We start from the raw sequence: 288,358 nt of genomic DNA, 5'->3' as shown, positions 1-288,358 counted from the left end.
GCTCTCCGGAGAAAGCAGAGGGGAACGAACCTGGGAGGCTGACGAGCGGGACCCAGTGCCCTGCTGGAAAGCAAGGAGGAAGAAGGGACGCGCCCTGGGCTCGCGAGAGAGAGGGAACGGGACGACTAGGTGGGAGGAGGCCCATCTAGTGCGATAGATAGAGAAAAAGGGAATCCGTGAGCTAATTCCTATTAAAAGAAAACTAGAGAAAGAAAAATAGACACACGGCTATCTGTTGTGCATAAAATCAAACTAAAAATGTCCCTGGTCATGAAAATAAGTAACCTATTTAAATAAAATACAAATGGAAATTATGGAGCAACTTAAATAAATACAAAACAGCAATTTAGTTTCTGTTTTGTGGTTTATTTGCACCTTTAGAACACTTACCAAAACACCAAATCTAGCACTCCAATATCCCCACAATATATCCCAAACATAGGACATTTTTAAATCAGGTTAGGAGTAAGAGGAATCTTGGATTATAAATAAAGAGAGAAAGGGGTTTAGAAAATGATAAGCCACCACCTATGCTATGTCTACTAGCCACATCACCACATGCACACCATCACAAGGCATCACATCACCACAAGAACACAAGGCAACATCTCAAGACATGGGCATGACATGATATGCTATGCATGCATGCAAGAAAGAGAATACAAGGGCCATCACATGAAATTATGAGCATGGACTCTCTCATAGCATTGACAAGGTGGTCCCACATAGGAAGCTTCCAAAAAGGGAAGGCTTTACACTTGGGGCATTACACAAAGCAAAACATCAAAAGCCTGCTGGAACTCTGCAACCTATCTCTATTCCTGAGTGGAAATGGGACCATGTTGAAATGGACTTTGTCACTGGTTTTCCCAAATCTCAGAAAGGTAATGATGCTATTCTTGTCGTCATTGATCGACTGTCCAAAGTTGCACATTTCCTGGCCGTCAAAGAAACAATTAATGCTAGTCAGCTGGCAGATCTTTATATGTCAAGGGTTGTTTCACTTCATGGTATTCCGTTGGTAATCCGCTCGGACCGTGGCAGCTTGTTCACTTCAAAGTTCTGGGGAAGTTTTCAGAAGGCTATGGGGACTCATCTGTCCTTGAGCTCTGCATTTCATCCTCAATCCGAGGGACAAGTTGAATGAGTCAACCAAATTCTCGAGGACATGCTTCGAGCTTGTGTCATTTCTTTCGCTAAGAAATGGGAGGAATCTCTCCTGTATGCCGAGTTCTCTTACAACAATAGCTATCAAGCTAGTCTGAAGATGGCCCCTTTCGAAGTATTGTATGGACGAAGGTGTTGAACTCCTCTGAATTGATCAGAAACTGGGGAACGATCACTCTTCGGTCCGGATATTATTCAACATGCCCAAGATCAAGTCCGCATTATTCATGAGAATCTGAAGGCTGCTCAGTCTCGTCAGAAGAGTCAGTATGACCGTCATCATCAAGATATGGTCTATCAACCTGGCGAAAAGGCTTATCTTCGCGTCACACCAATGAGAGGTGCACATCGTTTTGGGATCAAGGGCAAGTTAGCTCCTCGCTATATTGGTCCTTTCACTATTCTCGAAAGGTGTGGAAGAGTGGCTTATCACTTGGAACTACCGGCGAACCTTTCTCAGGTTCACGATGTCTTCCATGTTTCTCAGCTTCGTCGCTGCTTCAAGGATCCTATTCGAGCAGTGGATCATGGTATGCTTGAGCTGCAACAATACCTCTCTTATAAAGAGCATCCGGTCCGCATTCTCGACCAAGCTGAGCGTAAAACTCGTCGCAAAGTCACTAAGTTCCTTAAAGTGCAGTGGTCAAATCATTCTGAAGATGAAGCCACTTGGGAACGCGAGGATCACCTTCTTGTTGAATACCCCGAGCTCTTTCCTTCTACCTCTTAAATTCTCGGGACGAGAATTCTTGTTAGTAGGGGAGAATTGTGACATCCTCGACTTTTGCTGCAGTGATGATTGTAATTAAGCGACAGTGATCATGCACTGATGATGTCATGCACCGTTAATTAAATCAATGATCTCGTGTTGGTTGAAACCGAATCAAAGTTCGAAACTTCAAATTTAAAGTCGGACGAGAAAGGTTTTATGTTGTTAAAATAAAAATGTCGGGGAGTTAATACAATTTTCTAATAAGTTATAAATGCGAATCGGGCACTTTAAAATTATTGGAAATCTTTATATATTTAAAACATGAGCTTTAAATAAAACAAATAAGGGAAATATAGTAAATGAAAATAAATAAATAAATAAATAAATAAAAGTATTAAAAGTATATATAATAAATTGTAAAAGAAAATAAATAAAATTAGATAATAAAAGAATAATAAAAATAAATAATAATAAGAAAATAAAAAAGAAAAAGAAAAAGAACCCCACTGGGCCAAAAGTGGCCGAGTCAAACCCCCCATTCGGCCCACCACCCCCTCGGGTATAAAGCCCCCCCGAGAGGGCTAACCCTAACCGACCCCCTTCCCCAATTCCTTGGCCGCCGCCGCCAGAGACCCCCACTCCTGCGCCAGGTCCCTCCTCTCGTCCTGCCACCAACCCCCCGCGAGGCCACCTACCCCCCTCGGCCTCCCTCCACTCGGTACCCCCACCTACCGGGCTCCTTCCCCACCGAGCCCCACCTAGACGAGAGCCTCCCTCCCTCTCCTCTCGGTACCGCACCTACCCCCACGACACCCCACGACCGAGCCCTCCTCTCCTCTCGGTCACCCCGCCCCATCCAACGGCAACTTCTACCCAGATCCCCCCGTCGGCCCCCAGTTCCACCCCGAGCCACCCTCCAGCGAACGAACCCCCCCCCCCCGTCGGCCATCCCCCCCACTCCCGCGGGCCCCTGCACCCCATAGGCCCCAACCCCACTCAGACAGTCATCCTACCTCGGCCGGCAGCCCCCACCAGATCTGGCCTAGGCCTCCCCGCGGTACCTCCCGTCGGCCACCCCATGCCGGCGACCCTCCTCCTCAACCCCTGCACTGGCCGGAGCCCCTCTTGGAGGCTCCATCCCCGGGGGCCCCTCCTCATCGGGACCCCTCTCGGCGACCCTCCGGCCGGCTCCCCTCGCCGGCACCGTCCTCACCGGAGCCGCGCCACCACCGTCACCGCCTCGTCCTCCTCCTCGCCGTCTCCTCCTCCTCCCGAGAACTCCGGCTTCACCGGGCCCTCTCGTCAACGTCGGTGAGCCCCTCTTCAGGGTCCTCCCACCGTATCCTTCCTCGCGCCGTCCCGGTTCCATTTCGGCAAACGGCGCTCCGTTCCGACGCCGTTAGGATCGATTAGGCGATGTTGAAGATGTTCCTCTCTCTCTATGAGGTTGAGAGTTTGAGAGTTTGTGTTGTTAACACAAAGAGTTAGGAGCTGAGAAAGAGAAATAAAAATAAAACGTTGTATTTGTGTATCTATGTATGTATTAGATGTCGTACGTATTTTGTATGTATGAGATGCACGTATGTATGTATTTATGTATGTAGGTATGTGGAGAATACGTGTATGTAGAAAAATGTGTATGAGGCCTAAGCCACTTACCGGTGGGGCCAACCCACCCCGTTGTCTATGACAAGGAGGCCCCACCCCCTCTTTTAAAGAAAACTAAAAATTAAAATATAAAAATAAAAATATGTTTTTATTAAATAAATAAATAGATATATTAATTAATTAGTTAATTAATTAATTGGGTAATTAGAATAACTAGAGTATGGCACGTGGGTCCCCCACTAAATTAATTTGATTAATTACTATTTACTCTTAATTAAAAACTTGTGCCTATGACGCACGGGACCCACTGGTCAGTTGACCAGTCAACTGTTGATATCAGCATGACATCATGCTGATGTCATAATAGCTTTTAATTAAATTATTTAAATCTGTTTTTAATTCCTAATTATTGAATAAAACTTTAAAAATTAATATTAATTAATCCGTAAGTCACATCAAAATATTTCCAACATGAAAGTTGATGAGCAGAACGAGACGAACCCGGATACATGGTCCATTCGTCTATCACGCGTCCCTAGCATAGCAAACATGGAAGATTTCCATCGTTTCCAGTCTGTCCGGTAGTAGCCACAGACCCGGAAAATATCGTCAGATATTCTTCCGACCCGTCTATGACGGATGTTACTCCGTTAGCTCATGTCTAGCTTGCATCTTGCCATGTCATGCATTGTGTTGCACCGTTGCTATTATTTATTGTTTCTTCCCCCTCTTCTTACCGGTAGACCCCGAGACTGACGCTGCTGTCGGGTACATCTACGACCCTGCCGATCAGTCCTTTGCCGCAGAGCAACAAGGCAAGCAACCCCCCCCCCCTTGATCATTCATATATCGCCTATGTCTTTCTTGCTACTGCTTGCATTAGTATTTTACTACTGTTGTAGATAGCTCATGTATCTAATGCGTAGCCTATTTTTGATGAACTACTACTTTCAGTCTTGTACCTTTAATCTTCTTAGTATAGGTGGACCAGTCATCCCCTCTGACCCCGTAGTCCAGTTGCCCCGCTTGTTTTCAAATCTCGATCCCTGATCGCGAGCCAGACCTGACACATCACATACACCCCCTTAGTTGTACGAGCTACAGAGATACTATCAGGTACCAAGGGTGACACCTCGCTAAGTACTCCCGATGATATCTCTGTAGTATAGCTAGTCGGTCGTGGTTATCGAGGGTGATTCCTCTTTCACCATTCCTCGCGATGCCTCTGTCGTGCAACCCCTCAAGTGTGGGACCCCCGAGAGTGATTCCTCTAAGCCCAGCTTGACGGATACATCGTTCGGAATCCAACGAGGGTGATACCTCGGATTCCCCCCGATGTTACAACCACACAGTTACTCGACCATGTTACTAGGATCATTTGTGATTAGTTGTTAAGACGGGTGGATTCCCGCGAGACTGTGTCGGTGGCCTAATTAAAATGTTAATGGATTTGGGTATTTGATCTGGGTTGGTTGGAGACCTTTTCGCACTAACCGGCTACACGGGAAGAATTATGGGTACTCGGCGTCGCGGTATCAGCCGAAGCTTTTCAGATGTCAGCAACATAGTGGCATGCGCCCGAGTGGTCCCGAGATGCATCATGCTTGTGATTAAGGGATGCTAGGACTGACGTTGGCCGCCCTCGCATCATGCAGGAGCGCGGAGGGGAACTGGGCCCAGGAACCCTTTGCGCTTGGGATTTAGACCGGCGGGCTGGCCTCACTGATTAGTCTTAGGTGGGGCTGCCACGTGTCGATATTCCGAGGCCGAGCATGACCCAGAAAAGTGTGTCCGGCCAGAGTGTTATCAAGCGTGACGGGACATGTGGTGCACCCGTGTAGGGATGAAAATTAACTATTCGAATAGCCGTGTCCAGGGTTACAGGACGACTTGAAGTTGTGTCGTGATCTTATACAACTACAATTATTACTTAACTAGAATTAGTTGCCTCGGGATTGCTTCCTCGCAGGGAGTCGAGGGAGGATCTCTGGGCGTGACCTCACTTTAATTCTGCTGCAACAATATGACTATTAATTGTGTTACCCCTGTTCTACTCTCGTCTATTGCTGAAAGACCCTGAAGATGCTAGTCTTCGATAGGACTAGGCCTTCTCTCTCTATTCTCGCATTGCTGCAGTCAGTCCACATATAACCACCCCCCTTCTTTGATACTGATGCATACTTAGAATAGTTCTGATGTAAGATTGCGAGTACTTTGGATGAGTACTCACCACTGGTTTGCTCCCCCTTTGTATCCTTGATCCGTTTGCTGCGACCAGATGATGGAGCCCAGGAGATGGAGGTCCCCGCTCACGACGACTGCTACCCCGACGGTGCCTACTACTACATGGAGGCCGCTGATGACCAGGAGTAGTTTAGGAGGTTCCCAGGCAAGAGGCCTCGCCTCGTTCGATAGTTGTATCTTTTGTGCTAGCCTTCTCTAAGGCACCCCATGTTTCATGTCTATACTCAGATATTGTTGCTTCCGCTGACTCGTGTGTTTATCGAGCTTTCGTATTCTAGCCCTCGAGGCCCATGGCTTGTAATATGAAGCTGATATTGTTTTATTTGTGTCTAGAGTTGTGTTGTGATATCTTCCCGTGAGTCATTGGGTTTGATCGTACGCATTTGCGTGTATGATTAGCGTACGGCTAAACCGAGGGCGTCACAGACGTTCACATAACACCACTAGAGGAAAAACAACATACAACACATCAAATTACCGAACGAATACCAAATTCACATGACTACTATTAGCATGACTTATCCCATGTCCTCAGGAACAAAAGTAACTACTCACAAAGCATAATCATATTCATGACCAGAGAGGTAATGAGTAGCATCAAGGATCTGAACATAAACTCTTCCACCAAATAATCCAACTAGCATCAACTACAAAGTGTAATTAACAGTACTAGCAACCTTACAAGTACCAATCGGAGTCGTGAGACGGAGATTGGTTACAAGTTATGAACTAGGGTTTGGAGATGAGATGGTATTGATGAAGATGTTGATGGTGACGAGTCCCCTCCGATAAGAGGAGTGTTGGTGATGATGATGGCGACGATTCCCCCCTCCGAGAGGGAAGTTTGCCCGGCAGGTTCGTCCTACCGGAGCTCTAGATTGGTTCTGCTCAAGTTCCGCCTCGTGGCTGCTGCGAATCCACGAAAAAGCTCCTCTTTGATTTTTTTTCCTGGACGAAACCCTTAATATAGCATAAGAGGGGGGCAAGTGGGCCAGCAGGTTGCCCACAAGCCCTCATGGCACGGCCTGGGGGTGGCCACGCCATGCAGGCTTGTGGCCAACCCCTGGCGCCCCTCTAGCACTTCTTCGGCCCAGTATTTTTGATAAATCCAGAAAAAATCCTCGTTTATTTTCACGGCGTTTGGAGTTGCGCAGAATAGGTATCTCAACTTTGCTCCACTTTCAGGCCAGAATTCCAGTTGTCGACATTCTCCCTCTTCATGTAAACCTTGCAAAATAAAAGAGAAAAGGCATAAGAATAGTACCGTGAAGTGAAATAACAGCCAAATAAGCGATAAATAACAACATGAAAACATGATGCAAAATGGACGTATCACAAATCGGTAAGAGACATCATAGAACGTACCATATCCAATAAAATACGATAACGACGTTCAGACACACCATTACGCTGTGGTGTTCCATGCGGAGTCAATTGTGAAACAATTCCACATTGTCTTAAGTGAGTGCCAAACTCGTAACTCGGGTATTCTCCTACTCGATCAGATCGTAGGAATTTAATCTTCTAGTTACGGTGATTCTCAACTTCATTGTGAAATTTGTTGAACTTTTCAAACGTTTCAAACTTGTGTTTCATTAAGTAAATATATCCATATCTACTTAATACATCTGTAAAGGTGAGAAAATAATGATAATCACCACGCGCCTCTATGCTCAATGTTCCGCACACATCAGTATGCATGATTGATGACCCACAAGTATAGGGGATCAATCATAGTCCTTTCGATAAGTAAGAGTGTCGAACCCAACGAGGAGCGGAAGGCTCTGATAAACGGTTTTCAGCAAGGTAATAACTGCAAGCACTGAAAGTAGCGGTAACAAGTGATGATGTAGCGAGGTGAAACGTAGCAAGTGAAAAGTAACAAGTAACAAGTAGTAGCAATGGTGCAACAAGTGGACCAATCCCTTTTGTAGCAAGGGACAAGCCTGAACAAAGTCTTATAGGAGGAAAAATGCTGCCGAGGACACACGGGAATTTCTGTCATGCTAGTTTCATCATGTTCATCTGATTCGCGTTCGTTACTTTGATAGTTTGATATGTGGGTGGACCGGTGCTTGGGTACTGCCCTTACTTGGACAAGCATCCCACTTATGATTAACCCCTCCCGCAAGCATCCGCAACTACGAACGAAGAATTAAGACAATGTCTAACCATAGCATTAAACTAGTGGATCCAAATCAGCCCCTTACGAAGCAACGCATAGACTGGGGTTTAAGCTTCTGTCACTCCATCAACCCATCATCTATTTACTACTCCCCAATGCCTTCCTCTAGGCCCAAGTATGGTGAAGTGTTATGTAGTCGACGTTCACATAACACCACTAGAGGAAAAGACAACATACAGCATATCAAAATATCGAATGAATACCAAATTCACATGACTATTATTAACATGACTTATCCCATGTCCTCAGGAACAAAAGTAACTACTCACAAAGCATAATCATAATCATGATCAGAGGTGTAATGAATAGCATCAAGGATCTGAACATAAACTCTTCCACCAAGTAATCCAACTAGTATCAACTACAAAGAGTAATCAACACTACTAGCAACTTCACAAGTACCAATCGGAGTCGCGAGACGGAGATTGGTTACAAGAGATGAACTAGGGATTGGAGAGGAGATGGTTCTGATGAATATGTTGAAGAAGATGCTCCCCTCCGATGAGAGGAGTGTTGGTGATGATGATGGCGACGATTTCCCCCTCCGGGAGGGAAGTTTCCCCAGCAGGATCGTCCTGCCGGAGCTCTAGATTGGATCTGCTCAAGTTCTAGATTGGATCTGCTCAAGCTCTAGAGCGAAACCACGAAAAAGCTCCCTCTTGATTTTTTTTCTGGAACGAAACCCTTCATATAGCAAAAGAAGGGGGCCAGTGGGCCGTCAGGGAGCCCACAAGCCCTGTAGCCGCCACCAGGGGGTGGCGGCTACCAGGCTTGTGGGGCCCTGGTAGCTCCCCTCTGGTACTTCTTTCGCCCAGTATTTTTTATATAATCCCAAAAAAATCCACGTAAATTTTCAGGGCATTTGGAGTTGTGTAGAATAAAGGACTCAGATTTTCTCCTTTTCCAGTCCAGAATTCCAGTTGCCTGAATTCTCCCTCTTCAAATAAACCTTGCAAAATAAGAGAGAAAAGGCATAAATATGGTACCACAAAGTAATATAACGGCCCATAAAGCGATAAATATCAACAATGAAAGCATGATGCAAAATGGACATATCAATGATCTCCAATAAATCACTTGCACGCTTCATTGCTCCAGAGAACGGAGTTTTAGTCATCTTGCCCATGAGGCATGGTTCACATGTGTCAAGTGATTCGAAATCAAGTGACTCCAAAAGTCCATCAGCATGGAGTTTCTTCATGCATTCTATACCAATATGACCTAAGTGGCAGTGCCACAAGAAAGTCGTACTATCATTATCAATTCTACATCTTTTGGCATCAATGTTATGAACATGTGTGTCATCACTATCGAGATTCAATAAGAACAAACCCCTCACATTGGGTGCATGACCATAAAAGATATTACTCATATAAATATAACAACCATTATTCTCTGATTTAAATGAGTAACCGTCTCGCAATAAACAAGATCCAGATATAATGTTCATGCTTAACACAGGCACTAAATAATAATTATTTGGGTTCATCACTAATCCCTATGGTAATTGAAGTGAAAGCGTGCCGACGGTGACCGCATCAACCTTCGAACCATTTCCCACGCGCATCGTCACTTCATCCTTCGCCAACATCCTTCTATTATGTAGTTCCTGCTTTGAGTTGCAAATGTGAGCAACCGAACGGGTATCAAATACCCAGGCACTACAATGAGAGTTGGTGAGGTACACATAAATAACATGTATATCATATATACCTTGTTTGGCGTTGGCCGCCTTCTTGTCTGCCAAGTACTTGGGGCAGTTTTGCTTCAAGTGGCGAGTCCCCTTGCAATGATAGCACTCAGTTTCTGGTTTGGGCCCAGCCTTGGGTTTCTTCATGGGAGGGGCAACTATTTTTTCACTCTTATTGGAGTTACCCTTCTTGCCCTTGCCAATTTTTTGAAACTGGTTCTTTTATTTACCATCAACACTTGATGTTCTTTCTGGATTTCTGACTGAGCGACTTTCAGCATCGCAAACAGCTTGGTGACTGATTTATTCATCCCTTGCATGTTGTAGTTCAACACAAAGCCTTTATAGCTAGGTGGCAGTGATTGAAGAACTCTGTCAGTGATTGCCTCTGGCGGGAAAACAATTCCCAATTCAGCCAGACGGTTAGAGTACCCAGACATTCTGAGTATGTGTTCACCGACAGACCTGTTCTCCTCCATATTGCAAACATAAAACTTATCGGAGGTTTCATACCTCTCGATCCGGGCATTCTTTTCAAAGATAGACTTTAACTCCTGGAACATCTCATATGCTCCATGACGTTCAAAACGTCTTTGAAGTCCCAGTTCTAAGCCATACAAAATTGCACATTGAACTACTGAGTAGTCATCTAGACGCGATTGCCAAATGTTCACATCATCTTGGGTCGTCATTTGGGGTGGCATGTTACTTAGCGGTGCATCAATGACATAAGCCTTTTGGGGAATCGTGAGAACAATTCTCAGATTTTAGGCCCAGTCTACAAAGTTACTTCCATCATCTTTCAACTTGGCTTTCTCTAGGAGCGCATTAAAATTCATGGGTGCTACTGCGCGAGCCATTGATCTACAACATAAATTTGCAAAGATTACTTAGACTATTGTTCAAGATAATGAGTTTAGTTAATCATATTACTAATAAACTCCCACTCAAATTGACATCCCTCTAGTCATTCGAGAGACACATGATCCAAATTCACCAACCCAAGTCCGATCATCACGTGAGATGAGTTGGCTTCAATGGTGAACATCTCTATGTTCGTCATAACTACTATATAACTCATGTTCGACCTTTCAGTCTCTTGTGTTCCGAGGCCATGTGTGTACATGCTAGGCTCGTCAAGTTTAATGTGAGTGTTTCGCGTGTGCAAAACTGTCTTACACCCATTGTATGTGAACATAGAGTATTTCAAACCCGATCATCACGTGGTGTCTCGAAAGAACAAACTTCCACAACGGTACACACTCGGGGAGAACTCAATTTTATCTTGAAATTTCAGTGAGCGGTCACCTTATAATGCTACCGTCGTCTGATGTCTACTACACAACCTTCTTCTTGTATACTCGTGTTGGGCCTCCAAGCGCAGAGTTTTGTAGGACAATAGAAAGTTTCCCTCAAGTGGATGACCTAAGGTTTAACAATCCGTGGGAAGCGTAGGATCAAGATGGTCTCTCTCAAGCAACCCTGCAATCAAAAAACAAAGAGTCTCTTGTGTCCCCAACACACCCAATACAATGGTAAATTGTATAGGTGCACTGGTTCGGCGAAGAGATGGTGATACAAGCGTAATATGGATGGTAGATATAGGTTTTTGTAATCTGAAAAATATAAAAACAGCAAGGTAACAAATAGTAAACAACGAGCAAAACGTTGTATAATTGCTTGGAAACAAGGCCTAGGGTCCATACTTTCACTAGTGGAAGTTCTCCTAACAATACTAACATAGTTGAATCATATATAAATCCCTCACGTGCGACAAAGAGTTCACTCCAAAATCACAAATAGCAGAGAACAAACAAATAAATTATTGTAGGGTACGAAACCACCTCAAAGTTATCTTCTCCGATCAATCTTATGAGCTATCCCTATAAGTGTCACGAACAGCCCTAGAGTTCGTACTAATATAACACCTTAAGCACATCAACCAAAACCCTAATGTCACCTAGATACTCCAATGTCACCACAAGTACCCATAGGCTTGATTCTACGATATGCATCACACAATTTCAGATTCATCATGTTCAATCCAACACAAAGAACTTCAAAGAGTGTCCCAAAGTTTCTACCGGAGAGTCAAGACGAAGACGTGTGCCAACTCGTATGCATAGATTCCCAAGGTCATGGAACCCGCAAGTTGATCACCAAAACATACATCAAGTGGATCAATAGAACATACCATTGTCCCCACGGATATCCCATCGTAAGACATACATCAAGTGTTTTCAAATCCTTAAAGACTCAATCCGATAAGAAAACTTGAAAGGGAAAACTCAATTCATCACAAGAAGATAGAGAGGGTTAAACTCCATATGATTCATCTATATTAATAAAGTTCACAATACATAAAGATCATGCCATCTCAAGAACACGACACAAAGAGATCAAACACATAGCTACTAGTACATACCCTCAACCACGAGGGTGAACTACTCCCTCCTCATCATGGAGACCGTCGGAATGATGAAGATGGCCTCCGGAGATGGTTTTCCCCTCCGGCAGGGTGCCGGAACGGGCTCCCGATTGGTCTTTCGTGGCTTCGGAGGCTTGCGGCGTCGGAACATCTAATCTAGGTTTCTTTCTGGGGTTCTCGTATGTATAGGAATTTTTGGCGTCGGTCTCACGTCAAGGGGGTGCTCGAGGATTCCACAAGCCACACGGCCGCGACGAGGGGGGTGGTCGTGCCTCGAAGGCTTGTGACCTCGTGGTCCACTTCCTGGCCCAGCTCTTCGATCCAGTATTTTTTATATTTTCCAAAATATTCTTCGTAAATTTTCAGCCCATTCCGAGAACTTTTATTTCTGCACAAAAATGACACCATGGTAGTTCTGCTGAAAATAACGTCAGTCCTGTTTAGTTCTAATAAAATCATACCAAAATTATATAAAATTAGTGTAAACATGGCATGAATACTTCATAAATTATAGATACATTGGAGACGTATCAGCATCCCCAAGCTTAATTCCTGCTCGTCCTCGAGTAGGTAAATCATAAAAGAAATAATTTATGAAGTGTGAATGCTAGCAAGTGCACAAGTTTGATCAATGATACTTCCAATCACTTTTTCTAGCATAAATATAAACCTTAAACGTTAGCTCATCTCACAAAACTTCTCATGATCAAGTAACAAGCTATTCACATGTTAACGTATAGATCAAAAAGTTTCTTGAAAACTAACAAACCATAATCCTAGTCATCGAACAATTCGAATTCATCTTATTTTCAGGAAGGGTCTATGTAAGAGCTTTGATTTAGCAAATTCCACATACTCAACTATCGTATAGTCTTCCATGATTATTGACACTCAAAGCATATTTCAAGAACAAATAGCATCCATCGAACACACAGAAAGATAGGGGCTTAATGTTTCGCCTCCCAACTTATTTATCATATAGATAATTGTCAACAAAAAAATTCATGATCAAATATATTTGAATGGCCATATATGCTTGGATCTTTCCCCACCACATGATGCTTGCCAAGAGAAAAAGGCGAAATATAGGAAGTGGTGAATATCACCATGACTCTTGTATAAAGGTAAGTACTAGAAAGTAAAATATAGGCCCTCCGGAGAGGGAAGCATTGATTTGCAGAGGTGCAAGAGCTCAAACTTTTAAAACAGAGACGAATAATAATTTTTAGTGATGTGCTTTCATTGTCATCATAACAACCGATAGATCTTGGTATCTTCCATGCTAGATACATTATATGCGGTTCCCAAACAGAATGGTAAAGTTTTTATTCCCCCTCCACCAATCAATCACACTCCACGGCGAGCCGAATCCACAGGTACTGTCCATACAAACAACAATTTTGGGGGAGTTTTGTTTCATTATATTTTGATTTGATTTTTTGAACATGGGACTGGGCATCCCGAATACCAGCCACTTTCTCGTGAATGATAGTGAATCAACACATATCGTGAGAATAACTCACCTAGCATGGAAGATACTGATAGCCCCTAGTCACTATATTGAGCGATTCGGGCATACAAGACAGAATATTATTTGAAGGTTTAGAGTTTGGCACATGCAAATTTACTTGGAACGGCAGGTAAATATCGCATATAGGTAGGTATGGTAGACTCATATGGAACAACCTTGGGTTTAAGGGTGTTTGGATTAGTATTTCTACTTGGTGCGGAAGTTTTGGCTAGTATGAGGTGGAAGCAAGCACCACATGTTGGAGGATCCATAATAATATAACTTGTATACAAATATACCCAAAATAACTCATTAAGTTGTCTTCCTTGTCCAACTTCAACTAATTTGCTCAAGTTTGAAAATAATTAATGGGGCTCACAATCATAGAAGATGTCGAAGATACTATATTTATATGTGGAATCTCTCTTCCTTCAATATTCTTTCATGAATTGTTCAAGTGACCAATGTGGTGTTTGCTAACTTTCAATAAATTTTACCACCTATACTTTTTATATGTGAAGTCATTACTCCCCATGGGATAAGCATTTAAAACATATATAATTTCAGATTTATGATATTCAATTCATTCAACTATTTACTCATAGGATATAAGTGAAGCATGAGAGTAAATGACAAAACTACTCCAAAACATATAAGTGAAGATCAATGAGTAGTCAAATAATTAAGTAGCTATGTGAAGACTTTTCCCCTCTCTCTCAATAAAGATTTCAGATCTGAGTATTTTATTTAAATAGCAAGAAAAAGAAAAATAGCACTCCAAGAATAGGACGCATCATGTGAACGAACAAAAATTTAGGCTCAACATAGGCTAACCGATAGTTGACGAAGAGAGGTAGGATGCGTAGCATCCGAAGCTTAGATGCTTGTGAGTTCATGAAATATTTACTTGCGGTGCCTTGGGAATCCCCAAGCTTGAGCTTTTGTATCTCGTTCAATCCTCTCATATCATGGTTTCACCTATTCTCAAAAACTTTATACACAGAGAACTCGAAAAGAACTCGTGAGATAGGTTAGTACACTCAATAATAAATCAACTCTTCATGTACTGGGAAGGCAAGTTGTATAATGGTTTTCAAACATCATCTACTGTTTACTATCGTTCCCACAATTTATATCTACCAATATAGCCTATGGAACCTATAGGATAAGTAGATAATAAAACTATGACACTAATCTGTCCAAATAGAACAGTCTGTAGAAATTTATGAAAAAAGTGTACTTATGTAACCCAAAAAATATTCAAATTTAGGACATGTTGTAGAATTTATATGAAAACACTGTGTAAAAACTTCAGAAACTTTTCACGTTCCAGTACAATATGAAAATCCAAACACTACAACACCAGTTTATGTTTTTACACATCACCAATCAAAGCATGCAATGCAAGCATCCTAATGCAATTCTTGGAACTTTTTATTGAGAAACAATATTATAAATAACACCTAAAATATAACAACAAGACAAAATGATGCTCCAAGAAAAACTCATATTATGTGATGAATAAAAATATAGCTCCAAGTAAGATATACCGATAATGTTGACGACGAAAGAGGGGATGCCTTCCGGGGCATCCCCAAGCTTAGGCGCTTAAGTCCTCCTTGGATATTACCTTTGGGGTGCCTTGGGAATCCTCAAGCTTATGTTCTTTTCACTCCTTATTCTCCTCATATCGGTGTCTCACCCAAAACTTGAAAGCTTCAACCACACAAAACTTAAGGGAACTTCGTGAGATGGGTTAGTATAATAAATAATGATCATTCACTTAGGTACTATCAAGACAAGATTCATAATTGTTCCCTCATGATACCTATTGTATTCTAATATTCTCATAATTTATATCACTTAATATAAGCTATGGGAACACTAAAACAAGCAAACTATGCATGCAAAACAGAATCTATCAAAAAAAGAGAATTGTCTGTGAAGATCTATAGTGTAACAATACTTCCCTGTCTCTAAATATTCTCAAAAATTAGGACAATCCATGCAATTTGTATATAAATAATGTTTGAAATATTCAGATCAAAATCACGTTCCACTGAATTTATAAAATTTCTGGATTGAGAGCAAATGTTTATATTTTTGCACAGAATCAAGTCAACTATCATCCACACTATCCCAATGGCTTTACTTGGCACTTTATTGAAATAAAAGGCATAAAATATTATTACTACAGTAGCTTAATCATGTGAACACCAAAAAATAGAAAGTAAAAGTGTTGGGTTGTCTCCCAACAAACGCTTTTCTTTAAAGCCTTTTAAGTAGGCATGATGATTTCAATGAGCTCACACAGGAAGAATAATTATAACATGCAAAAGAGCATCATGAATCTCATGACAAGCACATTTAAGTCTAAATCACTTCCTATGCATAGGGATTTTGTGAACAAACAATTTATGGGAGCAGGAATCAACTAGCATAGGAAGGCAAAACAAGCATAACTTCAAAACTTTGAACACATAGAGAGGAAACTTGATATTATTGAAATTCCTACAACATATGTTCCTCCCTCATAAGAATGCTCAGTAGCATCATGAAGGAATTTCACAACATAACTATCAGATAAAGCATTACCTTCATGATCCACAAGCACAGAAACATTGTCACTCTCCACACATGCAAAATTCTTCTCATTCAAAGTAGTGTGAGCAAACTCAACAAAATAACTATCATGAGACACTTGATTGACATAACCACATTCAATATTAAAATCATGATGACAAGTTTCATGGTTACTATCACTCTTTATAGCATACATATCATCACAATAATCATCATAGATAGGAGGCATGCCATCATCATAATAGTTTTGCTCATCAAAAGTTGGGGTAGTAAAAATATCATATTCATCAAACATAGCATCCCCAAGCTTGTGGCTTTGCGTATCATTAGCATCATGAATATTCAGATAATTCATACTAACAATATTTCTATCATGCTCACCATTCAAGTAATTCTCATCAAGTATTTTCATAATTTCTTCCTCTACCAATTGAGCACAATTTTTCAAATCCTTATTTTTACGAAAGACATTATAAAGACGGTACAACTGATGGAACATAAACTCCACTTTTTGTAGTTTTCTTTTATAAAACCAAACTAGTGAAAAACAAGAAACTACAAGATTCAATTGCAAGATCTAAAGATATACCTTCAAGCACTCACCTCCCCAACAACGGCTCCAGAAAAGAGCTTGATGTCTACTACACAACCTTCTTCTTGTAGACTCGTGTTGGGCCTCCAAACGCAAAGTTCTGTAGGACAATAGCAAGTTTCCCTCAAGTGGATGACCTAAAGTTTATCAATCTGTGGGAGGCGTAGGATGAAGATGGTCTACCTCAAGCAACCCTGCAATCAAATAACAAAGAGTCTCGTGTGTCCCCAACACACCCAATACAATGGAAAATTGTATAGGTGCACTAGTTCGGCGAAGAGATGGTGATACAAGTGTAATATGGATGGTATATATAAGTTTTTGTAATCTGAAAATATAAAAACAGCAAGGTAAAAAATAATAAACAACGAGCTTAAATGCTTGGAAACAAGTCCTAGGGTCCATACTTTCACTAGTGCAAGTTCTCCCAACAATACTAACATAGTTGAATCATATATAAATCCCTCACATGCCACAAAGAGTTCACTCCAAAGTCACAAATAGCAGAGAACAAACGAAGAAATTATTGTAGGGTATGAAACCACCTCAAAGTTATCTTTTCTGATCAATCTTATGAGCTATCCCTATAAGTGTCGCGAACAGCCATTGAGTTCGTACTAAAATAACACCTTAAGATACACATAAAACAAAACCCTAATGTCACCTAGATACTCCAATGTCACCATAAGTACCCATGGGCATGATTATACGATATGCATCACATAATTTCAGATTTATCATGTTCAATCCAACACAAAGAACTTCAAAGAGTGCCCCAAAGTTTCTACCGGAGAGTCACAACGAAAACGTGTGCCAACCCCTATGCATAGATTCCCAAGGTCACGGAACCCGCAAGTTGATCACCAAAACATACATCAAGTGGATTAATAGAACATACCATTGTCACCATGGATATCCCATCACAACAGATACATCAAGTGTTCTCAAATCCTTCAAGACTCAATCCGATAAGTAAACTTCAAAGGGAAAACTCAATTCATCACAAGAAGATAGAGAGGGGAAAACTCCATATGATTCATCTATATTAATAAAGCTCATGATACATCAAGATCGTGCCATCTCAAGAACACGAGACAGGGAGATCAAACACATATCTACTGGTACATACCCTCAGCCCCGAGGGTGAACTACTCCCTCGTCGTCATGGAGACCGTCGGAATGATGAAGATGGGCTCCGGTGATGGTTTCCCTCTCCATCTGGGTGCCGGAACGGGCTCCTGATTGGTTTTTCGTGGTTGTGGAGGCTTGCGGTGACGAAACTCGTGATCTAGGTTTCTTTCTGGTTTTTTTTATATTTATAGGAATTTTTGACATCGGTCTCACGTCAAGGGGGTGCTCGAGGAGTCCACAAGCCATAGGGTCGCGGTCAGGGGGGGTGGCCGCGCCTAGCAGGCTTGTGACCTCCTGGTCCACTTCCTCGCCCAGCTCTTCACTCCAGTATTTTTTATATTTTCCAAAAGTATTCTCCGTAAATTTTCAGCCCATTCCGAGAACTTCTATTTCTGCACAAAAACAACACCATGGTAGTTCTGCTGAAAACAGCGTCAGTCCGGGTTAGTTCTAAAATCATACCAAAATCATATAAATTTATTATAAACATGACATGAGCATTTCATAAATTATAGATACGTTGGAGACGTATCATTGTACTAAGCAAAATAAGGTGCATAAAAAGGATTAACATCACATGCAAATCATAAGTGACATGATATGGCCATGATATTGTGCTTTTGATCTCCATCTCCAAAGCATCGGCATGATCTCCATCATCTTCGGCACAAGACCATGATATCCATCATCATGATCTCCATCATTGTGCTGCCATCGAGGTTGTCGCGCCAACTATGCTTGTACTGCTAAAGCTACTGAACTGGCGATAAAGCAAAGCATCACCGAGCGCCAAAATAAATTAAGGACAACCCTATGGCTCCTGCCGGTTGCCGTAGCATCGACATGCAAGTCGATATTTAACTATTACAACATGATCATCTCATACATCAAATATATAACATCATGTACTTGTCCATATCATATCACATCATACCCTGCAAAAACAAGTTAGACGTCCTCTAATTTGTTGTTGCATGTTTTACGTGGCTTCTATTGGTATCTAGCAAGAACGATTCATACCTACGCAAAACCACAAAGATGATATACAAGTTGTTATTTAATATTCTCCAAGGACCGCCTCTGTCAAATCTGATTCAACTAGAGTAGGAGAAACAGACACCCGCCAACCATCTTTATGCAACTAGTTGCATGTGAGTCGATGGAACCGGTCTCTCGTACGCGAACGAGTAAGGTTGGTCCGGGCCGCTTCATCCAACAATACCCTTGAACTAAGAAAAGACTAAGGAGGGAAGCAATCTGAATATCAATGCCCACAAACTCCTTTGTGTTCTACTCGAGATGGCGTCTACGCATAGCCTGGCTCATGATGCCACTGTTAGGGAACGTTGCATGGGAAACAAAAAATTTCATACGCACACATAAGATCTATCTATGGTGATGACCATCTACGAGAGGAGAGATCAGGTCCACATACCCTTGTAGATCGCTAAGCGGGAAGCATTAAGAAACGCGGTTGATGTAGTCGAATATCTTCGCGATCCAAATCGCAAGCCGTCCCGCGATCCAATCACGATCTAGCACCGAACAGACGGCACCTTCGCGTTCAACACACGTGCAACTTGATGACGATCTTCGCCTTCTTGATCTAGCAAGAGGGGAGAATAAGTAGATGAATTCTCTGACAGCACGACGGTGTGGCGATGATGTTGGAGGATTTGATCCGACAGGGCTTCGTCGTGCGCTACCGAATTAGCCTACGGGGTCTCACAAAGTAGTGGAGGGAGAGGGGCTGCACCATGGCTTGTGGTGCGACTAGCCGCTCTCCTCTCCACAATATATAGGTGGGAGGGAGTGGTACGGAGCGCACAAGGGGGAGGAGTCCTCCTCCAATTTGGTTTGGCGGAGGACGAGTCCTCCTCCTAGTGGGTTTCCTCCCCACCTCTCCTGTTCGGCCGAACAAGCCCATGAGGCTGGATGCCAAGCCCACCAGGGGCTGGTGCGCCACCTCTAGGCCTATGTGGTTCTCCTCTGGGTTGGTGGCCCCTCCCAGTGAACCCCCGGAAGTCCGGAACCCATTCGTCACTCCCGATACTTTACCAGTAATGCCCGAAATCTTTCCAGAACTCGAATACATCTTTCCTATATATCAATCTTCGTCTCTAGACCATTCCGGAACTCCTCGTGACGTCCTAGAACCAATCCAGGACTCCGGACAACATTCGGTTACCAACATACATAATTCAACTCCACAGAAACATCACCGAACCTTAAGTGTGCAGACCTATGTAGATATTATGTACACATGATCGAGACACTCTCTGATCAATAACCAATAGCGGGACCTGGATGTCCATATTGGCTCCTACATATTCTACGTAGATCTTTATCGGTTGAACCTCTATGTCAAGGATTCGGTTAACCCCGTATATTATTCCCTTTGTCCTTCGGTATGTTACTCGCCCGAGATTCGGTCGTTGGTATCTCTATACCTTGTTCAATCTTGTTACTCGCAAGTCTCTTTACTCATTCTGTAATACAAAATCCTGTAACTAACTCTTTGCTTATATTGCTTGCAAGGCTTGTTGTGATGTTGTATTACCGAGTGGGCCCTGAGATACCTCTCCGTCATACGGAGTGACAAATCCCAGTCTTGATCAATGACAACTCAACATACACCTTCGGAGATACCTGTAGAGTACCTTTATAGTCACCCAGTTACGTTGCGACGTTTTATACACACAAGGTATTCTTCCGGTGTCACTGAGTTACATGATCTCATGGTCATAGGAACATATACTTGACATGCAGAAAACAGTAGCAATAAACTGACATGATCACATGCTACGTTCATACTTTGGGTCTTGTCCATCACATCATTCTCCTAATGATGTGATCCCATTATCAAGTGACAACTCTTCTCTATGGCCAAGAAACCTTGACCATCTTTGATCAACGAGCTAGTCCAATAGAGGCTTACTAGGGACAGTGTGTTGTCTATGTGTCCACACATGTATTTGAGTTTCTAATCAATACAATTCTAGCATGGATAATAAACGATTATCTTGAACAAGGAAATATAATAATAACTATTTTATGATTGCCTCTAGAACATATTTCCAACACGTCGAAGCTGCAGCAGTCCGGTGCCCCGCGCCCCTCTCCTTCTTCTTCCTCTCTCCCTCTGCCCTAATCCCTTGCGGCCTCTCTCTCCCCTCGCAGGAGCCGCCGGTCGATCTCATTCGTCGAGCACCGCCGCCACCTGGAACAGACGGATCTGGGAGGCCTCGTGCCAGATTTGTCATCTCCCTTCGTCCAGCCCCCCTCGCCGTCAGCCATGGCGAGCGCCACTGCTGCTGGCCCTGCCTCCTGCTGTGTAATGAGCAAGGAGGAGGACAACAACCGTGCCCCACTCCCCGGCTGTCTCGCACGCTTGGGCCGCACCCGCCCCCTGCGCCATCGTGGGCCACGCCCATCGCAAAGCCCAGCCACTAGCCTAGTCACGGCCTACCCCACCTCGGCCTTGATCCAAGCCATTCGTCGTGGGCTGCTGCATCGAGCGCCCAGCTTGCCCTGCGCCTGCCTGCTCCATCGATGGCTTGTTGGTTCTAGGTGAGCCACCCACTAAGCCCACCCGGTGCGCAAAATAGGTATGTTGCGCCTATGAGATTCTGCTCGTAGTTGTTTGTTGTGTTGTCTCAGATTTTAGCTATTTTCAATGATTTGTGTGTTTTATAGAAAAGTCCATCTAGTTCATACATTAATAAATAGTTAACCGTGGATCTGATTGAAAAACTTTACATATGTAAAATGTTGAAAATTTCGTGGAGATTAATAATATCCAATTTTCAACCGTGTTAAAAATGTTTAACTTGCTATTTTCATTTATTTTGCATAAATGTCGTATTAAATCGATTTAATTAATAACTAATTAACCGTAGCTCCGATTAAAATGTTGCACATATGTAACTTTACTAGAAAAATGTGTAGAATAACATGGTGGCATTTATTTTGCTGTTTAACAGCTCTAAAATTGTGTTATAGATAGAACATTACCAAAATCTTAATTTACATATGGGGACTTTCCAGAATTGTTATTCGTTGTTCCGGCCTCATTTAAACCTGCCTAGAATTTCATGCAGTTTCATAATATCTTGTTGGATCCATGTTTAACATGCTTGTGGCTTCCATTTGCATATATTTTGCATTCATCGCATATCATCTTGTGTTGCTCATATCTTTTAGGTCGCACCTCCGTTTTAGATGATCTATATATGTAAATCAACTCGAATGACGTGTATAATCACATAGACCACTTTATTTTTCTGTTTAATAACTATAAAATATGTTTAGTTCAGATATGGGTCGTTTCAGAAATACAATAAGTTGTTTCCGGCCTCATTTAAAATGCCTACATAGTGTAGTTTATTTATGCTTCACCTCTTGCATGTTTAACAACATTTAATCTTACCATGTAAATAAACGAGAGTGAATTACATGATTTGAACGTGGAGTTTCGTCAATATGCATATCACTTAATGTGTAGAGTTGAGTGTTGTGCTTTGTCATGTCTTGCATAATTAAATGGACATGCATCATATTTGATTGTGCATCATGTCATGCATATATTCTGGTGTTTATCGTGTGTTGATTGTGGTTTCCTGATTGCTTCTTCTCGATAGAGTTCTGCAAGCGTGTTGGAGTGTGAGGATTTGTTCGACCACATGGGTTCGTTGACTTCACGGATTCGTTCTTCTTCCAAGCGGTATCTCACGCAAGATGAACTTTTCCCTATATACCACTGCTATCATTGCCATGCAAGTTATCTCGTTTCTTACGCCATGTCTCGCTGCCTATGACCTGTTATCTCAAGCCTCCTAACATTGCCATGAAAGCCTCTAACCCCCTCCACATCCCAACAAACATTTGTTCGGCTATGTTACCGCCTGCTCAGCCTTCTTATAGCATTGCTAGTTGTAGGTGCAGTTGTTTCCATGTGACAACATGGGTTCCTTGATATATCACAATAGTATTGCTATTTAATTCAATGCACCTATACAGTTGATAAAAGGTGGAAGGCTTGGCCTTCTAGCTCGGTGTTTTGATCCATCTTTGATGCCCTAATTACTTGTGTAGCACTGTTATGTTCCATATTGAGCGCTCCTAACATGCTTGGGGTTGTTATGGGGACCCCCTTGATTTTTGTTTTGGGATAGAACTCTTCTCGCAAAGCCCAACTTTGGTACTACATTTTCCTAATAACTAAAGAACCACATAGGGAGTAATTAACCCGTGGATAATTAATCAACCCCCGGGCCAATGCTCCTCATGAGTGTTGGTACAAACTAGAGCACCGTGCAGGGCTAACCCGGGGAAACTCAGGATATCTCTTATCCGACGTGTCATGAGAACGATATACATAACTATTATCGGGGTCGTCGCCACGTTGGGCAGTTGATGACCCACAAGTATAGGGGATCAATCGTAGTCCTTTCGATAAGTAAGAGTGTCGAACCCAACGAGGAGCAGAAGGCTCTGATAAACGGTTTTCAGCAAGGTAATAATTGCAAGCACTGAAAGTAGCGGTAACAAGTGATGGTGTAGTGAGGTGAAACGTAGCAGGTGAAAAGGAACAAGTAACAAGTAATAGCAACAGTGCAGCAAAGTGGCCCAATCACTTTTGTAGCAACGGACAAGCCTGGACAAAGTCTTATAGGAGGAAAAACGCTCCCGAGGACACACGGGAATTTCTGTCATGCTAGTTTCATCATGTTCATATGATTCGCGTTCGTTACTTTGATAGTTTGATATGTGGGTGGACCGGCGCTTGGGTACTGCCCTTACTTGGACAAGCATCCCACTTATGATTAACCCCTCTCGCAAGCATCCGTAACTATGAAAGAAGAATTAAGACAAAGTCTAACCATATCATTACCTAGTGGATCCAAATCAGCCCCTTACGAAGTAACGCATAAACTAGGGTTTAAGATTTTGTCACTCTAGCAACCCATCATCTACTTACTACTTCCCAATGCCTTCCTCTAGGCCCAAATAATGGTGAAGTGTTATGTAGTCGACGTTCACATAACACCACTAGAGGAAAAACAACATACAACCTACCAAATTACCGAACGAATACCAAATTCACATGACTACTATTAGCATGACTTATCCCATGTGCTCGGGAACAAAAGTAACTACTCACAAAGCATAATCATATTCATGACCAGAGAGGTAATGAGAAGCATCAAGGATCTGAACATAAACTCTTCCACCAAATAATCCAACTAGCATCAACTACAAAGAGAAATCAACACTACTCGCAACCTTACAAGTACCAATCGGAGTCGCGAGACGGAGATTGGTTACAAGTGATGAACTAGGGTTTGGAGATGAGATGGTGCTGATGAAGATGTTGATGGTGACGAGTCCCCTCCGATGTGAGGAGTGTTGGTGATGACGATGGCGACGATTTCCCCCTCCGGGAGGGAAGTTTCCCCGGCAGGATCGTCCTGCCGGAGCTCTATATTGGTTCTGCTCAAGTTCCGCCTCGTGGCGGCGGCGAATCCATGAAAAATCTCCTCCTTGATTTTTTTTTCCTGGACAAAACCCTTCATATAGCAAAAGAGGGGGCAAGTGGGCCAGCAGGCTGCCCACAAGCCCTCATGGCGCGGCCTGGGGGTGGTCGCGCCATGCAGGCTTGTGGGCACCCCATGGCGCCCCTCTGGCACTTCTTCGGCCCAGTATTTTTGATAAATCTAGAAAAATCCTCGTTGATTTTTTACGGCATTTGGAGTTGCGCAGAATAGGTATCTCAACTTTGCTCCACTTTCAGGCCAGAATTCTAGTTGCCGGCATTCTCCCTCTTCATGTAAACCTTACAAAATAAGAGAGAAAAGGCATAATAATAGTACCGTGAAGTGAAATAACACCCAAGAAGCGATAAATATCAACATGAAAACATGATGCAAAATGGACGTATCAGCGGTCTTGCTAGATTTGTTTTACCCTTCTCAAATGTCTCGTGCGAGTAATTCCGAGGATACTTTGGGCTATCTTGAGGTTGAGGTTTTCCACCAGGAATCCAAGGAGATCACGGGTTTTCCATGGTCGAGGTTTCCGACGCAGCTTGTGGTAGTTTGTGATGGACCGTGACTAACTCTTCTCGTGAGTTTCTGATCTGAGAGAGGACACAGTGGGGTTATGTTTAACGTAAGTAGGTGTTCAGGATCACTTTGTGATCATTACTAGTTCGCGTTCGTTATGCGTAGATCACCCCCTCTCTTATTCTTGTACTCGTAAGTTACCCACTCAAATAAATGCTTAGAGCTTGCTGTAGCCTCACCACTTAACCATACCTCACCCATTAAGCTTTGCTAGTCTTGATACCTTTGGAAATGAGATTGATGATTTCGTGTGGCTCACAGATTACTACAACAACAGTTGGAGGTACAGGTAAACCGGTACTTTGATGTGAGCGCGATGATTGTTCTATTTGGAGTTTCTTGTTCTTCTTCTTCATTGATCATAGGATGGGTTCCAAGCCGATGGCCTGGGATAGCAAGGCTAGATGTCGTTTTATCATTGATTTCGTCCGTAGTCAGACCCTGCTCTTCTACATGGTGATTGATTGTATTGATGTATTGTGATGTTTATGTTGTAGCTTGTGGCGAGTGTAAGCCAATTCCATATACTCATCTCTTCTGTACATGCACTTGTAACGATATCCATTCTTGCGAAATGATGAGATGCGCTTCTATCCTTGTCGAGGCCCTCGTGCCAAAATAATGATAGGATCGCATCTTGGGCGTTACAAGTTGGTATCAGAGCAGTACCGACCTAGGAGCCCCCTTGTTTGATCGAAGTTGGCCGAGTCGATTCTAGCGAAAAAACTACTTTCAGTCTAGTTATATATCGGAGAGTAGGATTCTTTTTACTCCTCTTCTATGCTTTGGCGAGGAATCTTGACGTAAGAATTTTAATTCTACTTCTCTTCTCACTCAAAATTTTTAGGATCATGCGGGTATTTTGGAAACAATATGATGTTGTTGTGACCAGGATTTTGTTCCTGGTGCCTCCTATCAATTTGGGGTAGAAGTGTCCTGGGGAGTTGAGCTCCAGGGGATTCTTGTCACACTCGTTATCGTTCAGTTTCCTTACTATCTCAGGATGGAGGATGTTTGAAATTGCTTCAGTACTCTTTGTGGCGACAGGAGTTTGCCGTTGCCCAGTACTGGGGCGAGTGTCCAAATGTACTGCCATAATTGGTATCATTGTGAGTACAAGGGTTTGAGGTAGATGAGTTTATGAGATCTCTGGTTATGTGTTGACGGATGTGATACACTGGACAGGTAGTATTATTGCTAGGAGTTGAGTGATGGATTTTACTCCTTGTATCCGTGGACCCGATTGCATAACTGGAAATTTTTCGAAGTTCTTAGGTTGGAATTCAAGTAGTTACCTAGGACTATCTTCCAACAGATGCATGATGCAAGATTGGGGTTCAACATTGAGTGGTTTTGTTTGTTCTCAGTCTTTCTTACAACTGTTCTTGTTGTGTCTTAAAGAGTCTTTGTAGCTTGCTATGACTCGGTGACGCTTCGTATGTCATGTGCACTTCCTTGTACATGATGGCTACTGTAAGATCGAGCCCTTCCGAGCCTTACCACGAAAATATCGAACGAAATATCTGTCATGAATTTGTTTCCGGCTTGTTTCATAAGCTCATATTTTGTTTTGTTGAAATATGATAATTTAAGTTGCTTCGATGTCAAGTGGTGGTTTTATATATGTCCTAAGATGTGTTCTCATATTCCTATGGGTATTCTAGTACTTTTGGTCAACTGGAGTTGTCATTAAATTTTTTTCATCCGGAGTGCTTCTCTTCAAGTTAATTCAATCTTCCCCAATCTTTTTTCCCGCCCTCCCGCCCTTTTCTTCAATGATTACATTATCATCCAAGTTCCTTTCTTTTTATTGATGCTTCCGCTATCTTTTCTTCCGTTTTGTATCCGGTGATTCATTATGAAGATGCTTAGTGCTTGGTTCATCATTTCTTTGTCTCCGTGTTCTTCTCCGGTGGATTCAATTCAACCTCTCGGTGTTCATCATATCCTTTTCATTTGTTAAATGCTTCCCGTGTTGGAAATTCTTAGCCAAGACTCTCTTGTGTTTTCACCTTTCTCTATTCTATCCGGAGTGTTGTAGATATCTTTGAAAATTCGTGTTTTCATTCAAATCCTTTCAATTATTTCGAGGGTCTCACCTCATCAAGTTTTCATTTACCCGGTGCAATCTCTCTCTTCCTAATCAATCGATTCTTCATTGTTCTCTTTGAGTGGGTCCATAACCCACAGGCTTTTCCTAGTACTCATGTGTTGTGACCAAGATATTCCAATCCTATCATTTGAAACTTGATCTCTAGCCTCCTCAAACTGCTTTCCACCAAATCAACCTCTCCTACACATGCATATTCAGTGAGAGAGTGATTTGTGTTGAGGATATTATCTTTAGTAGCACAAGAGCAAGGAGTTCATTGATCTACCACATCTATTCCCTTCGGAGGGTGGTGCCTCCTAGATTGGTTAGGTGTCGCTTGGAAGCCTGCTACTTCGTGTTATGGAGTTGAACCAAGATGTTTGTAAGGGCAAGGAGATCTCCTACTTTGTGAAGATCTACAATGAGTACGGTTAGTCCTTCGTGGACGGAAGCCATGGTGGAATAGAGAAGACCGCTTCTTTGTGGACCCTCGATTTAATCGTACGCTAATCATACACGCAAATGCGTACGATCAAACTCAAGGACTAACGAGAAGATATCACAACACAACTCAAGACACAAATAAAATAATACAAGCTTCATATTACAAGCCAGGGGCCTCAAGGGCTAGAATACAGAAACTCGATAACACACGAGTCATCGGAAGCAACAAATATCTGAGTACAAACATAAAACATGGGGGTGCCTTAGAGAAGGCTAGCACAAAAGAAACACGATCGAATGAGGCGATGCCTCCTGCCTGGGAACCTCCTAAACTACTCCTGGTCTTCAGTGGCCTCCACAACGATGACACCATTGGGATGGCAGGCGTCGGCAGGTAACTCCATCTCCTGGGCTTCATCATCTGGTCGCAGCAACGGATCAAGGGGGCAAAGGGGGAGCAAAGCAACGGTGAGTACTCATCCAAAGTACTCGCAAGACTTACATCAGAACTATGCTAAGTATGTGATACGTCTCAAACGTATCTATAATTTTTTATGGTTTCATGCTGTTATCTTGTCAACTTTGGATGTTTTATGTACCTTTTATATCTTTTTTGAGACTAACTTATTAATTCAGTGCCAAGTACCAGTTCCTGTTTTTTCTGTGTTTTTGACTCTTTTCAGATCTGATTTTGGAATGGAGTCCAAACAGAATAAAATCCCCGAAATAAATTTTTCCAGAACGGAAGAAGATCAGAGGACTTGAGGTCCAAGGCAGGAGAGCCACAGGGGGGGCACAAGCCCTGTAGCCGCCACCACGGGGGCGGCGGCTACCAGGATTGTGGCCTCCCTGGCGCCCCCCTGACCTAGCTCCTTCGCCTATATATTCCCTAAAATCCAGAAAAAAAAGAGGGCATCCACGAAAACACTTTTCCGCCGCCACAAGCTTCCGTTTCCGTGAGATCTCATCTGGAGACCCTTCCCGGTGCCCTGCCGAAGGGGACTTTGGAGTTGGAGGGCTTCTACATCAACATCATCGCCTCTCCAATGACTTGTGAGTAGTTCACTTCAGACCTACGGGTCCGTAGTTAGTAGCTAGATGGCTTCTTCTCTCTCTTGGATCTTCAATACAAAGTTCTCCATGATCTTCATGGAGATCTATCCAATGTAATCCTCTTTGGCGGTGTGTTTGTCGAGATCCGATGAATTGTGGATTTGTGATCAGATTATCTATGATATATATTTGAGTCTTTGTTGATTTCTTTATGCATGATTTGATATCCTTGTAAGTCTCTCCGAGTCTTGGGTTTTGTTTGGCCAACTAGATCTATGCTTCTTGCAATGGGAGAAGTGCTTGGTTTTGGGTTCATACCGTGTGGTGACCTTTCCCAGTGACAGAAGGGGCAGCAAGGCACGCATCATGTTGTTGCCATCAAGGGTAACAAGATGGGCTTTTATCGTAGATATGAGATTGTCCATCTACATCATGTCATCTTGCTTAAGACGTTACTCTGTTCTTTTGGACTTAATACACTAGATGCATGCTGGATAGCGGTCGACGTGTGGAGTAATAGTAGCAGATGCAGAAAGTATCGGTCTACTTGTTTTGGAGGTGATGCCTATAGATATAATCATTGCCATAGATGACGTCACGACTTTGCGCGGTTCTATCAATTGCTCGACAGTAATTCGTTCACCCACCGTCTACTTGCTTTCATGAGAGAAGTCACTAGTGAACACTATGGCCCCCGGGTCTATTCACAACTATCGTTTCCACTTTCGCTTTTACTTTGCTTTGTTTCTTTTTGCTTTCAGTTCTCACTTTGCAAACAATCTATAAGGGATTGACAACCCCTTCATAGCGTTGGGTGCAAGCTCTTTGTGTTTGTGCAGGTACTTGTGACAATCTTTCACTGGATCGATACCTTGGTTCTCGAAACTGAGGGAAATACTTACCGCCGCTGTGCTACATCACCCTTTCCGCTTCGAGGGAATGCCAACGCAAGGCTCCAAGGCCACGGGGGAATCCTTTGCATATTTGCCAAGGAAGTCCCTAAAGGCGTAGCCGTAGCAGAAGGATTCCGGGTGTCGTTGTTGAGGAGTATCAAGACAAGAATAGTCTCCCGTCAACACGCTTGTTTTTGGCGCCGTTGGAAGGTCTTTTGTTGCAGTAGCAGTATGCATCAGTATCAAAGAAGGGGGGTGGTTATATGTGGATTGACTGCAGCAATGCGAGAATAGAGAGAGAAGGCCTAGTCCTATCGAAGACTAGCATCTTCAGGGTCTTGCAGCAATAGACGAGAGTAGAATAGGTGAAACACAAAAACAATAGTCATATTGTTGCAGCAGTATTAAAGTGAGTTCACGCCCAGAGATTCTCCCTCGACTCCCTGCGAGGAAGCAATCCCGAAGCAACTAATTCCAGTTAAGTAACAATTGTAGTTGTATAAGATCATGGCACAACTCCAAGTCGTCCTGTAACCGTGGACACGGCTATTCGAATAATTAATTTTCATCCCTGCAGGGGTGCACCACATGTCCCGTCACGCTCGATAACACTCTAGCCGGACACACTTTTCTGGGTCCTGCCCGACCTCGGAATATCGACACGTCGCAGCCCCACCTAAGCTCAGCAGAGAGGCCAGCCCGTCGGTCTAAATCCTAAGCACAAAGGGTTCATGGGCCCGGTTCCCCTTCGCGCTCCTGCATGATGCGTTGGCGGCCGACGTCAGTCCTAGCATCCCTTAATCACAAGCGCGATGCATCTCGGGACCACTCGGGCGCGCGCCGCTACGTTGCTGACATCTGAAAAGATTCGGCTGATACCGCGACGCCGAGTACCCATAATTCTTCCCGCGTAGCCGGTTAGAGCGAAAAGGTCTCCAACCAACCCAGATCAAATACCCAAATCCACTAACATTTTAATTAGGCCATCAACACCATCTCGCGGGAATCCACCCATATGTCAACTATTCACCATTGATCCCAGTAACATGGTCGAGTAACTGTGTGGTTGTAAGATCGGGGGGAATCCGAGGTATTACCCTCGTTGGATTCCGAACGATGTATCCGTCAAGGTGGGCTTAGAGGAATCACCCTCGGGGGTCCCACACATGAGGGGTTGCACGACAGGGGCATCGTCGGGAATGGTGAAAGAGGAATCACCCTCGATAACCACGACCGACTAGCTATACTACAGAGATATCATCAGGAGTACTTAGCGAGGTGTCACCCTTGGTACCCGATAGTATCTCTGTAGCTCGTACAACTAAGGGAGTGTATGTGCTATGTCGGGTCTGGCTCGTCGATCAGGGATCGAGATTTGAAAACAAGCGAGGCAACTGGACTACGGGGTCAGAGGGGATGACTGCGCCACCTATACTAAGAAGATTTAAAGGTGCAGTACTGAAAGTAGCAGTTCATCAAAAACAGGCTATGCATGAGATATAGGAGCTAACTACAACAATAGAAAAATACTGATGCAAGCATGAGGGAGAAAGACATAGGTGATATAGGAATGATCAAGGGGGTTTGCTTGCCTTATTGCTCTGCAGACATATATGGATCCTCGACGGTGAAGGAGTAGATCACCGGATCAACATCGGTCTTGGGGTCTATCGTAGCATCGAGGTCTATCGGAAAATAAGTAATAGAGGGGGAAACAAGTAAATGATGGAGCAATCAAATGCAACACAAATGCAATGGCACGACAAGATGCGTGGGTGGCATGATCTAATGCATCCCTAATTATTTTAAAAGAAGAGACAAAATATCCGGCAATATTTTCCCGGCTCCAGGTAATTTTCGGACAAACGATCCTGATGCAAAATGTTCATGTGCATTATGTTAGAGAGGTGTGGCACGTATATGGATGGCATATTCAGATTCGTTATATTTTTCTGATCATCTTTTATATATAAATTATTTTCGTTCGAGTTTGTATGAATTAGATATGATTTTCTAAAGTTTATTTGATTTTCTATAATCGTTTAAAATGAGTTTGACCAAGTCAACTTACTAGTCAAATGGGATGAGTGTGGCACACATGTCATAGGCATAAACTAAACTATGCTACTTAATTAAATTAACTTAGCTGAGGCTCCACTTGACATAGGCTATTAGTTAAACTAACTATTAATTACTACTAACCCACTTACTAACCCACTAAGAGGGTGCTTGGATCCAAGAGACTAAAACTAGGCTGACTAAAACTAGTCTCTTTAAGAGGCTAAAGTTCCAAGCACCCCTGACTAAAGAGAGACTAAAACTAGTCTTGAGGCTAAAAAAATTTAGTCAGGGGTACCCCTACTAAAATGTGCATTAGTCCTCTCTCTCCTCATTTAACTCCTCATGCAAGTTCTGGATTGGAGGGTTTGGAGGATAATAAATGCTCATTAACTTAATTTTAGTCTCTTTAGTATTTGGATCCAAACATGGGTGAGGCTAGCAAGTTTTAGTCTCGTTACTTTTAGTCATGTCATGGAACTAAAACGTATCCAAACACCGTCTAAGCTACACACATGGCTCACACACTCACGCTCTCACTCACAAGCACACACACACGCACGCTCCACACCGAGAGGCACGCACGCCCGTGGCCTTTGCCATGGCCATCGCTAGCAGCAGCTACTTGCAACGGCGACAGCTGATAGCAGCAAGCAAAATAGTAATGCATTGGCCTGGGCAGCGGTAGCTAACAGCAATGTATAGCGGCAACATGCGGGCATAAAAGCAGCAGCGGCGAGCGAGGCCGGAGTGGCCAAGGGCGTGCAGCATAGCAGGAGGTAGCGGTGGGGCTGCAACAGCGGCAAGAAGTAGCTGCAGTGGACAATAGCTCAGAAACAGCAACGGAGCAAGGCGGACGCGCACGCACGCGCGGCGACACAGCGGGGTGGCCTAGGCACAGCAGCAACACAGCAGCAGGGACAAACGCGGGCGCGCACCGGGCGACAGCAAGCAGAGCAAGCAACAGCGAACGAGAGGCGCGTGCCAAGCAGCGACAGCAGCCAGCACGGGGACAGCGAGCGAGCGCCTGGGCGCGGCCAGGGAGCAGTGTGCGGGCGGCTACATGGGTAGGCAACGGCAAGGCCACACGGAGACACACACACAAGCACGTACATACGCGTACGCTCGGACGGGCTCGGAGAAGGCAGCTACGATGACGAATCGAGTCGGGGAATAAGGGGAATCGGGCGAGGAACTCACCACGGAGCTCGTGGACGTGGTTAGGGAGGGGGGATGCGACGGGCTCGGCGGTGAGATGTGGCGTCCGTGGGTGAAGATGGCGGCGATGGAGAGCATACGGGCCGTCCCGGCTTGAGCTGGTCCCCGGAACGGACGGATCCGGCCGCGGCGGACCTCCTGGACATCCTCTCACGCGACGAGGATCACAGTGGCCGCGGCAACAAGGTCGTTCATGGCCAGCGAGTGAGGGAGAGGAGATATAGCACCTAGGGTTTGTTCAGGCTGTCGGGGGTGTCCTCCTTATGCCCCTGGAGGGCCGGGGATGGTCGACGTGTGGCCGGGGCGTGGCCAGAGCCGCGGGATGGCTGCCACGCCATGGCTCTACCTCCTCCTGTGTGGTGAGGAAGGAGAAGGCCTTAGTGGGCTCGGCCACATTGTACTCTGGCACTTAGGCCCATTGCCACAGTAATCTAGGTTCCTTTTTATTTTTAGTTTTTATTTTATTTTATGTCTTTGTTTTCTATTTATTTCCTTCACGAAATGACTTTTATAATATCTATAACTTGACCCATCAATCATATTGCAATATTAGGTATTACCACCAAATAGTTTGGGGGCAATTGAAATAGGTTTGGATATTTTCATAAATCAAAAGGCCTCTTATTTATTCTTTTGCGTGTGTTTTGATTGTTTTAGAGCTTTTAAATACTTACAAAAATGTTGCTTTATATTTTACAAATACTTAAAGAATATTTGTAACGTAACCATGAGTTTAGTTTTCAGGTTTGTGAATTTCTGATTTCACCTTTAATTTGGCTTTGATTTTTATCAGTGGCATTTTGGCTTAATCAATCTTAATGACATGGCACCATTAGCATGTGAGTATTGTAACTTAACTACCGTGGCGTCACAGAACACTAGTAACAAAGGCAAGAAGGTTTGTTCATCTGGTAACAAGTATGCTAAATCTAAGACCAATAATGTTGTTTCTAGTAGCTCTATTGATTCCACTAATGATTCTTTTAGCCAAGTTACACTTGAGCAAGAAAATGATCTATTGAAAGGGATTATAGAGAAAGGTGTCTTCAAGAGCCTTGCCGGAAGTAAACAATTCGAGGAAATTGTGCACAAGCAAGGAGGACATCGGAAGAAACAAGGTGTTGGCTACTTCAACGTCAACGGAGATGATTGGGAAGAAGGTCCATATTCCACTCCTAAGTTTGTTCCCCAAGAGGAGAAGTGTGATCCCACTCCTCCCAAAGGAACAAGCTCACAAGATGGCCTTCTACCACAAGACCACAAAGGAAAGGAAAGCTTCAAGATGACATTGACCTATTTGAAGAAGAACCCCAAGCCAAGGTCAAGTGGGTTCCCAAGAACACTACTAGCTCTAGCTCAACAAGTGCTACCACAACTCCAAGGATTCCCATCAATTTCATGTGGATCCCCAAGAGGAATAACTAAGGAAGTTCTTGAGGGATGACTCCACCAATGAAATGCACTCTTATTCATTTTGGAAAAAACTATTTGCAATCAACCTCAACCATATGCATTAGTTCAAGGAGTCACACATTCCCTCAAAGGTAAGCAAGGAACAAGGTAATTAATGCATCATTGGACATCATCCCATTTGTGTTTCACTCCATATCCATAGATATTCTTGCATATATTCCTCATGCTTTGGGACTAACCCATGTAGGTGAGAAGAGTATGAAAACAACAAGGATTACTCCCAACTCAAGATTATCTTCATCAACATTGAGCATCGACCACTACTTCACCTATTTGAAGTCTTCTACGACAAAACCCAAGGTTAGTTGATCCCTCTTAGGGGGAATGTCATATCAAGGGGGAGCTTTACTCTAAGACTTGAGTATAAGCATCTCCTAAGGATATGAACACATTAATGCTTATGTAAAAGTGGTAACCCCACTTGTGCTTAACGATGAGTATGACCTATGATAAAGTATTCTTACTTGGCTCCTATGTCAACTCAATATACTCATATATAAATGACTTTGTCATCGCCCAAGTGCTTTATAGATTCTAGGATGTTTGTGTATGTTCACCATGTTTTTCTCTATCATTCTTATTGTGTGAGCATGTTGGTGTGCATGTATTTGATCATTCGAGGACATCCAATTGTTGTTATTTGGCTCAAAATTTATCTTTTGCCAATTGGATGGACAAGAATGCATAGGACCCTTCTCTAGCTATATATGTTATCTCATCTCAAGTTCTATTCATGCTTCATCACAAAACTTGAACAAGCACTTGTCGATCCCTCTGTGTGAAGGTGCACTCGGAGTTCCGTAGCGTCAATGGATGACCTCCAAAACCTCTCTGTGAATGAACTCGGTGAACCCAAGTTCACAAAATCGGTTCCACCGAATTCCAGACTTGATCTAGGTTTTCCATCTTGGTACCACCGGAATCACAAACTCGGTTCCATCGACTTTCCCTATCAACTGACAGTAGAGGAACTCGATGACACCGATTTCGTAATCTCGGTGACACAGAGAGCGAATGGGTATATATTCCAGCGGACCAAACCTTTGATTTCACTTCAACAAAGCTGTTTTGTACCAAAACCCTACGCTGCCTCTGGAACCCTGATCGTCGCCCTTGAATCCCCAAGTGTCTCCGCCGCTGGGAATCGCCACTGCCGATGGATTCCTCACTGATGTCGCCGTTGTAGCCGGACCACCATCGAGTTAGGGTATGGTTCGGATCCCTCTGCGTTCCTCCATCTAATTCTTACGCAATGGGACGATTTATCCACAAGCCACCGTGTGCATCCTCTCCATCCACCAGATGAATCCATAGATTAGAGAACTAGGAAATTTTTAGGGTTAACCGTCCGCAGACCCCGTCTTGGTACCTCTGAGTTGCAAAACTATGTGCTACCGATTTTGGACCTAGGCTTACTGAGAATGAACACGGTGAGACCGAGTTGTCATTTTCGGTTCCACCGAAATGATGACCAAGTTTCTATTATGGAGTTCATATGTCTCGGTGACTCCGAAAGTTCCAACTCGGTTCCACCGATATGTGTTCTGCTGAAAGTTAAACTAAGGATTTCTCTGTTCAAATTTTCCAAAACATATGAATTTTGTGATGCTCATCCTTTCTATCTTTCCTATATCCACTTTACAGGTTTTGATGTTTGTTGCTGAGTTTCTGCTTGCCTGTCAGATATGTTAGGTTCAGAAGATAGTCAAAATGACTTCAGAGAGCAGAGCATAGAGATGGACTCATGCACTAGTCCAGACAAGTCTGCCTCTGACCCAAGTTCTCCCAGCTCCCATGGTTTTCCCAAGGCAACCACCAGGCAAAGGAAGAAGTTGGATTCTGATGAAGAGGACTCGGACTTTATGCTGTAGGAAACTTCAGCTCCTTCAAACGCTCCAAGGAAGGCTGTCAGGAAGGTAACTACTACCCCTGCTGATGTGAGAGCACCTGAATATGCCAGGAAGAGCACAACACTTACAAGTGATGCACCAGCCAAGAAGGATGGTGTGAAGAGGCCTAGGAAGAGAACTGTTCATCTTGTTGGAAGAAAGACTTCAATGTATGAAGACCCAGAAGCTGCTGAGGAAGAAGCTCCTGAGGATATCCCAGTTCCTCCCAAGAAGAAGAAGTTGATGGCTGATGCTATGAAATCTGCTCCTAAGCCTCCTGTCAAAGCAAAGAAGGATGTAGCTCCTAGAAGGACTACCAAGGACATACCTACAACTGCCAAGAGCAAAGGCCCTGCATCTAGTGCCAATGCTGCAGAGGAGGTAGAAGATGAGAATGCACCAATTCTCAGGAAGCTCAGACCAACCATGCATATTAACAATGCTGCTCGTCCAATAGCAGAAGATATGAAGAAGAGGAAGGATGTGAGACTAAGAAAGTGGAGAGCTAATGATCCATATGCTGTTAGGAGAAGATCTGATGTTGATCCAAGGTTTCACACCAAGGAACAACAAGATTTTTATGAGATTGTCCTGTTTGACAAGAGTCATGTTGTCAGTGATATGAGGTATGTCGACTAGGCATATATCAAGGAAAATGAGAATTTCTTTCCCCATGTCCAATAAAACTTCAAGCTAGTGGACATTGAAGAGTTTGTTGGCAAAGATATGACCCCATGGAATGACGAGCTGATCATGCAATTCTATGCAATTGTTCATTTCTGTGGAGATGGTTCTTTTGTCTGGATGACTGAAGATCACAAGTATGAAGCCACAATTGATGAATTGGCTACTATCATTGGTGCCCCCAAGTAGGAAGATCGAGATGTAGATGTGTACTGAGAAGCAAAGCAGAGTCACAACTCAATGGCCAATATGTACAAGACAATTCCACACAAGTACTTGGCTAGTCACAAGATGGGTTATGTGTACTTTCTGCAAGTAGACATTCCTACTACAAACACTATTCTAAGACACACCCTGATGCCTAAATCAGGAGATGAAAAGATGATCAGAGGACATTCCATCAACCTGCTGCACCTGATAGACACACATACCAGATTCAGAGTGATGGATTTGATAGTAGAGACTATCCGGAGGACTATTGCGGATCAGAAGAGATCATGTGGATATGATCCTTACATTCAAATGCTTATCAATGCCAAGCTAGGCAAGCATGCATATCTACTTGATCGTCCCCATCTACCTCTTCAACCAGATTTTGAAGACAATGAAGTGGTAATGGACGATAATGATCCCAACTCAATTGCAACAAGAATGGCAGCAGAGGCAGTAGAAGCTGAGGCTGCTAGAAATAGGCCACCACCAGTTCCACAACTCAGAACTCAAGCTGAGCAAATGGCATTTCTAGTTAGCTATGTCCAAGACATGGAGAAGAACATCCAGGAGATACTGCAAAGTCAGAAAAGCCTTGAGAGAGTCGTGGAAACTAAGTTTCATGACATGGATGTGAAGGTTTCTAAGTTGACAACTATAGTCAAACAACTTCAACATGAAGTTGACTCAGTGGAGATCCTGCACTCAGATGAGGAAGATGATGATGATGATGAGGAAGAGTCTCCTCCTCCCACTACTACTCAGTTCAGCACCAGGCCTAGGTCAGCTGTTGTACCTACTCAGGAGACAAGACAGACATCTTCAACACAAGCTTCAACACCTTCAGCACCATATCTAGCTCAAGCACCTTCAATATCAACTCCTCCAGCTCCAAGACATTCAGCAGAAGCCTTCGCGGATGCTCTTTTTTTGACTCCGTCATCAGCTTCCCAGAGAGACGAATAGTTCTATACTTTTGAACTTTTTGGTAACTTGTTGCCAAAGGGGGAAAATGTATTGATCATAGACTTCGAGAGAGAGAGAGAGAGATTTTAACATTATTTTCTCTCCTTTGGTTTTCAAAACTTTGGTCTTTTGGATGACTTTGTCCTATCTGTGTGATTGATCACACGCTTTGCTTGTTTGATGCTACACTATTATCTCTTAGCTATCTTTGTGATGATCATTCACTTATCTTGTTGGTGGCATGTGCATTGCAATTCATTCCTATTTTGTATGTGCACCACCAAGATGTATGTAACATGGAAGAGTGACCCATGATCCTAATCGATTGTGCATTTACATTCAAACACAAAATTTAAATAATGAACAAATTTAGGGGGAGCTCTTGCTTTTCACATACTTCTCAAAGCATCGATGCTAACCATTGATTATATCTACTGTCGAAGCTTTGATCTATATGTTGTCATCAATTACGAAAAATGGGGAGATTGAAAGCACAATTGCTCCCTAGGGTGGTTTTGATAATTGATCACAACATATGCATCATTGGACTAATAAGTGTTCCAAGCATATTTTAGAAAAAAGTTCAAAAGATGTTATGGCTTAAGGTTTATGTGGAGATGCCCCTGGATGCAAGAAAGGAACAAAGTTAGCTCAAGCTTTGATCTAGAAGACTCTTCATTTTATATTTGTGAAAAATCACTTCTGAGTCCATAGGAAAGCCAATACTATTAAAAGGGGGTGAGGCAGTAAAATGAACTGATTGCTCAAATGCTCAAAGTTAGCCACCAAAATACTCTGTCATTTTTTCACATATCCACTCTGTCAAGATCCACATACACAAATTTGGTGTCACCAACATTTCCATATCGGACACACCAAGTTTGACCTGAGACAGAAACCCTAGCCATTCCCACCAAATCGGTGCAACCGAAACCAAGTCGGTGCTACCGAGTTCAGTGTGACCAACATTCTATTGTCAAGATACACAAAATCGGAATTTCCGAGTTTGAGTATCGGTGCCACCGAGTTTGTCCATGTGACCGTTAGTCACCTTTTTGGGGCCACCGAGTTTTGTATATCGGCCTCACCGAGATTCAAAAGTTCACACTTTTAGTGCTAATCGGTACCACCGAGTTTTCAATTTCGGTGTCATCGAGTATGCCCTTTTACACTTTTAGTGCTAATCGGTACCACCGAGTTTTCAATTTCGGTGTCATCGAGTATGCCCTTTTGTGTGTAAAGGTTGGATTTTGGCTGTTGCCTATATATACCCTTTCACCCACCTCTCATTCGTGGGAGAAGCACACATGACACACACTTCATTGCGAGATCCATTTTCTAAAACAGAACCACATACTCATGTGTTGTGACCAAGATATTCCAATCCTGTCATTTGAAACTTGATCTCTAACCTCCCCAAACTGCTTTCCACCAAAGCAACCTCTCCTACACATGCATATTCTGTGAGAGAGTGATTTGTGTTGAGGAGACTATCTTTAGAAGCACAAGAGCAAGGAGTTCATTGATCTACCACATCTATTCCCTTTTGGAGGGTGGTGCCTCCTAGATTAGTTAGGTGTCGCTTGGGAGCCTCCTACTTCATTTTGTGGAGTTGAACCAAGATGTTTGTAAGGGCAAGGAGATCGCCTACTTCGTGAATATCTACCGTGAGTAAGTCTAGTCCTCTGTGGACGAAAGTCGTGGTGGAATAGACAAGACCGCTTCTTTGTGGACACTTCATGGGTGGAGCCCTTCGTGGACTCTCACAGCCGTTATCCTCCGTGGGTTGAAGTCTCCACTAACATGGATGTACAATAGCGCCACCTATCGGAACCATGCAAAAATCGCCGTGTCAACCTCATGCGTTTGATCTCCCTACCTTACTCCTCTACTTTACACTTGCATGTTTTACTTTCTGCTGCTATACTATTAGAATTGCATGTGTAGGGTGTACTTGACTTGTTATAACTGTCGTAGCTGCCTCTCAAGTAAAATTGGGAAAAGGCAAAAAAACTTATCTTATCAAGTAGTCTAATCACCCCCATCTAGACATACTTTCGATCCTACAACATTTCAGAGTTGCTTCCATTTCTCGATTCTTCGAAGGCCGACATTTCAGAAGATTTCTTCGTTATTAGTTGACAGCTTTCATTGTCAAATTCTTCTCAATTGTTGTCTCTTCGTTCGCATCTCAGTTATTCCGGTGCTTCGTTCAAGTTCCCTGTTAGGCGGAGCATGATCTCTTCGTTCTCATGTATTCGATTCATGCAAAATATGCCCATTCGCATGAAATTCTTACTGGTGGTTTGTTCAAGCATTCTCTTATTGAATCATGCTCTCTTTGTCCTCATATAGCCCAGTTCATTTGTATTATCCTCTTTCATTCCAAATTCTTCACGGTTTTTCTTCCAAGACTTCTTCAAGTTTATGCTCATATCTCTCCTCAATAATTTCAAGAAGAAATAAGTGGTATGCTAAATCGTTTGCTTGTCATCAATTTAACTTGATGAGGGATAAGGATAACATAATTCTTATTCTTGTTTCATCAGGGTGATTTCAATTTTCTTCTGGAGTGGCTCATGATATCAAATTGCCTATTCTAAGTTGTTCATCTCTTCTTTTCTAGAGTATCAAGTCTTCTCAAGTGTCTCTCTGCGAAGCTTCATCTAAGTCTTTGCAAGGCTATAATCTTACTCTTTTCAACCTTCGGTTCTTTTCTATCATCCTTTCATTCCGGAGTTCTTCCAAGGGTTCTTCATGATGGTTCTTCAAGGTTTCAATCTCTCTTGAAGTATTCTTCAACATTGTTATTGGAGAACCTCATGTGTTCTTTCTCTTGCATTTTGAAGTGCAATTCTTCCTCCATTATCCTTTGAGGTTGTGTTATAGCATTTTGATCCATGAGGAGTCTCGAAGAGAATTTGTTTCAAGAATGAGATATTTAAACCCACCAATATCTTAGATCATGAGATATTTTCAACCCATAGTTTTTTCATTGAAGCTATTTTGGACTCGATTTCACCTAAAGCTTTTCCTAAGGATTGTTGGCAATATGGTGATTATTGTTGATCCAAGTTCTCGATGTATCCTCTTGGTGAAAGAAGTTTGCCTCTCTTGTTCAACCAAGCATCTCTGTTTCCGTTAGTGGTTGGTTGTCACGTCATAATTTTGAGATGTTTTCCATAAGACCACAACAATCTTATCGTTGTTGATTTTACAAAAACTTCGTTCAATTATTCTTTTAAGGATGCTTTAAAATCCAATTATGGTAGAAATTGTCATTTTGTTCTCCGTTCTTTTCTCCCCAATGATCTAGCTTCTATTCTTTTATTCCGTAGGCATTGTAATTTTGCTCTCTTTGAATAAATTATCTAGTTTTATCAAGATCATATTCTTCCCTTGCTTGTCCATTTAGCAGGAGTGTTGTGAAATCTTTTCAATTTCTTTCCATCTTATGAAAATTTGTCTCTTTTTCCTATCGAAGTGCTGCCCAAGTTTCTTTTGAAGTCTTGATGTTCCTCATGCCATTCTTCATCTCTTTACAACCTTCAAGTTTTGTTGGTTTCACTCATTTGTTAAAGAAGTGACTAAGTTTTCCCTATTGCTCTTTCTCTTCCTCTTCCCCTTTCATTCTTTGATCTCGGGTCGAGATCTCTTATTAGTGGAGCACAGTTGTATCAGCTTGGAACTGGTTCCTCTTTTCATTTCATTGCTGTCGTGTGATTTATTTGGTTGACGCATTCATCATCGCATCATTCACATCATCCGCATTGCATCAACACTTAGTTGCTGTCAATTTTCAAAACTTGCATCCGTTGCTAGTTGTTGGTTCTCTCCGTCTTGTCGTGGACCGTTTCGAGACCAACCACCCACGCACACGCCCGCGACATCATTACAATTATTGTTTTTAATAATGTGTATGAAACACTCTTGAATTGGGGCGAAAGTTGGCGTACGGTCTAAATATAGTATAGATAGACCGCCTGCCAAATTTTATTGCAATCGGGGTCCGTTCGATACCCGAACCATTAAATATATATCGGCATTAGCTGGTGATGGGGTTATAGTCCCAGGGTAGGGTCATAGGTCTTCCCTATAGGTCCTACCCAAGGACTAATCTTCAAGGAAGACAAAGCCCTTAGATAGTTCCGACTGAACTAAGGGAGCCCCCATCATCCAGTCGGCGATGATCCACTCGGAGCATATCTAACGTACTGACTGGAATTCACTTTGTACATCGTAACCTCCCTGGAGGGCAACGGTCATACGTTTTCATACACCATTATTAGCATTTAAAGCTTACGTTACTGGTAACGTAAGCTTTTACTCGCCACTATTCCACCCCTGTCCACCGGGCCATTATGAAGGGCAGCGCACTCTATATAAGCCGCCCTTCACCACTGGTACGGGGGTTGGCACTTGCTGTAATCCTATAATTCACTCGACACAAAGCTCCCAGGAGCACTGAGACGTAGGGCTTTTACCTCCACCATAGAGGGGCCTGAACTCATACATCCTCGCCGTAGCTAAGGCTCTGCCTATATACTTTCATACCCCATACTTCTACTGTAAGACTTATACCCACGATAGTTGGCGCCCACCGTGGGGCAGGCGTCTAAGCGACTTCCGGCGGGTTTGTGATTTCATCTTTTCGTCATGTCATTCGGCGGAGATCTGTGCATGGGTCATGAGATCCTCTTCGGTGCACTCTCCTTCATCGCCAACGATTCGGCATGGCTTCGGGATGCGCCCCTCGACGTCGAGGCGCTTCTGAGTCGCGGGGCTACGCACTTCCGTGCCAATTCCCGTGGCGTTCTTCTTCTCTAGCCCTCGACCCCGGTGTCGATCTTCGCCCCCGTCATGCGCCGCAACAAGCGATCCCGTCGCCTGCGACTCCTGCGTTGGGTGCGACACGCCCAAGCGCGACAAAACGCGTCCTCTCAAGTGGCGGTGCTCGAATCGGTTGTGGTCCCGCCGTCATCCCAGTACTTGGAGTCAGTTCCGACTGAACTACCTTCCGAGTATCCGGATCACGGGCCTGCAGCCGAAGTACTCATGGACGATTCCCACGAAAGTCCCCTCGGTACTGGTCAGAACAAGCGTGAGTTCGGAAAATCATTTGGCGCTCGTCGTCAACACCATCGTTCTTCCAGTCGACGCACTCGCCAGAGCAACGTCGAGGTGTTCCGCGCACCCATCCTCAACTTGGTTGCAGCCGTCAGGATAGCTGATTCTCTCCAGCCGACTGATTCGGAGGCTAGTAGAGGAATCGAGCAGATCCGTGCCTTGTTGCATACGGCGCAGCAGCAGAACTCGGCGGTCTCCCAGTCGCACAACAAGATCCACAACAGTTCAGTTCAAGCGAACACGCATCGGTCGGTTTTCAGCCCCGACTCTCACCAGCGATGCAAAGGAGGTGGCCGTTCCAGGGACCCGAGTCGGAATCCGCTTCCCATTCGGTCTCATCCCGAAGATCGTCGTCGTTCGCGTACTCCTCCGCGGAGTGGGCCTTACGGGCTCCGACATTACGATGATCGTCGTTCGGGCAGTGGCGCGCACGATCCAAGGCCTGATGCAAGAGGGTACATCACCCAAAAGAAAGTCGACAGAAGTCGAGCCCACCGTGATGGTCACGATAGAGACCGTCCGAGTGGAAGCAGGACCGTTGTTTTTGGCCCCAAGTGCTTCAGTCGGGCCATACGCTCAGCTGACATCCCTCCCAACTTCCGATTGGCGATGGGAATCAGCAAATTTACAGGAGAGTCCAAACCAGAAACTTGGTTGGATGACTACAGAGTGGCGGTCCAGATCGGTGGCAGAGATGACCATGTCGCCATGAAACATCTCCCACTGATGCTCGACGGTTCGGCGCGAGCTTGGCTAAACCAGTTAGCTCCGTCAAGCATCTACAGTTGGGCAGATTTAGCTCGAGTCTTCATCAGGACCTTTGAGGGAACGTGCAAACGCCCTGCTAGTCTCGTAGAGCTTCAGCACTGCGTCCAGAAGCAAAACGAGCCTTTGCGCGATTTCATTCAGCGCTGGACGACCCTCTACCACACGGTGGAGAACATCACAGAGCACCAAGCAGTCTGTGCCTTCAAGGCAGGCGTTCGGTACAGAGATCTGTACCTGAAGTTTGGTCGGACAGGCGACATCTCCATGAGCAAGATGATGGAGATAGCCGCACGCTATGCAAATGGCGAAGAGGAGGACCGCATACGTAGCGGCAAGCATAAGTCAGTCGCCGATGGAGATGGGAACAGCAATCGGAAGCATAAACAGAAAGCTCAATCCACTCCGCAGGCAGAGGCAGCAGTCGTTTCAGAAGCTAAGTTCAAAGGCAAGTGGAAAGCACAGTACACCCCCAAGAAGAGACAGTCAGGGAATTCCATCCTAGATCAACCGTGTCCAATCCACACGAAGACGGATGAAGAAGGCAATGTCATATTGCCGAAGCATACCACTCGGCAGTGTCGCCTCCTGATCCAAGGATTCGGTGAAGGACAACCGAGTGAGAAGGACACCAAGCAGGATGATGAGGACAAGGAGGATCCGTTCCCCCAAGTCCATGCAACGTTGATGATTTTTGCTGATGTGGAAAGCAAAAGTTGACTGAAGCTGGTCAACAGGGAGGTAAACATGGCAACCCCATCCACTCCCACGCTCCTCAAGTGGTCACAGACTACGATCACCTTTGATCAGTCAGACCACCCAACACACGTACCCACCCCAGGGAGGCAAGCTCTGGTTGTTGGAATTATGCCCTAGAGGCAATAATAAATATAGTTATTATTATAATTCCTGTATCAAGATAATCATTTATTATCCATGCTATAATTGTATTGAATGAAGACTCATTTACATGTGTGGATACATAGACAAAACACTGTCCCTGGCAAGCCTCTAGTTGGCTAGCCAGTTGATCAAAGATAGTCAGTGTCTTCTGATTATGAACAAGGTGTTGTTGCTTGATAACTGGATCACGTCATTAGGAGAATCACGTGATGGACTAGACCCAAACTAATAGAGTAGCATATTGATCGTGTCATTTTGTTGCTACTGTTTTCTGCGTGTCAAGTATTTGTTCCTATGACCATGAGATCATATAACTCACTGACACCGGAGGAATACTTTGTGTGTATCAAACGTCGCAACGTAACTGGGTGACTATAAAGATGCTCTACAGGTATCTCCGAAGGTGTTAATTGAGTTTGTATGGATCAAGACTGGGATTTGTCACTCCGTGTGACGGAGAGGTATCTCGGGGCCCACTCGGTAATACAACATCACACACAAGCCTTGCAAGCAATGTGACTTAGTGTAAGTTGCGGGATCTTGTATTACGGAACGAGTAAAGAGACTTGCCGGTAAACGAGATTGAAATAGGTATGCGGATACTGACGATCGAATCTCGGGCAAGTAACATACCGAAGGACAAAGGGAATGACATACGGGATTATATGAATCCTTGGCACTGAGGTTCAAACGATAAGATCTTCGTAGAATATGTAGGATCCAATATGGGCATCCAGGTCCCGCTATTGGATATTGACCGAGGAGTCTCTCGGGTCATGTCTACATAGTTCTCGAACCCGCAGGGTCTGCACACTTAAGATCACCACCTATATATACGGAGGTTTTAGGGCTGATTTGAGACGACTTTTCCACGGCAGCCCGACCACATACCTCTACAGTTTTTCCTCTAGATCGCGTTTCCGCGGAGCTCGGGCGGAGCCCTGCTGAGACAAGGTCATCACCAACCTCCGAAGCACCGTCACGCTGCCGGAGAACTCTTCTACCTCTCCGTCTCTCTTGCTGGATCAAGAAGGCCGAGATCATCGTCGAGCTGTACGTGTGCTGAACGCGGAGGTGCCGTCCGTTCGGTACTAGATCGTGGGACTGGTCGCGGGATTGTTCGCGGGGCGGATCGAGGGACGTGAGGACGTTCCACTACATCAACCGCGTTCACTAACGCTTCTGCTGTACGGTCTACAAGGGTACGTAGATCACTCATCGCCTCTCGTAGATGGACATCACCATGATAGGTCTTCGTGCGCGTAGGAAAATTTTTGTTTCCCATGCGACGTTCCCCATCAGTGGCATCATGAGCTAGGTTCATGCGTAGATGTCTTCTCGAGTAGAACAAAAAAGTTTTTGTGGGCGGTGATGTGCGTTTTGCTGCCCTCCTTAGTCTTTTCTTGATTCTGCGGTATTGTTGGATTGAAGCGGCTTGGACCGACATTACTCATACGCTTACGAGAGACTGGTTTCATCGCTACGAGTAACCCCGTTGCTCAAAGATGACTGGCAAGTGTCAGTTTCTCCAACTTTAGTTGAATCGGATTTGACCGAGGAGGTCCTTGGATGATGTTAAATAGCAACTCATATATCTCCGTTGTGGTGTTTGCGTAAGTAAGATGCGATCCTACTAGATACCCATGGTCACCACGTAAAACATGCAACAACAAAATTAGAGAACGTCTAACTTGTTTTTGCAGGGTATGCGATGTGATGTGATATGGCCAACAATGTGATGTGATATATTGGATGTATGAGATGATCATGTTGTAATAGATAATATCGACTTGCACGTCGATGGTACGACAACCGACAGGAGCCATAGGGTTGTCTTTATACTAACGTTTGTGCTTGCAGATGCGTTTACTATTTTGCTAGGATGTAGCTTTAGTAGTAATAGCATGAGTAGCACGACAACCCCGATGGAGACACGTTGATGGAGATCATGGTGTGGCGCCGGTGACAAGAAGATCGTGCCGGTGCTTTGGTGATGGAGATCAAGGAGCACGTGATGATGGCCATATCATGTCACTTATGAATTGCATGTGATGTTAATCCTTTTATGCACCTTATTTTGCTTAGAACGACGGTAGCATTATGAGGTGATCTCTCACTAAAATTTCAAGACGAAATTGTGTTCTCCCCGACTGTGCACCGTTGCTACAGTTCGTCGTTTCGTGACACCACGTGATGATCGGGTGTGATAGACTCAACGTTCACATACAACGGGTGCAAAACAGTTGCGCACGCGGAACACTCGGGTTAAGCTTGACGAGCCTAGCATGTGCAGACATGGCCTCAGAACACATGAGACCGAAAGGTCGATCATGAATCATATAGATGATATGATTAGCATAGGGATGCTTACCACTGAAACTATACTCAACTCACGTGATGATCGGACTTGAGCTAGTGTAAGTGGATCATGAACCACTCAAATGACTAGAGAGATGTACTTTTTGAGTGGGAGTTTAGCGAATAATTTGATTAAGTTAAACACTAATTATCTTGAACATAGTCTAAGTCCACTTTGAATATATTTGTGTTGTAGATCATGGCTCACGCGATAGTCACCCTGAATTTTAATACGTTCCTAGAGAAAGCTAAGTTGAAAGATGATGGAAGCAACTTTGTAGACTGGACTCGTAATCTTAAGCTAATCTTACAAGCTGGGAAGAAGGATTATGTCCTTAATGCTGCGCTAGGAGATGAACCACCCGCTACGGCTGATCAGGATGTTAAGAACGCTTGGTTAGCACGTAAGGAGGACTACTCAGTAGTTCAATGTGCAATCTTGTATGGCTTAGAACCGGGACTTCAACGTTGCTTTGAGCGTCATGGAGCATTTGAGATGTTCCAGGAGTTGAAGTTTATCTTTCAAAAGAACGCCCGGATCGAGAGGTATGAGACCTCCGATATATTCTATGCTTGCAAGATGGAGGAGAACTCATCTGTCAATGAACATGTGCTCAAAATGTCTGGGTACTCAAACCGTCTAGCTGAGCTGGGGATTGAACTCCCGCAAGAAGCTATCACTGACAGAATCCTTCAATCACTGCCGCCAAGCTATAAAGGCTTTGTGTTGAACTACAACATGCAAGGGATGAACAAGTCTCCCGGCGAGTTGTTTGTGATGCTGAAAGTCGCAGAGTCTGAACTCCGTAAAGAGCATCAAGTGTTGATGGTGAATAATACCACTAGTTTCAAGAGAAACGACAAAGGCAAGAAGGGTAATTCGAAGAAGAGCGGCAAGCCTGTTGCCAATCCGACGAAGAAACCCAAAGCTGGACCTAAGCCTGAAATAGAGTGTTACTATTGCAAGGGTATGGGTCACTGGAAGCGCAATTGCCCCAAGTATCTGGCTGATGAGAAGGCGGCCAAAGAAAAATCAGGTATATTTGATATACATGTTATTGATGTGTACTTAACCGGCTCTCGTAGTAGTGCCTGGGTATTCGATACCAGTTCTGTTGCTCATATTTGCAACTCGAAACAGGAACTGCGGAATAGACGAAGGCTGGCGAAAGATGAAGTGACGATGCGCGTAGGAAATGGTTCCAAGGTTGATGCAATCGCCGTCGGCACAGTTTCACTTCAGTTACCATCAGGATTAGTTATGAACTTGAATCATTGTTATTTAGTGCCTGCGTTGAGCATGAACATTATATCTGGATCTTGTTTATTGCGAGACGGTTACTCTTTTAAGTCAGAGAATAATGGTTGTTCTATTTCTATGAGTAACATCTTTTATGGTCATGCACCCAATGTGAGAGGATTGTTCATATTGAATCTTGATAGCAATACACACATACATAACATTGAGACCAAAAGAGTTAGAGTTAACAATGATAGCGCCATATTTTTGTGGCACTGCCGCTTAGGTCATATTGGTGTAAAGCGCATGAAGAAACTCCATGCCGATGGACTTTTGGAGTCACTTGACTTTGATTCACTTGACACGTGCGAACCATGCCTCATGGGCAAGATGACTAAAACTCCGTTCTCCGGAACAATGGAGCGTGCAAGTGACTTGTTGGAAATCATACATACCGATGTGTGTGGTCCGATGAGCGTAGAGGCACGCGGCGGATATCGTTATTTTCTCACCTTCACTGACGATTTGAGTAGATATGGTTATGTCTACTTAATGAAGCACAAGTCTGAAAAATTTGAAAAGTTCAAGCAATTTCAGAGTGAAGTTGAAAATCATCGTAACAAGAAGATCAAGTTCCTACAGTCTGATCGTGGGGGTGAATATCTGAGTTTCGAGTTTGGTGCTCACTTAAGACAATGTGGAATTGTTTCGCAGTTGACACCGCCTGGAACACGACAGCGTAATGGTGTGTCCGAACGTCGTAATCGTACTTTATTAGAGATGGTGCGATCTAGGATGTCTCTTACCGATTTGTCGTTATCGTTTTGGGTTTATGCATTAGAAACAGCTGCATTCACTTTAAATAGGGCACCATCAAAATCCGTTGAGACGACACCATACGAACTGTGGTATGGCAAAAGGCCAAAGTTGTCGTTTCGTAAAGTTTGGGGATGTGATGCTTATGTCAAAAAGCTTCAGCCTGAAAAGCTGGAACCCAAAGCGGAGAAGTGCGTCTTCATAGGTTACCCAAAAGAGACAGTTGGGTACACCTTCTATCTCAAATCCGAGGGCAAAGTGTTTGTTGCTAAAAACGGAGCTTTTCTCGAGAAGGAGTTTCTCTCGAGAGAATTGAGTGGGAGGAAGATAGAACTTGACGAGGTTGTCGAACCTCTCATCCCTCTGGATGGTGGCGCAGGGCAAGGGGAAACCTCTGTCGTTGCGACGCCGGTTGAGGAGGAAGTTAATGATGATGATCTTGAAACTCCCGTTCAAGTTTCTGTCGAACCACGCAGGTCGACGAGACCACGTGCTGCTCTAGAGTGGTACGGTAATCCCGTCTTATCAATCATGTTGTTGGACAACAATGAACCTGCAAATTATGAAGAAGCAATGGTGGGCCCAGATTCCAACAAATGGCTAGAAGCCATGAAGTCCGAGATAGGATCCATGTATGAGAACAAAGTGTGGACTTTGGAGGTACTGCCTGAGGGCCGCAAGGCTATTCAGAACAAATGGATCTTTAAGAGGAAGACGGACGTTGACAGCAATGTGACCGTTTATAAAGCTCGACTTGTGGCAAAGGGTTTTTCACAAGTTCAAGGAGTTGACTACGATGAGACATTCTCACCCGTAGCGATGCTTAAGTCCATCAGAATCATGTTAGCAATAGTTGCATTTTTCGATTATGAAATCTGGCAGATGGATGTCAAAACGGCGTTCCTTAACGGTTTCCTTAAGGAAGAATTGTATATGATACAACCCGAAGGTTTTGTCGATCCTAAGAATGCTAAAAAGGTGTGCAAGCTCCAGCGATCCATTTATGGACTGGTGCAAGCATCTCGGAGTTGGAACAAATGCTTTGATGAGGTGATCAAAGCATTTGGGTTTATACAAGTGGTTGGAGAATCTTGTATTTACAAGAAAGTGAGTGGGAGCTCTGTGGCGTTTCTAATATTATATGTGGATGACATATTACTGATTGGAAACAACGTAGAGCTTTTGGAGAGCATAAAAGGTTACTTGAATAAAAGTTTCTCTATGAAGGACCTAGGAGAAGCTGCTTACATTCTAGGCATTAAGATCTATAGGGATAGATCAAAGCGCCTGATAGGACTTTCACAAAGCACATACCTTGATAAAGTTTTGAAGAGGTTCAAAATGGAACAGTCCAAGAAAGGGTTCTTGCCAGTTTTACAAGGTACGAGATTGAGTATGACTCAGTGCCCAGCAACTGATGAAGATAGAGAGCATATGCGCTCCGTACCCTATGCTTCGGCCATAGGTTCTATCATGTATGCAATGTTGTGCACTAGACCGGACGTTAGCCTGGCCATAAGTATGGCAGGTAGGTTCCAGAGTAATCCAGGAGTGGAACACTGGACGGCGGTCAAGAATATCCTAAAGTACCTGAAAAGGACTAAGGAGATGTTTCTCGTATATGGAGGTGGCGAAGAGCTCGTCGTAAAAGGTTACGTCGATGCAAGCTTTGACACAGATCCGGACGACTCTAAGTCGCAAACCGGATACGTATTAATTCTTAATGGGGGTGCGGTAAGCTGGTGTAGTTCCAAGCAAAGCGTCGTAGCGGATTCTACATGTGAAGCGGAGTACATGGTTGCCTCGGAGGCGGCTAAGGAGGGTGTCTGGATGAAGCAATTCATGACGGATCTTGGAGTGGTGCCAAGCGCACTGAATCCAATAACCTTGTTCTGTGACAACACGGGTGCCATTGCCTTAGCAAAGGAACCACGGTTTCACAAGAAATCCAGACACATCAAACGACGCTTCAACCTCATCCGCGACTACATCAAAGGGGAGGACGTGAATATATGCAAAGTGCACACGGATCTGAATGTAGCAGACCCGCTGACTAAACCTCTTCCACGGGCTAAGCATGATCAACACCAGAACTGTATGGGTGTTAGATTTATTACAATGTAATTCGCATGATGATGTGAGGACTAGATTATTGACTCTAGTGCAAGTGGGAGACTGTTGGAATTATGCCCTAGAGGCAATAATAAATATAGTTATTATTATAATTCCTGTATCAAGATAATCGTTTATTATCCATGCTATAATTGTATTGAATGAAGACTCATCTTCATGTGTGGATACATAGACAAAACACTGTCCCTAGCAAGCCTCTAGTTGGCTAGCCAGTTGATCAAAGATAGTCAGTGTCTTCTGATTATGAACAAGGTGTTGTTGCTTGATAACTGGATGACGTCATTAGGAGAATCATGTGATGGACCAGACCCAAACTAATAGACATAGCATATTGATCGTGTCATTTTTTTGCTACTGTTTTCTGCGTGTCAAGTATTTGTTCCTATGACCATGAGATCATATAACTCACTGACACCGGAGGAATACTTTGTGTGTATCAAACGTCGCAACGTAATTGGGTGACTATAAAGATGCTCTACAGGTATCTCCGAAGGTGTTAGTTGAGTTTGTATGGATCAAGACTGGGATTTGTCACTCCGTGTGACGGAGAGGTATCTCGGGGCCCACTCGGTAATACAACATCACACACAAGCCTTGCAAGCAATGTGACTTAGTGTAAGTTGCGGGATTTTGTATTACGGAACGAGTAAAGAGACTTGCCGGTAAACGAGATTGAAATAGGTATGCGGATACTGACGATCGAATCTCGGGCAAGTAACATACCGAAGGACAAAGGGAATGACATACGGGATTATATGAATCCTTGGCACTGAGGTTCAAACGATAAGATCTTCGTAGAATATGTAGGATCCAATATGGGCATCCAGGTCCCGCTATTGGATATTGACCGAGGAGTCTCTCGGGTCATGTCTACATAGTTCTCGAACCCGCAGGGTCTGCACACTTAAGATCACCACCTATATATACGGAGGTTTTAGGGCTGATTTGAGACGACTTTTCCACGGCAGCCCGACCACAAACCTCTACGGTTTTTCCTCTAGATCGCGTTTCCGCGGAGCTCGGGCGGAGCCCTGCTGAGACAAGGTCATCACCAACCTCCAGAGCACCATCACGCTGCCGGAGAACTCTTCTACCTCTCCGTCTCTCTTGCTGGATCAAGAAGGCCGAGATCATCGTCGAGTTGTACGTGTGCTGAACGCGGAGGTGCCGTCCGTTCGGTACTAGATCGTGGGACTGATCGCGGGATTGTTGGCGGGGCAGATCGAGGGACGTGAGGACGTTCCACTACATCAACCGCGTTCACTAACGCTTCTGTTGTATGGTCTACAAGGGTACGTAGATCACTCATCCCCTCTCGTAGATGGACATCACCATGATAGGTCTTCGTGCGCGTAGGAAAATTTTTGTTTCCCATGCGACGTTCCCCATCACTGGTCGTCGACCCGGTGGTGGAAGGATTTAGGCTGCGCAAAGTCCTCATGGACGGCGGTAGCGGCTTGAATATCATGTACGCTGATACTCTCAAAGGAATGGGCATTCTGATGTCCAGACTTAGCGAGAGCAGTATGCAGTTCCATGGAGTCGTTCCAGGAAGAAAGGCCAAATCTCTCGGCCAGATTGCGTTGGATGTCGTTTTCGGCTCAGACAAGAACTTCCGCAAAGAGAAGTTTATATTCGAGGTGGTAGACTTCCAGAGTGCATACCATGCGATTCTGGGCCGTCCGGCATATGCTCGTTTCATGGCCCGTCCATGTTACGTCTATTTGAAGCTGAAGATGCCCGGTCCCAAAGGTGTGATTACTGTCACAGGAAATCGGCAGCGGGCCGAGGAGTGTGTGCAGCAGGGGTCGAGAATTGTCGATCATCAGATGGCTATACTCGAGCTGGATGAGTACAAGAAGACCGCCGACCCCGTTGACCTGATGCGTTCAAAGAAGCCAGCTTCCGAGTCCGCATTCCAGTCGGCGGGAGACACGAAGAAAGTTAGCATCCACCCGACGGACGACACCGCCGCCCCGACAAACATCTCCACCACCCTTGATCCAAAATAGGAAGCCGAGCTCATCCAATTCCTCCGTGAGAACTGGGACATTTTTGCATGGAAGCCTGCTTACATGCCAGGTGTACCCAGGGAGTTGGCTGAGCACCGACTGCATGTGGATCCTGCCACTCGGCCCGTCCGAGAACGCCTGCGTCGGTCCGCCGCGCACAAGAGGAAAGCAATCAGAGAGGAGGTGGCTAAACTTTTGGCAACCAACTTCATTCGCGAGGTACACCACTCCGAGTGGCTCGCTAATGTTGTCATGGTGCCCAAGAAGGACAAGTCTCTCCGTATGTGCATCGATTTCAAGCATCTTAATAAGGTCTGTCCGAAAGACCACTTCCGGCTCCCCTGCATTGATCAAATCGTTGATTCAACTGCGGGTTGCGAGCGCTTATCCTTCCTTGATGCCTATTCGGGCTATCATGAGATCCGTCTGTATGGTCCAGATGAATTAAAAACAGCCTTCATCACCCCATTCGGGTGTTTCTGTTACATCACTATGCCATTCGGTTTGAAGAATGCAGGAGCAACTTTTATGCGAATGATCCAAAAATGCCTCCTAGACCAGATCGGTCGAAATGTGGAGGCATATATGGACAATATCGTAGTCAAGTCACGCAAAGGTTCCGACCTGCTGACTGACTTGGTAGAAACATTCGCCAACCTACATAGGTACAATATCAAGCTCAACCCAGCCAAGTGTTCATTCGGCGTTCCCAGCGGGAAGTTACTCGGTTTCTTCGTTTCCGAACGAGGGATCGATGTCAACCCCGAAAAGATCGGGACCATTGTTCGAATGGAGCGGCCGGTAAGAGTACATGATGTTCAAAAGCTCACAGGTTGCCTAGCGGCTTTGAGCAGGTTTATCGCTCGACTCGGCGAGAATTCGTTACCTCTGTACCGACTCATGAAGAAGTCAGATACCTTCGAGTGGACAGACGAAGCTCAAATCGCATTCGGCGACCTCAAAGCCCTGCTTTCCACCCAGCCGGTTCTTACTACCCCGCTCAGTAAAGAATCCCTTCTTCTGTACATCGCGGCTACAAATCAAGTCGTCAGCACCGTTCTGACAGTCGAACGCGAAGAAGAAGGCAAAGCGTACAAGGTTCAGCGGCCAGTATATTATGTTTCCGAAGTCTTCACTCCTTCCAAGCAGAGGTATCCCCATTATCAGAAGCTTATTTATTGGATCTACATGACTGCAAAGAAGGTGGCTCATTATTTCCAAGACCACTCAGTATGTGTCATATCTAATGCTCCGTTGTCGGAAATTCTCCACAATCGGGACGCATCAGGCCGAGTGGCAAAGTGGGCAATGGAGATGCTATACTGCGACATCAAGTTCGAAGCTAAGAAAGCTATAAAGTCTCAAGCTCTTGCTGACTTCATAGCAGAATGGGTAGAACAACAGCAACCGACTCACATCTACTCGGCTCATTGGACCATGTTCTTCGATGGGTCCAAGATGTTGAATGGCTCCGGCATCGGCGTAGTGCTCATATCCCCAAAAGGTGATAAACTCAAGTATGTGTTGCAGATCCATTTTGATTCTTGCAACAACGAAGCAGAGTACGAACCTCTCCTTTACGGGTTGCGCATGTGCATCACACTCGGCGTCCGTCGCCTCATGGTCTATGGCGACTCAGATCTAGTGGTTAATCAAGTAATGAAGGAATGGGATGTAAGGAACCCCACCATGACTGCATACTGCAACGCAATAAGGAAGCTCGAGAAGAAGTTCAAAGGTCTGGAACTTCACCATGTTCCCCGACTGAAAAACCAAGCAGCAGATGAATTGGCAAAACTTGGATCCACACGAAGACCGGTCCCGAGTGATGTCTGCCTCGAGCACATACACCTCCCCTCGGTGAAAGAAGATCCTTTTACAGAGGAACCAGTACAACCGAAGAGCTCAACAGATCAGACTGAAGTCGAGGTCCCCGCTGTGGTTGATTTGATCATGGAGATTCTGGCTGTCATTCACGAATGGACCGTGTCGTTCATCGCGTACATCAGGAGGCAAGAGTTACAAGAAGACGAAGTCCAAGCTAGGCAGATCGTTCGCAGGTCGAAGTCCTTCACCGTCATTGATGACCAGTTATACAGGGAAAGTGTTTCAGGCGTCCTTCAGCGGTGTATCTCTCCTGAGGAGGGGCAGTTAATTTTGGAAGAAATTCACTCGAGAACCTGCGGCATCATGCCTCCTCAAGGTCAATCGTCGCCAAAGCATTCAGAGCTGGTTTCTTCTGGTTGCAGGCGAATGAAATGGCAAAAGATATAGTCGACCGTTGCGAAGGTTGTTAGTTCTATTCAAACAAGTCCCACAAGCCAACGTCTGCGCTGAACACAATTCTTCTTGCTTGGACATTCGTCGTGTGGGGATTAGATACAGTCGGACCATTTAGAATAGGCCCAGGAGGATTCACCCATCTACTGGTAGCAGTCGACAAATTTACCAAGTGGATTGAAGCCAAGCCTATCAAGAAGCTTGATGCCCTTACGGCCATCAAATTTATCAGAGACATCATCGCCAGATACGGGGTTCCACACAACATAATCACCGACAATGGCACAAACTTTGACTCGGACAGGTTCAAAGGTTTTTGCGCAGGCCAAGGTATCCGAGTGGATTTTGCATCCGTCGCGCACCCCCAAACAAATGGACAAGCGGAGCGGGCGAATGGACTCATTCTTCAAGGGTTGAAACCTCGACTCCTGCGGGAAGTTGGACATGCAGCAGGCGCGTGGGTCACCGAGGTGCCTTCGTTGATGTGGGGCCTCCGAACAACTTCGAACAGATCGATAGGGCGATCCCCGTTTTTCCTCGTTTATGGAGCACAGGCAGTCCTTCCGAGTGACTTGCTTCACAACTCTCCACGAGTCGAACTCTTCTCCGAAGCCGAAGCAGAGCAAGCCAGGCAAGACGGAGTGGACCTTTTAGAAGAGGAGCACGAGATGGCACTGATCCATTCAACAATTTATCAACAAGATCTGCGACGATTTCATGCGCGGCACGTCAGGAGCCGCACGTTCCAAGCAGGTGACCTGGTGCTCCGAGTGAATCAACAGAGACCACACAAGTTGGCTCCCGCCTGGGAAGGACTGTTCATCATTTCTAAGGTGCTGAACAATGAAGCATATCAACTCTACAACCTCGACAGGGAAACGGACGAGCCGCGAGCATGGAATGGAGATCTAATGAAGCGTTTCTACACATAACCGCCGACAGAGACAATGTAAAGAACAAGTATCATCGAAGTAATACAAAGCAGATTGATTTCTTGCCGATTCAAAATTCTTCCGCGTTTGCAGACTCCGGTCTAAAAAACCAACTCCGGGTGTGCACTAAAAGTCACACTCGGGGACTTAGCTGTGATCCAGAGTCGCCTAAGTAAACAACTCGCTCCGAGTGTGCACAAAAAGTCACACTCGGAGACTTAGCTGCGACCCAGAGTCGCCTAAGTAACAACTCGCTCTGAGTGTGCACGAAAAGTCACACTCAGAGACTTAGCTGCGACCCAGAGTCGCCTAAGTACAAACTCGCTCCGAGTGTGCACGAAAAGTCACACTCGGAGACTTAGCTGCGACCCAGAGTCGCCTAAGTAACAACTCGCTCCGAGTGTGCACGAAAAGTCGCACTCGGAGACTTAGCTGCGACCCAGAGTCGCCTAAGTAACAACTCGCTCCGAGTGTGCACGAAAAGTCACACTCGGAGACTTAGCTGCGACCCAGAGTCGCCTAAGTACAAACTCGCTCCGAGTGTGCACTAAAAGTCACACTCGGGGACTTAGCTGCGACCCAGAGTCGCCTAAGTAAACAACTCGCTCCGAGTGTGCACGAAAAGTCACACTCGGAGACTTAGCTGCGACCCAGACTCGCCTAAGTAACAACTCGCTCTAAGTGTGCACGAAAAGTCACACTCGGAGACTTAGCTGCGACCCAGAGTCGCCTAAGTACAAACTTGCTCCGAGTGTGCACTAGAAGTCACACTCGGAGACTTAGCTGCGACCCAGAGTCGCCTAAGTAAACATCTCACTCCGAGTGTGCACAAAAAGTCACACTCGGGGACTTAGCTGCGACTCAGGGTCGCCTAAGTAAAAAAGCTTCCTCCGAGTGTATACTCGATATACACTCGGAGGCTTAGCAGACCCTCATAAAAACTCATGTGGATGTGAAGACAACTGACAACTACATGAGTAACAACTCGCTCCGAGTGTGCACGAAAAGTCACACTCGGGGACTTAGCTGTGACTCAGAGTTGCCTAAGTAAACAACTCGCTCCGAGTGCGCACTAACAGTCACACTCGGGGACTTAGCTGCGACCCAGAGTCGCCTAAGTGAACAACTCGCTCCGAGTGCGCACTAACAGTCACACTCGGGGACTTAGCTGCGACCCAGAGTCGTCTAAGTAAACAACTCGCTCCGGGTGTGCACCAAAAGTCACATTCGGGGACTTAGCCGCGACCCAGAGTCGCCTAAGTAAAAACTCGCTCTGAGTGTGCACCAAAAGTCACACTCGGAGACTTAGCTGCGACTCAGAGTCGCCTAAGTAAACAAATTGCTCTGAGTGTGCATTTCAAGTCACACTCGGAGACTTAGATGCGAACCAGAGTCGCCTAAGTAAAAAGCTTCCTCCGAGTGGGCACTCGAGATACACTCGGAGGCTTAGCAGACCCTCATTGAGGCTCATGTGGATGTGAAGACAACTGACAATTACATGCTCCGCATGTTTGCCATTGGCTTCACCAAGAGACGCCCAAACAAAAACCACGAGCCAAAATCGTGTCAAAAAAAACTCAGCGAAAGAAGAGCAAAAGATCCGGTTCGAATGCAAATCGGCTCTGCGATCAGTCGGCTCGGTGTGAATCAAGTTTATCCACACCGAGCCACGAATGTACCGGCCAACAGCAGTGGCCAAAGTTTAATACAGACTCCACTTGGCATACCGAGGTAAATGTGCATTCAGCATAAAGTTTATCAAGCGTCACCGGGACTGGCAGGCTCCACAAAGGTGTCGAGGTCGATTCCATCTGCAATCCGAGTGGCTGTGTCGAGGAAGGTCTCCATGAAATCTTCAAATCGAAGCTTCTTCGTGTTGGCGACCTGCAACATCTTCAGCTTGTCTTCACGGGCTTCCTTGCAGTGCACTCGGACCAGAGACAGCGCCACGTCCGCACCACACCGAGCGGCAGACTTCTTCCATGCTTGCACTCTGCTTGGAACGTCCTCCAGTCGAGTCATCAACCCCTCTATCTCGTTCCGGGAGTCATCTTCATGCCACAGCTCTTTGTCGATTCGGCCGACAACTCTTCTCAGGCGACCAATGAAAGGGCCCACCCTGTTAAGGCGAGAATGCACTCGGAACATGTCCCGGTTAGCTTCATCGCCGAGTGGAACATTCGGAACAAGCGACCGTTCAATTTCGGCTGTTTCGGCCTCAACGTCCCGACAGAAATCCGCAAAGAAAAGACAAGCAGAAAATAAGCGCGGAGTGAACTCCAAAGTCAAAAAGCACTCGGCAAGAACTTACCACCAAGCAGTGCGACCATCTTCTTCGCTCAGTCGCCGATGTAGTTCTCCTGCGCTCTGCACCAAGTGTTCATTACCTTCAGCTCGGCCATCCAGTCAGATCTCTCCTTCTTCATTTTTTTCTACCTCGGCTACTAGTGCCTTGTTAGTCTCCCGAGATTCCTCCAAAGATTTCTCTCGGTCAGCGAGAGCCTTCTTCACGCCAGCCAGGTCATTCACAGCCACCTCCAAGTCCGTAGCAAGTTGAGTCTTCTCAGCCTTCAGAGCATTATATGCCGAGCCCATTTCACAAGTCTTGTGTCAAAGAGACACAAAGGGAGGATCAGGTTTAGACAATCGGGACGCATCAGCCACATTCAACAAGGGAAAAGTCTCGACAGATATGACAAATCAATCAAAACTCAAAATTCTTCAGACCCCTGCTGATGCAAGCAATCGACAGCGGTCTCGAGGACTACACCCAGTGGGTTCACTGAGAGTGACCCCACTGGTATGAAGCTCGAACAGGTCGGTCCCATTGAGCTCCATAGCAAACCAACAACACTATGAGTAACACTACTCTCGGAGACTACACCAAGTGGGTGCACTCTGCGTACCCCCACTGGTACCATTCGGGCAGATCAACTGTGATGGAAAATACATATAAAGACAACTGTCGGTGCAAGCACTCGACAGAAGTCTCGGGGACTACACCCACTGGGTTCACTCAGAGTGAACCCACTGAAAAATCAACCTACTATATCCAAGTATCTCGCTGAAACCCCCAGTGGGTACCAAGAGGAATGTAAACACTTACTGGTGCACTTACTCGGATATCACCCCGAAGCTCCAAGCTCTTCTGGTATAGAGAAGCGATGGAGTCATATGCTCCCTTGGCGTCGCCCACCATCAGCTCCACTTGCACCATGGCGTCCTTGGCGGCTCCTACCTGATCCTCCGGGAGGCGTCGGGCATCATATTGAACAGCCGACGGACCCGGCGTTGCAGAAGGCTCCATGTGAGTCCAATCGGATACTGAAGGAAGATGGAAGAACAAGACACTTACGCTGAGGCGACCGGAACAGCGATCCTCATCTGGGGCAAGGCTTTCCGAGGTTTAGACCCGCTAGGTTTTTCCACCTTGGACGGCTGGTTCACGGGTTCGGCAGAAGCACCCTTGGTTCTCTTCACACTCCGAGCACTCGGGGCCATGGGAGGAGCTGGTGGAGCACTCGGGGCTGCGGGAGGAGCCGGCGGAGCAGCGGGGTCATGACGGCGCTTGGTTCGGTGCTCTGGTGGTGAGGGTGACGAGCTCTGCTCTCCACTCTCCTCCTCCTCCTCTTCCGTCTCCTCCTCCGTCTCTCCACTGTCAGAGACGTACTCGGCGCTATCCGCGCTGCCCTCCATGTTGCCTTCCTCTTCCTCGACTAGATTCCCATTCGAGACTGCAGAATGCTAGTTCGTCCACTCCTGCACAAAACACAGTCGACAACGTCAGTCAGCAAGACAAGAAAAGCAATAAAGCTGAGAAGGTTAAAAGCACTCGACAACATGTACTCACCTCATTCGGAGGAGGATTTTCGGCGCGGAAGGGCTTCACCCGCCGAGCTCCCACGGGGTTATCACATGTGCCTGTGATGCTGCGGACCCACGCACTCACAGTCTCCCCGCTCATGTCCTCTGGATGAGACCGAGTGGTATCCGAAGGCCCCGTGTAATGCCACATAGCATGGTCTCGGGCCTGCAGCGGCTGGATGCGCCGACCTAGAAAAGTCTCCAGCAGGTCCATGCCGGTGACTCCCCTCCAGACGACGGCTATCAGCGCATCGACCAAAGGATGGATCTGGGTTCTTTCTCCCTTAGAGAGCGCTAGCTTCCTGGGAGGGCCGGGACGGTCTAAACTGAAAGGTGGCAACCCACTCGAAGCATTCGGGCAAGCAATGTCCTGGCAATAGAACCAAGACGATTGCCAGTTCCTAACTGACTCGGATAGCTGGAGGGAGGGATAGCTACTCTTTGTTTTCTTCTGAAAGCCTAAACCCCCGCAGAGCTGGAGGATGTGTGTCTTATCATCCGACTGGCTAAGCTTCTTAACAGTTTGGGATCTAGCGGAGAAGACATATTTAAAGAGCCCCTAGTGGGGAGGACATCCTATGAAGCACTCGCAGAGGGTGAAGAACGCGGAAAGATGAGCTATTGCATTCGGAGAAAAGTGATGGAGCTGCGCCCGGAAGTAATTCATGATACCTTGGAAGAAAGGATGGGGAGGCAAGGAGAAACCTCTGGCCACGTGGCTGAGCAGCAGAACACGCCCCCCCTCCTTCGGCGCAGGCTCCGTCTCGCCTTCCGGCAGCCTCCAGGACTTGTTGGCGACCATGCCGTGCTCCACCAGCTCCAGCACGTCGTTCTCCGTCACCGAGGAGGGGAGGAAGTCCCCCTGGATCCAGCCCGCCGGCAACGCCCGCTGCTGCCGCTGAGTGGAGGCCGCCCCCTTCTTCTTCTTCTTCTTCTTCTTATACTCCTCGAGCTTGCTGGTCTGCACCTTCGTCATGGCGAGGACGACGGATCCGCAGAGGAGGAGAGGTAGGAGGTGGCTTGGGATGTGCACAGAGTTGCGGGAGGAGCGAGATTAATGGGAGGAGGATGAGCAGCGCAACAGGAAGGTCCGCCGGGGGAGCTTTAATAGGCCCCCGACTAAGTCACTTACAGGTGGACCCAGGATCTTATCCCCCCAACCGGCCGCTGCAAGATTAGTGGAGAAGATAACGGCATGGTAATCGAGGAGGCAAAACCTACTCGATGGCGATGTCGTCATCCCCGCTGAGCGTGCGGCAACTGAAATTTGAGGATCCCGGAAAATCCGGCGCTGTCAGTTTGACCAGTCACGCCGAAAGATTCTGCGGAAGCACTCGGTCCCTCACGGTTCGTTTCACTGGCATATTCACTCGGATCACTAACTGAAAAGATAAAATGGATCGAGGCAAACAACGCTAAAGTCACCTCAATACCAGTCGGCTCCAAACTCCGGACATCACTTCATCGTTCCAACCCCGATCCATTCGGGGACTAATGATGGGGTTATAGTCCCAGGGTAGGGTCATAGGTCTGCCCTATAGGTCCTACCCAAGGACTAATATTCAAGGAAGACAAAGCCCTTAGATAGTTCCGACTGAACTAAGGGCGCCCCCATCATCCAGTCGGCAACGATCCACTCGGAGCATATCTAACGTACCGACTGGAATTCACTCTGTACATCGTAACCTCCCACGAGGGCAACAGTCATACGTTTTCATACACCATTATTAGCATTTAAAAGCTTACGTTACTGGTAATGTAAGCTTTTACTCGCCACTATTCCACCCCAGTCCACCGGGCCATTATGAAGGGCAGCGCACTCTATATAAGCCGCCCTTCACCACTGGTACGGGGGTTGGCACTTGTTGTAATCCTATAATTCACTCGACACAAAGCTCCCAAGAGCACTGAGACGTAGGGCTTTTACCTCCACCGTAGAGGGGCCTGAACTCATACATCCTCGCCGTAGCTAAGGCTCTGCCCATATACTTTCATACCCCATACTTCTACTGTCAGACTTATACCCACGACAGCTGGTTTATTCGTGAGACGTTTCGGTGTTTTAAAATCTTGTGTCGGGCTACAAACCTCCCTCTCACCCCCACCTAGCACATCTACATAGCCCACCTAGGCCATCCCTAGCCCCCTCCGCTTCCGAACCGCACGATCGAGATCCGACGGTCCGAAAACGGTTGAAAACCCCCTAACATAGCCCATCCTACCTATATAAGGAAGCCTCTAGTCCATTTATGGAAAACCCTAGCCTACAGCCTCATCCCACCTCGTAGCCGCTGCCCACCTCGTTTTCACCACCGGCGACCCAGCCATCGCCACATGGCACGCAGCTACGGGCCAACCACCACCTGAGTCGGCGCCCCAGCCAACCGGGAGCTGCCACGTCGCTCCCTACCCGGCTCCCCACCACTCCCGCCCGTCGAGGCCCATCTTGGGCCCTCCCGGGCCCAAACCAGCATCGCCGCCGCCCGCAGTCTTCCCCAGCCGCCCGAGCTAGGGGCTCTCGAGCTCCCTTGTCGCCTCGCCGTGCCTCCATCTCCGGCCACCGCCCGCGAGCAACTCTCCCTCGCCGCAGCTGCAGTAGGCTGGTGCCCCACCCCCTCTCTCTCCTTCTTCCTCCTCTCTTCCTGTGCTCTAACCCCCTGCGGCCTCTCTCTCCCCTGTAGGAGCCGTCGTTCGATTTCCTCAATCAAGCGCCGAGGCCATCGGGAATGGACGTATCCGGGAGGCCCCGTGTCTGATCTGTCATCTCCCATCGTCCACCCCCGTCGCCGTCAACCATGGCAAGTGTCGCCGCTGCTGGCCCTGCCTCTTGCTCTGGAACGAGCGAGGAGGACGATGACAACCGCGTGTGGCTCTTGGGCCGCCTTGTGCGCTTGTGCCGCGCCCCGCCCCTGGGCCCGCACCTCCGGGGTCAGGGAGTTGCATGATCTCATGGTCTTAGAAAGAGATACTTGACATGAACAAAGTTGTAGCAATAAACTAAGTGATACAATCATTTGCTAAGCTTACGGTTGGGTCTTGTCGATCACATCATTGCACTAATGGTGTAACGGTGTTATCAAATGATAACTCATGTCTATGATTAGAAAACCTTAATCATCTTTGATCAACGAGCAAGTCTAGTAGAGGCTCACTAGAGAAACAGTGTTATATATATATATATATATATATATATATATATATATATATATATATATATATATATATATATATATATATAAGCGAAGATATAAAGTTACGTTGGAGCAACTTCAGTCAGCGATGCACGTTATGTGTTGGGATCTGGTCTCTTCTCTTTCCTCTTTTTCATTTCCTATATATTCGGTGGTTAATTGTTGTTTACAAGAAAGTTCAAGAAATAGAAAGCCTCTTTGGTAATTGACATCATCCAAAATTTAAGAAATAGATACCTTATCTACAAGAAAGTTCAGATCTCGATGCAAACAAAGCGTCCAGATAACAACCAACCTAACCAGTGTTGATAGCAAATCCATGCTCTCTCTCTCTCTCATGAACATGGAAATATGATTATAACCAATTTATTATTGCCTCTAAGGCATATTTCCAACATTTTCTCCCCCACCTTTGTTCATCCCCACTTGAGAGAGGAGCTCCCAAGGAAACGCCGCCCACCCTTGTCGAACCAAAGAGGGGTGATGATGCGCACCACGAACTCCATTCCCGCCGCAAACAAAGGCGCTGAAGCCCCGCACACCGTCGCCTTGGTCCTGCAACCCCGCACAAGGGTGACGCTCGACGCAACACACAGGCAAGAGATGACCGCCCGTTTGGTGTTGCCGGCGATGCCGTAAGACGCCCGTCGATGATCGCCAATGTTGCAAAGCGGCAACATCTCCATAGTCGCACGGATACGAGACAACTCGTTCACGACTGTCATACTACGATGCAACTTCGTCGGCGCTACTGGTGCCATAAGTCATTGGCCACGAAGTTGTAATGGAGCGCTCGTCGGCGGCTTCCTCGTGCTCAGCGGCACTCGTGCGATGATTTTCCTAGTGTAGCATGGCATCGCTCCCTGACGGCTCGATGCAGCATTGCCGGTGGCTCGAGGCAGCATCTCCGCCAGCTCTCGGAGGAAGCTCGGTGATGCATTGGAGCGCTCGCCAACACCTTCGAGTGCTGCATCACTGCGCTCTCCGCGGCTCCACGTGCCGCATTTCAGCGCTCATTGGTGGCTAGGCACGGTGCTTTGGTTTTGCAATGGAGCTCTCGTCGTGGCGGTTCTTTGGTGTTGTGATGGATGCTTGACCGGCGGTGTTGTGAGATCGAAACAAAGGGGACTGGTTAGACATGATGTAAAAAAGAATGATCACCGTGCTTTGACGTACCTAAGGGTTAGAAAGAATGAATTGATTGACGGTGTTGTGAGATCGAAACAAAAAGAGCTGATTAGACACGATGTAAAAGAGAATGATCAATTGTACTTTAACGTATCTAAGGGTTAGCGACTGATCCCTAGAATTAATCCGATGATTTCGTAGCGGCGGCAGTCTACGCATCTGGTGGATCCAGACCCGTTAGGTAGGCAGAGCTTCACCTGTCCCTGATCGCATCGACCCTAATAATGCCTTATTACTACTACTAGTGATCGCTTAGGGAACTCTTTTACAGCCTCACTGATGTAAGTCCCCCATCTCAACTAGGCCTACAGGTCATAACAAGGGCCAATGCTATGATCATATCACGGCAAAATTGACAAAAATGACCCCTGGGGCGAAAGAACTCACGGATTGACCCCTCGGGGGAAATAATTCACCGGCCTGACCCTTTTGTGTGGCGCCCGACACCTAGGCGCCACACTGTACTGTGTGACGCCTAGATGTTAGGCGCCACACCCCCGACCACGTGGCAGGGAGGGGCCCACCCCCAGGCAGTGTGACGCCTAAGCCTCAGGCGTCACACATTGTAATGTGTGGCGCCTGACGCTTAGGCGCCACACATTGACTTATACAGCCACCGGGCCAGCCCCCTCCCCACCCCCTCCCTCATTCCCCTCCCCCAGCCCCTCTCCCAGCCACTGCCCCTCCCTCAAATCCTTCTCTACATCACCAAATCTGAAGGTTTGGAGTGGGCATTTGTTGTCCAATCACTCCCCTAAGGTAATCCCCACCTCTCCCCTCATTCTCATCCAAAGGAAAATCTTTTGTGTTCTTTTTTTTGCAAATTTGAGGAAACCCTAGTTTTTCATGAAATGTGGGATGTATATGATATTGTTTTATTTGTTTGTATGTTAGGATAAGGGGTATGATGGGGTTAGGATTAGGGTTGTTTGGATGTGTGCATTATGGTTGTTTTAGGGTTAGGCTATGGTTAGGCTAGGGTTAGGGATGTTTGGTTGTGTTAGGGTTATGATGGGGTTAGGGTTATTTGGAAGTTAGGCTATGGTTATTGTAATTGTATGATTGCTCATAAAAAGGTTCTATGTTTTTAGGAATGGGAAGAACATGTGTTTATGTTCATTACGTGGACAAGGATGCCTTTTTAAAAGGCAATATTAATCCGGACCCGGATGAGCTTGACATGGTGTTCGATTTGTGTCCTAGCTATGGTGAATTGTTGGAACAAGTCCGAAAGGATTTGAATTGGATGGACCCTAGTGATGTAGTTGAGTTTGTTGGTAGGCATAATGTGGGATTCGGAATGCACATTCGTTGGAAGACCATGCGTGTCAACTCCGAGCAACGTTGGCTTGCATACAAGGATACGGTGGCCGAATCACTAGACAAGGCTCTAGAGTTATTTGCCATGAAAACAAATGTTCCTAACTTGTTGGATTTGAACCGGGTTTCCTCTTCGATTGTTGAAGCTATTCCTGCAACCATCAACGAAGAGGCCAACATTGAACCTCTTTCTTGTGTGTATGAGGCTAACGAAGAGGTCAACATTGAACATGAACCATTGGTAGAGGCTAATTATGAGCACTATGATGATGGTAATGTTCTTCATGACAACAATCTTGGTGATTTGGACAAATATAATTTGCAAGAGACAATGGACCATTCCATTCCGTACTCACGTGGGTATGCCTCTGAGTCTGACGATGAGGGTCCCGATGAAGAAGTTGATGAGGAAGGGTTCACGGCAAAGGAGGCTGAAGCTTTCACGAAGGTATTAAAGCGTGATCACCGGACACCATTGTTCGAGGATCTTAGCCTTGCGGATGAAGCCGTGGTTGACGGAGGCGAAGGCATATTGTTTGGAGTTAGGCCACCTTCTCATCGGGACACACATGGAAAGAATATTATTTTGCCGGGGTCAAAGTTCGAAACATTCTTTGAACTGAAGATGTGGTTGGATGAATATTCTGTTACGCATTACAGGCCACACAAAGTTGTTCATTCAAACATGAAGATGCGTTACACGGTTGCATGTGAGGATAGAGGTTGTCCTTTGGATTGTCCGTGCAAGACCATGGAAAGGAGGGCCAGGATGGAACATTGTCAGTTGTATGCCTCACATGTGTCAAGGCAAGAGGGTTGATGGTGCCCTATCGTCGCAAAGCCATAGACAACTAACCTCCGAGTTCATCGCTTATAGGCTTTCCAACTCCATCTCCTCTCTTCCTACAATGAGCATAAAAAGCGTACAAGACCTTGTGAAAGCCCTCTTTCACTACGAGGGTGAAAGCCCTCTTTCACTACGAAAAAGATAACAGAGAGTACTTAATACTAACAATTTATTACCTGCCGATACAAGTAAGCCAGTGCGGCCGAGCCCCAGCTGAACTTGTTGTCCAAAACAGTCAACGCCTTCAGCCACATCCATGGAGCATTCTTGCCTGTGCCGTCCGCAAAGATAGTCCTAGAGATGACGTACCACATGTAGACGCGAGCATACCTCTGGATCACCTCGTCATCTGCGTCCTAAGGACAATGAGAAAAGTTGGCGGCAATCCAAGTGAAAGTGGCGCCGACAGGGACTCTATCTTTCTTCCCTCCATCTTCCACCTCCGGCTCCTGCGGCGACATACCAATAAGAGCCTCCATTTGATGCCGCCATCCCTCAGAATCAGTGCTCATACATAGTGGCTTCCCCTCGATGGGAAGAGCGGTGATCATGGAAACATCTTGAAGAGTAACCGTCATCTCTCCGGTCCGGAGGTGAAAACTATGTGTCTCCGGCCTCCAACGATCAATGAGTGTTGTGACTGCCGCAGCGTTCAGATTGGGAGTTGACCGACTCACAAGCTGCACGAATGGAAGGAGTCCCGTCATCTCGATGTACGGGGTGTACCGCTCATCGTAATGCATTACAGAGGATGCCCCATGAGACCGGATCTTCAAGGGCGTAAGCTCCTGCAAACATATAGGAGAAGAAGATATCAAGTGCTTATTACATTTTCAAAAAATTACTAATCTACTAATCATTTTCTACTTACCATCTTCTTCTCCGACATGAAATAGGCCCGGTGTTCAACGTCATAAACATCATTCAGAAGCCACACCATCCTACAAATCACAAAAAATTACTCATTTACTCATATTCAAATAAGACTCATATACTCATATGAACTACTACTAATACTAACTACTACCACTAACTACAAACCAAAACCTAATGCAATTCCTATACCTACTACTACTACTAACTACTAACTAGTCATATACTCAACCAAATCCTAACTCATATACTAACTAGTCAAATCCTAACTCATATCCTAATACAATTCCTATACCTACCACTACTACTAACTACTACTACTACTAACTACTACTACTCACTATTCATATACTCAACCAAAACCAAAACCTAATGCAATTCCTATACCTACTACTATTACTAACTACTAACTACTCATATACTCAACCAAATCCTAACTAGTCAAATCCTAAGAACCTACTCAAATCAATCTACTAAAATCAATCTACTCAACCAAAACATAATAAAATTGGATAGAAGGATGGGAAAGGAAAGGGATGGGGGAGGACATTACCTTGGGGGATCAATCCAAGGAAGAAATCCTCAGATCTGAAGGAGATGGAGGAGGGGATTAGGGAGGGGATGAGAGCCAGCGCCGCAATGGAAGTTTCTGTTTGAATGAGGGAGGGGGTGGGGAGGGGGTGGGGAGGGGGCTGGCCCGGTGGCTGTATAAGTCAATGTGTGGCGCCTAAGCGTCAGGCGCCACACATTACAATGTGTGACGCCTGAGGCTTAGGCGTCACACTGCCTGGGGGTGGGCCCCTCCCTGCCACGTGGTCGGGGGTGTGGCGCCTAACCCCTAGGCGTCACACAGTACAGTGTGGCGCCTAGGTGTCGGGCGCCACACAAAAGGGTCAGGCCGGTGAATTATTTCCCCCGAGGGGTCAATCCGTGAGTTCTTTCGCCCCAGGGGTCATTTTTGTCAATTTTGCCTCATATCACATGGCAGCGAGAAAAGAAAAGAGGGGAAAAAACGAACACTCGCCGACGGCAAGGCGATCTATCTCCTGACGCCACCACCTCCAGCCTCGAGAGTCCAGATCCAAATCCGAACCCTAGTCCCCACGGGCTCTCATGGATAATTTCTTCAACTCCGTGTTCTCCGCTGCCGCCGCCGGCGAGCACGAGGAGGAGGAGGGCGAGGAGGAGGAGCGGGAGGGCGAAGCAGCGGAGAGGGACGGGGGAGGCGATTCTGGTGGCGGGTGGAGCTTCGGTGGTCTGATGAAGACACTCGCCGAGGAGATTGAGGGGCAGCGGGAAGAGCAGGAGGAGGGCGGGCAAGGCGGCAAGGCGGCTGCGGAGGAGGTGCAGGGGGAGGAAGCGGGTGGCTCCGGCGGCGGATGGAGTTTCGCTGGGCTGATCAAGACGCTCGCGGAGGACTTGCCTCAGCGGGACGAGCAGGAAGCCGCGGAGGATGAGGACGACGAGCGAGAAGCCGAGGCTCCGGAGGAGGAGGAGGTGGGGGAGGATGGTGTTTCCGGCGGCGGGTGGAGCTTCGGGGGATTGGTGAAGACGTTCACGTCGCGGTCGGAGTCGGTGCTCGAGGGCTACCGCCGCGACCTCCAGGACCTCGGGTCCGGCCTGCGGGTCGAGACCACGGCCCTTCGTGCAGCCGCTGCGCGGGCTGCGGCGGCGCTCCCTGGCGCGCTCGAGGCCGGTGCGTCCGTTGCTTCCGACAGGCTCGAGTCTGTCGGACAGGCTGTCGATGACCTTGGGGCCGCCGCTGCAGGACTTCTCTCCCATGCCAACGAGGCGCTCCGATCCGTGGACGCTGATGGCGAAGATGGGACCGGCGACGGCTCATCCCAACTCTCTGAGTCCGCCTCCGGAGCCTCCTGGCGTTCATCCCTTCCATCCAAGAAGTACACCCGTTTTGAGGCACAGGTTCTGGCGCTGCGTGCCGACCCTACCACGTTCACCGAGGAGCCTGAGGATGTCGAGGGGTTCAGCAGGTGGCAGGAGACATTCAGCGTCGAAGAGAGAAAAGATGAGATTGAGGGCGTCCTCCGGGAGAGTCCTGGGTTGGAGAGCTTCGTGGAGAGGCTTGTGCCGTCGGTGGTAGCCTATGACATGTTCTGGTGTAGGTATTTCTTTGCGGTGGACAAGCTCAGGCAAGCAGAGGATGTCCGCACCAAACTCGTAAGCAGGGCCATGTCGAAGGAAGACGAGGAAGAACTCAGCTGGGAGGTTGATGATGACGAAGATGATAATCAAGGTGATCACAAACAAGGCACTGTCACAATACCAGAGAAGAAAGAGGAGCAAATTGATGACTCTGTTAGCCATGAAGCAGAGGTTGAGGGAAAACAAGAAGTTGTGAATGAAAAATGCGCAGCAGAAGATCAGGCAATGATTTTTGCGGCGACAAAGGATGATAATGGTGAATCCAGCGGTGAGGCGTCGCCACCAAAGTCAAGCAATGGCATTGGGCAGGAAGAGAACACTGAAGCTGGCGACTTATGTAAGGAGAGTGATTTATCACTGATGTCTCGACCATCAGTGCAGGAAGAAGATCTTAGCTGGGAGGAGATTGAGGATGTTGACGATCAAGGTGAGAAGAAAGGGGGGAGTCCATGGTCAAGCCCTAGTAGCAAAGTGGAGGATATCCGAAAACGGTTTAACTCTGTGGAAGATGATGAAGACCTAAGTTGGGATGTCGACGAGTAAAGAGAGAGAAAAAATTGCGCACTCCTAAACTTTGTGCTCTAAAAAGCCTCAAGTTAAAGATGTTTCCATAGATTTAACCTGTTTTTTCTCAAATGGGATCCTGGTAGTGTTCATAAAAATTCTCTTGGAGTTCTGTCATACACTGTGAATACTGTGATGGTACACTGGCAATTCAAACTCAATGGGGCTGTATTTTGATTACTCCCACTGTAAGAACTTAACAGAATGGTAGTGATCTTCTGTTATGGTTAATAACTTCTTTGCGGTTAGTGTCGACTTACTTCTAGTTGAATCTTTACCAGCCTTTTGTTTGAATGTGATACTCCATTCGTTCCTAACTATAAGACCTTTTAGAGATTTCATTATGGACTACATACGGAGCAAAATAAGCGAATCTACACTCTAAAATATGTCTATATACATTCGTATTTAGTTCATAGTAAAATCTCTATAAGGTCTTATATTTCGGAACGGAGGGAGTACATTAGATCATTTGCATTATGCACTCATTGTGAGCGGCTTACCACATGCTTTTGATATAGGTGGTTGCTATATTCAGCTGTTGCTTACTGAAGGTAACTTGACTGGACTTCATAAGTTATTCTGCACTCCTGTGTCACATTTGCAGTGCTTGAAGGCCATTTGGAAATTTGGTTTCATAAAGACAACATTTTCACTGACGTTGTTATATCTTTGGGTCATTATATTTGTTTCCATCTTTTCAATTTGTCTTTGGCATAGCTGTGATACGATCGTCTTTCTTCTTCCTGATGATGCAACAATGTGAAATTTTATCCAGTTTCAGTATAGCTAGTAATATTAGTTCGCTGCTAGATTGTATCTCTACTACTACCTCCGTCATGGTTTAGAAGGCACGGTAAGATTTACGTGCATTTCCAGAATAGACAAGGTTTAAGGCGCATTGCATTTACTCCTAGCAGCTAATTAGTACTCCGTTTTACTTTTTCTATATGGATGCGTAGTGTGAATGCTATTTTTCAACTCATTTTACAGTTAATCAATAACCACCTAGGTTCTAGAGAATTTTCATGCACGCATTCTAAACCGTGATGGAGGGAGTAGAAAAATTGCACGTGCATTGCACCGGGAGATAAGCTTAACATGTGTTATCTCTACTATTAAAGGGGGATCTGCCGTCGTCGTGATGGTTCGACCTCAGCTGTCCGGAAAACCCGTCGCGGCGGTTTGGCAGAAAAGTCCCTCCGTTTTTGAGGATTCAACCCGCAATCCTCGTGTTAAGTAAACCCGAACCGGTACGTGTGAGAAAAAAGAAAAGAAAAAAGACTTAGCCACCCACACGATCTCATCTCCACCTCTGCCCGCTGCCCACTCCTGGCACGTCGCGTTTCGGCCTCACCGCGCGCCGCCTCTCGTCGCACGCCCCCGGCCGTGGCGCACCGCCACCTCCAACCCTCCTCCCACCTTCGATCCTCTACCGTTCAGCGTGGTCGCGGCCGACGATATGCGCCTTCTCTGGGAAAAGGTTGTGGGGAAGCGGAGGCCCCGGAGGCAAGGTGGCCTCACATCTTACCCCGAGCTCCGGCAGCGCTCCTCCTGGATCGGACACAACCCCCGAAGAACCTGAGTCCCTCCCCCATGCCAATTGCAAAATCTCGTATGTGGGGAGGAGACAACCCATAACCGGGAGCACCATCAGATCTGGAGTACACCCGGTCGACCAGTACGCCGATGGAGCGCGGGGAAGCAACACGGCCGCGACAGTGGTGGTGGCGACATGGTTGCCATTAGGCCTCCAACGCTGGACTGTGGTATGTTGCACATCCCTTCTGCCCACCCCTTGCTGTTGCAGGCTCAACCGTCTGCTCGTGACCTCGTGTGGCTTGTGCCTTTGTGTTCATGGCCATGCTTTGCCCAAATTGCGTTCGGCAGCTAGGCAGGTTGGATAGATAGTTGGCTGCTATCATGTGAAACTACCTAATTATTACTGTTTCTGAACCTCTGATCAGTATAGGTTGGAGGAATATGTCTGCAATCACATTATCAACGACTGAATTTGTTGTTTCTACTGTCGCAGCTTCTTCCAAGTAAGTTGTTGGTAGCAATTATGATGTTGCTAGCCCTGTTCTGCTCAGAATTCACTGCTCAGAATCACATCATAGGATGACACCTACAAAAAATGATATATCTCACATGTTTGATCTCATTTTACTCCATGACCACTATATGACAGAACAAAAATCTATGATCACCTTGCTGACACCTTACCATGTGCGACATTATCAAGTCTGGTTCAGAGAAGGCTGTCGGTTTTCTATTTTGCTCTTTTTTTACCCAAAATAGTAATTGGATTAATTTAACTTACTGTATCGGTGTATGCTGGAGCTGACATTCCATGCCTTTCAATTTAAATGTACACAAGTACACAAGCTGTAGACGAAAAGGAAAATAAGTAGCTCTCTGTAGTCCACTTGCCACTTTTCTCAGTCCACGAGACAGAGCTTCAGGCTCTCATAACTCGTAACAGGTTGATGTACTCGTGGATCCCTTCAGATACGACACGGTGGTCTACGTGTCCATATGGCAGGGTTATATTCAACAATTGTAGAAAGTTGTAGAAAATATAACACATAATTTTTTTCCTGCATATATAGATTTACTTGATATTTTTAGTAATCAAATAACTTGGTATTCAGTGATTTCTAGCAATGTCCATATCAGGAGAAGTAACAAGTAACAAAGCAATGGACTGAGACATTGTCAGTGTGTTGTTGTTTCCATGTTGCGTTATCAGGAGGGAGAACTGGCGTTCAATTAGTCAAGGACAATATGTCGAGCCATGGAGCCATCAAGCTACAAGAGTCGCCTGCCCAGGACGACAATGTCGGCAAGATGCTGTACATAATCCTAACCTTCCGATCTCTTATTTGATCCTTCTTATTGTGCTTTTGTAGCTGTTGATGGTTGGCGTACCATCATGTGTATAGAGGACAGAGGACAATGGGAGAGAGTATGAAAATATTGTGAGACCAAGAGTTATGATTCATGAGGGAATAAATAATTTGCTTCATCTTTGAGTTGACGAGATGGCGGCTTTCCTAGGGTAGCATTGTGTCCGATGGGGGCAGGGTTGCATCATGGGAAATTGTGAATGCCATTTGGGTTGGAAGAATACAATCAATGATGGATTGATACATAACTTTGTGGAGTTAAACATGAAAAATATTGATATTTTTTCTAATACAGTTCATGCATGATGTGTATCTTTTACCTTTGACAAAACTTTTGCATAAAAAGGCAGTGGTGTTGATGATGGGCAGGAATGGTCATTGCGCTGTAGTGAAACATGAGTGTTGAGGTTGGTCCCTATAGATGATACAGGATGCCGTCAACAATCATTACAAGTTTGCCGAATTAGAAATGCAAAGTGAAGTGGCAATACAGATAAATCGGTAGGCACAATCTTTTACATTTATTTTTTATTCCAATCCAAACTAGAATGTATTTATATGTTCCCACAGAAAGTATGAGCTTCTGAATGTCCTGGAATTTAATAGCTCATGAAAATGGATGTGCCTTTTAGTGAAGGAACCAGAGGGGAGGATACGTAAGTACTCAACGTACTTTATTTTTTTCTCTCTTTTCACAAATAAATGTCAAACTTGTGCACTGTCCATGCATGCTTATTCTGCTTCTCCATGTGCACCAGTTGTTAAATAATTTGAGGAAGAGACTAAAAGTCTTTTTTCTCTATGTGTACCGGCTGGAAGATAATTTGAGGATGAGATTAAACAACACATAAATGAGTATTATGATTCTGGTGTAAAAATGTTGGTTCTTGTATACCTTGTCTTCCATGAGAAAGAGTATCCTATCAATGCATACTTCAACACCGCGAAACCATCTGGATGCGCAGAGGCAGCCTAATCTATGGCATTCTCCTATTTTATACAATCATCTTCGCTTCATGCATGATCAATCTACATTGTTTTTCCCATATGAAATCCCTTTGAATCAAAGAAGCTCTATAAATCCATGTTTTCCAAAACTTGACTTCTCCTTAACTTGTCATCTAAAATTAGAGTATGTGGCGCATAATCCCTTGGACATTATGAGATTGATAGTACAATATATTTGGCTTTATAATTTGACTCATGTTGAGTTTTCAAATGGGTGTATTCTTGCCTGCGCAGAGCTTGTCAGGAGATTGTGCTTTCTGGCATCATGCTATGGACTTTCTAGAAAAAGATATAGAGGCATATTTGGTGCTTATATGACGCCCCAGATGATGATGATATGTACTACTTTGTTTTATTCTTTGTATTTGTGTGTATGTTACCGAACGGATCTAGAGCCAAGCAATTGCGTCATGTGATAACTGTGTGTGTTCACTACATTTTTTTGGTATATTGATAAACATGGAAATACACTCTCATAGTGGGTTAGTTTGTATATTCGAGTGTCTACACATGAATCTTGACTATATATAGCAATATAGGCCCAATAACCCTTTAATTTTGCCATAAGTCACATCGATAGACTTTTCCTTCCAAATGTTTTAAGTATTCAAATTTTTGAGAGAACAAGTTTTGTTTTTGTAATGAAGCATAAACCATCAAAAATCATGTATTGTTAGAATGATCTGAGAACAAAATTGAGTGCGCAAGGATGAGAAACGTCCTTTTGATCATGTCATAAAACGGAAGTTCAATGCAATGCGTACTTTGTGAGAGATTTGCAATATGTGATTACTGCAAGTTTAAACCCTGGGTTTCAAAGGCATTTCAAATTATCACTAAAATGGCAGAGTAAATTGAATTGAAAACCGATAGAAAGAATGCTTATAGAGGATATAAAAGGAGTCAACCGATAGAAAGAAAGCTTATGGGCAGGTATATGTTATAAACTTAATTTGTCTTACTTATAATGGAAAACTCTGCTTCAACCTTTATTTGTTTGCATACTGAAAGTGGAAAGACACACACAATGCTTGGTGAAATCAGTGAGTTAGGAGTGAAGCCTGGTTTAGAATGTAGCATGGCACGATGTATTTTTCAGTTCTTGATTGCGAGAATCAGAGCAGTATTTTTTTAAAATCTGTTGATAACAAAAGACTTGTTGATGAGCATAGGGTAATGTGTCTTATAATGCTATGGTTTCTAAATCTGCTATGTGCGAATCCTAAAATTGCAGGAAGAAGAGAGCGGGAGGGATGAGAATCTTAAGTACAACTGCAAGTGTTCTTTTCTGGAGATCTACAATGAACAACTTACAGATCTTCTTGACCCGTCATCCGCAAATCTTCAAGTATGCTTTCTTGCTGTTACTTTAAGTGAATATGACTTACTAGGGTGATGCCATCATTCATTACTTGTACTACACATGAAACCTAATGTGCATCTCCGTGAAGATACGGGGGTTGGTGTCTATGTTGAAAATTTGACTAAACGCGAAGTTACATGTGTCAGTGACATCATAACACTTTTGATGCAGGTAAATACATTTGTTCTAGGATTTTTTCTTGCAATTATCCTATGGTGATTTTCAGTGTATTTAACTAAATGCATATGCCTGAAACCTACTGCAGGGTTCTGTGAATAGGAAAGTGTCTATGACACACTGGAACCTTTTTACCTTTTTAGTTTCTAGCACTACCTAGCGCATCTTCTAAAGCGCCGCTTTCGTCGTTATTTAGTATTACTGTGGAACTGCACTTGGTTTCTTCCAACCATAAGCATGCCTTAACAGCCGCACTTGAGTACTCTATGATTGTGCCGATGAGCTCATCAGATTCTAACCGATGAATTTGTGTCAAAGGAATCCTAGAAAGAAAGAGAACCATGTCTAATGTCACCATCTGGCTTGAGAAGCCATTTCCTTTGATGTTCTAATTGTTTCTTTGCTAGTAGTGGCAGATATGCTCGCGAACCTAATATCATGAGGTACATCAAGATAGCGGCTATGCTGCCCAACAGAACCATCAAGGATGTTGCATTGCGATGCTGATGGGCTACAGTAAGTTTCTTCGAAATATCTTAAGTATCTCTTCTCTTCTACAGTATGTATTAAGAGAGGGGTTTAAGCCTTTTTCATAGTTTATTTTCGTTTTCCCGAATCCTTACCAAGACAATGTCCTGATATTCTGTACCTGTAAATACGACCCCTAACAATAGGTAACTTGAACGATATGTCACAGTTACCAACGCGTGGATGAAGTTTATATGGGTGTATTTTATATAGTGGAACAGTCCCTCCCTCTACTTTTGGATCCATAATGCACATAGCCAATTAATTAAGGCGTAATAAAGTAATAAGGGCTTGTCCTGGACAAATTTTACGTCTCTGTTTTCCATGAGAAGCCTCTGTTTTCTGTGAAAAGCGTAGTGTTCATTGTGATTCCCCTAGAAATAGTATCGTGATGATTGCCATTTTGGTATGTTCCTTTTCAACTGCATGCCTTGGTTTATTTATGATGTACTCCCTCTATTCCTAAATACAAGTCTTTTAAGGTATTTCACCAGGAGTCTACAGATGGAGCAAAAGGAGTGAATCTAGACTCTAAAGTATGTCTATATACATCTGTATGTAGTCCATTAGTGAAACCTCCAGAAAGACTCATATTTAGGAACGGAGGGACCGAGGGAGTATATCAGTATAACAACACATGCACATAAACCACTATGTTCTGCTGACATGCGCCTGGGTTGTTGAGTACAGTCTTGGGAGTAAGAAAGCAGAGATACTTCTTCAATCACAAAATTTATGTTGTTCTGAGAACTACCATGACAACAAGCACTGAATCTTTCTTGGCTATCTATAAAATCTATTGCAGCGGTACATGGCTTCTGAAGTGCCGAGTAACGGTGATCATGCTGATCGTACTACATGCTTTTGGAAAGCTAGAGCATGAGAAGGCAGAACCATCAACCCAAAGTGGCGTGCAAGCATAGTAGCCAGGTAACTGGACTAGCGTCATGTCAGGTTAATCCAAGCTGTCCCTAGGAATGTACTAGAAATTATAAATTGTGGTCCAAGTGAGGTATCATTTTTTCTAAATCTAGGCAACCAAATTTGTTCAATATCAACTGCTTGATTTCTTTATATCCTGTTCTTTGGTCCATTGATTAGTATATGATTCGTTAGGCAGATAATAATCCGCGCATTGCTGCGTTACTTTCTCCTTTCTTGAAGAACATACATTGGATGAAAAGGAAATATGGCTTGAAATGTTGAAAAAAAATCATTTACATTTGACATGTTGATGTTACAGATTTAAATATGGAACAACATTTGCCAAATGTAAAAATATTTGTCACTAATGTACATGAATTCCTCTTCTCTGTAACAAATGTCCAAATTCATGTAGCCAAGTTTTAAACACTGGAAAAAGGGACATGATGAGATGGCTATATGAAAACTCAAACCTAATCATTGTGTCATGAAACAAGACATTAGTAGCCAACTGATATATACATTATTCATTAGTATCCCTCCATTCATGTACAATATACATCTATGTTTCATATTGTGACATAGGAATTCATATATCACAATTTACTAACAATCTAGTAGAACTACCGATAGAACATGTACTTAGGATCAAAAATAATACAAACCTTGATTCATCTACGGACATAATTATAGAAGGTATAACAAAAAAATAGCAAATCAAGTAGAGTGTGATAACCTGATGGTATGTAGCAAGATAATAGGTGAGGGTTAGGAATGGATGAATCAAATGCAGTGAGGGTTTGAGAGAGGTACCAACAGAGGACAGGAACTCCAAATTTCTCTTAGCCCTAAAACTTGTATGAAAAAAATATGTAGCACGGCGAGCTCAATTTCAGAAATTTAATGAGGGATTAAGATAAGGAGTATTGTGGTAACCCTGAAATGGATATCTGACCAGTACATTTTTGCAATCATCACCATGGCCCAAAACACATCTATTATCCTTTGCGTAATCATAGGTCTCAGCAGTTTCTTCTCAACGGTAATGTAGTTTTAATCTAAAATAAATGAACCAAGACATGTCATCTTTAGGTATATACTGAAACTTGGATCCTGGCATCAAATTAAGTATTGAAGTGACTACTACTAAGCGTGTGACAACATTAGGATGGAACATGGAAGTACTGGGACTCCTTTTTCCGAACTTTGGTTGCGAATTCATATGTACTGTACTAATGTAGTCCATCCACTTTGTTCAGTCATTGTTCTTCATTCTTTTTTTTTTCATTTTCAAGTCTATGTTGCTGTTCTTGTAGTATCTTAATCTGTCTTTTCCATTATGTTGTTTCCATAACACATATTTGTTGATGGAGTTTGACACAAGATGCTAGAGGTCGAGGATGTGCGGTTTTGTGTTTAATTCTACATGCAAAATGAAGGGACACACTCTGCGTATGTCTTTTAAAAAGACAGGTCATTTTGCGCACCATATTTGTTGATGGAGTTTGACACATGATGCTAGAGGTCGACGACGTGCGGTTTTGTGTTTAATTCTACATGCAAAATGAAGGGACACACTCTGCGTTTGTGTTTTTAAAAAACAGGTCATTTAGCACACCCTTTTCCACATACAACTTATGTTTCACTTATTCTTTGTATTTTTCCAGGGTGGGCTGGAGAAGGTTTTCCTTGGGTCTGATTTTAGATAGGTTAGATGGGCTTATCAGTTTTCATTTGTGTGGCAGGAGGAACCATACTTCATGAGTGTTTGATGCTCTAGATGGGATGCGTGGGAGGTTACTTCAAAATTTATGTCCATGCGTTTTTAGCCAAGCCAATGTGTAGTTCATGATATGTGATGTGCAAGAATATCATGTGTGTTGGGTTTTTCATGTGTACTTTTCACTTATGGCTTGAATAACATTATGAATGACTATGTGTTGTACATATGAGTCAAGCTTTTCGTAAGATGCCTTTTCCTCCCTTGAAGAGAAAACTTGCACGATTTTTCTAAATAGCACAAAAAAACTACTAATAAAATACTTCAAGAATGTTCAACAGAGGAGTGTTAACAGGAAACTAGAATTATGAGATTCTCAATTACCACAATTATTTTCTAATTATATTTTTTATCCCATGACAACGCACGGGCACTCAACTAGTGTGACTTAAAAGGGGGAAGTGTCGTTTTGGCTCTTGGAGCACATGCTCCCCACGTAATCAGTAACCTAAAAAAAATACTCCCTCCATTATTATATACAAGGACAATATTAAAATTATAATTTGTAGAAATACAAGACTACTAACATTAATCGATGCAATATTAATGATGCTTGCCTTGTAGTACTAACAAATAAGGACATTAATTATTCCTTGCATGCATGTGTGAGTAAAATCATTGACTTGATGTGCATGAGAGAGACAAATACACATTAATTTACACGGCAAACAAGGAGACAAGTTCATTTGCAATATTGACTTAAAATGCATTAATTTTTGCTTGGTACCTGTATGGGTTTGTGCCTTTGTATATGAAAAATGGAGGGAGTAGTAATGGTTTCAAAAAAAATTATGATTCTTTTGTAGATGTTTGTATTAGTGTTGCAAGTATGCTTGTCGGTTTTCACGTGAGAAGGAGCAACAATGTTTCATCGGCCAAAAAAACAACATTTGGTGTTCAATTTGTTTTTTTACACGGACCAACATGCTTAACCTTTTTGTCTCAAAATTTATAGATAGCATTTAAATGTGATATTGAAAACATAAAAGAGTGTCAGATTTTTTTTGACATTAAAAAAAATCGAGTGCACGACCCCGTGGACCTGGAAGCCAAATTGGATATTTGCCCACAAGAGGGGTGTGTCATTTTGGCTCTGAGAAACGCATGCTCCTGCACGAACAATAACCTTGAAAAAAATAGCGAGTGTTACCTCTCGTTTAGGGTTTAGCGGCACCGCGGGTGATTCTCACGATCGTCATCGGGGACTGCCGTAGCTGGTCATTACCGAGCCGTCCACTCACAAGAGGTGACGCGGGGTTGCTCTTCGCCCTCGCTGGGGCCGTTCTGCCATGGAAGCCCCGGACGGATCTTCCTCACACAAGGGCAAGGAGAAAAAAATCGATCTGGAGGAGATGTTGAAGAGTATGGAACTCATGAAGGAGGGACTGGATGAGGTAGTCATGGAGAAAAAGGACACAAAAATCTTCGCAACCGAGGCTAGATGGATGGCCATTGCGAGAGTTAACACAGATCGACACTTCAGCCCTACAATGTTCTTGGAAAACATGAAGTCCATCTGGAGCTTGGCTCGCACGCCAAAGTTTAGGGAGGCTGGAGAGAACCTGTTCATCTTTCAATTTTTCTGCCTAGGTGATTGGAAGAAGGTTGTGCATGGAGGTCCATGGCTCTTCACAGGTCTCGGGGTCATAATGGAGGACTACGATGGCAAAATTGATCCTGGAACAATCGTTCTTGATGGTCTGTGTGTGTGGGCTCAGATTCATAAGATACCGGACATGTATCGTCGGGAGACAGTTGTTGATCAGCTAGCTCGAAGGATTGGCAAAGTGACAAGAGGTTCAGATGCATCCTACCCTCTTCTATGAGGGAGATTATGTGCGGGTGTGCGCTAAAGTTCTTACGGCCAAGCCCCTTACCGTTTTATACCGCTAAAAGTGGTAGGGGAGGGCACCCGGATGCGTGTTGTCAAGTATGAGAAGATAACTTTCTTCTGCAAGGTTTGTGGGCTGATGGGACACGGTTTTGAGGAATGCGACAATGGGGTCTAGAAGGAGGAGGATAAAAAGTGGGGAGGTTGGATGATTGCTCAGAGGCGAGAGATGCAATTTTCTTCAAAATCTAGAGGCGGATTCCCATCCCGTGGTGGCAAGGGGGGAGGTCGAGGCGGAAACTCAGGCCGAGCATCAGCTAGAGGCCGAGGATATGTCGATGAGCCTAAGGCATCTGCAACCGAGGACATGGATTTCGGACCTGACCTTGGTGACGAGGACGCGAGAGGCAAGGAAGGCGTGGCGAGAGGGGATGCAACTCGAGGGGATGCTACGAAAGGTTCGGGTCCTGCCTCTGCTGTTGATCAAACAACTGAAACCATCCATGACTTGGATGCTAAAAGTAGCAGCAAAAGAGGACTGCAGGATAGAGACCAAACGGGTTCTTCCAGCACCGCCACTCCTATAACTAGTGGGAGGAGTTGGGTGCTGCAGACAGAGAATCGACAGGAGTCCCACCTCTTCCACCGATCGATGTTTCACCTCGCAAGGACAAGAAAAGGCCGAAGAAAGGTGTGAACGTTGGAGACACATCTGCTTGACAAAATATTGCGCTATCGGCGGGCTCGTGCGAGGAGTACCACCGGGAACAATGAATTACCTGTGTTGGAACTGCCGAGACGCGGGCAAGGCCTCGACAGTTCGCGAACTTCGCGATCTAGCAAAGATTTATGCCCCTACTATGCTTTGTATCTTAGAAACACAGATTGACAAGGCTAGAGTAGAAAGTTTAGCGAGTTCTATTGGTTTTGATAAAGCTTCTGCTATTTACAGTGTGGGAAGAAGCGGTGGCATTGGTTTGTTTTGGAAAAAATCAATAAATATAAATATTCCGGGGTATTCAGTTTACGACATTGACGTGGAAGTTCTTGATCCGGGATGGGATCCGTGGAGAATGACTGTGGTCCATGGGATGCCCAAACTCATCTTCGACACCAAACTTGGGATACGTTAAAGAACATAAGTGCCTCAAGTAACCTTCCTTGGCTTTGTATTGGTGATTTTAATGACGATCTCCGTCTAGAAGAACATGAGGGTCTTGGACAACGAAGCAACACTCAAATTCGAGCCTTTCGAGAGGTCGTCGATGTGTGTATGCTAATGGACTTGGGTTTCACAAGAAGGTTCTCGACTTTCGAGAAGAAAGTGGTGGGTGGATCTTATACCAGAGTTCGGCTAGATCACGTGCTTGCATCGGCAGAATGGATGACCCTCTTCCCTAATGCGGGTGTGAATCATTTGGAGGTGGCTACATCTGACCACTCTCCAGTTCTCCTTGAGCTGAATGGAGCTGTAAACTTGATGAGACCTACAACCAAGATCTTTCGATATGAGGTGGCTTTGGAGTGACATGAAGACCTGAAGAATGTGATTCAGGAGGCCTGGGCAACCGAACAACCCAACCTACGTTTGGAGGAAACCAAATAGTAGCTTCATGTTCTAGCCCAAAACCTCCAATTTTGGGTCAAAACCACTTTCGGGTCGGTTAGAGGCGAAATAAAAAAGCTAAAATCTCAGTTGACGAGGATGAGGGCTGATCCATCGTGCTCGGGACGTAGTCATACCGAGCAGAAGATACATGAGAAATTGGTTGAGATGTATCATCGTGAAGAAATTCTATGGCGCCAACGATCCAGGATTGACCGGCTATCGACAGGGGATAAAAACACTAAATTCTTCCATATGAGGGCAAGCATGAGGAGGAATAAAAACATGATAAAATCACTCTCCAATGCTTTGGGCATTTCGGTGGAGGACCCGACCGCTTTGAAGGTTTTGGTCTCAGATTTTTACAAAAAATTGTGCACCTCTGAGGGGGTAACAAACATGGAGGTTGTGCTCCAACATGTGCCCAGGAAAGTCACAATAGGTATGAACGAATCTCTATGTGCTCCTTACTCATGTGAAGAGGTTAAAGTGGCATTGTTTCAAATGTTTCCTACAAAATCTCCTGGTCTGGATGGCTTTCCCGCACACTTTTATCAGCGGCACTCGAATGTTTGTGGGGAAGAAGTTACAAATTCAGTGTTGCGGATCATCAAGGGGGAAGACAACACGGAGTGCATCAATGACACCTTTTTGGTGCTAATTTCAAAGGCAACGAACCCAACCTTGCTCTCTCAGTTCAGGCCAATCAGTCTTTGCGATGTTTTGTACAAAATTTCTTCAAAGGTGGTGGCGAATAGGCTGAAGCTTATATTGCGTGAGATTATTTTGGAGGAACAATCTGCTTTTGTTCTGGGAAGGATGATCACAGACAATATCATCAGTGCCTATGAATGTCTACATTTTATGAAGAAGAGGAGAGCAAAGTCGAATAGTCATTGTGCGTTAAAGTTCGACATGATGAAATATTATGAGAAGGTTGAATGGTCATATCTTGAGGCAATTATGCTCAAGCTGGGTTTTGCTAAACCTTGGGTTGATTTGTGATGGGCATGATAAAGTCTGTATCGTTCTCAGTTTTATTTAATGGAGAGAATCTGGACTAGTTCAAACCAACCAGGGGTATTAGACAGGGAGATCCAATCTCCCCTTATCTCTTTTTGATTGCAGCACAGGGCTTCTCGTGCCACTTGAAATATGAACCTCAACCATCATAGTTTGTGGGAGTGGAGGTGGAGCCGACAGCTCCGGTTGTTAACCACCTACTCTTTGTGGATGATAGCCTGCTGCTTTTCAAAGTGAGTGTTGAAGGGGCGACGGTGCTATCAAACCTGTTGACTACCTATTGCAATGCTTCTGGCCAGAAAGTTAAGAATGCAAAGTCCTCAATCTTCTTCAGTAAAGGGTGCCCTCAAACTGTTAGAGATTCCATTAAAATGTCGCTTGATGTGCACAAGGAAGAACTATGTGAGAGGTACTTAGGTTTGCCGACCGATGTAGGAGAGGCAAGCAAGGGGACTTTTAAGTACATGCCGGAGAGAGTATGGGAGAAGATTAAAGGATGGATGGAGAATATGCTTTCGTATGGTGGGAAGGAAGTTTTGATAAAGGTTGTTGCTCAAGCAATACCCTTTTTTTCGATTGCATGCCTCAGGTTACCTCGTGGTATTTGTGAGAACATAATTTCGATGATTCATCAGTTTTGGTGGGGAGTAAGAGGGGCAAAAGGAAGCCATGTTGGGTCTCATGGGACGTTTGCACTACCCCAAAATCTCTTGGTGGTCTTGGTTTCAAGGACATTGAGTTGTTCAACTTATCACTCTATTGGAATTATGCCCTAGAGGCAATAATAAATATAGTTATTATTATAATTCCTGTATCAAGATAATAGTTTATTATCCATGCTATAATTGTATTGAATGAAGACTCATTTACATGTGTGGATACATAAACAAAACACCATCCCTAGCATGCCTCTAGTTGGCTAGCCAGTTGATCGATGATAGTCAGTGTCTTCTGATTATGAACAAGGTGTTGTTGCTTGATAACTGGATCACGTCATTGGGAGAATCACGTGATGGACTAGACCCAAACTAATAGACGTAGCATGTTGATCGTGTCATTTTGTTGCTACTGTTTTCTGCGTGTCAAGTATTTATTCCTATGACCATGAGATCATATAACTCACTGACACCGGAGGAATGCTTTGTGTGTATCAAACGTCGCAACGTAACTGGGTGACTATAAAGATGCTCTACAGGTATCTCCGAAGGTGTTAGTTCAGTTAGTATGGATCAAGACTGGGATTTGTCACTCCGTGTGACGGAGAGGTATCTCGGGGCCCACTCGGTAATACAACATCACACACAAGCCTTGCAAGCAATGTAACTTAGTGTAAGTTGCGGGATCTTGTATTACGGAACGAATAAGGAGACTTGCCGGTAAACGAGATTGAAATAGCTATGCGGATACTGACGATCGAATCTCGGGCAAGTAACATACCGAAGGACAAAGGGAATGACATACGGGATTATACGAATCCTTGGCACTGAGGTTCAAACGATAAGATCTTCGTAGAATATGTAGGATCCAATATGGGCATCCAGGTCCCGCTATTGGATATTGACTGAGGAGTCTCTCGGGTCATGTCTACATAGTTCTCGAACCCGCAGGGTCTGCACGCTTAAGGTTCGACGTTGTTTTATGCGTATTTGAGTTATATGGTTGGTTACCGAATGTTGTTCGGAGTCCCGGATGAGATCACGGACGTCACGAGGGTTTCCGGAATGGTCCGGAAACGAAGATTGATATATAGGATGACCTCATTTGATTATCGGAAGGTTTTCGGAGTTACCGGGAATGTACCGGGAATGACGAATGGGTTCCGGGAGTTCACTGGGGGGGCAACCCACCCCGGGGAAGCCCATAGGCCTTGGGGGAGACACACCAGCCCTTAGTGGGCTGGTGGGACAGCCCACAAGTGCCCTATGCACCAAGGAGAAGAAAATCAAGAGAGGAAAAAAAGGAGGAGGTGGGAAGGAAGGGGGACTCCCTCCCACCAAACCTAGTCCAACTCGGTTTGGGGGGGGGGGGAGAGTCCTCCCCCTTGGACTCGGCCGACCCCCTTGGGGCCCCAAGGCAAGGTCCCCTCTCTCCCACCTATATATACGGAGGTTTTAGGGCTGATTTGAGACGACTTTTCCACGGCAGCCCGACCACATACCTCCACGGTTTTTCCTCTAGATCGCGTTTCTGCGGAGCTCGGGCGGAGCCCTGCTGAGACAAGGTCATCACCAACCTCCGGAGCGCCGTCACGCTGCCGGAGAACTCTTCTACCCCTCCGTCTCTCTTGCTGGATCAAGAAGGCCGAGATCATCGTCGAGCTGTACGTGTGCTGAACGCGGAGGTGCCGTCCGTTCGGTACTAGATCGTGGGACTGATCGCGGGATTGTTCGCGGGGCGGATCGAGGGACGTGAGGACGTTCCACTACATCAACCGCGTTCTCTAACGCTTCTGCTGTATGGTCTACAAGGGTACATAGATCACTCATCCCCTCTCGTAGATGGACATCACCATGATAGGTCTTCGTGCGCGTAGGAAATTTTTTGTTTCCCATGCGACGTTCCCCAACAGTGGCATCATGAGCTAGGTTCATGCGTAGATGTCTTCTTGAGTAGAACACAAAAGTTTTTGTGGGCGGTGATGTGCGTTTTGCTGCCCTCCTTAGTCTTTTCTTGATTCCGCGGTATTGTTGGATTGAAGCGGCTTGGACCGACATTACTCGTACGCTTACGAGAGACTGGTTCCATCGTTACGAGTAACCCCCTTTGCTCAAAGATGACTGGCAAGTGTCGGTTTCTCCAACTTTAGTTGAATCGGATTTGACCGAGGAGGTCCTTGGATGAGGTTAAATAGCAACTCATATATCTCCGTTGTGGTGTTTGCGTAAGTAAGATGCGATCCTACTAAGATACCCTTGGTCACCACGTAAAACATGCAACAACAAAATCAGAGGACGTCTAACTTGTTTTTGCAGGGTATGATTGTGATATGATATGGCCAACGATGTGATGTGATATATTGGATGTATGAGATGATCATGTTGTAATAGAAATATCGACTTGCACGTCGATGGTACGGCAACCGGCAGGAGCCATAGGGTTGCCTTTATACTAACTTTGTGCTTGCAGATGCGTTTACTATTTTGCTAGGATGTAGCTTTAGTAGTAATAGCATGAGTAGCACGACAACCCCGATGGCAACACGTTGATGGATGATCATGGTGTGGCGCCGGTGACAAGAAGATCGTGCCGGTGCTTTGGTGATGGAGATCAAGAAGCACGTGATGATGGCCATATCATGTCACTTATGAATTGCATGTGATGTTAATCCTTTTATGCACCTTATTTTGCTTAGAACGACGGTAGCATTATGAGGTGATCTCTCACTAAAATTTCAAGACGAAATTGTGTTCTCCCCGACTATGCACCGTTGCTACAGTTCGTCGTTTCGAGACATCACGTGATGATCGGGTGTGATAGACTCAACGTTCACATACAACGGGTGCAAAACAGTTGCACACGCGGAACACTCGGGTTAAGCTTGACGAGCCTAGCATGTGCAGACATGGCCTCGGAACACATGAGACCGAAAGGTCGATCATGAATCATATAGATGATATGATTAGCATAGGGATGCTTACCACTGAAACTATACTCAACTCACGTGATGATCGGACTTGGGATAGTGTAAGTGGATCATGCACCACTCAAATGACTAGAGAGATGTACTTATTGAGTGGGAGTTTAGCATATAATTTGATTAAGTTAAACTCTAATTGTCTTGAACATAGTCTAAGTCCACTTTGAATATATTTGTGTTGTAGATCATGGCTCACGCGACAGTCATCCTGAATTTTAATACGTTCCTAGAGAAAGCTAAGTTGAAAGATGATGGAAGCAACTTTGTAGGCTGGGCTCGTAATCTTAACCTAATCTTACAAGCTGGGAAGAAGGATTATGTCCTTAATGCTGCGCTAGGAGATGAACCACCCGCTACGGCTGATCAGGATGTTAAGAACGCTTGGTTAGCACGTAAGGAGGACTACTCAATAGTTCAATGTGCAGTCTTGTATGGCTTAGAACCGGGACTTCAACGTCGCTTTGAGCGTCATGGAGCATTTGAGATGTTCCAGGAGTTGGAGTTTATCTTTCAGAAGAACGCCCGGATCGAGAGGTATGAGACCTCCGATAAATTCTATGCTTGCAAGATGGAGGAAAACTCGTCTGTCAGTGAACATGTGCTCAAAATGTCTGGGTACTCAAACCGTCTAGCTGAACTGGGGATTGAACTCCCGCAAGAAGCTATCACTGACAGAATCCTTCAATCACTGCTGCCAAGCTACAAAGGCTTTGTGTTGAACTACAACATGCAAGGGATGAACAAGTCTCCCGGCGAGTTGTTTGCGATGTTGAAGGTCGCAGAGTCTGAACTCCGTAAAGAGCATCAAGTGTTGATGGTAAATAAGACCACTAGTTTCAAGAGAAACGGCAAAGGAAAGAAGGGCAATTCGAAGAAGAGCGGCAAGCCTGTTGCCAATCCGCCGAAGAAACCCAAAGCTAGACCTAAGCCTGAAACGGAGTGTTTCTATTGCAAGGGTATGGGTCACTGGAAGCGCAATTGCCCCAAGTATCTGGCAGATAAGAAGGCGGGCAAAGAAAAATCAGGTATATTTGATATACATGTTATTGATGTGTACTTAACCGGCTCTCGTAGTAGTGCCTGGGTATTCGATACCGGTTCTGTTGCTCATATTTGCAACTCGAAGCAGGAACTGCGGAATAGACGAAGGCTGGCGAAAGACGAAGTGACGATGCGCGTAGGAAATGGTTCCAAGGTTGATGCAATCGCCGTCGGCACAGTGTCACTTCAGCTACCATCGGGATTAGTGATGAACTTAAATCATTGTTATTTAGTGCCTGCGTTGAGCATGAACATTATATCTGGATCTTGTTTATTGCGAGATGGTTACTCTTTTAAGTCTGAGAATAATGGTTGTTCTATTTCTATGAGTAACATCTTTTATGGTCATGCACCGAATGTGAGAGGATTGTTCATATTGAATCTTGATAGCGATACGCATATACATAACATTGAGACAAAAAGAGTTAGAGTAAACAATGATAGCGCCATATTTTTGTGGCACTGCCGCTTGGGTCATATTGGTGTAAAGCGCATGAAGAAACTCCATGCTGATGGACTTTTGGAGTCACTTGACTTTGATTCACTTGACACGTGCGAACCATGCCTCATGGGCAAGATGACTAAGACTCCGTTCTCCAGAACAATGGAGCGTGCAAGTGACTTATTGGAAATCATACATACCGATGTGTGTGGTCCAATGAGCGTGGAGGCACGCGGCGGATATCGTTATTTTCTCACCTTCACTAACGATTTAAGTAGATATGGTTATGTCTACATGATGAAGCACAAGTCTGAAACGTTTGAAAAGTTCAAGCAATTTCAGAGTGAAGTGGAAAATCATCGTAACAAGAAGATCAAGTTCCTACGGTCTGATCGTGGGGGTGAATATCTGAGTTTCGAGTTTGGTGATCACTTAAGAAAATGTGGAATTGTTTCACAGTTGACACCGCCTGGAACACGACAGCGTAATGGTGTGTCCGAACGTCGTAATCGTACTTTGTTAGAGATGGTGCGATCTATGATGTCTCTTACTGATTTGCCGTTATCATTTTGGGGTTATGCATTAGAAACAACTGCATTCACTTTAAATAGGGCACCATCAAAATCCGTTGAGACGACACCATACGAACTGTGGTATGGCAAAAGGCCAAAGTTGTCGTTTCTTAAAGTTTGGGGATGTGATGCTTATGTCAAAAAGCTTCAGCCTGAAAAGCTGGAACCCAAAGCGGAAAAGTGCGTCTTCATAGGTTACCCTGAAGAGACAGTTGGGTACACCTTCTATCTCAAATCCGAGGGCAAAGTGTTTGTTGCTAAAAACGGAGCTTTTCTCGAGAAGGAGTTTCTCTCGAGAGAATTGAGTGGGAGGAAGATAAAACTTGACGAGGTTGTCAAACCTCTCATCCCTCTGGATGGTGGCGCAGGGCAAGGGGAAACCTTTGTCGTTGCGATGCCGGTTGAGGAGGAAGTTAATGATGATGATCATGAAACTCCAGTTCAAGTTTCTGTTGAACCACGCAGGTCGACGAGATCACGTGCTGCTCCAGAGTGGTACGGTAATCCCGTCTTATCAATCATGTTGTTAGACAACAATGAACCTGCAAGTTATGAAGAAGCAATGGTGGGCCCAGATTCCAACAAATTGCTAGAAGCCATGAAATCCGAGATAGGATCCATGTATGAGAACAAAGTGTGGACTTTGGAGATACTACCTGAGGGCCGCAAGGCTATTCAGAACAAATGGATCTTTAAGAAGAAGACGGACACTGACGGTAATGTGACCGTTTATAAAGCTCGACTTGTGGCAAAGGGTTTTTCACAAGTTCCAGGAGTTGACTACGATGAGACTTTCTCACCCGTAGCGATGCTTAAGTCCGTCAGAATCATGTTAGCAATAGCTGCATTTTTCGATTATGAAATCTGGCAGATGGATGTCAAAACGGCGTTCCTTAACGGTTTCCTTAAGGAAGAGTTGTATATGATGCAACCCGAAGGTTTTGTCGATCCTAAGAATGCTAACAAGGTGTGCAAGCTCCAGCGATCCATTTATGGACTGGTGCAAGCATCTCGGAGTTGGAACAAACGCTTTGATGAGGTGATCAAAGCATTTGGGTTTATACAAGTGGTTGGAGAATCTTGTATTTACAAGAAAGTGAGTGGGAGCTCTGTGGCGTTTCTAATATTATATGTGGATGACATATTACTGATCGGAAACAATGTAGAGCTTTTGGAGAGCATAAAAGGTTACTTGAATAAAAGTTTCTCTATGAAGGACCTAGGAGAAGCTGCTTACATTCTAGGCATTAAGATCTATAGGGATAGATCAAAACGCTGTTGGGGAACGTCGCATGGGAAACAAAAATTTTCCTACGCGCACGAAGACCTATGATGGTGATGTCCATCTACGAGAGGGGATGAGTGATCTACGTACCCTTGTAGATCGTACAGCAGAAGCGTTAGAGAACGCGGTTGATGTAGTGGAACATCCTCACGTCCCTCGATCCGCCCCGCGAACAATCCCGCGATCAGTCCCACGATCTAGTACCGAACGGACGGCACCTCCGCGTTCAGCACACGTACAACTCGACGATGATCTCGGCCTTCTTGATCCAGCAAGAGAGACGGAGAGGTAGAAGAGTTCTCCGGCAGCGTGACGGCGCTCCGGAGGTTGGTGATGATCTTGTCTCAGCAGGGCTCCGCCCGAGCTCCGCAGAAACACGATCTAGAGGAAAAACTATGGAGGTATGTGGTCGGGCAGCCGTGAGAAAGTCGTCTCAAATCTGCCCTAAAAGCCCCATATATATAGGAGGAGGGAGGGGGACCTTGCCTTGGGGTCCAAGGGACTCCCAAGGGGTCGGCCGAGCCAAGGGGGGGAGGACTCCCCCCCCAAACCGAGTTGGACTTGGTTTGGTGGGAGGAGTCCCCCTCCCTTCCCACTTCTTCCCTCTTTTTTTTTCTTTTCCTTTGATTTTCTTATCTTGGCGCATAGGCCTCCTTGGGGCTGTCCCACCAGCCCACTAAGGGCTGGTGTGTCCCCCAAAAGCCTATGGGCTTCCCCGGAGTGGGTTGCCCCCCTCCGGTGAACTCCCGGAACCCATTCGTCATTCCCGGTACATTCCCGGTAACTCCGAAAACCTTCCGGTAATCAAATGAGGTCATCCTATATATCAATCTTCGTTTCCGGACCATTCCGGAAACCCTCGTGACGTCCGTGATCTCATCCGGGACTCCGAACAACATTCGGTAACCAACCATATAACTCAAATACGCATAAAACAACGTCAAACCTTAAGTGTGCAGACCCTGCGGGTTCGAGAACTATGTAGACATGACCCGAGAGACTCCTCGGTCAATATCCAACAGCGGGACCTGGATGCCCATATTGGATCCTACATATTCTACGAAGATCCTTATCGTTTGAACCTCAGTGCCAAGGATTCGTATAATCCCGTATGTCATTCCCTTTGTCCTTCGGTATGTTACTTGCCCGAGATTCGATCGTCGGTATCCGCATACCTATTTCAATCTCGTTTACCGGCAAGTCTCTTTACTCGTTCCGTAATACAAGACCCTGTAACTTACACTAAGTCACATTGCTTGCAAGGCTTGTGTGTGATGTTGTATTACCGAGTGGGCCCCGAGATACCTCTCCGTCACACGGAGTGACAAATCCCAGTCTTGATCCATACTAACTCAACTAACACCTTCGGAGATACCTGTAGAGCATCTTTATAGTCACCCAGTTACGTTGCGACGTTTGATACACACAAAGCATTCCTCCGGTGTCAGTGAGTTATATGATCTCATGGTCATAGGAATAAATACTTGACACGCAGAAAACAGTAGCAACAAAATGACACGATCAACATGCTATGTCTATTAGTTTGGGTCTAGTCCATCACATGATTCTCCTAATGACGTGATCCAGTTATCAAGCAACAACACTTTGTTCATAATCAGAAGACACTGACTATCATCGATCAACTGGCTAGCCAACTAGAGGCATGCTAGGGACGGTGTTTTGTCTATGTATCCACACATGTAAATGAGTCTTCATTCAATACAATTATAGCATGGATAATAAACTATTATCTTGATACAGGAATTATAATAATAACTATACATTTATTATTTCCTCTAGGGCATAATTCCAACAGTCTCCCACTTGCACTAGAGTCAATAATCTAGCCCTCACATCACCATGTGAATTACATTGTAATAAATCTAACACCCATACAGTTCTGGTGTCGATCATGTTTTGGCCGTGGAAGAGGTTTAGTCAGCGGGTCTGCTACATTCAGATCCGTGTGCACTTTGCATATATTTACGTCCTCCTCCTCGACGTAGTCGCGGATGAGGTTGAAGCGTCGTTTGATGTGTCTGGTCTTCTTGTGAAACCTTGGTTCCTTTGCTAAGGCAATGGCACCAGTGTTGTCACAGAACAAGGTTATTGGATCCAGTGCACTTGGCACTACTCCAAGATCCGTCATGAACTGCTTCATCCAGACACCCTCCTTAGCCGCCTCCGAGGCAGCCATGTACTCCGCTTCACATGTAGAATCTGCTACGACGCTTTGCTTGGAACTGCACCAGCTTACTGCACCCCCATTAAGAATAAATACGTATCCGGTTTGCGACTTAGAGTCGTCCGGATCTGTGTCAAAGCTTGCATCGACGTAACCTTTTACGGCGAGCTCTTCGTCACCTCCATACACGAGAAACATCTCCTTAGTCCTTTTCAGGTACTTCAGGATATTCTTGACCGCCGTCCAGTGATCCACTCCTGGATTACTCTGGAACCTACCTGCCATACTTATGGCCAGGCTAACATCCGGTCTAGTGCACAGCATCGCATACATGATAGAGCCTATGGCTGAAGCATAGGGGACGGAGCGCATATGCTCTCTATCTTCATCAGTTGCTGGGCACCGAGTCTTACTCAATCTCGTACCTTGTAACACTGGCAAAAACCCTTTCTTGGACTGTTCCATTTTGAACCTCTTCAAAACTTTATCAAGGTATGTGCTTTGTGAAAGTCCTATCAGGCGTTTTGATCTATCCCTATAGATCTTAATGCCTAGAATGTAAGCAGCTTCTCCTAGGTCCTTCATAGAGAAACTTTTATTCAAGTAACCTTTTATGCTCTCCAAAAGCTCTGCGTTGTTTCCAATCAGTAATATGTCATCCACATATAATATTAGAAACGCCACAGAGCTCCCACTCACTTTCTTGTAAATACAAGATTCTCCAACCACTTGTATAAACCCAAATGCTTTGATCACCTCATCAAAGCGCTTGTTCCAACTCTGAGATGCTTGCACCAGTCCATAAATGGATCGCTGGAGCTTGCACACCTTGTCAGCATCTTTAGGATCGACAAAACCTTCGGGTTGCATCATATACAACTCTTCCTTAAGGAAACCGTTAAGGAACGCCGTTTTGACATCCATCTGCCAGATTTCATAATCGAAAAATGCAGCTATTGCTAACATGATTCTGATGGACTTAAGCATCGCTACGGGTGAGAAGGTCTCATCGTAGTCAACTCCTGGAACTTGTGAAAAACCCTTTGCCACAAGTCGAGCTTTATAAACGGTCAAATTACCGTCAGCGTCTGTCTTCTTCTTGAAGATCCATTTGTTCTGAATAGCCTTGCGGCCTTCAGGTAGTATCTCCAAAGTCCACACTTTGTTCTCATACATGGATCCTATCTCGGATTTCATGGCTTCTAGCCATTTGTTGGAATCTGGGCCCACCATTGCTTCTTCATAATTTGCAGGTTCATTGTTGTCTAACAACATGATTGACAAGACGGGATTACCGTACCACTCTGGAGCAGCGCGTGATCTCGTCGACCTGCGTGGTTCAACAGAAACTTGAACTGGAGTTTCATGATCATCATCATTAACTTCCTCCTCAACCTGCGTCGCAACGACAGAGGTTTCCCCTTGCCCTGCGCCACCATCCAGAGGGATGAGAGGTTCGACAACCTCGTCAAGTTCTATCTTCCTCCCACTCAATTCTCTCGAGAGAAACTCCTTCTCGAGAAAAGTTCCGTTTTTAGCAACAAACACTTTGCCCTCGAATTTGAGATAGAAGGTGTACCCAACTGTCTCCTTTGGGTAACCTATGAAGACACACTTTTCCGCTTTGGGTTCCAGCTTTTCAAGCTGAAGCTTTTTGACATAAGCATCACATCCCCAAACTTTAAGAAACGACAACTTTGGTCTTTTGCCATACCACAGTTCGTATGGTGTCGTCTCAACGGATTTTGATGGTGCCCTATTTAAAGTGAATGCAGCTGTTTCTAATGCATAACCCAAAATGATAACGGCAAATCAGTAAGAGACATCATAGATCATACCATCTCTAACAAAGTACGATTACGACATTCGGACACACCATTACGCTGTGGTGTTCCAGGCGGTGTTAACTGCGAAACAATTCCACATTGTCTTAAGTGAGCACCAAACTCGAAACTCAGATATTCACCCCCACGATCAGACCGTAGGAACTTGATCTTCTTGTTACGATGATTTTCTACTTCACTCTGAAATTGCTTGAACTTTTCAAATGTTTCAGACTTGTGCTTCATCAAGTAGACATAACCATATCTACTTAAATCGTCAGTGAAGGTGAGAAAATAACGATATCCGCCGCGTGCCTCCACGCTCATCGGACCACACACATCGGTATGTATGATTTCCAACAAGTCACTTGCACGCTCCATTGTTCTGGAGAACGGAGTTTTAGTCATCTTGCCCATGAGGCATGGTTCGCACGTGTCAAGTGAATCAAAGTCAAGTGACTCCAAAAGTCCATCAGCATGGAGTTTCTTCATGCGCTTTACACCAATATGACCCAAGCGGCAGTGCCACAAAAACATGGCGCTATCATTGTTTACTCTAACTCTTTTGGTCTCAATGTTATGTATATGCGTAGCGCTATCGAGATTCAATATGAACAATCCTCTCACATTCGGTGCATGACCATAAAAGATATTACTCATAGAAATAGAACAACCATTATTCTCAGACTTAAAAGAGTAACCGTCTCGCAATAAACAAGATCCAGATATAATGTTCATGCTCAACGCAGGCACTAAATAACAATGATTTAAGTTCATCACTAATCCCGATGGTAGTTGAAGTGACACGGTGCCGACGGCGATTGCATCAACCTTGGAACCGTTTCCTACGCGCATCGTCACTTCGTCTTTCGCCAGCCTTCGTCTATTCCGCAGTTCCTGCTTCGAGTTGCAAATGTGAGCAACAGAACTGGTATCGAATACCCAGGCACTACTACGAGAGCCGGTTAAATACACATCAATAACATGTATATCAAATATACCTGATTTTTCTATGCCCGCCTTCTTATCTGCCAGATACTTGGGGCAATTGCGCTTCCAGTGACCCATACCTTTGCAATAGAAGCACTCTGTTTCAGGCTTAGGTCCAGCCTTGGGTTTCTTCGACGGATTGGCAACAGGCTTGCCGCTCTTCTTAGAATTGCCCTTCTTGCCTTTGCCGTTTCTCTTGAAACTAGTGGTCTTGCTCACCATCAACACTTGATGCTATTTACGGAGTTCAGACTCTGCGACTTTCAGCATCGCAAACAACTCGCCGGGAGACTTGTTCATCCCTTGCATGTTGTAGTTCAACACAAAGCCTTTATAGCTTGGCGGCAGTGATTGGAGGATTCTGTCAGTGATAGCTTCTTGCGGGAGTTCAATCCCCAGTTCAGCTAGACGGTTTGAGTACCCACACACTTTGAGCACATGTTCACTGACAGACGAGTTTTCCTCCATCTTGCAAGCATAGAATTTATCGGAGGTCTCATACCTTTCGATCCGGGCGTTCTTCTGAAAGATAAACTTCAACTCCTGGAACATCTCAAATGCTCCATGACGCTCAAAGCGACGTTGAAGTCCCGGCTCTAAGCCATACAAGACTGCACATTGAACTATTGAGTAGTCCTCCTTATGTGCTAACCAAGCGTTCTTAACATCCTGATCAGCCGTAGCGGGTGGTTCATCTCCTAGCGCAGCATTAAGGACATAATCCTTCTTTCCAGCTTGTAAGATTAGCTTAAGATTACGAGCCCAGTCTACAAAGTTGCTTCCATCATCTTTCAACTTAGCTTTCTCTAGGAACGTATTAAAATTCAGGATGACACTTGCGTGAGCCATGATCTACAACACAAATATATTCAAAGTGGACTTAGACTATGTTCAAGATAATTAGAGTTCAACTTAATCAAATTATATGCTAAACTCCCACTCAAAAAGTACATCTCTCTAGTCATTTGAGTGGTTCATGATCCACTTACACTATCCCAAGTCCGATCATCACGTGAGTCGAGAATAGTTTCAGTGGTAAGCGTCCCTATGCTAATCATATCAACTATATGATTCATGATCGACCTTTCGGTCTCATGTGTTCCGAGGCCATGTCTGCACAACTGTTTTGCACCCGTCAAGCTTAACCCGAGTGTTCCGCGTGCGCAACTGTTTTGCACCCGTTGTATGTGAACGTTGAGTCTATCACACCCGATCATCACGTGGTGTCTCGAAACGACGAACTGTAGCAACGGTGCACAGTCGGGGAGAACACAATTTCGTCTTGAAATTTTAGTGAGAGATCACCTCATAATGATACCGTCGTTCTAAGAAAAATAAGGTGCATAAAAGGATTAACATCACATGCAATTCATAAGTGACATGATATGGCCATCATCACGTGCTTCTTGATCTCCATCACCAAAGCACCGGCACGATCTTCTTGTCACCGGCGCCACACCATGATCATCCATCAACGTGTTGCCATCGGGGTTGTCGTGCTACTTATGCTATTACTACTAAAGCTAGATCCTAGCAAAATAGTAAACGCATCTGCAAGCACAAATATGTTAGTATAAAGACAACCCTATGGCTCCTGCCGGTTGCCGTACCATCGACGTGCAAGTCGATATTTCTATTACAACATGATCATCTCATACATCCAATATATCACATCACATCATTGGCCATATCACATCACAATCATACCCTGCAAAAACAAGTTAGACGTCCTCTAATTTTGTTGTTGCAAGTTTTACGTGGTGACCAAGGGTATCTAGTAGGATCGCATCTTACTTACGCAAACACCACAACGGAGATATATGAGTTGCTATTTAACCTCATCCAAGGACCTCCTCGGTCAAATCCGATTCAACTAAAGTTGGAGAAGCCGTCACTTGCCAGTCATCTTTGAGCAAAGGGGGTTACTCGTAACGATGAAACCAGTCTCTCGTAAGCGTACGAGTAATGTCGGTCCAAGCCGCTTCAATCCAACAATACCGCGGAATCAAGAAAAGACTAAGGAGGGCAGCAAAACGCACATCACCGCCCACAAAACCTTTTGTGTTCTACTCGAGAAGACATCTACGCATGAACCTAGCTCATGATGCCACTGTTGGGGAACGTCGCATGGGAAACAAAAATTTTCCTACGCGCACGAAGACCTATGATGGTGATGTCCATCTACGAGAGGGGATGAGTGATCTACGTACCCTTGTAGATCGTACAGCAGAAGCGTTAGAGAACGCGGTTGATGTAGTGGAACATCCTCACGTCCCTCGATCCGCCCCGCGAACAATCCCGCGATCAGTCCCACGATCTAGTACCGAACGGACGGCACCTCCGCGTTCAGCACACGTACAACTCGATGATGATCTCGGCCTTCTTGATCCAGCAAGAGAGACGGAGAGGTAGAAGAGTTCTCCGGCAGCGTGACGGCGCTCCGGAGGTTGGTGATGATCTTGTCTCAGCAGGGCTCCGCCCGAGCTCCGCAGAAACACGATCTAGAGGAAAAACTATGGAGGTATGTGGTCGGGCAGCCGTGAGAAAGTCGTCTCAAATCTGCCCTAAAAGCCCCATATATATAGGAGGAGGGAGGGGGACCTTGCCTTGGGGTCCAAGGGACTCCCAAGGGGTCGGCCGAGCCAAGGGGGGGAGGACTCCCCCCCCAAACCGAGTTGGACTTGGTTTGGTGGGAGGAGTCCCCCTCCCTTCCCACTTCTTCCCTCTTTTTTTTTTTTCTTTTCCTTTGATTTTCTTATCTTGGCGCATAGGCCTCCTTGGGGCTGTCCCACCAGCCCACTAAGGGCTGGTGTGTCCCCCAAAAGCCTATGGGCTTCCCCGGAGTGGGTTGCCCCCCTCCGGTGAACTCCCGGAACCCATTCGTCATTCCCGGTACATTCCCGGTAACTCCGAAAACCTTCCGGTAATCAAATGAGGTCATCCTATATATCAATCTTCGTTTCCGGACCATTCCGGAAACCCTCGTGACGTCCGTGATCTCATCCGGGACTCCGAACAACATTCGGTAACCAACCATATAACTCAAATACGCATAAAACAACGTCAAACCTTAAGTGTGCAGACCCTGCGGGTTCGAGAACTATGTAGACATGACCCGAGAGACTCCTCGGTCAATATCCAACAGCGGGACCTGGATGCCCATATTGGATCCTACATATTCTACGAAGATCCTTATCGTTTGAACCTCAGTGCCAAGGATTCGTATAATCCCGTATGTCATTCCCTTTGTCCTTCGGTATGTTACTTGCCCGAGATTCGATCGTCGATATCCGCATACCTATTTCAATCTCGTTTACCGGCAAGTCTCTTTACTCGTTCCGTAATACAAGACCCTGTAACTTACACTAAGTCACATTGCTTGCAAGGCTTGTGTGTGATGTTGTATTACCGAGTGGGCCCCGAGATACCTCTCCGTCACACGGAGTGACAAATCCCAGTCTTGATCCATACTAACTCAACTAACACCTTCGGAGATACCTGTAGAGCATCTTTATAGTCACCCAGTTACGTTGCGACGTTTGATACACACAAAGCATTCCTCCGGTGTCAGTGAGTTATATGATCTCATGGTCATAGGAATAAATACTTGACACGCAGAAAACAGTAGCAACAAAATGACACGATCAACATGCTACGTCTATTAGTTTGGGTCTAGTCCATCACGTGATTCTCCTAATGACGTGATCCAGTTATCAAGCAACAACACTTTGTTCATAATCAGAAGACACTGACTATCATCGATCAACTGGCTAGCCAACTAGAGGCATGCTAGGGACGGTGTTTTGTCTATGTATCCACACATGTAAATGAGTCTTCATTCAATACAATTATAGCATGGATAATAAACTATTATCTTGATACAGGAATTATAATAATAACTATACATTTATTATTGCCTCTAGGGCATAATTCCAACAAACACGTGATAGGACTTTCACAAAGCACATACCTTGATAAAGTTTTGAAAAGGTTCAAAATGGAACAGTCCAAGAAAGGGTTCTTGCCAGTTTTACAAGGTACGAGATTGAGTAAGACTCAGTGCCCAGCAACTAATGAAGATAGAGAGCATATGCGCTCCGTCCCCTATGCTTCAGCCATAGGTTCTATCATGTATGCGATGCTATGCACTAGACCAGATCTTAGCCTGGCCATAAGTATGGCAGGCAGGTTCCAGAGTAATCCAGGAGTGGATCACTGGACAGCGGTCAAGAATATCCTGAAATACCTGAAAAGGACTAAGGAGATGTTTCTCGTGTATGGAGGTGACGAAGAGCTCGCCGTAAAAATTTACGTCGATGCAAGCTTTGACACAGATCCGGACGACTCTAAGTCGCAAACCGGATACGTATTTATTCTTATTGGGGGTGCAGTAAGCTGGTGCAGTTCCAAGCAAAGCGTCGTAGCAGATTCTACATGTGAAGCGGAGTACATGGCTGCCTTGGAGGTGGCTAAGGAGGGTGTCTGGATGAAGCAGTTCATGACGGATCTTGGAGTGGTGCCAAGTGCACTGGATCCAATAACCTTGTTCTGTGACAACACGGGTGCCATTGCCTTAGCAAAGGAACCACGGTTTCACAAGAAGACCAGACACATCAAACGACGCTTCAACCTCATCCGCGACTACGTCGAGGAAGAGGACGTAAATATATGCAAAGTGCACACGGATCTGAATGTAGCAGACCCGCTGACTAAGCCTCTTCCACGGCCGAAACATGATCGACACCAGAACTGTATGGGTGTTAGATTTATTACAATGTAATTCGCATGGTGATGTGAGGGCTAGATTATTGACTCTAGTGCAAGTGGGAGACTGTTGGAATTATGCCCTAGAGGCAATAATAAATATAGTTATTATTATAATTCCTGTATCAAGATAATAGTTTATTAACCATGCTATAATTGTATTGAATGAAGACTCATTTACATGTGTGGATACATAGACAAAACACCATCCCTAGCATGCCTCTAGTTGGCTAGCCAGTTGATCGATGATAGTCAGTGTCTTCTGATTATGAACAAGGTGTTGTTGCTTGATAACTGGATCACGTCATTGGGAGAATCACGTGATGGACTAGACCCAAACTAATAGACGTAGCATGTTGATCGTGTCATTTTGTTGCTACTGTTTTCTGCGTGTCAAGTATTTATTCCTATGACCATGAGATCATATAACTCACTGACACCGGAGGAATGCTTTGTGTGTATCAAACGTCGCAACGTAACTGGGTGACTATAAAGATGCTCTACAGGTATCTCCGAAGGTGTTAGTTGAGTTAGTATGGATCAAGACTGGGATTTGTCACTCCGTGTGACGGAGAGGTATCTCGGGGCCCACTCGGTAATACAACATCACACACAAGCCTTGCAAGCAATGTAACTTAGTGTAAGTTGTGGGATCTTGTATTACGGAACGAATAAAGAGACTTGCCGGTAAACGAGATTGAAATAGGTATGCGGACACTGACGATCGAATCTCGGGCAAGTAACATACCGAAGGACAAAGGGAATGACATACGGGATTATACGAATCCTTGGCACTGAGGTTCAAACGATAAGATCTTCGTAGAATATGTAGGATCCAATATGGGCATCCAGGTCCCGCTATTGGATATTGACCGAGGAGTCTCTCGGGTCATGTCTACATAGTTCTCGAACCCGCAGGGTCTGCACACTTAAGGTTCGACGTTGTTTTATGCGTATTTGAGTTATATGGTTGGTTACCGAATGTTGTTCGGAGTCCCGGATGAGATCACGGACATCACGAGGGTTTCCAGAATGGTCCGGAAACGAAGATTGATATATAGGATGACCTCATTTGATTACTGGAAGGTTTTCGGAGTTACTGGGAATGTACCGGGAATGACGAATGGGTTCCGGGAGTTCACCGGGGGGGGGGGGGAACCCACCCCGGGGAAGCCCATAGGCCTTGGGGGAGACACACCAGCCCTTAGTGGGCTGGTGGGACAGCCCACAAGTACCCTATGCGCCAAGGAGAAGAAAATCAAGAGAGAAAGAAAAAAAAAGGAGGAGGTGGGAAGGAAGGGGGACTCCCTCCCACGAAACCTAGTCCAACTCGGTTTGGGGGGGGGAGAGTCCTCCCCCTTGGACTCGGCCGACCCCCTTGGGGCTCCTTGAGCCCCAAGGCAAGGTCCCCTCCCTCCCACCTATATATACGGAGGTTTTAGGGCTGATTTGAGACGACTTTTCCACGGCAGCCCGACCACATACCTCCACGGTTTTTCCTCTAGATCGCGTTTCTACGGAGCTCGGGCGGAGCCCTGCTGAGACAAGGTCATCACCAACCTCCGTAGCGCCGTCACGCTGCCGGAGAACTCTTCTACCTCTCCGTCTCTCTTGCTGGATCAAGAAGGCCGAGATCATCGTCGAGCTGTACGTGTGCTGAACGCGGAGGTGCCGTCCGTTCGGTACTAGATCGTGGGACTGATCGCGGGATTGTTCGCGGGGCGGATCGAGGGACGTGAGGACGTTCCACTACATCAACCGCGTTCTCTAACGCTTCTGCTGTACGGTCTACAAGGGTACGTAGATCACTCATCCCCTCTCGTAGATGGACATCACCATTATAGGTCTTCGTGCGCGTAGGAAATTTTTTGTTTCCCATGCGACGTTCCCCAACACACTCTTGGCAAGACAAGCATGGAGGCTGATAGAGGGGTCTGTGACACTAAGTGCTAGGATTCTAAAGGCAGTGTATTATTCCATGGTCTCACTTATTAGAGGCTGATCTTAGCGGGCATCCTTCTCAAATTTGGAGGGCAATTTTGAATGGCAGAGATGTTGTTGCACAAGCGATTATCAAGAGGATTGGAACTGGCGAGAACACCAATATTTGGTCTCAAAACTGGATGCCTAGGCCGGGTATGATGCGGCCGATCGCCTCCCTGGTGATTAACCCTCCCCAAAGTGTATCGGATCTTATTGATGCCTCAACAAGTGCATGGAAATAGGATGAACTTCACAGAGTTTTTATTCCGATCCATGTTGAGATAATCTTATCTATACCATTATGCATGAGGAGGATTGCAGATTTTTGGGCTTGGGGTGAAGATCACCGCGGATAGTTTTCGGTAAGTTCAGCTTACAAGATGCTTCTAACGTCGAAAAGGGATGGAGAGAACCTGCTGGATGGCATAGGTGGGGCTTCGGCTATGGATCAAGAGAAGCAGGCATGGGTGTTCTTGTGGAACATTATGGTTCCCTCCAAGCTGAAGAACTTTGTGTGGCGGCTATGTAGGGACATAGTTCCAACTACGGATGTCCTTTGTCATCGTCATATGGCTACCAGTTCTATTTGCCACTTCTGTACGGCAGAAGATAGCTAGAAACATGCTCTGATAGACTGCATCTCAGCTAGATGCGTGTGGTCTTTGTCATCCGAAGAAGTGGTGGAAAATATGCATGCTAACCTCAACCATAATGCCAGAAGTTGGATCTTCACTATGCAGTAACTACTATCCCAACAAATGTTCAACCGTATGGTGGTTACTCTCTAGGATATTTGGAGATCAAGATCATGAGCAATTCATGAAGAGATATATGACAGTGTGCTACAGACCCACTGTTTCATCGAGGCATTTCTATGAGATATTGATATAGCTTCAAAACCTGCACATCGTAGTCCTTCGTCAAGGGCTCCCAGAACCAATGGGTGGATTCCCCCGCCATTGGGTTTCGTCAAGATGAATGGAATGTTGGAAATATGCCCTAGAGGCAATAATAAATTAGTTATTATTATATTTCTTAGTTCATGATAATCGTTTATTATCCATGCTGTAATTGTATTGAATGAAGACTTATATACATGTGTGGATACATAGACAAAACACTGTCCCTAGCAAGCCTCTAGTTGGCTAGCCAGTTGATCAAAGATAGTCAGGGTCTTCTGACTATGTACAAGGTGTTGTTGCTTGATAACTGGATCACGTCATTAGGAGAATCACATGATGGACTAGACCCAAACTAATAGACGTAGCATGTAGATCGTGTCATTTTGTTGCTACTGTTTTCTGCGTGTCAAGTATTTGTTCCTATGACCATGAGATCATATAACTCACTGACACCGGAGGAATGCTTTGTGTGTATCAAACGTCGCAACGTAACTGGGTGACTATAAAGATGCTCTACAGGTATCTCCGAAGGTGTTAGTTGAGTTAGTATGGATCGAGACTGGGATTTGTCACTCCGTGTGACGGAGAGGTATCTTGGGGCCCACTCGGTAATACAACATCACATACAAGCCTTGCAAGCAATGTGACTTAGTGTAAGTTGCGGGATCTTGTATTACGGAACGAGTAAAGAGACTTGCCGGTAAACGAGATTGAAATAGGTATGCGGATACTGACGATCGAATCTCAGGCAAGTAACATACCGAAGGACAAAGGGAATGACATACGGGATTATATGAATCCTTGGCACTGAGGTTCAAACGATAAGATCTTCGTAGAATATGTAGGATCCAATATGGGCATCGAGGTCCCGCTATTGGATATTGACCGAGGAGTCTCTCGGGTCATGTCTACATAGTTCTCGAACCCGTAGGGTCTGCACACTTAAGGTTCGACGTTGTTTTATGCGTATTTGAGTTATATGGTTGGTTACCGAATGTTGTTTGGAGTCCCAGATGAGATCACAGACGTCACGAGGGTTTCCGGAATGGTCCGGAAACGAAGATTGATATATAGGATGACCTCATTTGATTACCGGAAGGTTTTCGGAGTTACCGGGAATGTACCGGGAATGACGAATGGGTTCCGGGAGTTCACCGGGGGGGGGGGGGGGGGCAACCCACCCCGGGGAAGCCCATAGGCTTTGAGGGTGGCGCACCAGCCCTTAGTGGGCTGGTGGGACAGCCCAAAAGATCCCTATGCGCATTGGAAGAAAAATCAAAGAGAGAAAAAAAAGGAGAAGGTGGGAAAGGAAAGAAGGACTCCACCACCAAACCAAGTAGGACTCGGTTTGGGGGGGGGGGGAGACCTTCCCCCCTTGGCTCGGCCGACCCCCTTGGGGCTCCTTGAGCCCCAAGGCAAGGTCCCCCCTCTCCCACCTATATATACGGCGGTTTTAGGGCTGATTTGAGACGGCTTTTCCACGGCAGCCCGACCACATACCTCCACGGTTTTTCCTCTAGATCGCGTTTCTGTGGAGCTCGGGCGGAGCCCTGCTGAGATAAGATCATCACCAATCTCCGGAGCACCGTCATGCTGCCGAAGAACTCTTCTACCTCTCCGTCTCTCTTGCTGGATCAAGAAGGCCGAGATCATCGTCGAGCTGTACGTGTGCTGAACGCGGAGGTGCCGTCCGTTCGGCACTAGATCGCGGGACTGATCGCGGGATTGTTCACGGGGCGGATCAAGGGACGTGAGGACGTTCCACTACATCAACCGCGTTCACTAACGCTTCTGCTGTACGTTCTACAAGGGTACGTAGATCACTCATCCCCTCTCGTAGATGGACATCACCATGATAGGTCTTCGTGCGCGTAGGAAATTTTTTGTTTCCCATGCGACGTTCCCCATCAGTGGCATCATGAGCTAGGTTCATGCGTAGATGTCTTCTCGAGTAGAACACAAAAGTTTTTGTGGGCGGTGATGTGCGTTTTCTGCCCTCCTTAGTCTTGTCTTGATTCCGCGGTATTGTTGGATTGAAGCGGCTTGGACCGACATTACTCGTACGCTTACGAGAGACTGGTTTCATTGCTACGAGTAACCCCGTTGCTCAAAGATGACTGGCAAGTGTCAGTTTCTCCAACTTTAGTTGAATCGGATTTGACCGAGGAGGTCCTTGGATGAGGTTAAATAGCAATTCATATATCTCCGTTGTGGTGTTTGCGTAAGTAAGATGCGATCCTACTAGATACCCATGGTCACCACGTAAAACATGCAACAACAAAATTAGAGGACGTCTAACTTGTTTTTGTAGGGTATGCTTGTGATGTGATATGGCCAACGATGTGATGTGATATATTGGATGTATGGGATGATCATGTTGTAATAGTTAATATCGACTTGCACGTCGTTGGTACGGCAACCAGCAGGAGCCATAGGGTTGTCTTTAAACTAAAGTTTGTGCTTGCAGATGCATTTACTATATTGCTAGGACGTAGCTTTAGTAGTAATAGCATGAGTAGCACGACAACCCCGATGGCGACAGATGATGGAGATCATGGTGTGACGCCGGTGACAAGAAGATCGTGCCGGTGCTTTGGTGATGGAGATCAAGAAGCGCATGATGATGGCCATATCATGTCACTTATGAATTGCATGTGATGTTAATCCTTTTTGCACCTTATCTTGCTTAGAACGACGGTAGCATTATGAGGTGATCTCTCACTAAAATTTCAAGACGAAATTGTGTTCTCCCCGACTGTGCACCGTTGCGACAGTTCTTCGTTTCGAGACACCACGTGATGATCGGGTGTGATAGACTCAATGTTCACATACAACGGGTGCAAAACAGTTGCACACGCGGAACACTCGGGTTAAGCTTGACGAGCCTAGCATGTGTAGACATGGCCTCAGAACACATGAGACCGAAAGGTCGAGCATGAATCGTATAGTTGATATGATTAGCATAGAGATGCTTACCACTGAAACTATTCTCGACTCACGTGATGATCGGACTTGAGATAGTGGATTTGGATCATGTTCCACTCAAATGACTAGAGAGATGTACTTTTTGAGTGGGAGTTCTTAAGTAATATGATTAATTGAACTAATTGTCATGAACATAGTCTAATGGTCTTTGCGAATTACGATGTAGCTTGCGCTATAGCTCTACTGTTTTTATATGTTCCTAGAGAAAATTTAGTTGAAAATTGATAGTAGCAAACTTTGCAGACTGAGTCTGTAAAACCGAGGATTGTCCTCGTTGCTGCGCAGAAGGCTTATGTCCTTAATGCACCACTCGGTGTGCTGCACCTCGAGCGTCGTCTGTGGATGCTGTGAACGTCCGACATACACGTTTCTGATGACTACACGATAGTTCAGTGCAAAATACTTAATGGCTTAGAAGCAAGGCACCGAAGACGTTTTGAAATGTCACGGAACATAAGTGATGTTCTAAAGAGATGAAATTGTGATTTCATGCTCGTGCCCTTGTTGAGAGGTACGAGACCTCCGACAAGATTCTTTGTCCACAAAGTAAAGGAGAAAAGCTCAATCGTTGAGCGTGTGCTCAGATTGTCTGAGTACGACAATCACTTCAATCAAGTGGGAGTTAATCTTCCAGATGAGATAGTGATGGTTCTCCAAGGTCACTGCCACCAAGCTGTGAGAGCTTCGTGATGAACTATAACATATCAAGGATAGATACAATGATCCTTGAGCGATTCGCGATGTTTGACACTACGAAAGTAGAAATCAAGAAGGAGCATCAATAGTTGATGGTTTGTAAAACCACTAAGTTTCAAGAAAGGCAAGGGCTAGAAGGGATACTTTGTGAAACGGCAAAACAGTTGCTGCACTAATGAAGAGACCCAAGATTAAACCCAAACCCGAGACTAAGTGCTTCTGTAATGAGGGGAACAGTCACTGAGGCGGAGCAACTCTAGATACTTGGTAGATAAGAAGGCTGGCAAAAGTCGAAAGAAGTATATTTGATATACATGATGTTGATGTGCACTTTACTAGTACTCCTAGTAGCATGAGGGTATTGGATACTGGTTCGGTTGCTAAGTGATTAGTAACACGAAATGAAAGCTACGGCATAAACGGAGACTAGCTAAAGGCGAGGTGACGATACGTGTTGGAAGTGTTTCCAAGGTTGATATGATCAAATGTCGCACGCTCCCTCTACCATCGGGATAGGTGTTAAACCTAAATAATTGTTATTTGGTGCTTGCGTTAAGCACGAACATGATTGGATCGTGTTTATTGCAATACGATTATTCATTTAAAGAGAATAATGGTTACTCTAGTTTCTTGAATAATCACCCTCAATGGTTTATTGAATCTCGATCGTAGTGTTACACATGTTCATAATATTGGTGCCAAAAGACACGAGGTAATGATGATAGTACCACTTACTTGTGGCACTGCCGCTTGAGTCATGTTGTTATAAATTGCATGAAGAGGCTCCATGCTGATGGATCTTTGTACTCACTTGATTTTGAATCACTAGTGACATGCAAATCATACCACATGAGCAAGGCCTTGTTTTCATTGAGATGAAACAATATAGTAACTTGTTGGAAGTGATACATTTTGATGTATGCAGTCCAATGGGTGCTGAGGCACGCAGTGAATATCATTATGTTCTTACTTTAATGACGATTTGAGTAGATACAAGAGTATTTACTTAATGAATCACAAGTCTGAAATATTGAAAGGTTCAATTCTGTTTCAGAGTGAAGTTCGTCGTAACGAGAGGATAAACTGTCTACGATATGATCATAGAAATGAATATCTGAGTTACGAGTTTTGGTACGCAGTTAAGACAATGTGGAAATTGTTTCGCAGTTCATGCCACCTGGAACATCATAGTGTGATGATGTGTGTGAACGTCATAGCCAGGCACTATTTGGTATGGTGCATGCTATGATGTCTCTTATCGAATTACCACTATCGTTTATGGGTTATGCATTAGAGACAACCGCATTCATTTTAAATAGGGCACCACATATTTCCGTTGAGATGACACAGTATAGACTGAGGTTTAGAGAAATCTAAACTGTCGTTTCTTGAAAGTTTGGGGTTTCGACACTTATGTGAGAAAGTTTTAGTCTGATAAGCTCGAACCCAAAGCGGATAAATGCATCTTCATAGGATATCCAAAATAGTTGGGTACATCTCCTATCTCAGATCCGAAAGCAAAGTGTTTGTTTCTAGAAACGTATCCTTTCTCGAGGAAAGGTTTCTCTCGAAAGAATTGAGTGGGAGGGTGGTATAACTTGATGAGGTTATTGAACCATCACTTCGACCAGTGTGTAGCAGGGCGCAGGAAGTTGTTCCTGTGGCGCCTACACCAATTGAAGTGAAAGCTGACGATGGTGATCATCGAGCACCGGATCAAGTTACTACAAGCCTCGTAGGTTGACAAGGTCGCGTACTACTACAGAGTGGTACGGTAACCCTGTCTTGGACGTCATGTTGTTGAGCAACAGTGAACCTACGAGTGATGGAGAAAGCAATGGTGGGCCCAGATTCCGACAAATGGCAGGAAGCCATGAAATCCGAGAGAGGATCCATGTATGAAAACAAAGTGTAGACTTTGGAAGAACTACTTGATGGTCATAGGACTATTGAGTAAAGATGGATCTTTAAAAGGAAGACAGACGATAATAGTGATAAGTCAGTATTAAGAAAAGCTCGACTTGTCGCAAAGATGTTTCCGACAAGATCAAACAGGTGACTATGATGAGACTTTCTCACTCGTAGCGATGCTAAAAGTCTGTTAGAATTATGTTAGTAGTTGCTGCATTATTTATGAAATATTGCATGTAGGATGTCAAAACATTGTTTCCTCGACGGTTTCCTTGAGCAAACATTGTATGAGATACAACCATGAGGTTTTGTCGATCCTAAAAGATACTAGCAAGTATGCAAGCTCCAGTGATCCTTCAATGGACTGGTGCAAGCATCTCGGAGTTGGAATATACACATTGATGAGGTGATCAAAGATTTTGGGTTTGTACGAGGTTTATGAGAAACTTGTATTTCCAAAGAAGTGAGTGGGAGCACTATAGATTTTCTGATAAGTATATGTGTTTGACATATTGTGGATCAGAAGTAATGTAGAATTTCTGTAAAGCATACAAGGTTGTTTGAAAGGAGTTTTCAAAGGAATACCTAGATTGAGCTACTTGAACGTTGAGCATCAAAGATCTATGGAGATAGATCGAAAGCGCTTAATGGAAGTTTCAACAAGATGCATGCCTTGACAAGTTTTGAAGGAGTTCAAAATAGATCAGCAAAGAAGGAGTTGTTGGTTGCGTTGCAAGGTGTGAATTTGAGTGAGTCTCAAAACCCGACCACGGCAGAATAAAGAGAATAGACGAAGGTCGTCTTCTATGCCTTAGTCGTAGACTCTAAAGTATGCCATGCTGAGTACCGCACCTGATGTGTGCCTTGCGGCAAATCTGTTAAGAGGTACACAGAGTGATCCAGGATTGAATCACTGATCAACGGTCAAATTTATCCTTAGTAACTAAATAGACTAAGGAATTTTTTTCTCGATTATGGAGGTGGTTAAATAGTTCGTCATAAAGGGTTACGTCGATGTAAGCTTTGACACTAATCCGAATAACTATGAGTAGTGAAACGGATTCGTATAGTAGAGTAGATATTTGGAGTATTTCCGAATAGCACATAGTAGCAGCATCTATAAGATGACATAAAGATTTGTAAAGGACACATGGATCTGAAAATTTCAGAACCGTTGACTAAAACCTCTCTAATGAGCAAGACGTGATCAGACCCCATGACTATATGGGTGTTGGATACGTTGGAATCACATGGTGATGTGAACTAGATTATTGACACTAGTGCAAGTGGGAGACTGTTGGAAATATGCCCTAGAGGCAATAATAAATTAGTTATTATTATATTTCTTAGTTCATGATAATCGTTTATTATCCATGCTGTAATTGTATTGAATGAAGACTTATATACATGTGTGGATACATAGACAAAACACTGTCCCTAGCAAGCCTCTAGTTGGCTAGCCAGTTGATCAAAGATAGTCACGGTCTTCTGATTATAAACAAGGTGTTGTTGCTTGATAATTGGATCACGTCATTAGGAGAATCACGTGATGGACTAGACCCAAACTAATAGACGTAGCATATTGATCGTGTCATTTTGTTGCTACTGTTTTCTGCGTGTCAAGTATTTGTTCCTATGACCATGAGATCATATAACTCACTGACACCGGAGGAATGCTTTCTGTGTATCAAACGTTGCAACGTAACTGGGTGACTATAAAGATGCTCTACAGGTATCTCCGAAGGTGTTAGTTGAGTTAGTATGGATCGAGACTGGGATTTGCCACTCCGTGTGACGGAGAGGTATCTCGGGGCCCACTCGGTAATACAACATCACATACAAGCCTTGCAAGCAATGTGACTTAGTGTAAGCTGTGGGATCTTGTATTACCGAACGAGTAAAGATACTTGCCGGTAAACGAGATTGAAATAGGTATGCGGATACTGACGATCGTATCTCGGGCAAGTAACATACCGAAGGACAAAGGGAATGACATACGGGATTATATGAATCGTTGGGACTGAGGTTCAAACGATAAGATCTTCGTAGAATATGTAGGATCCAATATGGGCATCCAGGTCCCGCTATTGGATATTGACCGAGGAGTCTCTCGGGTCATGTCTACATAGTTCTCGAACCCGCAGGGTCTGCACACTTAAGGTTCGACGTTGTTTTATGCGTATTTGAGTTATATGGTTGGTTACCGAATGTTGTTCGGAGTCCCGGATGAGATCACGGACGTCACGAGGGTTTCCGGAATGGTCCGGAAACGAAAATTGATATATAGGATGACCTCATTTGATTATCGGAAGGTTTTTGGAGTTACCGGGAATGTACCGGGAATGACGAATGGGTTCTGGGAGTTCACCGGGGGGGGGGGGCAACCCACCCCGGGAAAGCCCATAGGCTTTGAGGTGGCGCACCAACCCTTAGTGGGCTGGTGGGACAGCCCAAAAGAGCCCTATGCGCATTGGAAGAAAAATCAAAGAGAAAAGAAAAAAAAGGAGGAGGTGGGAAAGGAAAGAAGGACTCCACCCACCAAACCAAGTAGGACTCGGTTTGGGGGGAGACCTTCCCCCCTTGGCTCGGCCGACCCCCTTGGGGCTCCTTGAGCCCCAAGGCAAGGCCCCCCTCTCCCACCTATATATACAGAGGTTTTAGGGCTGATTTGAGACGACTTTTCCACGGCAGCCCGAGCACATACCTCCACGGGTTTTCCTCTAGATCGCGTTTCTGCGGAGCTCGGGCGGAGCCCTGCTGAGATAAGATCACCACCAACCTCCGGAGCGCCGTCACGCTGCGGGAGAACTCTTCTACCTCTCCGTCTCTCTTGCTGGATCAAGAAGGCCGAGATCATCGTCGAGCTGTACGTGTGCTGAACGCGGAGGTGCCGTCCGTTCGGCACTAGATCGTGGGACTGATCGCGGGATTGTTCGCGGGGCGGATCGAGGGACGTGAGGACGTTCCACTACATCAACCGCGTTCACTAACGCTTCTGCTGTACGGTCTACAAGGGTACGTAGATCACTCATCCCCTCTCGTAGATGGACATCACCATGATAGGTCTTCGTGTGCGTAGGAAATTTTTTGTTTCCCATGCGACGTTCCCCATCATGGAAATGCTGCTACTGCTAATGGTTGCGGTGTTGTTGGTGTGGTGTGTAGAGATTCCGAGGGAGTTTTCTTGGGGGCTTCGGCCATCTCTTTTCAGCATATACATGATCCGGTTGTCTTGGAAGCTCTGGCGATGAGAGAGGCGATGGCTCTAGCAAAGGATGTTTATGTCCAGAAGATTCAAGTTACATCGGATTGCAAGACTGTGGTGGATGATATCAAGAAAAGAGCAAAAGGGAAGAGCGCAACTATTATAGCTGAAACCATTGAGCGTTCTAATGCTTTCACTGCTTGTAATTTCATACATGAATTTAGGAGCTCAAATTCCGAGGCTCACACACTCGCTAGGCATGCTCTGTCTCTTGGGTATGGTCTCCATGTTTGGTTAGGCCTGCCTGGAGATATAAATTTCCTACCTGTAAAGGTTGTATCAGTTTAATAAAGCCTCGCGAGTTTGTCTAAAAAAACCCAGGAAAATAATAATAAATGCCTAACAAGGATATAAGCCCCGGGCCTGAAGGAAACCAAAACAATCATGTTGTACGAAGATGAGTGTAAAAATGTCATAATATAAAAATACTCGAAAAATTATGAAGACAGGCGAGCCGATGAACAATAGGAACAAACCAGAACTCATGAAATGAAAATAAAAACAAAAGTTTTCAGCATAAGAAGTAAAACATGCTTCTAACCATTAGGATTCGATTAATTTCTACTCCCTCTGTCCCATAATATATGAGTCAAAAATGCTTTTGTATTATGGCATAGAGGGAGTACTAACTAATGGCACAATGAGTATTCTTTTCTAGATGCGGTAAGTTCGGTTTCCAACATAAGAGTAGCTAGCTTGCATGCATGTTATGTTTAGCTATAATAAAAAATGATAGCAGGTCTTTTACTGAAAACACGAACTAATCATACTTTAAATGAGATGTCTCTTCTTTGCAAAATAAAAATAAAAATCAGATGGCTCTAGCTTAACTGTGGCATCTTCAAGCACTCTCACGAATGTGCCTATGTCAAACTGATATAGATTTTCCAACATGTATTTAGTGATAGCAACGAGTGATTCACAACCAGTAAAAATAAAGCAAGGAAATAGACGATAACTGGAAACTCAAAAAATAAGCAAGAAAAATTATTTTGCATTCGTGCAGTCTCACACATTTTAAGGGGAGCGAGCCTAACTCAACTGGTTGGGGGAGTGGATATACAAACCCAACACGTGAGTTCATATCCTCACAGAGGCGAATTTAGGTCCCTATTTATTCTTGAGGACCAGACTTTCCTGAGGACTAGGCTTGGTGCGTAACCAAGAATTAAATCCTACTACTCATACTTAAAAATGCTTTGTGCATCCCTAGTTGGTGCACAGGCCGGGGAAGTGAAATTCTCCCCTAATTTTGTAGTTCAAATCCTCATGGAGGTGAATTTAGGTTCCTATTTATTCTTGAGGACCATGCTTTCCAAGTACTCACTCATTTACTGAGGACTAGGCTTGGTGCGTAACCAAGAATTAAAATCCTAGTACTCATAATTAAAAAGATCGCGTGCATCCCTAGTTGGTGCAGAGGTCGGGGAAGTGAAATTCTCCCCCAATTTGAAGGGGAGTGAGCTTAGCTCAACTGATTAGGGAGTGGATATACAAACCCAACACCTCAGTTCAAATCCTCATGGAGGGGAATTTTTTTTCCTATTTATTCTTGAGGACCAGCATTTGCTGGTACTCACTCATTTACTGAGGACTAGGCTTGGTGCGTAACCAAGAATTAAAATCCTAGTACTCATACTTAAAAAGGCCGTGTGCATCCCTAGTTGGTGCAGAGGTCGGGGAAGTGAAATTCTCCCTCAATTTTTAAAGGGGAGTGAGCCTAGAACAACTGGTTGGGGAAGGGGATGTACAAACCCAACACCCGAGTTCAAATCATCACGGAGGCAAATTTAGGTTCCTTTTTTATTCTTGAGGACCAGGCTTTCCCGACACTCACTCATTTACTGAGGACTAGGCTTGGTGCGTAACCAAGAATTAAAATCCTAGTACTCATACTTAACAAGGCTGTGTGCATCCCTAGTTGGTGCAGAGGCCGAGGAATTGAAATCCTCCCCCAATTTAAAGTGGAGTGAGCCTAGCTCAACTGGTTTGGGGAGTGGATGTACAAACCCAACACTTGAGTTCAAATCCTCATGGAGGTGAATTTAGGTTCCCATTTATTCTTGAGGACCAGGCTTTCCTGGTACTCACTCATTTACTGAGGACTAGGTTTGGTGCGTAACCAAGAATTAAAATCCTAGTACTCATACTTAAAAAGGTTGTGTGCATCCCAAGTTGGTGCAGAGGCCGGGGAAGTGAAATTCTCCCCCAATTTTAGGCTGGTGTAATTCCTCGCTCCATGCCGCTCCCGAGCGGCACCGGGGCTCCCCAACCCTAGCAGGCCTAAGCTCCCCACCACCTCCTCCTGCCGCCGGAGCGTGCCATCGTGTAACACCTCGGAACCGACGCTCTAGAAGATTCCCTTTTTATTCTGTTGTTGCCGTGTGATTTATTTGGTCGCCGCATTCATCATCGCATCATCTGCATTGCATAGGCACTCTGTTGTCGTCTGTTTTCAAAACTTGCATCCGTTATTAGTTGCTGGTCCACTCCGTTTTTTTCGTTGAACGTTTCGAGACCAAGCACACACGCACGCGTGTGCGGCATCATTAAAATACTATTTTAAAAGTGCATGAAAAATATTCTTGGATTGTTTCTAAAGTTGGCGTGCGGTCTTAATATCATGTAGGTAGACCGCGTGCCAAATTTCATCGCAATCGGAGGTGGTTTGATACCCGAATGGACAACCATAGCTGCGCCGTCATTAGTTTATTATTGAACGCTTTTCGGTGTTTTAAAAACATGTCACGGGCCTCACAACTTTCCTTATCTTCCCCATCGAGCCTCTCTAACATAGCCCACCAGACCATCTAACCCACTTAACCTAAACCCCTCCGTTCGGAGCCGTCCGATTGCAATCATACGGTCCGAAACAGAGTAAAAACACTAGCTCTAGACCCCCAACTTGTCTAATTTGGATCCAAACCCCTCATTTTTCGTGCCCCACCAAGCCCCAGCTGCTGCACAGCCAGCCTTTTCTCTCTCCTCCTGCTCGAGGCCCGCCCATGGCCCGATCCGCCGCCGTTGCGCCTGTGCACCCTAGATCAAGAGACGAGCTCCGGATCCAGAGGAGCCTCGCCGCCGCTCCGGTTGGAGCTTCCCCCGCCGTCTCGTGCTCTCTTCCTTCCTCCTGCTCCTTCTCCTCTCCTTCCTCCTCTAATCTCTCCCTCTCTCATTTTCCCCCTTCTCTGTCAGGGACCAAGCAGAGCTCATAGCGCATGAGCCCTGCCATGGCCGAACACCTCTAGTGCCTTGGTTCTGGAGCTCCATCCCTCGCTCGGAGCCGTTCTCGCTGGATCCGGACCCCAACGCTGTCCCATTTCCGTTCCCGGCCACCCTCGCAGTTCTCACACCACCAAACCACCTGTCAAAGTCGCACTGTCACACCCTGTGATACGTCTCCAACGTATCTATAATTTTTGATTGTTCCATGCTATTATATTACCTGTTTTGGATGTTTAGTATGCATTAATATGATGTTTTATATTATTTTTGGGACTAACCTATTAATCTAGAGCCTAGTGTCAGTTTTGTTTTTTTTCCTTGTATTTGGGATTTGCATATTAGGAATATTAAACGGAGTCCAAACGGAATAAAATCTTCGGAATGATTTTTTCTGGAACGAAAGAGACCTGCGAGACTTGGAGTAGGGGGCAAGGCACCTGCTGGGAGGCCACAAGCCTGCAGGGCGCGGCCAGGGGGGGGGGTAGGCCCCGCCCCCCAACTTTGTGGGTCCCATGCAGGCCTCCTAACCCTAATTCTTGTCCTATAAATTCCCAAATATTCCCCCATTATCGAAGCGAGACCTAAAAATACTTTTCCGCCACCGGAAGCCTATGTTTCTGAGAGATCCGATCTGAGAGCCTTTTCCGGTAATCTGCTGGAAGGGGGTTTGATCATGGAGGGCATCTACATCAACTCCATTGCCTCTCCGATGATGCGTGAGCAGTTTACCACAGACCTACGGGTCCATGGCTAGTAGCTAGATGGCTTCTTCTCTCTCTTGGATCTTCAATACCATCTTCTCCATGATCTTCATGGAGATCTATCCGATGTAATACTCTTTTGCGGTGTGTTTGTTGAGATCCGATGAATTGTGAGTTTATGTTCATATTATCTATGAGTATTATTTGAGTCTTTCCTGAATTCTTATATGCATGATTTCATATCTTTGCAAGTCTCTTCGAATTATTGGTTTGGTTTGGCCAACTATTGGTAGTTCTTGCAATGGGAGAAGTGCTTTGTTTTGGGTTCAATCTTGTGGTGTCCTCACCCATTGACAAAGTAGGGGTAGCAAGGCACGTATTGTATTGCTGTCATCAAGGGTAAAAAGATGGGGTTTTCATCATATTGCTTGAGTTTAGCCCTCTACATCATGATATCTTACTTAATGCGTTACTCTGTTCTTCATGAACTTGATACTCTAGATGTAGGCAGGAGTCAGTCGATGTGTAGAGTAATAGTAGTAGATGCAGAATCGTATCGGTCTACTTGACATGGACGTGATGCCTATTTGCATAATCATTGCCTTAGACAACTTCATGATTATTTTCTTTCCTATCAATTGCTCAACAGTAATTTGCTCACCCACCGTATTATTTTCCTTCATGAGAGAAGCCTCTAGTGAAACCTATTGCCCCCGAGTCTATTTTCCTCATTATATTTTCAGATCTATAAACCAAAAATACATTGCTGCATCTATTTACTTTTGTTTTACTATCTATCTCTATGAGATCTCAACCTTGCAAATAACCGTGAAGGGATTGGCAACCCCTTTGTTGTGTTGGGTGCAAGAGTTTGATTATTTGTGCAGGTGCTAACATTGGGGTCTTGTTTGTTCCTCCTACTGGATTGATACCTTGGTTCTAAACAAACTGAGGGAAATACTTATCTACTTTGTTGTATCACCCTTTCCTCTTCAAGGGAAAACAAACGCAAGCTCAAGAAGTAGCAAGAAGGATTTCTGGCGCCGTTGCTCGGGAGGATACAAAGCAAGATGGCGGTTACCAAGTACCCATCACAAACTCATATCTTGCATTTACTTATTTGCCATTTGCTTCTCATTTTCCTCCCCCCACATCTAAAACGATTTTAGAAAATACCAAAAAGATCTGCCTTTTTATTTACCCTTCTTCCTTTTGCTTTTCGTTTGCGTGGGTGTTAGACCACTTGAACTCATGGCTAGCCTTGCCACTATCGCTAATATTCCCGAGAACGAAGTTCTTAATTTTAAGCAAAGGGGGGATAAAACTTAAAAGATGTTTGGTATAGAATTTGCAATGCTCAAAATAGATCTAATGTAAGCAATCTACTACGGTTTCCCTTCGCAATTTTTATGTGGGTATCTCTCCTTGGAATAGGTATGTTTTATATACCATTGTGGGAGGCAACTTCTTGGGCAGCAATACCTTTGATTCTTATATTGCTATGACAAATTTGATAGGTTGACCCCCACTTATGGTTAATGAAACTACCTTAACTTTGGAACTGTTATGCGAAGGCTTGATACTATTGAAAATAAAGTTGCTACCATATAGCTCATTGAAAATTTGGTTAAAATTAGTCATAATCATATCAGTCAATATGGATCCAATATAGGTGTTACTTTAAAGAATCTTAGGGAAAAGGAACCCATAGTTAATGAAAAATTCGATCAAGATTCTTCCAGAATTGGAAATATAGAGGACATTATTACCAACTTGGGTTCCTCTTTTGCCTCTATTCAAACCACTCCAAAATCTCCTCCTCCTAAAACCGCTAAGTTTGTCTATGTTCCTAAAAATAAAGGAGAATCCTCTAGAAAAGAGGACGGAGATCTTAAGATGATAAGTGTTCACCTTGGCTTCAATATTGTTCGGAAACCTAACTACATGTGAATTTCTGGGTTTTTTCGCTTAGGAATATGATTATTGATAAAACCAAAGAGTCTCCTAGGGTTTACAAGTGTGCAGTTGAGGAATTGCATACTAAAGATGACAATACCTAGATCTATTGCAATATGCCTAGCTAGGGGCGTTAAACAATAGCGCTTGTTGGGAGGCAACCCATTTTTTTACTTCAGTTTTTGAGTGCTGCACACATTATTACTTCTGTAATAATTGTGTTTTCTTGTTTTAATTAGTGTTTGAGCCAATTAAGACCTTTGGGATGGTCTACGATGTTTGCAATATGATTTTGCTGAAAAACAGAAACTTCCACCATCAGTCTAGGAATTTTATAACTTCACTGGAATGTGCTTTTGATCTGAATATTTTACACAAGACTGATATACAAATTTCCCAGATCTTACTAATTTTTTATAATTTTTGGAGTTAAATAAGTATTGGAAGTAATCAGGTTTCTATGGACTGTTTTGTTTTTGACAGATTCTGTTTTCATTGTGCTGTTTTCTTATTTTGATGAATCTATGGGTTGTATCAGGGCATATGAACCATGGAGAAGTTGGAATACAGTAAATATTACATCAATATAAATAAAGAATGAATTCACAACATTACATAAAGTGGTGATTTATTTTTCTTATACTAACGGATCTCACGAGTTTTCTGTTGAGTTTTGTGTTGTGAAGTTTTCAAGTTTTGGGTAAATAATTGATGGACTATAGAATAAGGAGTGGCAAGAGCCTAAGCTTGCAGATTCCCAAGGCACCCCAAGCCATATTCAAGGGTACAAAAGAGCCTAAGCTTGGGGATGCCCCAGAAGGCATCCCTCTTTCGTCTTCAATCCATCGGTAAATTTACTTGAGGCTATACTTTTATTCACCACATGATATGTGTTTTGCTTGGAGCGTCTTGTATGATATGAGTATTTATTTTTAGTTTGCCACAATCATCCTTGCTGCACAAATATTTTGAGAGAGACATGCTGAATCATGAATTTATTATAATACTCTATGTGCTTCACTTATATCTTTTGAGCTAGGCAATGTTGCTCTAATGCTTCACTTATATCTTTTAGAGCACGGTGGTGTTTTATTTTATAGAAATTATTGAGCTCTCGTACCTCACTTATATTATTTTGAGAGTCTCTAAACATCATGGTAATTGGTTTAGGTTGTGAATTTAGTCCTAATATAATCGTCATCCAAGAGGGATATAATAAAAACTTTCATATTAAGTGCATTGAATATGATGAGAAGTTTGATTCCTTGCATATAGGTTTGAGATATGAATATGGTAGTATGAGAGTCATGCTAGTAAGTAATTGTGCATTGGAAGAAATACTTGTGTTAAAGTTTGTGATCCCCGTAACTTGCACGTATGGTGAACCATTATGTGATATAGTCGGAGCATGATTTGTTTGATGATTGTCAATCTTTGTGTGAGAGTCGGGATCACACGATGGTTAACTCCTACCAACCCTTCCCCTAGGAGCATGCATTTAATACTTTGTTTCTATAACTAATAAAATTTTACAATAAGTATGTGAGTTCCTTTTGATTAATGTTGAGTCCATGGATTATACGCACTCTCACCCTTCCACCATTTCTAGCCTCTCTAGTACCGCACAACTTTCGCCGGTGCATTAATCCCACCTTACACAAAACAGCCACCCTATATTTTCCTCAAAACCGCCACCATACCTACCTATTATGGAATTTCCATAGCCATTCCGAGATATATTGCCATGCAACTTCCACTGTTCTTTTTTATGACACGCATCGTCATTGTCATATTGCCTTGCATGATCGTAAGATAGCTAGCATGATGTTTTCATGGATTGTCCGTTTTTATGTCATTACTATGCTAGATCATTCCCGTCGTAGGCATGCATATAGAGGCATAATTTGTTTCTAGGAATTGAGTTGTAATTTTTGAGTTGTAAGTAAATAAAAGTGTGGTGATTTATATTATTAGAGCATTGTCCCATGTGAGAGAAAAGGATGATGGAGAGCTATGATTCCCTCACAAATTAGGATGAGCATCCGGACTTTACAAAAAAAATAAAAAGAGGCCAGCCAAGCCCATAAAAATATAAAAGAGGCCAAAGATGCCCTCATAAAAAAAGGTAATAATAAAAAATGAGAGAAAGAGAGAACGGAGAATGCTACTATCTTTTTCCACACTTGTTCTTCAATGTAGCACCTTGATCTTCCAGATAGAAAGTCTCCTATTTTGTCACTTTCATATACTAGCGGGATTTTTTCATTATAGAACTTGGCTTGTGTATTCCAATGATGGGGTTCCTAAAATTGCCCTAGGTCTTCATGAGCAAGCAAGTTGGATGCACACCCACTTAGTTTATTTTTGAGATTTCATACACTTATAGCTCTAGTGCATCCGTTGCATGGCAATCCCTACTCACTCACATCGATATCTATTGATGGGCATATCCATAGCCCGTTGATATGCCTAGTCAATGTGAGACTATATTCTACTATTTTTCCCTTTGCAACCTCCACCACATTCTATTCCACCTATAGTGCTATATCCATGGCTCACGCTCATGTATTGCGTGTGAGTTGAAAAGGTTTGAGAACATAAAAAGTGTGAAACAATTGCTTGAATTTCATCGGGGTTGTGCTTGATTTAAATACTTTGTGTGGTGAAGATGGAGCATAGCCAGACTATATGATTTTGTAGGGATAACTTTGTAAGGCCATGTTATTTTCGAAAAGGAAACAATTACCTTGTTAGTATACTTGAAGTATTATCGTTTTTATATCAATATTAGACTTTTGTTTTGAATCTTATGGATCTGAATATTCATGCAAAAATAAAGAATATTACATTGATAAATATGTTAGGTAGCATTCCACATCAAAAATACTGTTTTTATCATTTACCTACCCGAGGACGAGCAAGAATTAAGCTTGGGGATGCTGATACGTGTCCAACGTATCTACAATTTTTGATTGTTCCATGCTATTATATTATCTGTTTTGGATGTTCTGTATGCATTAATATGATGATTTATACTCCCTCCGTTCACTTCTGTAAGGCGCTCGAGGCGGTCACGTACAACTTTCGTCACGTTCAATTTCTTTTCGAGTTTCCCGATTTGCCCTCACTCCTCGCGTTTCTTTTTCATTATCGCTTTGCGCACCGCTCGCTCACACACTCTCTAACTCCTCTCCGCCACCGACGTCGCCGCCCTCCATGGCCCCAGTTGCCGCCCATCCATGGCCCCGTATAACTGCCGCCCCTACCCTCCCTCTCTCTGTCGGCATCTTCCTCTCGCTTCCCACCGTAGGCTTTTTCCTGTAGTCCTTTCGAGGTCAATGCTCACATTTTTACCCACTGGATCTGTAGGAACGACAGACATGATGCCGACGCGTCCGGGCCGGGGGTGGACACCGCCACCGCCAAGTTCTCCGACAGCTACCTGGAGTCTCCGCCGCTGCAGACACGGAAGGGGCGCGCGGGAGGTTTCTGCTCAAGGTTCTTTGCCTCCTCCCTCGTGGGTTGTTGTGCTTCTTCTACGGCTAGACACCTGGGCAACGGGGAATCAAACGAAAAGGTCAATGCCCACACCGGCGAGCGGCAACACTAAGGACGGTCGGATCTGGCCGGAAAGGAGGCGGCAGCGGCGCACTGAAGCTTGAGGCCCTTCATCGCGCTCATGTTCATTGGATTGCAAGGTCAGTCTACACTGACCAACCTCGCCGAATTATTAGTACTCCAATTATCTGCCAAATGTGGAGTACATGTGGTTATGCACTAGACTATTCTAGCGCTAGTTCGAATTGCATATTTGCAGTCACAAAGTGATGGCTGGAGTTGCAACCATATAAACCGCGGCTGGAGTGGAAACCATGGAATTATAGTGCCATGTTTATACAGTATACACACTACACGTGAAACTAATGTTCAGTTTCAGTAGACTAGTTTCAGTGGTGGCTGGAGTACTAATGTTCAGTTTCAGTTGACTAGTTTGTAGTGTACAGTGTGTAGTCATAGAATGTTTTTGAATGTGTTAAATCAACAGAGTTCAGTTTTAGTACTCATGCTCTCACACATACTCCTGAAACTAATGTTCAGTTTCAACAAACCTTTACAATTTAATCAACCTTGTTCTGAGAAAGATAGTTTATTTTCCATTAACTTTTACCTAGAGAAAAGAGAAAATAATGTGCTCTTATCCTACCAATGCTACAAGCACAATCCTATCGAAATACCAATGCTTGTACACTAAATCAATTGGTCATCTCAAGGTCAAATTTCAAGAAGAGCTTCTCTGTTTTGAGCTCAAGTATGATTCTGTTTTGAACTCCAAGTATAAGCTGGACTATCTAGCAATATATAGCACAATATATAGTGTGTGGCAACAATAAATATAAGCTGTAGTACATAATCTATTGGAAACAGTAATCACATGGAATACACAAATACACACAGAATACCCAACAAACTGGATTAGGATCAGTGTCCTAGCATCTCTAGTGCCATTGCATACACTTCAGGAGGAACTGAGACCCTGGGCGGTAGCAATCGTAGCCTTTCTAGCCTTTCCTTGTTCATATGTGGGATTTTGTATTTATTGGCTCCACCATTCTTCATTACTTCGCCCATGAAAGTCTGCAGAGTTATGAATACTCTGTTAAGTTTTGCAACTTCATATCCAACAAATTCCTCTTGAACACCTTTAATCAACTTTGGAATAGTTTTTGGACTTTGCAATACGTTAGCGACTGAATCGAGCTGAAGAACCCAAGATCCAGGGCGTTCATGTCTGGGGAATTTGGAGGCTGATACATTATTCTAATGTTCAGGCCACTTTCTTCCACAGATTCTACGAATGCTTGATCATTAGGTAGGATATGTGTTCTCGCATTATCTTGCTGGATAAAAATGGGTTGTCCAGCATCATCTTCAGGTCACAATGCTTGAATTGCTGGTACAACCTTTTGTATAATGTACTCTCCCATCACGTCCCTCGTCACTATGATAGACTTTCTTTCCAATGTCCCCTTTTCCCTATTCTTGCTTCTTTTTGCTGCTGCAGTCACTCTCACGAATGGCCAGACCCCAATTTTCCCGGAAAATGTCATGTTCCCATCTTCGTCAAACCGTGGTCTTGCTACTGCTGTGAGAAACATCACTTTCCCAATAGAGTTTTTAATAGGTCTTTCCGGGTCCTCTTCATTAGGTAGCAGATAGTAGTTTATTTTTTTCTTTGTCATGCAGGACCATTTCTCATCAATGTGCACAATATTGTGCATACTCCTGAAACTTGGGCTTACATATCCTAATGTTGCATCATCTAGCATGGACAGGCAAAACTCCACCCTATCTCTCTTATGTTTCTCTATCAGTACCGGTTTTACACTGTTGGAGTGTCTCCTTATCTTGTTCAGCTTGAACTTCTTGTATAGTGTAGTAGGGCTTACACCGGGTGCCTTGTCTAGTGATTGAATAGTTGACCTCTTGTTTAAGGGAATTGTGGGAATGAGAGATAGGATATCATCATAAGGTTTCCTCCCACAATTTCCCTTTCTTTTGTTTGAAACATCAACCTCCTGACCAAGGCCTTTCTGTATCATTGCCGTCTCCCATATTCTTTGAATAACTCAAACATGTGCTCCAAATATTGCAGCCACCTCCTTCTTATCACTTCCCTTAAACCTGCCTCCTATACTCTTATGGAGGGTTTCCAAGGACATGTAAGCGACATATCTCTGTGCATCAGCGAGCCAATTCCTTTGACTTTGTACTCCTACAATAGCAATAGAATAATGAAGTTAATTATTGCAAGAATATTACAAATTGGTTGCTAGAAATGTAAACAAGAGGTCAACAATAGCAATAGCAATTCCATAGGAGTATTGCTTGCTGTAAATATAAACATAAATGTTGCTTGCTCAAAACATAAAAGTTGCTTGCTGAAAATATAAACGTAAATGTTATTTACACACACATACATGCTGTTAGAGTATATGCATATTTACACACACATCATGATGTTAGAGTATATGCATATTTACACACACATACATGCTGTCAGAGTATATGCATATTTACACACACATACATGCTGTCAGAGTATATGCATATTTACACACACATACATGCTGTCAGAGTATATGCATATTTACACACACATACATGCCGTCACTTCATTTTGATTTTATTCCTACTGGATATTTCTACATGAGATGTGAATCACACCCATTGCAGTTTGTTATCCTTCCTGACAAGGATACCATGTGGACATCTACATATCAACAACTCTTTTGCATGATATTTCTTCGTACAAATAGAAGTGAGGGTTCTGACTGTAGAGGACTTGGGATCTTATGCACCATTCAATCTTAGGAATCCCTTTCTTCTCTGTTATCTGAAGCATAATTTGATGCAAGATTAGAAGAAATTATACCTGCATTTTGACCACCATTGTTGCCTTCTTCTTCAGGTTCTTCATTGGCTGCTTCAGGTGGAGTGAAATTGAGGTCTGGGACTACCATGATTTCAATTGGGCCAATGATCTATTACTATTGTTGTCGAGGATCTCCTGTTGTTGCTTTTATTGAGGGCTAATGATCTGTTCTTATTGCTTTTCTTGATGATCAACTGTTATTGCTTCTGTTGATGATCTGCTGCTATTGAGACCAGGAGATACAGTTGAGGATCTACGGTTGTTGCCAGGGGAGAAGCCGGCATACAGCACGATCCTGGAGGAGCTCGCGCATGAGAGGAGCTCCTAGCCTTCTCCTCTGGGCCTAGGCGAACTGGACCTTGCTGGCGATGTGGGGAAGAAGGGAGGCGGTACTGGGCAAGCTTGATCTTGCCGGCAAGGTGCTGATGGGGCTGGCGGCCGGCGAGGTACCCTCCTGGGAACGGCGGCCAGCAGGAAGTTGGGCGGCGAGGTGCCTGGACGAGCAAGAAGCTGGGCGGCTAGGAGGAGATCGTGGGTGGAGGAGATGCTGGGCGAGGTGGGCGGGGGAGATCTGGGTGAGGTGCACGGGGGAGATCTGGGCGAGGTGAGTGGCGACGAGCTGGGGAGGTGGGCGGAGACGAGCTGGGCGAGGCGATCGTGATGTATTTTTGAATTTCAAATTGATCGAAGGGGTATTGTTGTCCATTATCGATTTTTTGGGGCTGTCGGAAAATGTCTTCCGCGCCTTACAAAAGTGAATGGAGGGAGTATTATTTTTGGGACTAACCTATTAATCTAGAGCCTAGTGCCAGTTTCTGTTTTTTCCTTGTTTTTGGGATTTGCATATTAGGATTATTAAATGGAGTCCAAACGGGATAAAATCTTCGGAATGATTTTTTTCTAGAATGAAAGAGACCTGCGGGACTTGGAGTAGGGGGAAAGGCACCTGCCGGGAGGCACAAGCCTGCAGGGCGCGGCCAGGGGGTAGGTCGCGCCCCCTAGGCTTGTGGGTCCCTAATAACCCACAAGTGTAGGGGATCGCAACAGTTTTCGAGGGTAGAGTATTCAACCCAAATTTATTGATTCGACTCAAGGGGAAGCAAAAGAATATTCTCAAGTATTAGCAGCTGAGTTTGTCAGATTCAACCACACCTGAAAGATTAGTGTCTGCAAGCAAAGTATCAGTAGCAAAGTAGTATGATAGCAATGGGGTCAGAAACAGATCTGTTGATGACAGACTATTCCTAACTGTTGTATCAATGGCGCCAGTAGGTTGCACGTGGACGGGGAACTATTCTTCCCCGGCAACGGTGATGGAAATGATCTTGCAACAAGTAACATCAAAGTAGCAAAGAACAACAGTAGCAGCAGCAACAGAGTAACAGAAGTAGCAACAGTAGTAGCGAAGTGGCCCAATCCCTTTTGTAGCAAGGACAAGCCTGGACAAAGTAACGTAGCAAGGACCAGTAGTAAAAGACTCGTAGGGAGTGGATCGGTGATGGATGAGTATGACGGATGTGATTCATCATGTAACAACTATAACACGGAGAGATATGTAACTAGCTCCCGTTCGTCAATCTAATGTAGGCATTGCTACTGCGACAACAGACCTTCCCTGGCAACGGTGCCAGGAATCCTTCTGTCACGGGCTACGCCTATAGGGACTTCCTTGGCAAATATGCAAAGGATTTCCCTGCGGCCTTGGAGCCTTGCGTTGGTGTTCCCTTGAAGAGGAAAGGGTGATGTAGCACATCGGCGGTAAGTATTTCCCTCAGTTTTGAGAACCAAGGTATCGCTCCAGTGGGAGGCGCGTGTCGAGTCACAAGTACGTGCACAAACACAAAGAGCTTGCACCCAACACTATGAAGGGGTTGTTAATCCCTTATAGATTGTTTGCAAAGTGAGAACTGAAAGCAAAAAGTAAACAAAGCAAAGTAAAGGTGAAAGTGGAGACGATAGTTGTGAATAGACCCGGGGGCCGTAGTGTTCACTAGTGGCTTCTCTCATGAATGCAAGTAGACGGTGGGTGAACGAATTACTGTCGAGCAATTGATAGAACCGCGCAAAGTCGTGATGTTATCTATGGCAATGATTATATCTATAGGCATCACGTCCAAAACAAGTAGACCGATACTTTCTGCATCTACTACTATTACTCCACACGTCGACCGCTATCCAGCATGCATCTAGTGTATTAAGTTCATAAGAATAGAGTACCGCCTTAAGCAAGATGACATGATGTAGATGGAAAATCTCATATCTATGATAAAAGCCCATCTTGTTACCCTTGATGGCAACAACACGATGCGTGCCTTGCTGCCCCTTCTGTCACTGGGAAAGGTCACCACACGGTATGAACCCAAAACCAAGCACTTCTCCCATTGCAAGAATCATAGATCTAGTTGACCAAACAAAACCCAAGACTCGGAGAGACTTACAAGGATATCAAATCATGCATATAAGAAATCAGCAAAGACTCAAATATAATTCCTAGATAATCTGATCACAAATCCACAATTCATCGGATCTCGACAAACACACCGCCAAAGAAGATTACATCAGATAGATCTCCATGAAGATCATGGAGAACTTTGTATTGAAGATCCAAGAGAGAGAAGAAGCCATCTAGCTACCAACTACGGACCTGTAGGTCTAAAGTGGACTACTCACGAGTAATTGGAGAGGCGATGATGTTGATGTAGAAGCCCTCCAACTCTGAAGTCCCCTCCGGCAGGGCACCGGGAAGGGTCTCCAGATGAGATCTTGCGGAAACGGAAGCTTGCGGCGGCGGAAAAGTGTTTTCGTGGATGCCCTGATTTTTTCTGGGATTTTAGGGAATTTATAGGCGAAAGAGCTAGGGCAGGGGAGCTCCAGGGGGGCCACAAGCCTGGTAGCCGCCGCCCCTGGTGGCGGTTACAGGGCTTGTGGCTCCCCCTGTGGCGCTCTTGCCTTGGCCCTCAAGTCCCCCGATCTTCTTCTGTTTTGGAAAAAATTATTTTGGGGATTTTATTCCGTTTGGACTCCGTTCCAAAATCAGATCTGAAAAGAGTCAAAAACACAGAAAAAACAGGAACTGGCACTTGGCACTGAATTAATAAGTTAGTCCCAAAAAAGATATAAAAGGTACATAAAACATCCAAAGGTGACAAGATAACAACATGAAACATCAAAAATTATAGATACGTTTGAGACGTATCAAGCATCCCCAAGCTTAACTCCTGCCCGTCCTTGAGTAGGGAAGTGATAAAGAATGAATTTTTGATGCTTTCATGCTACCTAGCATAGATGTCCTTTGTAACTCCTCTTATGTGACGTGAATGTTCAGATCCATTAGATTCAAAACAATAGTTTTCTATTGATGTGGAGACAATAATACTTCAAGCAAACTAGCAAGGTAATCATGAACTTTCAAAATAACGAGGCCAAAAGAAAGTTATCCCTACAAAATCATATAGTCCGGCTATGCTCTATCATCTTTGCACAACGAATTTCAATCATGCACAACCCCGGTATTGGCCAAGTAATTGTTTTCACACCTTTACTTTCTCAAACCTTTTCAACTCCCACGCAATACATGAGCGTGAACCATGGTTTTAGCACTATAAGTGAAATGGAGTTTGGTGGAGGTTGCAAGACAAACAAGGAGAAGATGGTCACATTAACTAGGCATATCAATGAGCTATGGAGATGCTCATCAATAGATATCAATGTGAATGAGTAGGGATTGCCATACAAATGATGCACTAGAGCTAAGAGTATGTGAAATCTCTTAAAGAAAACTAGTAGGTGTGCATCCAACTTGCTTGCTCACGAAGACCTAAGGCAATTTTGAGGAGGCCTATCATTGGAATATACAAGCCAAGTTATATAATGAAATTTCCCACTAGCTATATGGTGGTGACAAAACGAGAGACTCTCAATCATGAAGATCATGGTGCTTAATAAACACAAGTGTGGAAGGATAGTAGCATTTTCCCTTCTCTCTTTTTCTCTCATTTTTTTTGGTGGGCTCTTTGGCCTCCTTTTTTTGGTGGGCATCTTTGGCCTCTTTTTGTAAATGGGCTTCGGTGGCCTCTTTTATTTCCTCACATGGGACAATGCTCCATCAATGATGATCCTCACACTTACAACTCAAAACTTAGAGCAATGATGACTCTATATGGAATGCCTTCGGTAGTGTACCGTGATAATGATCTAGCATGGCATAAACATCAATGGAAACATCATGCTAGCTATCTTACGATCATGCAATGGAAATGTAGAAGTGGTGGCACATGTCATGGTGGTAGTTGCATGGTAATATATCTCGGAATAGCTTTGAAAAAGCCATAGTAGGTAGGTATGGTGGCTGTTTTGAGGGAGGCTATATGGTGGGTTTTGTGAACCGACAAAAGTTGCACGACACTAAAGAAGATAGTGATGGTGAAAGGTGAAAGTGCATCTAAACCATGGTCTGAACATTAGTCATGAAGAACTCATATACTTGTTGCAAAAGTTTTAGTAGTAATCGAAACAAAGCATTCAACGCATACTCCTAGGGGAAGGGTTGGTAGGTATAAACCATCGCGCGATCCCGACCGCCACACAAAGGATGACAATCAATAGACTAATCATGCTCAGACTTCATCACATAGCGGTTCACCATACGTGCATGCTACGGGAATCACTAACTTCAACACAAGTATTTCTAGATCCACAACACCATACTAACATAACTTCAATATTACCACAACCACATCTCAAAACTAATTGAGAGGAATCAAACTTCTCTAACTATTCAATGCACATGGAGATGGAAGTTTTCATATCCCTTTGGATAACTACCCCTTTTGAGCCTACTTTCATAGCATAGATCAACTACCAAGCCACGCGCTTCCGTGCTCTAAAAGATATAAGTGAAGCACATAGAGCAAAATCAACTAGCTCAAAAGATATAAGTGAAGCACATGTGAGCTAAATTGTCTAACCAAAGGATATAGGTGAAGCTCGACAAAATCACGGTGAGTGCATGTCTCTATCTCTAGGTGTGTAGCAAGGAAGATTGTGACACAACAAAAATAAAAGACTCCTACGATACAAGACGCTCCATGCAAAACACATAACATGTGGTGAATAAAAATATAGCCCCAAGTAACGTTACCGATGGATTGAAGACTAAAGAGGGGATGCCTTCCTGGGGCATCCCCAAGCTTAGGCTTTTACGGCATCCTTGAATCAACTTGGGGTGACTTGGGCATACCCAAGCTTGAGCTCTTGCCAGTCTTTATCTCTTTGTCCATAAGAACTTCACCCAAAACTTGAAAACTTCACAACACGAAACTCAAACAGAAACTCGTGATAACATTAGTATAAAAAAGCAAACCACCACTTCCTTAGGTATTGTAGCAAACTTAAATTCTACTTATGTTGATGTTGGGTTATTGTATTTTCAATCTTCCATGGCTAATACCCCCCGATACTATCCATAGTTTCATCAAAATAAGCAACCAACTCAACAAAAACAGAATTTGTTAAGAGCAGACTAGTCTGTAGCAATCTGTATACTTCGTATACTTCTGGTACTTCAAAAATTCTGAAAAATTACGACAGTCTGAAGAATTTGCGTAGCAATCAGCAGCAAAATGAATCAACTCAAAAGCTCTTACAGAAAAATGAAAATTCTTTTCGTGAGCAGAAAGTTTCTGTATTTTCCAGCATGACCAAACGATCATCCCCAAGACTAATCATAACGGTTTTTCTTGGCCCAAACGCAAAAAGAAACACAAAAAACACATTCGTAACACAATTATGAAAGTGTGGAAAACACAAAACAGAAAGAAAAAGGATAGATTCGTTGGGTTGCCTCCCAACAAGCGCTATTGTTTAACGCCCTTAGCTAGGCATTTATAATTCAATGATGCTCACACAAAAGACAAGAATTGAAGCACAACGAGAGCATCATAAAGCATGTGAAAATCACATCCAAGTCTAACATACTTCCTATGCATAGGCATTTTATAGGAAAACAGATTGTCAAGACAACCAATAGTTGCCATATGCAAGGAAGAAGAAAGAGACAATAGCAATCTCCACATAACGAGAGGTAATTTGGTAACATGAAAGTTTCTACCAAAATATTTTCCTCTCTCATAGCAATTACATGTGGGATCATATTCGAATTCAACAATGTAAGTATCACATAGGATATTCTTTTCATGATCCACATGCATGCAAAGTTGACGCTCTTCAAAAATAGTGGGCTTATCGTCAACTAAAGTCATGACTTCTCCAAACCCACTTCCAATATTATTGCAAATATCATATTCATCACGAGGTTTAAACAAATTTTCAAGATCATAAGAAAGATCATCACCCCAATCATGATTATTGCAATAAGTAGTGGTCATAGCAAAACTAGCATCCCCAAGCTTAGGGTTTTGCATATTTTAAGCATGATTTTCACTAATAGAATTTATAGTAAAACCATTGCAATCATGCTTTTCATCCAAGTAGCCCTCGTGAATCACTTCATAAATTTCTTCCTTACAATTTTCAGATTCACGCATCTCAAGCAAAACTCCATAGAGAAAGTCAAGTGCACTCAGCTTACTAGCAATTGGTTCAACATAAGTGGATCTCTTAAAGAGATTAGCAAGTGGATGAGGATCCATATCACTAGATTTTAAGCAAGCAAAGATGCAAGCATATTGAAGGCACATGGCACACAAGCGAACAAAAAACAAGCGAGAGAATAGGGCGATAGAAAAAGGAAAACAAAAAAAGGCAAATTGGTGAAGTGGGGCAGAGGAAAACGAGAGGCAACCGGCAAAAAAGGTAAATACAAGAGATGAGTTTGTGACACTTACTTGGATAGATCTTGACTTTATCTCCCTTCCCCGCGCCAGAAATAGGCGTGTTGACGGGTGATTATTCTTGTCTTGATCTTCCCGGCAAGCGGTCCTCCTCCCCGGCAACGGCGCCAGAAATACTTCTGCTACTGCGACAACATACCTTCCCTCGCAACGGCGCCAGGAATCCTTCTGTCACGGGCTACGCCTATAGGGACTTCCTTGGCAAATATGCAAAGGATTTCCCCGCGGCCTTGGAGCCTTGCGTTGGTGTTTCCTTGAAGAGGAAAGGGTGATGTAGCACAGCGGCGGTAAGTATTTCCCTCAGTTTTGAGAACCAAGGTATCGATCCAGTGGGAGGCGCGTGTCGAGTCACAAGTACCTGCACAAACACAAAGAGCTTGCACCCAACGCTATGAAGGGGTTGTCAATCCCTTATAGATTGTTTGCAAAGTGAGAACTGAAAGCAAAAAGTAAACAAAGCAAAGTAAAGGTGAAAGTGGAGACGATAGTTGTGAATAGACCCGAGGGTTGTAGTGTTCACTAGTGGCTTCTCTCATGAAAGCAAGTAGATGGTGGGTGAACGAATTACTATCGAGCAATTGATAGAACCGCGCAAAGTCGTGACGTTATCTATGGCAATTATTATATCTATAGGCATCACGTCCAAAACAAGTAGACCGATACTTTCTACATCTACTACTATTACTCCACACGTCGACCGCTATCCAGCATGCATCTGGTGTACTAAGTTCATAAGAACAGAGTAACGCCTTAAGCAAGATGACATGACGTAGATGGACAATCTCATATCTATGATAAAAGCCCATCTTGTTACCCTTGATGGCAACAACACGATGCGTGCCTTGCTGCCCCTTCTTTCACTGGGAAAGGTCACCAAACGGTATGGACCCAAAACCAAGCACTTCTCCCATTGCAAGAATCATAGATCTAGTTGGCCAAACAAAACCCAAGACTCGAAGAGACTTATAAGGATATCAAATCATGCATATAAGAAATCAGCAAAGACTCAAATATAGTTCATAGATAATGTGATCACAAATCCACAATTCATCGGATCTCGACAAACACACCGCCGAAGAGGATTACGTCAGATAGATCTCCATGAAGATCATGGAGAACTTTGTATTGAAGATCCAAGAGAGAGAAGAAGCCATCTAGCTACTAACTACGAACCCGTAGGTCTGAAGTGGACTACTCACGAGTCATTGGAGAGGCGATGATGTTGATGTAGAAGCCCTCCAACTCCAAAGTCCCCTCCGGCAGGGCACCGGGAAGGGTCTCCAGATGAGATCTCGCGGAAACGGAAGCTTGCGGCGGCGGAAAAGTGTTTTCGTGGATGCCCTGATTTTTTCTGGGATTTTAGGGAATTTATAGGCGAAAGAGCTAGGGCAGGGAGCTCCAGGGGGGCCACAAGCCTGGTAGCCGCCGCCCCCTGGTGGCGGCTACACGGCTTGTGGGCCCCCTGTGGCGCTCCTGCCTTGCTCTCAAGTCCCCCGATCTTCTTCTGTTCTGGAAAAATATAATTCAGGGATTTTATTCCGTTTGGACTCCATTCCAAAATCAGATCTGGAAAGAGTCAAAAACATAGAAAAAACAACAACTGTCACTTGGCACTGAATTAATAAGTTAGTCCCAAAATGATATAAAAGGTACATAAAACATCCAAAGTTGACAAGATAACAGCAAGAAACCATCAAAAGTTATAGATACGTTTGAGACGTATCAGGCATGTATTCCGTATGTAGTCATACGTGCTTAGGGAAAAGAACTTGCATGACATCTATTGTCCATCCCTCCCGTGGCAGCGGGTTCCTAATGGAAACTACGGTATATTAAGGTTCTCCTTTTAATAAAGAACCGGGCCAACGCATTAACACTTGGTGAATACATGAACTCCTCATACTATGGTCATCTCCGGGAGTGGTTCCGGCTATTGTCACTCCGGGGTTGCCGGGTCATAACACATAGTAGGTGACTACAACTTGAAAGATAGGATCTGAAACACACATATATTAGCGACAACATAATAGGTTCAGATCTGAAATCATGGCACTCGGGCCCTAGTGACAAGCATTAAGCATGGCAAAGTAGTAGCAACATCAATCTCAGAACATAGTGGATACTAGGGATCAATCCCCATCAAAACTAACTCGATTACATGATAGATCTCATCCAACTCATCACCGTCCAGCAAGCCTACGATGAGATTACTCATGAACGATGAAGAGCATCATGGAGTTATTGATGGAGGAAGGTTGATGATGACGATGGCGACGATTTCCCCTCTCTGGAGCCCAAAACGGACTCCAGATCTGCCCTCCAGATGAAGAACAGGGGGTGGCGGCGCCTCCGTATCGTAAAACGCAATGAATCCTTCTCTCTGATTTTTTTTCCGGGCGAGACGGAAGATATAAAGCTGAGTTTGGGGGCAGTGGTGCCACGTGGGCCACACAAGCCCTCACGACGCGGCCTAGGGGGGTGGCCACGGCCCAGGGGCTTGTGGCCCACTGGCACGCCCCCTCCGATGGATCTTTGCGCAAGTATTTTTCTTTTATTCGAGAAAAATTCTCCGTAAATTTTCAGGACATTCCGAGAACTTTTATTTCTGCACAAAAACAACACCATGGCAATTCTGTTGAAAACAGCGTCACTCCAGGTTAGTTCCATTCAAATCATGAAAATTAGAGTCCAAAACAAGGGCAAAAGAGTTCGGAAAAGTAGATACGACGGAGACGTATCAGTCCCCTGCAGGCCTCCTAACCCTAATTCTTGTCCTATAAATTCCCAAATATTCCCCCATTATCGAAACGAGACCTAAAAATACTTTTCTGCCGCCGGAAGCCTATGTTTCCGAGAGATCTGATCTGGGAGCCTTTTCCGGTAATCTGCTCGGGGGGGGGGGGGGGGTTGATCATGGAGGGCATCTACATCAACTCCATTGCCTCTCGATGATGCGTGAGCAGTTTACCACAGACCTACGGGTCCATGGCTAGTAGCTAGATGGCTTCTTCTCTCTCTTTGATCTTCAATACCATGTTCACCATGATCTTCATGGAGATCTATCCGATGTAATACTCTTTTGCGGTGTGTTTGTTGAGATCCGATGAATTGTGAGTTTTTGTTCAGATTATCTATGAATATTATTTGAGTCTTTCCTAAATTCTTATATGCACAATTTCATATCTTTATAAGTCTCTTCGAATTATTGGTTTGGTTTGGCCAACTAGATTGGTAATTCTTGCAATGGGAGAAGTGCTTTGTTTTGGGTTCAATCTTGCGGTGTCCTCACCCATTGACAAAGTAGGTGTAGCGAGGCATGCATTGTATTGCTGTCATCAAGGGTAACAAGATGGGGTTTTCGTCATATTGCTTGAGTTTAGACCTCTAAATCATGTTATCTTACTTAATGCATTACTCTGTTCTTCATGAACTTGATACTCTAGATGCAGGCAAGAGTCGGTCGATGTGTGGAGTAATACTAGAAGATGCATAATCGTTTCGGTCTACTTGACACGGACGTGATGCCTATATGCATAATCATTGCCTTAGACAACTTCATGATTATTCTCTTTCCTATCAATTGCTCAACAGTAATTTGTTCACCCACCGTATTATTTTCCTTCATGAGAGAAGCCTCTAGTGAAACCTATGGCCCTCGAGTCTATTTTCCTCATTATATTTTCAGATCTATAAACCAAAAATACATTGCTGCATCTATTTACTTTTGTTTTACTATCTATCTCTATGAGATCTCATCCTTGCAAATAACCGTGAAGGGATTGACAACCCCTTTGTTGCGTTGGGTGCAAGAGTTTGATTATTTGTGCAGGTGCTAACATTGGGGCCTTTCTTGTTCCTCCTACTTGATTGATACCTTGGTTCTAAACAAACTGAGGGAAATACTTATCTACTTTGTTTTATCACCCTTTCCTCTTCAAGGGAAAACCAACGCAAGCTCAAGAAGTAGCAAGAAGGATTTCTGGCGCCGTTGCTGGGGAGGATACATAGCAAGATGGCGCTTACCAAGTACCCATCACAAACTCATATCTTGCATTTACTTATTTGCCATTTTCCTCTCGTTTCCCCCCACTTCTAAGACGATTTCAGAAAATACCAAAAATATTTGCCTTTTTTATTTACCCTTCTTCCCTTTGCTTTTCATTTGCGTGGGTGTTAGACCACTTAAACTCATGGCTAGCCTTGCCACTATCGCTAGTATTCCCGAGAACGAAGTTCTTAATTTTAAGCAAAGGGGGGATAAAACTTAAAAGATGCTTGGTATAGAATGTGCAATGCTCAAAATAGATCTAATGTGAGCAATCTACTATCGTTCCCCTTCACAATTTTTATGTGGGTGTCTCTCCTTGGAATAGATATGTTTTATATACCATTGTGGGAGGCAACTTCTTGGGCAGCAATACCTTTGATTCTAATAATGCTATGACAAATTTGGTAGGTTCACCCCCACTTATGGTTAATGAAACAATCTTAACTTTGGAACATGTTATGCGAAGGCTTGATACTATTGAAAATAAAGTTGCTACCATAGAGCTCATTGAAAATTTAGATAAAAATATTCATAATCATATCAGTCAATATGGATCCAATGTAGGTGTTACTTTAAAGAATCTTAGGGAAAAGGAACCCATAGTTAATGAAAAATTGGATCAAGATTCTTCTAGAATTGGAAAGATAGAGGACATTATTACCAACTTGGGTTCCCCTTTTGCCTCTATTCAAACCACTCCAAAATCTCCTCCTCCTAAAATCGCTAAAATAAAGGAGAATCCTCTAGAAAAGAGGACGGAGATGTTTAGATGACAAGTGTTCACCCTAGCTTCAATATTGGTAGAAACCTAACTACATGTGAATTTCTCGATTTTTCGCTTAGGAATATGATTATTGATAAAACCAAAGAGTCTCCTAGGGTTTACAAGTGTGGAATTGAGGAATTGCATACTAAAGATGACTATACCTAGATCTATTGCATTATGCCTAGCTAGGGGCGTTAAACAATAGCGCTTGTTGGGAGGCAACCCATTTTTTTTGCTTCAGTTTTTGAGTGCTGCACACATTATTACTTCTGTAATAATTGTGTTTTCTTGTTTTAATTAGTGTTTCAGCCAATTAAGACCTTTGGGATGGTCTACGGTGTTTGCAATTTGAATTTGTTGAAAAACAGAAACTTCCACCCTCAGTTGAGGAATTTTATAACTTCAGTGGAATGTGCTTTTGGTCTAAATATTTGACACAAGATTGATATACAAATTTTCCAGATCTTACTAATTTTTCATAATTTTTGGAGTTCAAGAAGTATTCGAAGTAATCAGATTTCTATAGACTGTTTTGTTTTTGACAGATTCTGTTTTCATTGTGCTGTTTTCTTATTTTGATGAATATATGGGTTGTATCGGGGCGTATGAACCATGGAGAAGTTGGCATATAGTAAATATTACATCAATATAAATAAATAATGAGTTCACAACATTACATAAAGTGGTGATTTATTTTTCTTATACTAACGGATCTCACGAGTTCTCTGTTGAGTTTTGTGTTGTGAAGTTTTCAAGTTTTGGGTAATGATTTGATGGACTATGGAATAAGGAGTGGCAAGAGCCTAAGCTTGCGGATGACCAAGGCACCCCAAGCCATATTCAAGGGTACAAAAGAGCCTAAGCTTGGGGATGCCCCAGAAGTCATCCCCTCTTTCGTCTTCAATCCATCGGTAATTTACTTGAGGCTATACTTTTATTCACCACATGATATGTGTTTTGCTTGGAGCGTCTTGTATGATATGAGTATTTATTATTAGTTTTCCACAATCATCCTTGCTGCACAAATATTTTGAGAGAGACATGCTGAATCATGAATTTATTAGAATACTCTACGTGCTTCACCGATATCTTTTGAGCTAGGCAATGTTGCTCTAATGCTTCACTTATATCTTTTAGAGCGAGGTGGTGTTTTATTTTATATAAATTATTGAGCTATCGTACCTGACTTATATTATTTTGAGAGTCTCTAAACATCATGGTAATTGGTTTAGGTTGTGAATTTAGTCCTAATATAATCGTCATCCAAGAGGGATATAATAAAAACTTTCATATTAAGTGCATTGAATATGATGAGAAGTTTGATTCCTTGCATATAGGTTTGAGATATGAGGATGGTAATATGAGAGTCATGCTAGTAAGTAATTGTGAATTGAAAGAAATACTTGTGTTAGAGTTTGTGATCCCCGTAGCATGCACGTATGGTGAACCGTTATGTGATGAAGTCGGAGCATGATTTGTTTGATGATTGTCAATCTTTGTGTGAGAGTCGGGATCATACGATGGTTAACTCCTACCAACCCTTCCCCTAGGAGCATGCATTTAATACTTTGTTTCGATAACTAATAAACTTTTACAATAAGTATGTGAGTTCCTTTTGATTAATGTGAGTCCATAGATTATACGCACTCTCACCCTTCCAGCGTTGCTAGCCTCTCTAGTACCGCGCAACTTTCGCCGGTGCATTAATCCCACCTTACTCAAAACAGCCACCCTATATTTTCCTCAAAACCGCCACCATACCTACCTATTATGGAATTTCCATAGCCATTCCAAGATATATTGCCATGCAACTTCCACTTTTCTTTTTTATGACACGCACCGCCATTGTCATATTGCCTTGCATGATCGTAAGATAGCTAGCATGATGTTTTCATGGCTTGTCCATTTTTTATGTCATTACTATGCTAGATCATTGCCATCGTAGGCATGCATATAGAGACATATTTTGTTCTAGGAATTGAGTTGTAAGTAAATAAAAGTGTGGTGATTTATATTATTAGAGCATTGTCCCATGTGAGAGAAAAGGATGATGGAGAGCTATGATTCCCTCACAAATTAGGATGAGCATCCGGACTTTACAAAAAAAATAAAAAGAGGCCAGCCAAGCCCATAAAAATATAAAAGAGGCCAAAGATGCCCTCGTAAAAAAAGGTAATAATAAAAAATGAGAGAAAGAGAGAACGGAGAATGCTACTATCTTTTTCCACACTTGTTCTTCAATGTAGCACCATGATCTTCCAGATAGAAAGTCTCCTATTTTGTCACTTTCATATACTAGCGGGATTTTTTCATTATAGAACTTGGCTTGTGTATTCCAATGATGGGGTTCCTAAAATTTCCCTAGGTCTTCATGAGCAAGCAAGTTGGATGCACACCCACTTAGTTTCTTTTTGAGATTTCATACACTTATAGCTCTAGTGCATCCGTTGCATGGCAATCCCTACTCACTCACATCGATATCTATTGATGGGCATATCCATAGCCCGTTGATATGCCTAGTCAATGTGAGACTATATTCTACTCTTTTTCCCTTTGCAACCTCCACCACATTCTATTCCACCTATAGTGCTATATCCATGGCTCACGCTCATGTATTGCGTGTGAGTTGAAAAGGTTTGAGAACATAAAAAGTGTGAAACAATTGCTTGAATTTCATCGGGGTTGTGCTTGATTTAAATACTTTGTGTGGTGAAGATGGAGCATAGCCAGACTATATGATTTTGTAGGGATAACTTTGTAAGGCCATGTTATTTTCGAAAAGGAAACAATTACCTTGTTAGTATACTTGAAGTATTATCGTTTTTATATCAATATTAGACTTTTGTTTTGAATCTTATGGATCTGAATATTCATGCAAAAATAAAGAATATTACATTGATAAATATGTTAGGTAGCATTCCACATCAAAAATACTGTTTTTATCATTTACCTACCCGAGGACGAGCAAGAATTAAGCTTGGGGATGCTGATACGTGTCCAACGTATCTACAATTTTTGATTGTTCCATGCTATTATATTATCTGTTTTGGATGTTCTATATGCATTAATATGATGATTTATACTCCCTCCGTTCACTTCTGTAAGGCGCTCGAGGCGGTCACGTACAACTTTCGTCACGTTCAATTTCTTTTCGAGTTTCCCGATTTGCCCTCACTCCTCGCGTTTCTTTTTCATTATCGCTTTGCGCACCGCTCGCTCACACACTCTCTAACTCCTCTCCGCCACCGATGTCGCCGCCCTCCATGGCCCCAGTTGCCGCCCATCCATGGCCCCGTATAACTGCCGCCCCTACCCTCCCTCTCTCTGTCGGCATCTTCCTCTCGCTTCCCACCGTAGGCTTTTTCCTGTAGTCCTTTCGAGGTCAATGCTCACATTTTTACCCACTGGATCTGTAGGAACGATGGACATGATGCCGACGCGTCCGGGCCGGGGGTGGACACCGCCATCGCCAGGTTCTCCGATAGCTACCTGGAGTCTCCGCCGCTGCAGACACGGAAGGGGCGCGCGGGAGGTTTCTGCTCAAGGTGCTTCGTTTTGGGTTCAATCTTGCGTTGTCCTCACCCATTGACAAAGTAGGGGTAGCGAGGCACGTATTGTATTGTTATCATCAAGGGTAAAAAGATGGGGTTTTCATCATATTGCTTGAGTTTAGCCCTCTACATCATGTATCTTACTTAATGCGTTACTCTGTTCTTCATGAACGTGATACTCTAGATGCAGGCAGGAGTCGGCCGATGTGTGGAGTAATAGTAGTAGATGCAGAATCGTTTCGTTCTACTTGACACGGACGTGATGCCTATATGCATAATCATTGCCTTAGATAACTTCATGATTATTCGCTTTCCTATCAATTGCTCGACAGTAATTTGTTCACCCACCGTATTATTTTCCTTCATGAGAGAAGCCTCTAGTGAAACCTATGGCCCCCGAGTCTATTTTCGTCATTATATTTTCAGATCTATAAACCGAAAATACAAAAATAAATTGTTGCACTTATTTACTTTTTCTTTACTATATATCGCTATCAGATCTCACCCTGGCAAATAACCGTGAAGGGATTGACAACCCCTTTGCTGCATTGGGTGCAAGAGTTTGATAATTTGTGCACGTGCTAACATTGGGGCCTTGCTTGTTCCTCCTACTAGATTGATACCTTGGTTCTCAAAAAATTGAGGGAAGTACTTATCTACTTTGCTGCATCACCCTTTCCCATTCAAGGGAAAACCAACGCAAGCTCAAGAAGTAGCACCCTGCAACCTGCGTCCACAACCACATCAACAGAGCAGGACACCTCTGTTGTACGCTTTCAGTTTGGGTCAGTTACCGTCAAGGTATGTTTCATCTAAAAACAAAACCCTATCCGTTATTACAATCGCTTCATAGTCGTACTGGTCAACGCTTTGGTCAAAAACTAGGGGTCGTTGGTACGAGTCCCCACGGGTGCATTATGTTTTCATACATTTTTCCTTCACCAGCGAATTAGTTTCTATCTTTCGTTTAGTTAAAACCGAGCCCCTATTCGTTCACACACCAGTAGCCAGCCCAGCTGGTTAGCACTCTGGGTTCAATCCAGGAGGTCATGGGTCCGATACCCAGCCCCCTATATTTTTTGGCATCCTTTGTTTTTCTTTTTTTTCACCCACGCACACATGTGCGATTGGGCCTAATTCCTCCACGTTGGGCATGTGGTCATTATTTTTTCCTGGTTGTCACTTTTCCAGTAAACTAGGACAGAGCATTACAAAAAACCCATGATTTTAACATGCTCATATATAATTAACCGTGCATCGGATTTAAAAACTTCATACATGTAAAGTGTTTAGAATTCTGTGTAGGATCACAATATCCAACTCTCACATGTCTTAAAAATGTTCAACTTGCTGTTTTAATTAATTTGCATGGATGTCATGTAGAAACAGTTTATGTCATAACTAATTAATCGTAGCTCCGATTAAAATGTTCCAAATATGTAACTTGGCTAGAAAAATGTGTAGAATAACATGCTAGCTTTTATTTTCCTATTTAGCAACTCTAAATTTGTGTCTAGGCAGATCTATAGCAAATTAAAAATTACATAGCGGGACTTCTCGGAATTGTTGGTCGTTGTTCCGTCTTCATTTAAACTTGACTAGAATTTCATGTAGCTTCATAATATCTTGTGCATACATGTTTTAAAATGTTGTGGCTGACATGTGCATGCATTTGCATTCATGGCATGTCATCTTGTGTTGCTCATATGTTTTCAACCGTAGCTCCGTTTTAAATGATCTATATATGTAAACCGACTAGAATCATGTGTAGAATCACATCATCCATTTTATTTTGCTATTTAATAAATATAAAATATGTTTGTTCAGATCTGGACAGATTTCGAAATTAACACGTGGGGTCATTCCGGAGATGCTATATGTTGTTTCCGACCTCATTTAATCTGCCTAGATAGGTAGTTTATTTATGCTTCATTTAATGTGTAGTAATAAATTGTTGTGTTTGCCATGCATTGCATAATTGAAATGGACATGCATCATATTGCTTGCACGTCATGTCATGCATATGTGCGGTGTTATCGTGTGTCGATTCTTGTTTCTGGATTGCCTTTATTCGATAGAGTTCCGCAAGCGTGTTGGAATGTGAGGATTCGTTCGACTACATCGGTTCGTCTTCTTCATGGATTCGTTCTTCTTCCAAGCGAGATCTCGGGCAAGATGACCATTTCCCTAGATACCATTACTATCATTGCCATGCTAGTTGTATCATTTCTTTCGCTATGTCTTGCTGCCTACCACTTAAATGTCAGCCTCCCAACATTGCCATGGAAACCTCTATCCTTTCCACAACCCAACAAACCACTGTTTGGCTATGTTGCCGCTTGCTCAACCTTTTGATAGCATTGCTAGTTTCAGGTGCAGTTGCTTCCATGCGAAAACATGGGTTCCTTGTTATATTACATATAATTGCTATTAAATTTCATGCACCTATATACTTGGTAAAAGGTGGAAGACTTTGACTTCCAGTCATATGTTTTGTTCTATCTTTATCGCCTTAGTTTTGGCTACTAGTGTTAAGTTCCATATTGAGCGCTCCTAACATGCTTGGGGTTGTAATGGGGACCCCCTTGACTTCTGTTTTGGGATTAAACTCGTCTCTCTAGGCCCAACATTGGTACTATATTTACCCAACATAATAATACTGAAAAACATAGGGCGCCATGAACCCGAGGAGTAATTCAACATAATACAGGGAGGGCCAGTGCTGATGGTGCTGGTCCTAAATAGAGTCGTGTGCGGGGACAACCCGGGGCAACTCGGGTGATTTCTATCACGCCGCTGTATGTTGCGCTCATCCGATTGTGACCTCAGAACGAGATACGCAGCTCCTATCGGGATCATCGGCACGTTGGGCGGCCTTGCTGGATTTGTTTTACCCTTCTAGAATGCCTTGTGCAAGGGATTCCGAGGATACTTTGGGCTATCTCGAGGTTGAGGTTTTCCGCTAGGAACCCGAAGAGATCACGGGTTTTCTGTGGTTAAGGTCATTCTGACGCAACATGTGCTAGTTTGTGATGGACTAGTTGGAGCACCCTGCAGGGTTAAAATCTTTCGGAAAACTATGTCCGCCATTATGGGGCAAACTTGGAAACTTTGTTTAACATCCAGTTCTAGATAACTTGATGTAATCTTAATTAAAATATGCCAACTGTGTGCGTAACCGTGACTGTCTCTTCTCGTCAGTTCTATATCTCGAAGAGGACACAATGGGGTTATGTTTGATGTAAGTAGGTGTTCAGGATCACTTCATGACCATGATTAGTTCATGTGAGTTATGCATAGATCATCCCCCTTTTATTCTTGTACTCGTCACTTAGCCACCTCAAATAAATGCTTAGTCGCTTGCTGCAGCCTCACCACTTAACCATACCTCTCCCATTAAGGTTTGCTAGTCATGATACCTTTGGAAATGAGATTGCCGAGTCCCTGTGGCTCACAGATTACTACAACAACAATTGTAGGTACAGGTAAAGTGACACTTTGACGTGAGCGTGATGATTGTGCCATTTGGAGTTTCTTCTTCTTCTTCTTCATCGATCTAGGATAGGTTCCAAGCCAGCAGCCTGGGATAGCAAGGATGTACGTCATTTTTTTATCATTTGTTTTCAACCATAGTCGGACCGTGCTCTTCTACTTGGTGATTGAATATGTTGTTGTATTAATGTGATATTGATGTAGCTTGTGGTGAGTGTAAGCCAATTCCATATACTCATCTCTTCCGTGCATGTACTTGTAACGATATCCATTCTTGTGAAACGATGAGATGCGCTTCTATCCCTGTTGAGGCCATCGTGCCAAAATAAGGACAGGTTCACATCTTGGGCGTTACACGTCGGGCAAAACTCGTGCGGTGCCGGAGGTGGTGGGATCTCTCTCTGGCGGCATACAACTCTTCCTTGGCGTTCTGGATCTGCTTGTGGCTGTGGCTGCATGGAGCAATCTCCTAGGTTCATGGCCGCACGGGGCAACAATGCTGTTCCCTTGCACTTGCTGCACCTAGATAAGCATCCTGCTGCGGCGACTTGCAACTTGATGGCCAGGGAACAACTCTTTGATACGTCCAAAATGCATCACTATTTTGTATCATAACTTGTATCTATTCGTTGATATATTTCACAATATGATCCTATTCTTATAGTGTTTTGGCTTATTTTACACAGTTTACAACTTTCCGGTGCCGAAATAGCACACGCAGGATTCAGCGGAGAAAAGAGCATGAAGAGTTACCATATCAGAACATCTCCAAATAAGCTGAAATTTATGGGGAAGAAGTTTCTTAATAAATCACGAAGACAGGACGAAGAAGGGCCGGAGGGGGACCATGAGGCTCCCAGGCGACCTAGTGGCGCGCCCCCCTAGGCCGCCCAGCTAGGCCACCTGGGCAGTGGGTCCCACTTCCGGTGCCCCTCCTTGGCCTATATGACCCTCGTAACCTAAAAATCCCGAGGCACGAAGAGTTTCCAGAGTTCCGCCGCCGCTCTGCGGCGGAAACCTATAGAGAAGAAAAGACATTTCCGGTGGGAAGATTCCATCGGGGAGAACTCCTCCCGAAGGGGGAGATCATCCTCATCGTCATCACCATCATCACGAGCATCATTGAGATCATCATCACCGTCATCCTCATCACGAGCATCATCTCCATACTCACCCCATCTCACTTTACCATTGCAATCAAAGTTGTACCTTGCACTATTCATCTCCTTTACTCTACCGGTGTTGATTACTCTTTTGTGGTGAATGTATTGAGTTTTGTTGGAGAATTATTGTTATGACCAGATTGTTCATCATATTTTCATCACCTCTGATCATGATCTCTTTTATGTCTTGTGAGTAGTTCCTTTACTTCTTGAGGACATGGGAGAAGTCTAGTTGATAGTAGTCATATGATGTTGAAGTAATATGTGTTGATTGATATTTAAGTTGTGGTGTTATTCTTCTAGTGGTGTTATGTGAACGTCGACTACATAGCACTTCGCCGTTTTAAGGACCTAGGGGAATGCATTGTGTATAAAGATTGCTTATGGTGGGTTGCCGGAGTGACAGAAACCTGAACCCGAGTTCGCATACTTTTGCATGAGGGAGTGTTGGATCCTAAAGTTTATTGCTATGGTTAGGCTTTGCCTTAATTTCTCTCTTGTATTTGCAGATGCTTGCAAGGGGATTAACCATAAGAGTGTACTTGTCTTAGCCTAGACGATGCACTAGCAAAGATCCATCCACATAACACTTATCAATACAAAACATTGTACTAGACGGAATATGGCGAAATCACTTGACTATCTCTCCCGTGTGTCCTGAGGAACGCCTTAGTCTTTATAAGTTTAGTCCCCGGCTTATCCTTTGTGTTCAAAAGTATTGGGCCACTTACTGCACCTCAACACCATTTACTTTCCCTGCATTTATTTCCTTTTTGCTTATACGAGAAAACCCATAAAAAGTAACCTTTCAGTGCTTGTAGTTATTCCTTGCTCAAGATCGCTTGTCAGTATGTTCTGCTCCTCGTTGGGTTCGACACTCTTACTTATCGAAAAGGCTACGATAGATTCCCTACACTTGTGAGTCATCAAGACCATTTTCTGGCGCCGTTGCCCGGGAGTGTAGCGCTATTGGTAAGGAAACCTTTACGCTGTACGTGCTGTATTTATTTTGCTGTTTTCGCTTTTTGTCCCTATGGACAACTCTGCTATTGATTTGTTGCTTGTGGGGAACTGCCCCACCATTATTGTGGTGGAGAAGCCTCCCCCACCTACGGAAATAGTGCCCTTTAAAATACCAACTGATATTATTGATTGTGTCTTGGCTAATCGATATGCAGGAGATAGACATCCAAGCGAATACTTGCTATATCTTTCACAACTATGCTCCTTATTTAAGCTTGCAGGTCTATCGATGGATTTTGTTATGAGAAAACTATTCTCTCTATCATTAAATGATAAGGTTTTGGATTGGTATAGGCTTCTTGATAACTCTCATTTGCTAAATTGGCAAGATCTTATGACTGTCTTTTATGCAAAGTTTTATCCTCTTCATGAAATACATCGAGACAGGAACTATATTTATAACTTTTGGTCTCGTGACAGAGAAATCATCGGTCAAGCTTGGGGGAGATTGGAGTCCCTAATGTTCAGATGTCCTAATCATGAGCTCCCCAAGGAAATCATTCTTACAAATTTTTATGCAAGGCTTTCTCGTCAAGATAAAGAGATGCTTAATGCCTCCTCTAGCGGGGCATTCTCCAACAAAAGCACTGAAGCTAGGTGGGATCTTATTGAAAGGATCCAGAAGAACACTAAAGATTGGGAGATTGATAAAGGTATTGAACCCGTTATAAATTATGAGCATGATTACATTGAGAGCTATGTGAAAACTGATTACTTCAATACTTTTTGTGCTAAGATTGGTCTTGATTCCCAGCTTCTAATTGATTTTTGCAAAGACTTTGCCTCTCATATTGATTCCTCTAAGAAAAAGGAGGATTAGCACCATAAACCTTTTAAGGAATTACATGTTAATATCAATGTTGCTGACCCTATCTTGCCTACAATTTTATATGAAAAGCCCCCTTTTCCCACAAGGATGAGGGAGCATTCTTTTGTCACGAGTATAATGAATAAAAGTGAAAGAATGACCGATGAGCATGAGGACTTGATTAAGGTCAATCCTCAAGTTGCTTTAGTCAAGGATCTTGTTACTATTAATATTGAGGATTGCAATATAAATTTGTGTGCTATTTCTACTAACCTTGTTACAACCAAGAATAAAGGCCCAGTTTCAGGTACTCCAGTTGTATCTGTTAAAATAGGAGATCATAATTATTACGGGCTATGTGATTTGGGATCCAGTGCTAGTGCTATTCCTTTTTCACTTTATCAAGAGATCATGAATGAGATTCTACCATGTGAAATTGAAGACATTTTTTTGACCGGCTACTGTAGGGAAAACCCCCCACAGCCATTTTCTGTATTGCAACTATGAAAACTGTATGTACAAGAGGTGGTATAGAATGTACAGAGAGGGGGGGGGGAGCAGAGAGATACAGACCTCAAGGAGGCAAAAAGGAAATCCACTTAAGGAGATCATCCCTGAAACTAGCCTTAATTCTATGAGCTAATAAAGAAATATCATGGATAAATCCAGCTCTCCATTTCCTGAACTTTGGCTGTTCCTGGTTGAAAACTTTTGCATTTCTGGTGGTCCAGATATTCCAACAGGCAGTGAAAGCAACCTCAGCAAAGAACGGATGGGGGAAGTTCTTTCTAGCTGCAGCAGTAGCAGTCCACATAGAAAACCCCTGCCAAGTGATCTGTAGGTAGTTCCAAACCCTGATACTAAACAGGCATGTGAAAAATAAATGATCTCTGTCTTCCTTGACTCTGGCATGGCATAACACACAAAGATTAGAATCAGAAACCTTCCAGTGACGCCGTTCCAGCATGTCCTGTGTGTTCAGCCTATCCATAATGAGCATCCAGGCAAACATCTTAACTTTCATGGTACAACAACTTTTCCATATCCAGTTAAGCAGAGGGTTAGGCACAATACTGCTATGAACATGAGCATAGTAGGCCTTGGGTGTATAGCCCTTAGCATCCTTGCGCCATACCCATCTGTCAAAGGCATGGTGATCGAGATCTAGATCCAGAACTAAAGATTGGACAGCAGACAGTTCCTGATAAGCTTGAGTGGATAGTGGGAGGTGAAACAGAGAGAGCAGACGGTCTTCAGAAAAAGCAGCAAAAACTTCTTGAGCTGTGCAAAAAGGATCAACTACAAAGGAGAACAATCGCTGGAATCGAACTGCCAAAGGCATAGTGGAGTTGCCAAGTAGCCAGGAATCAGACCAGAACAAGAATGAATCACCCTTATTAGGCAAGACATAAGTAACAACTCTGAATTGGTCAAGACGCTTGCATATGTCCTTCCACCAAAAGGAGCCACAAAGTGCAGTGCCCTGAGGTACAGTGTGGTGGTAGTAAGTGTTCCAAATCAGATGAACCCATGGGATATCAGCATGATTAAGGAATTTATCAGCATGTTTGAGCAGAAGAGCTTCATTCTGAACGGCTAGATTCACAATCCCTAACCCCCCTTTATTCTTAGGCCTACATACCAGTGGCCAACCAGCAAGAGAGGGTGCATGATCATTCCCATTTCTTCGCCATAGGCATTGACGTTGAATCCGCTCCAATTGCTTCAGAATCCCTGGTGGCAGAGCCAGACTGCATAAGAAGAAGAGGGGAACATCAGACAATGCTGAGTTGACATATTGCAATCTGCCCCCCTGAGCAAGAAAAGAGGAACTAGCACTGAGCCTGCTTTCCATTTTATCCACCAGAGGCATGAGATCGATGACTTGGGGTTTAGTAACTCCAACAGGCAGTCCCAGGTATGTGAAGGGTAGAGTTCCCACTTTACAGCCAATGGAATCCGCCAGATCCTGCAGATGCTGAGAAGGAATGTTGACAGGTAAAAGGGCAGATTTGTGATAATTGACCTGTAACCCACTGGACTGAGATAAAAGCAAAAGCATTTCCTTAAGCTGCAATAATTGTGATTTGTCAGCTGGTAAGATGATGAGAGTATCATCAGCATATTGCACGATAGGGTAATCTGTATCATGGGTAGGAATGGGCAGCTGGATCAGTCCATCCACCCGCAGTTTATTGACCAGAGTTTGTAGAAAATCAGCAGCAATAGCAAACAGCAAAGGGGACAAAGGATCTCCCTGTCTGACACCTTTTTTGCACATGAACTTCTTCCCAGGCACACCATTGATTAGAACTGAAGAAGATCCAGAGGCAAGAAGTTGCTTGACCCAAAGGATCCATCGATCATTAAAGCCCTTGGCTCGAAGAATCTGGAAGACGAATTCATGCTCCACAGAATCAAATGCCTTTTCAAAATCCAACTTAAGGATAACTATAGGTTTCTTGGATTGATGACATTGATGTAGGTACTCGAGAGTCCAGCCCACACAATCCTGAATAGTTCTGGATTTGATAAAACCATATTGATTCTTATGAAGACATTTAACAATCTGCAATTGCAGCCGATTGGCAAGCATTTTGGACAAAAATTTAAGACCCATGCCCGTAAGAGATATTGGTCTATAATCTCCCACCTGTTCAGGTGACCTGTTTTTGGGAATGAGTGTAATATAGGAAGAATTCATGTTTACTAGTTGAGCCTGACCAGCATGAAATTCAGCAGCAAGTTGATAAAACTCAGGGGAAATAATATGCCAGCATTTTTTGAAAAAAAGTCCATTGAAACCATCAGGTCTAGGGGCTTTGTCAGTAGGCATATGATGCACAGTTTTTTCCATCTCAGATTTGGAAAAGGGCTCGGTGAGAATGTCAAGACCCTGAACTTCCTCCAGTAGGGAGACAAGGTCAAAAGCCATATTAATGCCAAGAGAAGTTCCCATGCGATCCTTGAAAGATGCCCAGAAGCATGCAGCAATTTGATCATGATCAGAGATAATAGACCCATTAGTTAACTTGAGAGAGGCAATAGAATTCTTCCTGTACCTTTCAGTGGCCATAGCATGAAAAAATTTGGTATTTTCCTCACCAACCTTGATGAATCGAATAGTGGCCCTCTTCTTCCAGTATAAACATTGAAGGTGTAGTAGATGTTCCAAATGCAGTTTAACTAGATTCCTGAAGTTAGCTTCCGGCCTGAATAAGTATCTCAGCTCTTCCAGCTCATCCAAGCATAGCACCACTTGGTTACATCTGGAAATAAGGAGCTTTAACTGAGATAAGGACGTCTGCCATTTCTTCAGAGCCTGGCGAAGATGCTTCATCTTATCCATGATAATAGCAGATATGTGAGTCTTTCGTGAAGGAATGAGCCATGATTGCTGCACACATTCCATGAAGCCCTCCATTTCAACCCAGTATTTCTCAAATCGAAATAAGTTGCATTTGGGGATGGAGGTGTTGACAGAGACCACACAGGGCACATGATCATACGCAGTCTTTGCCAGAGGGAGCACTTGGGTGAGAGGATAAGAAGAGATCCAATTGGTGGATGTAAGGAACCAATCCAACTGCTCCAGGAGAGGATTGTCTTGCATATTGGACCAAGTGTAGGATCTACCTTTGATGGGAAGCTCCAATAGTCCCAAATGCCCAATAAGTTCATTGAAGATGAACATGTCATTTACATCAGCCCCAGGGAAGTTTCTGTTGTCAGGGGATCTAATGAAATTAAAATCCGCAAGAAGGATCCAGTGAGCCCCAATGGGTATATGAAGATTGTAAAGCCAACTCACGAAAAGATCCCGGGCCTCCCCATGACATGGTCCGTAGACATTAACCAAGGTCCATGATTCACTTGTGTGCTTAGAGGTAAAGGAGATGACTAAGCCATATGGGGTGCACTGTACTAAGTGACCCGTGAGAATAGAGGAGTTCCACAGGGTAATGAGCCCTCCTGATGCACCCCTGGAGGGGGAATAAGCAAATTGATCAAAACGTTTGGGGCAGAAACCTTTAACTGCTCGAAAATCAATAGACTGCATCTTTGTTTCCTGCAGGCACACCACCATAGCAAGGCTCTCATCGATTTTGTTACGGACCACCCGTTGTCTATGATCTGAATTGAGGCCACGCACATTCCAGCAAAATACACGCCAACTCCTTGTGGAACGACTATCCATTGCAGATTAGAGATATAGCAAAAGCAAGGCTATGTAATAGCCACTGCAACCGAAGTTTCAAGCACTAAACTACAGCAGAAGTGCGACAATACATAAAAACATGACAGTAGCAGCTTAACATGAGTGGATTAAACATCAGAAGATTTGGGTGCAGAGTCATCAGGATCTTCCATAAGACGATCCGCCGTGAGCTTCTCCGGGGCAATGCCCAATGACTGCCCTACTTCTTGGAGTACTGGGATAGGAGTGGCCGGAGGTACATCTTCAGATTCCTGGGACGTTGAGGGCATAGGCTTGGCCTTCGGCTTCCTCTTCTTGGGGATGTGTGCAGGCAGCTCGTGCAAAGTTGGCTTGAAGCCATCGTGTTTGATTGAGCCACGAGTACATCGCCTCACCGAGGAGTCCACCACTGGGGTGGCCTTCTTGCGGGACCCCTTCTTGGACGGAGCAGGAGAGCGGAAAGATAAGTCCTCTGAAGAAGAAGCTGGGCTGATAGGGGATACCTCCTGTATAGAGAGCGAGGCAGAAGCAGGGTCCGACAGTGAGGGTCCTGGAGTGTCAGCATCAAAAGCCACGTCCCAGGATCGCTTGGGGATCAGGATGGGCTGAAGGAGTGGCATCTGGAACTGGCATGGTATATGCAGAGCAGCAGCAGGGCCCATCAGATTCTCAAAAGTGCGTGTCCAGGACATCAGCGGCGACAAGGGTGGCCCAAATAAAACCCTAGGCACCTCAACAGTGATGTTGGACTGATTAGGTGGAGGGGCAGTATAGAGAACCATGGCCAGAGGGTTTGTTTCCTCCTCCTCCAGTCTAGGCTCTTCCACCTCCAGCTCGGCCCCATTGGCCCGACCAGCAATAGGACCATCAACACGAGCCTCTAGCCCAGCATTGTCCGGGGCATCAGCGAGAACAGCAGCATCAACAATTTCAACATCAAAATTGGTGGCATCAGGAAGATGTAGGGGCAGCTCTGGAACGACCGGTTCCTCCACCATCAGACCCTGCTGTGGATCAAGGTCGACCAATTCATGAACCGAGTCCGAGGAGGAGGGACTTGGCTGATCAATCACCATTGATTCCTGGTCTTGAACTGGATCAACAACAGGCGCATCAGCGGGCGCAGCAGGTGCCGCAGCATGTTCCCAGCCTCCTCCGTCAACAGGTGGCTGACCCCAGTCGCCAGCCTCAAGGTCGACGGGTGGCTGGCCCCAGCCACCGTCATCAGCATCCGTAGCAGCAGGCCCAGGATCTCCTGGGGCTAATGGCACCGCATTCTATCCTAGAGCAGGATATGGGGGCAAAGCAAACTGCAGATTGTGGTGAACAAGTTGCCCAGGGAGTGGATGAGGGTTGCCATTGAGAGGCATCGGATCCTCATCATTGGGGAGAATCTCAGCAGCCGCCGTACCCAAAATGTACACAGGAGCAGACCAGGACACCCGTGCGCCACCCCAGGCTGAATATTCTGAGAAACTGATGCTGCGGGGTACTAGCCGGTCTTCAGGAAAGGCAATAAAAACAATAGAGCGAACCAAATATGGGTCGTCTTGGATCCAATGATGAAACTCCCCGAAGGTGTTAACGGCCGCCCTAAGATCTTCGGTGTTACGGTAATCCAAAGGCACCCCCAGAAGCATGAGGCAGCCCTGGCGAAAACCCTCTTGGCCGCGGAAGCCGAGACCGTGATCATGACGGATGAATCGCACCACCGAGTTTGCAAGAGGCTGCGGTACCATGTGGACTGTAGCATAACTCTCCGCTGCATCCCGGAGCTCGAACAAACCTACCCCCTCAATCCAGGGCTGAGCAGACCGGACATGGAAGCCTTGATGCAGGAGAAGGGCAGCAACTTCCTGTCGTACGTGAATCACCTCATCAGCAGGTGGCGCTGGATGAACCATGGCAATGACGAAGCGCTCGTGGCGCCGGGTGATGGGTACTGCCGGCGTGGTGAAAGTCCGTGGCAGCCGATCGACCCCTCCATCAATGATGTTGTGACCAGGCGGGAGGAAGAACTCTGGATCAAGCTCGAAGTTTGCCATTGCTGGAGGTGGTGGCGGAGTGACGGGTGGTGTCGCCGAGGGAGTTCGAGGAGACGACGGCGATGAGACAGGACGGAACTGCTTGGCAGGGGTTGCTGTTTCTCCAAGGGTATCAGCAGTTCCCGAGATATCAGCGACAGGGGAGGTGGTGGGTCTCTTGCAGTTCCCAGTAAGACAATTATTACGCATAAAAGAGAGTCCGCTAGATCGTGCGCGGCCCACCATACTATTAGAGAAGCCAGGCGAATCCGTACAGTTCGCGGCTAGATGGCCCCGTGCGTTGCAAATAGAGCAAGAAAAGATATCCTCGACCATGCCATTAATAAGCTCATCAAAGGCCATGTGGGCCTCTTGAGAAGAGGGAATATCCATCATGGATTGAGTATCAGGCCCAGAGGATGAAATAACCTCAGCAGGCTCATTAATAAGAACGGAGATTTTTTCAGAATCTAGACTTGCCCCCGACAACGGAATCCCACTATTCTCGGCTGGATTAGCTGTATCCTTATGCTGCGCCTGGGAGGTTCCGAAAATTTTGGCAGTTTGAAAATTTTCGCCGGAAGAACCGGGAGAGGAAACTTGGCAAGGAACGGTGCCGAACGTAATGTGCGGCGAGGCTACCGTCCACCGGAGTTCAGCCGGCGATGGTGCGGAGATGATCACACGTTCAGGGGTAGGCACCGAATAACCAGCGTGCTCAAGAGTGACTAGCTCATCATGGGAAACAGGATATCTATAACCCTTGCAAACCTCATATTGCTGTAGGGATGCAAAAGATAACTTCTTACGAACAGAAGATCCAGATTTGAGAGAAGACTTAAGAGGTCTGGAATGCATGGCCATCAGACCTAGAGAAGCCCTCCGCTTTGAGGGGCTCACAATAATCCACTCAGCATCACATTGCTTCTTCCAGAGAGCAAATTGCCGACGCCAATTAGGACCTCCATGTCCCCAAAGATGGAAGAAGCACTTAAAATTTGAGCATGTGAAAGAGCGCAAGTCCAAAATATGAAAGCCAACTTGCATGCATGAGACCTTGAAAGAGAAAACCGAATCCGTGATTTGAGAAACCCGAAACTCAATAGCCGAACCACCAATCACCGATTCCAGAGCGGCAGCCACAGTGTCAGGCGATAGCCGGAAAACGTGACGTCCAAAAGAGATCACCATAATGAAAGGGCGACGATGCTTCATAGGATGCACCGTAAAACCCGAGTGACGATAAACCCCATGAGAGAAAGCCAATCCGTGCGAGAAATCCAGATCCAACATGGAACCTCTCATGCAGGCCATGACCGGCCACGAGAGAAGTGTAGAGAAGGTTCACCTGAGCAGATGGGCGGCAAGGGTGGACGAGATTCTGGCTAGAATTCCAGATCGCCATTGAGTCGCCGCCCGGGGAGGTGGGAGGGAGACGTCATTGACAAGGCCAAAACTCACCAAATAATGATCGCCAAAACTTGGTGATCATTATGCCTTCGTGAAATTGAAGACATTGATGTTACTATTAATCTTGCAAACAAAGATACTATCTCTCCTATTGGAATTGTGCGATATGTTGAATTCATATGTGGAATGGTAAAATAACCTACCGACTTTCTAGTACTCGGTTCAGTGCAAGATAGTTTTGTCCTATTATATTTGGTAGGACTTTTCTCAAAACTTGTGGAGCTATTATAGATTGCAGGTAAGGAAAAGTATCTGTTGAATTCAATGGTGAGCCATACGAATTTAACTTTTCTAAATTCTCGAAGCAAACTTGTGGTACTGATTTTCCTAGTAATGATAAAATTATTGAAGATATTGCTTCTATTGCTCTTCCTCCTAACGATCCTTTGCAACAATTTATGGAGGACCACGAGAATGATATGCATATACTGGAAAGGAATGAGCTAGATGACATATTCTTGAGACAACCTGCTATCCTGAAGCACAACCTTCCGGTTGAGCCTTTGGGAATTCTATCAAAACCAAAAAAAAACCCGGTGTTTGATCTTAAACCTCTTACCAATACGCTCAAGTATGCTTATTTAGATCAAAAGAAAGTATATCTTGTTATTATCAATGCTAACCTTTCAGGATATGAAGAAGAGTGATTATTGGAAGTCCTTCATAAACACCGAGGCGCTATTGGCTATACCCTTGATGATCTTAAGGGGATTAGTCCATCTATTTGTCCGCATACTATCAATCTTGAGCCTGATGCTAAACCGGTTGTTGATCATCAACGACGGTTGAACCCAAAGATGAAGGATGTTGTGAGGACTGAAATCCTCAAGCATCTAGCCGCATGTATTATCCACCTATAGCCGATAGTAAGTGGGTAAGTCCGGTACATTGTGTTCCCAAGAAAGGAGGTACGACTGTGGTTCCTAATGATAAGAATGAACTAATACCTCAAAGAATTATTATTGGATATAGAATGTGTATTGATTACATGAAGCTGAACAAAGCAACCAGGAAGGACCACTACCCGCCGCCGTTCATCGACCAAATGCTTGAAAGGTTATCCAAAAACACTCACTTTTGCTATCTTGATGGGTATTCTGGCTTCTCTCAAATTCATGTTAACACTGCCGATCAAGAGAAGACCACTTTTACTTGTCCCTTTGTACTTATGCTTATAGACGTATGCCTTTTGGTTTATGCAATGCTCCTGCTACTTTTCAAAGGTGCATGTCTGCTATCTTTCATGGTTTTTGTGAGGAAATTGTGGAGGTTTTCATGGACGATTTCACCGTCTATGGAACCTCTTTTGACCATTGTCTCCACAACCTTAATAAAGTTTAGCAGAGATGTGAGGAGACGAACTTGGTACTCAACTGGGAGAAGTGCCACTTCATGGTCAATGAGGGAATTGTTCTCGGCCACAAGATTTGTGAAAGGGGAATCGAGGTGGACAAGGCTAAGGTCGAGGCAATCGAGAGGATGCCATATCCAAAGGACATCAAAGGTATTCGTAGTTTCCTTGGTCATGCTAGTTTCTATAGAAGATTCATTAAAGACTTTTCTAAGCTTTCGTAACCCCTCACTAATCTTCTCCAGGAGGATATACCTTTTGTGTTTGATGAATATTGTAAGGAAGCCTTCGAAGTTCTTAAGAAAGCTTTGATAACCGGCCCTATATGTCACATCCCTGACCCCTTAAGCAAGTTAGCTTTGTGCTCATGTTTTCTTTGCATTGCATCTAGGAAATTCTCAACAAGAACAAAGTAAGTGGTGAAGGAAAATTCAACAAACCCTAGCCACTTCTCAAACTAAAGGAAATTCAAACTAGTTAAAATCAATGAACCCAAAATGGCCTCAAGAAAAGTTCAATCTTTCTGATAAATCATGAAAGTAAATAAGCAATGAAGAAAACCTTTTTCTTGACACTTTAAGAATTTTAAATAAATGCAAAAAGCTACTAGTTTCAAGTTTTAAATTTGAAATCAGAAACTTTAAACTTTCAAAAATGTTGAAAACTTTGGGAATGGTTGGAAATGTTCCAACAAATATTCTGGTGTGTTTAAAATAGTTTTTACAAACTATTTGGGAGCTGAAATAAATAGCAAGTAAATGAAATAGCAAAACAGAAACAAATCAGAAAGAAAATGAGAAAAACCTTACCTGACGCTCACCTGGCCCAGCCCATCTGCTCCTGTCGTCTTCCTCCTCGCCAGTAGGAGCAGGAGGTGGCCGCCGCGTCGCCGCACGCCTCCACGCAGCTCCCTGGCTGCCTGGCCGCCACTTCGCGCTCGCAAGCACGGGGATAACCTCCCCGAGCTCGTAGCTATCCGTTCCCCAGCTCATTCTCCCCCTCTGCCTCGTTTCTTTCTGCCTCCATTGGAGCCCGAGCAGAGCTCGAGCTCGCCGTCGTTCTAGCCTACCCTTCTCCCTCCTGAGCCGCGCAATAGGTCCGCCGCAACTCCCTGAAGCTTTCTAGCCACGAGCCCGACGCCGAGACGCAGCAAAACGATGAGACGCAGTCGTCTTCTTCCTCGGGTCACCAAAGTTCGTCGCCGGCGTTCTTCCTCTCCAGGCCGTCCCCGAGCAAGCTAGCGCCACCACTGCACTCCTCGTGAGCTTGCGCATCTTTCCCCTAAGATCTCCCCGTCGATCCCCTCCTCTAGGCCTAGTTCCGTCGGAGCCCGACGAGATCTGCCGCGGGAGCTCGTCGCCGGTAGCCCTCCGGTGATCAGCTCGTCCTTCTGAGGCCACGAGCAGCTTCAGGCCGTCGCGTAGATGCCGTCGGAGCTAAGTCCCGTGCGTAACTCCCTCTGTATCAAAGACCCCGATGACGCCCGAACCTTGGCCGCCGCCAAGCTCGTCGCCGGCGTCACCTCCGGCCAGATCAGCCCCAGCCAAGTGCAAAAATGAACCCGCGGGAGAAGTGTCGTTCCTCTGGTGCTCTCCTCGCAGAGTTTGCCCCCCTGTGCGCCGTTTCCGAGCCCCTCCAACGTACTGGTGCTCGCCGGAGGTTCCCCGCCGGCGAGGACGACCTCGCCGCCGGTGGATCTCAGCTGGCCTGAGCCACTGACGTGTGGGGCCAGCCTCTGGGAGTTTAGAAATAATAAAAATAAAATCAAATAATTTGATAAGTCACTGACATGTGGGTCCAGTGAGATTAATTAGCTAATTAAGTTTAATTTTAATCTAAAACTAACCAGAGACACTGACTAGTGGGTCCCACTGGTCAGGTTTGACTTTCAACGGCCAGTTGGACCTGCTGATGTCATGCTGATGCAGTAAAGGGATTTTCCAGTATAAGAATAATTCCAGAAATGTTTAAAACTTCAAAAATTCATAGAAATTAATCTGTAACTCCAATGAAAATAATTTATATATGAAAAAGTATCAGAAAAATACAAGGAATCGGAATATGCCATTTTCAAACATGTTTGAAAATGTTACAGAAGTCAAACATGTAGATTATTGAATAAGTCAATTCTTATAAATACTTTATAAATGGAATATGGAAAATATTTGAATTTCACTATGATTGACATGATCAAATACTGTCCTAATTACAAACCAGCAACCTAACATGTCATCCCATGCATGTTAACATCAAGTTGATCTGAGCATCAGGTCGAATCAATTAAAATGGTATCCGAGAATACCTCGTTTGAAGTGATATTTGAATTTGATTCAAATCAACTTCAAACCTAATACATGCTAGCTATATTAGTTTATCACCTTGCATCCTCATGCCATGCTCATGCATCATCTTGATTGCATAGGTTTGTTATTGATTGTTGTCATTCCTTTCGGTAGGCTCCGCTCCCCCGGATTCCACCGAATATCCGTCTGACGGATATTGTCACTCCTCTGAGCAACAAGCCAAGCAACCATTTTTGATCATCCCGATAAATCTCATGTTCTTGCTCCTGCACTTATTGCATTAGGATCAAATGCTTCAAATGCTTTTGCCACGTTAGTTGAACCCGCTTCCTTTGCATGACCTATCCTTGTCACAGTAAACAGCTGAACCTTGCAACCTAGCATACCTGGTAGTTGCTTGAGCCATGATGTGCCTTATCCTGCTATGCATGCTATGCTTATCGTTGTGTATGGTCTGTCATATGGGAGATGAACAAAATTGTGAGAATGTGTTCGGTAAGCAAAGGCCGTGTGTTGAACCTGATTTGGTAAAGGTACCGGTGAAAGGCTATGTAGGAGTACATGGCGGGTTGTTTCATTGGAACCGTCCTTAGGAACTGAGTTCCGTGTATGTAATCCAAGACTAGATACTACCACACGTTGGGATACTTAATTGACCCTCTCGACTTAGTAATCGCTTAGTACTCGGTCCAGGAGTTGCAAGTAGTTTCTGGTGTTTATAGTCATGCTGGAGGCCGTGCATGGTGCTGACTTGAGAGGTGGGCTGTGATTCGGTTGGCAGTGGCACGGTGTACCAAGTGGCACCCGGATGGTGGGCTTGGGAACCCTGCGCACATCGTTTGAGGCCGTGGCGGAAACCTCAGCCGGACTTCCGTACGAGTTACTCTCAAATAGGCGATAAACCTAGACTAGGTACTAGTGTGGTTAACGGTCGTGGCCGACTCCCTCGCTGGGCTTCCGCTTGAAGGTTGCCGAGGTGCATGACGTGCACATGGCGATAAGTGGTGAGAGCGTGTGTGACGAAGTACACCCCTGCAGGGTTATGATCTATTCGAATAGCCGCGTCCGCGGATATGGACTACTTGGAGACATATGATGTTCATAGATAACTTCAATGGCTACTCATAAAATTGTCAAGATAAGCGTGAGTGTCGTGGACGGCATTTCCGCATGGAGACGGAATGATTCCACGATGGTGTATTGTTGTGGTGTTAGTGGACTCGTGTGCGAGAAAATCAAGTCGTCAAAATTATTTAAAAATGCAAGTTGTCTAGCCATGAGTCAAATGCTGGCTTTCCGCACGAAACCCCACAATACCTTATTGATACATTGCATGAGTAGATAGTTATCCTAAAGTCTTGCTGAGTACCTCCGTACTCATGTTTGATTAATAAATGTTGCAGAGGTTGCTAATGACCCTAACGGAGGGTTCTTCATAGACATCGACGACGACGAGTAGCTGGTGTCCCAGCTACGATCTGGCCCTAGGTTGGGTTTGTAGTATAGTTAGGCCATGTGCCTTTTAGTTGCACCTGTCTGAACTCAGACAGTTTTAAACTCTTCCGTTGGCTTGTAACTGAATGACTGCTATTATGGGTCGTGAGACCCTTACTGTGTAATATTATGTGTGTGGCTCTTCCGAGCCTCTTAAATAAAGCTTGTATGTTATGGTTATGTTGTGATGCCATCGATGTATCTATACATATCGGTATGCCATGCGTATGTGTGTCGTACTTGATATGTATGGGGTTCGATTACCTAGTCATGAACTTTAGTAGCACTCCTTACAAGGAAATGCCCCTTTGTGATCCAACGAGCCATGGTAGCTCGCTACTGCTCCGGACACATTGGTTGACAGGCATGTGTCCTTCTTAGCTGCTGTGTCTGTCCCCTTTGGGGAAATGTCACACGATGTAATGGAGTCCTGGTAGCTTGCTACGACTCATCTACACTCGCTGGTGACCGACACCTACTTTGTTGGGTCATGTATGCCTGTCCTTGTGCGGTGCTGCCACTTTGGTTTATGACTAGACTTGTCGATCCGGGTTCTTTGACATTGCAATGCTAGCGACACTATTGCATACGTGAGTCAAAAGACGCAAACGGTCCCGGCTAAGGTAAGGCTGCAGCCATGGAGTTAACCGTGCGTGAGACCGCAAAGGGATGCGATGTGTTACAGGCTGGATTCCTATGGCTTAGGATCGGGGTCCCGACAGCGTTGGTATCAGAGCCTGACTGACTGTAGGATTACTAAGCCAAACTGGTCGAAGTTGAGTCTAGAATTGCTTTAGTTATATATAAGGGAATTGTTTGTGGAAGGGAATGTAAGACTCTTGTTCTCTTCTCAAGTTATTCTATTCTGGTCATCCTCGTCTTTTCTGCGGGAATTAAGGTCTAGGTTACTCATCTTCTTCTAGGCTCGTGTTTCTGATCGGTAGATTATTGGACTACGAGTCAAGAGATATTGGGTTTCTTCCATTCCTAGGAAAAGGGAAGTAAGTTTGATGATCAGAGAGTTGAACTTGATAGTTGAGTGGTTACGCTATTCCATTTTGGGTTGTCTCAAAATTTGTTTTTGAGCATTTACAGCCGTTATGCTGCCCAATTTTGCATTCGGAGCTCTAATGCTTTTGCATTACTCTCTATTTATAGATGCCTGGCCGTCCTTCTCGTCAGGTGGTACGTCTGACCAGGTGCATTGATGTACCAGGTCATACGGCCATGCTTGTCAGGGTGATGTCGGTGTGCGGTTACTGCTGGTACCCTGAGTACACAATGGAGGAACAGTACCGAGACTTCAACCAGAGCCAGTACATCTGCACTGTTAGGGTATTTCCAGACTACCCTGAAGCTGAGGAGCCAATCCATTGGTCCTATGGGTTGCGAGTCACTGTTGACATGGCAGTACAAGATGCTGCCTATTCAATGCTGACCATTATGAGAGCGAGACATGCACTGCTGCAGAATTCAGAGTTCTGCTATGTTCCGGCCTCTCTGCCTGGTGAAGAGGACTACCTAAGTGGAGTCTATTTTGTTTCTTCTATGGAGGATCCACTACTGCAGTCCACTGTTGAGATGCTAGAGAACAGAGACAGGGATGCTCGTGCTCTCCGCATGGAGCTTTATGCTACCCGTGCCCGTCTGTGGACGGCTTTGACGCAGCTGGCACCGGTAGTCCAGACAGGGTACGGAGATATGGAGATGCTGAACCCTGTTAGGACCCATCTTCGGACCCACGTTGACTGGCCAGCTATAGGAGGAGTCACCCCTCTTCGGGGGCCCCTCTTACCACCAGTCAGGGGACCAAGGCCACATCCGTGTCCTTATGGATCCCCGGGATCTCAGGCTAGAGTGTTTCCTGATCCGCAGGTTGAGCTTCCAGGTCATGGAGGTAATCTCTATGAGATGTTCTATGCGGATGCCTGAGCTGTGAGCGGAAGGATAGGATGGTAGTAGCCGTACGTTCACAGTCCTGCGTGACTTGTGAAGTATGCCTGTGATGTGAAACGAATTCCGGAGGCCTACATAAATAATGTATAGGAAGCTTGTAAGCCTCTGATGAGTAGTTTCATAATTCAGTAGTTTGCTCTTCGGATAAGGTTGTACTGAACTATGTAAGGGTGTGTATGAACCATGGTGTATATATAGCAGTTGCTTGTTACCATGCTGTTCGGATATTCATTTCTGCATTCCGTGTGTTCAGTACATTCTTAATCCATAGCTAGTATTGATATGATTTTGGTCTAAGATGTGAGCTTGTTTGTCAGGATGGTGTTCACCAGGTTGAACCGTGCCCCTGATCATGAGCAAGGCGAGGGTAGTCAAGCGTCGCAGGAAGACCTGCCTCACCCGCCCTCTCTGGCGGAAGTTATGCTTGAGGCAGAGAGAAACAAAAGGGAGACCAACCGACTGTTAGAGCGTATTGAGCAGAATACGGCTCGTCAGCCTAGGAATGCTGGAGTGTCCCTCAACGACTTTGTGAAGCTGTATCCTCCAAAGTTTCATCATTCCGTCGATCCCCTCGACGCTGATGACTGGCTGTGCAACATCGCACGCAAGATTCGCTCTGCGAATGTTTTTGAGGCCGACAAGGTGACCTTTGCGGCGTATTTCCTGGAAGGACCTGCCAATCTATGGTGGGAGAACTTTGAAGCCATGCGTCCCGCTGAACCAGCAGCCACATGGGCAGACTTCAGTGCAGCCTTTCGTCTGCACCATATTCCAGAGGGCCTGATGGACAGAAAGAGAGAGGAGTTCTGTGCTTTCACCCAGGGCAAGTTGACCGTGGATGCCTATAGCCGCGAGTTCGGTAACCTCGCCCGCTATGCAACAGAGGAGGTGTCCACTGACGCCAAGAAGCAAGCAAGATTCCGTAAGGGTCTGAGCCCTGAGCTTCGTCGTGATCTGCGCCTCCACAAGTGTGCAAGCTTTTAAGCCCTGGTCAACAAGGCGATCAGTGCCGAGACTGGTCATACTGACTTTGAAGCCACAAGGAACCACTCCCGTGACTTTGGCTCGTCTTCTGGTTCCGCGTTCCCAAAACACAGGCTGTGGGTTCCGAACAGTTCTCTGCCGCCAAGATACACTCCGAGGCCATCCTACGTGGCGCCTCAGATGAATCAGACCAACCCTCTAGCAAAAACCTGTGGTGGTCCAGCTAGCAATGCTGCACCACGTGCCAACCAAGTGATATGCTACAAGTGTGGAGAACGAGGGCACTATTCCCGTGAGTGTCCTCAAAATGTGGGTGCCAAGCAACCCGGAAAGTCCGTCGGGCAAGGCAAGTCGGGCAAAGCTTACTATGTGAAGCCAACTCCTGCACGTGGCCGTGTGAACTATGTCTCAGCAGAAGAAGCTGCAGAGGATCCCGACGTCATACTGGGTACGCTTCTTGTTAATCATCACCTAGCGTCTGTTCTCTTTGACACTGGGTCTTCTCATTCCTTCATTTCAGAAAGTTATGCACAGTTGCATAACATGTCTTTTTGTGATATGCCAATTCTGTTGGTTGTCCAAACTCCTGGTAGTAAATGGCAAACCTCTAGGATAACCTATGACAATGAAATTCTAGTAGACAGGCTAGTTTTTCTAGCCTCATTGATAGCATTGAAATCTTCGGATATTAATATCATCTTGGGCATGGACTGGATGTCAGCTCACTATGCCAAGATTGATACTCATTCTAGAAATGTTCAGCTTACCCATCCCTCGGGTGAGATAGTAAATGTCTCTACTCGAGTTGCCAAAAGCCAACTCTATTCCTTAAATGCCAACCCTCTTCCGGAACTTGAAGACATTCCGGTAGTCCGTGACTTCCCGGATGTCTTTCCAGAGGAACTGCCAGGAATTCCACCTGACAGAGATGTAGAGTTTGTGATAGATCTTGTTCCAGGAACCGTCCCAATAGCCAGAAGACCATATAAGATGGCACCCCTGGAGCCAGCCGAACTTAAGAAGCAACTAGATGAGGCCTTGAATAAAGGTTTCATTCGTCCTAGCTCTTCTCCTTGGGCTTGCCCCGTCCTCTTCGTCAAGAAGAAAGACGGAACGGATCGGATGGTTGTAGATTACCGACCAGTTAATCTGGTCACCATAAAGAACAAGTACCCGCTCCCCAGGATCAACAATCTATATGATCAGCTCGCTGGATCCTCAATCTTTTCCAAAATGGATTTGCGGTTGGGATAGCATCAAATCAAGATCAAGAACGGGGACATTCCAAAAATGGCTTTTGTTACTCGTTATGGCCAATACGAGTACACCGTCATGTCCTTCGGTTTAACCAATGCCCCAGCCACCTTCTCTCGTTTGATGAATTCAATCTTCATGGAGTATTTGGATAAATTTGTCGTGGTATACCTCGATGATATTCTCATCTACTCGAAGAACGAACAAGAACATGCCGAGCATCTAAGGCTGGTATTGATGAAACTTCGAGAGCATCGCCTTTATGCCAAGTTTTCAAAATGTGAATTTTGGTTACGAGAAGTGACCTATCTAGGTCACGTAATCTCTAGTAAGGGTATTGCTGTCAATCCTGAGAGAGTTCAAGCTGTCCTTGATTGGACTCAACCTGAATCGGTTAAGGAAGTTAGGAGTTTTCTTGGTCTAGCGAGCTATTGTCGCCGCTTTGTCGAGAATTTCTCCAAGGTTGCAAAGCCTCTAACTGAACTCCTCAAGAAGGATAAAAAGTTCGAGTGGACACCACAGTGTGAGCATAGTTTTCAGGAACTGAAAAGACGCCTGTCTTCCGCACCTGTGTTGCTACCACCAGATTTTTCTAAGGACTTTGTTATCTATTGCGACGCCTCGCGACAAGGATTAGGTTGCATTCTCATGCAAGATCGTCATGTGATCGCATACACATATCGACAGTTGCGTCCACATGAGGATAATTATCCCACACATGACCTTGAACTTGCAGCTGTGGTCCATGCACTAAAAACCTGGCGACATTACCTTTTGGGTAATCGTTGCGAAATATTCACTGATCACCAAAGTCTGAAATATATCTTCACCCAGCCGGATTTGAATCTCAGGCAAAGACGGTGGGTTGAGTTGATCTCGGATTACGACTTAGGCATAACTTACACCCCGGGGAAGGCCAATGTTATGGCCGATGCACTAAGTCGTAAATCTTATTGTAACAATTTGATGCTACAACAAGATCAACCACATCTCTATGAGGACTTTCGGAAGTTGAATCTTCATATTGTTCCTCAAGGATTCCTTTCTACCCTGGTGGCGAAGCCTACTCTTAGGGATCAAATCATAGCCGTGCAGGCTTATGATAAGGGTATATCCCGGATCAAGGAGAATATTGCTAGCGGTAACGCTAGGGATTTCTCCATCAATGAGAAAGGTGTTGTGTTCTTTTAGAACCATTTAGTGGTTCCTAAGAGCAAACGTCTGCGGCAATTGATCCTTAAGGAGGCTCATGATTCTCCTCTCACCATTCATCCCGGTAGTACTAAGATGTATCAGGACCTACGCCAGAGGTTCTGGTGGACTAGGATGAAGAGAGAAATTGCTGAGTTCGTTGCCAACTGCGACATTTGTCGTCGAGTTAAGGCAGAACATCAAAGGCCTGCTGGCACCCTTCAACCTCTAGCTATTCCTGAATGGAAATGGGATAAAGCTAGTATTGATTTCATTACCGGATTTCACAAGACCAAGAAAGGAAATAATGCTATCTTTGTGGTCATTGACCGTCTTTCCAAAGTGGCTCATTTTCTTTCCGTTCGTGAGAGTATAACAGCTAGCCAGCTAGCAGAGTTATATGTCTCTCTAATAGTGTCTCTTCATGGTGTTCCCTTGGAGATTAACTCAGACCGTGGGAGTATCTTTACTTCTCGCTTCTGGGAAAGTTTTCAGAATGCCATGGGGACTCACTTATCTTTTAGCACTGCTTTCCATCCCCAATCAAGTGTTCAAGTAGAAAGAGTGAATCAAATCCTAGAAGATATGCTCCGAGCTTGTGTTATGTCATTCGGTATGAACTGGGAGAAGTACCTTCCATTCGCCGAATTCGCTTATAACAATAGTTATCAATCAAGCTTGGGCAAAGCTCCTTTTGAAGTTCTCTATGGACGAAGATGTCGAACACCTCTTAATTGGTCAGAAACCGGAGAGAGGCAACTCTTTGGCCCGGACATGATCCAGGATGCAGAAGAGCAGGTTCGCATTATTCGTGAAAAGTTGAAAACAGCCCAGTATCGTCAAAAGAGCCAATATGATCGTCATCATAAGGTTGTGACCTTTGAAGTTGACGAGAAGGCTTACCTTCGGGTTACACCTTTGAAGGGTACCCATCGATTTGGTATCAAGGGCAAGTTGGCTCCTCGTTACATTGGTCCTTTTCGCATTCTTGCCAAACGAGGAGAAGTTGCCTACCAGTTGGAACTTCCTCCGCATCTTTCCAAGGTTCATGATGTCTTCCACGTCTCGCAACTCAGACGTTGCTTCTCGGATCCTATCCGTGAAGTGGACCACGAAACGCTTGATCTCCAAGATAACCTTTCATACCGAGAATACCCCGTGCATATTCTTGATCAAGCTGAGCGTACAACTCGACGTCGAAACCTCAAGTTTCTTAAAGTTCAATGGTCAAATCATTCTGAAAAGGAGGCAACTTGGGAAAGAGAGGATCGTCTCCGACTTGAGTATCCTGCGTTATTCCCGAAGACTTCTAAATCTCGGGACGAGATTCTTTTGAGTGGGGGTGAGTTGTCACATCCCTGACCCCTTAAGCAAGTTAGCTTTGTGCTCATTTTTTCTTTGCATTGCATCTAGGAAATTCTCAACAAGAAGAAAGTAAGTGGTGAAGGAAAATTCAACAAACCCTAGCCACTTCTCAAATTAAAGGAAATTCAAACTAGTTATAATCAATGAACCCAAAATGGCCTCAAGAAAAGTTCAATCTTTTTGAGAAATCATGAAAGTAAATAAGCAATGAAGAAAAACATTTTCTTGACACTTTAAGCATTTTAAATAAACGCAAAAAGCTACTGGTTTCAAGTTTTAAATTTGAAATCAGAAACTTTAAACTTTCAAAAATGTTGAAAACTTTGGGAATGGTTGGAAATATTCCAACAAATATTCTGGTGTGTTTAAAATAGTTTTTACAAACTATTTGGGAGCTGAAATAAATAGCAAGTAAGTGAAATAGCAAAACAGAAACAAATCAGAAAGAAAATGAGAAAAACCTTACCTGACGCTCACCTGGCCCAGCCCATCTGCTCCTGTCGTCTTCCTCCTCGCCAGTAGGAGCAGGAGGTGGCCGCCGCGTCGCCGCGCGCCTCCACGCAGCTCCGTGGCTGCCTGGCCGCCGCTTCGCGCTCGCAAGCACGGGGATAACCTCCCCGAGCTTGTAGCTATCCGTTTCCCAGCTCATTCTCCCCCTCTGCCTTGTTTCTTTCTGCCGCCATTGGAGCCCGAGCAGAGCTCGAGCTCGCCGTCGTTATAGCCTACCCTTCTCCCTCCTGAGCCGCGCAATAGGTACGCCGCAACTCCCTGAAGCTTTCTAGCCACGAGCCCGATGCCGAGACGCAGCGAAACGACGAGACGCAATCGTCTTCTTCCTCGGGTCACCGAAGATCGTCGCTGGCGTTCTTCCTCTCCAGGCCGTCCCCGAGCAAGCTAGCGCCACCACTGCACTCCTCGTGAGCTTGCGCATCTTTCCCCTTAGTTCTCCCCGTCGATCCCCTCCTATAGGCCTAGTTCCATCGGAGCCCGACGAGATCTGCCGCGGGAGCTCGTCGCCGGTAGCCCTCCGGTGATCAGCTCGTCCTTCTGAGGCCACGAGCAGCTTCAGGCCGTCGCGTAGATGCCGTAGGAGCTAAGTCCCGTGCGTAACTCCCTCTGTATCGAAGACCCCGATGACGCCCGAACCTTGGCCGCCGCCAAGCTCGTCTACGGCGTCATCTCCGGCCAGATCAGCCCCAGCCAAGTGCAAAAATGAACCCGCGGGAGAAGTGTTGTTCCTCTGGTGCTCTCCGCGCTGAGTTTGGCCCCCTATGCGCCGTTTCCGAGCCCCTCCGACGTACTGGTGCTCGCCGGAGGCTCCCCGCCGGCGAGAACGACCTCGCCGCCGGTGGATCTCAGCTGGCCTGAGCCACTGACGTGTGGGGCCAGCCTCTGGGAGTTTAGAAATAATAAAAATAAAATCAAATAATTTGATAAGTCACTGACATGTGGGTCCAGTGAGATTAATTAGCTAATTAAGTTTAATTTTAATCTGAAACTGACCAGAGACAATGACTAGTGGGTCGCACTGGTCAAGTTTGACTTTCAACGGCCAGTTGGACCTACTGATGTCATGCTGATGCAGTAAAGGGATTTTCCAGTATAAGAATAATTCCAGAAATGTTTAAAACTTCAAAAATTCATAGAAATTAATCTGTAACTCCAATGAATATACTTTATATATGAAAAAGTATCAGAAAAATCCAAGGAATCGGAATATGCCGTTTTCAAACATGTTTGAGAATGTTACAGAACCCAAACATGTAGATTATTGAATAAGTCAATTCTTATAAATACTTTATAAATGGAATATGGAAAATATTTGAATTTCACTATGATTGACATGATCAAATACTGTCCTAATTACAAACCAGCAACCTAACATGTCATCCCATGCATGTTAACATCAAGTTGATCTGAGCATGAGGTCGAATCAATTAAAATGGTATCCGAGAATACCTCGTTTGAAGTGATATTTTAATTTGATTCAAATCAACTTCAAACCTAATACATGCTAGCTATATTAGTTTATCACCTTGCATCCTCATGCCATGCTCATGCATCATCTTGATTGCATAGGTTTGTTATTGATTGTTGTCATTCCTTTCGGTAGGCTCCGCTCCCCTGGATTCCATCGAATGACGGATATTGTCACTCCTCTGAGCAACAAGGCAAGCAACCATTTTTGATCATCCCGATAAATCCCATGTTCTTGCTCCTGCACTTACTTATTGCATTAGGATCAAATGCTTCAAATGCGTTTGCCACGTTAGTTGAACCCACTTCCTTTGCATGACCTATCCTTGTCACAGTAAATAGCTGAACCTTCCAACCTAGCATACCTGGTAGTTGCTTGAGCCATGATGTGCCTTATCCTGCTATGCATGCTATGCTTAGAGTTGTGTATGGTCTGTCATCTGGGAGATGAACAGACTTGTGAGAATGTGTTCGGTATGCAAAGGCCGTGTGTTGAACCTGATTTGGTAAAGGTACCGGTGAAAGGCTGTGTAGGAGTACATGGCGGGTTGTTTCATTGGAACCGTCCTTAGGAACCGAGTTCCGTGTATATAATCCAAGACTAGATACTACCACACGTTGGGATACTTAATTGACCCTCTCGACTTATTAATCGCTTAGTATTCGGTCCAGGAGTTGCAAGTAGTTTCTGGTGTTTATAGTCATGCTGGAGGCCGTGCATGGTGCTGACCTGAGAGGTGGGCTGTGATGCGGTAGGCAGTGGCACGGTGTACCAAGTGGCACCCGGATGGTGGGCTTGGGAACCCTGCGCACATCGTTTGAGGCCGTGGCGAAAACCTCGGCCGGATTTCCGTACGGGTTACTCTCAGATAGGCGATAAACCTGGACTAGGTACTAGTGTGGTTAACGGTCGTGGCCGACTCCCTCGCTAGGCTTCCGCTTGAAGGTTTCCGAGGTGCATGACGTGCACATGGCGATAAGTGGCGAGAGCGTGTGTGACGAAGTACACCCCTGCAGGGTTATGATCTATTCGAATAGCCGCGTCCGCGGATATGGACTACTCGGAGACATATGTTGTTCATAGATAACTTCAATGGCTACTCATAAAATTTTCAAGATAAGCGTGAGTGTCGTGGACGGCATTTCCGCATGGAGATGGAATGATTCGACGATGGTGTATTGTTGTGGTGTTAGTGGACTCGTGTGCGAGAAAATCAAGTCGTCAAAATTATTTAAAAGTGCAAGTTGTCTAGCCACGAGTCAAATGCTGGCTTTCCGCATGAAACCCCACAATACCTTATTGATATATTGCATGAGTAGATAGTTATCCTAAAGTCTTGCTGAGTACCTCCGTACTCATTTTTGCTTAATAAATGTTGCAGAGGTTGCTAATGACCCTAACGGAGGGTTCTTCATAGACATCGACGACGACGAGTAGCTGGTGTCCCAGCTACGATCTGGCCCTAGGTTGGGTTTGTAGTATAGTTAGGCCATGTGCCTTTTAGTTGCACCTGTCTGTACTCAGACAGTTTTAAACTCTTCCGCTGGCTTGTAACTGAATGACTGCTATTATGGGTCGTGAGACCCTTACTGTGTAATATTATGTGTGTGGCTCTTCCGAGCCTCTTAAATAAAGCTTGTATGTTATAGTTATGTTGTGATGCCATCGATGTATCTATACATATCGGTATGCCATGCGTACGTGTGTCGTACTTGATATGTATGGGGTTCGATTACCTAGTCATGAACTTTAGTAGCACTCCTTACAAGGAAATGCCCCTTTGTGATCCAACGAGCCATGGTAGCTCGCTACTGCTCCGGACACATTGGTTGACAGGCATGTGTCCTTCTTAGCTGCTGTGTCTGTCCCCTTTGGGGAAATGTCACACGATGTAATGGAGTCCTGGTAGCTTGCTACGACTCGTCTACACTCGCTGGTGACCGACACATGGTTTGTTGGGTCATGTATGCCTGTCCTTGTGCGGTGCTGCCACTTTGGTTTATGACTAGACTTGTCGATCCGGGTTCTTTGACATAGGAATGCTAGCGACACTATTGCATACGTGAGTCAAAAGACGCAAACTGTCCCGGCTAAGGTAAGGCTGCAGCCGTGGAGTTAACCGTGCATGAGACCGCAAAGGGATGCGATGTGTTACAGGCTGGATTCCTATGGCTTAGGATCGGGGTCCCGACACTATAGTCCAACCACCTGATTGGAATTTGCCTTTTGAAATCATGTGTGATGCTAGTGATTTTGCTGTTGGAGCTGTGTTAGGACAAAGGGTTGATAAAAAATTTAATGTTATACATTATGCTAGAAAAACCCATGATAGTGCTCAAAAGAATTATGCTACTATTGAGAAAGAGTTTTTAGCAGTAGTGTTTGCTTGTGATAAATTTAGGCCTTACATTATTGATTCCAAAGTCATCATTCATACTGATCATGCTGCTATTATGTATCTTATGGAAAAGAAGAATGCCAAACCAAGGCTTATCAGGTGGGTCCTTCTTCTTCAAGAATTTGATTTGCAGATTGTTGACAGGAAAGGAGCAGACAACCTTTCTAGGATGGAGGACATACCACATGATCCTATTCCGGTCAACGATACCTTTCTTGATGAACAGTTAGCTGTTTTGAGGGTACAATCTAATTTCGATCCATGGTTTGCAGATTATGCTAACTTTATTATTGCAAAGTTTTTGCCTCCAGGTTGAACATTCTAGAAAAGGAAGAAATTCTTCCATGACTTGAGGTATTACTTTTCAGATGGCCCACATCTTTTTAGAGAAGGTGCTGATGGGATCGTGAGGAGATGCATATAGGAGCATGAGCAGATGGATATCTTGAGACAATGTCATGATAGGCCTTATGGAGGACATCATGCCAGTGAGAGGACCGCACACAAGGTTCTCCAGTCAGGTTTTTATTGGCCTACTCTCTTTATAGACGCTAGAAATTATGTTTTATCTTGTGATAAGTGTCAGAGGGTTTGTAATATTAGTAGGAGAAATGAGATGCTTATGAATTATTCTGTAGTCATTGAGCCTTTTGATTGCTGGGGGTTTGATTTCATGGGTCCTTTTCCTCCTTCACACAAGTACACCCACATCTTAGTGGCTCTTGATTATGTGACCAAGTGGGTTGAAGCAATCCCCACTAAAAGTGCTGATCACAAGACATCTTTGAAAATGCTCAAGGATGTAATCTTCCCTAGGTTTGGTGTACCTAGGTACCTCATGACCGAGGGAGGATCACATTTTACACATGGTGCTTTTAGAAAAGCTCTAGCCAAATATGATGTTAATCATAGAATTGCTTCACCTTACCACCCTCAAACAAGTGGGCAAGTTGAGCTCACAAATAGAGAGATCAAGTTGATCTTGCAAAAGACAGTGAACAGTTCTAGAAAGGACTGGCCCAAAATGTTAGGAGATGCCTTGTGGGTGTACATAACTGCTTACAAAAATCCCATGGGAATGTCTCCGTATAATATGGTCTATGGCAAGGCATGCCATTTACCTTTAGAGTTAGAGCACAAAGATTTTTGGGCTATTAGAGCTTAATGCCAACCCAAAGCTTGCTGGTGAAAAGCGTCTCATGAACTTGACTTCTCTAGATGAGTGGAGAAGTGAAGCTTACGAGAGCGCAAAAATGTTCAAAGAAAAGGTAAAGAAGTGGCATGACAAGACAATTTTGAAACATCAATTTAATGTTGGTGATAAAGTTTTGTTTTATAGATCTCGTTTCAGGTTTTCTCCAGGTAAATTACTTTCCAAGTGGGAAAGACCGTACCATATCGAAGAAGTCTACCACTCCGGTGCAATCAAGATTAACAATTTTGAAGGCACCAAACCACAAGTTGTGAATGGGCAAAGACTCAAGCATTACATGGCAGGAGACCCCATCAATGTAGAGGTGGATGTGATACAGATAGCTACTCTTGAAGAACATATTGCAATACTGTGTCGGACACCAGCAGAAGCAGAATAAGAATAGGTATGTAATATGGTAAGGAAACTTCACGAACATCAATAAAAGTTCCATATTATGCGATTTTGCAAAAATAGGAAAATTCCGAGCCAAAGTGGAGCCGGAGAGGAGCTCCCGAGGCCCCACGCGCCCTGGTGGTGCGGCCTACCTCCTGGCCGCGCAGGGAGGCCGCCTGGGCCACCAGGAGTCCGTCTCCGACCCCACTTACCTTCCTTTCGGTGCAAAAAGTTTTGTTATATATTTTCCCGGATCGTCCCGGTTTTGTATCTTGCGATTCAGTGCGTTTTCTTTTTGATCTGTTTGTGGCAGGAGAAATTTCAGCAAACCTAGGTGCCATGGCTTCCCCAAGTTCCCCCAAGGACAAGTTCTTCGTCAACGTCATCAACCCTTACCTCGCAGAGGTAAAGAGACACCCTCAAAAATTTTGGGTGGAGGATGGTGTCCTCCACAAAGAAGATCTGAAGGGACCTGTCAAGGAGGGGAGCACCAAGGCCAGGATGGAAGAAGTGGAGCAAGAAGTCTTCAAGTACAAGTTGACGATCCAGTGTGGTGTCGAGGCCAACTTCGACATCATTGCCGAGCTAAAGAAGCAACATGAGGAGGAGATGAAGGAAGTGTGATCAAGCATATCCGCACTGGAAACCAAAGTGTTCGAGCTTGAAGGGAACATCTATGACCTCCAAAACCAAAACTGTGAGTATGAACTAAATTTTTTGGACGTGGGCTTATCCCCCGAAAGCAGGATCTTGGAGACTGAAGAATCCTGTGTGGAGGGAGGACCTGTGCCATGGAAGCTTTTTGCTAAGGATTACCTGAGGAACAAGAACAAGGATGAAGAGTGAAATCTTCATGGGTAATGGCATTCCCTTAGCTTGTTCCAAGCTTGGGGGAGTGCCCGGTATCTTTATCTTTATCTTTTATCTTTTGTGGTCAAGTCTAATGTCGTATCATGTCTAGAGAAGTTATCTTATGAAATAGGTGTTTGCATTGAGGTCTATCACTCCTTTTTGAAGAGTCTTGTATCCATGAGTGTGCAGTTGTCTATGATGGGATATTAATGAGAAGTCTATTGGTTTGTTCACGGCACCTAGTATTCTCTTCATGCAATCGACCTTATATGCTGATTCTTATGAGAGTACCTGATCTTATATATCAGGTATGGCTTTGAAAACTTTATTCAATCTTGGCAAACATAGCATCGGTCATAACAACAAGCATGAGTTTTTTCTAGTAGCGACATAGACAAAACCTTTATGTTCTTATGCTTGAAGTATTATGTTGACAAGGAAGACAACTTGATGTTTCATGCCAGTTCTCTATGTTAAACTTTATATTGTTTCGCATCCAAGTCAACATCATTTGTGTGCTTTCAAAACCCTTTGCTAGACAACCCTTGTACTAAGCGGAATACTGCTTGTGCACCCATACCTTGAAACCTAAACCTTCCCAAGAGTCCACCATACCTTCCTTATATGTGGTATTAATGCCACTCCTAAAGTATATTACTCATGTGCTATCTTTAAACCTTCAAAATATTATTCCCTATTTTGTGCCTCTATTTCAGCTCATGAGGAAGTAGTAGATAATTCATGATCTTCGCATACTGGACAAGCTTTATCTTGGGTTCGCATGTCTAATCTGTGAACCCCTAATACAAAGAGGGACTGGCATGAGTGCGCCCAGCTCGTAAAAGATAATAGCAACAAACAAAACCTCCTTCATGCTTTGTTCATGACAAATCATATAACTTTGGTAGTGATAAACAAAGGAGACTAAGAGGATGTGATCGTCCCCACTTTGGGAGCCATTCCTCGAAACTTGTCCAGCATGACAAGTATTGGGCTATCTGCTAGAATTTGTTGACAAATTATGCACCTCCCAAAAGCTTGTTTTACAATCTTATTGATTTCAAAATCTCTAAAATCTCTAGCACATCAATTTTCCTTACTTCCCTCTACGAAGGGCTAAGCCTTTACTTTTATGTTGAGTCAGTAAACCTACTTCTTTCTATCCTATAAAAGAGCAGACACCCTATGTTGACAAATATGCATGCATTTATATTGTTTCACTGAGAATTGCCATATAACAACTTTGTTGACATTATCATTAAGATAAGTAAGTTGTTTGTTAAGCCTAGCTAAAGCAAACATCTTACTTTGTGTTAGCATTTTCACTTCTTGACTAATAACATGTTCTTTCAAAAGCTTCAATTGATCTCATCAAAATATAAGAGGAAGAGCAAAAGTTAAAAGTTATTAGTTGTTCTTTCACCAAGGACATGTTTGCCATGGTTTGATGAGTTTCCTTAGACCTACTTTTGATTGTAATTTATATTACTCTTTCATATGGGCCTTATGAGTTGAGATTGTTGTTGAGGATGGTTGAGTTTAGTAGAGAAATTACGATGCTTCTTGTCCGTATTCTTATTTATCGACACTTCACTCTTTAAACTTATGAACAGGTTTACCGAGCTTAGTATTCGCTTGGGGACAAGCGAGGTCTAAGCTTAGGGGAGTTGATACGTCCAAAATGCATCTCTATTTTGTATCATAATTTGTCTCTATTCATTGATATATTTCACAATATGATGTTGTTCTTATAGTGTTTTGGGTTATTTTACAGAGTTTACAACTTTCCGGTGCCGAAACAACAGACACAGGATTCAGCGGAGAAAAGAGCATGAATAGTTGCCATATCACATCATCTCCAAATAAACTGAAATATACGGGGAAGAAGTTTCCGGATAAATCACAAAGACATGCCGAAGAAGGACCAGAGGGGGACCACCAGGCACCCAGGCGACCTGGTGGCGCGCCCCCTAGGCCGCGCAGGGAGGCCGCTTGGGAAGTGGGTCCCACCTCCGGTGCCCCTCCTTGACCTATATGACCCTCATAACCTAAAAACCCCGAGGCAAGAAGAGTTTCTAGAGTTCCGCCGCCACTCCACAGCGGAAACCTACAGAGAAGAAAAGACCTTTCCCGTGGGCAGATTCCGCCGAGGAGAACTCCTCCCGGAGGGGGAGATAGTACTCATCGTCATCACCATCATCACGGGCATCATCAAGATCATCATCACCATCATCCTCGTCACCAGCACCAGCACTATCTCCATCTTCACCCCATCTCAATTTACCATTGCAATCCGAGTTGTACCTTGCACTATTCATCCCCTTTACTCTACCGGTGTTGATTACTCTTTTGTGGTGAATGCTATTGAGTTTTGTTCGAGAATTATTGTTATGACCAGATTGTTCATCATATTTTCATCACCTCTAATCATGATCTCTTTTATGTATTGTGAGTAGTTCCTTTACTTCTTGAGGACATGGGAGAAGTCTAGTTGATAGTAGTCATATGATGTTGAAGTAATATGTGTTGATTGATATTTAAGTTGTGGTGTTATTATTCTAGTGGTGTTATGTGAACATCGACTACATAACACTTTGCCTTTTTAAGGACCTAGGGAATGCATTGTGTATAAAGAATGCTTATGGTGGGTTGCCGGAGTGACAGAAACCTGAACCCCAGTTCGGATACTTTTGCATGAGAGAGTGTTTGATCCTATAGTTTATTGCTATGGTTAGGCTTTGCCTTAATTTATCTCTTGTATTTGCAGATGCTTGCAAGGGGATTAACCATAAGAGTGTACTTGTCTTAGCCTAGACGATGCACTAGCAAAGATCCACCCACATAACACTTATCAATACAAAACATAGTACTAGAGGGAATATGGCGAAATCACTTGACTATCTCTCCCGTGTGTCCTCAAGAACGCCTTAGTCTTTATAAGTTTAGTCCCCTGACTTATCCTTTGCGTTCAAAAGGATTGGGCCACTTGCTGCACCTCAGAACCATTTACTTTCCCTGCATTTATTTCCTTTTTAATTATCCCAGAAAACCCATAAAAAGTTACCTTTTAGTGCTTGCAGTTATTCCTTGCTCAAGATCGCGTGTGAGTACCTTCTGATCCTCATTGGGTTCGACACTCTTACTTATCGAAAATTCTACGATAGATCCCCTACACTTGTGGGTCATCACTCTCCCACGATGGCAAGACATCGTTCTACTGTCTGGGCGTCTTCGTGCGACGTCGGCTTGCCTCTTCTTGTGGCTTGATTCTGGCTTGCTACACGGCATGGAGGCAATGACGTCGCGGACTCTGGATCTTCTCTCGAAAACAAGGGAGATGCCTCCACGTCGTTGCTCCCTTGCGGGCGATCGAAGATCTTGCACTAGAAAGCTAGTTGTCTACCGGTATGGTGGAGCCTGTGTGGAGATGATGTTGTGTAGCAGTTCCTCAGATCCAGCTTGTCCGGTCCAGGCATGACTAGGCAGATCTGGACAGCTTGGTGGTGCTGATCCAGATTCGGCCAGTCAAGTGGAGTGACTGCGAACTGTGTTGCGGCTCCACGACGACTGTGGTCATTGGCGAATCTTCGGAAGGGTTCTTATCTCTATGTCCAATGGTTGACTTCGGTGGTGAGATGCAAACTATGAACAATGGCTTGACACGGAGGAATGGTTGTGCACTGGTGACAGTCACATCGTATGTAGTTGTTGGGATTGCGGAAAAGTGGTGTTGACAACACATGAGTGACATCGAAGGTAATTGATACGTCACCAAAGTATCTATAATTTATGAAGTACTCATGCCATGTTTACAATAATTTTATATGATTTTGGTATGATTTGATTAGAACTAACTCGGACTGACGCTATTTTCATTACAATTACCGTGGTGTTGTTTTTGTGTAGAACTAAAAGTTCTCAGAATGAGCTGAAAATTTACGCAGAATATTTTTGGAAAATATAAAATACTGGCGAAAGAATCAACCGGAGAGGGTCCACTACCTGGCCACAAGCCAGGGGGCGCGCCCCATGTCTTGTGGGCCCCTCGGGCACCGCCTTGCCGTGAGACCGACACCAAAAAATCCTATAAATCAAGAAACCTCCAGAAAGAAACCTTGATCGGGAGTACCGCCGCTGCAAGCCTCTAAACACATGAAAATCCAATCGGGAGCCCGTTCCGGCACCCTGCCGGATGGGGAAACCATCACCAGAGGCCATCTTCATCATCCCGGCGGTCTTGAGATGATGGTATATACAAGTAGCTATTTGATCTCTCTCTCGTGTTCTTGAGATGGCATGATCTTTATGTATCACGAGCATTATTAATATAGATGAATCATATGGAGTTTTCCCCTCTCTATATTCTTGTGATGAATTGAGTTTTCCTTTTGAAGTTTACTTACCGGATTGAGTCTTTAAGGATTTGAGAACACTTGATGTATGTCTTGCTATGGGATATCTGTGGCGACAATGGGATGTTCTATTGATCTACTTGATGTATGTTTTGGTGATCAACTTACGGGTTCCGCCACCTTGGGAATCTATGCATAGAGGTTGGCACATCTTTTCATCTTGACTTTCCGGTAGAAACTTTGGGGCACCTTTTGAAGTTCTTTGTGTTGGATTGAACATGATGAATCTGAAATTGTGTGATGCATATCGTATAATAAAGCCCATGGGTACTAGAGGTAGCATTGGGGTATCTAGGTGACATTAGGGTTTTGGTTGATGTGTATATTAAGGTGTTATTTTAGTACGAACTCTAGGGTTGTTCGTGACACTTATAGGAATCGCTCATAAGATTGATCGAAAAAGATAACTTTGAGGTGGTTTCGTACCCTACAATAATTTCTTCGTTTGTTATCCTCTATTGGTGACTTTGGAGTGAACTCTTTATCGCACGTGAGGGACTTATATATGATTCAACTATGTTAGTATTGTTGAGAGAACTTGCACTAGTGAAAGTATGAACCCTAGGCCTTGTTTCTAAGCATTGCAGTAGCGTTTGTACTCACTTTTACCATTTGTTACCTTGCTGTTTTTATATTTTCAGATTACAAAAACCTATATCTACCATCCATATTACACTTGTATCACCATCTCTTTGCCAAACTAGTGCACCTATACAATTTACCATTGTATTGGGTGTGTTGGAGACACAAGAGACTCTTTGTTATTTGATTGCAGGGTTGCTTAAGAGAGACCATCTTTATCCTACGCCTCCAACGGATTGATAACCATAGGTCATTCACTTGAGGGAAATTTGCTACTGTCCTACAAAACTCTGCGCTTGGAGGCCCAACACGAGTCTACAAGAAGAAGGTTGTGTAGTAGACATCAAGCTCTTTTCTAGCGCCGTTGTCGGGGAGGTGAGTGCTTAAAGGTATATCTTTATATTTTTCAATTGAATCTTTTAGTTTCTTTTTATCACTATTTTGGTTTATAAAATAAAACTACAAAAAATGGAATGGAGGTTGCCTCATAGGCTTCATCTTTTCATTGTTTTTCGTGAAAATGATGGAAAGGAAAATTGTGCTCAAGTGTTAGAAGAAGAAGTTATTAAAATGTTTGGCAGTAAATCTTTGTATGATGAGCATTATTGCAACGTTGTTAGTATTAATTCCTTGAATATTCATGATGCTTATGATATGCAAAGCCACAAGTTTGGGGCTGTTATGTTTGATGAAGATGATATGTTTAGTCCCCCAAGTTTTGATGAGCAAATTTATTATGATGAAAGCATGCCTCCTATTTATGATGATTATTGTGATGACATGTATGCTATAAATAATAATGATAATTATGAAACTTTTCATCATGATTTCAATTTTCAATTGGATCATGCTTCACATGATAGTTATTTTTTTGAATTTGCTCCCACTACTATTCATGAGAAGATTTTTTCTTGTATGGAGAGTAGTAAAATTTCTATGCTTGTAGATCATGAAAAGAATGCTTTATGTGTTGTTTATATTGTGAAATTACTTCATGATGCTACTGGAAATTATTATGAGGGAGGAACATATGCTTGTAGGAATTACAATAATATCAAGTTTCCTCTCTATGTGTTCAAAGTTTTGAAGTTATGCTTGTTTTGCCTTCCTATGCTAGTTGATTCTTGGTCCCATAAATTGTTTTTTCACAAAATCCCTATTCATAGGAAGGGGGTTAGTCTTCAATGTGTTTGTTATGAGAGTCATAAATCTCTCTTGCATGTTAGAATTATTATTCCTATGTGAGCATCATTGAAATCATCATGCCTAGCTAAAAGGCTTTAAAGAAAAGCACCTGTTGGGAGACAACCCAACACTTTTACTTTCTGTTTTTGGTGTTCACATGATTAAGCTACTTTAGTAATAATTTTTTATGCCTTTTATATCAATAAAGTGCCAAGTAAAGTCATTGGGATAGTGTGGATGATAGTTGACTTGATTCTGTGCAAAAATAGAAACTTTTGCTCTCAGTCCAGGAATTTCATAAATTCAATGGAACGTGATTTTGATCTGAATTTTTTTACACATGATTTATATACAAAATTTCTAGATTGTCCTAATTTTTCAGAAGTTTTAGATACACGGAATTATGGTTACACTACAAATCTTCTCAGACTGCTCTGTTTTTGACAGATTCTGTTTTGCATGCATAGTTTGCTTGTTTTAGTGTTCCCATAGCTCATATTCAGTTATATAAATTATGGGAATAGTAGAATATAGTAGGTATCATCTGTGAAAAATTATGAATCTTTTCTTGACTGTACCTAAGTGAATGATCATTATTTATTATAGTAACCCATCTCACGAAGTTCCGTTAAGTTTTGCGTGATTGAAGTTTTCAAGTTTTGGGTGAGACACCGATATGAGGAGAATAAGGAGTGAAAATAACCTAATCTCGAGGATTCCCAAGGCACCCCAATGTAATATCCAAAGAATACTCAAGCGCCTAAGCTTGGGATGCCCCGGAAGGCATCCCCTCTTTCGTCTTCAACATTATCGGTATATCTTACTTGGAGCTATATTTTTATTCGTCACATAATATGAGGTTTGCTTGGAGCATAATTTTACTTTGTTTTTCTCTGTTAGGTGTTATTTATAATCTTGTTTTTCAATAAAAATTTCCAAGAATTGCAATAGGATGCTTGGATTGCATGCTTTGATTGGTGATGTGTAAAAAACAGAAACTGGTGTGTAGTGTTTGAATTTTCATATTTTACTGGAATGTGGCAAGTTTCTAAAAAATTTACACATTGTTTTCATATAAATTTTATATCATGTCCTAAATTGTAATAATGTTTTCATTTACAAAAGTACATTGTTTTCATAAATTTCAACAGACTGTTCTGTTTGGACAGATTGCTGTCATAGTTTTGTTATCTACTTATCCTATAGTTTCCATAGCCTATATTGATAGATATAAATTGTGGAAATGATAGTAAACAGTAGAGGATGTTTGCAATTATTATTTAACTTTTCTTGGCAGTACATAAAGATTTGATTTATTATTATCTGCACTAACCTATATGACGAGTTCTTTTCAAGTTTTGTGTGGATGAAGTTTTTGAGAATATTTGAAATCGGGATACGAGAGGATTGAACAAGATACAAAAGCTGAAGCTTGGGGATGCCCAAGGCACACCAAGTAAATATTTCAAGAAGTCTCAAGCATCCAATATTGGGGATGTTATGCAGCCCACCTCTCTTCATCAATAATTATCGGTTGGCCTATGTTGAGCCTAAATTTTTATCCGTTCACATGATGCGTGCTATTCTTGGAGTGCTATTTTTAATTTGCTTGCTGATTAAAAAAAATACTCAGATATGAAAATCTTTATTTAGAGAGATAGAAAGTCCTGATATAACTACTTAATTGTTTGACTACTCATTGATCTTCACTTATATGTTTTGGAGTAGTTTTGTCATTTACTTTCGTGCTTCACTTATATCCTATGAGTAAATGGTTGAGTGAACTGAATATCATAAATATGAAATTAAATATGCTTCATATACGTATCCCATGGGGAGTAATGACTTCACACATAATAAGTATTGGTGGTAAAATTTATTGAAAGTTAGCAAACACCGCATGGGTCACTTGAACAATTCATGAAAGAATATTGAAGGAAGAGAAATTCCACATATAAATATACTATCATGGACATCTTCTATGATTGTGAGCTCATTAATTATTTTTAAACTCGAGCAAATTAGTTAAAATTGGACAAGTAAGACAACTTAATGAGTTATGTTTGGGTATATTTGTATAGAAGTTATATTGTTATGGATCGTCCAACATGTGGTGCTTGCTTCCACCTCATACTAGCCAAAACTTATGCATAAAATAGAAATACTACTTGTGCATCCAAACACCCTTAAACCAGTATTGCCATGAGAGTCCACTATACCTATGGATCGAGTAAGATCCTTCAAGTAAGTCGTCACCGGTGAAAAAGCAATAAAAATTGCTCCTAAATATGTATGATCTTTTATTGTAAGGGAAAATAAGCGTTGTATGAACTTGTGATGGTAAAGAAATAAAAGCGACAGACTAAATAATAAAGGTTGCTATCACAAAGGGAATACAACATGACGTTCCTTTGCATTAAGGGTTTGCACATCCAAAAACAAAAAGCACATGACAACCACTGCTTCCTCTGTGAAGGGCCTATCTTTTAGTTTCTAGTACTTACCTTTATGCAAGAGTCATGGTGATATTCACCACTCCCTATATTTCGCCTTTTTCTCTTAGCAAGCGTCATGTGTTGGGGAATGATCTAGACATATATATCCACACAAATATAATGGTTCATGAATTATTATTGTTCACTATTATCTATATGATAAATAAGTTTGGAGGCGAAACATTAAGCCCCTATCTTTCTCTGTGTTCGATGGATGCTATTTGTACTTAAAATATGCTTTGAGTGTCAATAATCATGGAAGACTATATGATAGTTGAGTATGTGGAATTTGCTAAATCAAAGCTCTTACATAGACCCTTCCTGAAAATAAGATGAATTGCAATTGTTCGATGACTAGGATTATGGTTTGCTAGTTTTCAAGAAACTTTTTTGTCTATACTTTAACATATGAATAGCTTGTTACTTGATCATGAGAAGTTTATGAGATGAGCTACTGTTTATGTTTTATACTAATGCTAGAAAAAGTGATTGGAAATATAATTGATCAAACTTGTGCACTTGCTAGCATTCACACTTCATAAATTATTTCTTTTATCATTTACCTACTCGAGGACGAGCATGAATTAAGATTGGGGATGTTGATACGTCTCCAACGTATCTATAATTTATGAAGTGATCATGCCATGTTTACAATAAATTTATATGATTTTGGTAATATTTTATTAGAACTAACACAGACTGACGTTGTTTCTAGCAGAACTACCGTGGTGTTGTTTTTGTGCAGAAATTAAAGTTCTCGGAATGAGCTGAAAATTTACGGAGAATATTTTTGGAAAATATGAAAAATACTAGGGAAAGAATGAACGGGAGGGGGTTCACCACCTGGCCACAAGCCAGGGGGCGCGCACCCCTAGGGCCCGTGTCTTGTGGGGCCCTCGGGCACCAACTTGATGTGAGACCGACGCCAAAAATTCCTACAAATCAAGAAACCTCCAGAAAGAAACCTAGATCGAGAGTTCCGCTGCCGCCAGCCTCCAGAGCCACAAAATACCAATCGGGAGCCCGTTCCGGCACCCTACCGGAGGGGGAAACCATCACCGGAGGCCATCTTCATCATCCCGATGGTCTCCATGACGAGGAGGGAGTAGTTCACCCTCGGGGCTGAGGGTATGTACCAGTAGCTATGTGTTTGATCTCTCTCTCTCTCGTGTTCTTGAGATGGCATGATCTTGATGTATCGTGAGCTTTATTAATATAGATGAACCATATGGAGTTTCCCCCTCTCTATCTTCTTGTGATGAATTGAGTATTCCTTTTGAAGTTTACTTATCGGACTAAGTCTGTAAGAATTTGAGAACACTTGATGTATGTCTTGCGATGGGATGTCTATGGTGAGAATGGGATGTTCTATTGATCTACTTGATGTATGTTTTGGTGATCAACTTGCGGGTTCCGTGACCTTGGGAATCTATGCATAGGGGTTGGCACATGTTTTCGTCTTGACTCTCTAGTAGAAACTTTGGGGCACTCTTTGAAGTTATTTGTGTTGGATTGAACATGATGAATCTGAAATTGTGTGAAGCATATCGTATAATCAAGCCCACGGGTACTCGAGGTGACAGTGGGGTATCTTGGTGACAATAGTGTTTTGGTTGATGTGTATCCTAAGGTGTTATTTTAGTATGAAATCTAGGGCTGTTCGTGAGACTTATAGGAATAACTCATAAGATTGATCAGAAAAGATAACTTTGAGGTGGTTTCGCACCCTAGAACAATTTCTTCGTTTGTTCTCCGCTATTGGTGACTTTGTAGTGAACTATTTGTTGCACGTGAGGGATTTATATATGATTCAACTATGTTAGTATTGTTGAGAGAACTTGCACTAGTGAAAGTATGAACCCTAGGCCTTGTTTCTAAGCATTGCAATACCATGTGTGCTCACTTTTACCATTTGTTACCTTACTGTTTTTTATATTATCATATTATAAAAACCTATATCTACCATCCATATTACACTTGTATCACCATCTCTTCACCGAACTAGTGCACCTATACAATTTACCATTTTATTGGGTGTGTTGGGACACAAGAGACTCTTTGTTATTTGATTGTAGGGTTGCTTCAGAGAGACCATCTTCATCCTACGCCTCCCACGGATTGATAAACCTAGGTTATCCACTTGAGGGAAATTTGCTACTGTCCACAAAACTCTGCGCTTGGAGGCCCAACACGAGTCTACAAGAAGAAGGTTGTGTAGTAGACATGAGGGGTGTTGTGAACACCCGGTCGTGAGATCTAGGGTGAAAGGCTAGGTTTACCCGAGATGGTTATACTTGGCAATGGCAGCGTTCTCTACATCATGACCTTGTTGAAGGCATTGCTTGGATATTCTTGGATTGATTCTTCAGGGTGAAAACGTAGATTCTGACCTTGGTGGTTGATCGAGTGACATCAACACTTGAGGGTCGCTCCCTTCTTGAAGACATTACTATTGAAGAACCTTGTTGTGTGTGTGTGGTGTCATGAGATGGTTGGTGTGGATATGGTCACTGATGTAGTTTGCTGATCGTGGAACTGATCGCTTCGGGGTAGTTTGCCAATCATGGATGTGATCGCTTCGTTTTTTTCTATCTTGTCTACACATAGCTTTGGTCTTATATGACTTTACTATTTGGCATGTTTTTATGCGGGTGTGCTGATATTGGCTGTGTGCATCCTAGCTATGTAGAGGCCGGGTGCGTGCTCTTTGGGTTTGTATCCTCTTGATGCTACTTATTGAGCTAATAAAATCTACCCTTTATTGAAAAAAGACTCACACAAAAACCTTGTTTCATTCCATGCAAAAGTTGGAGTGCTTTCTGCAATAACATGAGACATGTCCATGTTGCTAAGTCTAGACAACACGAAATAGAAATTAATGCATTTTTGACCTTATTCGTTTGCAAGAAATTAACATGAACTTTGTAGCGACTCTACAATGAGCAGTTCACATATTTACATTTTATGATAGGCCCGGACTACTTCCTCTCTTGCAAGGCTGGTTGTCGCTTCACTTTATTGAGTGCCACCATGGTTGTATTATCTCCTTGATTGTAATCTTGAACCTCTCCCGAAAAACATCAAATAGAGCGATTGTGCCATCAGAGGTGAGGGTAATACCATGTACTTGGTCTATTCTTAAATATAAGTCTTTGTAGAGGTTCCACTAAAGGACTAAATACGGATATATATAGACATACTTTAGAGTGTATATTCACTCATTTTCCTCCGTGTGTAATCCCCTATGAAAGTTTCTCATTTGGCATAAACCTATTCAAAGTACTAAAATCAAATGATGGTCTACACATGGCTTAGGAGCACACACTTTCTACGGATTGCCTACATTTGACATAGAAAAAGATTCTCATGCCTTATCATGTTATCATATAGGACAATCCCATATGAACCAAAAATGGTTCTGATTACGTAGTAATTACTTATTATAACACAAAAAAAGCAAATGTAAAACGACCTGCATAACAGGGACAAGGATGCCTAAATACAATTCACTAGATTAGCACGCACAAGTGAGATCTTTGGGAAAATAGATGGATTTTACAAGCTCAAAAGATGCATAAAAATAAAAGCAATCATAAGTAGTCTCTCGAGTACAAGGCCAATAAAGGGCAGTCAAGTATCCATGATCTTGGGACAAAGCAAATCCATTATGTTGCTGAATCCATGAATAGCTGACAATCACTAAAGAATCAGGGAGTCAACACTATCTAAGCCATGGGGGACCAAAAGGCATGCCATAATTAGAAGGATAAGAACTCATCTCCGGAAGTTTTGGATCCCCATGAGCAGAATACCGAGTTATAACAAAAGTATCAATATCGTATGCATAGGCTGAAACTATATGTAATGGAAACTTTTGAACTGAAAGCCTATGGGGCAACAATTTGTTCTTCCACAATAGACAATTTTTCTTCCTTGCATTATCACCATCAAATATTTTGCTGCAATACACTTATATTGAAACACACACGAAAGATGACGAAAAATATCAGTATGTACCTTATTATTCTTGTCTTATGAGTTATACGTGTAAAACAATATGTTGTGGGAAACTGCATGACACCCAATAGGGTGTGGCTATCTCATATATATAAGGATACATGACGTGTACAAATACAAGATACGGGGTATACACTGAAGCTACATATAAACATTATCTAACACCCTACCTCAATATTAAGTGTGGCCTGAAGTACAAAGCAAGTTAAGATTGCACCTACAACCTTCAAACTGAGGTTATGGAAGTGGCTTCATGAAGATATCAGCAAGTTGATCCTTGGAGGGGATGAACTTGATATGAACGAGCTTTTGTGCAACATGTTCCCTCACAAACTGATAGTCAATTTCGATGTGCTTGGTTCGAGCATGGAAACTAGATTAGATGAAAGATACGTCGCACCAATATTATCACACCAAAGAACCAACAACTGCACTTGAGAGACTCCCAACTCTCTCAACAGAGACTGTACCCAAATGAGCTCAGCTGTGGCATTGGCAGCCGCCTAGTACTCTGCTTCAGTACTACTCTGAGATATTGTGGCATGCTTGCACGCACTCCAGGCGATCAAGTTGCAATCAAAGAAGACAACATAGCAACCCGTTGATTGCTGGTCATCCAAGCTCCCAGCCCAATCCGCATCAAAGAAGTCGAGGGAGCACTCGAGGAGGTGGACTGAAGATGCAAGCCAGATGAGACAGTATGAGAGAGATAACATAGTATAAGCTTCACAACTGACCAATGTGAAATCCAAGGACCAAGAAGATACTGGCACACATGGTTCACGGCATAGGAGATGTCAAGCCATGTGATAGTCAAGTACTGCAAGCCACCAACAACACTGATGTACTCTATAACATCATCTGAAGGGAGCAAGGTACCATCCAAGGATGATAACTGATCAGTCGCACACATCGGGATGGTAGCATGATTACATTACAACATACTAGCATGTCGTAGCAGGTCCAAGGAATACTTATGCTAAGTGAGAGTTAGGCTAGCAGGGGACCGTAAAACCTCCAGACCAAGTGTTAGAATATATTTCTCCATATGTGGTTGTGGTAATTGATGAAAATCCCTATGGATTAATGGTTTCCTTAAGTTATAATTGAAGGATTTGTCCATGGGCACTTCTTGAAGTCCATCTATTGGTTTCAAGGAGTTTATATAATGACCAAGGTGGTATTCAAGGTATTATCCAAAGAATGGTCATAAAGACACAAGGTTGATCAAGACTAAGAAAAAGAGTAAATCAAGTTGATCAACACACAAAGCGTACAAGACTTATCGAGAGGGATCAAGTGATCCCATGGTATGGTAAGCATTGTCCATTACGCTTTTGTGTACTAACCCATGGTCTTCGTGAGAGTTCTATATGGGGTTAGGTGTGTTTCCATGGGCTTGCGTCAAGAGGAAGATTTCAAACAACCCATGGAGGATGACGTCAAGTGGTGATCGTCATCAAGCTTGAGGTGTGAAAATTCGAGTGGAGCATGACGAAGATATCTTGTTTCAATCTTGTCATCCATTGTGGTGGCAATGGACTTGTAAAGATGTGCTGAAGAGTGGCTCACCCATAGTGAGTATGGGGGAGCAATCAACTAGTCTTTATCAAGCCAACGCAATCAAGAAAGTTGTTCCATCTTGAGGAAGTCAAAATCTTTATATTCTAGCTCAAGTGGACTATGTGCAAGGTATAGGTTTGCCCTTGATAGGTTTTTCTATTTTAGGATAGATTGTCGTATGATACGTCTCCAACGTATCTATAATTTTTGATGGTTCCATGCTATTATCTTGTCAAACTTTGGATGTTTTGTATGCCTTTTATATTTTTTTGGGACTAACTTATTAACTCAATGCCAAGTTCCAGTTCCTGTTTTTTTCCGTGTTTTTGACCCTTTTCAGAGGAGAATATTAAACGGAGTCCAAACGGAATAAAACTTCCGAAAAGTTTTTTTCCGGAACAGAAGATATGCAGAGGGCGTGAGAACCAACTCAGAGGCCACCAAGGGAGGCCACAAGCCCCCTAGGCGCGGCTAGGGGGGCCCACGCCTAGCAGGCTTGTGGGCCCCCTCTGGCTCATCTGCCCTACTTCTTCCGCCTATAAATCCCTAAAAAATCCAAAACAACGAGAGAGATCCACGAAAATACTTCTTCACCGCCGCAAGCTTCTGTCTCCGCAAGATCCCATCCGGGGCATGTTCTGGTGCCCTGCCGGAGGGGGAAGTCGGATATGGAGGGCTTCTTCATCAACACCATTGCCTCTCCGATCGTGCGTGAGTAGTTCACCATAGACCTTCGGGTCCATAGCTAGTAGCTAGATGGCTTCTTCTCTCTCTTGGATCTTCAATACAAAGTTCTCCATGATCTTCATGGAGATCTATCTGATGTAATCTTCTTTTGCGGTGTGTTTGTCTAGATCCGATGAATTATGGATTTATGATCAGATTATCTATGAATCTTATTTGAGTTTCTTTTGATCTCTTATATGCATGATTTCATATCCTTGTAATTCTCTTAGAGTTGTGGGTTTTGTTTGGCCAACTTGATCTATGATTCTTGCAATGGGAGAAGTGCTTGGTTTTGGGTTCATACCGCGCGGTGACCTCACCCAGTGACAGAAGGGGTCGCGAGGCACGCATGCTGTTGTTGACATCAAGGGTAAAAAGATGGGGTTTATATCTATAGCATGAATTTATCCCTCTACATCATGTCATCTTGCTTAAGGCGTTACTCTATTCGTCATGAACTCAATACACTAGATGCATGCTGGATAGCGGTCAATGTGTGGAGTAATAGTAGTAGATGCAGACAGTATCGGTCTACTTGTCTCGGACGTGATGCCTATATGTATGATCATTGCCTTAGATATTGTCATGACTTCGTGCGGTTCTATCAATTGCTCGACAGTAATTCGTTCACCCACCGTAATATTTTCTATTTAGAGAGAAGCCTCTAGTGAACACTATGGCCCCCGGGTCTACTTCACATCATATTTTCACCCTTACACTTTTACTTCGTTGCACTTTCCACCTTCAGATCTCACTTTGCAATCAATCTTGAAGGGATTGACAACCCCTTTATAGCGTTGGGTGCAAGCTCGTTTGTGTTTGCGCAGGTACTTTGGACACTTGGCTTGATTCTCCTACTGGATTGATACCTTGGTTCTCAAACTGAGGGAAATACTTAATGTTACTGTGATGCATCACCCTTTCCTCTTCAAGGGAAAACCAACGCAAGCACAAGAGGTAGCAAGAAGAATTTCTGGCGCCGTTGCCGGGGAGGATCAAGTCAAGAATAGTCTCCCGTCAATGTGTCAATCTCTGGCGCCGGGTATTATTCCAAGTGAAGCTTATCCAAGTAAGTGTCGCAAACTCATCTCTTGCATTTACCTTTTTGCCTCTCGTTTTCCTCTCCCCCACTTCTGAAAAACAAAAATTTACATTTTTTTGCCTTTTTCGTTCGCCCTTTTCTTTCGCTTGCTTTATGTTCGCTTGTGTGCTAGTCTGCCTGCTAAGACCTGTATGGCCTGACCAAAGGATTATGATGCTTAGTACACAAGGTTGGAAGATATTGAAACTAGTGTTAAAGGCTTCATGTCTACACAGTATGATTACAATAGTTACTTCCGTAGAGAACTAAGGGAGAAAAAAATATTTTTTGGCTTTTGTGAATAAAGAAGTTGATTATATGGCCAACGAATTCCTTGCGCTAAATTCTCAGTTTGTTCGTCTTCAAAATTGGTTGGCCAGATTTCTCATAAACAGACTACCTTAGTCAATAAAATGGCTGCTAAACCTGAAATTTGTGATGTAGCAACCCGACTCAAAACGAGTCAAGCCTCTGTGTTTCTGTGCCATCCCTGGATCAGTATGCTGGCACACACAGTACATCAATGTATATATCAAAGTGCAATCACATGTAAATAGCATAAAACTGATATATACCTTAAAAATCTCAGCGGAAACAGTCAGAGGGAGTGGAGTCCCAATAAACACCAACGACAAGTTGAGTGTAGACCGTAACCCTGAATCGTACTCTTACTCGTCGAAGAAAAATATCTGCAACATAAGACGTTGCAGCCGTGTAGGTCAGCATATTGAATATGCCGGCAAGTCACATAAGAGAGAGGTGAAAATTAATCATCTATTCTATATGCATATATGGCAGGTGGGGATGTAAGTTTTTTAGCGAAAAAGCAAAGTTTTCTCCTACAACAATAGAGGGGCTAAAAGCAAAATATTACTACGTTGTTGGTTGTTAATGAGATGGTTCTGCCAACCAGTTCTCATACCCGACTTGTCAATAATTCCCCCATCATTATTAAATTGTGTTGAGAGTTCAGGAAAATCCCAATGCCTTCGGCTCAAGTTGTGCATGCCTGTGGACAGGGCTAATCGATTATGTTTGAGTACTCTGCAGAGTTTTGCACACGTTCCCCACAAGATTTGATCGCCTCCGTGTATGTCCTCGCACTTCAGGGTGTTTGAAGACCGGATGATCAAAACATGGTCTTTCAACGGCTCCCTCTGAATCCCTGTCGGTGCCCATCCAAATCCTACCGTTCTTCTACATCTGCTGGCACCACCTGTCCAGAGTCGCCGCGTTGTCCAAGCAAGCCAGAGCCCATAATGACTTGTGGCTGTGTAGGTAAGCCTTGGGTCTTGAAAATATCCGTCCGTCTCTTTGAGCCTGGGTGAAGCTTTCCGTAAGATGTCATGGCACGTCTCCAGCATCTCGGGTCATCCACTGGTTTCTCCAGGGAGCCGGTCAACCGTCCTTCACCCAGAGTTGCATTGCATCACGAGGTATTGAAAAGTCTTGACTTAACCGGTCTTGGTTATTAAATTATTCTTGCATCACTCGTGATAAACTCTCAACCAGAATCCCGTCTACTCAAGCATAGCAATATGAAATTTGTCGTCCCGGACCAAGTAATGGGGTTGTTGGGTGCCTACCACATGATACTACAATATTTAACCATAATTTCCAAGTACCTACTCAACATGAAATTGGGCATAGGATGGTAGAACTACGATGCATACAACATAGGTGATACATGATCAAATGACTTGCCTGGTGATGTTGACGAAGAAGAATTTTCGTTCTCGAGGAATAACTTGATAGACTACTCGTCACTCTCCGATGAAATATATATAACAACCATATCATTCACGTAAGCACTCATACTAGCAATCATTCTAGCAATCAAAACAAAAGAGAGAGCGAATAAGAATCCGAAAGAAACTTCAACTAAAACTAGGAGTCTTCTACTACATCAAACACAAAATAGTTTTTTTTGTTCTAACTGAAAATAAAACATTACATAACAGAGAACTAAGATATAAATTTAACCAAGATAAATTAAAGTATTTTACATAAAACTATTTTGAAAGTATTTTCAAATGGGAGTTGAAACAGTAGAGGAATCAATTGCAAGTTATTGGAGAACTAGAATTGATTTCATGATAACAAATAAAAATATAAAAAAATTTTGTTGAAAACCTACTGTTAACTAACAGAAACAAAATATACACTTTCTGAAATATAAAAGAAAATAATTTAAAAACAATTACAGAAAAAGAAATAGCCATAATCCTAAAAGAACTAAAACAGAATCTATTTTGGTAAAAACCCCAAGTAAAATTATTTAAAAAATAATTGAAACTTAAACTACTGAAACATATGATCACTAGGTAACAACAGCAAAAAGAATTAAATAAAAATCTACTTTTAAACTCCGAGAATAAGCAAAACAAGGTTTAAGCTAAATCTGGTCTAATTCAAATTTCAAAATTTCAAACATAGGCAAATAATATGTTTTCGGAAACTGCAAGAAAATTGTGATCTAACGCAAAAAGAATCACCTAATTCGGAGTTATACACTAATAGATATGAATTTTATAAGTTTGCTCTTTTTCTAAAAAAAACTGTGACGGGATTTCTATGAAGCTTAGAGTGGGTGGACAGGCTTGGAGGTGCTCCAGCGAGGTGGGGCTTGCTCCGGCGAGGGGAGGTCGACGGTGGGGAGGGGGAACGGCGGAGGGGGTCCCGGCGCTGGTGGGGAGGGGCGCAGGAGGGGTGGGGTGAGGATAGGGAGCTCCTGTAGGCTTCGTTCTTGGTAGGAAGACGGAGATGGTGACGAGGTGGCTTCGGGCAGGGAGGAGACGAGGTGATGGGGAAAATGGAACGAGGAGAGGAGGGGCGTTCTTATAGGGGTGGTGGGAGGCTCGGGAAGGAAGTGTAGCCCGGGAATCGGGGGAGGGAAGCTTCCTGGGAAGCTTCTGCCATGGCCAAAGAAGGAAGCTCGTGAGGAGGAAGAAGAAGGTGGGATTGGGCAGATTGGTTTCCTAACATGGCCCAAGTACATTCCTAAAATAAGAGATCTCTTTTCCTTTTTATTAAAACAGGAATTAATACGATTAAAAGGAAATAGAATATCCTCGGAATATAGGGGTATAATATATTAAATTTTTCAGAAAAATAAATCCAGAAAGATGAACATTTTTCCACGGCCAAAATAAAAACTTAAAAAAAATGTTTTTTTTTCAGAAAATTCCCAAAATGCTCTATTCCTTTTTTCAAATATTTTCTCAATTAAAATTTTGTTTTCCTGGATCAAAATATTTCAATGAATGTCCGACATTTCTTGAGTGGGAAAAAATAGAATTGCAAAACAAAAATCGAAAGAAATTCAAATGCCCCCTTCATTCAAATTCTTTATAGTTGAAGAAAGCATGTCATCTTTTCTCACTGATTTTAAATGGGTGAATTTGAATTCACCGGAAAAGGGGAAAGTCATTTTATTCCCTCTCATTCAAAAGTTTTTGAAAAGTTTCAAGTTTCACTCAAGTTTGAATCACTCAAGCAAGCAAACAAACAATCTAATAATTATATTAACATTCCAAAATTTGGGATGTTACAAACCTACCACACTTAATTTGAATCTCGTCCTCGAGATTCGAAGAGGCTAGAAAGAAAAGTTAGGGTTTGGGGGTCTTCTAACAAATCCAACCTCCGGCAAAGTGGGATGCTACCACACTTAAAATATAGGTTACTGGTCCCTCAAAATGTTTTAACGATTCTCTGGGGTTTTTGGCAACTGACTTCTCACAGTCTTCACACTAAATCCTTTAGTGATGCTCTCCCGTTATATTCATAACGTTTCCATCAAAATCGAGGGTTCCTCTGTTTATATAAGCTTCTTCCGTTACTGGGTCTTCTTAACTGACAGTCTCGTGGTCAATTCTAAATAACATATCGACGATTCTCATGGTGGTCTACCATTTGTGGTTATCCTGCAGAGGGAGGGGTCTTGGTTTCATCCTCACCGTAAAGTTTCTTACGCGTGACAACAAGTGCCATGTACATGGGGCTTTCATCATACCATTCTAAGGCTTAAACAAAAGCTTCAAAGAACGTCGTCTCTCTCTATGGGTAAGTGTCACATCCCTAGATACCCCTTTGATGAATAGCAAGGTTGTGCTCATATCTTCATTATTGCATTAGAAGTTAAATGGAAAAACAAGAGAAAAATCCTAGCAACTCTATATGCAAAACCATTCAAAGTGGTGACAAATCAATGAACCCAAATTGGCCTCCATAAAAGTCCATCATTTTTGATAAATCTTGGAAAACACAATTTAGGATTGGTTTTCTTTTTAAAAATACCTTTGGTATTTTATTTTAAACCCAAAAGCCACTGAAATTAATTAATTAATTGATTTCCATTACTTCCTAGTTTTACAAAATGTTGAAACTATTATGTGGCATTGCTTATTTTTATCTCTGTCACATAACACTAACTTAGGGTTTACAAAATATCCAAACATTTTACTTTAAAACCTAAACCTAAAATGCCAGAAAGAAATAAAAATATAAAAAGGAAAAGAGAGAGAGAGAGAATCTTATCCTGCGCTCACCTGAAGCGGCCCAGCCCACCAGGGGCACCGCTGTCTTCCTCCTCCTGCCAGGAGGAGAAGCACCTGCGTGCCCGACGCATCGCCGGGCACCGCCACGTCCCCTGGCCACCTCCTGCTCGCCCCGTCCTTATCTCCTCACCGTGGAAGCCCCAGACCCCCCCCGAGCTCATCCCTCTCCAGTCTCTCCCTATCCCTCTGCTTCTCCCTCCCCCATGGATTCCAGCGAGGCCGTCACCGCCGTTAGTCGCAGCCGTAGCCGCAGGCTTCCCCTCACCTTCCTGACCGGCTCATTAGCTACGCCTCGTCGAGAAGCTCCTCGCCGTCAACCTCCCCGAGCACCCGAGCCACGGAGCATCGCCATCGCCGTCGTCCCCTTCACCTCCGGTCGCCGGACCTTCCTCGTCGATTCGCGCCAACCAAGGTGTTCCCGAGCTCGTCGTCTGCTCCAGTCGATTCCCTGTGAGCCGCCGGACGCATTCCCCCTCCCCTTGTCGATCTCCCCTTCCTCCCACCATGCTAGCTGCCGGAGCCGAAGCCCCTGCCGCCGGCCATGGTGTCATCGTGGTTAGCAACCCCGAGAGCCACTGCCGAGCACCCCGGCATGCTCAGTGAGCTCTCCTGAAGCCGTAGCCGTCCCAATCTCATCCTCCCGTGCCTTCTAGCGCTAGCCTCGCCGTGGCCGAGTTTCTGTAGCTGCCGTGGCTCATCGCCAGGGCTACTCCGGTGACCTAGCCCCCCCTTCGGGCCCCCTGTGCGATGCGGTCGAGCCTGGGCTTCACCCCAGTGCCTTCAGCGCTTCTAACCGAGCCCCATAGGCCGTTTTGGAGCATCTCCGGCGAGCCTCCGCCGCGCCCATGGTCGCCGCCGGCCAGGCCCCGGTAGCCCTGACGTGGCCAGGCATTAGCCACCAATAACCCCCTTCCCAGAGACACTGACATAGGGCCCCACGCGTGGGTCAAACTCCCTTTAGTGCGGGTCAACGCGGGATTAAGCTCTGGGTCACTGACCAGTGGACCCCACTGGTCAGGTTTGACCTGGTCCAGGCGCTGTTGACTGCTGACGCAGTGATGACATCACAGTGACGTAGTAATTGATTTTCTGCTTATAAATTAATTCCAGAAAATGCCTAAAACTTGTAAAAATCATAGAAATTAAAATATTACTCGGATGAAAATAATTTATATATGAAAAAGTATCAGAAAAATCCAAGGAATCTGATTATGACATTCTCATGCATGTTTGAAAAAGTTAACAACACCCAAATAGGCAAAATGATGAATATGGTAAATTTAATAAATAGTTTGGAGTTGGAAATTGATACTTATTTGATTTCCACTTCAATTACTATGCTCAAACATTGGTCAATGCAAATCAGTACCTCAAAATACTAACTCCGTACATGTTGGAACAATTTGATTTGAGCATCAGGTCGAATCAATTATAAGGGTACTTGGAAAGATACCCGTCTTGAAGTGATGTTTGAATCCTAATTCAAACCAACTTCAACTTAAGAAATGATAGCCACATTAGCCCTGCCACCTTTCATTTCATGTCTTGAGCATGCATCATAGTGTTGCATTTCCATGAAGTAATTGTTGTTCTTTCTTGTTTGCCGGTGTTGTTCCCCCTCGCTAAACGATGTTTCCGACGATGTGATCGTTGACATTGATGAAGACTCATTGCTATATTCAGACGTGTCAGGCAAGCAAACCCCCCTTGAGCATATTGAAATAAACCCACTCTCTCGCTCCTGCTCTCTTTTACTGCATTAGGACAAACACGATTCAACTGTGCATGTTATCGGTAGTTGAACCCATTCCTCTGCATGACCTGATTTTGTCACAGTAAATAGTTGAAACCACTTAGCATGAGTAGCAACTGCTTGAGCCTTGTTGTGCTTACTCATCCATGCTTGTTTACAATGCCTGCGATGCTTAGAGTCGTGCCGGGTCTGATCCATCTGGATGATGAATCGGAATGGTTGTGATCATGTTCTACAGTGTGAGAGTAAAGGTGTGAATCTGATTTGGTAAAGGTAGCGATGAGAGGCCATGTAGGAGTACATGGTGGGTTGTCTCATTGGGGCCGTCCTTAAGAACTGAGTTCTGTGTGTGTTATCCAAGACAAGATACTACCATGCATTGGGCCCTGAAATATGACCCCGCTCGGCTTATTAATTGCCTAGATCTTTGTCCAGGAGTTGCAATTAGTTTCTGGTGTTTGTAGGAAAAGTGTTGGCGGCCGTGTTTAGCTCTGCCCGACAGGGTAGGCTTCACTACGGTAGATACACAGTGGCACGGTGTACCAAGTGGCACCCGAATGGTGGGCTTGGGAACCCTGTGCGCATCGTTTGGGGCCGTAGAGGAAACCTCGGCCGGACTTCCTTGCGGGTTCAGTCTCAAATAGGCGATAAACCTGGACTAGGGTCTTGTGTGGTTAACGGTCATGGCCGACACCCACGCCAGTGCTTCCGCTTGAAGGTTGCCGAGATGCATGACGTGCATATGGTGCTAAGTGGTGGGAGCATGTGTGAAGAAGTATACCCCTGCAGGGTGATTCAATCTATTCTAATAGCCGCGTCCTCGGTTATGGACTACTTGGAAACATTACGTGGTACATAGACAAATTAAATGTATACTCTAAAACATGCAAGATAAGTGTGAGTGCTATGGAAGGCCTTCTCGTAGGGAGACGAGAGTGGATCCATAGTGGTGTATTGAGTTGGTGAATATGTGGACTCGTGTGCGCTATCCCACCTCAAAGAAAGAGCTTGTAGTCGTGGTACAGGTTAGCCAAGAGTCAAAGCTGGCTTGCTGCAATCAAACCCCACAATCCTTTCATTGAAACATGATGCATATGTAGATAGTTCTGATGTAAGACTTGCTGAGTACTTTTGTACTCACGGTTGCTTTATTTATGTTTTGCAGAGAAGATTTAGTCTCATTAAAAGGTTCTACGCGATGTGTTCGATGTTGACCGGAATAGCTTGGAAATCCCAGACAGAGGTCTGGCTCCTTTGGTAGGGTCGTAGTAGCTTTTCAGGCTCTTCCAGCCAATTTTAGTAGATGTCTGTACCCAGACATGAATTGCTTCCGCTTGTTGTTTGTATGACTTGAGTGGCGGGCCACGAGACCCCTGTTTGTAATATCATACTATGTTGACTTTTATAAGTCTTTAATAAATGCTTGAGTCATAGAGTTATGTTGTGATGCCATGTTGTATCTACACATATCGTGCATAATGTGTGTATGTTTGAAATGCATTATACGTGTGGGATTCGACACCTAGTTGTTTGCCTTTAGTAGTACTCCTTACAGGGAAATGCCTCTTTGTGATTCCATCGAGCCTTGGTAGTTTGCTACTGCTCGGGACACATTGATTGACCGGCATGTATCCTTCTTTGCTGTTGTGTCTGTCCCCTCGGGGAAATGTCACGCGATGTAATGGAGTCCTTGTAGCTTGCTACGACTCGTCTACACACGCTGATGACCGACACCTGCTTTGCTGGGTTATGTATGCCTGTCCCTATACGGTTGTACCGCTGGGGTTTATAACTAGTCATATCGACCCGGGTTCTTTGTTGTTTGAACGCTAGCAGCATATTCATATACGTGAGCCAAAAGACGCAAACGGTCCCGGCCAAGGTAAGGTGGCAGCCGTGGAGTTTACCGTGCGTGAGGCCGCAAAGTGATGTGATGTGTTACAGGCTAGGTTCTTATGACTCAGGATCGGGGTCCCGACAGCTTTGGTATCAGAGCTTGACTGCCTGTAGGATAACCAAGCCAAACTGGTTGATGTTGAGTCTAGCAACTCTTTAGTTATATAAGGGTATTGTTTGTGGAAGGGAACGTAAGGCTCTTTTTACTCCTTTCCTTGTGTCATTCTTATTCTGAGTCACCCTCTTCTTTATTCTACGGGGTTTAAGAATTAGGCTTCTCATCTATTCATTAGGATGACGAGTTACTATGTTGGAGACTTATAGAGAAGTTGTTGTCTTCCTGGATCAGTGTCTCCCTAAGAATTCAATTGTTATGTTGTTAGTTTTCTTGCAGGTTGCCTCATATTTCATGCACGTACAGCCGTTATGTTGTCCGGGTTTTCCAAAGTTCCCAAATAGTCTGATGCAATTGCAAATTCCCTCCTCCTGAGCTAATGTATTTTGGCCAGACAAAGCACACTAATAATTGTATTGAGGTACTTTATTACCTCGACATTTTGTTGAAGTGCTAGGAAAACCTGTCACCTCGAAAGCTACCCAATAGTCTAGATGTGTGGTATGTCTTCCAGTGTGATAGTTCTGGCCATCATTTTCAAAAAAAACATCTCGTGATGTTAAATAGCTTGTAGGTACTCTATTTCTGGGTCATTGAATCCAAGGATCATTCTGCTCAGCTCTGTTGATAGTGTTGTTAGTTCCTTTGAAATGATTAGTAACCTTGTTTTAGTCCTCAAGGTGCGTTTTATATCATTCTTCCAATACCATGGACCATCTCTGTCAAAAGTCCTTCGTGAATTTAAGATCATAATAGGAGTGCTCGTGATGAGTTCCCCACTCCATATTGTGACTCTGTCAACTCCACCTTTCTGCATGGGTTATCTGGAAGAATTATGTTGAACTCGTTCGACATTCTAATCCATGCATCCATAACTCAAGAAATATGTGCTTCTGAGTTGCCCCTCTTTAGTTGGATTTTGACCTTCATCTATGAGAGGATAGTTAAGAGTAGTTGTGCATCCATGTCATCGATGCCTATTATTCTTTTAGTCCATCAAGTTGTCCTATTCTCGAATGACTGGGAGAAGCAAACTCCAGTACTTTATCCATTTCTTGGATTGGGTCAAAGTAGTTGCAATCCGCAGATCGAAATGCTAAACCAGCTTTTGTTCTATTCTATCTTGGAGCATTATCTTCTCTTGTCAAGATTGTCGCGAGAATTGCACCATCTCTTATGAGCTCTTGATGTAGTGATACTTTTCTCTATCATTGTTCATTCCTCGGTTTTCGTGTTGGTTATAACCGGAATATCGACAAGTGAACCATGATGTGTGAAATCAATACTCCTAGCAATGTTGTTGCTTGGTAGCTAATGGACAATAATTTCACTCTTATGGTGATGGTGATTGAATCGTCATCCTAAGACTGACCGTGCTACCTAGTCCATGTTTCATGGTGCACCTTTTGATCAATGAGTTAGGATTTTGTCAATCCCTCGTTCTAATGATCACATCATCTTGCCCTGAAAAGCAAGATTGTTCTCGAGCTTAATAATATATCGGTGCTTCGTGATTTTCCGAATATCTTTTCGGAAGTATTACCAGGTTGTTTCCTGACTGTTATGATAGAGCTCGTGATCAAGTTGGTTTTTCTATAAACCAACCCCTTCTCCAAGAATCCGTATTCGTTACCCCGAGCTAGTTGGTTAAGCTAAACAACAACTTGGAGAGTTGGAAGATAAAAGCTTTGCCTAAACTCAGCTCATTTAAAAGGGATATCTTTATGTCGTGTGAGTCTGAAGGAAGATGATATTTTCATCGGTTGATTCGTGTGATCAATTGTGGCATATATTATCTTGTTCAATTTTGAGTTGAGTATGGGCTATTGTCAAATCAAACTCAGAACCAAAGATTTTAGTAACGGTGTCTTACTCATGGATCTATGTGAGCATACATCATTATATTCTTTGATCTGACCAATGCTAATATCTTGCTCACATAGTTGTGGAAATCCATTTACATGGGTATCTTGATGAATTGTTGTTGAGCCCATCGGCAACATTCTCATTTGTTCCATGATCTATGTTGGACATTAAGCTAGTGCTGGAAACTTTGTAGACATTGTCTTCGTGTCTCGTGCACGAGGTATATGTTAGGTGTAAGAAGTGACTTCCTCTAATTCATGTGCATCTGATGCAAGTTGCCGCCGTGAATTCGAGAAAAGTTAAATTGTTTCTTTGGAATCATCCCAAGTCAATCATGCACGTGCGAAGTATTCTATGGTTTGATAGACTGATCATCTTCACTCCATATGTATCTCCTAGCACACCAAGCCATTGATTGATTTGTTCAAGGAAAAGAAGGTAAGTGCCATTCCTGAAGGTACCATACGGACTTGCACATGGCTTCGTTATCCGCAATGATGGTTCCCATCCCGAACTTGGTAGAGTTTTGTTGTAAGACTTTTCATGTGTTCACATTTGTCTTGGGCAGTGTGTTCACGTGGGTCTTGCGATCCAACTCATGTTTTGGAGTTGTCTTCCGTAGTTCATTTCCTGAGAATTTCGCAATGTTATCTCGTCGCTTTGTGTTGCAAACTTTCTTTTTGGACATGCTGAGTCTGAAGCATCGTGTCACCAACCGGAGCTGAATCTCAGGCAGTTATAATGGTTGGAACTTCCCCAAGAATTATAATATTGGTCTCTATGTAACCCGGTAAAGTGGTGAAATGGCTAACACACCTAGCCGGAAGACTTGATATTATAATATCTTGCATCAGCAATCTTAGCCATCTTCCGTGTGGTTTTTGTATGATCTATTTTATAAGTTGTTCCTCATGGATCCCCTTTGGTCCCGAAGTCCGACCTATATTTGATGCGCTAGATATCAAGAACGATCTATAATTGGGTTGTGCTAGTACATCAAGGAGAACATTAGAAGCGGAGTGCTAAATGTCTCTCGGTCGATCAACTAGATTTCGTTCCCTTGGCACAGCTAAGGTGAAATCTGAGAAAGTGTTGTCTTCCTTTGCATCTGCGTCCTCCATCACTGTTCATCATGGTAGTATGTTGTGTCACCAGGATCCTTGGCACGGATGTTGGTAAATCTTGATGAATATGGAAATGCTCAAGTTCTTGAGAGTACGCTCAGACACTAGGTTATATCCTCGGTAATACTTGGAATGTGCAATCCGTTCGCCGGGTTGTTCTATAACCCTAGTTTCTTTCCAACTGAGTATGCCATTCTTTCAAATTCCTTCAAACAATCATTTGTGAATTGCCTTACTCCGGTATGAAGAGTTTCAATGATCTTTGGATCAAAAGTAATTCTTTTTGCCACTTAAGGGAATAACTCTACGAGTCACCTTCCTAAGGTGCCCCGTTGTGGTATGAAGGGTAGCTTAATCCTCACTGCTTTGAAACCTCGCCACCATCTGATTTAAGCATGGATTTGTTGCCTACCAATCGCACCTCTGTTATATGTCTCTTTTTCTCATCCATGTTTTGGTGTTGTGTCTCAGCTCAAGGGACGTTCCTACGTCTCATTCTATGAGTTGATCTTGAGTTGCGCGATCTTCGAGGAGATTGAATCTTGTGTAGTCTCCCTGTTCTTTGTCGTCAAGCTAAATGAAGACCTCAAGGACAAAGACGTCAAGATCAACATGGTACGATGAATCAACGTCCTCGAGAGGAGCAAATGGATCGTGAAGATTGTGATAGTTTAGTGTTTCCTCTTCCTCCTCCCGACTACGCCTGAATCTCGGGACGAGATTCTTATTTAGTAGGGGTGAGTTGTCACATCCCTAGATACCCCTTTGATGAATAGCAAGGTTGTGCTCATATCTTCATTATTGCATTAGAAGTGAAATGGAAAAACAAGAGAAAAATCCTAGCAACTCTATATGCAAAATCATTCAAAGTGGTGACATATCAATGAACCCAAAATGGCCTCCATAAAAGTCCATCATTTTTGATAAATCTTGGAAAACACAATTTAGGATTGGTTTTCTTTTTAAAAATACCTTTGGTATTTTATTTTAAACCTAAAAGCCACTGAAATCAATTAATTAATTGATTTCCATTACTTCCTAGTTTTACAAAATGTTGAAACTATTATGTGGCATTGCTTATTTTTATCTCTGTCACATAACACTAACTTAGGGTTTACAAAATATCCAAACATTTTACTTTAAAACCTAAACCTAAAATGCCAGAAAGAAAAAAAATCGAAAAAGGCAAAGAGAGAGAGAGAAGCTTATCCTGCCCTCACCTGAAGCGGCCCAGCCCACCAGGGGCACCGTTGTCTTCCTCCTCCTGCCAGGAGGAGAAGCAGCTGCGTGCCCGACGCATCGCCGAGCACCGCCACGTCCCCTGGCCACCTCCTGCTCGCCCCGTCCTTATCTCCTCGCCGTGGAAGCCCAGACCCCCCCGAGCTCATCCCTCTCCAGTCTCTCCCTATCCCTCTGCTTCTCCCTCCCCCATGGATTCCAGTGAGGCCGTCGCCGCCGTTAGTTGCAGCCGTAGCCGCATGCTTCCCCTCAGCTTCCTGACCGGCTCATTAGCTCCGCCTCGCCGAGAAGCTCCTCGCCATCAACCTCCCTGAGCACCTGAGCCACGGAGCATCGCCATCACCGTCGTCCCCTTCACCTCCGGCCGCCGGACCTTCCTCGTCGATTCGCGCCAACCAAGGTGTCCCCGAGCTCGTCGTCTGCTCCAGTCGATTCCCTGTGAGCCGCCGGATGCATTCCCCCTGCCCTTGTCGATCTCCCCTTCCTCCCACCATGCTAGCTGCCGGAGCCGAAGCCCTTGCCGCCGGCCATGGTGTCATCGTGGTTAGCAACCCCGAGAGCCACTGCCGAGCACCCCGGCGTGCTCACTGAGCTCTCCTGAAGCCGTAGCCGTCCCAATCTCTTCCTCCCGTGCCTTCTAGCGCTAGCCTCGCCGTGGCCGAGTTTCGGTAGCCGCCGTGGCTCGTCGCCGGGGCTACTCCGGTGACCTAGCCCCCCCTTCGGGCCCCCTGTGCGATGCGATCAAGCGTGGACTTCACCCCAGTGCCTTCAGCGCTTCTAACCGAGCCCCATAGGCCGTTTTGGAGCATCTCCGGCGAGCCTCCGCCACGCCCGTGGTCACCGCCGGCCAGGCCCCGGTAGCCCTGACGTGGCCAGGCATTAGCCACCACTAACCCCCTTCCCAGAGACGCTGACATAGGGCCCCACGCGTGGGGCAAACTCCCATTAGTGCGGGTCAACGCGGGATTAAGCTCTGGGTCACTGACCAGTGGACCCCACTGGTCAGGTTTGACCTGGCCCATGCACTGTTGACTGCTGACGCAGTGATGACATCACAGTGACGCAGTAATTGATTTTCTGCTTATAAATTAATTCCAGAAAATGCCTAAAACTTGTAAAAATCATAGAAATTAAAATATAACTTGGATGAAAATAATTTATATATGAAAAAGTATCAGAAAAATCCAAGGAATCTGATTATGACATTCTCATGCATGTTTGAGAAAGTTAACAACACCCAAATAGGCAAAATGATGAATATGGTGAATTTAATAAATAGTTTGGAGTTGGAAATTGATACTTATTTGATTTCCACTTCATTTACTATGCTCAAACATTGGTCAATGCAAATCAGTACCTCAAAATACTAACTCCGTACATGTTGGAACAATTTGATTTGAGCATCAGGTCGAATCAATTATAAGGGTACTTGGAAAGATACCCATCTTGAAGTGATGTTTGAATCCTAATTCAAACCAACTTCAACTTAAGAAATGATAGCCACATTAGCCCTGCCACCTTTCATTTCATGTCTTGAGCATGCATCATAGTGTTGCATTTTCGTGAAGTAATTGTTGTTCTTTCTTGTTTGCCGGTGTTGTTCCCCCTCGCTAAACGATGTTTCCGACGATGTGATCGTTGACATTGATGAAGACTCATTGCTATCTTCAGACGTGTCAGGCAAGCAAACCCCCCTTGAGCATATTGAAATAAACCCACTCTCTCGCTCCTGCTCTCTTTTACTGCATTAGGACAAACACGATTCAACTGTGCATGTTATCGGTAGTTGAACCCATTCCTCTGCATGACCTGATTTTGTCACAGTAAATAGTTGAAACCACTTAGCATGAGTAGCAACTGCTTGAGCCTTGTTGTGCTTACTCATCCATGCTTGTTTACAATGCCTGCGATGCTTAGAGTCGTGCCGGGTCTGATCCATCTGGATGATGAATCGGAATGGTTGTGATCATGTTCTACAGTGTGAGAGTAAAGGTGTGAATCTGATTTGGTAAAGGTAGCGATGAGAGGCCATGTAGGAGTACATGGTGGGTTGTCTCATTGGGCCCTGAAATATGACCCCGCTCGGCTTATTAATTGCCTAGATCTCTGTCCAGGAGTTGCAATTAGTTTCTGGTGTTTGTAGGAAAAGTGTTGGCGGCCGTGTTTAGCTCTGCCCGACGGGGTAGGCTTCACTACGGTAGATACACAGTGGCACGGTGTACCAAGTGGCACCCGAATGGTGGGCTTGGGAACCCTGCACGCATCGTTTGGGGCCGTAGAGGAAACCTCGGCCGGACTTCCTTGCGGGTTCAGTCTCAAATAGGCGATAAACTTGGACTAGGGTCTTGTATGGTTAACGGTCGTGGCCGACACCCACGCCAGTGCTTCCGCTTGAAGGTTGCCGAGATGCATGACGTGCATATGGTGCTAAGTGGTGGGAGCATGTGTGAAGAAGTATACCCCTGCAGGGTGATTCAATCTATTCGAATAGCCGCGTCCTCGGTTATGGACTACTTGGAAACATTACGTGGTACATAGACAAATTAAATGGATACTCTAAAACATGCAAGATAAGTGTGAGTGCTATGGAAGGCCTTCTCGTAGGGAGACGAGAGTGGATCCATAGTGGTGTATTGAGTTGGTGAATATGTGGACTCGTGTGCGCTATCCCACCTCAAAGAAAGAGCTTGTAGTCGTGGTACAGGTTAGCCAAGAGTCAAAGCTGGCTTGCTGCAATCAAACCCCACAATCCTTTCATTGAAACATGATGCATATGTTGGTATTTCTGATGTAAGACTTGCTGAGTACTTTTGTACTCACGGTTGCTTTATTTATGTTTTGCAGAGAAGATTTAGTCTCATTAAAAGGTTCTACGCGATGTGTTCGATGTTGACCGGAATAGCTTGGAAATCCCAGACAGAGGTCTGGCTCCTTTGGTAGGGTCGTAGTAGCTTTTCAGGCTCTTCCAGCCACTTTTAGTAGATGTATGTACCCAGACATGAATTGCTTCCGCTTGTTGTTTGTATGACTTGAGTGTCGGGTCACGAGACCCCTGTTTGTAATATCATACTATGTTGACTTTTATAAGTCTTTAATAAATGCTTGAGTCATAGAGTTATGTTGTGATGCCATGTTGTATCTACACATATCGTGCATAATGTGTGTATGTTTGAAATGCATTATACGTGTGGGATTCGACACCTAGTTGTTTGCCTTTAGTAGTACTCCTTACAGGGAAATGCCTCTTTGTGATTCCATCGAGCCTTGGTAGTTTGCTACTGCTAGGGACACATTGATTGACCGGCATGTATTCTTCTTTGCTGTTGTGTCTGTCCCCTCGGGGAAATGTCACGCGATGTAATGGAGTCCTTGTAGCTTGCTACGACTCGTCTACACACGCTGATGACCGACACCTGCTTTGCTGGGTTATGTATGCCTGTCCCTATACGGTTGTACCGTTGGGGTTTATAACTAGTCATGTCGACCCGGGTTCTTTGTTGTTTGAACGCTAGCAGCATATTCATATACGTGAGCCAAAAGACGCAAACGGTCCCGGCCAAGGTAAGGTGGCAGCCGTGGAGTTTACCGTGCGTGAGGCTGCAAAGTGATGTGATGTGTTACAGGCTAGGTTCTTATGACTCAGGATCGGGGTCCCGACAGTAAGTCTCTCAGATTTACCATTCCGAATAGCAAGATAAATGATAAGAGTAAGTCGTCATGGTGATCAATCCATTCCGCACCCAAATCATTTCTCTGTATATGGTTTAGAGAATCTCGCATTCTAACACTTGGGCATCCTCACAAGCATTGCAGAATTTCTCTTGTCCACGAATGAAGTTCGTCTAATCCATCGGTTCTGCAAGCTGAACAAAACATCTAACGTATCTTCACAACTCTCAGGTTTTCGTATGCTCCTAAGAAAACGTTTGTTGATACAAGTTTCCTTCTCCAAAAGATAGTACTTGATCCTTATTAGTCCCGGGGTCTGTGGGTTTCAGGCGTACTTGGAATTACTCTGCCTTTAAATCCTATAGTGTTACATTCCATCATACTCTTGGGGTAACCATCATAAAAATAATCCTCAGACTTATTATTGGTTTACACGCCACTCTATGGGATACCATAAGAAGGTATTGCTCATCGATAATTCATATTTATTTCATACTCAATCCTTTATTACATCCTTAATACCTCCTCAAAACTCCAAATTCAAAAATAACCTTATTACAAATGCTGCCATCCACATTGTTCGGTATGGTCAAGCATTTCTGCCAACTTTATTCATTTGTCTCCCTTGGAGATACTTTAGTTCCACAGGAACTTTCCAAGGTGCTCCTTGAAATCATCCATCTTTTGCTTCCTCATGGTGGCCATGAGCTTCATTTCCATCATCTCTGCATGCACTTCACTCAGGTATTCCTGGGTATGACAGAGTCTTGCTTCAAGTATTTCTCCAATCTGACGTATGGCTTCCATGGCAGCTTCACGAACAACATCAAAGAAGGTTGCTCTGTTGGGTAACGTAGCATAAATTCAAAATTTTCCTACGCATATTCGGATCTTCCTATGGAGAGACCAGCAACGAGAGAGGGGTAAGAGCATATTCATACCTTTGAAGATCGCTAAGCGGAAGCGTTGCTAGAACGCGGTTGATGGAGTCGTATTCGTAGCGATTCCGATCTAGTGCCGAACAACGCCACCTCCGCGTTCAACACACGTGCAGCCCGGTGACGTCTCCCGCACCTTGATCCAGCAAGGAGGAGGGAGAGGTTGGGGAAGAACTCCAGCAACACGACGGTGTGGTGTCGATGGAGAGACGAGGTCTCCCGGCAGGGCTTCGCCAAGCACCGGCAGAGAAGAGGAGGAAGAAGAGCAGGGCTGCGCCGAGAGAGAGGGAAAAACCGTGTGTCTCAATGGCCAAAAGTGCCCGATATATATAGGGGGAGGGGAGAGGGGGTGCCACCCCTAGGGTTCCCACCCTAGGGGGTGCGGCAGCTCCCCCAGATGGGAGGTGCGGCGGCCAGAGGGGGGAGGAGGGGGTGGCGCACCATCTGGTGGGCCTTAGGCTCACCTGGCCTAGGGTTTGCCCCCCCTTTTCTCTCCCTTGCGCAATGTGCTGAGTGGGGAGGCGCACCAGCCCACCTAGGGGCTGGTTCCCACCCGCACTTGGCCCACCTTATCTCCCGGGGTCGTTGCCCCCCTTCGGTGGTCCCCCGGGGCCACCTCCGGTGGTCCCGGTGGTCCCGGTACGTTACCTGTGATGCCCGAAACACTTCCGGTATCTGAAACCATCCGTCCTATATATCAATATTTACCTCCGGACCATTCCGGAGCTCCTCGTGACGTCCGGGATCTCATCCGGGACTCCGAACAACCTTCGGTAACCTTGTATAACAATTCCCTATAACCCTAGCGTCATCGAACCTTAAGTGTGTAGACCCTACGGGTTCGGGAGACACGCAGACATGACCGAGACACCTCTCTGGCCAATAACCATCAGCGGGGTCTGGATACCCATGGTGGCTCCCACTTGCTCCACGATGATATCATCGGATGAACCACGATGTCAAGGATTCAATCAATCCCGTATACGATTCCCTTTGTCTGTCGGTATAGAACTTGCCCGAGATTCGATCGTCGGTATACCTATACCTTGTTCAATCTCGTTACCGGTAAGTCTCTTTACTCGTTCCGTAGCATGTCATCGTGTGACTAACTCCTTAGTCACATTGAGCTCATGATGATGTTCTACCGAGTGGGCCCAGAGATACCTCTCCGTCACACGGAGTGACAAATCCCGATCTCGATTCGTACCAACCCAACACACACTTTCGGAGGAACCCGTAGTGCACCTTTATAGTCACCCAGTTACGTTGTGACGTTTGATACACCCAAAGCACTCCTACGGTATCCGGGAGTTGCACAATCTCACGGTCGAAGGAAAAGATACCTGACATTAGAAAAGCATTAGCATACGAACAATACGATCTAGTGCTAGGCTTAGGATTGGGTCTTGTCCATCACATCATTCTCCCAATGATGTGATCCCGTTATCAATGACATCTAATGCCCATGATTAGGAAACCATGATCATCTATTGACTAACGAGCTAGCCAACTAGAGGCTTGCTAGGGACACATTGTGATCTATTTATTCACACATGTATTACTGTTTCTTGTTAATACAATTATAGCATGAATAATAGACGATTATCATGCACAAGGAAATATGATAATAACCATTTTATTATTGCCTCTAGGGCATATTTCCAACAGTCTCCCACTTGCACTAGAGTCAATAATCTAGTTACATTGTGATGTATCGAACACCCATAGCATTATGGTGTTGATCATGTTTTGCTCGTGGAAGAGGTTTAGTCAACGGGTCTGCAATATTCAGATCCGTGTGTACTTTACAAATATCTATCACTCCACTCTGGACATGGTCCTGGATGGAGTTGTAGCGGCGCTTGATGTGCTTCGTCTTCCGGTGAAACCTGGGCTCCTTGGCAATGGCAATGGCTCCAGTGTTATCACAGAAGAGTGTCATAGGACCCGACGCGCTTGGAACCACTCCAAGGTCGGTGTTGAGCTCCTTCATCCAAATTCCTTCATGAGCCGCTTCTGAAGCAGCTATGTACTCCGCTTCACATGTAGATGCTGCCAGGACTTCTTGCTTGCTGCTGCACCAGCTCACTGCCCCACCATTCAACACATATACGTATCCGGTCTGTGACTTAGAGTCATCCGGATCTGTGTCGAAGCTAGCGTCGATGTAACCCTTTACGACGAGCTCTTCATCACCTCCATAAACGAGAAACATTTCCTTAGTCCTTTTCAGGTACTTAAGGACATTCTTGACCGCTGTCCAGTGTTCCATGTCTGGATCACTTTGGTACCTCCCTACCAAACTTATGGCAAGGTTTATATCAGGTCTGGTACACAGCATGGCATACATTAGAGAGCCCACGGCTGAAGCGTAGGGGACGGAACTCATCTTCTCTCTATCTGCTGCCGTGGTCGGCGACTGAGTCTTACTCAATCTCATACCTTGCAAAACTGGCAAGAACCCTTTCTTTGAGTTTTCCATATTGAACTTCTTCAATATCTTGTCAAGGTATGTACTTTGCGAAAGACCTATGAGGCGTCTCGATCTATCTCTATAGATCTTGATGCCTAATATGTATGCAGCTTCTCCAAGGTCCTTCATTGAAAAACTCTTGTTCAAATAGGCCTTTATGCTCTCCAACATCTCTATATTATTCGCCATCAATAATATGTCATCCACATACAGTATGAGGAAAGCTACAGAGCTCCCACTCACTTTCTTGTACAGACAGGCTTCTCCGTAAACATGTATGAACCCAAACGCTTTAATCACCTCATTAAAGCGAATGTTCCAACTCCGAGATGCTTGCACCAGCCCATAGATGGAGCGCTGGAGCTTGCATACTTTGTTAGCACCCTTAGGGTCAACAAACCCTGCTGGTTGCATCATATACAACTCTTCCTTAAGGTTCCCGTTAAGGAACGCTGTTTTGACGTCCATTTGCCAAATTTCATAATCATAAAAGGCGGCAATTGCTAACATGATTCGGACTCATTTTAGCTTCGCTATGGGAGAGAAAGTCTCTTCGTAGTCAACTCCTTGAATTTGTCGAAAACCCTTTGCGACAAGTCGAGCTTTGTAAACGGTTACATTACCGTTTGCATGAGTCTTCTTCTTGAAGATCCATTTATTTTCTAGGGCTCGCCGGTCATCGGGCAAGTCCACCAAAGTCCATACTTTGTTCTCATACATGGATCCTATCTCGGATTTCATAGCCTCAAGCCATTTGTTGGAATCCGGGCCCGCCATTGCTTCTTCATAGTTTGAAGGTTCACCGTTGTCTAACAACATGATTTCCATCACAGGGTTGCCGTACCACTCTGGTGCGGAGCGTGCCCTTGTGGACCTTCACGGTTCAGTAGTAACTTGATCCGAAGCTTCATGATCATCATCATTAACTTCCTCTTCAGTCTGTGTAGGCGCCACAGGAACAACTTCCCGCGTTGCGCTACTTTCCTGTTCGAGAGGGCGTGTAGTTACCTCATCAAGTTCTACCTTCCTCCCACTTACTTCTTTCGAGAGAAACTCTTTCTCTAGAAAGGATCCGTTCTTGGCAACAAAGGTTTTACCTTCGGATCTAAGATAGAAGGTATACCCAATAGTTTCCTTAGGGTATCCTATGAATACGCATTTCTCCGCTTTGGGTTCAAGCTTTTCTGGTTGAAGTTTCTTCACATAAGCATTGCAGCCCCAAACTTTAAGAAACGACAAGTTAGGTTTCTTGCCAAACCACAGTTCATACGGTGTCGTCTCAACTGATTTAGACGGTGCCCTATTTAAAGTGAATGCTGCAGTTTCTAATGCGTATCCCCAAAATGATAGCGGTAAGTCGGTGAGAGACATCATAGATCATACCATATCTAATAAAGTGCGATTACGATGTTCAGACACTCCGTTGCACTGCGGTGTGCCAGGCGGTGTCAGCTGTGAAACGATTCCACACTTCCTTAGGTGTGTGCCAAACTCGTGACTCAAATATTCTCCTCCACGATCAGATCGTAGACATTTAATTTTTCTGTCACGTTGATTCTCAACCTCACTCTGAAATTCCTTGAACTTTTCAAACGTCTCAGATTTGTGCTTCATCAAGTAGATATACCCATACCTACTCAAATCATCGGTGAGAGTGAGAACATAACGATAACCACAGCGAGCTTCAACGTTCATTGGACCACACACATCAGTATGTATTATTTCCAATAAGTCGGTTGCTCTCTCCATTATTCCTAAGAATGGAGTCTTAGTCATCTTGCCCATGAGGCACGGTTCGCATGTGTCAAATGATTCAAAGTCAAGAGACTCTAATAGTCCATCAGTATGGAGCTTCTTCATGCGCTTAACGCCGATATGACCAAGGCGGCAGTGCCACAAGTATGTGGGACTATCATTATCAACTTTGCATCTTTTCGTACTCACACTATGAATATGTGTTACATCACGATCGAGATTCATCAAGAATAAACCATTCACCAGCGGAGCGTGACCATAAAACATATCACCCATATAAATAGAACAACCATTATTCTGTGACTTAAATGAGTAGCCGTCTCGCATTAAGCAAGACCCTGATACAATGTTCATGCTTAAAGCTGGTACTAAATAACAATTATTAAGGTTTAAAACTAATCCCGACGGTAGATAGAGGTAGCGTGCCGACGGCGATCACATCGACCTTTGAACCATTCCCGACACGCATCGTCACCTCGTCCTTGGCCCGTCTCCGCTTATTCCGCAGTTCCTGCTTTGAGTTGCAAATGTGAGCAACAACACCGGTATCAAATACCCAGGAGCTACTACGAGCGCTGGTAAGGTACACATCAATAACATGTATATCACATATACCTTTAACGTTGCCGGCCTTCTTGTTCGCTAAGTATTTGGGGCAGTTCCGCTTCCAGTGACCCTTTCCCTTGCAATAGAAGCACTCAGTCTCAGGCTTGGGTCCGTTCTTTTTCTTCTTCCCAGCATCTGGCTTACCGGGTGCGGCAACAGCTTTGCCGTCTTTCTTGAAGTTCTTCTTACCCTTGCCTTTCTTGAAACTAGTGGTCTTGTTGACCATCAACACTTGATGCTCTTTCTTGATTTCTACTTCTGCAGACTTGAGCATCGAGTACAACTCGGGAATGGTTTTCTTCATCCCTTGCATGTTGTAGTTAAGCACAAAGCATTTGTAGCTTGGTGGGAGAGACTGGAGGATTCTGTCAATTATAGTATCATCCGGAAGTTCGACTCCAAGTGAAGTCAGACGACCGTGTAACCCAGACATTTTGAGTATGTGCTCACTGACAGAACTGTTCTCCTCCATCTTACAGCTGAAGAACTTGTCGGAGACTTCATATCTCTCGACACGGGCATGAGCTTGAAAAACTAGCTTCAGCTCCTGGAACATCTCATATGCCCTGTGTTGCTCAAAACGCCTTTGGAGCCCCGTTTCTAAACTGTATAACATGCCACACCTGACTAGAGAGTAGTCATCACTCCGCATTTGCCAGACGTTCAGAATGTCCTGGGCTGCTGCGGGAGCGGGAGGGTCACCTAGCGGCGCATCAAGGACATAAGCCTTTTTAGCTGCTTCAAGGATGAGCTTCAAGTTGCGAACCCAGTCCGCATAGTTGCTACCATCATCTTTCAGCTTGTTTTTCTCTAGGAATGCGTTGAAATTGAGGTTGACGTTGGACATCTACAATATTTATAAAGACAACTTTTAGACTAAGTTCATGATAATTAAGTTCATTTAATCAAATTAAGTATGAACTCCCACTTAAATCGACATCCCTCTAGTCATCTAAGTGATACATGATCCATGTTGACTAACCCGTGTCCGATCATTACGTGAGACGGACTAGTCACCATGGTGAGCAACTTCATGCTGATCGTATTCAACCATACGACTCATGTTCGACCTTTCGGTCTCTTGTATTCGAGGTCATGTCTGTACATGCTAAGCTCGTCGAGTCAACCTAGGTGTTTCGCGTGTGTAAATCTGGCTTACACCCGTTGTATGCGAACGTTAGAATCTATCACACCCGATCATCACGTGGTGCTTCGAGACAACGAACCTTCGCAACGGTGCACACTTAGGGGAATACGTTCTCGAAATTTTAAGAGGGATCATCTTATTATGCTACCATCGTTCTAAGCAATAAGATGTAAAACATGATAAACATCACAATGCAATCATATAGTGACATGATATGGCCATTATCATATTTGCTCTTTGGATCTCCATCTTCAGGCATCGCATGATCATCATCGTCACCGGCGTGACACCATGATCTCCATCATCATGATCTCCATCATCGTGTCTCCGTGAAGTCGTCACGCCGACTACTACTATCACTACTACTATAGCTAACCGTTAGCAATGAAGTAAAAGTAGTAAGCACATGGCGTTGCATCTCATACAATAAATTAAGACAACTCCTATGGCTCCTGCCGGTTGTCATACTCATCGACATGCAAGTCGTGAAACCTATTACAATAACATGATCATCTCATACATCATACATGCAACATCACAACTTTTGCCATATCACATCACATGTCAAACCCTGCAAAAACAAGTTAGACGTCCTCTAATTGTTGTTGCAAGTTTTACGTGGCTGATTTGGGTTTCTAGCAAGAACGCCCTCTTACCTACGTGACAGCCCCAACGATGATATGCCAAAGCTATTTACCCTTCATAAGGACCCTTTTCATCAAATCCAATCCGACTAGAGTAGGAGAGACAAACACCCGCAATTCACCTTTATGCACGGTGTGCATGTCTGTCGGTGGAACCAGTCTCACGTAAGTGTACGTGTAAAGTCGGTCCGGGCCGCTTCATCCCACAATACCGCTGGAAAAGAATAAGACTAGTAGCGGCAAGCAAATTGACAAATCATCGCCCACAACTTTTGTGTTCTACTCGTGCATAGAATCTACGCATAGAAAACCTGGCTCGGATGCCACTGTTGGGTAACGTAGCATAAATTCAAAATTTTCCTACGCATATTCAGATCTTCCTATGGAGAGACCAGCAACGAGAGAGGGGTAAGAGAATCTTCATACCTTTGAAGATCGCTAAGCAGAAGCGTTGCTAGAACGCGGTTGATGGAGTCGTACTCGTAGCGATTCCGATCTAGTGCCGAACAACGGCACCTCCGCGTTCAACACACGTGCAGCCCGGTGACGTCTCCCGCACCTTGATCCAGCAAGGAGGAGGGAGAGGTTGGGGAAGAACTCCAGCAACACAACGGCGTGGTGTCGATGGAGAGACGAGGTCTCCCGGCAGGGCTTCGCCAAGCACCGACAGAGAGGTGGAGGAAGAAGAGCAGGGCTGCGCCGAGAGAGAGGGAAAAACCGTGTGTCTCAATGGCCAAAAGTGCCCGATATATATAGGGGGAGGGGAGAGGGGGTGCCACCCCTAGGGTTCGGCAGCCCCCCCAGATGGGAGGTGCGGCGGCCAAAGGGGGGAGGAGGGGGTGGCGCACCATCTGGTGGGCCTTAGGCCCACCTGGCCTAGGGTTTGCCCCCCCTTTTCTCTCCCTTGCGCAATGGGCTGAGTGGGGAGGCGCATCAGCCCACATAGGGGCTGGTTCCCACCCCCACTTGGCCCACCTTATCTCCCGGGGTCGTTGCCCCCCTTCGGTGGTCCCCCGGGGCCACCTCCGGTGGTCCCGGTGGTCCCGGTACGTTACCGGTGATGCCCGAAACACTTCCGGTATCCGAAACCATCCGTCCTATATATCAATCTTTACCTCCGGACCATTCCGGAGCTCCTCGTGACGTCCGGGATCTCATCTGGGACTCCTAACAACCTTCGGTAACCTTGTATAACAATTCCCTATAACCCTAGCGTCATCGAACCTTAAGTGTGTAGACCCTACGGGTTCGGGAGACAGGCAGACATGACCGAGACACCTCTCTGGCCAATAACCATCAGCGGGGTCTGGATACCCATGGTGGCTCCCACTTGATCCACGATGATCTCATCGGATGAACTACGATGTCAAGGATTCAATCAATCCCGTATACGATTCCCTTTGTCTGTCGGTATAGAACTTGCCCGAGATTCGATCGTCGGTATACCTATACCTTGTTCAATCTCGTTACCGGTAAGTCTCTTTACTCGTTCCGTAGCACGTCATCGTGTGACTAACTCCTTAGTCACATTGAGCTCATGATGATGTTCTACCGAGTGGGCCCAGAGATACCTCTCCGTCACACGGAGTGAAAAATCCCGATCTCGATTCGTACCAACCCAACAGACACTTTCGGAGGTACCCGTAGTGCACCTTTATAGTCACCCAGTTACGTTGTGACGTTTGATACACCCAAAGCACTCCTAAGGTATCCGGGAGTTGCACAATCTCACGGTCGAAGGAAAAGATACATGACATTAGAAAAGCATTAGCATACGAACAATACGATCTAGTGCTAGGCTTAGGATTGGGTCTTGTCCATCACATCATTCTCCCAATGATGTGATCCCGTTATCAATGACATCTAATGCCCATGATCAGGAAACCATGATCATCTATTGACTAACGAGCTAGCCAACTAGAGGCTTGCTAGGGACACATTGTGATCTATTTATTCACACATGTATTACTGTTTCCTGTTAATACAATTATAGCATGAACAATAGACGATTATCATGAACAAGGAAATATGATAATAACCATTTTATTATTGCCTCTAGGGCATATTTCCAACATGCTCGTGGTACACGTGAAATGAAAAAGTATCGCCCCATAGTCTTTGGACAAACTCCTTTCACATGGTGGAGGTGTACTTCCACATACCAAAGTTCCACTCCATTTCCATGAATGGGTAGCCTTTGTAGACTGCATCTCCTTCAAGATGAATGTGCTTCATCATGTCCTTCAGGATTTTTGGGTAAGCATGATCAATAGTCAGAGTCATGATCATTTCTGGGCCCTTGAGGAATGACTCGTAGAGAGTTGTCATCTGCAGGTGTCAGTAAATAGGTACTCAGAGGAATATATGTGTCTCCTTGGTAATCATGGTACATTCCTACTCAGTGGATCCTGTGGGTTTACCGATTACTACCACACTAAAAATGAATTATACTGATGCCTGCATAGACCATATTTTCTCTTATCCTCATAAATGTTCAGAGATCTTTGCTCGTAGAGAAGTCAACGCATACAGTTCAACATAGGAGATCATGACACAACAATTTTATTGATTCATGAGTTATTACAATATCAGAGACTTCTGTTACAAAAATTTCAACTCCATGATCTCATGAAAAACAAGAGTACGTTAGATTACACTTATTGTCACGGTCAAAACTTAACTACTCCATTCTAGCTTTCTTCCCAGGTGGACAATCATTAGCATAATGTCCTGCTTCCTTGCAACGAAAGCAAATGAGTTCTGACAAGTCTCGAGGCTTCTTAGTGTTTTCTTTTGCTCCTTGGGTTTCCGGCTTCCTTCCTGAACACATGTATTTGTAGTGGCCAAATTCCATACACTTGAAACATCTGACATGACTCAGGTCTTTATCTGCAGAGATTTGGCCCTTCCGAGGGTACTTTTTCTTCTTTCCGGACTCCTTCATTTTGGCCAGTTCTTCTATTTCAAGTGGATCAAACTCCACTTTTTCCGTCGGGAAGTTTCCCAGATACTCTTGGCTTCCCTTCGTGCAATCCTCTGAATAATGTCCTTCTTCTCCACATGAGTAACACGCATTGGAGAAAAATCTGGTCAGACGTTGTTCATCAGGGTCTTCTATATTTTCGTTCATCACCGGTTCTTCTAGAATCTTCTTCTTGAGGGTTTCCTTCTTTGCATCTTTCTGCTACTTGACAACTTGTTGCACCTTCGGGTAAATGTGACACTGAGCTGGGTAGTGGGTGGTCCCTTCACAAAGGAAACAAGTCACCTGACTACTTGGGCACTCCTCAGCTGGGTGATTTTCTTCACAATGAGTGCATCCATCCTTGTGTTCTTCCTGGGTGTGTCCTATTTCTCCACATATCTTGCATGCACAAGTCATCTCCTTTGGATTATCATAGCACTTCTGAATAAGTCGGGATCTTAACAGAGTGTTTTTGAATTCGTCCCAAGTTTCTGCTCCACTAAATCCTTGTATGGCATGGTGCATTTTCCACCAGATAGCAGCACTTTGGGTAAAGTACTGGAGAGCGTGTTCCACTTCATACTTCCTTGAGATCAAGTTTCTCCTGAAGTGGTTCTCCATGTTCCGAATCCATATCTCAGCCTCTAGCTGGGTCATTGGTCCAGAGACTACAAGTCCAACTTCACACTCCATCTGGTAGGGTTGAGGTTTTGGGGATGAGACGGGTAACAGAGGGAGAGAGATACACACAATACAAACAATATTTTTGAGAATAGGTTTTATTTGTGGCCATCGGAAAACACACACCAATGACGGCTCACAAATCATCGTATCTAATGTGGGTATATAAAAGGGGTTTGGACTTCTAATGGTCATATAATTATTCGAACACTTCAGGGTCTTCGAATTCTTCGAGTCTTGAGAGTCTTCAATTGGTGCACCTTCAATTCTTCAAATGCATGTTGAAATCCTCTTTACTTTGAAGTAGAACTCCATTGATTCTTCATGAGGTCAAAGGGGTAAGGGGATTGTATAACTATTTGAGGTGAGAGAGAACATTTGATGAAATCAGAAGAGATGAGAAGTGAAAGGTGCTCTCGAAAATAAGATTTTTGAGAGATCCTATCCTAAGAAGTTTCCAGTTTCTAGGGTTACGTCCTACAGTCAACATGTGCTCTCATACCATTTCTGTAGCGACCCGACTCAAAACGAGTCAAGCCTTTGTGTTTCTGTGCCATCCTTGGTTCAGTATGCTGGCACACACAGTACATCAATTTATATATCAAAGTGCAATCACATGTAAATAGCTTAAAACTGATATATACCTTAAAAATCTCAGCGGAAACAGTCAGAGGGAGTGGAGTCCCAATAAACACCAACGACAAGTTGAGTGTAGACCGTAACCCTGAATCGTACTCTTACTCGTCTAAGAAAAATATCTGCAACATAAGACGCAGCCGTGTAGGTCAGCATATTGAATATGCCGGCAAGTCACAAAAGAGAGAGGTGAAAAGTAATCATCTATTCTATATGCATATATGGCAGGTGGGGCTGTAAGTTTTTAGCGGAAAAGCAAAGTTTTCTCCTACAACAATAGAGGGGCTAAAAGCAAAATATTACTACGTTGTTGGTTGTTAATGAGATGGTTCCGCCAACCAGTTCTCACACCCGAGTTGTCAATAATTCCCGCATCACTATTAAATTGTGTTGAGAGTTCAGGAAAATCCCAATGCCTTCGCCTCAAGTTGTCCATGACCGTGGACACGACTAATCGATTAGGTTTGAGTACTCTGCAGAGTTTTGCACACGTCCCCCACAAGATTTGATCGCCTACGTGTATGTCCTCGCACTTCAGGGTGTTTTAAGACCGGATGATCAAAACATGGTCTTTCAACGGCTCCCTCTGAATCCCTGTCGGTGCCCATCCAAATCCTGCCTGTCCAGAGTCGTCGCGTTGTCCAACCAAGCCAGAGACCATAATGACTTGTGGCTGTGCAGGTAAGCCTTGGGTCTTGAAAATATCCATCCGTCTCTTTGAGCCTGGGTGAAGCTTTCCGTAAGATGTCATGGCACGTATGCAGCATCTCGGGTCATCCACTCGTTTCTCCAGGGAGCCGATCAACCGTCCTTCACCCAGAGTTGCATTGCATCACGAGGTCTTGAAAAGTCTTGACTTAACCGGTCTTGGTTATTAAATTATTCTCGCATCACTCGTGATAAACTCTCAACCAGAATCTCGTCTACTCAAGCATAGCAATATGAAATTTGTCGTCCCGGACCAAGTAACGGGGTTGTTGGGTGCCTACCACATGATACTACAATATGTAACCATAATTTCCAAGTACCTACTCAGCATACAATTGGGCATAGGATGGTAGAACTATGATGCATAAAACATAGGTGATACATGATCAAATGACTAGCCTGGTGATGTTGACGAAGAAAAATTTTCGTTCTCGAGGAATAACTTGATAGACTACTCGTCACTCTCCGATGAAATCTATATAACAACCATATCATTCACGTAAGCACTCATACTAGCAACCATTCTAGCAATCAAAACAAAAGAGAGAGCGAATAAGAATCCGAAAGAAACTTCAACTAAAACTAGGAGTCTTCTACTACATCAAACACTAAATAGTTTTTTTTGTTCTAACTGAAAATAAAACATTACATAACAGAGAACTAAGATATAAATTTAACCAAGATAAAATAAAGTATTTTACATAAAACTATTTTGAAAGTATTTTCAAATGGGAGTTGAAACAGTAGAGAAATCAATTGCAAGTTATTAGAGAACTAGAATTGATTTTATGAGAACAAATAAAAATAAAAATAAAAATTTGTTGAAAACCTACTGTTAACTAACAGAAACAAAATATAAAATTTCTGAAATATAATAGAAAATAATTTAAAAACAATTATAGAAAAAGAAATAGCCATAATCCTAAAAGAACTACAACAGAATCTGTTTTGGTAAAAACCCCAAGTAAAATTATTTAAAAAACTTTGAAACTTAAACTACTGAAATATATGATCACTAGGAAACAACAGCAAAAAGAATTAAATAAAAATCTATTTTTAAACTCCCAGAATAAGCAAAACAAGGTTTGAACTAAATCTGGTCTAATTCAAATTTAAAATTTTCAAACATAGGCAAATAAATGTTTTCGAAAAGTACAAGAAAATCATGATCTAACTCAAAAAGAATCACCTAATTCGGAGTTATACACTAATAGATATGAATTTTATAAATTTCCTCTTTTTCTGAAAAAAAACTGTGACGGGATTTCTGTGAAGCTCAGAGTGGCTGGACAGGCTTGGAGGTGCTCCGGCGAGGTGGCGCTTGCTCCGGCGAGGGGAGGTCGCCGGCGGGGAGGGGGAACGGCCAGGGGGTCCCGGCGCTGGTGGGGAGGGGCGCAGGAGGGGTGGGGTGAGGGTAGGGAGCTCTTGTAGGCTTCGTTCTTGGCAGGAAGACGGAGATGGTGACGAGGTGGCTACGGGCAGGGAGGAGACGAGGTGATGGGGAAAATGGAACAAGGAGAGGAGGGGCGTTCTTATAGGGGTGGTGGAAGGCTCGGAAAGGAAGTGTAGCCCGCGAATCGGGGGAGGGAAGCTTCCTGGGAAGCTTCTGCCATGGCCACAGAAGAAAGCTCGTGAGGAGGAAGAAGAAGGTGGGATTGGGCCAGATTGGTTTCCTAACGTGGCCCAAGTACATGAATTAATACGATTAAAAGTAAATAGAATATCCTCGGAATATAGGGGTATAATATATTAAAATTTTCGGAAAAATAAATCCAAAAAGATGGACATTTTTCCACGGCCAAAATAAAAACTTAAAAAAAATGTTTTTTTCAGAAAATTCCCAAAATGCTCTATTCCTTTTTGCAAATATTTTCTCAATTAAATTTTGGTTTTCTTGGATCAAAATATTTCAATGAATGTCCCTGGTTTTGGAGGGTCATGTTCCTCCTCTCTTTCTTGCTTGGCAAGAATTTATTTCCGGTATTTCTTGAGTGGGAAAAAATAGAATTGGAAAACAAAAATCGAAAGAAATTCAAATGCTCCCTTCATTCAAATTCTTTATAGTTGAAGTCATGTCATCATCTCTCATTGATTTTAAATGGGTGAATTTGAATTCACCGGAAAAGGGAAAGTCATTTTATTCCCTCTCATTCAAAAGTTTTTGAAAAGTTTGAAGTTTCACTCAAGTTTCAATCACTCAAACAAGCAAACAAACAATCTAATAATTATATTAAGATTCCAAAATTTGGGATGTTACATGTGATGAGAATCACGAAGATCTTAAAGTGCTTGGTGTGACCCCATTGAATCCTTGTTTTATAGTGTCAAACCTAATGATGATGGGGCTGGATATGAATCCACCTTGGTTGAAAAACGCCCCAATGATTCGGAGTCTATCTATCTTGATGCTAAAAGCATTGAAAGTGGAGTAGAGGATATAAAAACTTTGAGTAGTAATGAAACTACTACTTTGGATTTCAAGGAATTCAATTATGATAGTTGCTATTTGACTGAATGTATTTCCTTAATGCACTCCATGCTAAACTCTCCACACGCTTATAGCCAAAACAAAGCCTTTACCGATCATATCGTCAATGCTATGATAAAATCTCTTGAAGAGAAACTTGAATTGGAAGTTTCTATCCCTAGAAAACTTCATGATGAGTGGGAACCTACTATCAAAATCAAGATAAAAAACTATGAATGCAATGCTTTGTGTGATTTGGGTGCTAGTGTTTCCGCGTGTCGTGGGTATAAGCCTGACATTAGATGTGTAGGGTACGAAAAGGATGGGCAGAGTCCCAGCTACGGCGAGGATTTATGAGTTCGGGCCCCTCTGCGGTGGAGGTAATAACCCTACGTCTCAGTGCTCAGGGAGCTTTGTTGTCAAGTGGAATAGGGAATACAATGATTTGCTAACCCCTCTACCAGTGGGGGAGGGCGGCTTATATAGAGTGCGCTGCCCTCCACAACGGTTCCAGTACAGGGGTGGAGTAGTGGGGATTGAATGCGTACGTTACAGGTAACGTATGCTCTAAATGCTAATAAATGCACCCGGAAACGTACGACCGTTTCCCTCCAGAGAGGTTACGATGTACCGAGTGTAGCCAGTCGGTTAGCTTGGTATCCTCCGAATGCTAGTCTCCGACTGGATGCTTGAGGACCTGTTGCCGACTGGATGATGGGGACTCCTTAATTCAGTCGGGACTGACTAAGGGCCTTGTCCTTTGTGAGGGGTAGTCCTTGGGTAGGACCTACATGACAGGCCTATGACCCTACCCTAGGACTATGACCCCATCATTAGCCCCCGAATGGATTGGGGTTGAAACGACGAAGCGGTGCTTGAAGTTTGGATCCGACTGGAACATATTTGGCTTGGGCGTTGCCTGCCCCGATCCATTTTATCTTTTCTGACCAACGATCCGAGTGGAAGTACTCGCGAAACAGACTGTCGGAAGCCGAGTGCTTCTGCGGCATCTTTTGACGCGACCACTCAACAGACAGCGGCGGATTTTCCGGGATCTCAAATTTCGGGTTCCGCGCGCTTAGCGGGGATGACGCCATCGTGCTCGAGTAGCGCCTGATGCCTCGATTCTCGCGCCTTCAACCTCTCCTCTAATATCGTCGCGGTGGGTCAGGGGATAAGGTTTCGGGACCACCCGCCAGCGACCCAGTCGGAGCCCTACTTAAATCTCGGTGTCGAGGGTTCTTCGTTACGCTCGCCGAATCTCTTGCCTTCGCCTCCTCCGTCTCTCTCACCACCTCCAGCGCCTCTACACTCTTCCCTCCCCCTTCCTCCCGCGGGCTCGCAGCTTCCGCCATGACCAAGGGTCAGACGAGCAAGATGGAGGCGAGGAATAAGAAGGGGAAGGCGGCGGCTCCCGCTCAGCGGCGGCAGCGGCCGCTGCCGGTGGGGTGGATTCAAGGCGACTTCCTCCCCTCCACGGTGACGGAGGGGGATCTGCTGCAGCTGGTCGAGCACGGGATGATCGTGCACAAGACTTGGAGGCTGCCGGCGGAGAACGAGGTCGAGCCGGCGCCCCGGGAGGGGGAGCGCATCTTGCTTCTCAGCCACGTCTATCGAGGTTTCTCCTTACCCCCGCATCCTTTCTTCAAGGGCATCATGAATCACTTCGGGGCACAACTTCACCACTTTCCCCCGAACGCCATTGCCCATCTCTCTGCCTTTATAGTTCTGTGCGAGTGTTTCATTGGCTGTCCTCCCCATTGGGGGCTGTTCAAGCACATATTTTCTGCTAGATCCCATACCATCAAACGACTTAGCCAGTCGGATGATAAAACACATCTTCTCCAGCTCTGCGGGGGTCTAGGTTTCCAGAAAAAGAGTCGGAGCAGTTATCCCACCCTCCAGCTAAGTGAGTCGGTCAGGAACTGGCAGTCGACGTGGTTCTACTACCAGGATATCTCCTGCCCGAATGCTTTGACAGGGATGCCTCCCTTTAGCTTAGATCGGCCCGCCCCACCTAAGCAACTTGCGCTCACGAGATCGGAGAAGAACGACATCCAGCCTCAGGTCGGGGCGCTCGTAGATGTCGTCAGGAGGGGGGTCACTGGCATAGACTTGCTGGAGGTCTTCCTCGGTCGGCGTATCCAGCCCCTGCAGGCTCGCGACCATGCCATGTGGCATTATACGGGGCCCGAGGATTCCACTCGGACCAACGTCGTGGGCGTGACTGATGAGAGGGTGACCTCGTGGGTGCTCCAGATCACAGGCCCCTGCGAGAATCCCAAAGGATCTCGGCGAGTGAAGCCCTTCTGCGCGGATAATCCTCCTCCGAATCAGGTGAGTGGCACTTGTCGAGTGCTCCTAACTATCTTAATCTTATCGTTTGCTTGAATCTCCGTGTGACGTCTGATGTCGCCGACTGAATTTTATGCAGGAGTGGACCAACTGGTTTTCTCCCGTCTCGAACGGGAACCCGGCCGAGGAGGAGGAAGGCAGCCAAGAGGGCAGCATGGAGAGCGCTGAATATGTCTCCAACAGCAGGGAGACGGAGGAAGAGACTAGCGAGGAAGAGGAGGAAGACGAAGAGCAGGACTCGCCACCTCCGCAAACAGAGCATCGGACCAAGCGTCGACACGAGCCTGCCGTTCCCTCGGCCCCTCCAGCATCTTCGAGTGCTCCGCCCACTGCCCTGGTGGTCCCGAGTGCTCAAAAGGGCCAGGGATGCTGCCGTTGAGCCTCGGGGTCAGTCTTCCAAGGCGGCCAAACCGAGTGGATCCAAACCTCGGAAGGCTCTGCCGCGGATGAGGGTTGCTGTCCCCGTCACCTCCACGTAAGTGTATCGATCCTCTAATTTCTTCTGATATCCGAGTGAATTCTTGTTCATTGGTCAAACGGATTTCACTCGACAGAGTTGCTACTTCTGCCACCTCTCCGGCGCGCCAAGAAGATGACCCCATGGACACGGACAACGTCGTCTCGTCCCAGCCAGGTGCGTTGTAGTGACTTCGAGTGTTTTATTCTATCGTAGGTTCTGCCTCTTACTTTCTCTGAGATCTTGCGTCGTTCGGTCTATCAGGGGCGATTTGCGTGGACGAGGGCGATCAGGGGAGAGCTGAACAGGCTGCGGAGCCTGTTCTTGAGGCCGCTCCGCCTGTTGCTGCTCTCGCTGCCAACGTGCCGCCGACTGAGGCGCTGCCGCCGACTGAACGGGTGCTGGTGGTTGAGGTGCCGACTCGAGCAGACCCTCGGGTTGAGGTGCCTCAGGAGCTTCCGACGATGCCAGGCTCGTCGAATGTCGAGTTCAACATCCAGCGTCTCCCGGAGTAGCAGGTGGGAGCGGCCAAGGGAGCCATGGTGCAGGCGGAGCTGATGGCAGGGGAGGCCAAGAGGGCCTACGACTCCGTCTCGTCCTTGTACCAGCGGAGCCTGGAGCTGCGGGATGATATCCGAGTAAGTGGGCTAGTAAGTATTTACTTTTCTCTTGTAACCCACTGGGTGTTTTTGGATAGCATCTGTTGTTCGCAATGGGTTCACTCTGAGTGAACCCAGTGGGTGTAGTCCCTGAGACTTATGTCGAGTGCTTGCACCGGCAGTTGTCTTTATACATATTGTCTTTGCTTTGGTCAGGTTTGTAAATAACATGACCGAGTGCGCGTAGTTGTGGCACTCGGAGTGCACTTACTGTAAGAATCCCCGAGAGTAATTTGTACTCAGGTCGGGTAGTATTGGCCTCGTAGGCGTAGGTGGTAACATGCATCTCAATAGGGCGGGCCTGCTTGAGTTGCATGCCAGTGGGGTCACTCTTAGTGAACCCACTGGGTGTAGTCCCCGAGGCCACTGTCGACTGCTTGCGTTGGCAGGGGTCTGAAGAACTTAAACTTTTGTTGTTGGATTTTCTGATTGTCCCTTGGTGTTTGCTGGCAGAAAACTTGTGAAATGGGAACAACCTATGAGACTCTCAGGGCGGAGAAGAATCAGTTAGCTGGTGAGCTTGATGCGGCGCTGCTTGCAATGGCTGGCATGAAGGATGCTCTGGCGGGACGAGAGAAGTCATTGGAGCAGGCACGTGAAGCGAACAAGGTGTTGACTGAGGAAGTGGAAAAGATGGGGAAACAGAGGACTGTGCTGATGGGTCAGATGGACGTGCTGAACAAATGGTGCAGAGCACAGGAGAAATACGTCAGTGACTGGGCTCGGCAGATGATGACGCGTCTGGCTGGTAAGTCTTGCTCTTTCCGAGTGGTTGTGTTATGCGCGTCACACTCGACACTTATTGTCTGCTTGTCCTGTTGTCGCAGATTTTTGCTTTGACGCTGAAGTTGAAGCGGCTGATGTAGAGCGGTTGATTCTCGAGAACGTTCCACTTGGCGAGGACGCCAATCGGGATATGCTCCGTGTGCACATCCGCGTGGGCAAAGTTGGTCCTTTCATCGGTCGACTGAGAGAAGTCGTCGGCCGAATCGACAAGGAGCTTTAGCCAGAAGATGAGTCGCGGCAGGAGATGGAGAACCTGATGACTCGACTAGAGGAGATTCCGAACCGAGTGCAGTCGTGGAAGAAATCTGCAACTCGTTGTGGTGCAGTGTTGCTCTATCTCTGGTCAGAGTCCATTGCAAGGAGGTGCACGAGGAGAAGTTGAAGACGTTGAAGGTGGCCAACACGAAGAAACTTCAATTTGAAGACTTCATGGAAACCTTCCTTGAAAGTGCTACCCGCATCGCCGACGGTATTGATCTGGACGCGTTCGTAGAGCCCTCCAGTCCTGGTGTTAATCCAGATGAAGCGTAAAAACACTTTCATCCTCGGTATGCCGAGTGTTAATCTGTAAGAAACTTTGGCCACTGCTGTTGGCCGTCACATTCGTGGTTCGGTGTGGGTAAGCTTGATCCACACCGAACTACTATCTTTGGTTGAACTTTGAATTGAATCTTTTGCTCTTCTGTTGCAATGTTGACTCGAGTTTTTGTTTGGCGTTTCTTGGTGAAGCCAAAGGCAAACATTCGGAACATGTCAGATGTTTTGACATCTGCATGAACCTCATTGAAGGTCCGTGGAATTCCCTAAGTCCCCGAGTGTGACGTTAAGTGCACACCCGGAGAAGGTTAATACTTAGGCGATTCTGGATCACAGCTAAGTCCCCGAGTGTGACGTTAAGTGCACACTCGGAGAAAGTTAATACTTAGGCGATTCTGGATCGCAGCTAAGCCCCCGAGTGTGATGTTAAGTGCGCACTCGGAGAAAGTTAATACTTAGGAGATTCTGGATCGCAGCTAAGTCCCCGAGTGTGACGTTAAGTGCACACTCGGAGAAAGTTAATACTTAGGCGATTCTGGATCGCACCTAAGCCCCCGAGTGTGACGTTAAGTGCACACTCGGAGAAAGTTAATACTTAGGCGATTCTGGATCGCAGCTAAGCCCCCGAGTGTGACGTGAAGTGCTCACTCGGAGGAAGTTAATACTTAGGCGGTTCAGGATCGCAGCTAAGCCCCCGAGTGTCACGTGAAGTGCACACTCGGAGATAGTTAATACTTCGGTGATTCTGGATCGCAGCTAAGCCCCCGAGTGTGACGTGAAGTGCACACTCGGAGAAAGTTAATACTTAGGCAATTCTGGATCGCAGCTAAGCCCCCGAGTGTGACGTGAAGTGCACACTCGGAGAAAGTTAATACTTAGGCGATTCTGGATCGCAGCTAAGCCCCTGAGTGTGACGTGAAGTGCACACTCGGAGAAAGTTAATACTTAGGCGATTCTGGATCGTAGCTAAGCCCCCGGGTGTGACGTTAAGTGCACACTCGGAGAAAGTTAATACTTAGGCGATTCTGGATCGGAGCTAAGCCCCCGAGTGTGACGTGAAGTGCACACTCGGAGAAAGTTAATACTTAGGCGATTCTGGATCGCAGCTAAGCCCCCGGGTGTGACGTGAAGTGCACACTCGGAGAAAGTTAATACTTAGGCGATTCTGGATCGCAACTAAGCCCCCGAGTGTGACGTGAAGTGCACACTGGGAGAAAGTTAATAGTTAGGCGATTCTGGATCGCAACTAAGTTTTTGTTTTTTTGAGACCGGAGTCTACCACCGCGGAAGAACTTTGAACCTGCAAAAAACTCAATCTGCTTTATATTATTTCACCAATACTTGTTCTTTACATTGCTTCAGTCGACGGTCACGTGTAGAAGCACTTCAGGAGATCTCCGTTCCATGCACGCGGCTCGTCTGTCTCCCTCTCGATGTTGTAGAGTCTGTATGCTCCATTGTTCAGCACCTTGGAGATGATGAAGGGTCCTTCCCAGGCCGGAGCCAACTTGTGAGGTCTTGGCTGATCCACTCGGAGCACCAGGTCGCCTGCTTGGAACGTGCGACTTCTGACGTGGCGTGCATGAAAACGCCGCAGATTTTGTTGATAAATGGTCGAGCGAGTTAGTGCCATCTCGTGCTCCTCCTCCAAGGGATCCACTCCGTCTTGCCTTGCTTGTTCTGCTTCGGCTTCAGAGAAGAGTTCGACTCGTGGCGCATTGTGAAGCAAGTCACTCGGAAGGACCGCTTCTGCTCCATAAACGAGGAAGAACGGTGATCGCCCTGTAGATCTGTTCGGGGTTGTGCGAAGTCCCCAAAGCACTGAAGGTAGCTCGGTAACCCAAGCGCCAGCGGCATGTCCTATCTCTCACAGGAGTCGAGGTTTCAAACCTTGCAAAATAAGTCCGTTTGCCCGCTCTGCTTGTCCATTGGACTGAGGATGCGCTACGGAAGCAAAATCCACTCGGATGCCTTGGCTTGTACAGAAACCTTTGAATCTGTCCGAGTCAAAGTTTGTCCCGTTGTCCGTGATTATGCTGTGAGGTACACCGAATCTAAATATGATGTCCCTGACAAACTTGACGGCTGTTGAGGCATCGAGCTTCTTGATGGGCTTCGCTTTGATCCATTTCGTGAACTTGTCGACTGCCACCAATAGATGTGTGTGTCCACCTTGGCCTGTCTTGAATGGGCCGACTGTATCTAATCCCCACACTGCAAACGGCCACACAAGAGGGATCGTCTTCAACGCAGACGTCGGCTTGTGGGACTTGTTGGAGTAGAACTGGCAGCCCTCACATCGGTCAACCATATCTTTAGCCATCTCGTTAGCCTGCAGCCAGAAGAAACCAGCCCTGAATGCCTTGGCGACGATTGCTCTCGAAGAAGCATGATGACCGCAGGTCCCCGAGTGAATATCCTCCAGAATCAGCTGCCTCTCCTGTGGGGAGATGCATCGTTGAAGAACGCCTGAGATACTTTCTTTGTACAATTTTCCATCAATGACACTGAATGACTTCGACCTACGGACTATCTGCCTGGCCTGGACTTCGTCTTCTGGTAGTTCCTGCATCAGAATATATGCAACGATCGGCACAGTCCAATCGGGGATGACGACAAGAATCTCCATGACCAGATCAACCACAACAGGAACATCGACTTCAGTCGGATCCGTAGAACTCTTTGGTTGTAGCGGCTCCTCTATGAAAGGATCTTCTTTGACTGAGGGGAGGTGGAGGTGCTCGAGGCAGACGTCACTCGGGACTGGTCTCCGAGTGGATCCGAGTTTTGCTAACTCATCAGCTGCTTGGTTCTTCAGTCTTGGAACATGGTGAAGTTCTAAACCTTCAAACTTCTTCTCAAGCTTCCTCACTGCATTGCAGTATGTAGTCATGGTGGGGTTTCTGACGTCCCACTCTTTCATCACTTGATTGACCACCAAATCCGAATCACCGTAGACCATCAGGCGACGGACGCCGAGTGAGATGGCCATACGCAACCCGTAGAGGAGAGCTTCATACTCTGCCTCGTTGTTGGAGGAATCGAAGTGTATCTATAGCACGTACTTGAGCTTTTCGCCCTTTGGTGATATAATCACAACGCCAGCGCCGGAGCCATTCAACATCTTGGACCCATCGAAGAACATTGTCCAATGGGCCGAGCAGATGTGGGTTGGTTGCTGTTGTTCTACCCATTCTGCTATGAAGTCAGGCAGAGCTTGAGACTTAATAGCTTTCTTGGCCTCGAACTTGATATCGCAGTACAACATCTCCATCGCCCACTTCGCCACTCGGCCTGACGCATCTCGATTGTGGAGAATTTACGACAATGGAGCATCGGAAACGACACACACCGAGTGGTCTTGGAAATAATGGGCCACCTTCTTCGCAGTCATGTAAATCCCATAGATAAATTTTTGATAGTGGGGATACCTCTGCTTGGAAGGGGTCAGGACTTCGGAGATGTAGTACACTGGCCGCTGAACTTTGTATGCTTTGCCTTCTTCTTCTCGTTCGACTGTAAGAACAGTACTGACGACTTGATTTGTAGCCGCGATATACAGAAGAAGGGGCTCTTTACTGAGCGGAGCAGTAAGAACCGGCTGGGTGGAAAGTAGGACTTTGAGGTCGTCGAATGAGACTTGGGCTTCATCTGTCCACTCGAAAGTATCCGATTTCTTCATGAGTCGGTACAGAGGAAGTGCTTTTTCGCCGAGTCGACTGATGAACCTGCTCAAAGCCGCTAGGCAACTTGTGAGCCGTTGAACATCGTGTATTCTGACCGGCCTCTCCATTCGGACGATGGTCCCGATCTTTTCGGGGCTGACATCGATCCCTCATTCGGAAATGAAGAGACCGAGTAACTTTCCCTGGGAATGCCGAATGAACAATTGGAGGGGTTGAGCTTGATATCGTACCTACGAAGGTTGGCGAATGTTTCTGCCAAGTTAGTCAGCAGGTCGGAACCTTTGCGTGACTTGACTACGATATCATCCATATACGCCTCCACATTCCGACCGATCTGATCGAGGAGACATTTTTGGATCATGCGCATAAAGGTAGCTCCTGCATTCTTCAGACCGAACGGCATAGTGATGTAGCAGAAGCACCCGAATGGGGTGATGAAGGCTGTTTTTAACTCATCGGGACCATACAGACGGATCTGATGATAGCCCGAGTAGGCATCGAGAAATGACAGACGCTCGCAACCCGCAGTCGAATCGACAATTTGATCTATGCGGGGGAGCGGAAAATGGTCTTTCGGGCAGACCTTATTGAGATGCTTGAAGTCGATGCACATTCGGAGCGACTTGTCCTTCTTGGGCACCATGACAACATTGGCGAGCCACTTGGAGTGGTGAACCTCGCGAATGAAGTTGACTGCCAGCAGCTTGGCCACCTCTTCCCCGATTGCCTTCCTCTTGTGCGCGGCGGACCGGCGCAGGCGCTCTCGGACAGGCCGAGCCGTGGAATCCACGTGCAGTCGGTGCTCAGCGAACTCCCTGGGTACACCTGGCATGTCGGAGGGTTTCCATGCCAAAATGTCCCAGTTCTCACGGAGGAATTGGGTGAGCTCGGCTTCCTATTTAGGATCGAGGGTGGTGGAGATGTTCGTCGGGGCAGCAGTGGCGTCCGTCGGGTGGATGCAGACCTTCTTCGTCTCTCCCGCCGACTGAAATGCAGACTCTGAAGCTGGCTTCTTCGAGCGCATCAGGTCAGCGGGGTCGGCTGTTTTCTTGTACTCGTCCAGCTCGAGGACGGCCATCTGCTGGTCGGCGATTCTTGATCCCTGCTGCAGACACTCTTCAGCCCGCTGCCGATTGCCTGTGATGGTGATCACACCTTTCGGGCCTGGCGTCTTCAGCTTCAGGTATACGTAACATGGATGGGCCATGAAGTGCGCATACGCTGGGCGACCCAGAATTGCGTGATAAGCGCTCTGGAAGTCAACCACTTCGAACGTTAGCTTTTCCTTGCGGAAGTTCTTGTCGGAGCCGAAAACGACGTCCAACGCGATCTGGCCGAGTGATTTGGCCTTCCGTCCAGGGACGACTCCGTGGAACTGCATGCTGCTCTCGCTGAGTTTGGACATCAGGATGCCCATCCCCTTGAGGGTGTCGGCGTACATGATGTTCAAGCCGCTGCCGCCATCCATGAGGACTTTGCGCAGTCGGACTCCTTCTACCACCGGGTCGACGACCAGGGCCTGTCTCCCCGGGGTGGGTACATGTGCCGGATGATCTGACTGGTCGAAGGTGATCGCAGTTTGAGACCATTTGAGGAACTTGGGGTTGGTAGGGGTGGCCATGTTCACCTCTCTATTCACCAGCTTCAGTCGGCTCTTGCTCTCGACATCAGCAAAGATCATCAGGGTTGCATGGACTTGGGGGAACGAATCCTCCTTATCCTGCTCATCCTGTTCATGGTCCTTCTCACTCGGTTGCCCTTCGCTGAACGCCTGGATCAGGAGGCGACACTGTCCAGTGGTATGCTTCGCATATATGGGGTTGCCTTCTTCATCCATCTTCGTATGAACCGGACATGGCTGGTCCAGGATGGGGTTATTGAACTGCTTCTTCTTGGGGGTGAACTGAGCCTTCCCTTTGCCCTTGAACTTGGCATTGGTTACGGCTGCAGCTTCTGCTTGCGGAGCGGTCGGAGCTTTCTGCTTCTGCTTCCGAGTGTTGCCCCCATCACCATCAGCGACTGTTTTGTGCTTGCCGCTTCGGATGCGGTCCTCTTCTTCAACATTTGCATAGCGTGTTGCTATCTCCATCATCTTGCTCATGGAGATGTCGCCTGTTCGGCCGAACTTCAGGTACAGATCCCTGTACCGCACGCCTGCCTTGAAGGCGCAGAATGCTTGATGCTCGGTGACGTTCTCCACCGTGTGATAGAGAGTTGTCCAGCGCTGGATGAAGTTACGCACGGGCTCATTCTGCTTCTAGACGCAGTGCTAGAGCTCCACAAGGCCAGCAGGGCGCTTGCACGTCCCTTCGAAGGTCCTAATGAACACTCGGGCCAGATCTGCCCAACTGTAGATGCTTGAGGGGGCCAACTGGTTCAGCCACGCTCGCGCCGAGCCGTCGAGCATCAGAGGGAGGTCCTTCATGGCGACATGGTCGTCCCCTCCTCCGATCTGGACTGCCACTCGGTAGTCATCCAGCCACGTTTCTGGCATGGACTCTCCTGTGAACTTGCAAATTCCCGTCGCCAATCCGAAGTTGGGAGGGATGTCAGCCGAACGGATGGCTTGACTAAAACACTCGGGACCAGAAACGGTGGCCCTGCTTCCACTCGGACGGTCGATATCGCGACCATCGCGATGGGCCCGACCCCTAGCGACCCTCCGCTGGGCGATATGCTCTCTTGCGTCGGGCCTTGGGTCGTAAGTGTCACCGACTGAACGCCGATCATCATGATGTCGGGGCCCGTAGGGCCCACCCCGCGGAGGGGTGCGTGAACGGCGGCGATCTTCGTGATTTATGGAACGGCTGCCTCCTCTGTGCCGCTGATGGGAACCTGGGCTGTGAACCGATCGATGCGTATTCGCATGAACAGAACTATTATAGATCCTGTTGTGCAACTCGGAGACCGCCGAATTCTGCTGCTGCGCCGTGTGCAACAGGGCTCGGATCTGCTCGATCCCTCTACCAGCCTCTGAATCAGTCGGCTCGAGGGAATTGGCTATCTTGGCAGCTGCAGCCAAGTTGAGGAGGGGTGTGCAGAACAGCTCCACGTTGCTCCGCCGAGTGTGCCGACTAGCAGAACGGCGAGGTGGACGACGTGCGCCGGACGCTTCGCCGATCTCGTGCTCGTTCCGGCCAGCCTGACGGGGATCTTCATGGGAATTGGCCATGTGTACTTCTGCTGCAGGCCCGTGACCCGCGTACTCGGAAGGAAACTCAGTCGGAACCGAGCCCGAGCGCTGGGACAGCGGGGCAACCACAACTGACTCTAGAACCGCCACTTGTGAAGATGCGTTCTGGCGCGCCTGGGCGTGTTGCACCCAACGCTGGAGCCGCGGACGGCGGGACCGCTTGACGCGGCGCGTGACGGCGGTGTAGGTCGACACCGGAGCCGACTGCTGGAGAAGAAGAATGCCGCGGGCGCCGGCACGGAAGTGCGTAGCCCCACGACGGGGAAGCGCCTCGACATTGAGGGGCGCATCCCGAAGCCACACCGAATCATCGACGACGAAGGAGAGAGCGCTGAAGAAGATCTGGTGACCCATGCTCGAATCTCCACCGGACGACATGACGAAAGGAAGTAGTCGCAAACTCGCCGGAAGTCGCTTAGACGCCTGCCCCAAGGTGGGCGCCAACAGTCGTGGGTATAAGCCTGACAGTAGATGTGTAGGGTACGAAAAGGATGGGCAGAGTCCCAGCTACGGCGAGGATGTATGAGTTCGGGCCCCTCTGCGGTGGAGGTAATAAGCCTACGTCTTAGTGCTCAGGGAGCTTTGTTGTCGAGTGGAATAGGGAATACAATGAGTTGCTAACCCCTCTACCAGTGGGGAGGGCGGCTTATACAGAGTGCGCTGCCCTCCACAACGGTTCCGGTACAGGGGTGGAGTAGTGGGGATTGAATGCGTACGTTACAGGTAACGTATGCTCTAAATGCTAATAAATGCACCCGGAAACATACGGCCGTTTCCCTCCAGAGAGGTTACGATGTACCGAGTGTAGCCAGTCGGTTAGCTTGGTATCCTCCGAATGCTAGTCTCTGACTGGATGGTTGAGGACCTGTTACCGACTGGATGATGGGGACTCCTTAATTCAGTCGGGACTGACTAAGGGCCTTGTCCTTTGTGAGGGGTAGTCCTTGGGTAGGACCTACATGACATGCCTATGACCCTACCCTAGGACTATGACCCCATCACCGCGATTCCAAAGTCTTTATGTGATGTTCTAGGCTTTAATGAGATTGATGAGTGCTCTCTTAATTTGCATCTTGCGGATTCTACTGTTAAGAAACCCATGGGAAGGATCAATGATGTTCTTATAATTGCAAATAGGAACTATGTACCCGTGGATTTCATTGTGCTTGATATTGATTGCAATCCTACATGTCCTATCATTCTTGGTAGACCTTTCCTAAGGACTATTGGTGCTATCATCGATATGAAGAAAGGCAATATTAGATTTCAATTTACTTTAAAGAAGGGCATGGAGCATTTTCCTAGAAAGAAAATAAGATTGCCTTCTGAATCCATGATGAGGGCTACTTATGGTTTGATCACCAAAGACGACGATACGTCATTCTATCACCTTATGCCTAGCTAAGGGCGTTAAACAATACCGCTTGTTGGGAGGCAACCCAATGAATTTATCTTTGCTTTTTGCTTTCTGTTTTGTTGCCTCCACACCATCATAATTCTGTTATGATTGTGTCTTTTGTGTTTCTTTTTGTGTCCGAGCCAAGTAAAACCTCTATGACTAGTTTGGTGATGGTTGTTTGATCCTGCTGGAAAAAGACAGAAACTTTTCGCTCACGAAATTATTTTTCATTTTTATCCAGAAAGATCTTTTGAGATAATTCTTTTTTCTGCTGGTTGATATGCCAATTGCCCAAACGGTCGTAATTTGTCACAATTTTTGAGATACCAGAAGTATACAGATTGCTACAGACTGGTCTGTTTTTGTTGTGTTGGTTGCTTATTTTGATGAAACTATGGATACTATCGGGGGGTATTAGCCATGGAAAAGTGAGAATACGGTAATCTAACACCAATATAAATAGAAATCAAGTTTGCTACTGTACCTAAAGAGGTGGTAGCTTGTTTTCTTGTGCTAATGATATCACGAGTTTCTGTTTAAGTTTTGTGTTGTGAAGTTTTCAAGTTTTGGGTGATGTTCTCATGGTCAATGGAATAAAGAGTGGAAAGAGCTCAAGCTTGGGGATGCCCAAGGCATCCCAAGCCAAATTTAAGGACACCAAAAAGCCTAAGCTTGGGGATGCCCCGGGAAGGCATCCCCTCTTTCATCTTCAATCCATCGGTAACATTACTTGGAGCTATATTTTTATTCACCACATGATATCTGTTTTTCTTGGAGCGTCTTGTATCGTAGGAGTCTTTTATTTTTGTTGTGTCACAATCATCCTTGCTTCACACCTTTTGAGAGAGACATGCACTCATCGTGAATTTGCTAGAATACTCTTTGAGCTTCGCTTATATCTTTTGAGTTAGGCAATTTAGCTCACATGTGCTTGACTTATATCTTTTGAGCTAGATAACTTTGCTCTAAGTGCTTCACTTAGATCTTTTAGAGCACGACGGTGTTATATTTTGGAGAAATAAGAACTCTCGATCTTCACTTATATCTTTTTGAGAGTGAACTCTCTGAGTAACTTGGTAGTTGGCTTGTGCTATGAAAGTAGTCCCAAAGGTGATAGGTACCCAAAGAGGATACAATAAAACTTCCATGTTCTTATGCATTGATTAGAAAGAGAAGTTTGATTCCTATCAAATAGTTTTGAGACATGGATTTGGTAATATTAAGAGTTATGTTAGTAGGGTGTTGTGAATCTAGAAATACTTGTGTTGAAGTTAGTCATTCCCGTAACATGCACGTATGGTGAACCGCTATTTTAGGAAGTCGGAGAATAATTGATCTATTGATTGTCATCCTTTGTGTTGCGGTCTGGAACGCGCGATGGTTAACACCTACCAACCCTTCCCCTAGCAGTATGCGTTTAGCACTTTGTTTCGATTACTAATAAAAACGTTCGCAATAAGTATGTGAGTTCTTCATGACTAATGTGAGTCCATGGTATAGATTAACTTTCACCTTTCACCATTGCTAGCCTCTCTAGTGCCGTGCAACTTTCGCCGGTGCACAAACCCACCATATGCCTTCCTCAAAACAGCCACCATACCTACCTACTATGACATTTTCATAGCATTCCGAGATATATTGCCATGCAACTCCCACCGTTCCGACTCATGACATGTGTCGTCACTTTCATATTGCCAATGCATGATTGTAAGATAACTAGCGAGATGTTTCCAATGTCATACGCCAAGCTAGATCGTTGCACATCTCGGTACACCGCCGGAGGCATTTCCTACAGAGTCATCATTGTCCTAAGCGTTGAGCTGTGAGTAGATAAAAGTGTGATGATCATAATTATTAGAGCATTGTCCTGTGTGAGGAAATAAAAAAAAAGAGGCCAAAGTTTCCCACACAAAAGAAAAAGAGATATGGAAAGAGGCCAAAGAGCCCAAAAAGAGAGAGAGAGAGAGAAAGAGAGAAGGGACAATGCTACTATCTTTTCCACACTTGTGCTTCATAATAGCACCATGTTCTTCATGATTGAGAGTCTCTTGTTTCGTCACCAGCATATGCTAGTGGGAATCTTCGTTATATAACTTGGCTGTATATTCCAATGATGGGCTTCCTCAAAATTGCCCTAGGTCTTCGTGAGCAAGCAAGTTGGATGCACACCCACTAGTTCTCCTTTTGAGCTTTCACATACTTGTAGCTCTAAGTGCATCCATTGCATGGTAATCCCTACTCTTTCACATTGATATCTATTAATGGGCATCTCCATAGCCCTTTGATACGCCGAGTCGATGTGACCATCTCCTCCTTTTTGTCTCACAATCTCCACCACACTCTATTCCACCTATAGTGCTATATCCATGGCTCACGCTCATGTATTGCGTGAGAGTTGAAAAAGGTTTGAGAAAGCAAGAGTGCGAAAACAATTACTTGGCCAATACTCGGGTTGTGCATGATTTAAATTAGTTGTGTGGGGACGATGGAGCATAGCCAGACTATATGAATTTGTAGGGATAATTTTCTTTGGCCTTGTTATTTCGAAAGTTCATGATTACCTTGCTAGTTTGCTTGAAGTATTATTCTTTTCATGTCAATAGCAAACTATTGTTTTGAATCTTACCGATCTGAACATTTATATCACTTCCCTACTCGAGGACGAGCAGGAGTTAAGCTTGGGGATGCTTGATACGTCTCCAAGGTATCTATAATTTTTTATGGTTCCATGCTATTATCTTGTCAAACTTTGGATGTTTTGTATGCCTTTTATATTTTTTTTGGGACTAACTTATTAACTCAGTGCCAAGTTCGAGTTCCTATTTTTTCTATGTTTTTGACCCTTTTTAGAGGAGAATATTAAACGGAGTTCAAACGGAATAAAACGTACGAAAAGATTTTTTCCGGAACACAAGATACGCACGGGGCATGAGAACCAAGGCAGAGGCCACCAGGGGAGGCCACAAGTCCCCTAGGCGCGGCCAGGGGGGCCTGCGCCTAGCAGGCTTGTGGCCCCCCTGTGGCTCGTCTGCCCTACTTCTTCCGCCTATAAATCCCCGAAAAATCCAAAACCACGAGAGAGATCCATGAAAATACTTTTCCGCCGCCGCAAGCTCCTGTTTTCGCAAGATCCCATGTGGGGCACGTTTTGGTGCCCTGCCGGAGGGGGGATTCGGATATGGAGGGCTTATTCATCAACACCATTGCCTCTCCGATGATGCGTGAGTAGTTCACCATAGACCTTCGGATCCATAGCTAGTAGCTAGATGGTCCTTCTCTCTCTTGGATCTTCAATACAAAGTTCTCCATGATCTTCATGGAGATCTATCCGATGTAATCTTCTTTTGCGGTGTGTTTGTCGAGATCCGATGAATTGTGGATTTATGATCAGATTATCTATGAATCTTATTTGAGTTTCTTCCGATCTCTTATATGCATGATTTCATATCCTTGTAATTCTCTTCGAGTTGTGGTATTTTGGCCAACTTGATCTATGATTCTTGCAATGGGAGAAGTGCTATGTTTTGGGTTCATACCGTGCGGTGACCTCATCCAGTGACAGAAGGGGTAGCGAGGCACGCATCATGTTGTTGCCATCAAGGGTAAAAAGATGGGGTTTATATCTATTGCATGAATTTATCCCTCTACATCATGTCATCTTGCTTAAGGCGTTACTCTGTTCGTCATGAACTCAATACACTAGATGCATGCTGGATAGCGATCGATGTGTGGAGTAATAGTAGTAGATGCAGACAGTATCGTTCTACTTGTCTGGGACATGATGCCTATATGTATGATCATTGCCTTAGATATCGTCATGACTTTGCACGGTTCTATCAATTGCTCGACAGTAATTCATTCACCCACCGTAATATTTGCTATTCTGAGAGAAGCCTCTAGGGAACACTATGGCCCCCGGGTCTACTTCACATCATATTTCTAGCCTTACAGTTTTACTTCATTGCACTTTCCGCCTTCGGATCTCACTTTGCAATCAATCTTGAAGGGATTGACAACCCGTTTATAGCGTTAGGTGCAAGCTCGTTTGTGTTTGCGCAGGTACTCTGGACACTTGGCTTGATTCTCCTACTGGATGGATACCTTGGTTCTCAAACTGAGGGAAATACTTACTGCTACTGTGCTGCGTCACCCTTTCCTCTTCAAGGGAAAAACCAACGCAAGCTCAAGAGGTAGCATCGTACTGTAAAGGGGGTCTCTCTAGTGAGTAGCTTGATCGTATCGTTAGTTGAGATCTCAAACCATTTGCATCCTTACATCATCTTTCTTGGTTCTTGTTTGGTGGTTTTGTGAGTTTTAGAGCTTATGCTCATCTTTATGACAAGCTCGAGTTCACCGAAACGGAGTTCATGTGCATCTTCTATGATGTTGGAGTTTTTGCCGGTTGTTCATTCCTAGAGGTTTGTAGTGCCCCAAGTGTAAAGCTTTCCCTTTTTGTAACCTTCCATGTGGGACCACCTTGACATTTTCATGAGAGCTATCTATGCATGTATGAATTCATGTGTCACCTTGTATTCTTCTTTTCCATGCACGCATCCATGCCATACCATCCTTGCCATACCTTATGATTCTATGTCATGATATGATTGCATGTGATCTTGCTAGGTGTGGTTTACGTGACCTTGTGATTACGTGTGTTGATGCATAAGTGAAGTTGTGGGGTGATATAGTGGAGTGTGGTGTTTGGCATTGTTTTTCAAACCCCTTGTTAGTTTCAAACCTTTCTCTCTTTAATTCTCAAGTTCAAAACCTATTTGCTCCTATGCTGTTTTATAAATGTTACACCTTTAGCCCATTTTATTTGGAGTGTGGACATGTAGGAGAGGGGTTTTTAAAACCTCTTTTGCTTGAGGCTTTTCTTTATTTCAGATTTGTTTAAATCTGTTTGGCAATTATTTTAGTTGCCCAATTAGCCATTTTGGTATTTTATTTATTTGGGGCATAATTCCCTTATGCCCAGGGATATTTGACCTCTAATTTTATGCCCTTAGTTTTTCCTAGGGATTTAGTTGCATGTGATGATGTGTTTTAATTAGAGAGTGCCTCAGGTTTCCTCTCCCTCTCTTCCTGGCAGCGTCAGCCCAACTCATCGCTGGCCCAACTTCCCTCCCTCTCTCGCTGAAGCCCAGGAGACGTTCGTCTCCTTCCTCCCGACGTCACGCCTGTATGATCGTTCCTAAGCCTCCCGATCAACGTGACCTCGATCTTGCGGCTCCAGCTCGCCCCCCTAGGGCCATATAAGCTCTCCTCTCCCTTCCCGAGGCGGCTAGGGTTCCTCCTCTCCCTCGTCCTCTCCCTCCAGCGCCGCCAATGAGACCCTCGTCGTCCCCAACGCCATGAGCAGCTCCGGGTCGAGCTCGACGCCGGCGTAATGTCGACCTCGCCGCCTCCCCATAGCTGCGCAAGCAAGAGGACCCAGGAGGGGTTCCATTTTTGCGCGGAGCCGGAGCTGGGGCTTCTTCCTCGACGTCCCCGACGTGCACCTTCCTCCTTGGCCAGCGGCTTTTACCTGCAGTAGTAGACGCGCTTCTTCTTCTTCCACGTCGGGCGCCTCTCCTCTCGACGCAAGGTGAGCGAGACCGTGCCTCCCCCCTCCTCATTTCCTCTTCGGTAGTGGCGCCGGGCCTCCTGCTCGAGGCTTGCCGGAGTTGCACCGGCAAGCTGTGTAGTTGTTTCTCTGCTAGTTGGCGCAGGCAGGGTAGACGTCCACGTTCGTGGCGATGTAGTCGCGACCTTCTCGAGATAGCCCCGTGGCTGTGTGCGTAGTTGTAGTAGGGTCCTCCTTCTCCTTGTTTTGCTTCGGCCCTCCGGTGGCGCAGCAGCAACTACACCACGACGAGGCAACCGGCGGTCTCCCTGTCGCCGTGCTCCTCTGTCGAAGCAAGCAGTAGCTTCGATGCTTGTGTGCGTGACGGTTCTCTGTAGGCGCGGTTTGCAGGTGAGTAGATGTAGCAGGGGCTCCCTCCCCCTCGTAGCGCCATCCCAGATCGGTAGGTCGCCCTCGGGAGGCACGGCGGTAGCAGCTGTTCGCTCCGGCGTCTTCTCTGTCGCCGGTGCTCAGAGGTGTTGTAGGGACAGCGAGACCGATGGCATTCCTTGTTTCAGGTTCCTCCCCTGTCAGTGAACGTCTCGTAGCGCAGTGGTGTTGTCTCTGTTGGTTTGCCGTCAGGTGGAGGGTTCGAGTCCCATTCGACGCACCACCCCTTTTTGCAGTATTTTTCCAACGATTTGATAGTAGAAGCTCCAGCAGGCAGCCTTAACCTGCATGTTCCCCTATGATGTGTCGATATTATAACAGTAGCAGAGTGGCACGGTTAGAACTTGTGCACCAGTGGGTTCTGAGTTCGAAACCCAGTGTGCCCCTTTTATTTTATTTTTCCTTCATGTTATTTTCTTTCTTGCCTCTTTGCTTGATGCCATACTTGTGCCACAATCCTTACATGGCTTGGCATTTATTTTTATCCTATGCTGCAATAAGAGGTGCCACATCATGTGTGCATGTGTGTGTTCATTGGAGTGGTGTATGTGTATTCACATGGTGTTGGCCACATGTGAGTGTGTGGTATAGTGATGCTTCTTAGTAGTTGATCCATGGAATATGATAGCAAGTGTAGATATAGCATGTGTAGATTCTTCTTTGTTGTAGGTACTAGCAATTGATGTTTGCAATAGGTTGTGTATGTGTAGATATAGCTGTTCTTGTTCTAGTGATGGTTGCTTTGATTAGCATGTGTAGGTATGTGATTTGATCTTGAGCAAGATGTGCTTGTGGGTGATGTGGAGTAGATGTGTGTGTGTGAAGCAATCCACCTTGGCAAGCAAAGACATGCACCTTCACATGTCCATATGTGAGAGGGCATGGTATTGTGTGTGTGGGGTGACTTAGTGAGTAGTATTTGTGTTGTTGATGTGCATGACACAAACATGGGGTTCAAACCCCCATGTCACTTTCTCATTCTGCACATGAACACAACCTTTGTAGTTGTTGTCTTAGTAGGAACTACATGAAATGATGCACTAATTACTAGGCATGATTTGGAGTAGTTTCCTCTTCCTTAATTTGTGGCCACTAGTTCCAAGTAAGTACCCACATATTATATATGATTTTGGGGTAGAATATCCCAAGGAATCCAGTGGTGAAGTTTGTTTTGCCATTAGGATACTTTATGGAATTGACATATTCAAATTTGTTGCAAGTTTGTTCCTTGATTCCATGGAATAGGTGGAGCCCAAGAGCATGAGCTTTTGTGTGATAGTAGTAGGGGTTTTGCTCTACACCATAGTGGTGTCATTTATCACTTGGTGTTATGTGTGTGCAAACTATGCCTAGACAAAGTGGGCATGTGGCAGAAAAATTCCAGTTTAATGAAATCTGGAATTTCACTAAGTCTGGGATTCTGGAAACATTTTCTTCTCTTATTGATGAGGATGTGCTGGTCATTGTATTGAGAACTAGCCTTAGTTCATTGATAGGAGTTTGGACCTGGTATGTTTGTGAAGCTCCCTGGAAAATTTCAAATCATTTGGAGTCTAGTAGGTTGTGTTTTAATGTCTGTCAAAAAGCTTCAGAACACAGACAGAAACTCAGGTGCAGGAATTTTCACTAAGTCCCTGAGATCTGATGGTTTTGGGAAAGTTTGTGGCCTTGAATCTTCTATAGCTTAATTCCTTTTGCTGTGATTATTGATGGTGCTTGTAGTGTTCTTGGTGGGCAACAACCACATATATTATTTGTCATATTTGGAGGCCTGTAGCTATGTTGCATGTAGCTCCCAAAGAGCTAAGATGCAGATTGTGGCAGATTATGTAGTATAGACATTTTGATCAATGTGTGTGCTTAGTTGCTGTTGTGGTGTTCTTCCTTGATCCAATCCATTCATGTTGGGTTGTTATATGTCTTGGCAACCTGGGAATGCCAGATTTGTGCCAATTGTGAGTGTGGTGTTGAATCTTCCACGTAGAGCTTCATATCTTGTTTCGTTGATTCCCGTTGATCCGCAGCTCCGTTCGCAATGTTCTTTATATGGTTTTGCATCGTTTTCACGAGCCTCATCTGTTCTTGTCATTCTCATGCATGTAAAATTAGCTTAGTGTACAGTTCTGTCCAGAAACTTGCAGTAGTTTTTTTTGCTTGTGCTAGTGATAGAAATAGTGGTGCACGCTCAATTTTCATCTCATGCATCATGTGATTGTTGCATCTTGTGGTGCTGCTGTTCATTGGCTGTTATTCTTATGTTGGGTAGCACCGGGATCGGAGAACGAATACGTGGAGTCAGGAGAGTACGTGCAGGACGAACCAGAACCATTCCAAGCTAAGGATATCACAGGCAAGATGATATGACCTTGATTCCATCTCTAGACATGTTATGCTAGTTTTCGTTTCCATGTCATATTGCTTGCTGCCTACCACTGAAATTAAATCGCCTCTTCATATCCTTGAGCCCAAACACCGTTCTCCTTCCTAGCAAACTTGAATGGCTAAGTAGGCTTGCTCAGTTTCTAATGTTAGCGTTGCTAGTTGCAGGTGCTTTGACTCATGGGATAAACATGAGCTTGATATCATTATCTTAAATTCTGTCATTTAATTAATGCAACTATATACTTGGTAAACGACGGGAGGCCTAGCCTTTTGCCGGGTGCTTTGTTCCGTTAGTGCCGCCTTAGTTACCGGTTACCGGTGTTGGATTCCATAATGATCGCTCCTAACACGTTCGTGGTTGTGATGGGGACCCCCTTGATAAATCGCGTAGTGCTAAGAATTTTCCGGCAGGACCTAACTTTGGTGTTAATTTGCTAATCACTTAATAATAAACTGCATAGAGAATAGCTACCCCGAGGATTTTAATCAACAACCCGGGCCAGTGCTCCTCCTGAGTGTTGGTCCAAATTAGAGCACTGTGCGGGGCCAACTCAGGGCAACTTGAGAGACTACTATCAGGCCACTGTACGCGTCGCTCATTCGTCGTGTCCTGAGACTGAGATACGCGGCTCTTATCGGGGTCGTCGACACGAGGGAGGTCCTGCTAGCCTTGTCTTACCTTAGCGGTATATCTTGCGTATAGGAATCCCATTGAAGCTTTGGTTTCCCCCAGAGTTGAGGTTTTCCTCTAAGGAATCCGACGAAATCACGAGATTCGCGATAGAGGATGCCTTTGCGGCCTGTGTTCGTTTGTGATGGACTAGTTGGAGCACCCCTGCAGGGTTTAATCTTTTGGAAAGCCGTTCCCGCGGTTATGTGGCAACATGGAATATTTTGTTAACATCCGGTATTAGAGAACTTAAACATAATCTAATAAAAATTGCCAACTGTGTGCGTAGCCGTGACTGTCCCTTTGTAGATCTCTCTTCGACCGGGAACACGGTGGGGTTATGAATGCCGTAGGTAGGTGTTCAGGATCACTTAGGGATCAAGTAAACCCGACCGCTAGTGTAGACCACCTTCACTTCTATTTTGCGTAAGTTAGCCACTTAATCAAGCTTAGGATGCTGCAGCCTTATACACTTCACCCTTACCCTACCTAATAACATGACTAGTTATGGCACCAAGGTCTTAGATTGCTGAGTCCCCGTGGCTCACGGATTCCTCCGAAACTCCCAGCAGGTACAGGTACCCCAGAGGCAGATGATCCTGACGGCACTCAGCTGGCGTGGCAGTACGACGAGGAGACAGACCGCCTCTACGTGAATTATCCAGAGGACTGAGGCGTGGTCGTGATCGTGGGCCTGCAGCAGGGTAGCATAGCATTTTTCCATGTTTTGTAGTCCGTAGCGGAACTACCTTGATTGTATCTGTGATGTACTCTGAGTTATTAATAAGAAGACAGTTGATTCCCGAATTGTCTACTCGTATTATTATTTGTGCTATGTTACTTGCTTGCGAAACGCTTAGATGCGCTTCTTTCCTATTCGGGGGCCTCGACCCCCAGATCGGAAAGGACCGCATCTTGGTCGTTACAAGGTTTCACATATCTATATCATTAGCATTTTTCATAACTGCCTCTTCTTAAGATTCCACATCTCTTCATAACTGTCGCCGTTGGATAGCTCTTGTCGTCATGAATCCAACAAGCTTGATTTTACTCAATTCGGAGCTCATTTGCAGAAGTTATGGTAGTTCTGGTATTTCATGTTTTCTTCCAACGGTTGTACCACTGCCGAGGGCGGTTGTACCGCCCGCGCCCTAGATGGTTGAAACGTCCCAGCACCGGTCTTAAACCGAACATAAATCTGTTGAGCTCCGGTTGTTTGGTGGTAGTGGACCGGTTGTACCTCTATATTACATAGCCTGGTACATCCGGTGTTCCAGGCGGTTGTACCGCTTGGGACTTTGCCGTGTCGAGCGTTCGAGTTGGGCAGTTGTACCGCTTCAGCATCTGTACTGCCCGCGTCACTGGTTGTACCGCTTGTGTGTATTTTTGCACATAACGGGAAGATTTGTGGGGACCTATTTAAGGGGGTCTTCTTCCCCAATGGTTCCCCATCTCTTGAGCTCGTTTTTGCCCCCCATTGCTGACCTTCTTAGAGCTTGCTAACTCTCAATCCCTCCAATGATTCTTGCTAGTTCTTGAGGGAAAAGAGAGAGGAGATCTAGATTCACATCTCCACCAATCACTTTCTCCTCTATGTGAGGGGAACCCCTTGGATCTTGATCTTGGAGTTCTTTGTGAGATCCATGTTCTTCCTCTCATATTCGTACATAGCTTTTGTTGTTGTGGAGGGATTTGAGTGTGAGGGACTTGACCACTTCGTGTGTTCTTGCCATTGCATTTGATGCATTGGTTTGAGCTCTCCACGGTGATACGTGGAAGTGAAGTTTGAGAAGTTTGTTACCCTTGCGAACTTGGTACCCTAGAAATTGTTCTTCATGGATGCTTTGGCATCCTAGAAGCTTGGTGGTGCCTCAGAGCTCAATCATTGTGGTGTAAAGCTCCGGGCAAGCGCCGGGGCCTCCAATTAAGTTATGGATATTGCCCCCAGCATTTGAGGTCATCACGGAGCCACAATCCATTGTGGTGAAGCTTCATGATGCCCTTGGGAGCCTCCAATTAAGTTGTGGAGATTGCCCCAACCTTGTTTGTACGGGTTCGGTGACCCTTAGTGGAATCACGACATCTTGCAATGTGCAAGGGCGTGAGGATATTACGGTGGCCTTAGTGGCATCTTTGGGAGTGTTGTGTTTCCACACTGCTCCAAATGGAGATTAGCATCTGCAAGGGTGTGAACATCGAGATACATTATCTTCTCCGCGTGCCTCGGTTATATCTTACCCGAGCTCTTTACTTATGCACATTACTTTGTGATAGCCATATTGTTTATTGTTATATATCTTGCTATCACTTAGTTGTTTATCTTGCTTAGCATAAGTTGTTGGTGCACATAGTGTTGCAAATATGCCCTAGAGGCAATAATAAAGTGGTTATTATTATAATTCCTTGTTCATGATAATTGTCTATTGTTCATACCGATTGAGTGATAGGCCTACCTAAATGCTCCCGGCCTTTTCTTTGTTCTAAAGGACCTAAACTACTCACTTGCCAAACTGCCTATTCATATGCCCTTTACTAAACCACTTTGCTATACAATTGTATTAACCGGAAATAGTGATACATGTGTGAATACATAGACCACACCAAGTCCCTGGGGAGCCTCTAGTTGACTAGCTCATTGTTCAATAGATGGTCAGGGTTTCCTGATCATGGACATTCGATGTCATTGATAACGGGATCACATCATTAAGAGAATGATGTGATGGACAAGACCCAATCCTAAGCACAGCACAAGATCGTGTAGTTCGTATGCTAAAGCTTTTCTAATGTCAAGTATCGTTTCCTTAGACCATGAGATTGTGCAACTCCCGGACACTGTAGGAATACTTTGGGTGCATCGAACGTCACACCGTAACTGGGTGATTATAAAGATGCACTACACGTATATCCAAAAGTGTCTGTTGGGTTGGCGCGAATCGAGACTAGGATTTGTCACTCCGTATGACGGAGAGGTACTCTCGGCTCACTCGGTAATACATCATCCTACTGAGCTCAATGTGACTAAGGAGTTAGTCATGGGATCATGTGTTACAGAACGAGTAAAGAGACTTGCCAGTAATGAGATTGAACAACGTATGGGGATACCGACGGTCGAATCTCTCGCAAGGTATATATACCGAGAGAAATGGAATTGCATACGGGATTAAGTGAATCCCCGACATCGTGGTTCATCCCATGAGATCATCGTGGAACATTTGGGAGCCAACATGGATATCCAGATCCAGTTGTTGGTTATTGACCGGAGAGGTGTCTCGATTATGTTTGCATGGTTCCCGAACCTGTAGGGTCTACACACTTAAGGTTCGATGACACTAGAGTTGTAATGGGAATAGTATGTGTTTACCAAAAGTTGTTCGCTGTCTCGATGAGATCTTGGACATCGCGAGGAGATTAGGAATGGTCCGGAGGTAAAGATTTATATATACGAAGTGGAGATTTGATCACCAGAAATCTTTTGGGGTTCATCAGTATTGTATCGGGACCACCAAAAGGGTTCCGGGGGTCCACCAGGAGGGGCCACCAGCCTCGGAGGGCCACATGGGCCGAAATAAGGTGGGAACCAGCCATCTAGGGGGGGCTGGCTCGGCCGGACAAGGGCCCAAGGCGCCTAGGGTTTGAAACCCTAGGGCATAGGTCCACCTCCCACCGACTTGGGAGGCAAGCCTCCCCCTTGGGCCGCCGCCCCTCCCATCTAGGGTGGCCGCCGCCCCTCCCATCTAGGGTGGCCGCCGCCCCTCCTAGGGTTTCCTAGGGTGGCCGGCCAGCCCTCCCCCTCCTCCTATATATAGTGGAGGGTTTTGGGGGCTGGGGAGACACCAAAACCTCCACCTCTCAGCGCAGCCCTGCCCTCCCTCTTCCTCCTCCTCCGCAACACTTGGCAAAGCCCTACCGGAGAACCACATAGCTCCACTGCCACCACGCCGTCGTGCTACCGGAGTTCTACATCAACTTCCCCTCTCGCCTTGCTGGTTCAAGGTAGAGGAGACGTCACCGGGCTGCATGTGTGTTGAACGCGGAGGCGCCGTTGTTCGGCACTTTCGATCACATCTACCGCAATCTGAATCGCTGCGAGTATGACTCCATCACCCGCATTCATAGCAACGCTTCCGCTTAGATATCTTCAAAGGTATGAAGATGCTCTACCCCTTGCTCATTGCTAGCATCTCCTAGATTGATCTTGGTGTTTCGTAGGAATTTTTTTGAATTTCTCCCTCGAGCCCCAACAGTGGCATCATGAGCTAGGTCTATGCGTAGATTATATGCAGGAGTAGAACACAAAAGTTGTGGGCGATGATTTTGTCAATTGCTTGCCATTACTAGTCCAATCTTTTTTCGGCAGTATTGTGGGATGAAGCGGGCCGGACCTACTTTACACGTACGCTTACATGAGACTAGTTCCACCGCCTAGCATGCACTTGTTGCATAAGGTGGCTAGCGAGTGTCTGTCTCTCCCACTTTAGTCGAATTGGATTTGATGAAATGAGTCCTTATGAAGGGTAAATAGCATTGTCATATCAACGTTGTGGCTGTCACGTAGGAAAGAAGCGTTCTTTCTAGAAACCCAAATCAGCCACGTAAAACTTGCAACAACAACTAGAGGATGTCTAACTTGTTTTTGCTGGGTATGCCATGTGATGTGATATGGCCAAAAGGATGTGATGTAATATATGTGATGTATGAGATTGATCATGTTCTTGTAATCAGAATCACGACAACCAAAAGGAGCCATAGGAGTTGTCTTAAATTTTTGTATGACATGCGTGTCAATCTAAATATTGCCAAATGTTTACTTTACTTTATTGCTAACCGTTAGCCATAGTAGTAGAAGTAATACTTGGCGAGACAACTTCATGGAGACACGATGATGGATATCATGGTGTCGTGCCAGTGACGGTGGTGATCATGCCGCGCCCGAAGATGGAGATCGAAGGCGCAAGATGATAATGGCCATATCATGTCACTATATGATTTGCATGTGATGTTTATCATGTTTTTCATCTTATTTATTAGAACGACGGTAGCAAAGATAAGATGATCCCTCATTAAAATTTCGAGATAAGTATTCCCCTAAGTGTGCACCATTGCTAAGGATCGTTGTTTAGAAGCACCACGTGATGATCGGGTGTGATAGATTCTAACATTCGCATACAACGGGTGTAAGCCAGATTTACACACGCAAAACACTTAGGTTGACTCGACGAGCCTAGCATGTACATACATGGCCTCGGAATATGAGAGACCGATAGGTAGAAGATGAGTCGTATGGATGATATGATCAACATGGAGATGTTCACCATTGATGACTAGTCCGTCTCACGGGATGATCGGACACGGGCTAGTCGACAAGGATCATGTATCACTTGGATGACTGGAGGGATGTCGATCTAAGTGGGAGTTCATTAAATAATTTGATTAGATGAACTTAATTATCACGAACTTAGTCTAAAAATTTCTTTACAATATTGTAGATCAAATGGCCAACACTCATGTAAACCTCAATTTCAACGCGTTCCTAGAGAAAACCAATCTGAAAGACGATGGTAGCAACTATGCGGTCTAGGCTCGTAACTTAAAGCTCATCCTCATTGCTTCCAAGAAGGCATATGTCCTTGACGCACCGCTATGTGACCCTCCCGTTACCGCAGCAACCTAGGACGTTCTGAACGCCTCGCAGTCTCGAAGTGATGACTACTCTCTGGTTCAGTGCGGCATGCTTTAAAGTTTAGAACCGGGGCTCCAAAAGCATTTTGAGCAACATGGAGCATATGAGATGTTCAAGGAGCTGAAACTGGTTTTCCAAGCTCATGCTCGGGTTGAGAAATATGAGGTCTCCGACAAGTTCTTCAGCTGTGAGATGGAGGAAAATAGTTCTGTCAGTGAGCACATACTCAGAATGTCTGGGTTGCACAGTCGTCTGTCTCAGCTGGAAGTTAATCTTCCGGATGACGCGGTTATTGACAGAATCCTCCAGTCGCTTCCACCTAGCTACAAGAGCTCCATGATGAATTATAACATGCAAGGGATGGAAAAGGCCATTCCCGAGTTATATTCAATGCTGAGATCTGCGGAGGTGGAAATCAAGAAGGAACATCAAGTGTTGATGGTGAATAAGACCACCAGTTTCAAGAAAGGCAATGGTAAAAAGAACTTCAAGAAGGACGGCAAAGAAGTTGCCGCGCCCGATACAATAGTTGCCATAAGAAGCGCAAGAATGGACCCAAGCCTGAGACTGAGTGCTATTATTGCAAGGGAACCGGTCATTGGAAGCGGAACTGCCCCAAGTACTTAGCGGATAAGAAGGCCGACAACGTCAAAGGTATATACGATATACATATTATTGATGTGTACCTTACCAGCGCTTGTAGTAGCTCCTGGTTATTTGATACCGGTGCTGTTGCTCACATCGGCAACTAAAAACAGGAACCACGGAATAAGCGGAGAGTGGCAAAGTACGAGGTGATGATGCACGTCGGGAATGGTTCCAAGGTCGATGTGATCGCTGATACGTCCTAAACGTATCTATAATTTCTGTTTGTTCCATGCTCTTTTGGGTGACATTGTTATATGTTTTGCTACACTTTTATACCTTTTTACACATATTTGGACTAACCTACTAACTCAGTGCACCCAGTGCCAGTTTCTGTGTGATGTATTTTAATTGCAGGGACTTCATCCCAATTTCTAGAGCCCCAAAAATCCCAAGAAAAATATATAAAAAATGAGCGTGATGGAAGCTTCGGGAAGCACCAAGGTGGGCCAGAGGGGAGCCAGGCCTCGCCCACGCGGCCACCTGGTGCGGGTCCCCTCCTGGCCGCGCCACCAGGCCGCCTGGGTGACTGGTCCACCCCCTGGCGCCCTCCTTTGGCCTATATTTAGTCCCCGATGAGAAAACCCTAAGTATATATCTAGAATCGCGAATTTCTCCACCGTTCCGCCGCCGTAGCGCTTCCGAGATCGGGAGCGCCACAAGACCTCTTCCCGGCACCCTGCCGGAGGAAGGATTGACCTCTGGGAGCTTCTCCACTACCATGGAAGCTTCCCTAACGTGTCGTGAGTAGTCCTCCTTGGACCATTGGTCCATGACTAGTAGCTATGTGATGTCTTCTCTCCAATCTTGTGCTTCAATTATTAGCCCTTGTGAGCTACCCTACATGATCAAGGCATCTATGTAATTTACGTGTTGTTGCTATGCTGAGTATGCTCGGATCCGATGGATTATGAGATTATGTTCAGATTGTGATGAGTTATATATTTGGTTCTCCTTTTATATTATGTTCTTGTGTAATTCGTGCATGTTCTCCGTTTCTTTTTATTGCTTTGGCCGTGTAGTAGATTGTAACTCCAAGAGGGAGCGTTATGCATGATTGTGGGTTCATGCCCCCTGATGTCTAGCTTGAGTCACAGAAACATGAGACTAGGGGATTTACGGTTTCCACCACGGAGAAAACAATGGTGCTTGTAACCATGATTGCAAGGATTTTTTACCTTACACAAAGTTTTTTAATGCAGTTGTCCGTTGCTTTGAGTTTACACTTTGGGTGGGGCTCGCAACTTAATACCAGCGAGATGTACTGGATAGATATCTCAAGGTGGGTGATTAGTGAGTAGAAGTTGATGGATAAATGGTCTACATGTCTGAGGTGTACTGCCCATTACTTTTGAGCCTCTAACTTTCTTGTAGCATGATTAACATTGCGGTGCGTTTATAATTGTGTCAATTGCCCAGCTGTAATTTGTTTACCCAACATAGTTGTTTATCGTCTTTTGGGAAAGAGACATCACTGGTGAACATCTTGAGACTCTCAACCATATTTCCACCACTGTTAACCACCATATACTGCTTTTACTTCCTTTTCCGTTGCAATCACCATCGCTATTCCCGCTTGTGTTTGATCCTTTGCAAACTACAAGGCTGGAGAGATTGACAACCTCTTTGAACTCGTTGGGAGCAAAGTTATTTGTTGTGTGTGCAGGTCCACGTCTTCTGCTAGCGCCAGAGCAGCGTACACGTACTTGTGGATCCTCGGAGTCCTCCTGGTTCGATAAACCTTACAGTCCCTGTGTAAGGGAAATTTGTTGCTGACTATATCTCAACCTTCCACTCGGGGTAACCAACGAGGGGCGAGAAGTATATCCTTGAACTCATCATCAAGCAAATTTCTGGCGCCGTTGCCGGGGACTCCAGTCCTCAAGATAGGGGAGTTGCACACTATCTTTTACCTTTGCTTTTTAGTCTTGTTAGTTTGCTTTCTAGTTTTTGCTTTAGAGTCTTATACCAAAAACCACAAAAAATTAGTTGCTTTGTTCTTGCTTGTTGCTGCTGCTATGGGTTCCACTGAGAACACCAAGTTGTGTGACTTCACTAGACACAAGAACAATGACTTTCCCTTCACTTCTATTGCTCCAATTGCCATTGTGGGTATTTATAATAGTAATAGACCTTGTGACTATGTTAGTTATTATGGGGAATTATGCCCTTGGCATAGTCTCCCTGGGAAGGTACCGGATCTTTGGTTTGAAGTTGCTCCTAAACGTCCCCAAACATGGGAAGATGTCCAAACTTTTATAACAGAGAGCAAATATGTAGAGGATGACACTAAAATTTTACTTAATAACGATGATATTAATTTTTATAATTGTAGTCTTTCTGAAGTTATCACTTTTTTGCAAAGAATGGCTAAAGACCCCAGCACTAATACACTCAATATTGCCTTCACCGAGCATATTACCAATGCTCTTATCAAAGCTAGGGAGGAGAATCTCAAGCTAGAGACTTCTATTCCCAGAAAACTAGAATATGGCGGGGATCCTATGATCAAGATTAAATTGAATAATTTGCCTTGCTTTGCTTTATGTGATGTTGGAGCTAGTGCCTCCGTTATGCCCAAAAGAATGTGTGATATGCTTGATTTGAGACCTTTTGATCAATGTTCTTTTGGTGTTCGTCTTGTTGATTCTTCCATAAAGAAACCTTTAGGGAGGATTGATGATGTTCTTATTGTTGTAAATGATAATTATGTTCCCGTTGATTTTCTTATTATGGACATTCACTGTGATCCCTCATGTCCAATTATTTTGGGACGTCCTTTTCTCTACATTGTTGGTGCTATCATTGACATGAAAGAAGGGACCATAAGATTCCAATTTCCCCTCAAAAAGGGAATGGAACACTTCCCTGAAAAGAATATTAAGTTACCTTATGAGTCTTGTTACTCACGCAAGTTATTCTTTTGGAGTTGATAATACTTGATCTTTTTGCATCATGCCTAGCTCAAAGGCATAAAAGAAAGAGCTTGTTGGGAGGCGACCCAATTTGTTTTTTTACTTTTAGTTTTAGTGGTATTGATGCTTCTTACTATTGTAGCAACATCATTGTATCTTTATTTTCAAGCTTTGTGCCAAGTTGTAGCCTTTGATTGCAAGAAAGTTCAAAAGTTGGGACATGTTGTCCAGAAATATATTTTGTCTGCTTGACGGAAAATTTGCCAAAAATCATGATATCATCTTTTTGATCTGAATTGTTTTGAAATTATTCCCTATATAATTTTTTTTCTGGCATCTGTTCTGAGTTTTTTGATTTGAGTTGCAGAAGTGCCCCTAAAAAATTATTTACTACCTGCTGTTCTCTTTTCCCAGATTCTGCCATGTTTTGCATTTTCATTGTTTTGCAGATTTTAAGCTTGCTTTTTCTTTGCAAAAACCTTTTGCTAATCTTGAGAAACAGTAGCTCTTCCTTAAAATATTTATTTCCAGTAGAGAATAAATTATTTTATTATGGACACTAACCACTCTAATCAGCTTATGATGAGATTCGTATGAAGGAAGTTTTCAAGTATGCGATGGAAGATGATGAAAGAAGATCCAGGAGTGTCAAGCGCTCAAGCTTGGGGATGCCCCCATGCACCCCCAAGAAAAATTCAACGATACTCAAGCGTCTAAGATTGGGGATGCCCCCATACATCCCCTTTTCCATCGAAAATCATCAATTCGTCTTTCTCCATGCCTATTCTTATCACTTCATATGTTATGTGCTATGCTTGGAGCGTCCCGCTCTTCACTTTTTAGTTTGTTTTAGTTTTTCTTTCTGGTCATAACAAGTTGGACCCTAGCCTTCTTTGTTTGGGAGAGAAACACGCTCCACTCCACCCTAGAACACAACATAGGTTGTCATGCTTATCTTTTTGTGTGTTCTTTATCTTTTCATAGTTGCTGTCATGCTTAGCTCTTAGTTTCCATGCTTTATCTTTTTCAGAGCTTTTATTTAGGTTGATTTTTAAACTCTCTTGAGTTATCACGATTATCTTGTTTAAACGCTAGTATCATTGCATATCCTGCTACACTAGTAGAGGCTTACATTTGCATACATCATGATAGTTTTCATTATCTTTATGTTGAGTACTTTTTATAAAGTGTGAATATCTTATTTTTATTCTTGTAAAAATAGACTGTTGCCCTTAAGTGAGGAAAAGAACTCAAAGAGAACAAATTAAAAGATCCCAAAAGAGGACACATGAAAAGATCCCAAAGAGGAAAAATGAGAGATAAATAGAAAGAGCCAAAGAGGCCACAAAAAATAAAATAAAAAAATAAAAAGGGAAATAAAAAGAGAGAAGGGGCAACACTACTATTCCTTTGAAATATCCACACTCTTACTCCATGGTTATATTTGTGCTTCATAGAGATTATCATTCATGCATAACTATGTGGGGACCCTTACACTATAGAACTTGGCTTGTATATTCCAATGACGAGCCTCCTCAAATGAGCTCTAGGTCTTCATGAGCAAGAAAGTTGGATGCACCCCCACTAGTTCCATTGGAGAGCTTACCTTAGCTCATATGTGCATCCGTTGCATGGCAATCCCTACTCCTCACATCATATCTATCATTTGGCTTTCTCTCGCCTATGCTTGTCCCCATTGATGTGAGCCTTTCACACCTTTTTTGTCTTCCTTTCCCGTAATTATTCTCTTTGCCATTCTAAGTGCCAATATATCTTGCTTTGCATGAGTGCTCAAAGTCGAAAGGGAGAGGATCATTTTGACTTGTGCCTGACTAGTGGTCTGGGGATAAGTCAAAATAAGATTCCGAAGGAGACCAAGTGTGAAGATTTAGTAGACTGAGTTCTCAATTAAACTATAAACTATCTTTATTCTCTAAACCCATCTCCCACTTCTTGCACGCAAACACCATTTGGAGACATTCGAGTCACGGACAGCGAGAGCTCTTGCACCTTTATGTTCTTACTTTACTAATTTCAATACTAGATATAGACTCTTTCTTGTTATTGTGTTGACTTTAACTACATATCTTACTTGCTTTACTTTGAAGTTCTTATATGTGTTAGCATGTCACCACATAAATTATTTGTGTTATCATTTACCTACTCGAGGACGAGCAAGAATTAAGCTTGGGGATGTTAATACGTCCCAAACGTATATATAATTTCTGTTTGTTCCATGCTATTTTGGGTGACATTGTTATATGTTTTGCTACACTTTTATACTTTTTACATATATTTGGACTAACCTACTAACTCAGTGCACCCAGTGCATGTTTCTGTCTGCTGATGTCTTTTAATTGCAGGGACTTCACCCCAATTTCGAGAGCCCCAAAAATACCGAGAAAAATATATAAAAATCAGCATGACGGAAGCTTCAAGAAGCACCAAGGTGGGCCAGAGGGGAGCAGGCCTCACCCAGGCGGCCACCTGGCGTGGGCCCCCTCCTGGCCGTGCCACGAGGCCGCCTGGGTGGCTGGTTGATACGTCCATAACGTATCTATAATTTTATATGGTTTTATGCTAATCTTATGCTTTTGACACTTGTTTTTTTGTAAAGTTTTTGATTTATTTGGACCAATCTATTAATAGTTTCAATAGTGCACAATGTTATTGTTTTACTCTTTGATGTGTAGGAATTATAAAGAAAACAAGAGAAAACCTTGTTGGAGTCGAATTGGGACTTTTCAGAAATCTGTCCCATAACTGTTTTCAAAGATGGTCACTTTTGCGGGTCGAAGATGATGTCAAATGGAAAACATTAATGAATGCAAAGTATGGGGAATTTTATGCTAATAAGTCTAGACATAAAATTTTGCCCAATCGGAGTTCGTATGCGACCTGTGGACCCGTTTTACTCAAGACAAATATTTGATTACGAGATTACGGGAATCAGTGACGTCATTGAGTCCAATTCTTACCATATTTGATGGATTCGGCCAAGCCACGACTTTGGGGCCTCATTAGGGATAAGAGGACTACCAAGGAAGGTTCTAGACGTGCCCGAGAACTCTTGGATCAAAGGGGCATCCATCGGAGGGCCAAGGATGATCGTCCTAGCTCATGTAAGGATAGGAAAACCCTGATTCCTCGGCAGTCACCAGAAGCCACGAATTTTGCCTCCCCCATGGCCTCATCTTCATGGGTGAGGGCTCATCTATAGCACCAAGAAGCCATAGAGGAAGGGGGCTAAGGGGCGGCACTCCCCATGATGGCCAACCGGTGCAGGAGGAGCCCCCTGCGCAAACGACGGCCGCCGGCGCCGCCCTGCACCTCACGTGTTGCCCCTTCTCCTCCTCTCCGCCATGATGCCGCCTTCACCAACACCTCCATCATCATATCCTCCATAGCTACAGCGGTCCACTCTTCCACAAACCTCTGTAATCCCCTATGTAAACATGGTGTTTGATGTTATAAATTATTTGCAAATGATCTATTGCATCTATGTCATGTTTGTGTAGTTCCCTTTTGTCATATGATTGATTGTTGAATCTCCATGGATGGTTTGAGCTATATATTGAATTTGTTATAGTCCTATGGTGCCCATCATATGTTTATGCGTGCATGGATCACATCATAGGGTTTGTAGTATGTGGAGAAAGCTAGAGGGTGGGCTGCTTGAGTGACAAAAACATGAGCCCCAATCTAGTGATTCAAGCATATGGTTTAAAGAGGAACATTTGATCTTAATGCTATGGTTGGGTATTTTTACCTGAATGTATCTTCTAGTAGTTACGTATGTTTACTAGAGTTTCAATCATAAGTACTTGCAATCATTTGATAGTGAGAGCCTGTTAGCTTTGCCTCTCCCACATAAAAGAGGAATATCAACCTTGTATTTGACTATTTGATCATGGACAAGTCCACCACAATTACCACCACTTTTCCGCAATCATGGTACTGGGTACTGTTAGTTTATGGTTGCTTAGTATATTTTACCGCTGCAGCACTAACATTTACTTTCTTGTATTTATTATCTTGCAAAGCTTCCTCTCATACCTGTATTGCCACTATAGTTTTATTACCTAGACGAAGTAAATGTTTAGTGTGCGTAGAGTTGTATCAGTGGTTGATAGAACTTGAGAGAATATTTATCCTACCTTTAGCTCCTCATTGGATTCTACACTCTTACTTATCGAAAAGGCTACACACGATCCCCTATACTTGTGGGATATCACTGGTCCACTCTCTAGCTCCCTCCTTTGGCCTATATTTTGTCCCCGGTGAGAAAACCCTAAGGATATATCTAGAATCACGAATTTCTCCACCGTTCCACCACCGTAGCGCTTCCGAGATCGGGAGCACCAGAAGACCTCTTCTCGGCACCCTGCCGGAGGGAGGATTGACCTCCGGGAGCTTCTCCACCACCATGGACGCTTCCCGGGCGTGCCGTGAGTATTCCTTCTTGTACCATGGGTCCATGACGAGTAGCTATGTGATGTCTTCTCTCCAATCTTGTGCTTCAATTCTTATCCCTTGTGAGCTGCCCTACATGATCAAGGCTTCTATGTAATTTATCTGCTGTTGCTATGCTGAGTTTGCTGGGATCCGATGGATTATGAGATTATGTTCAAATTGTGATGAGTTATATTCCACCACAATTACGACCACTTTTCCGCACTCATGGTACTGTTAGTTTCTGGTTACTTAGTATATTTTATCACTGCAGCACTAACATTTACTTTCTTGTATTTATTTTCTTGCAAAGCTTTCTCTCATACCCGTATTGCCACTGTAGTTTTATTCCCTAGATGAAGTAAACGTTTAGTATGCGTAGAGTTGTATCAATGGTTGATAGAACTTGAGAGAATACGTATCCTACCTTTAGCTCCTCGTTGGGTTCGACACTCTTACTTATCGAAAAGGCTACACACGATCCCCTATACTTGTGGGATATCAAGACCTTTTCTCGCGCCGTTGCGAGGGAGCAATAGCGTGGGGTGAATGTTCTTGTGTGCACTTGTTTGCTTTGTCTATAAGTAGTTTTTACTTTCAGTTTTAAGTTGTTCTCTATCTTTATATGGATAGGGAATGATAATTACAAAAAAAATACTTGTACTTGTTATCTAAAAACGTTTTCAAAAAGGAAAGTGATTGGAAAGATGCGTAATGGTTAAGTGGGGGTCGACCTTGAACACTTGTGTTCATGCCTATGAAACCAAAACAATTATTTCCATGGAAGCTTTTCAGTTAAAAACTTTTATATATTGTGCATATTCCTGTGTACCATAAAAATAAAATGTATAGATAACTTCTAGTTTGTTTATGATGCAAGTGTGTCACTTTGCTGCCTAGAAACAGATTTCCGTGCTCCGCCGTATAAAATTGTAAAAATCACCAGAACATGATCTTGATCTGAAATTTCTTGAGTGCAAATTACTGTTTATTACATTACTTTCATTAGTTTTGACTTTTCTGATTTGATGTGCGTAGATAGGCCTAATAATTCGATCTTTACTAACTGTTCTGTTTAGACAGATTTCATGTGCTTCACTGAAAACAAAATTGTAATAAATCTCAGAATAGTATTTTGATCTGATTTTTTTTTGCATAAACCCGAGACTATGATCTATCTTCCATTAGTTTTGATTTTTTTTAGATTTGAGCTACCTAACTATCTCGTTGAGTGTCGTCTTTACAGACTGTTCAGTTTTGACAGATTATCATGCTTATTTAGTATTGTGCTTATAGTCAATGTTTATAAACTTTATTTGATTGATAAATGTTATAAATTGGTTAGTATACAGTAGGTAATCTTAAATTAAAACTTGTCAAATCTTGAACATGAGTGGATTTTATTTAATGAGTACTAACCCTACTAATGAGTTTTCGTCAAGTTTTATGTGAATGTAGTATTTAAGGTCCAGTGGAGATGGTGATACGAGATGAATGAGAAGAGAAAAGCTCAATCTTGGGGACTCCCAAGTGCACGTCAATGAAGTATTCAAGAATATTCAACCATCAAAGCTTGGGTATGCCCAAGGCATCCCTCCTTTTTCCATGCCTAGCTAAAAGGCGTTAAACAAAAGCGCTTGTGGGAGGCAACCCACTTTGTTTTCCTTATGTTTTCATGTTGTTTTATTTCAGTTTGTTTTGTTTTATTTGAGTCTTGGAAGTTGTTACCTATGTATCAAACTCTCCTTATCCTTTTTATTTTGTTTTGTGCCAAGAGTAGCCTCTAAAAGAGAGGAAGTGTGATTTGGAGAAGTTGCCGTCCTGAAACAGATTCTATGCTGCCACCAAAAAATTAATTCTCTCAGCCAGAACGTGTAATTGATCTGAAATTGATTTCGTGCACATGACCCAGGTTATTATCTAAGTTTCATTATTTTTACACTTTTTGATTTGAGCAACAGAAGATTTTCGAAAAAATCGATCTTTACCTGTTGTTCTGTTTTGACATATTTCTGCCAATATTTCCATTTGCCTCTTAATCTTTTTCTTTTAGTGTTCTTTTGAGGGGAAGAGCTTTAAAATAAGTTGTAACAGTGGCTAATGTTTTAATGGGTGTTAGACTTGTGTTGAAACTGAACCAAAGTGGATTTATTATTTTGATTACACTAACGTTGCTAATGAAGATTGTGTGAAGATTTGTACGGAGTGAGTTTTCAATTGTAGGGAAAGAAGAATGATATGATGAGATGAAGGATGGACAAAACTCAAGCTTGGGGATGCCCATGTCACCCCAAGATATATCCAAGAAGTACAAGCGTCAAAGCTTGAGGATGCCCAAAGCATCCCCTTCTTCATCAACAAAAATATCACGTCATCTTTCAAGACACTATATTTTTATTGCTTCATATATTATATGTTATTCTTGGAGCGTCAGTTGTTTTTGCTTTCAGTTTTGTTTTGTTTTGTTTGCTGTAGTTAGCATCTTTAGATATTTTTTATCCTCTGGTCTCTTAGTTTATCAAAAATAAAGTACCAAGTTTTACCCATTTGGCTTTGTTGATACATATGTAAGAAATGGCTATTCTGTTTTTCAGCACATACTGCCCACTGTGTGATTTTTCATATTTTACCCGAAACTCGAAAAGTCACGAATGTTAGATAGATTACGTATCACCTAATCCTCTGCACGCACAAAAATTGGCAAAAAATTCTAACATTCTTAAGTGCACCTAAAAAATACATTTTCCAGCTGCTGTTTTTGTGGACAGATTATGACTTTTGTTGCAAGAGTGGCCTCTTTGCGTTTTCATTTGATTCTTTTGGGTATTACCTTTTATTTAGAAGTTGACCACTTAAGCAACCCTTGTGTGACTTTGAAAGGAAATTTGATTTGGTTTAATAGCAACACTTTGGAAATATTATCTATTGCACTAATGTCTAACCGTAGAAAACAATGGGAAAGTTTTTGTGTTGAAGTTTTTCACAGAGAATGAAGGAACACCTAACAGAGAAATATTGAACAATGGCCAAAGTAATAATCTTGGGGATGTCTCTGCATCCCTCTTCATCAACAACCCCCTCGGTTTACAAAACATTAAACTTTGTTTTTCGAGCAACATAGAAAGTTGAATAAACTTGGAGCGTATGTATCTTATTATTTATTTGTTTGTCTTAGCATCAAACACCAGTTACATTAATAAGTTGATCGTCAAATCTTTTATTTATCTCCTATTTGGATAGGTGGTTCAAAGTTTAGTAAACTTAAAAATGATGATATTGTTTAGTAGTTTATGTTTTCTTATGGTTAGTTTCAACAAGCTAATAGTGTATATTATGTCATTTTGATTTTAACATGCATTGTCCCGTTCATAAGATGGTATGGCATTGTGGTATCCTCCTCTGTATGCTTCATTTGAATTGACTTGGCACATGCTCACACATGCTATGACTGAAAAAAAAAGGTCAATTAAACCTTGATGATTTATTTTACATCAGAGTTCTTGTGTCACTTCTATGCCCCCGTTAATTTTGTTCTGTCGCAAACATGATTATGACGGTTATTGCTCTCTTGATTGTCGCTTCCCAGTCTATTGCTAGCCTTCACTTGTACTGAGCGGGAATGATGCTCGTGCTTCCATATCCCTGAAAACCAAGTTATTCCAAAGAGTCCACTATAAATTCCTATGCATGGTATTTCAAACCATTCCAAGTAAATTTGCATGTGCTACCTTTAAAATCTTCAAAATATTATTCCCTGTTTTGTGCCTATATTTTAGCTCATGAGGAAGTAGTAGATAATTCATGATATTCTCATACTGGACAAGTTTTATCTTGGGTTTGCATGTCTAATCTGTGAACCCCTAATACGAGGAGGGACTGTCCTGAGTGCGCCCAGCTCGTATAAGATAATAGCAACAAACAAAACCTCCTTCACGCTTTGTTTATGAGAAATCAGAAAACTTTGGTAGTGATAAACAAAGGAGACTAAGCGGATGTGATTGTCCCCACTTTGGGAGCCGTTCCTCGAAACTTGTCCAGCAAGAGAAGTATTGGGCTAACTGCTAGCATTCGTAGACATGAACAACCACCTCCCAAAATTGTTTTACTCCTGTTTTAAAAATAAAAAGCTCTAGCGCATGTTAATCCCTGCTTCCCTCTGCGAAGGGTCAATCTTTTACTTTTAGAATGAGTCACCATCTCTTTCTTTGAGCACCTTCTCAAGTGCATAACTATCATTCTTAGTGTAATGTGTTTGTCCCAGAACACAGTTAATTGAGGTATAACTTTGATGTTTTTATCTTTCATATTTCTACTTATAGTCTTCTCTTGAACTTCAGAGGTGCCTTGACATTTATGTTTTGCTCCACAATTAAGGGCAAGCGAGATACCACTCTACCATGCTTTATTATCGTCATTACAATCTTGTTGATGTTTATAAATTTCATACCATGGACTCTTAGTTTGTTGATATCTTTTGATTAGGTAACATGATTGCTAAATTTAATATCTGTACATCATTTGTTATACAATTGTTAAAGACCTGATCATAGCATTTAGTATAAAAAATTATATTGTTTTTATCGTTTACCTACTCGAGGACGAGCAGGAACTAAGCTTGAGGATGTTGATACGTCCATAACATATCTATAAATTTTGATGGTTTTATGTTGATATTATGCTTTTGACACTTGTTTTTATATAAAGTTTATGATTTATTTGAACTAACCTATTAATAGTTGCAAGAGTGCACAACGTTCTTGTTTTACTCTTTGATGTGTAGGAACTATCAAGAAAACAAGAGGAGACATTGTTGGAGTCGAATTTGGACTTTCCGGAATTCTGTCCCAGAACTGTTTTCAAAGATGGTCACTTTACGGGTCAAAGATGACATCAAATGGAAAACGTTAATGAATTAAAAGCATGTGGAATTTTATGCTCATACATCTAAACATAAAATTTAGGCCAATCTGAGTTCGTATGCGACCTGTGGACCCGTTTTACTAGAGACAAATATCTGATTACGGGAATCGGTGACGTGATTGAGTCCAACTCTTACCATATTTGATGGATTCGGCCAAGCCACGACTTTGGGGCCTCATTAGGGCTGAGAGGACTCCTAAGGAAGGTTCAAAAGGTGCCCGAGAGCCCTTGGATCAAAGGGCCATCCATCGGAGGGCCAAGGATGATCGTCCCAGCTCATATAAGGAGAGGAAACCCCTGATTTCTGGGCAGCCACCAGATGCCACAAATTTTGCCTCCCCCATGGACTCATCTCCATGGGGGAGGGCTCATCTATAGCACTAAGAAGCCATGGAGGAAATGGGCTAAGGGGCGGCGCTCCCCCATGATGGCCGGCCGGCGCAGGAGGAGCCCCCTGCGCCGCCGACGGCCGCCGTGCACCTCACGTGTTGCCCCTTCTCCATCCTCTCTGCCATGATGCCGCCTTCACCAACACATCCATCATCATCTCCTCCATAGCTACAGCGGTCCACTCTCCCACAAACCTCTGTAATTCCCTATGTAAACATGGTGTATGATGTTATAAATTATTTGCAAATGATCTATTGCATCTATGTCATGTTTGTGTAGTTCCCTTTTGTCATATGATTGATTGTTGAATCTCCATGGATAGTTTGAGCTATATATTGAATTTTTACAGTCCTATGGTGCCCATCATATGTTTATGCGTGCATGGATCACATCATAGGGTTTGTAGTATGTGGAGAAAGCTAGAGGGTGGGCTGCTTGAGTGACAGAAACATGAGCCCCAATCTAGTGATTGAAGCATATGGGATAAAGAGGACCATTTGATCTTAATGCTATAGTTGGGTATTCTTACCTTAATCTATCTTCTAGTAGTTACATATGTTTGCTAGAGTTCCAATCATAATTACTTGCAATCATTGGATAGTGAGAGCTTGTTAGATTTGCCTCTCCCACATAAAAGAGGAATATCAACCATGTATTTGACTATTTGATCATGGACAATCCCACCACAATTACCACCACTTTTCCGCACTCATGGTACTGTTAGTTTATGGTTACTTAGTATATTTTAACGCTGCAGCACTAACATTTACATTCTTGTATTTATTATCTTGCAAAGCTTTCTCTCGTACCTGTATTGCCATTGTAGTTTTATTCCCTAGATGAAGTAAACATTTAGTGTGCATAGAGTTGTATGAGTGGTTTATAGAACTTGAGAGAATATTTATCCTACCTTTACCTCCTCGTTGGGTTCGATACTCTTACTTATCGTAAAGGCTACACATGATCCCCTATACTTGTGGGATATCACTGTTCCACCCTCTCGCGCCCTCCTTTGGCCTATATTTAGTCCCCGATGAGAAAACCCTAAGGATATATCTAGAATCGCGAATCTCTCCACCGTTCCGCCGCCGTAGCGCTTCCGAGATCGGGAGCGCCAGAAGACCTTTCCCGGCACCCTACCGGAGGGAGGATTGACCTCCGGGAGCTTCTCCACCACCATGCTTCCCGGACGTGCCATGAGTAGTCCTCCTTGGACCATGGGTCCATGACTAGTAGCTATGTGATGTCTTCTCTCCAATCTTGTGCTTCAATTCTTATCCCTTGTGAGCTGCCCTACATGATCAATGGCATCTATGTAATTTATCTGTTGTTGCTATGCTGAGTTTGCTGGGATCCGATGGATTATGAGATTATGTTCAGATTGTGATGAGTTACATCTTTTGTTCTCCTTTTATATTATGTTCTTGAGTAATTCATGCATGTTCTCCGTTGCTTTTTATTGCTTTGCACGAGTAGTGGATTCTAACTCCAAGAGGGAGCGCTATGCATGATTGTGGGTTCATGCCCCGTGATGTCTAGCTTGAGTGACAGAGACATGAGACTAGGGGATGTGTTGTTGCCACCAGGGAGAAAACAATGGTGCTTGTAACCACGGTTGCAAGGATTGTTTACCTTACACAAAGTTTGTTAATGCAGTTGTCCCTTGCTTTGAGTTTACACTTTGGGTGGGCCTCGCAACTTAATACCAACGAGATGTTTTGGATAGATATCTGAAAGTGGATGATTAGTGAGTAGATGCTGATTTATAAACGGTCTACTTGTCTTAGACGTACTTCCCATTACTTTTGAGCCTCTAACTTTCTTGTAGCATGATTAGCATTGCGGTGCATTTATAATTCTGTCAATTACCCACCTGTAATTTGCTTACCCAGCATAATTGTTTATCGTCTTTTGGGAGAGAGACATCACTAGTGAACATCATGAGACTCTGGTCCATATTTCCACCACTGTTTACACCTCCACCATTTACTGCTTTTACTTCCTTTTCTGTTGCAATCACCATAGCTATTCCCGCATGTGTTTGATCCTTCACAAACTACAAGGACGGAGAGATTGACAACGTGTCTCAACTCGTTGGGAGCAAAGTCATTTGTTGTGTGTGCATGTCCACGTCTTCTGCTAGCGCCAGAGCAGCGGATATTTACTTGTTGATCCTCGGAGTCCTCGTGGTTCGATAAACCTTACAGTCCCTGTGTAAGGGAAATCTGATGCTGTCTACATCTCAACCTTCCACTTAGGGTAACCAACGAGGGGCGAGAAGTATATCCATCAACTCGTCATCAATCATCGTCGGCAGGATACCTCTATGTCTACCTTCGGGATTAGTTTTAAACCTCAATAATTGTTATTTAGTACTAGCTTTGAGCATTAACATTGTATCTGGATCTCATTTAATGTGAGATGGCTACTCACTTAAATCTGAGAATAATAATTGTTCTATTTATATGAGTGATATGTTTTATGGTCATGCCCCGCTGGTCAATGGTTTATTCTTGATGAATCTCGAACATGATGTTACACATGTTCATAGTGTGAGTACCAAAAGATGTAAAGTTGATAATGATAGTCCCACATACTTGTGGCACTGCCGCCTTGGTCATATCGGTGTCAAACGCATGAAGAAACTCCATACAGACGGACTTTTGGAGTCTCTTGATTTTGAATCATTTGACATGTGCGAACCGTGCCTCGTGGGCAAGATGACTAAGACTCCGTTCTCCGGAACAATGGAGCGAGCAACCAACTCGTTGGAAACAATACACACCGATGTGTGCGGTCCAATAAGTGTTGAGGCTCGCGGTGGCTATCGTTATGTTCTCACCCTCACTGATGACTTAAGAAGATATGGTTATGTCTACTTAATGAAACACAAGTCTGAAACTTTTGAAAAGTTCAAGGAATTTCAGAGTGAGGTAGAGAATCAACATGACAAGAAAATAAAGTTCCTATGATCTGATTGTGGAGAAGAATATTTGAGTCACGAGTTTGGCACACACTTAAGACAATGTGGAATTGTTTCACAACTCATGCCGCCTCGCACACCTCAGCGTAATGGTGTGTCCGAACGTCGTAATCACAGTCTATTGGATATGGTGCGAATTATGATCTTACTGATTTACCGCTATCATTTTGGGGATATGCATTGGAAACTGCCGCATTCACTTTAAAGAGGACACCCTCTAAATCTGTTGAGACGACACCGTATGAATTATGGTTTGTAAAGAAACCTAAGTTGTCATTTCCGCAAGTTTGGGGTTGCGATGCTTATGTGAAGAAACTTCAACCGGAGAAGCTCGGACCCAAAGCGGAAAATGCGTCTTCATAGGATACCCTCAGGAAACTATTGGGTATACCTTCTATCTTAGATCCGAGGGCAAAATCTTTGTTGCCAAGAAAGGATTCTTTCTAGAGAAAGACTTTCTCTCGAAATAAGTAAGTGGGAGGAAAGTAGAACGTGATGAGGTAATTGAAACCCCTCCCGAACCAGAAAGTAGCGCAGCGCGGAAAAATGTTCCCACGTTGCCTGCACCGACTAGAGAGGAAGTTAATGATGATGATCATGAAACTTTGGATCAAGTTACTACTGAACCTCGAAGGTCCACGAGGATACATTCCGCACCAGAGTGGTACGGCAACCCAGTCTTGTAAATCATGTTGTTAGACAATGGCGAACCTTCGAACTATGAAGAAGTGATGGGGGGCCCGGATTCCAAAAAATGGCTTGAAGCCATGAAACCGGAGATAGGATCCATGTATGAGAACTAAGTATGGACTTTGGTGGACTTGCCCGATGATCGGAAAGCCATAGAAAATAAATGGATATTTAAGAAGAAGACTGACGCGCATGGTAATGTGACGTCTATAAGGCTCGGCTTGTCGCTAAGGGTTATCGACAACTTCAAGGAGATGACTACGATGAGACCTTCTCACCCATAGTGATGTTGAAGTCCGTACGAATCATGTTAGCAATTGCTGCATTTTATGATTATGAGATCTGGAAAATGGACGTCAAAACAATATTCCTTAACGTTTTCCTTAAGGAAGAATTGTATATGATGCGGCCGGAAGGTTTTGTCGATCCTAAGAATGCTGACAAGGTATGCAAGCTCCAGTGCTCAATCTATGGGCTGGTGCAAGCATCTCGGAGTTGGAACATTCACTTTAATGAGGTGATTAAAGCGTTTGGGTTTATGCAGACTTACGGAGAAACCTGCATTTACAAGAAAGTGAGTGGGAGCTCTATAGCATTTCACATTTTATATGTGGACGACATACTGTTGATGGGAAATGATATAGAACTTTTGGAAAGCATAAAGGCCTACTTGAATAAGTGTTTTTCAATGAAGAACCTTGGAGAAGCTGCTTACATATTAGGCATCAAGATCTATAGGCATCAAGATCTATAGAGATAGATCGAGGCGCCTCATAGGTCTTTCACAAAGCACATACCTTGACAAGATATTGAAGAAGTTCAATATGGATCAGTCTAAGAAGGGGTTCTTCCCAATATTGCAAGGTATGAGATTGAGTAAGACTCAATGCCCAACCACGACAGAAGATAGAGAAAATATGAGTACCATCCCCTATGCTTCAGCCATAGGCTCTATTATCTATGCCATGCTGTGAACCAGACCTGATGCGAACCTTGCCATAAGTTTAGTAGGGAGGTACCAAAGTGATCCTGGTATGGAACACTGGACATCGGTCTAGAATATCCTTAAGTACCTGAAAAGGACTAAAGATATGTTTCTCATTTATGGAAGTGCCGAAGAGCTCGTCGTAAAGGGTTACGCATATGCTAGCTTCGACACAGATCCGGATGACTCCAAGTCACAAACCGGATACGTGTTTATTTTGAATTGTGGGGCAGTCAACTGGTGAAATTGCAAGCAAAGCGTCGTGGTGGCATCTACATGTGAAGCGGAGTACATAGTTGTTTCGGAAGCGCCACAAGAAGGGATCTGGATGAAGGAGTTCATCACCGACCTAGGAGTGATTCCCAATGTGTCGGGCCCGATGACACTCTTCTGTGACAACGCTGGAGCTATTGCCATAGCCAAGGAGCCCAGGTTTCACAGGAAGACCAAGAACATCAAGCGCCGCTTCAACTCAATTCGTGATTACATTCAGCAAGGAGATATAGATATTTATAAAGTACATACAGATCTGAATGTCGCAGATCCGTTGACTAAACCTCTTCCACGAGCGAAACATGATCGACACCAGAATTCTATGGGTGTTCGTTTCATCACAATGTAACTGGATTATTGAATCTAGTGCAAGTGGGAGACTATTGGAAATATGCCCTAGAGGCAATAAAAAAGTGGTTATTATTATATTTCTTTGTTCATGATAATTGTCTATTGTTCATGCTACAATTGTAATAACCGGAAACAGTGATACATGTGTGAATACATAGACCACACCAAGTCCCTGGTGAGCCTCTAGTTGACTAGCTCGTTGATCAATAGATGGTCATGGTTTCCTGATCATGGACATTGTATGTCATTAATAATGGGATCACATCATTAGGAGAATGATGTGATGGACAAGACCCAATCCTAAGCATAGCACAAGATCGTGTAGTTCATTTGCTAAAGCTTTTCTAATGTCAAGTATCTTTTCCTTGTACAATGAGATTGTGCAACTCCCAGACACCGTAGGAATACTTTGGGTGCATCAAACGTCACAACGTAACTAGGTGATTATAAAGATGCACTACAGGTATCTCCGAACGTGTCTGTTGGGTTGGCTCCGTATGACAGAGGTGTATCTCTGAGCCCACTCGTTAATACATCATCCTATTGAGCTCAATGTGACTAAGGAGTTATTCACGGGATCATGTGTTACAGAACGAGTAAAGAGACTTGCCGGTAATGAGATTGAACAAGGTATAGGGACACCGACGATCAAATCTTGGGCAAGTTATATATACGGAGAGACAAAGGGAATTGCATACGGGATTAAGTGAATCCCCGACATTGTGCTTCATCCGATGAGATCATCGTGGAACATGTGGGAGCCAACATGGATATCCAGATACCGCTATTGGTTATTGATCGGAGAGGTGTCTCGATCATGTCTGCATGGTTCCCGAACCCGTAGGGTCAACACACTTAAGGTTCGATGATGCTAGAGTTGTAATGGGAATAGTATGTGGTTACCAAAAGTTTTTTGGAGTCCCGAATGAGATCCCGGACGTCACGAGGAGCTACAGAATGGTCCGGATGTAAAGATTTATATATATGAAGTGGAGATTTGATCACCGGAAATGTTTTGGGGTTCATCGGTATTGTATTGGGACCGGTGGAAGGGTTTCGGGGGTCCACTGGGAGGGGCCACCAGCCCCGAAGGGCCACATGGGCCGAAATAAGGTGGGAACCAGCCGCCTAGGTGGGGTGGCTCGACCGGCCAAGGGCCCAAGACGCCTAGGGCTGGAATCCCTAGGGCGTGGGGCCACCTCCCACCGACTTAGAAGGCAAGCCTCCCCCTTGGGCCGCCGCCCCTCCTAGGGTTTCCTAGGGTGGCCGGTTAGCCCTCCCCCTCCTCCTATATATAGTGGAGGGTTTGGGGGGGCTGGGGAGACACCAAAACCTCCACCTCTCAGCACAGCCCTTCCCTCCCTCTTCTTCCTCCTCCGAAGCGGTGGGCGAAGCCCTGCCGGAGAACCACATAGCTCCACCGCCACCACATCGTCGTGCTGCCAGAGTTCTCCATCAACTTCACCTCTCCCCTCGCTGGTTCAAGGTAGAGGAGACGTCACTGGGCTACATGTGTGTTGAACGCAGAGGTGCCGTTGTCCAGCGCTTTGGATCACATCTACCGCGATCTGAATCACTGCGAGTACGACTCCATCACCCGCGTTCATAGCAGCACTTTTGCTTAGCGGTCTCCAAAGGTATGAAGATGCTCTACCCTTTGCTTGTTGCTAGCATCTCCTAGATTGATCTTGGTGTTTCATAGGAATTTTTTTGAATTTCTCCCTCAAGCCCCAACAGATAGGTGAGCCTAGTTTTTTTAGGCTTTGTGCTTGACAAATTGAATGTTAGTTTTATTACACATTTGTTCAAGCCTAAACCGTAATTATTTTAAAGCGCCTATTCACCCCCCCTCTAGGCGATATACATGTCCTTTCACAAAGGTAGTAATGGAGAGCACCCAGATCCTTGACAACAAAATGACCTCCCAAAGAAGATAGCAAACGATCAACGTCAGTCACTAAGTAGCTGATAAGAATAATGTCATCAACATAAACTAGTAGATACATAGTAACCTCAGGAAAATGAAACAGGAACAAGGACGTGTCGGTAGTGGACGGAGGAAATCGAAGACATCAAAGAACTGAGCCCAGTCGGGCATGCCATGCACGAGGAGCCTGGTTGATTCCGTAAAGCACCTTAACAAGACGACACAAATGATGTGGACGAGTAGGATCAACAAAACATGGAGGTTTCCTCATGTAAATGTCTTCCTCCAAGACCCCATGGAGAAAAGCATTCTGAACATCAAGCTAACGCGGAGACCACCCTTTGGCAACAGTGATGGACAAAAGCAGACAAATGGTGGTAGGTTTGACAACTGGACAGAAGGTATCCTCATAATCAAGACCATACCGTAGTTTAAAACCTTTTGCCACTAACCATGCTTGTATCACTCAATACAACCATCAACATGCCTTTTTAGCTTAAACACCCACTTGGATTCAATGATGTTGGCACCAGACACAGGAGGAACCAAGCACCAAGTATCCTTCTGCCGTAGTGCCTGAAACTCCTGGTCCATGGCATTGTGCCAATGAGGAATCCAAAGAGTCGCGTGAAAATTACGTGGCTTGGAACTGGGGTCAGCATCTATCTCTGCCATACACGCCGCAATCCAAGCAATCATGCCATCCGTGTGCTCCTTTGGTCGAACAATACCACTCTTACTGTACGTACGAGGACACAGAATAATGGTAGGCGGTAGAGCTCGCGACGAAGATGGGTTCGGTGAAGATGGCGATGACGACGTAGACATTTCCTGAGACGCGGAGCCAGTAGTACCAGGCGAAAGCCTCGCGAGGAAGGCATGGACGCCGACTCGGTCAACAAGGGTGTGGCCCCCGTGGAAGAGGCTTGCTCGAATGAAGCTAGTGCATGCCCGGTGGCAGAGGCTGGCGCGGGCAAAGCTGGCTCGGCCAACTCGGCCTTCTCGACCGACTCAGCCAACATGTGGCCAGCCCCATGCTGGACCGAGGCAAGGCCCGACCCAACCAGCCCCGTTGGCGAGCCAGGTGATGGAGGGGCGTCGTGTTTGGGCTCGACGAACGCCAGAGGAGACCCGTGCGGCTGCTCATTGCTACGGCAACAAAAGACCTTCCCTGGCAACGGCGCCAGGAATCCTTCTGCTACGGGCTACGCCTTTAGGGACTTCCTTGGAAAATATGCAAAGGATTCCCCCGCGGCCTTGGAGCCTTGCGTTGGTCTTCCCTTGAAGCGGAAAGGGTGATGTAGCACAGCGGCGGTAAGTATTTCCCTCAGTTTGAGAACCAAGGTATCAATCCAGTAGGAGGATCGAGTCAAGTCACAAGTACCTGCACAAACATAAAGAGCTTGCACCCAACGCTATGAAGGGGTTGTCAATCCCTTATAGATTGTTTGCAAAGTGAGAATTGAAAGCAAAAAGTAAACAAAGCAAAGTAAAAGTGAAAGTGGAGACGATAGTTGTGAATAGACCCGGGGGCCGTAGTGTTCACTAGTGGCTTCTCTCATGAAAGCAAGTAGACAGTGGGTGAACGAATTACTGTTGAGCAATTGATAGAACCGCGCAAAGTCATGACGTTATCTATGGCAATGATCATATCTATAGGCATCACGTCCAAAACAAGTAGACCGATACTTTCTACATCTACTACTATTACTCCACACGTCGACCGCTATCCAGCATGCATCTAGTGTATTGAGTTCATAAGAACGGAGTAACGCCTTAAGCAAGATGACATGATGTAGATGGACAATCTCAAATTTATGATGAAAGTCCATCTTGTTACCCTTGATGGCAACAACATGATGCGTTCCTTGCTGCCCCTTCTGTCATTGGGAAAGGTCACCGCACGGTATGAACCCAAAACCAAGCACTTCTCCCATTGCAAGAATCATAGATCTAGTTGGCCAAACAAAACCCAAGACTCGGAGAGACTTACAAGGATATCAAATCATGCATATAAGAAAGCAGCAAAGACTCAAATATAAATCATAGATAATCTGATCACAAATCCACAATTCATCGGATCTCGACAAACACACCGCCAAAGAGGATTACATCGGATAGATCTCCATGAAGATCATGGAGAACTTTGTATTGAAGATCTAAGAGAGAGAAGAAGTCATCTAGCTACTAACTACGGACCCGTAGGTATGAAGTGGACTACTCACGAGTCATTGGAGAGGCGATGATGTTGATGTAGAAGCCCTCCAACTCCAAAGTCCCCTTCGGCAGGGCACCGGGAAGGGTCTCCAAATAAGATCTCGCGGAAACGGAAGCTTGCGGCGACGGAAAAGTGTTTTCCTGGATGCCTTGATTTTTTTTGGGATTTTAGGGAATTTATAGACCAAAGAGCTAGCGCAGGGGAGCGCCAGGGAGGCCACAAGCCTGGTTGCCGTGGCCCCCCTGACCGCGGCAACATGGCTTGTGGGCTCCCTGTGGGCCTCCTGCCTTGGCCCTCAAGTCCCCCGATCTTCTTCTGTTCTGGAAAAAATTATTTCAGGGATTTTATTCCGTTTGGACTCGTTCCAAAATCAGATCTGAAAAGAGTCAAAAATACAAAAAACACAGGAACTGGCACTTGGCACTGAATTAATAAGTTAGTCCCAAAAAAGATATAAAAGGTATATAAAGCATACAAAGTTGACAAGATAACAGCATGAATCCATAAAAAATTATAGATACGTTTGAGACGTATCACTCATCCAGAAGCTCGAGGCGTGCTCCTCGCCCAGTACCTGCACCATGGTTAGGTAGCAACAAGGGAGTATATGCATCATCAACAAATTGACCAAGTAGAGGTAAAACATTTTTTTAGGTGTAGTGGGAGTGGTGTGGCGCCGTTGCCGGGGAGGCTAGGTAAGCAGCACTCACATCCCGTCAACGAAGCTCTTTTCTGGCGCCGTTGCCAGGGAGATGAGTGTTTGAAGGTACATATTTAGATCTTGCAATTAAATCTTTTACTTTCTTGTTTTATCACTAGTTTTGTTTATAATAGAAAACTACAAAAAAAGGAATTGAGGTTGCCTCATACGCTTCATCTTTTCAATGTCTTTTGTGAAAATGATGGAAAGGAAAATTGTGCTCAAGTGTTAGAAAAAGAAGTTATTAAAATGTTTGGCACTAAATCTTTGAACGATGAGCATGATTGTAATGTTGTTGGTATGAATTCCTTGAATATTCATGATGCTAATGATATGCAAAGCCACAAGCTTGGGGATGCTATGTTTGATGAAGATGATACTTTTAGTCCCCCAAGTTTTGATGAGAAAATTTATTATGATGAAAGAATGCCTCCTATCTATGATGATTATATTGATGAAAGTGGGTTTGGAAGAGTGTCGACTCTAGGTACTAATGATCCCACTAATTTGTAGGGTGTTTAATCTTGTCATAATAAGAAAAGTGGATATGGAGAGGTCATGACTTTATTTTGTGATGAGTACACTATTTTGGAAGAGGCTTCAGTTGTCTATGACAACAAAGTTTCTATTTATGATGATTATAGTGATGACATCTATGTTATAAAGAATAATGATAACCATGAAACTTTTCATCATGATTTTAACTTTCAGTTGGATTATGCTTTACATGATAGTTACTTGGAGTTTGCTCCCACTACTATTCATGAGAATAAATTTGCTTATGTGGTGAGTAGTAAAATTCCTATGCTTGTAGATCATGAAAAGAATGCTTTATGTGCTCGTTATATTGTGAAATTACTTCATGATGCTACTAAAAATTATTATGAGGGAGGAACATATGCTTGTAGGAATTGCAATAACATCAAGTTTCATCTCTATGTGTTAAAAGTTTAGAAGTTATGATTGTTTTTTACTTCCTATGCTAGTTGATTCTTGCTCCCATAAATTGTTTGTTCACAAAATCCCTATGCATAGGAAGTGGGTTAGACTTAAATGTGCTTGTCATAAGATTCATGATGCTCTTTTGCATGTTATAATTATTCCTATGTGAGCATCATTGAAATCATCGTGCCTAGCTAAAAGGCTTTAAAGAAAAGCGCTTATTGGGAGACAACCCAACACTTCTACTACTGTACTAATTATGTTTTATGCTTTTTATTTCAATAAAGTGCCAAGTAAAGCCTTTGGGATAGTGTGCATGATAGTTGACTTGATTCTGTGCAAAAACAGAAACTTTTGCTCTCAGTATAGGAATTTTGTAAATTCACTGTAACATGATTTTTATCTGAATTTTTGAAAAATGATTGATATACAAATTTTCTGGATTTTCCTAATTTGTCAGAATGTTTAGAGATAGGGAAGTATGGTTACACTACAGATCTTCACACACTGTTCTGTTTTTGACAGATTCTGTTTTGCAAGCATAGTTTTCTTGTTTTAGTGTTCCCATAGCTTATATTAAGTGATACAAATTATGGGAATAGTATATTATAGTATGTATCATGTGGGAACAATTATTAATCTTGTCTTTACAGTACCTAAGTGAATGATCATTATTTATTATACTAACCCATCTCACGAAGTTTCGTTAAGTTTTGTGTGATTGAAATTTTCATGTTTTGAGTGAGATACCGATATGAGTAGAATAAGGAGTGAAAATAAACAAATATTGGGTATGACCAAGGCTCCCCCAAGTTAATATCCAAGGAAGACTCAAGCGCCTAAGATTGGGGATATGCCCCGGAAGGCATCTCCTCTTTCGTCTCCAACATTATCAGTATATCTTACTTGGAGCTCTATTTGTATTCATCACATAATATGAGTTTTGCTTGGAGCATCATTTTATTTTGTTGTTATATGTTAGGCGTTATTTATAATCTTGTTTTTCAATAAAAAGTTCCAACAATTTCCTTTAGGATGCTTGCGTTCCATGATTTGATGTGTGCTGTATAAAAACAGAAACCTTTCCTGTAGTGTTTGAATTTTAGTATTTTACTGAAACGTGCAAAGTTTCTAAATTTTTTACACAGTGTTGTAATATAAATTGTATAGCATTTAATAATTTTTCATAATTTTTTGAGTTACATAATTACACTTTTTGCATAAATTGCTATAGACTGTTCTGTTTGGACAGATTGATGTCATAGTTTTGTTATCTACTTATCCTATAGTTTCCATAGCATATATTGATATATATATATAAATTGTGGAAATAATTGTATACAATACCTAATGTTCGAAAATCATTATGAAACTTGTCTTGGCAGTACATGAAGATTTGATTTATTATTATGTGCACCAACCTATCTCATGAGTTCTTTTCAAGTTTTGTGTGGATGAAGTATTTGATAATAGGTGAAACCGGGATTCGAGAGGATTGAGCAAGATACAAAAGCTCAAGCTTGGGGATTCCAAAGTCACCCAAGTAAATATTTCAAGAACTCACAAGCATCTAAGATTGGGGATGCTACGCATCCAACCTCTCTTCGTCAACTATCGGTTAGCCTATGTTGAGCCTAAATTTTTATTCGTTCACATGATGCGTCCTATTCTTGGAGTGATATTTTTGTTTTTCTTGCTGTTTATATAAAATACTCAGATATGAAAATATTTATTAAGAGAGAGAGAGAGATAAATTCCTCAAATTGCTACTTAATTGTTTGCCTACTCTTTGATCTTCACTTTTATGTTTTGGAGTAGTTTTGTCATTTACTTTCGTGCTTCACTTATATCCTATGAGTAAATGGTTGAATGAATTGAAAATCATAAACCTGAAATTAAATATGCTTGATATACTTATCCCATGGAAAGTAATGACTTCACATATAAGAATTATGGGTGGTAAAATTTATTGAAAGTTAGCAAACACCGCATTGGTCACCTGAACAATTCATGAAAGAATATTCAAGGAAGAGAGATTCCACATATAAATATACTATCTTGGACATCTTCTATGATTATGAGCCCCATTAACTATTTTAAAACACGAGTAAATTAGTTGAAGTTGGACAAGGAAGACAACTTAATGAGTTATGTTTGGGTATATTTGCATAGAAGTTATATTGTTATGGATCCACCAACATGTGGTGCTTGTTAAGAACCTTTTTCTAGGCAACACTTTGTACTAAGTAGAGATACTACTTGTGCATCCAAAAACCCTTAAACCCAGTTTCTTGCCATGAGAGTCCACTATATCTACTTATATGCGGTATTTACCTGCCGTTCCAAGTAAATTTTCATGTGCCAAACTCTAAACCTTCAAATAATATTCTCTTTTGTATGCCTGAATCGCTCATGTAGTGACTAGGGGCTGTCAGTATCTTCCATGCTAGGTGGCTTATTCTCATGATATGTGTTGATTCACTATCATTCATGAGAAAGTGGCTGCTATTTTGGATTCCCAGTCCTAGGAAAAATGCAAATAATTGAACAAAACTCCCCCAGGAATGTTGTTGATATGGACGGTACCCGTGGATTCAGCTCGCCGTGGAGTGTGATTGATTGGTGGAGCGGTAGTAAAAGCTTTACCTTTCTGTTTGGGAACCGCCTATAATGTATATAGCATGGAAGATACCGAGATGTCTTGGTTGTTATGTTGACAATGAAAGCATACCACTCAAAATTATTATTCATCTCTGTTTTAAAAGCTCGAGCTCTCGCACATATGCAAATCACTCCTTCCCTCTGCGAAGGGAAAATCTATTTACTCTTCTTGTTGAGTCAACTTCTTATTCCGGCCTCGATGTATTAGTTGGCAAGCATCATGTGGTGGAGAAAGATTGAAACATATATATCCACAAAAATATATTTGATCATGAATTATTATTGTTGACAATTATCTATATGATAAATAAGTTGGGAGGCGAAACATTAAGCCCCTATCTTTCTCTGTGTTTGATGGATGCAATTTTTTCTAAAAATATGCTTTGAGTGTTAGCAACATAGAAAACTATATGATAGTAGAGTATGTGGAATTTGCTAAATCCAATCTCTTACATAGACCCTTCCTGAATATAAGATGAATTGCAATTGTTTGGTGACTGAAAGCATAGTTTGATAGTTTTCAAGAAACTTTACGGTCTACACTTTAACATGTGAATAGCTTGTTACTTGATCGTGAGAAGTTTTATGAGATGAGATACTTTTTATGGTTTATATTAATGCTAGAAAAAGTGATTGGAATTATCATTGATCAAAATTGTGCACTTGCTAGCATTCACACTTCATAAATTATTTCATCTATCATTTACCTACTCGAGGATGAGCAGGAATTAAGCTTGGGGATGCTGATACGTATCCAATGTATCTATAATTTATGAAGTATTCATGCCATGTTTACAATAACTATATATGATTTTGGTTTGATTTTGTTAGAACTAACCCAGAATGACGATGTTTTCAGCAGAACTACCATGGTGTCATTTTTTGTGCAGAAATAAAAGTTCTCGGAATGGGCTGAAAATTTATGGTGATTTTTATGGACCAAAAGAGACCCCCGAAGCACCAGAGATGGGCCAAGAAGTGGATGAGGATGCCACAAGCCTACAGGCGTCGCGCCCTAGGACGCGACCCCTGCTTGTGACTTCCTCGGGAACCTTCTGGACGTGAGACCAACGCCAAAAATTCCTATAAATACCAAAACCCCCAGAAAGAAACCTAGATCGGGAGTTCTGCCACCACAAGCCTCCAGAGCAACAAAAAACAAATCGGGAGCCTGTTCTGGCACCCCGCCAGAGGGGGAAACCATCACCGGAGGCCATCTTCATCATCCCGGCGGTCTCCATGATGAGGAGGGAGTAGTTCACCCTCAAGGCTGAGGGTATGTACCAGTAGCTATGTGTTAGATCTCTCTCTCTCTCTCTCTCTCTCTCTCGCGTTCTTGAGATGGCACGATCTTGATGTATCATGAGATTTATTAATATAGATGAATCATATGCAATTTTCCCCTCTCTATTTTCTTGTAATGAGTTGCGTTTTCCCTTTGAAGTTTATTAATCGGATTGAGTCTTTAAGGGTTTGAGAACACTTGATGTATGTCTTGCGATGGGATATGTGTGGTGACAATGGGGATGTTATATTGATCTACTTGATGTATGTTTTGGTGATCAACTTGCGGGTTCCGTGACCTTGGGAATCTATGCATAAGGGTTGGCACATGATTTTGTCTTGACTTTCTGGTAGAAACTTTGGGGCACTCTTTGAAGTTCTTTGTGTTGGATTGAACATGATGAATCTAAAATTATGTGATGCATATCGTATACTCAAGCCCACGGGTACCCGAGGTGACATTAGGGTTTTGGTCTATGTGTATCTTAAGGTGTTATTTTTGTATGAACTCTAGGGCTGTTCGTGACACTTATAGGGATAGCTCATAAGATTGATCGGAAAAGATGACGTTGAGGTGGTTTCGTACCCTACAATAATTTCTTCGTTTTTTCTCCGCTATTTGTGACTTTGGAGTGAAATATTTGTCACACGTGAGGGATTTATATATGATTCAACTATGTTAGTATTGTTGAGAGAACTTGCACTAGTGAAAGTATGGACCCTAGGACATGTTTCAAAGCATTTATACAATGTTTTGCTCGCTGTTTACTACTGGTTGCCTTGTTGTTTTTATATTTTCAGATTACAAAAACCTATATCTACAATCCATATTACACTTGTATCACCATCTCTTCGCCGAAGTAGTGCACCTATACAATTTTCCATTGTATTGGGTGTGTTGGGGACACAAAAGACTCTTTGTTATTTGATTGCAGTGTTGCTTGAGAGAGACCATCTTCATCCTACGCCTCCCATGGATTGATAAAACTTAGGTCATCCACTTAAGGGAAATTTGCTATTGTCTTACAAAACTCTGCGCTTGGAGGCCTAACACGAGTCTACGAGAAGAAGGTTGTGTAGTAGACATCATGGTGTAGGTGACCGGAGGTGTGGAAAAAGGAAAAACATTCTCATCAAAAACCACATCATGAGAGATGTAGACGGGGTTAGAGGGAACATGAAGACACTTGTACCCCTTATCAAGAGAACTATAACCAAGAAACACACATTGTTTTGACTGTAACTCCAACTTGTGTTGGTTATATGCACGAAGATATGGCCAACACGCACACCCAAAAACCTCGAGAAACATATAATCAGGAATTTCATTCAATAAGAATTCAAGTTTGGTAATGAGAAAGCATGCGGTGAAAAACACATCACTCCAAAACCAGAAAGGAACAGAGGCATGGGCAAGTGATAAGTCCCAAACATATCTATAATTTATGTTTGTTCCATGCTCTTTTGGGTGACATTATTATATGTTTTGCTACACTTTTATACCTTTTACACATATTTGGACTAACCTACTAACTCAGTGCACCAAGTGCTAGTTTCTGTCTGCTGATGTCTTTTAATTGCAGGGACTTTGCCCGTGTGAGCTTCCCTACATGATCATGGCGTCTATGTAATTTACCTGTCGTTGCTATGCTGTGTTTGCTGGGATCCGATGGATTATGAGATTATGTTCAGATTGTTATGAGTTATATATTTGGTTATCCTTTTGTATTATGTTCTTGAGTAATTCATGCATGTTCTCCGTTGTTTTTATTGCTTTGGCCAAGTAGTAGATTGTAACTCCAAGAGGGAGCGTTATGCATGATTGTGGGTTCATGCCCCCTGATGTCTAGCTTGAGTGATAGAAGCATGAGACTAGGGGATCTGTTGTTGCCACCAGGGAGAAAACAACGGTGCTTGTGACCACGGTTGCAAGGATTGTTTACCTTACACAAAGTTCGTTAATGCAGTTGTCCATTGCTTTGAGTTTACACTTTGGGTGGGGATCGCAACTTAATACCAGCGATATGTTCTGCATAGATATCTCAAGGTGGATGATTAGTGAGTAGATGTTGATGAATAAATGGTCTACTTGTTTTGGCATACTTCCCATTACTTTTGAGCATCTAACTATCTAGTAGCATGATTAGCATTGCGGTGCGTTTTTAATTTTGACAATTGCCCAGCTGTAATTTGTTTACCCAGCATAGTTGTTTATCGTCTTTTGGGAGAGAGACGTCACTAGTGAACATCATGAGACTCTGGTCCATATTTCCACCACTCTTTACACCTCCGCAATTTACTGTTTGTATTTACTTTTTCGTTGCAATCACCATCGCTATTTCCTCTTGTGTTTGATCCTTTGCAAACTACAAGGCCGGAGAGATTGACAAGCTCTCTGAACTCGTTGGGAACAAAGTTCTTTGTGGTGTGTGCAGGTCCACATCTTCTGCTAGCGCCAGAGCAACGGACACTTGTTGATCCTCAGAATCCTCCTGGTTCGATAAACCTTACAGTCCCTGTGTAAGGGAAATCTGCTGCTGACTACATCTCAACCTACCACTTGGGGTAACCAACGAGGAGCAAGAAGTATATCCATCAACTCGTCATCAAGAAAATTTCTGGCGCTGTTGCCGCGTACTCTAGTCCTCGAGATAGGGGAGTTGCACACTATCTTTTACCTTTGCTTTTTAGTATTTTAGTTTGCTTTCTAGTTTTTGCTTTAAAGTCTTGTACCAAAAACCACAAAAAATTAGTTGATTTGTTCTTGCTTGTTGTTGCTGCTCTGGGTTCCACTGAGAACACCAAGTTGTGTGACTTCACTAGTCACAACAACAATGATTTTATCTACACTCCTATTGTTGCTCCCGCCACTAAGGCGACTGCCTATGAGATTAAACATGCTTTACTAAACCTTGTTATAAAAGATCAATTCTCCGGTGCTGGAGATGATGCTGCTTTGCACTTGAATAATTTTGTTGAGCTTTGTGATATGCAAAAGTACAAAGAAGTAGATGGTGATATTGTTAAACTTAAGCTTTTTTCCTTTCTCCTTGAGACGAGGAGCTAAAGTGTGGCTTCAATCTTTGCCTAGGAATAGCATAGATTCTTGGGATAAGTGCAAAGATGCTTTTATTGGGAAGTATTACCTGCCTGCTAAGATTATCCAGTTGAGAAGTAACATTATGAATTTTAGGCAACTGGATAATGAACACGTTGCCCAAGCTAGGGAACGTATGAAATCTCTTGTTAAGAATTTCCCTACACATGGTTTCACTACTTGGATGGTTATCCAGACTTTCTATGCGGGGTTGAAATTTACCTTGCGGAATCTGTTGGACTCGTGCACGGGAGGAACCTTTATGTCAACTACACTTGGTGCAGCCATGAAACTATTGTACGAGACAATGACAAATTATTCTCAATGGCACACCAAGAGAGCTGCAACACGTAGGAAGGTAAACTCTGTTGAGGAGATTGATATGTCCATTTTGCATCATGTTTTCATGTTGATATTTATCGCTTCGTTAGCTGTTATTTCACTTCACGGTACTATTCTTATGCCTTATCTCTCTTATTTTGCAAGGTTTACATGAAGAGGGAGAATACCGGCAACTGGAATTCTGGCCTGAAAGTGGAGCAAAGTTTTTTTGACCGTCTACTTTAGGGAAAACTCCCCACAGCCATTTTTCCTTTATTCCCATATATGAGAGCAATATGTACAAGAGGAGATTAGAATGTACAAAGGGGAAGAGGAGCAAGGATTACAAACCTCAAGGAGGCAAAAAGGAAACCCATTTAAGGAGATCATCCCTGAAACTAGCCTTAATTCTATGAGCTAACAGAGAAATGTCATGAATGAATCCAGATCTCCATTTTCTAAACTTTGGCTGCTCCTGGTTGAAGACCTTTGCATTTCTGATAGTCGAGATGTCCCAACATGCAGCGAAGACCACCTCAGCAAAGAAAGGGTTATGAAAGTCCCTTTTAGCAGCAACGGCAGCACTCCACATGGATGGACCCTACCATGTGATCTGTAGGTAATTCCAGACCCTGGTACTAAAAAGGCAGTTGAGGAATAAGTGATCTCTGTCCTCCTTGACTCGAGCGTGACATAGAACACAAAGGTTGGAGTCAGAAACATTCCAGTGACGCCGTTCAAGCATATCTTGAGTGTTTAGCCTGTCCATGATGAGCATCCAAGCAAACATCTTAAGCTTTATGGTACATCAGCTTCTCCAGATCCAGTTGAGTAAAGGGTTTGGTACAATACTGCTATGAATATGAGCGTAGTAGCTCTTGGCTATGTAGACCTTAGCATCCTTTCCCCATACCCATCTGTGAGAGGCCTGATGATTAAGATCCAGGTCCTGAAGCAAAGATTGGACCGAAAGCAGTTCCTGATAAGCTTGAGCAGACAGTGGTAAGTGAAACATGGAGAGCATGCTGTCATCATAAAAGGCAGTGAAGACCTCTTGAGCTGTGCAGAAAGGATCAGCCACAAAAGAAAACAGTCTTTGGAATCTGGCAGCCAGTGGCATAATGGATTTTCCAATCAACCAGGAGTCAGACCAAAACAGGAAGGAGTCACCCTTGTTCGGCAGAACATATGTAACTGATTTGAATTTGTCAAGCCGTTTAGAGATATCCTTCCACCAAAAAGAACCACAAAGTGCAGTTCCCTGAGGTACTGTGTCATGATAGTAAGTGTTCCAAATCAAATGAGACCAAGGGATATCCGCATGATTGAGGAATTTATCAACATGTTTGAGCAGGAGTGCTTCATCCTGGAATGCTAGGTTCATAATTCCTAGCCCCCCTTTATTTTTAGGCCTGCACACCAGAGGCCAAGCAGCAAGAGAGGGTGCATGATCATTCCCATTTCTTCTCCATAGACATTGCCTTTGAATCCTCTCCAACTGCTTCAGTATGCCTGGTGGGATATCCAGACTGCATAGAAAGAACATAGGCACAGAAGACAGGGCTGAGTTTAAATACTGCAGCCTTCCCCCCTAAGCAAGAAAAGATGAACTAGCACTGAGTCTTCTTTCCATGTTATCAACCAGAGGCATGAGATCAATTATTCTTGGTTTAGTTGTCCCAACAGGAAGGCCAAGATATGTGAAGGGCAAAGATCCCACTTTGCAACCAATGGAGTCTGCCAGATCCTGTAGATGCTGAGGAGAAGTGTTAACAGGTAGAAGTGCAGATTTGTGGTAATTCACCTGTAATCCACTGGACTGAGAGAAAAGCAAGACCATTTTCTTGAACTGCAATAACTGGGATTTATCAGCAGGTAGGATGATAAGGGTATCATCAGCATATTGCATTATAGGGAAATCCTTATCATGACAAGGTATAGGCAGCTGTATCAGCCCCTCCACCAGTAGTTGATTAACCAGAGTTTGTAAAAAATCAGCAGCAATAGCAAAAAGCAGTGGAGACATAGGATCTCCCTGCCTGACACCTTTCTTGCACAAGAACTTCTTTCCAGGCACACCATTGATCAGAACTGAAGATGATCCAGAAGTTAGGAGCTGCCTAAACCAAAGGATCCATCTGTCATTGAATCCTTTGTGCTTAAGAATCTGGAAGATGAACTCATGTTCCATAGAATCAAATGCCTTTTCAAATTCCAGCTTAAGAATAACTATAGGTTTCTTGGATTGATGACATTGGTGCAGGTACTCCAGATTCCATCCCACACAATCTTGAATGGTCCTAGATTTGATAAAACCATACTGATTCTTGTGAAGGCACTTCACAATCTGCAACTGTAGCCTGTTAGCAATCATTTTGGACAGAAATTTGAGACCCATTCCAGTAAGTGATATTGGTCTGTAATCTCCCACATGTTCAGGTGATCTCTTCTTTGGAATCAGAGTAATATAAGATGAGTTCATGTTCACAAGCTGAGCCTATCCAGCATGGAAAATAGCGGCAAGTTGGTAAAACTCAGGGGAGATAATGTGCCAGCATTTCTTGAAGAAAAGACCATTGAAACCATCAGGACCTGGAGCTTTGTCAATGGGCATATCCTGAACAGTCTTGTCCATTTCAGACTTACAAAAAGGTTCTGTGAGAATGTCTAGACCCTCCACCTCATGCAACATGGATTGTAAATCAAATGCCATGTTAATGCCAAGAGAAGTTCCCATTCTATCCTTAAAAGATGCCCAAAAGCTTGCAGCAATTTGATCATGATCAGATATGGTAGAACCATCATTTAACTTGAGAGATGCAATGGAATTCCTCCTATATCTCTCAGTGGCCATAGCATGGAAGAATTTCGTGTTTTCCTCACCAACCTTAACAAATCTGATAGTGGCTCTCTTCTTCCAGTACAAGCACTGAAGATGCAGAAGATGTTCCAAATGTAATTTGACAATTTTCCTGAAATTAGCTTCTGGTCTGAAAAGTGACCTCAACTCCTCAAGCTCATCCAAACACAGCACAACTTGATTACATCTGGAAATAAAAGTTTTTAACCGTGATAGTTTGTCTGCCATTTTTTCAAAGCCTGCCTAAGATGCTTCATCTTATCCATAATAACAGCAGTAATGTGGGTCTTCCTTGAAGGAATGAGCCAGGATTGCTGTACACATTCCATGAAGCCCTCCATTTCCACCCAGTAGTTCTCAAAGCGAAATAGGTTGCATTTAGGGACGGAAGTATTGACAGTGACCACACAAGGAACATGATCAGAAGCAGTCTTTGCAAGGGGTAGCACTTGTGTAAGAGGATATGAGGAGATCCAGTTGGCTGATGTGAAAACCCAGTCAAGCTGCTCTAGAAGAGGGGAATCTTGCATATTGGACCAAGTGTAAGATCTGCCTTTAATGGGTAGTTCCAGCAATCCCAGATGCCCAATAATTTCATTGAAGATGAACATGTCATTCACATCAGCCCCAGGAAGGTTTCTGTTGTCAGGAGATCTAATGAAATTAAAATCTCCAAGAAGCAACCAATTAGCCCAGTGGGAATATTAAGATTTTAGAGCCAGCTAACAAAAAGATCTCTAGCCTCTCCTTGACATGGACCATAGACATTAACTAAAGTCCATGATTCACCCGTATGATTTGAGTTAAAAGAGATGATCAATCCATAAGGTGTGCATTCCACTAATTGACCAGTAAGAATGGAAGAGTTCCAAAGGGTGATAAGCCCCCTGATGCACCCCTGGAAGGAGAGTAAGCAAACTGATCAAAGCGTTTGGGACAGAAACCTTTAACTGCACGAAACTCTATTGACTGCATTTTTGTTTCCTGCAAGCAGACCACAGCAGCTAGGCTCTCATCAGTCTTGTTATGGACCGCACGCTGCCTATGATCCAAATTTAGGCCACGCACATTCCAACACAGCACACGCCAACTTCTCGTAGAACGACTATCCATTGCAGAACATATATATAGCAAAAGCAAGGCTATGTAATAGCTAGTGCGACCAAGGTTCCGAAAACCAAAAGACAATGCAAGCAGAAGTTTGACAGTACATAGAGCCAGTACAGTAACAGATAAACATAGGTGGATTAAACATCATTAGACGATGGCGCAAAATCAGTAGGATCTTCCATAAGTCGATCCACCGTAAGCTTCTCAGGGGCAATGCCGAGTGACTGTCCCACCTCCTGAATCACTGGGATAGGAGTGGCAACAGGTACTTGAACATCCTCAGTCTCCTGCGATGTAGAGGGCATTGGCTTGGCCTTGGGCTTCCTCTTCTTGGGGATGTGCGCAGGCAGCTCCTGCAGTATTGGCTTGAAGCCATCGCGCTTGATGGAGCCGTGAGTACACCGACGGACAGAGGAGTCAACGACCGGCGTGGCCTTCTTGCGTGTCCCCTTCTTGGACGGAGCAGGAGAAAGAAAAGATAAGTCCTCTGCAGATGAAGAAGGACTAAGAGGGATTACCTCCTGCATTGAGAGAGAGGTACTAGCAGGGTCTGATGGTGGAGGTTCTGGAGCGTCAGTGTCGAAAGCCATTGCCCAGGATCGCTTGGGGATCATAATGGGATCCAGAATTGGCATCTGCAGTTGACGAGGTACGTGCATAGCAGTAGCAGCTCCCATGAGAGCATCAAAGGTGCGTGCCCAGGACATTACTGGCGGCAGAGGAGGCCCGTACACAACCCTTGCAGCCCCAACAAAGATGTTGTCAGTCTGAATGTGAGGGGGTTTGTAGAGGACAATTGCCAGAGGATTGTCATCGTGTGCCTCTTCCATCACAGGCACATCTTCCTCCGGCTCAGCATCATTGTCCGGGGCAGCCATTGGCATGTCAGCATCAGGGGCATCAGGGTTAGCCAGCGGTGGTTCTTGAGCAGCAGGTTCCACCTCCATGTCACCCTGCGGCTGAGGGTCAAGGTCCACCAGCTCATGAATCGAATCCGAGGAAGAAGGACTCGGCTGATCAATCACCATAGACTCTTGATCCTGAACAGGATCAGTAGCAGGTGCTTCCGGGGCCGCTTCAGGTTCCCATCCTCCTCCATCAGCGGCAGCAGGTGGTTGTCCCCAACCTCCGGCATCAGCAGCAGGAACCACTGGGTCTTCAGGCGCCAGCGGTATCGCATTCCAACCCAGCGCAGGATACGGGGGCAGAGCAAATTGCAGATTATCATGAACGAGATGTCCAGGGAGCGGGTGAGGGTTGCTGTTGAGGGGCATGGGATCCTCATCATTAGGCAGAGTCTCAGCAGCCGCCTCACCCAGGATGTATACCGGCGCACACCAGGAAACCTTGGCACTTCCCCAAGCAGCATATTCAGAGAAGTTGATACTGCGAGGGACCAGCCGGTCATCTGGGAACGAAGCAAACACAATAGAGCGAACCAAGTAAGTATCATCACTGACCCAATGGTGAAACTCCCCGAAGGTATTGACAGCAGCCCGGAGATCTTCGGTGTTGCGGAAGTCTAGGGGGACCCCCAGAATCATGAGGCAGCCCTGACGAAAACCCTCTTGGCCACGGAAACCAACACCCTGATCGAGACGCAGGAAGTGCACCACAGAGTTATGAGCGACTTCGTGCGGAACCATGTGGACCGCTGCATAGCTTTCTGCCAAATCTCGGAGCTCAAACAATCCAACACCCTCAATCCATGGCTGGGCACACCGAACATGTAACCCTTGGTGAAGAAGAAGAGCAGCAACTTCTTGCCGTACCTGAATCACGTTGTCAGCCGGGGGTGCTGGGTGGACGTCAGCGATGAAAAAACGCTCATGATGTCTGGTGATGGGGACCGCATGCGTGGTGTAGGTCCGAGGCAGCCGGTCCGGTCCTCCATCGATGATGTTGTGGCCAGGCGGGAGGAAGAACTCAGGATCAAACTCAAAGTGCGCCATTGCGGGAGGCAATGTCGGAGTGACCGGTGGCGTCTCGGAGGGAGTTCGAGGATGCGACGGCGATGAGACAGGACGGAACTATGCCGCAGGCGGTGCTGTTTCGCCAAGAGTATCAGTAGTTCCCGAGATATCAGCGACAGGGGAGGTGGTGGGTCTCTTACAGTTCCAAGTAAGACAATTATTACGCATAAAAGAGGCTCCTCTAGATCGTGCGTGGCCCACCGTATTGTCAGCGAATCCAGGCGAAGCCGTGCAGTTCGCAGCTAGATGGCCCCGAGCGTTGCAAATTGAGCAAGAAAATATATCCTCAACCATGCTATTAATGAGTTCATCAAAGGCCAGATGGGCCTCCTGTGAGGAGGGAATATCCATCGAAAGGTTAGGGTCGGGCCGAGAGAAAGAGGTAACCTGAGCAGACTCATTAATGAGAGTGGAAATAGGCCCAGAATCCAAACTTGCCATCTAAAATTGATTCTCCTCATTCAAAATACCATGAATCTCGCCGGGATCAGTTGTAGCTCCTTGTTGCACGGGAGAAGTTTCGTTTAATTTGGCAATTTTAAAAACATCGCCGGGAGATCCGGGAGATGAAACTTGGCGAGAAACTGTCCCGAACGTAATATGCAGCGTGGCTGTCGTCCATCGGAGTTGTGTCGGCGGTGGCGCTGAGATGATGACACGTTCAGGAGAAGGCACCGAATAACCAGCCTGTTCAAGCGTGAGTAGCTCATCATGGGAAACAGGATATCTGTAGCCCTTACAAACTTCATATTGCTGAAGGGATGCGAATGTGAGCTTCTTACGAACAGAAGATCCAGATTTAAGCGAATATTTGAGGGGTCTGGAATGCATCGCCATCAGACCTAAAGAGGCTCTCCTCTTAGAAGGACTCACAATAATCCATTCGGCATCACATTGCTTCTTCCACAGAGCAAATTCCCGACGCCAATTAGGACCACCATGTCCCCATAGATGGAAAAAGCACTTAAAACTTGAGCACTTGAAAGAACGTAAATCCAGGATGTGAAAACCAACTTGCATGCAGGACACTTTGAATGAGAAAACCGAATCTGTCACTTGAGAGACACGAAACTCAATAGCCGATCCCCCAATCACCGATTCTAGAGCTGCGGCGAATATGTCCGTCGAGAGACGGAACACATGACGACCAAAGGAAACCACCATGATGAAAGGGCGGCGGTGCTTCATAGGGTGCACCGTAATACCAGAGTGGCGATAAACCTCATCAGAGAAAGCCAAACCATGCGAAAAATCCAGATCCAACGTAGAACCACCCATGCAAGCCATGCACGACCACGTGAGGAGGGTCGGAAAGGTTCACCTGAGCAGAGGAGTGGCGAGGATAAGTGTAGCAAAGTTGAGATACCTATTCTGTGCAACTCCAAACGTCGTGAAAATCAACGGAGATTTTTTCCCAATATATAAAAAATACTGGGCCGAAGAAGTGCTGGAGGGGCGCCAGGGGGTGGCCAAAAGCCTGCACGGCGCGGCCACCCCCGAGGCCGCGCCATGGGGGCTTATGGGCACCCTACTGGCCCACTTGCCCCCTTTTTTCATATATGGAGGGTTTCGTCCAGGAAAAAAAATCACACGGGAGCTTTTTCGTGGTTTCGCCGCCGCCACGAGGCGGAACTTGAGCAGAACCAATCTAGAGCTCCAGCAGGACGATCCTGCTGGGGAAACTTCCCTCCCGGAGGGGGAAATCATCGCCATCATCATCACCAACACTCCACTCATCGAAGGGGACTCGTCACCGTCAACATCTTCATCAGCACCATCTCATCTCCAAACCCTAGTTCATCTCTTGTAACCAAACTCCGTCTCGCGACTCCGATTGGTACTTGTAAGGTTGCTAGTAGTGTTGATTACTCTTTGTAGTTGATGCAAGTTGGATTACTTGGTGGAAGAGTTTATGGCAGATCCTTGATGATACACACTACACCTCTGATCATGATTATGATTATGCTTTGTGAGTAGTTACTTTTGTTCCTGAGGACATGGGATAAGTCATGCTAATAATAGTCATGTGAATTTGGTATTCGTTCGGTATTTCGATATGTTGTATGTTGTTTTTCCTCTAGTGGTGTTATGTGAACGTCGACTACATAACACTTCACCATTATTTGGGCCTAGAGGAAGGCATTGGGAAGTAGTAAGTAGATGATGGGTTGCTAGAGTGACAGAAGCTTAAACCCTAGTTTATGCGTTACTTCGTAAGGGGCTGATTTGGATCCACTAGTTTAATGCTATGGTTAGACTTTGTCTTAATTCTTCTTTCGTAGTTGCGGATTCTTGTGAGAGGGGTTAATCATAAGTGGGATGCTTGTCCAAGTAAGGGCAGTATGCAAGCGTCGGTCCACCCACATATCAAACTATCAAAGTAACGAACGCGAATCATATGAACATGATGAAACTAGCATGACAGAAATTCCCGTGTGTCCTCGGGAGAGTTTTTCCTCCTATAAGACATTGTTCAGGCTTGTCCCTTGCTACAAAAGGGATTGGGCCACTTTGCTACATCGTTGCTACTTTTGTTACTTGTTGCTCTTAGTTATCGAAAGGACTACGATTGATCCCCTATACTTGTGGGTCATCAAGACTCTTTTCTGGTGCCGTTGCCGGGGAGTGAAGCGCCTTTGGTAAGTGGAACTTGGTTAGGGAACATTCATATAGTGTACTGAAATTTGTTGTCACTTGTCACTATGGATACTAATCCTTTGAGGGGCTTGTTCGGGGTATCTTCACCTCGAACGGAAGCACAAAGAGTTGCTCCTCAAGTTGCTGCACCTACTGAAAATATTTGCTTTGAATTTCCTTCGGGTATGCTTGAGAAACTGCTGGCTAATCCTTTTACACGAGATGGAACATCACATCCAGACTTGCATCTGATCTATGTAGATGAGGTTTGTGGTTTATTTAAGCTTGCAGGTGTGCCCGAAGATGAGTTCAAGAAGAAGGTCTTTCCTTTATCTTTGAA

The 288,358-nt window shown here is 44.3% G+C and overlaps 1 protein-coding gene across 1 annotated transcript; it reads left to right on the top strand.

Moving 5' to 3' along the window:
- Positions 1-68,800: 68,800 nt before the first annotated feature.
- On the top strand, positions 68,801-70,789 carry LOC123443501 (BSD domain-containing protein C22A12.14c-like). Its single transcript, XM_045119886.1, has one exon. It carries the CDS (start codon positions 68,917-68,919, stop codon positions 70,507-70,509), a length of 1,593 nt encoding a protein of 530 aa, XP_044975821.1. The 5' UTR covers positions 68,801-68,916; the 3' UTR covers positions 70,510-70,789.
- Positions 70,790-288,358: the final 217,569 nt, after the last annotated feature.

The sequence above is a fragment of the Hordeum vulgare genome, chromosome 3H (assembly GCF_904849725.1).
Source record: "Hordeum vulgare subsp. vulgare chromosome 3H, MorexV3_pseudomolecules_assembly, whole genome shotgun sequence".
NCBI classification, from domain to species: Eukaryota; Viridiplantae; Streptophyta; class Magnoliopsida; order Poales; family Poaceae; genus Hordeum; species Hordeum vulgare.
The sequence above is the reverse complement of the archived record's forward strand: the minus strand, read 5'-3'. Positions and strand labels throughout refer to the sequence as shown.

Coding starts and splice junctions, on each gene's coding strand:
- LOC123443501 (XM_045119886.1), top strand. CDS start 68,917: ATGGATAATTTCTTCAACTCCGTGTTCTCCGCTGCCGCCGCCGGCGAG.